A 268,711-nucleotide genomic window follows, 5' to 3' on the forward strand; every position below is an offset into this window, starting at 1 on the left:
ATTAGCCATTTAATCCTCTCATTACTCTTGTAAGGCACGTATTGTTACCCTCATGTTACACATGGAGGAACAGCAGTAAATGACTTGGCCAAGGCCACAGAAGACATCAGCCTTGGAGCTGGAAGAGAATTCAGAGTATCTTGTTTCCGATTCGTTTGTTCAATTAAACCAGGACCCTCTTGCTCTAGTTTATGCACAACAATCCTATCAGCTAAAAATGGTTTCAGAGTTCTAGCTCTGTGAGATTAAGGTTCTGTGGGTCATTTAGATTTAGGAATTTCAGCTAAATCGTACCCAGAAAAACAAAACAAACATTATCCTTTCATAAATAACAATGAAACCTGTATTGAGACTATACCTGGTCATTGCACCCTTTCCCCAAATTTGCTGCTTTTTTATACAGTACCCAAACGTGTGCTAGGGCTTTAGAAATTTAACGGGTCATGTTTTTGAACTTCTTTTTAAAATGCTATCCTTCTCGGTTCCTCCTCCTAGCCAGCCCCAAAAATGCAGTATCACTAGAAATGCTGAAAAAGTCAGTTCAGCACTTTAAAAGCATGAGTGAAAAACACAAGTCACGTTAGTGACCTTCTTGCAAAATCCTCATGACTGTATCTGGGAATGATCCTATTCCCACTTAACTCAATGACAAAACTCCTGTTGATCTCCCTTGTAAAGGAGCAGCCCCATACAGCTAGCATGTGTAGGCTCACTGAACGTAATGGTACTACTTGTGATAATCAGAGTTTGCACCATTTTGTAATCTTATAAAATAGATGTCCACTGCAAAGTAACTAGCATTAAACAGGTTTCATTGGTGTCTGTGTAATGTTATGTGCCTTTATCTTTCAAGTAATCACAAAACCAGTTATTTTACGTACGCTACCATGAGCATTATCACCACTTATTTTTAACACTTCTACAAAGTAGAAAAAAATTTAATTTAAAAAAAATTGAATTTGTAAAGTTTACACAAATTTAAAGCGTTAGGCCAAAATATTTAGTTTCTACAGAACTGTAATGAAATTTAAAAGGAAAAAAGCATATATCAACTTCAGAACACACTTTCCTATTGGACAGTTTTGAAAGCAAAACTAAGTCCCTTTCATTTTGGACTCCAGGTGGCACTGTAGGCACTAGTATTGCTTGGTTGGGAGAGCAGAGATTCAGCACTCAGAAAACACATGGCTTTCTTGACAGACAATTGCTTTCTTTTTTTGAAAAGAAGCTGGGAAATAACTTTTCAATTAAGATTAGTTATTTTATTCCCTGTTCCAGCCACAGTCTATTAAGACTATGCTAACAAATTTTAGTGTATATGTCTCTAGCTTGGCTAATGGGTTGATAGAATACTAGTCAATGAGAAAGGAAAGGAAGGCCTAGCTGACTTCCTTGTGTTTAGTCTGCTAATCAGGACATCTTCATGACAATACATTCTCAAGGGATGCAGCTATCAGTATCATATTCTCTAGGGAGATCTCCAGTTTAGGAGACCTCGCCCTCAATGTTACAAAATGTTTCTTGGCATCTCTTTATACCATGTTGGCCCACTCAAATACCACCGGTTTCTTTAATGTTTGTCCTTTTAATATTTAGAGACATGATATCCATATACACAATCATATAATAATTCCTCATAAGGTAATCCCTTCAGACTCCCGCATCCCCTTTAAGTTTATTGTGCCTCTCTCAGTTCCACAAAGCTTACAGCTGTCTTCCTACCAAAGAGGTGCTTGGGATTGTGCCTAATATATAAGGTGTAATCTCACCTGTGTTGTACTGAAATTTAACTCCTTGTTCTATGACATGTCTGTAGATATAGCTAAAGCTCACATTGATGGGTTCTTCTACCATCTCACATTGCAAATTTATCTAACCTGCTGTTGAAGAGATGTCCTTACAACATTATTGCTTTCCATGTATTTTCTCCGACCAAATACTTGGGTCTTGGATGTACTTGCTCTATTTTATTTATTTTTTGCCCATGGGCTATACTGTGCCATCAATTTTTAAGCAAAACTCCAAGAGCTTTAAGGGGGTGCATTTTACGGCCCAATGTTTTTAACCTTTCTAGGTCCTTTCATAAAACAATCTTGCACTAGATTATTCCTAGGTATGAAGAATGACAGGTAGACTGTCACAAGTTTCTTTACATGTAAAAGATAGTCCAATACGTAACTCAGGCTATTCATCACAAGAGGTTTCATTAGGAAGAGTAAAGAGATTGGAGAAACTATTTCAAACAGGAAGCCCCTTAAACTAGCCTACATTGTCTCTGAGGTTTCTTACTCCTAACAGAATTCATATGGTCCACATATTTCTGTGCCCCCCCATGCAGAAAAATGCAAAAAATCTGAGGGGACACATGCCTCTTCCCCAGCAGCCCAGGTAGCACATCTGTTTGAGCATGCCTGGTCTCTGGAGCAGCCTCAGAGATACAAATCACTGTGCGGGGAGGGGGGCTGGGTGTGCATGCTTGGGGGGGGAGATGTTGATCACTGTCAGGGGATGGGGCTGGCCAACAAGTGAGAGAGACTGTCCCTCTCGCTTGCTACTGGGGCTTGCCGAGCAAGAAGTGGGGTATGCCTTTTTATTATGTACGAGGAAGGCTCTGGCCCAGAGGTAGAAATGTAGCCACGTGCATGCCTAGTAACAGGTCTATAAATTAAAAACACACACAATTAAGTATTAGTACTATGTTACTGAAAATTGTTGGTTTTTAAATTAAATAGCTTATGTAATAAAACACAACAAAACCCACTTTTTTTAACGTTGCTGTTGATGGTTAAGTGATCTCATTCCGAGACAGAAATGTAGCAGCCTGCCTCAGTCAATTCCCCCAGGAGCATAAAACATGTAAAAAAGTTTTAAGGCCCCTACCTTGCCAGAGTGATGTAAAGCCCTATAAATGACAGTAAGGGAATCAGCTAGGAAAATCTATGTGCTTTTTCTCTTTTTTCCTGCGTGAAAGTGGCACAATGGGGTTAGATTACAGTTCAGGATTTATTTTACTTCCCCTACAAAACAAAAACGACATAAAGGGCAAATAAAACATTTACCAAACAGCCAATAAAACGTAAGGACAATCAGAACCAGGTCTAGGACAATGATTAGCAAAACGGTAGGACTTTCATGTGTGAAAGTCTGAGCAATTTAAAATGACATTCTATCTTTTTTTTGGCTCCTTAGTGTTCTGTAATGTAATTTAAATGAAAATCCAGGATTATAGCTGGAATGCAGGGTATTCGTTACCAAGTGTTTGTAACTTAACTTTCATATGTTTAGGAAATGCTGACTAGTTAGTGAATTTTTTCTGTAGTGTAGTTTAAATAACTTACCAAAACAATTGAAACTGCTGTTGCTATAGGTGTATTATTTTGACAAATAAAATTTTCATATTTTTTAGGCACAGAATCCTCCCAGGAGTAGTTTCTGAAGCATTGTAAAGTATTTTTTCTTAAAGGCATAGGCCAGATTTCAGCTGGCCTATTTACAGCAAGTTAGGATCTCACCTATATTATGTGTTAGACCACTTCAAATCAATTTTACCACACAGGTTGGTTTGTTGTTGATGTCCCCTTTTAACCCCATCAAATAGCGAAGGTGGAAATTTTAAATTAAATCTAAACTGATTTTAAATGAAAATTGTTTAGAAAGGCTTCTGATTGTTTCAAGACAGACAGACAGACATTTAGGGTTTTCAACACGTCCTTTAAAACAGTCACAAATATTAAATTTTGTAGATTAAAATAGCTCCTTTATTGTTTCGCAAACATCCAAGAGTGAAGCTTAATCTGTCCATTGTAATTGTACTGTATAACAGAACAGTCGATTCTGGCTGTACTTAGTTCTTTATCTGTTCATGACTCTTTTAGAAAGTACTGCTTTTGTTTTCCCGTTTCAATTTTTGCAGTTACTCCTTTTCCCTTCTAAGGAAAACCTCTCATCCAGCTCCTTCTGAATAAACATCCGAAGTAGCGATTGGTGGTAGTATTGAAATTTTTAGCATCCATTTTCCTGTTACAGCTGGATCTATGAAAGCTGTGAGGGTAGCAGCACACTCATATTTTTGGTGGGAACGTAAGCAAGTTCAGACTGAAGTTTTCTGGTATAACACATTGTAGCCAGACTACTGGAGTTTCTCATTTTAAATCATATAACTGTTTCCAGTCAATCATCATCATGGAAAGTTTTTGTTCATATAAACTATTTGAGGCCGATCTGAGGCTTGCTGCAGGAGGATTAATCTTTGAGAATGTACCATGTTGGTTTTTCTTTAGATTTTTAACATAATCCAAGATTTAGAAAATGGACACTGGGCTGCCTTTTCAAACATTCCATCCCATTCTCTGGAAGAAGTAGACTACACCATTTTCCAAAACGAATCCACTCAAGATGGCCAGCAAAGTGAGCTTTTGGCTTAAATTCACGGTAACTGCAAAAGAAAACAAAACAAAATGCTCAGTATGTCCAATAATTGTATTACTGTGGGAGAAGTTTAAACAGTTTGGGTCAAAACCTCTCTGAAGTTGATGGAAAGTTTGTGTGAAGCTTTATATCAATATGTATATTTAAACAGGTCACACAGAAAAGATTCTTTTAAGATTCTATGTACAGCTGGGAAGAAAATGCCTCCTTAAAAGCTAACATACAATTTTCAACTTCAGTAAAAATGATGAAAATCAAACTAAATATGTTACAATGTTACACAAATCATGAATTCGACTTTCTTTCTATGTCTGAGTGATCCACACTGCATGCCTCAATTTGTAACTGATTTGCATCTACAGAGATAATTATTCTGAGATACGTTTAAAGTTTTCTACACACATTTTCTGCGTCATTCACTTTTTATGAAGGTCCAGTGTCAAAATTTTAGGCTAAAAAAAAAACACACACCACACCAAACAAGCCACCCCTATTTCAACAAAACTTCAGAAATTAAACAGATTGGTTTTTTAAATCACTGAAAATATAAGTAGAACAATGTGTAGTGGTAACTTGTGACAGTATCTCTTACATTTAACAGATATTATACTAATAAAACAGAAGCAGAAAAGTACCTCTAATCGCTTGAGAGTTTGATGTCAGGACAAATACTTCTATGAGTTTGAGGCACAAAGGCGTATAGTCATGTTCCCAAATAACAGCAGGAATCAGTAGAAGTTTTCCATAGCTAGACAACAACAGGGCTTTCAGAAGAAAGATGAAGTCTGACTTTGTTTTCAGGCTCTCAGGTTTTGCTAGCCAAAGGGCAGTAAAGACGCCAACCAAAAATGCAGTTTGTTCTGAGTGGAAAATGGGAGAAAAAACAGCATGACACACCAAATCAAAACCTTTCTTGATTAATCTTTGTGAAAATGACAAGTGCCAAATACAATTGAGCTTCTGATTATTTAAAGAAAATTTTGTAATCGGTCATGAACAAAACATCCTCTCATTGCCTCCACACCCACCATACATCTTTATTAGCCTAACCAAGCATGACTCATTCTACCAGTAACCCAAACCAGCCCAATCTCCATCAAAAGGATTCAGTCACTTTTATCTATATGACTGCACACATCACAGGAAAATTAATGTGCAAACTTTCCTCTATTTCTATTTTTCCTTCCTAAATACAGCCTGTCTTTTCAGCTAGTCTTTACCCTGTAAGCCAATGTCGTCATTACTTATATTCCCTGAAAGCTTAGCAACAAAGAATCTTTTGGCTCAGGGAAGAACACAAAGGCTCAAGGTGTTACTGAATTACTAGGCCTTCCCTACACTAGTACATTTGGGTTAATTCACCATCAGTGCTGCTCCAGCAATGGTAGCATTGGAGAAAGTGCTAGCGAAGACCGAGCTCAGAGGCACTTTTACCACCCTTTAATAAAAACCTGCTCAGAGCAAGGTTAGATACAGCAATATGAACATCAATCCTCATCTACAGTAGCACTTTTTGCTGAGGATGTGCACAGGTGATGAATTACAATTTAGTTTTTGGTAGCATAGCTACACCCCTAGATTGAAGGTATTAAACTTCAAAGTTGAGAGAATCCTTATGGTTCTACTAGATGTGTCTGAATTACACAGCAGTACCACAAGGATTTAAATATACTTAAAAAAAAAGTTAATTTTTATTTTTTCCCTTCTTTTTCCCTTCAAATACACTTTTAAAAGCTTGGAAACAACATCTCTTCCCTACCTACCAGGTTTGTCATTATTCAATTTGGCAAATGTTTTTAAAAATTTGTTTAAGGTTCAGAAGTCAAAATTTTTTTTCCTGGTTACTGTTTATTTTCATAATCATCATTGTCAATATCACTCCAACTCTAGGAATAAGCTTTGCAGGGAATCAATATGTAAGGAATTTATGTTTCCAGTTGCTAGTTGCCTTTCCAGCAAAAGAATAAAAATAACATTTGGCCAGTCACAAGAAGTGGTTTTAGTTTTCTTTCCTTTTTCAATGGCATGTAAAATATACTAGCAATGGAGAATCCATACAACATTTCCTGAAGTTTCCTAACATTTTTAGGATAGGACAAATGAGAAACTTGAACTAAATATAACCTGTTTAATGCACCCTATTAGTAGAAGTAATATATTTGGGACTGATCTGTCTTCAACATGTGGAAAGGCAACTGGCATTAAAATGGTGGGCAACCTAAAATAAGACACAGCACATGGCAGAACATGTTCATTAACTGATATTTGAATCAATTAAATCTTACATAAAATGCAGCATGCTGCTAATATCCTAGAAGTTCAGTCTTTGGAATAAGGCATAGCTGTCCATTACCCCTTATAAACAACACCATGTAAATGGATGTCTATTCAGACCTAATATTCTGAAATACTGTCATCTTCTGGTATGGATATTTAATGCTGATCACACCAGACTGCACTGTAATCAGGTGATTGCCATGTACAGTGGCATTAAAGGAATGCAGGAAACAGTATATGAATAAATGAAGTAACTTATGTAGTGCTATTTTTCCCTGAAGGACCACAGAAATGTTTTAGACTGTCTATATATAAATCTATCACAGATCACTCAGCCACCTCTAGGGTGGAATATGGCATGCATTTTGTGCTAGCAAATTCTTCAATGTATTGATCTTTAAGATTTAATATAAAAGATCATTTGAAAGTGATATGAAATAATCATAGTTCTCACCTAAAGAAGCAATTCCAAACATTCTATAAAAATCCCATTCTTTAGCATATCTGATTAAGTCATCAGGGTCTGTGTTTTGGCTTGAATCCTGTAGCTGCAGCCACCTGAGATAAGCTTCACAAAGCAAACAAAATATGCAAAGCTTCCCATGAATCTGATATGAAAGAATGTTGACAGCATCAGTATCAAATATTTTTAATTCAAGGTCATCTCTTAGCATCTCTAGGCACACAGCTGAGGTAGCTTTATTACTTTTGCTCAGGAATAGAAACAAATGACTTTGGTTCAGTTCTACTAGATTAGCACACGTTTTAATAACAATTAGCTGCTTTAACATATTAGCCCGATTGGAGAGGTTGGGCGTGGCAAGTCATATGAGCAGCTCTGGGCAGAAGAAAGCATAAAGTTGTGGTACGTGAGTGTGTTTGGATGTGGAGGGGGAAAAAGGGGGCTCAATACAAGCATAATTCGGTGTCTCAAACAGAGCTTAAAGTATCACCTGAAAAATGTGACTTAAAAAAAAAAAAAAAAAACAGACCAGGGCATGTGTCCAAAATAAATGTGTATCCATATCTAATGTGCCTGGTTTATAAATAAAGTGAGCTTCCACCACGAGCAATAAGAAAACTCAACTAGGGAGGTGACTATCAGCCTAGTTCAGGGGTATTCCATTTTTTGTCAAGTTCCAAATTTCTTGGTCAAAGTATAGTCAAGGTCCAGACCTCCAGCCAGCTCCCTTCCTACCCCGCCAATTGCCGGCCAGCAAAGTTAGGTGACCGTATTTCCCTAATCTGAAAACAGGATGCATGGGGCTGGTCTGAGCCACCTGGCAATGCTGCTTGCCCGCCCCCTCTCCCCCCCCCCCCAACGTTTCTCCATGCCCCAAATTGAGCCAAGTGGCAGAGATGGAGCAATGGGTATGGGCTGGGATCTGGGCAGCAAAACAGGGTGTGAACGTGTACTTTTGAGCTCGGAGCCAGGATGTGAAGCTATTGGACTATGATCCAGCTAGTGGTGTGAAGCCCCTTTGGAGACTGGGATAGCAGAGGGGCATGAAGGAGGCTCTGGGTTGTGGGAGGGACCAAGGAGACTTCAGATAGTAGCCCTGGGGAAGATAGAGGGAGGCTGGGATGTGGCAGAAGAAGGTAACTGGAGGTGGACTGGGGAGGGAAAGAAGCCAGAAAGGGCTCCAGGGACTGGCACCGAAGGACGGGGTGGGGAGGACATGAGACCGGGGAGTGGGCTCTGGGGCGGAGAGCACGAGGCCAGGTGGGGCAGTGGGCTCTGGGGACCACTGAGAGCACAAAGCATAGCTCTGCATGGCTCCAGCCCCACCCCCAGCTCAGCCCACACGCAGAGGTGACGTATAGTTGTGGTTAGTGCAGGGAGGAGGGACGAACAGATGAAAGGTTCGGGGGGGGGGGTCACCCCCCCCCCCCGATTTTTCAGGATGCCCAGAAACAAGGAGAGCACACCCTCCCGCCTCAGCAATGGCTCTCTGTGTCCCTGCAGCACAGGGAGCAGGAAGTAGCAGGGCGGCTGGCTGAGCTCTTCCTCCTCCCCCCTACATGGGGCTGCTTCACCTTTCCTGCTGCTGGAGTCCCATGCATTGCCTCTGCTTCCATACCCCACCCCAAGCCTTGGTGGATGATCTGCAAAGCAGGCAGCAGCGCTGGGACTCCAGTGGCAGGAAAGGCAAAGCAGCCCCGTGGGGAGAAGAGCTCAGTCGGATGCCCTGCTATCTCCCCATGCTGCATGGACTCTTTGCTGAGCAGTATCAGAATTTGAGTCTTGCAAGTCTGTTTCCCATTCAGAGCCGAAATCAGAGAGATAAGAGTCAGATATTTTCTTAGCATGGTCAGTTTGTTTACAAGTCCTGCTTCCTTGGGCCGTGGTATTCATAGACAAATCCCTCTTAGGCACGGTCTGCACACAAAGCTGTGCCAGCGTAACTAAAAGTGTGATAAACTGGTGCAACTTGTGTGTGGATTCTCTTATATCAGTTAAAAACCGGTTGTATAATTTTACAGGTGCAAGCAAAACAGCTACAAGCCAGGTTTAAGTCATATAAGAGTCCACACAAGAGTTACACCAGTTTAACTAAACCAATTTCAGTTACATTGGTACAATTTCTGAATGTAGATAAGCCCTTCCAGAAGCCTCAGGTAAGACATCTCTATTCTGTTCCCAGAAGCAGGTATTTTGCCACTCTCATAAGTCTTATTGCTTAAACTCCATGCTCCTTTTCACCCTTCAGCTCCTGCACTTCTCACCTGAGAAACCACTAATCCACAATTGCTCACCAAGATCACATGGCCTAGAAAGATGACCCTGAGTGACTAACTTTCCTTTTGTGCAGCTGCTCTGCAGCACAAAGGGCTTGTCTACATGGTGCGATAATGTGTACTAAAAAGGGTGTGAATTCTAAAGTGCACACGAAGTGTTGTGCATTAACTGGCCTCTGTAAACCCTCCTGGTGTGCATTAAAAAAGTTTTAGCAGGAACTTTTAGGCGCGCCAGCAGGGTTTACACTGGCCAGTTAGTATGCAACACTTTGGTGCACTTTACAATTCACACCCTTCCTGTATGCATTATTGTACTGTGTAGACCTGCACATAGGATCTTCAGAATTTCAACTGCCAGACACACGAAAGTGCTTTAACCCACACAAAGTGCTTTAAACCACACAAGTGCTTTAACCCTCTCAACAGCTCTCTGGGTCCAGTCATTGCACGACAGCTTTAGCTCTTTCTAGGGCATTTCACCTTGGGTACTTATGCATCAGTGATTCTTAACATGCAAGCCATCATCTTTCGCCATAATAATTTTTGTAACTTATTTTACTACAGCAGAGGAAGCCTGTAAGAGGGTAATACTAGTCTTTTCTAGTATAGTAATATGTTAGTATTGTACCTTATGCTACTGCTGAATTTAAAGAGACATTTCCAGCAGAGATTGTAATTAGCAATTTACAGCAGAAGCGGACCTCTTCCAATGGCTCTGTTCAGAAAACTGACTACTGAAATATGGCCCCTTCTTGTTCAACAGCTCTGCTCCTTGTGTGTATTCCAAATCACGTGTGCTCACTCTTCTGACAAAAATAAGTTTTTAAACTCTTGTAAGCAATATCTTTAATATGATAGCTGTGTTTGCTAACTCTACCTGGACTGTAGCTCTCCTAGCAGCAGCTACAAAGTTTGGTATTCCACTTGCTTTGTTTATAGCATTAGACCCTTAATTTGGGCAGAGAACAAAATAGTAGTTAAACTTTCTTGGACTTGTGGAGGGGCAGGAGAAAAAAAACTAACAACATCTTAGGGCAGCTACTAAATCTTGTTTTCACTGTGATTCTTATTTACTTGTCATTAGTCTCATACATCTTGTACAAAGCCAAAGAGGGGAAAAAAATCCAGCAACTTACATTTATCTGTGTATTGAAAAGAATATGCCTGTAAGCCTGTGTTTTGCATAAGATGGCATTAATCAAGATGATAACAGGATCATACTCAATGTACTTGTCCACAGGTTTCTGGCAGGATTTCTGAAATTAACAAAGTAACAAGTTGTAAAAACAAGCAAACTAGCATGAGTTTATTTAAAAATCTGCTGTTCTTACTTGTTTAGCACAGCAACACTATAGTGGCATCCAAGTATTTCTTAAAGTTATGTCAGGATTTCTGTGATGAAGCCCCTATTTTCAATGGATTTTAATTCAGGCAAAAAAGTTACCTCCATTTTTTTATCCTGGCGTTCAAGCTTTCAGTTGGTTTCCCATCCCAACCAAATAAAAGATATCAGCTATTTTTATATGTTCTAAAATAAAGTTTTGATTTATATACATAACAATAAATTACACCTGGGTGCACCACATGGTATTGTGTGCCATCTCAGGCAGAGACAACTGAGTGCTTTCAAACATCTAAGGAATGCACCAGCAGCCTGCTAAGGCTTGTTATTTGAGCATGGCCGATTTATATTTTTAAAAAAACCTAACCTTACATTGCAATAATTTCTGTAACGTAAATAAAGATAGCTTTCTACTCTGAACTAAGACAATGCTGGGGAAAAGAACACTTTTCTTTGCTGTGCAGCCCTTTCACAATATAGTAAGCGTTGTGTTATCCAGCCCTGTCCCAGCTGGAAAGCTCTATAAACTGGCATTTATAATCTTCATAGAAAGTCTGGTTTATAGTCTGGTTGGCAGGGGGCCGGCAGGCTCCCTATATGGCTTCCCGGAAGCGGCACATGTCCATGCTGCTCCTAGGCAGAGGAACAGCCACGAGGGGTTCAGAGTGGGTGTGTGGGGGAGGAGGGATGCAGGGCTGAGGGTTGGGGTGTGGAGCACAGGCTCTGAGAGGCTTTTGGGTGCAGCTGGGGGTGCGCGGCAGGGGCATGAGAGGGAATGCGGGTTGCCGAATCCAGGAGGTGCTCACCTCAGGCAGTTCCCCACAAGCGGCGACCAGTCCCTTTGGCCCCTAGGCGGAGGCATGGCAGGCAGCTCTGTGTGCTGCCTCCACCCCTGCCCTGCCTCTACAGCTCTCATTGGCCAGGAACCTCCCTTTTTAATCCTGTTATTGCTGGAGAGTTTAAGAATCCAAAAACAGTTAATGAAATGCACCAGAAACCTGTCCCCATCAGTAGTGAAGCCACCATCAGGAGCAACGAATCACAAGACTTCGTGTTAGAGGTATGGTGCCCCCCCGCCCCCTCCCCAGCCAGTATATTTTGGCCAGGTTCTAAGGGAACCGCATTTTGGATCAGAGAAGAGAATGTTATATGGGATTATGTAGTAGGACAGAGTTAGAGGTATTGGATTCAAAAACTGACTCAATTAACCAGCAGTTTGATAGGCTTGAAATGAAAAAAAGTCAGAGAGATGGAAGAAAGGATACAATTAATTGACGAATGTAACGACCATTTAATAGAGTGTGAAATCTACCATGGAACAGATTACAGTTCTAATTAAATGCAATGTCTCATTTTGTTTTTTTTTTTCTTCTAAAGACGAATCATGAAAGAACATTTTGAAAAGGCATTAATTTACACAGGCTTCAGGCTGGTGTAGCACAAGAAACTTATAAAGAACTATTTGGAGTGGTGTTCACAGAAACTCTGGACAGTCAGAAGCAAAATGAACTCACCTCTGAGCACAAGGGAATAGTGTAGGTGCTTGATGGAGAGACAGGCAAGGTGCCCCCAGGTTCGCATTAAAAGCACAAAACTTTAGACCATGGATGCATAAGTAGAAATCTAGGAGAGACTTCTCTATTTGGAGCCAACAAAGAAGAAAAGGATGACAGAGCCAAAGTAAGGGCACACGCAGAAAGACTCTACACTGAAGGTGGTCAACTAAGCAAATGCCTGGGTCAAGGATACAGGCAGCATGGTGTTAGTGAATGATTTGCACGCAGTTTAGAAATACCATCGCATCCCACCCTACCCAGACTGGGGACCCAGAAATCCCAACAGGGATTCCTGTGAGGAGGCTGCTGTGAACATGCACCAATAAATAGCAATTTTGATGACAACTGTGGGTTTTCTACTTTGCAGCTTCTGGAAACGATATACACACACAAAACATATGAAACAGCCAATGTAGCATCATGATGAGGAGTTCTAGTCTGTCACCACCAACACATGCTATACATAGAACACAACAGAAAGAGGATTAGCAGGAACAAAAACTTGTCACATCACAAAACCATGGCTGGGCGTTTTGACAAATTAAATAGTCTGCAATAACTGCTGAAGTATGTAAATTAATCACCCTTCCTCAGCCATCTTGCACAGATAAGATGCATTAAAAAAAGGGAATTGCTTATTATTAAATTAGACTATTTGAGTCTTAGATTGTATTGAAGTTAAATCCTCTGCCTTTATCCTGCCAGAGGCCCGATTTGCACGAACTCCCTCAGACTAATTGTAGGGAAACACTTCTACTACCACATAAATCTGCTGAATTACGTAAATAAGAATGATAACACAACCTGTTTTATTTTCAGTTTTCAGAGTAGCAGCCGTGTTAGTCTGTATCTGCAAAAAGAAAAGGAGGACTTGTGGCACCTTAGAGACTAACAAATTTATTTGAGCATAAGCTTTCGTGAGGTACAGCTCACTTCATCGGATGCATTCAGTGAAGTGAGCTATAGCTCACGAAAGCTTTTGCTCAGATAAATTTGTTAGTCTCTAAGGTGCCACAAGTCCTCCTTTTCTTTTATTTTCAGTGTTGCTTTTGGCTTCCTGACAGCTTCTTTGCCCCAGCTCCACCAAATGAATACTTAGCCCTCATTCCCGCTTTCTCTCTCCTCCTTGCTGCTTAAAAAAAAAAAAAAAAAAAAAGGCTTTTCAATTAAATTTTAACTGCATAAAAATGAATTGTGCGTGTATTGCTCAATTAATCCAGCTGTTTTATTGTAAAGTGTGAGGGAGAGACTGGTTGAATTACATAAAAGTGCCTTGAATTGCTTATGCGCTGCCACCTAGGATTGTGATTTTTACCCCACTGAAGCCCTCCTTTTAAATGTGGCTAGGAGTTTCCCTACCTTCTCTTTCCTTCCTTCCAAAGAGGTATGTTTACAAAAACAGAAATTTTCTCTCAATATTTGGGCATTGTCAAACCTTAACAACTTCCCTTTACTTTCTTTGCAGTATGTCTCCAGGATGGGAAGCAGGATCACCCTTTAACTATGGACACCCAAGATAAAGGAAATCATATATCCTCTATCTTCACTGGGGGCAATGAGGCATGGAGAAGACTTCTACATATTGGTTATCAATTGCCATTTTCAGTAGAATTTGGTGCATTTATCTATGGATGGCCACATGGCCAGTAGATCTCATTAGTGGAGACATGACTTCTTTGTCCTTAACTGTGCTCTTACAGTGTGAACTATGATGCTTGATGGAAGGAAGACTATTTCTTGAATTTAACTTTGTGACTAAATGTTATGACAGTTGTGAGGACTACCTGTCTGAACAACAATACAATAGTGGGTCTCATCCAAGAAGGCTCCCAACTTCAAAAGCTCCTTTGATTAGAGATAATTATTATAAAACCTGCTGTAATAGATAGAAAATATAATGACACCTGCCATAGGGATTCAAGTCAATTCTTTTAGGACCAGAATGAAATTCCAAGGTTGTGCTGTATAGCCTTTTGGGGCTAGAAATAGGGTAGTTGCCTTAATGAAGCATGTCCGGGTTTGATAAAACTTCCTCTTTTTGAACATGCTGAGACCTTACAACACAGACACTTGACCTTTTGCTTGGACAATCTCATACACCAACATTAAACTCTTGCTGGAGGAATTCAAAGTTATGTTGCATTTGGTTAATGTGGTAATTAAACCATTGACTTTGCTTTGGTCTGTAGAACAAGTTCTGTTTGTTGACTACTTTCCAGGGTCTGTAAATGTGATATTTACCTCATCCAAGTATCCATTTTGAACCTATTTGGTGTGGGATGGAGGATAAGTTTTGGCAACAGCTGACCTCCTCTGTGAGGTAGACACATTGGCTGGTCCAACTCTGTGTTAATCAGGCAACAGAGAAATAGACTCTTCTAGCATAAACAGAATCACTGCGGCTTTCTCCATGCCATCTTTCGCATGATCCTCGGGATCAGTGAAAAAGGCATATCGCAGAGACCTTGCCCTGCTTTGCAGAGATTATCTAACACCTTGTATCCTGGGTCCTGATGCACAGAGAGGCCACCGGGCACTTGATTGAACTTTTTGCATCTGGAAACAGCAATCACCAATCCATCAAACTGATTGACAATGAATAAGGATACTTCTGGGTGCAGGTTTCAACTTCTGCAATGTAAGATCAGGCAAATCCAGAGTCTGACCATCTTTAGGAAACACTAAAACCAAGGGTGGGAGGGAAGGGAAATGTCAATCTGTCATTGCAATGTGCATTTTTAAGACCTGCAGAAATCTCAATTATAATGCCTTGTCTTTGCCCTGAGAGATCTACTGAACTGTGCACATTTCTAATGAGTCTGCAGAGATTTTGAGCATGCTTGCAGCTGTTTGATCATTAATTGATTGCTCTAGTGGGAGAAGAAGAGGATGGGAATGTCAACTTTCTCCATCATAATAAATAATTTATCTCTGCCTAGTGTTCAGCCTCTTCTAGGTCAAGAAAGAGGCTCTCTCTCTGTTCTATCTCAGCTTATGTTAACCACTACTTTTTAAAACCCAGAACTAATCGAAGACCTTCACAAAACAGGTGTTTACTGTATATGCTGTTTACTATTAATATCAGAAATTGCCAAGCATAAAACTGAAGTGAAGAACACTTAAAGTTATTGTACATTTTGTCCAAATTCCCTGCTCAACTATTTTGTGTTGTGTGCCCATTATTTGGAGTTTAGTTACAAATTTGGGGTTGGCAGGCGGCAAGTTACTTTGCTTTATTTCTCCTCAAGTTGCCAAGAGCCCAAATATCATGCAAAAATATATGAGCTATATACCCAATAATAACAATGAAATTCCAACAAGGGTAATTTTTTAGCATAAACATTTTTCTACAAAATGTGCCACCAGCAATTTTTTCTGATTTGCAAGGAATAGACAAGTTCAGGGGCTGTACTGGGGCATAACATAAACATGGATGGAAAACAAGGGGTAATTGAGGCACACTTCCAGATACTTCCATTTCAAAACCAAAAATCAAAATCAAAGTCTTTCATACAATTCTCTAAGTGACCCTATTTTTCACCCACTACTAGAAATACCCATAAACAAGCCTTTGGCAACAATAACACAGGTAAGTACTACCAAAAACTGAAAGCTATAAATAAGGAAATGTCTAAAACAGTCCTTAAAACAGAAAGGCTATTTCAACTTTAAGTATGAAGTCAGTAAGAACATTTGGGAAAGGAGTAAGCCTTTTAATGCCAATGAAATGCACTGGACAAAGTAAGGAGTTTTGGAGGCAAATTGCCAAGAAAAAAGGTTAAATATTCATAATAGTAAAAAAAGAAATACTCCTCAAATAGGTACTGCTTGGTATGTATGGCCTCTAATGCAGACATTAAAGACTGGGATATGAAGAAGTAATTATAACAGTTCTCAAATGCACATAAAAGTGACCACCATTCTAACCCTGGTACTGAGGCAGGCTGCCTCCCAATCTCATTCAAGGCACTACTGAGTAACCTTCAGGTCTGGGTTTTGAAACACATGAAACCCAGACGTGAGGGATGGGCCCACTTCGCAAGATAGTCCTGACTTTAGTATGAGACTGTGAGGTCTGGTGGCATGAGAATACCCTGAACTAGGCACAGCTAGCCAGCAACTAGGATCCAATCTATTAGAATCTGCTCTTCGAAAACACCTGTTACTAAAACTGACTGACCACCAAGCTGAGGGGAAGAGGAAAGATCCACTCCAAACATAGGGCCTGCCTATTGGGGGCTGGAGGGGATTGCAGGAGGAGGAGGAACTAGACAGAAAACAAAACACAATTTAGACTGAGGGGATTTGGTGGGTTTGTGGGAATGAGAGATTACAGAGATACGGGACCAAGAATAACCACACTCCACAACCTCCTGGCGCAACCTGTATTGAGTAACGGGGCAGTAGAGGAGGGAACGGGACAGAGCCCCGGTGCCGGGTTAGACAGCCGGGGGGATCCCGGCCACAGCGCCGCTCCCACAGGGGCTGCCCCCGGGGGAGCTGGAAGGCCGTCCGTGCTGCGGACGCGGCGAAAGGGTGCGTGTTTGTACGTACAATGCAGAAAGCAAAGGGGCCGGTCACTGAAATACCCGCCCCGGAGAGCGCTCGGGGGCCGGGCGCTAGCCCCCGAACCGAGACAGGGCCCGAGCCCGGGCGACCCCCACCCGCTTCTGAGCCACCCTCACTCCGGACCTCCCCACCCCACGGACCGCCCCCCGGCCCGGCCCACTCACGCAGATGGCGAGGCGCAGCACCCCGCGCTGATAGTCCCTGTAGAGCTCAGGAGCCTCCCGGCTGCACTCGACGCACTTGTAGCCGCCGGGCTCCCCCATCGCTGGCGAGGGGCCGTTGCAGGAGGAACCCTCCCCGTCCGCTTCCAATTGCCTCGCTTCCCGGGTCAGGGCAATGGGGAGGAAAGCCGCCGCGCAGGGCGTCATGGGAGCTGTAGTTTCCAGACTGTGCTCGCTCAAGGGGCGCAACGGCCGGAAACTACAAGTCCCATAAGGGACCGAGGCCGCAGTTTCCCTTCCCCCCCAACCCCCCCCCCCCCACCTGTCGCTGCGGGGGGCGCGGCAGCAAGGAACCACCTTGGACATGCAAGTGCGGGAGGCGCACGCGCGCTGAGACGATGGCATCTGCCAGCGGGACCTGCTGCCGCTGTTGCTGGGGCACCGTTGCGCTGGGGCTGCTCCTGCTGCTGGGGGCGGCGCGGGCGGCGCTGGACCTGAGCGAGCAGTACCCGGCCCTGTCGTTGCTCAAGCAGGAGCGGCTCCGGCAGCAGCGGCAGGGCCAGGCTGGGGGCTGCCCCCAGGCGCCGGACTGGGGCGAACAATACTCGGCCGAGTGCGGTAAGTCGGCTCCGGCAGCGCCACGTCCTGCCCCGCTGCCTGCTGGGGGAGCCGCCGGGCAAGGACCCGCGGAGGGGGCGCCCCAGGTAGGCGGCAAGGAATTCACAGAATCTCAGGGTTGGAAGGGACCTCAGGAGGTCATCTCGTCCAACCCCCTGCTCAAAGCAGGGCCAATCCCCAGTTAACTCATCCAAGACATTTTTGCCCCAGATCCCGAAATGGCCCCCTCAAGGATTGAACTCACAACCCTGGGTTTAGCAGGCCAATGCTCAAACCAGTGAGCTATACCTCCTGGGAGGGGTTCCCCGAGGGGTTCCCCCTTGTCCCAGGACCCCTCTGTGTGAGGGCGACCTGTCACCCGGAGTGAGTGCGCGTGGGAGGCGCGTGGCGTGTTATTGGCCGTGACAGGGGGAGTCGCGCGGCATGTGCTCAGGTGTGAGTGCGAGCGCAGCGTGTCCTTCCTTGTCCATGGCTCTTGTGAGGCGGGGGCTGTCAGTCATTCTTTGCTGCCCTCTGCCCCCGGGGTCCTTTCTTCCAGCCCTGGAAGGGGCTTACTTACTCCTGTAGTTACTTAGCTTACGAGTGGTGGGTTTGCCCTGTTTTGCTTGGCCAGCGCTGGCCTCCCTGCCATCCCCGTGGTGCCATGAGCCTGGCAAGCCTCTGAGGTGAGAGGTGAATGGTAAATACTTGTGTTAGGTACCTGTCACCTGAAGGCAGTGGGATGATGTGGACTTCTCTTCTCCTTTGACTGTATGTTGCACAAGGAAGGGGTGTGAGTGATAAAGGCATTTCTAGTGAAATTCACTTCTTTTCTGTGCTTTGTGGGGCTGGGATGACCCTGGAGGTGACTGAAAGTAAAACAGGAAAAACAAAGCACAGATTCTTCTCTTGTCATAGGGACACTGATCAATTTTAGAACTTTGGCTCAGATCCTCTCAGCTGCTTTGTTTGGGCATAACTCCATGAGCATGAAGAAATTTGTAGGCTCTGGCCCTTTAATTTTAAGAAATGCTGTTGATACAGCCCTGTTTTCTTGGATAACTGAGCTTCAGATAATCAAGATTTAAATGTGCAACGTAACTTATTGTTACAGCATCTTTTGTATAAACTGTATTCCCAGCGAACACTTTAGAGTTGTATTGTACATTAAAAATAATCAATGATGATACCAAATCATGACTTTGTCTGTTGCAATAAGCTAACATGAAGAAAAAAGTTTTCAGTTTTCAGAAGGCCAACAGAAACTGCGAGTCCTCTTGCCTGATGTTGTTGGTTCTAATCCAAAATGAATGAAAAGAGAGCTGGCAGGTTTGCAATGTGCAAATACAGAGCCTGTGCAAGCCTGAATTGTGTATTTGGTGGTATGGAGACTTGCCAGCTCCTTATTCTTTAGTGTGTTGAATAGGATTCAGTTTAAAAAAAAAAAGTTGTCTTGCTGGTAAAGTTAATAATTGTTTCACTGGTTCTGTTTGTTTTCTTTGTTAATAAAGAATCTGCTTAATTTAGACCCTAATTTTGCAAAGGTTTAAGCATGTGCATAACATTACTCACATGAGAAGCCATCAGTGGGACTAAAGTTCTGCGTACACTTAAGTCTTTGTAGGACATTCAATATAACATTTGATCATAAGCGTCTATTTGTTCATCCTTTCTGACTTAGATATAATGCACATCACTTACAGGCAATACATGTGAACAAAACCAAATGAATATAGCAATATAAAAATAGAAAAAACAAAATCCAATGTAATAGAGAAACTGCCAGATTTATTTATGTAACTCTAGCTTGTGACTTCCATAGTTTCCAGTGTTGTTATTTTGTGATGTGTGTACTGGTATATCCTGCTAAGGTTGTTTAGAGAAGTTTAAAACCAGTTTAGCAAAGACTTGTGAAATAAATATTTTTGTCTGTATGTGTAAATATATATATTTGGATATGCTCTTAAGACTGCTGCCCTTTAAATTGTTTATGTAAAGCATCCACCTTATAGCAAATGGAAACGATTAGTTGTTTGTATTACTGTAGCACCTAGGACCCTTAGTCAGGGACCACATCCCCATTTTGCTAGGTGCTGTAAAAACACAATACAAAATTGGTCCCTGCTTCGAAGAGTATAAAACACAAAATTCTTAGCACTGTTTGTTTGTTCTATGTAGCCTGCAGGCGAGGCAGGTCGGTACTTTTGTAAGTTTACAGGTTGCATCCTAATAAATATAAGGTAGCTTATCAATGACTTGCTGTTTCTTATGTTTATAATGAAATAGGTACTTATATGACAGGCTGAGTTAGAATTCTCCAATGGAGAGATGTTTGGAAGACAAAAATTTCGATGTACTGGTTGGGATACAGCTTGTGTGAAAGATGCTGTGCAAAATAAAACATGTAAAATGGTAGTTCATGATTAGTTGAACTAATAATATCAGGTACATTAACATTAAGTTGAAAGTTTTTCTTTCTTATGACTGCATTCATCATACAGCGACTCCTTATTGATTTAACTATGAAACAATATCCATGCTAGTTTTAAAACCAGTGGCACATCAATCCATTGTCAGCTGTTTAGAAATCTTTCAGTTGTGGTTAAATGAATCAATAATTGAAAAAACTGTCCTTTTGGCTGAGAGGATCTGGTTGTCTCAAACTTCCCTACTGCTGTCATGCTCTCAGTCAGTTCCTGTCTATATTGTAGATCCAGGATGGCTTCTCCTCTGGTTGGATTCTCTACTTTGTGGTTCGTAAAGTTGTCTTCTTAGTAACCAAGGAAACAATTTGATGCAAGTTTGACTGTATTTATTAACCTATAGATGTATGGGTAGTGAAATTTCTCTGTGAGTACAGTAATGTTAGAGTTTTGAGAATCTTGTAAATTGGTCCAGGATTTTTTTTTAAATGTCCTCTCTATCCTGTGGTTTGTAACAGATAGTCCACTCTATTTTTCCCCCTTGTATCCTAGGGGTTCTCAAACTGGGGGTCACAAGGTTATTACATGGCGTGGTCACGAGCTTTCAGCCTCCACCCCAAACCCCGCTTTGCATCCAGCATTTATAATGGTGTTAAATATATAAAAAAGTATTTTTAATTTATAAAGGGGGTCTCACTCAGAGGCTTGCTATGTGAAAGGGGTCACCAGTATAAAGGTTTGAGAACTACTGTTGTATCCTTACGCAAATAACTTAATCATTAAATGACAAGTAGTTGAATTGTAGCTCACTGGCATAATAAATACTTCTGATGTAATGGCACGGCACCCCACTCCTCCACCTTGATTCTTTATGCAGATTGGGCATGTTGCAGGAATTACCAGGTGAAACTTTATAGCATGCATTAGGGAGAAGGTCACACTAGTTGATCATTGTAGTCCCTTCTGGTCTTAAAATCTGTGAATCTTGGACTCCTCAAACAGTATAATTCCTGGTTTCAGAGTAACAGCCGTGTTAGTCTGTATTCGCAAAAAGAAAAGGAGTACTTGTGGCACTTTAAAGACTAACCAATTTATTTGAACTACAGCTCACTTCATCGGACGCATACTGTGGAAAGTATAGAAGATCTTTTTATAAACACAAAGCATGAAAAAATGGGTGTTCACCACTACAAAAGGTTTTCTCTCCCCCCACCCCACTCTCCTGCTGGTAATAGCTTATCTAAAGTGATCACTCTCCTTACAATGTGTATGATAATCAAGTTGGGCCATTTCCAGCACAAATCCAGGGTTTAACAAGAACGTCTGAGGAGGGGGGGAGGGGGTAGGAAAAAACAAGGGGAAATAGGTTACCTTGCATAATGACTTAGCCACTCCCAGTCTCTATTCAAGCCTAAGTTAATTGTATCCAATTTGCAAATGAATTCCAATTCAGCAGTCTCTCGCTGGAGTCTGGTTTTGAAGTTTTTTTTGTTGTAATATCGCAACTTTCATGTCTGTAATCGCGTGACCAGAGAGATTGAAGTGTTCTCCGACTGGTTTATGAATGTTATAATTCTTGACATCTGATTTGTGTCCATTTATTCTTTTACGTAGAGACTGTCCAGTTTGACCAATGTACATGGCAGAGGGGCATTGCTGGCACATGATGGCATATATCACATTGGTGGATGTGCAGGTGAACGAGCCTCTGATAGTGTGGCTGATGTGATTAGGCCCTGTGATGGTGTCCCCTGAACAGATATGTGGGCACAGTTGGCAACGGGCTTTGTTGCAAGGATAGGTTCCTGGGTTAGTGGTTCTGTTGTGGTTAGTGGTTCTGCTATTACCAGCAGGAGAGTGGGGTGAGGGGAGAGAAAACCTTTTGTAGTGGTAAACACCCATTTTTTCATGCTTTGTGTGTATAAAAAGATCTTCTACACTTTCCACAGTATGCATCCGATGAAGTGAGCTGTAGCTCACGAAAGCTTATGCTCAAATAAATTAGTTAGTCTCTAAGGTGCCACAAGTACTCCTTTTCTTTTTTAGTATAATTCCTGTTATGAGAATCATCCCTTTTATGGTTCATTTAGAACCATAACTTCATTTTCTACTTGCAGTGACTAATTTTTAGTTGCTGTTCCAACTTGTATTTTATAAATAGATTGTGTTGCTTTTTGTTCTGTCAATCTTTTTTTTTTTTTTTTTTTAATTCAGTGTCAGTAAGTGCAAAGAGCAGAGAATTACCTGGTTATACCATTTTTGTTTCCGTTTTATAATACGGACACACAAGTAAGATGTTTCCTACAATAGTGAAGTGGAGGAGCAACAGCTTAACAATTGAAACAAGAAGGCTCTTATAGAGTTTTTTTTTGCGTTTCCACTGTTAAATGTTTTTTAAATCATTGCTATTTGCAGTAGATAAGCAAAGGATTAATTTTGCTTCTCGCACATGTGGTAGAAGTCTTTTGCCTTCTTCAATATTTCAAACTGGTTGTCAAGGTTCCTTCCCCACTCTGATCTCTAGGGTACAGATGTGGGGACCTGCATGAAAACCTCCTAAGCTTATTTTTACCAGCTTAGGTTAAAACTTCCCCAAGGTACAAACTATTTTCCTTTTTCCCTTGGACTTTATTGCTGCCACCACCAAGCGTCTAACGGATATATAATCGGGAAAGAGCCCGCTTGGAAACGTCTTTCCCCCTAAAATCCTCCCAAACCCTACACCCCCTTTCCTGGGAATGGCTTGATAAAAATCCTCACCAATTTGCATAGGTGAACACAGACCCAAACCCTTGGATCTTAAGAACAATGAAAAAGCAATCAGGTTCTTAAAAGAAGAATTTTAAAAGAAAAAGTAAAAGAATCACCTCTGTAAAATCAGGATGGTAAATACCTTACAGGGTAATTAGATTCAAAACATAGAGAATCCCTCTAGGCAAAACCTTAATTTACAAAAAGAAACAAAAACAGGAATCTACATTCCATTCAGCACAGCTTATTTTCTCAGCCATTTAAAGAAACAGAATCTAACGCATATCTAGCTAGATTACTTACTAAATTCTAAGACTCCATTCCTGTTCTGTTCCTGGCAAAAGCATCACAGAGACAGACAGACAGAGACTTTGTTTCTCCCTCCCTCCAGCTTTTGAAAGTATCTTGTCTCCTCATTGGTCATTTTGGTCCGGTGCCAGCGAGGTTATCCTAGCTTCTTAACCCTTTACAGGTGAAAGGGTTTTTCCTCTGGCCAGGAGGGATTTTAAAGGTGTTTACCCTTCCCTTTATATTTATGACACTGGTGAAGAAGATTTTTTATTTCAGAGTTTCTTGTATCTGTAGTCATTAAACTCTGTAATGCCTGAGATTCTATTTTGATTTCTACAATTAAGCAATGTATTATTTTTTTCTTCCCTTTGCTCTCCCCCACTTCCCCACCCCATTTACATACTCTTTCTGGGTGTATCCCATTTTTGGATTTCTATTCATGTTAGACTTTCTATAGTGCCTTTCACTGTAATATGTTAACTACTGCTTTTTCATGTGTTTGTGTCCCATCCCTTATTTTTACCATTCTTTCTACTTTTGTCTCCTTAATCTTTCTCATCTATCCCTTTCCAGTCTTCACCCCACTCTTTGCTGGCCAGCATACCAGCCACCTTTCCTCTATCTGAAGGCTGGAGGTAGACCCATCCAGTGGTTCTCCCTAGGACCTAAATGTGCTGGCTCAAGGAATGAGGGACCAAATAGTCTCAAACTGACGTACACTGCTTTTCCCAATCACTTTCACACTTCTTCCTCCTTATGTTTTTTCTCCCCTTCTCTCCCTCATCTCCTCCTGGTTTTCTTCCCATATAGCTTTTCTGTGCTACTACTCTTGCACACAAATTTTGGTCAGCTCCATAGGCAGAGATAGTAGTGAAACTAACTGTATAACAAGGTTCATGTCAGCTACTGCACTTCTTGCCATCACCTCTGGACCAAACATGATGTATGGAACATATGAACAGTCCTACTTTATGGGACTGCCCTGTAGAGGAATTTTTAAAAGGTGGGGTTGGCATTAGGAAACATGGCATTTGCATGATCTTGTACGTTTATACCCTGCTTAAGTATAACAGTTCAAGTAGACTATCCAGAGATAATTCAAATATTTGTTTTTGCAGATTCACCACTTCTGCATTTCCATGAGTCAGACTGTGAACTAAGAGGGTCTTCATCCTGTGAATCTCTGCTTTCTCTCAATACTGAAAAAATTCTGGTATGGTGTATACTATTTTATTATGTACAATAAGAATGCCAATTGGTTGTAGATGTGAGAGAAATGGGTTTGTGTATTTATTTGCTAGATGTTGGAATTATTAATAATATTAGAAATTATTAATATTATGGGAGACCATAAGACACTAATTTTACCAAAACCTCCTTTTTTTTAAGTCCAAAGGCCAAATGGTATTTTATAGCATTGCTCTAAACGTGCCTAACAGCTTAAAAATAAGCAGTCAGATTAACCAGTACAATAACAAATTTCAGAGTAGTAGCCATGTTAGTCTGTATTCGCAAAAGAAAAGGAGTACTTGTGGCACCTTAGAGACTAACAAATTTATTTGAGCATAAGCTTTCGTGAGCTACAGTTCACTTCATCGGTAGCTCACGGAAGCTTATGCTCAAATAAATTTGTTAGTCTCTAAGGTGCCACAAGTACTCCTTTTCTTTTACAATAACAAAGTATTCATAAGCATGTGATCAGTATACTTACTAAATAGGCTTGACCAAGGGAAAACCATCTCATTGTGGTGTGCTCCAGCATGATCAGGTAGGGTCTGACAAAGAAACCTCAGATTCATAATGTGATGTGTCATTCCATATTCTTTACGAAAATATGCTTATGATATGAATATGACATAACTGAGCTATACTCTATGCCAGATGGCTAGTGAGATATCATTAGAAAGGTTATGATTTACTGAATGCGATTATCCAATTTGTATACCTGTATCATTTCTGTATCTGAAGTTAGGAATATTGACTATGTATCTGTATTTCAACTATGCTACTTTGGGTGATGCCCACTGCTAACACTTCAGGTACAACAATGGAAAAGCCAGACAGGGCGGATGGCCCATCAGCGAGGACAATGAGCTGTGAAAAGCTTGGCCTTCCTGTGGACACTCCATAGTGCCACTGTACTATAGGGTCAGGTGGTCTTGTCACCTGGTACTAAACATTACCTGGGACTTCTTGTAACTTTCCAGTGTAAGGGAAGGGGGGTCAAGTTTAGGAAACAAAGGATTCTCACCTTATGTAAATCCTATTTAAGGGTGGGGAGGAAGGCAAACAGGACTCCTCCTCTCCCTGGCCTGCCTGCCCAAGAAGAAAGACTGCAAAAGGGAAGGCAAGGGGGGGGAGTCCAGACTGAGACAGAGGTCCAGTCTGAAAAGGAATATAACTGGAACTCTGAACCACAGAAACTTTGCAAACTGCCTGCAACAATAGCTAGGGTGAGAAATACTATCTGTAACCAATTTCTTTAGTGAACTAGCTTAATTTGTGTGTTTGATTTCATTTGCTTAGTAATCTGCTTTGTTCTGTTTGTTTTCCCCTTTTACCACTTAAAATCTGCCTTTTATAGTTAATAAAATGTGTTTTGTTTATTATTAAACCTAGTTTCTGTAATTTCTAACTGGGGCGGGGTGGGGGGGTGGGGAAGAAGTGTGCACACTTCTCTCCACATTGAGGGAAGGGGCGAATTTCATAATAGACCTTTGGGTCTGCACTCCAAGGAAGGTGGACATCTGAGTGCTGGAGCAAGTACCTTAAGCTGAGTCTTCCCAGGGCTGATCTGCAGGTAGGTGTAGCCCTGCCTGTGTGTGTTAGAGGAGGTTTTAAGAGCCTGGCTCAGCAAGACAGGTTAAAGGAGACCCATACTGGTAGAACAGGTAGACTCAGTGGTATCTTAGCATATCAGGTGGTTTCCCAAGGGTTCCAACCCATCACACACAACTCTTTTTATACCCTTTAACAAACAAATGATGTCATTGCCAATTATTGACTTCATCTAAAAAACAATTTGAGACAATTCACCCTTCATTCCAGTCTTAATCCAAATAAGATTTTATTCCCAAGGCCTTTCCTCTCCTCCTCCTTGCTGACCAACAGATTTTCCATTGCAGCTGGGTCCACGTAGGCTTTACTTTTAAGATAACACTGGTACGTGGGGTGGGAAGGTTTATGTTGGCTCCTTTTAAGACAGATTCCTTTTGTCTTATTTAATACCATGTGAAGTCACACCTGTTGGTCAGAGTCCTCCTTTTTAGAAACTTCCCTGTATCATATTAGGTATTCTTTGCACGACACATCCTCCCTACTTCATTCCTTCTGGCCTTATAACTCATTATTTTCAAGGCCTTCCTTCTACTTGCTAGTCAGGGCCTGTCTTTACAACACGTATATTTTCTTAACCAAACTTAAGCTAATTTTAAATTCTTTAATTTCATATTTATCCTACACTACAAATTAGTTCAGTTTGGCTTTGTAGAGGGAATTTGTACAAATTGTTTGCTTCTATGGCCACCTGCTCTTGGATCAATACACTACACAAGAAAAGTGCTCATGAAAGATTGACAACTTTGGATACTTAGGACTTCTACCCTTGGAACTAATGCCACCACCAGGCCCGTGCACTCTGCTTATTTGCACTCTGTTAGTATGTCTCAACTCCTTTCAAGAAATGCTGCCTCTGGAAGTGATAGATTAGTGCACGCTCTTCATAGTGAATCTTCTACTTCTGAGACTGCCAAAGGTGCCAGGACTCTATCAGTAACTAATTTAAGTTACTACAGAATGGCACTATGAACTGGTGTTGTAAAAGGAAGAAGTTTTGTAACCCATTACCTGTCTCCGATTCAGTTCAGTCACTGTACATCACATTTTGTTACATCACAAGTGTCATCATCTACTATAGATGTATACACTAATGAAGGCAGATTATCATTGCATAGAGAATTCTGAAGGGACAGTTTCAAGATAAAAAAAAATCATAGTGTTTTATAACAATAATGCTGGCTACCCAACTTATTTTATTAAAGATCAGAGTAGTTTAGAGGATATATGATCTCAGTGCTGTATAATGGCCACTGACTTTGTGCAATCTCTTATTTCTGTAGTATGTCAGTGAGAGAGAGAGTCGTGGGGTGTGTGTGTGTGTGTGTGTGTTCGCAGGGGAAACTGTTTTAAAAAATAATTGGTCATAGCCTGTGTAAACATGCACTGTGAGAAAACTATCCCAGTTGGAGGCAATCACTTTTGGGGTAATTTAAAAACAAAAAAACCCTAACTCTCCTATGTAGTGCAAATCAGCCATTGCAGTTCTCAGACGTATTCTTTGTTCTGTCACCACAGCAGTTATTTATTTGGCCATGTCTACCAAATCTCCTGATTGACCTAGTTGTGACATTATTGACATAGACTCTGACCGTATAGATCATTGTTGCAACCAGGGTCCTATGGTTGCGCCAGTTCTTGTACAGAGGAGGCCAAGTGGGGTGTCTATGGAAAGGTTGTAGTTTGCTTGTATGATTATACTGTCTGTATATGTGTATCATTTTTGTATTTGAAGTTATGAATATTGGCTATGTATTCGTTTGATTCTAAGTAGTCTCAGTGAAGCATTTGGTCAACTTCTTGAGAAAGGACTATTCTCAGGAAGTGCCCAATCAAGAAATACTTAACTGACAATGGACTTTGGGAGACGCCAATCCACATCTGAGCTTTCCTGGAAACGTTCAAACTAACATGTAAACAATGGTGTCGGCCTGCAAAACGCTGAATCATTCAGACATGTGACTTGTCCAGGTGGCTACAGACTCCATCTTGTTGCTGTGATTCTGAACCGGAGAACAAAGGGGTTTCTGCCCATCAGAGAGAAAATATAAAAGGCCCTGGAAACCCCTCCATTTTATCTTCACCTGGCTCAAAAGATAGCCTCTCCACCCCAAAGAGATGCCTGAAAGAAACTGGAACAAAGGACAGTAACTACAGGGGTGTGAGTGATTGCTGGACCCAGACTAGGAAGGAGTCTAGTCTGTGAAAGAAGCTTATTGGAACATCTCTGAGGGTGAGATTTACCTGCATTTAGTTTCCTACTGTATTAGGCTTAGACTTGCGTGTTTTTGTTTTATTTTGCTTGGTAATTTACTTTGTTCTGTCTGTTATTACTTGGAACCACTTAAATACTACCTTTTATACTTCAATCACTTTTTGCTTATTATTGAACCCGGGGTTAGTGACTAATACCTGGGGGAGCAAACAGCTGTGCATATCTCTCTATCTATAGAGGGCAAACAATTTATGAGTTTACCCTGTATAAGCTTTATACAGAGTAAAATGGATTTATTTGGGGTTTGGATCCCATTGGGAACTGGGTGTCTGGGTGGTAGAGACAGGAGCACTTCTTAAGCTGTTTTCAGTTAAGTCTGCAACTTATGGGGGATGTGGTTCAGACCTAGGTCTGTGTTTGTAGCAGGCTAGGCTCAACAAGACAGGTTACTGAAGTCCCAAGCTGCCAGGGAAAACGGGCTCAGAGGTAGTCCCAGCACATCAGGTGGCAGTCCCAAGGGCATTTCTGTGACCCAACCCGTCACACTAGTAATCCCAGGGTGTTCACTCCATACTAATGAAATATACATACACGTCTATACATTTCCCTGTAGTTCAAGACCATAAACTTTCTGAAATCTAAAACAAAAAATATTAAAGAAATCAGTGCTGTTCTAACAGTTTCACTTTCCAGGGAACTGGATGGATATTGGATAAAGCACCTTATTTTCCCATATCCCAAGCAAATAAAAACAAGCTAATGATGGAACTAGTCAATAATATTTGAGATTATTAATTTGAGAGACCACCAAGTACTAATTTAACCATAAATTCCTTTAAGTCCAAAGGCCAAATGCTATTTTATACAATTGCTCTCAACATGTCTTACAGCCTAAAAATAAGCAATTATACCTAATATTGTAACATACTAATCACATGCTTATGAATACTTTATGTACAAACAGGGTACACCTAGGGAAAACCAAACTTAAGATAACGCTAATTCTTTAATTTCATACTTATTCTACAACTAATCTCTCTAATCCTGGACCCTGTTAATTTAAACTGCCCAGGAAAATTAAAGTGGAAACACCATTCTATTATCACAGCTGGGAATTTTTTTCTGACTTCACTGATACAAACTCTATATCCCAGCTCATTGGGGTTATCACCAGCTCCTGTGATTTGACCCTATTATCAACAGTCGTGCAAGGTCCTTTTGATTGAAATTTACTTTCCACTTGAAATCTTGAGCAGAATGCTAGTTCCAACAACATTTCATGTCAGATGTATGTTTGGTTCCTAGACATATGGTGAAAGGTGCATTATAAAGATGTGCAGTAGGGAGGAAGCAGGTCATGATTATTGATATCTTAATTTTAATAACAGATTTTATAAGATTAATCTACAGATGTGAACTACAAGATCTTGTATGATGGATTTTCTATGAACAAAACCTTTTATTTCATTCACTAATACCTTTTAATTACCGTTGACACTTAGCCCTGCAAAGTATTCTTTTGTAAATGTACCTTAAACATAGTAGTGAAATCCAAAAATGATTACCAGGTGTTTGGATTTCTAACTGTGTCAGGGTGTTTAGTGTAGCTCTAATTTCCTAGTTGAGACAACAACTGAAATATTATTACACTTTATCCTGTTGTTCATTCCAATGTTGTATAACAAAGAAACCATGCCCCTCTCATCATATTTGAGGCATCAGATTCCAGAAACTGAAACAATAATACGGAGACTATATGAGAATTACGGCCTTTTTAATAAGAAATGCCAGTGTCAGTAGATAGGGAAATCATAATTAGGATTTATTGCATAGTAATAAAGAAACTGATATTCCTGTCGATAAAACCCCAGTTAAATATCAGTCACTATTGATTTGCTTTCTCCTGAAGATTTTTTTTTTTTTTTTTTTATCAAAGATAACAGGTATGTATTGGCATTTGAATAATGCTAACAGTTTCCGTAAAAGGCTTTTCTTCCAGCCAGTAGTATAGCTTTAGCATGTATTGGGCGGTGGCTCTATTGTGCAGTTTAGGCAATGTTTGTTCTAGGGTGTGATCATTCCATTAGTAAGGCTAAGATTTAGTCACAGGTATTTTTAGTAAAAGTCATGGACAATTTACAGGCAATAAACAAACATTCATGGCCCGTGACCTATCCATGACTTTTACTATATAAATATCCCTTACTAAAACTTAGTAGGTCCTGGAGCCCCGGGCACTGCTGCTCTGGGGGCCCCAGGACACTGCCGCTGTGGGGCCTCAGCCACCCCTGCTCCAATGCCCTGGGGACCACTGCTCAGGTGCTCCCCAGGGCCGCCCCGGGACAGCTGCTCTGGTGCTTCCCCCAGGCTAGCCATGCGAGCAGCGACTGGTGCAGCTTGCACCGAGACTGCCCCCGGGACCGCTGCTCAGACCCTCCTCAGGGTCAGCTGCCTGAGCAGCGGCTGATGCAGCTGGCCCTGGGACAGCCCCCGGGACTGCTGCTCAGACCCTCCTCAGGGCCAGCCACCCGAGCAGCGGCTGAGGCAGCTGGCCCTGGGACAGCCCCCAAACCGCTGCTCGGACCTTCCTCAAGGCTGCCCCTGGGACCGCTGCTCAGGTGCTCCCTGGGGCCAGCCGCCCTGAGCTGTCTGAGCAGTGGTCGGTGCTGTTGGTGGTACCGCTGCTTGGGGGCTCCCTGGGGCTGCCCCCAGGACCACTGCTCGGGCACTCCCTGGGACCAGCTGTCCCAGGATCGCCTGAGCAGCACCCGGTGCAGCTGGGCCCAGGGCTGCTCCAGCAGCACCTGGTGTGGCTGGCCCCGAGATCAGCCACACTGGCCATTGCAGTGTTGGATCATATTAAAGAAGTTCTGTATTAAAATCACAAATGAGTTTGATTCCCCATAGTTTAAATTCCAGGGTATTACTAATTAAGAGGTCTCTTGGGTTTTGGTACTGTTTCTCTCCCTCTATGTGTGAAACTTGCAAGCTGCTAATTGCGTTAGTACATTCTAAGACAGAGTCTGTTCTCAAAGCAATTCACAGAGACTCAAAGCAATACTCTAACAACAGAAACAGCACCCAGAGACTCCCCGCCCTTTTGTTGTATTAACAATTGTGATTAAAATAGAGATAGAGGATGTATGTGGATGGATGCTCGGTGTGGATAATAACGAATGATCAGGGAGGTGCCAGCCTAAGAATCCAGTGTCCATCGGCTGAAGAAGGCGTCAAGTGGAAATAACCAGAGGACCCCCGGAGGGCAGACTGGAATCCACCCAACAGCCTCAAGAATGGGAGAACCAAAGAACAAGATAACATCTGGCAGCACGGAGCCGTCAGGAATGTGCCATCTGCTGATTGATTCAGTAACAGCATGATGAAGCAATTCCCACAGACTGGCCTAGGAAGAAATTCCTATAAAAAGAGACTCTAAAAAGTGAGAACTTTGGGGTCTGATTCTGCAAACCAACTTCCAGGAGCATCAGATGAGCATCTGACAAGGCCCTGCTCCCTCCTCATGTCCAGGCCACCTGGCCAGTGGCTTGGCATGAGCAACTCTAAGGCTGGTAACTATGATAACAACCTTGCAGAACCTGTGTGTGTGTGTGTGTGTGTATATGAATGAATGTGTGAAGAAATATGAGATTGAATGGAATGTTATAGCTATAACTAACTGCTTACTATGATTCTTTCTGTATTCACAATAAATGTGGTATTTTGCCTTTTTCCCTTTAATAAGATCCTGCTGGTTTTTAATTTATTGGTACAACAGCAGCTGCGAAAGTCACGGAGGTTGCGGAATGTCATAGAATCTGTGACTTCCACGACCTGCATGACAGAATTGCAGCCTTATCCATTAGTGCCCATTACTGAGATGCACTATGGAGTGAAACTTTTTAATGTAACAATTTTATGCTTGTCTTGAAGGGGACAATGGCCTGTGATGGGATGTTAGATGGGGTGGGATCTGAGTTACCCAGGAAAGAATTTTCTGTAGTATCTGGCTGGTGAATCTTGCCCATATGCTCAGGATTTAGCTGATCGCCATATTTAGGGTCGGGAAGGAATTTTCCTCCAGGGCAGATTGGAAGAGGCCCTGGAGGTTTTTCGCCTTCCTCTGTAGCATGGGGCATGGGTCACTTGCTGGAGGATTCTCTGCTCCTTGAAGTCTTTAAACCACGATTTGAGGACTTCAATAGCTCAGACATAGGTGAGGTTTTTCGCAGGAGTGGGTGGGTGAGATTCTGTGGCCTGCGTTGTGCAGGAGGTCAGACTAGATGATCATAATGGTCCCTTCTGACCTTAGTATCTATGAATCTATAAGAACAAGGCTGAAGCCTTTTGGTGGGGAGGAAAAAAACAGGAATGAAGTTGAAGACGTGGGTGAGGGAGGGACATCTAAAGCAAAAGAAGAAAACTGAAGTGAGAGAGGAATAAGGAAGACCAGACCTGTCTTTCGCTTGCTTCTTGACATAACTCACTTTTGGAAAGTCTTTATCAAATGAGCTGTGTCATAAATATAAAGGGAAGGGTAAACGCCTTTAAATCCCTTCCGGCCAAAGGAAAAACCCTTTCACCTGTAAAGGGTTAAGAAGCTAAGATAACATCGCTGGCACCTGACCAAAATGACAAATGAGGAGACAAGATACTTTCAAAGCTGGAGGGGGGGAAACAAAGGGTTCTCTCTGTCTGTGTGATGCTTTTGCCGGGACCAGAGCAGGAATGCAGGTCAGAACTTCTGTAAAAAGTCAATAAGCAATCTAGTTAAATATGCATTAGATTCTGTTTTGTTTAAATGGCTGATAAAATAAGTTGTGCTGAATGGAATGGATATTCCTGTTTTTGTATCTTTTTGTAATTTATGGTTTTGCGTAGAGGGATTCTCTGTTTTGAATCTGATTACCCTGTAAGGTATTTACCATCCTGATTTTACAGAGGTGATTCTTTTACTTTTTCTTCAATTAAAATTCTTCTTTTTAAGAGCCTGATTGCTTTTCATTGTTCTTAAGATTCAAGGGTTTGGGTCTGTGTTCACCTATGTAAATTGGTGAGGATTTTTATCAAGCCTTCCCCAGGAAAGGGGGTGTAGTGCTTGGGGGAATTTTGGAGGGGAAGATGTTTCCAAGTGGGCACTTCCCCTGTTATTATTGTTAGACTCTTTGGTGGTGGCAGCGTTTAACCTAAGCTGGTAAGAATAAGCTTAGGGGGTCTTTCATGCAGGTCCCCACATCTGTACCCTAGAGTTCAGAGTGGGGAAGGAACCTTGACAAGCTGTTATATTTAAATTCTTGAATACATGCAGTCTGTGATACTTCCCTTAGAATAATTTAGATGAGCAGTAATCTAAATATGGGTAGCATTGACTTCAGTAGCAAAAATCTTTCACCCAACTTTGGTTAAATTCATCAGATTTTTTTTTTAATTGTAAGTTTTAAATGTAAATTTTATTAATGTAAATGTGATTACAAATAAGTAAAACATTAATCTTGTGGTAATGCCCAAAGGCCCCAGTCAGGATCAGACTCCATTGTGCTAGGTGCTGTACAAGCATGCAGGACAGACCAAAAGAGTCAGACTGATCAAGAGCTTCAGGATTGTGTTCCCTCTGTACAGTGGGATTTGCTTTTGGTACTAAAAATGTTGCCCACGTTTCTTTGATTCTTTTAGAATTAATATGCCTTAAATTTCTCTCAGCCAAAGGTTTAGCTTCATTGACTTCAACAAGAAAAATTGGAGACAGTAGTACAAAGTCTTTTTGATTGGTTGTTCAGCTACAGCTACTTCTGGCTACAATTTTGCTCCTATAATCCACTCTAATGCCTTTGGTTGTTTTGTGTGGTGTTTGCTGCACTGTATACTTACGTTGTGGCAAAACTTGGCAGATTTATCCTTGAAGTTCTGGCAATTGGCATAATGTGAGCATATCTTGATGCTGGCAAGAGTTGGGACTCCTTGGTGTATACAGTTTTTGTCGGCAGAGAGACAAAGACTTTTATAATAGACATTTAACGATAGCAAATAGAGAGTTGGTAACTTTGGAGATCCATCTCTTTTGTTCATTTGATAGCAATTTTCTAGTTCTTTTTGAAAATGTAACCAGTTATTACATGACAATGGACATAATCCATCTCAAAATAAAGGATTCTGATATATCTGCAGCGAGATCCAACTCTGGGTCTATGTTGGAACAGTTCAGTCAGCAGTGTTCTGTCATTTACCATTTCTGTTTTCAAGGTGGCCAGACATGACCCGTTGACTAGACATGTGTTGCTCTGAATGGTGTGCGAGGGATATAATATGTACAACTCCTAAATAATGAGGTAGCTGACATATTAATGAAGCTGTATAATAACTTCTATGATCTACATTTGGGGGAAAAAACATGGGACCAGATCCACAGCTGATGTAAATTGACTTAGCTGATTGAACTCAGTTATGCCAGTTTAGTCCAGCAAGGATCTGGTACAGAATCTTTAGATCATTTGGAGCCCTCTTTCTTCTCTACAGCTTTGACAAAAAAGGAACTCAACCACTTAAAATGTACTTGAATTAAATTAGTAAAGATTACTAGCCCAGACACCACATCCTTCATTTAAACTTGATCCATAAGAGGTATGTTTGCATCATGGTTAGAGAAAAGCATCTTTGTGACCCTAAACTGCAATGGGAGCTCTAGGCAAGACTCAAGGAGTCAGTGGGAGTTCTCTGTATGAATCAAAGGTGTTTATAATTGTTTGGATGTCTCCATGTACACTTCATTTTCGTGTTATGTTCTGCAGATACATTTTCTGGAAAGAGATTTTTTCCAGGCAATTTTGCTTTTGTGGTCCCTACTTTCTCTATAATTCCAGTATATATGCTTTAATTGTAAAGGCATGTAGTAGTGAAGAGATTAACAATGCCAGATTTAGAAAAAAAAAACTTAATGAAACTTCTGTCTTTTATTATTGGGTCTATTTTCTTATCTATTTGTTTTATAGTCCTTCACTCTTCTCACTGGACAAAGGGTAAAACTTCCCTCCCACTATGTAATACATTGCTTAGGGACATTTCCATAATTCAAGTTAAAATGGGATGTATACTATAGTAAGGACATTGTTTTATATTTTTTGGTTGTCCTAGGTGTATATACTTTCATCTGGTATGTTAAGTTGGCAGTAGTATCAGAGGATAGCAGTGACATCTGAAAAGCAGTTTATCCCCTCACAAAAGGTTAGGAATAAATGTTAGTGCCTTTCTTCAGTTTTGTTATATCATGCATTGTGCTTTAATACTAGTAGTTACTTTGATGTCAGATGTTCTTTTAAGGATTTAAGCCTTAAATTGTCCAGTGCTAAATTCTGATTTTGTAGGATTTTTTTTTGCTATTGTCAGCTAAACGTTAAAACCATAATGTTTTACAGAGCCAAGCAAAGTCACTTGCTGAACAAAAACGATTCCCATTTGCCACTGATAATGACAACACAAATGAAGATTTGGGTAAGATAATTATATAATGTTTATTGGGGTGGTTCTAGATGCCGCTCACAGGCACAAAGTTTTGATACTGTAAAATTATAGTTGGTAATTCTGATGGATGCTTTAGGATCACTTTTATCACTCCTTGAGCAATAAAATTTCAGCCTTTTGTTTTTAATTATGTGGAAAGAACATCATGTACCTTTTTTTCCCCATAGTACTTCTTTCTACTCTGCACAGTGGGACATTTCACCATTCATTTGGTCATGCAAATGTGAAGAAAATATTTTCCCAAACCCTGTTAAACACTCATGAACTCTTCCTACTCTCTTTCCTGTCATTGCTGATAACTGAAGATTTTCTGGATGTTTGAGAGAAGCTTTCTGTCAGGTGAAATTGCTGCTCCATCGAGCTTGGAACTGCTGTTTTTCCTACCTTTTCCAAGTCTGAAAGGGGGGTGGAAGGTTCTTGTAGATTTCTTTCTCTGTGCACTCATTGGCACACTAGAAGTGCACCTGGTGAATTGCTGTGACGTTGCTCTACGGTCTTCTGCTTCTGTGCTGAGAGGCAGGTGTCTTCTAAACAGGTCTCTGAGGGAACCCTGTGCTGCTGAGGGGCTTTTTATTATTTTTTTTTTTTTAAATTGTTTGCCATTTTCTCTCTCTTGCTTCAGCTTGGTCTCTGTCTGGTAGGGGGAAAGTTCTTGGAAGAATTTTGAGGAAGGTTGGAGACTCCCTTATTCTAGCAGTAAATCTTCAGCCCCCTCCAGTGGTTCAGCATTTGCCACATGGGAGCCCAGGTAGCAACATCAAAGGAGCCCCATTCCTATGTTTGGCTCCAGGGCCTGTCACCCTACCTGCCCTACTCCTCTTTCAGATACATCTTTTCTGGAGCATGTTCTTAGGAGTTTCCTAGTTGTCTGGCATTTTTCTGAGGTTAGGTCCTTCTATTTGTGCTTCTCCTGCTCTAGTAAACCTTAGGGGAAGAAATGTGAATTGTGTGGGGACTCCTCAAAGCGTGGCCTGCTCATATCGCCTACAACATTCTAGGCAGTGTCTTTTCACTGTTTTGCTCCTTGCCCCAATCCTTCTCTTTTCCATAAAACTAGTGTATTCAGTTATCAGTCTGCCCTTATGTTACAATAGTTTATTACCTTGGGAATGATTGTGATACCATATGACTGATGGCTAATGAAGTAGATTTAAGAATTTGGCAGAGAAGAAAGACAAATGAAGAAAATGCAAGGAGCCTCTCTAGCTGCCATTGGCTCTCTTTCGCTCCTCATACTGCAGCAATACTGTGTGCAGCCTCACCTCCTGACTGGTTCTCAAGAGGTGTATGCATAGTGAAATTTTTTCTATGTATACAAAGACATATCCTTACATAGTGTAAACAAACAATTCACTCTGCCCAGTGCAGACATGTTAATAGTGGTGCAGGTTGGGCTAGGCCCTCTCCTAAACCAATGTCCAGGACAAAATTAAGAACGGTCTCCCCACAATGACAGCACTGTCCACCTGGATGTGTATTTTTTCTTTCCTTTACATCAGCAATGGTTTGCAACAATGCCACCAGAATGTGTTTGCTTTGCAAAAGACAGGTTCACATGACGGAAAAACATCACAATTGCTGTTAATTAGCACCTTTGTTGGCAATCTCAGCTGAGATGCCAAGGATTGAATAGGCTGAAGAATGGCTCTCTTGTCCCTAGAAATGATCCCTCCAAGTCAGGGTTGGGAAATATTGGCATGGGAAAATCTGTACTCAATCTCTACCTGTTCTGTGGATAAATGGATCATTGTTCCCTAGGGTTATATATCCAGCACCTTTCACAAACACTAAACTCACTGAAAAATATACTAGATATTCTAAGTATTTCTGTCATGATGATACATGAACATGTTAGAAAAACGAGTTTTGTGATGAATGTAGATAACCTTAACAAAACTATTGCTTTCATCTTGCTTACTAAAGAGTTATTTAGAAAGTGAGAAGTAGCCTGAATTCCTACTGTCTTTTTCTGATAACTCCTCTGACAAACTTAGCTGGGCTGTCACCAAAAACAAATATTTTGACACCTCTCCACCAAGTACTGCATCCTAAAATAAACGTAACATGTTGAGTTTCTACTAATAACTCTTCTGATGCTTGAAAAATAAAGCCTTGGTAACTCCTCTTAGCAATACAGTTGTCAAAGTAAACTAACAAAAATAAAAGTTTGATAACTTTAGCTATCTTTAATATCTGCAGTTATAAGATATTCTGAAGAAACAAACTTGTATCTTAGGCTACTACAGCCAAATTCTGCAATTTGATGGGCACATGCAGTTCCCATTATCTTCACTAGAAGTTGCATCTGTGTATCCAAGAGCAGATTTTGGCTCTTCAATGAAGTTTAAGAGCTTACTGCCAGACCTATTTAGAAGACCTACTAAAAGCATTTTATCATAAATATGTAAAATTTTCATCCCTGACACTTACAACGTAAATACTGCCATAGGTCGAGACTTTTCTCCAGTATAACTGTAAAAGGTAAGTTATCTAAACCGTTCTAAGAAGTATGGCAATCTTCTACAAAAAACATGACATGTACCACTGCTGAGTAAACAAGTGAAAAAAACACAGTAGCCTCTCACGTGAAGTATTTTTTAAGTTAAGTATTTTCAGTTGAAATACTGTGGACTACTCTTTATACCAGACAGTAAGCTGTGGAGGGCAGATATTGCTTTTCAAAAAGAAAAATAACATTGTCCAAATGCCCCAACATTATATAAGTGCAGAAGACAGGATTAGGAAAAGCCACAACAAAAGACCTCTACATTCTAACCTATCATCATCATCATCAGTCTCTCCCAGTGTTGAGCTATCTTGTCTATCTTCTAGACTCCAAGCTCCTTAGCACAGGATCTGTCTTTGTGTCTTATTCTGCACTGACCACATCAACGCTTAATAATAAGCAAAAATTAAACTAATCCATGTGTAATAATGTCTACCATCTGAGGATTTCAAACTGTTCTATGATCACTAATACATTTAGCCTTACTGTCTTTTATGATATGGAGAACATTTTACACATAAGGAAACTGAAATAGGAAGGCTAGGTGCCTGATTTTCAGATGTTCTGAGCACCCACATCTACATTTGTGGAGCTGCAGGCACTCAGAACCTTTCAAAAATAATCCCTAAGTGACTTCCCTATTATACATAATAAACCTGTGTGGGAGATGGAATAGAAACCAGGTGTACTGACTCCCTATACTGTGCTTTAACCACAATACCATCCTATTATTTATATTACTCACTCGCTTGCTGGAACGTTAAGGTTTCAAAGTCAAGCACTCTAAAGTTAGGAAATGACAAAATTAAGGTTACATCAATCCTAGTCTCCTGGTTCCTTATCCCAGACTCTTTCCCTAACCCACAGGCAATCAATCACTTTTTCTGACGGTATAGACAAGGTCCAGACTTTAGAGAAAATAATACAAAAATAGATTATAATAAGTAAAAAAAAAAAATTTTTTTTACAGACTGTTCAAAAGCATCTGGCTGTTCTGATTTGGTCCCCATTCTGCCTGTTGAGTACTCCTGCCCAAACCAATCCCAGTTCTCCTTCTGCACCCCAGTTTGTTGTCAGCTCATCTCCCATTCCCCTGGTGCTGGTTCCTAGTCCCAGTTTTTGTCCAGCCAGTCCCAGTCTCTTCTGGCTCCTCATCTGATCTGTATTCCCCCCTCCCCCCATTTCCCTCACCGGCTCCCATCCTCCTTGCTCAGTCAGTACCAGCCTCCCCTCTGTCTTACACTCCAGCTATCCTTGCTCAGTTAGTCCTAGTTCCTCTTCTCTGCCCCCAACCTAGGGTTGCCAACCCTTCTGGATTGGCTGGGACTCTACCAGAATCTGCATCGATCTCCCGGTGGGTATTGAAAGCAATCCGGGAGATATTAATAGGCCGCTAAAAGTCCAGTGGTAGTGCAGCAGGGCTAAGGCAGGCTCCCTACCTGCCCTGGCTTTGTGCAGCTCCCAGAAGCAACCAGCATGTCCCTCTGGCTCCTAGGCTACTAGCCCTGCCTATAACTATGATAGCATCAAGTGGCTATATTTGGGATTGGGATCTCCTTGTGCTAAGTGATTTACAGTAAGATACTTAGCCCTGGTATACACTGGGGTGGGAGGATCAATCTAAGTTACACAACTTCAGCTACGTGAATAAAATAGCTGAAGTCGACGTACTTAGATCGACTTACTGTGGTCTCTCCACCGCGGTGAGTCGACTGCTGCTGCTCCCCCGTCAACTCCGCCTGCACCTCTTGCGGTGGTGTACAGGAGTTGATGGGAGAGCGCTTGGGGGTCGATTTATCACGTCTAGACTAGACATGATAAATTGACCCCCACTGGACCCGATCCGGGGGGGTAGTGTAGACATATCCTTAGTTTACATTTTGTTAAATGTGACCAAATTTTAGAATATTTGAAAAACTGACACATTATCTATGATGTTTTTATTTTAATGTGTTTGTAATCTTGCTTTGCCAGCAATTGCCTACGTGTTGATTGGCAGCGGCCTATATGATGAAGCAATAAGACATTTTTCAACAATGCTACAGGTAACTGTTCGCTTGTTCTATTTTTGTAATTTTTAAACGTAAAGATGATGAACCTTGAAATCAATCATTGAGGAAATAGATTTGTATAAAATACAGATTGTTATAAAATTCTAGCTTAGAACCATTATAGCATTTGAGGCTGACAAAGTAGATAAAATATTTAACTCTTAATAAATCCCAGGACTTAAATTGGAGAGATTCTGCTATCAGATGTGAAAATGAATACAATGGATAAATGTGGTTTTTAAAAAAATCTCATGATCCCAGTCTCCTAATAAACTACTAAAATATAAGCCAATTTATTTAACTGTTTTAGAAGGAATAGCTACAAAAGAACAAAAACCATACTTCATTTTGCACAGTTCAGTTTCCTAAAAGTTCACTTGATTAGGACTTCTTAGCATATTAGATTGAGATTTTTTTTACTACATATTGCCAGTAACTTACTGGCAGAATAACCTCATATGTGGCACTGGCATTATGGGAGCTCCACGTTGTTATAAACCAGACTCCATCCCAGGTTAATACTGGGTTGTCAGTTAAGAACTTGGCTGCTGTAATATTTAAGCAAAATTTTATTTATTCTCTAGTATAAATTCCTTTTCTGATTGGATGGCGTGGAATCCATATTATTTTATCATTCAGATTGTTTCATGGCAGGCTGACAATTTTTTAAAAAGGGTACCATAGCTTAGTCAAACTTGATTTATAAACATGTATCCTTATGGACAAGACGGTCTAATTGACTGAAGCATAGGCCTGCTTTTTAAGCCAATACAGATATAAAATACATCAGTGGTAGGCTATAAAATGCTATTTAAAAAGTTCTGCTTTGTAATGTAATAGCATCCTTCTATGTTTTTTAACTTTTTCTAATGGCATATGTGTTTATTTGTACACTGAGGGTATGTTTGCACTACAGCTGCTGCAGTGGCACTGCAGCTGTGCCTCTGTAGTGTAGACAGTTTCCACATCAACAGAAGGGTTTCTTTCATCCATGTAGGTAATGCACCTCTCTGAGAGATGGTAGCTGAAGTTCTTTTCTCGACTGGGAGTTAGGTTGACCTAGCTGTGGTGCTCGGGGTTCAAAATTTTTCACATCCGTGAGTGACGTAGCTAGATCAACTTAATTTTTAGGTGTGGACTGGGCCACCTCAGGGAGGGGGGGCAGCTCCCACCCAGGGCAGTAGCAGGACCTGGCTGGCTCCATCCTTGGAGGAACCTGTGGCATGGATCAGCCCAGGGCTCCTTGCCTCCCTCCTCCTGCCCAGAGCCTCTTGCTCCTGCAGGCTCTAGAAGATCTAAAATATTGAAGGCTGCAACTGACCAGGTATCCAGGGCAGCAGCTGGGAGAGCATGCAGGGAGTCCCCAGTGATCAGGGAGGGGAGAAGGGGAAGACCACCAGGCTGTTGCCAGGGTGGGGCTGTGCTTCTTCCCGGCCCCTGTAACCACTGGGGACTCCGTGCACGCTCTCGTCTCTGTTGCCTTGCCTCGGGTTGGGCACTTGGCTGGCCACAGCCCTGTACGCCCTATGGTGTGGGAACCTCTGAAATAGGAAAAAATGAGCACAAAAGTTACTTATGTGTAGATTTGCTGATGACTGCCCATGCCACATTTTAATATCCGGTATTTTTGCTATAGCTTTCATTTTAAAAAAAACCTCTGTGGTTAGAATTATTTTTACCACAGGAAAAGGGGTTTCTCTTCACTCACTCTACTTAGATTTGGTGAAGAGATTTTGCTTATTTTCCAAGTAATTCCCCTGTAGGCAGAGATGAAACATGGACATTTTTAGCTCATAAATTGCAAGTTATGAGCTTGTGATGATGATGGGTTATAATAATCTCTCTTGTGTCTTTACCTGGAGACCATGACTAAGGCCTGTTAATATTAAACACTGAGCATTAAGTAAAAGTAGGCAGCTGAAGAAAGATACCTTCGATTCACTTTAATTTTTTTTAAAGATGGTTTTACTTGTGTTTTGCTCTGAATAGGAAGATCCAGAGCTGGTTAGTGCTATTTATGGACGAGGGATAGCATATGGGAAAAAAGGACTTCATGTGAGTATTTAATAATTTAAATGATTGTCAGACATACTTTCCTACAAACTGTAAGAGATTACAGGAACTATATCAACTAGAATTTATTAAACATATGTACAGTCCCAAAGTCTTTCAGTGTGTATTGTCATGCTATTAATGTTTTCTCTGAAACATCCTCTTCCTCTTATCTGAAGATGCTATATGACTGGGGACCATACCTGTCAGACATCAAAATCTTTGGGGTTGGGGGGTGTGTGTGTGTGTGTATAATCTCATGAAGATCCCTAAAGACTGTTAGGAAGTGGTAGAGGAGGACCACCTACTTTGTTTAGCAAACATACAGTGAGATGCTCATGATGGCATTACTGTTTGGGTTGTTTCAAGCAGCTTCTATTTTGTATTCTTTGAATTGTCTTATTTATACTCTGTAGTGTTTGTTGCTACCCTTCCTCGTGTGTGTGTGTGGGGGGTCATCCCATAATACATACCCCGTTCTTGGATTCAAGTCTTCAGTGGCACTAACATGAATAATTTTTGTTTAACTAATAAGTATCTGAACTGTACTTTTGTTTAATGCAATAGCACCTAATTGAACCATTTTCAAAGCCGTTTGTAATATAAAGATCAATAGGTAAAGACCAACACAATGATCCAGAGTTTGAAGAGTTGGATATTAATGATTTTAAAAAAATTAGTAAGGAAAAATGGATTTTAAAAAAATAGCCTTTTGTTTTATATAGTATAATTAAGCATCCAGATCCTGTCAGGAAGCTGCAATTGGCTTTTAGAATTCTGACTTCCTCCAGTCCAGATTAATTGGATGACTCAGTGGAAAATCCCATTATACAGAACCACTGTGTGCTAGAGAATGTTGACAGGTACTCACTTTCTGTGATCTTCATATTCATTTCTATCTCAGCAAAGAGTTCTCTGGTTTTGGCAGCTGATTTAAAAAAAAAAAAAAAAAAGGTCCACTCCACAAAAGAAATATTTTGAAGTTTTTTTTTCTTGACTTGATTCTAAAGATGGGCAAAAGGTTCAGGCAAAAGCTCGAGGTTACTTAAAATTCCTTCCCTTCCCCAAAACCCAAACAAACAAATGAACCAACCAACAAAAACAAAACAAAACTCTTATCTCAAGTGGAGTTTCTCTAGCCCAAAACAACAGAAGAACCAAAGAAGCTATAAAGTCTAATGTGGACTTTGCCAATCTATTTTATGTGTAGTTACTCCAGTACTAGGATAATACGTGGCAGTACTGCAAAACCTTTAGATAGGTAGGGGAAGTATTGGGAATGCCACCATATTTTCTAACCGAGATCATCAAATGGTCTAGATGACACTGGTTTAAAGCACTAGTGCTCCGCACAGTTCCAATCGTTGTTGCAGGTGAATCAGTAGTGATAATGGTGGTAACCTTTAGGGAAAAGTTTAATATAGACAAGGCCTAAGGAAATATTTTCTTCAGAGACTTGGGATAAAAAGAGGAGGCCTTATGAACCAGATATAATATTATCTGTGTAGACTCTGCAGCTAGTTTTGTCATGGTTCAGCTAGGTTATTGGAGATACAGATGTCTTTGAGTTTACTTGATTTTTGAAAGTCCTTGAAACTATGAAACACAGCACTGGCCTTTCTGGCCGATGCAGCTAATGAATTGCTAATTTGTTCTTCCGGATAAAGCTTTCCTCCATTCATGGGAAGTAGTGTCAGGAGGAGCTTGTGATGTCACAGAAGGGAAGGAACTCCGATCACATTTATTTAGCTGTAGCTGTCTCTGCTGGGACTGCTTTACTCAGCCAGAAAAAACAGTTCGTGTACACTGAATCAGACTAAACTGTTTTATGGTACACATTGTAGATCGAGGCGGGAAAACTTTTTGGCCTGAGGGCCACATCGGGTTTCCGAAATTGTATGGAGGGCCAGTTAGGGGAGGCTGTGCCTCCCCAAACAGCCAGATGTGGCCTGGCCCCTATCTGACCTCCCCCGCTTCTTGCTCCCTGACGGCCCCCCCCCCGGGACCCCTACCCCATCCACCCCTCCCTGTCCCCTGACTACCCCCCGCTGCCTCATCCAACCCCTCCTCTCATTCCTGACTGCCCCTCTGGGACCCTTGCCCCATCCAATCACCCCTTCTCCCTGACTGCCCCCCTGCTGCCCCATACAATCCCCTCTTCCTGATTGCCCCCCTGGAACCCCTGCCCCCATTCAACCTCCCCATCAGGGTTCCCTCCCCACTCTGAATTCTAGGGTACAGATGTGGGGACCCGCATGAAAGATCCCCTAAACTTATTTTTACCACCTTAGGTTAAAACTTTCCCAAGGTACAAATTTTGCCTTGTCCTTGAACAGTATGCTGTCACCACCAAGTGATTTAGGCAAAGAACAGGGAAAGGACCACTTGGAGTTCCTATTTCTGCAAAATATCCCCCCAAGTCCTTACACCCCCTTTCCTGGGGAGGTTTGAGAATAAACAAGATGAGCACAAACCAGCCTTGGATTTTTAAGATCCAAAAAACCCAATCAGATTCTTAAACAGAACTTTATTAGAAGAACAAAAAAAGGTAAGAGAACACCTCTGTAAGATCAGAATGGAAGATAATCTTACAGGCCGCCAAATTCAAAACATAGAGAATCCCTCTAGGCAAAACCTTAAGTTACAAAAAGACACAAAAACTGGAATACACATTTCCTCCAGCACAGCAAATTTCACAAGCCAAAACAAAGAAAACCTAGCGCATTTTCTAGCTAGGTTACTTACTAACTTTAAGGAGTTGGAGGGCTTGCATCCTTGATCTGTTCCTACCAAAGGTATCACACAGACAGACAAAAGCCTTTCCACCCCTCTGAATTTGAAAGTATCTTGTCCCCTCATTGGTCATTTTGGGTCAGGTGCCAGCCAGGTTACCTGAGCTTCTTAACCCTTTACAGGTAAAAGGACTTTGCCTCTGGCCAGGAGGGATTTTTACAGCACTGTATACAGAAAAGTGGTTACCCTTCCCTTTATATTTATGACACGGCCCTGTTCCCCGCCTTCTGACTGCCCCGACCCCTATCCACACCCCCAACCCCTGACCACCACCCCTAACTCCCCTGCCCTCTATCCAACCCCAACTGCTCCTTGCCCCTGGAGCACCGGTGACTGGTGGCGCTAAAGCCATGCCGCTCAGAGCACCAGGATAGGCAGCTGTGCCGCCCGGCTGGAGCCAGCCACGCCATGGCGCAGCACAGAGCACCGGGTCAGGCCGCGGCTTTGCAGCTGTGCTGCCCAGCAAGACCTCACCGCCCAGAGCATTGCGTCAGCGGCGCAGTGAGCCGAGGTTGCGGGAGAGGGGGAACAGCAGGGGAGGGGCCGGGGGCTAGCCTCCCAGGCCAGGAGCTCAGGGGCCGGGTAGAAGGGTCCCGCGGGCCGGATGTGGCCCACAGGCTGTAGTTTGCCCACCTCTGTTGTAGAGCCTCATGTTTTTTGGTTATAAGGGAGAGTGACGATGACTTTATATTAGTTGATAAAATACACTTCTTAGTACCACAATTCTTGGTGGAGAGATTTTGAGCACTAAAACATAATGCTTATTGTATAAGGAATATTTGCAGTGCAACCCCAGTAGGTGAAGATGAAACACTGAGGAGTCTGTTTGCAAAATATTGCAGATGATGCATATGGATAAAAGGAGTCCCTTTTAGTTATTAAGTTTTGGTATACAAACAGCTTGTTCAGTTAATACTTGCACTATAAAGCATCTTGTCCCTATTAGAAATGACAGTGAAGTACTTTGATGGCTGGAGGTTACTGTTTATTGATTGTTTTTTGACCTTTGTCCTTAAAAATTATTAGTGTAACTCTAAGATCACTTAGTATAATAAGAAACCATGCACTGACTGCTTATATAGTTTAATTTATCTTTTTAAGGACATAAACAATGCTGAGCTTGCCTTGTATGAGCTGAGCAGAGTAATTAGTCTGGAACCAGATCGCCCTGAAGTATTTGAACAGCGAGCAGAGGTGAGATTTTTCTTTCTCAGACTTTTCAATTGCAACTCTGTCAAATATTTAAAAGTATTTCTTCTGGCTTCATTCACCTTTTTAATGGTTAAAACTCTTGCTTTCTCCACTAAATATATCTCCCTGTTCAAATGCTTTTAAAGTATATGTATTTGCTACAAGAAAAGTACATATTTCATGGTATTTGTGAAAACTTGTACAGAATGTGTAGTGACTAAAGCCAAATAGATTGGCAGGTAATTGACATAAACAAGTGTTTAGCTTTGTATATATTGAATAACGCAGAATCATACTTTTCTTTTTAACTCATCGTAATGAATCAAAATAGTACATAAAAACCCTCTTCAGTTATGGTGATTGTACTACAAAAAATTCCTAAGTTCAATCATATTGCATTATGGCTGCCAGTTAAATCATCTAACATTCAAATTGTGTGTTAATATAGCACTTTTGTGCTCAGAAACATAAATGTGATTAATCAAAAATTCCGTAACTTTTAACTGAAGATAATGTTCTATGTGGTCAATTACAAAAATGTGCACAATTTCTGCAGCCCAGCATCTCCCACAATTCTGGATGTCTGGGCTGCTCCCCTCCTCTCTGCAGCTATCGAAGGTGGAACAAAGTCCTGGTGCCTTGTGCTCTGGCCGCTCTCCCACTTGCTGCCAGATTCTCTGCCTCCACTGCAACATGTGGACAGTAGTTCTGTCTTTCCTGCCTATTTTCTTCAGTGAGCTTTTTGGCAATTTGGGTGATGGCGAGCAGTGTTCTCCCTTTCCTTCTCCCTGGTTCGGTTTACAGTCTGCGACTTAACCCACCCTGCTCCTCTGCTGCAGTGTCTTTCTGCTGGCTCCTCTGCACCTCTCAGGCATGACAGAGCAGCCCGAAAAGCACCAAACAAAATCTAAACGGTTCTCCATTTGTGAGACAGCCTTCCTGGGCTTGGCAGATGGTGAGTTGTGCCCAGGCTGTACCCAGTCTTCTGTCCATAATTCAGTTAGGTCTTGGGGCTATGACTTGGAAAGGCGTGTGGTATCCCCTACTCACCAGAGCAGTTGCCTCTCCAACTTGGAAAAAATGGATGAGGAATCTCTGAGCAGAACAGGGAGAGGAAGACCCAGCCAGCCAATTTAGGGGATAAGCCCAATGGGCCCCTAGAGACCTCTCCCTTTTCCACTGAGGACAGTGAATTGTCAGATTCTGAATCCGAGCAGGAGTAGGTTAAAACTCAGCAAATATTTTTTTCCCCCAGAGAAATTTGAGGCCAGGTGTTGAAAGGTTGTCTCCACTGTTCATCTTCAACATGAATAGACACTACATTTCTACCCTCAAAATCCTCTTGTGAGGTTTCGATTCCCGAACAATCTTTTGAAGAAGTGATTCGGGATGAATGGGACAAGCCCAATATGGGCAAGCACACTAACAAAGATGACCTCAGGTTCTATTAGATTCAGGAATCAAAAGCTCCTATTGCAGAGATAGTGAAGGTTGACACCACTGTAAGGTCCTGAACAAGAGATACGGTTATCCCCTCAGAAGGGGAATTCTACCCTAAGGGCTCCACAGATAGTAAGATGGAGGCCACTCAAAGACTTTTGAGGATCCTCAGCCACCCTTAGGGCATCCCCAGCAGCTACCTGCTTTGCAAGGGCATCTCTCTCCTGGCTGGAAGATCTCAGAGCCATAAAGGGTAGAGATCACCCTGACTTGGCTCTATTTTAAATAGTTTCCCTGTCAACAACATTCATAGGTGAGGCCTCAAGGGATGCAATGAGGTTCTCAGCCAGAGCCATGGTTTCCAGTTCAGTAACCAGCAACCACCTACAGCTCCATCCCTGGAAGATGGATACCCACTCAAAGCATGTTCTATACTCTGCCAAGTTTAAAGACTCCATTCTTTTCAGGGAAAAGCTACACAGGGTAGTGGCGGACCCCAGGTGGAAAAATCTAGTCGGTCTTTTCTGGTGCGACTTACTGCCTTCAGAGAAAGTACAGACCGGCCTTCAGACAGAGAGGATCCTTTTGGCCTTCATCCTCTCAGATACACCAGTGAAGGCAGAGCAGGTTCTTCAAAGGAGAGCTGTGGGACCAGGCTTCGGGGGAAAGCCCAGAAGGAACACCACCCTTTCCAAAGCCTCTTTATGACAAAGACCACGTAAGCCTCTGCCCAGAGCTGAAGCTAGAGGGTAGGCAGAATTTCCTGTTTCCTGGAGGAGTGGATTGCATTGCCAACAGACAGGTGGGTCAGGCAGATAGTGAGCCCAGGATTTTCCCTCAAGCAACGGGCTCCCCCATCCATTATTCATCCATTTCCCCCATCTCCCACAACCCTATAAAGTGTAATCTGATCCAGAATGAGATGTCTTGTCTTTTAAATATGGGAGCAATTGAGAGTATTCCCTCAGAAGCACATGGCGGGAATCTAAGCCATTCTTGTCCTCAAAAAGCTCAACAAGTGGATGAAGAAAACAAAGTTTCGGATGGAGACCCTGGCATCTATAGTGTCATCCCTGTCTTGGGGAATTTTATGACTTCAGTGGACCTGGAGGATACGTGCTTCCATATTTCTATCAGATTTTTAAGGTTTGCTTATGGCAGGAACCATTATCAGTACAGGATGTTCCCATTTGGCCTGTCCTCAGCCCTCAGGGTCTTTGCCATCAATTTCTTTGTAATCAGCCAGACTCAGGTCACAGGGTATCCAATGACATCCCTTCCTGGAATCCTGGATGACATCTTGATCAGAGCTCCATCTCCATCATTAACACACACAGCCAAGTCTTTGACATTTAATCTCCTGTAGCTACGCTTCTTTGTTACCAATGTCAAGAAAAGCCTCTTGACTCCATCCACCAAAAATACATTACTTAGGAGTGGACATGGGCAAATCTTTGCTATCAAGGTATCTATCTCTAGAAAGGTTCCAGAAGATTCAGGACCTTCTTCCATTATTCTGGAGCCACAGGAGGCCTACTGTAGCACTGGGCCTTCTACTTTAGGCCTCCTAGTGTTGTGCACAGGGATCACTCCCTGGGTGCAATCACACATCAGGTGCCTTCAAGGCTCCATCTTAAATGTGTGGAACCACTCCCCAGAACACATTAAGTATCATCAAAGGTCCTGATGCAGGTGCTTATCATCTTAAAATGGTGGTCAGCCCAGGGCAATGTCCATGCAGATATGCCCATATGTCTTCCAGATTCTCTGGTTTTCACAACCTAATCCCAGCCTGGAGGTCTGGGGAGCACACCTGGGGATGCAAACAGCTCAAGGCATCTGAAGCCTGGAGGAAATGGCTCATAGTGTAAACCACTTAGTACTAATAGCAATCAAGCTGGCCCTGTGATGGTTCCAATCCAGTATAGTGGGGAACCACACCCTAATTCATTATCACGTATGTGAACAACCCAGGGGAAGCAAGGAGCCCAGTGCTACATGTAAAAGAATGGAAATTATGCGGTGGGTGGAGCACTTTCTCCTATCCCTGAGAGCGATTCATGTAAAAGGGAGACCTGAATCAAAGGTGGACTGGCTCGACTTTGAATGGTGCCTGAATCACGAGGTCTTTAAGTTAATCGGCCAGCCTTCCTTCAGCTGACCTCATTAGAGAATCATATGAATGTGAAGAAACCAAAATACTTCACCAGGGGTGGTGGATCCCAGATCCATGTGGAGAGATGCCCTATGCACAGATGACTGGAGAGTCTTCTCTATGCATTTCCACCTTTCCCATTACTAGGGAAATTGGTCCAAATATAAAGCGAGAGCAGGTGCCAGTAATACTGATAACCCCACATTAGCCGAGGAGACCCTGGTTTTCAGACCTGATAGAGCTGAAAATTGGACCTTCACCACCACTTTCAAAGAGACAGGACATTCTCTTGCAAGGTCCTCTTCATCATCTGAACCTGAACTGGCTGCATTTAAGAGCCTGGCTATTGAAAGGGAAGTGCTAGTATTGCTGGGTCTGTCCTCCCAAAGTCATCAATACACTACTTACATCTAGAAAAATATCCACACTAAAAGCATATTCCTCTGTCTGGGCCAGGTTCTGTGGCTAGTGCCAGGAACATGAGGCATATCTCAGGAATTTTGGCCATTTTGAACTTTCTCCAAGAAGGCTTCGACAAAGGTCTCCAACTGAACATTATAGCATAAGAACATAAGAATGGGCATACTGGGTCATACCAAAGGTCCATCCAGCCCAGTGTCCTGTCTGCCGACAGTGGCCAATGCCAGGTGCCCCAGAGGGAGTGAACCTAACAGGTGATGATCAAGTGATCTCTCTCCTGCCATCCATCTCCACCCTCTGCAAACAGAGGCCAGGGACACCATTCCTTCTCCATCCTGGCTAATAGCCATTAATGGACTTAACCTCCATGAATTTATCCAGTTCTCTTTTAAACCCTGTTATAGTCCTAGCCTTCACAAGCTCCTCAGGCAAGGAGTTCCACAGGTTGACTGTGCAGTGAGTGAAGAAGAACTTCCTTTTATTTGTTTTAAACCTGCTACCCATTAATTTCATTTGGTGGCCAATAGTTCTTATATTATGGGAACAAGTAAATAACTTTTCCTTATTCACTTTCTCCACACCACTCATGATTTTATGTACCTCGATCATATCCGCCCTTTAGTCTCCTCTTTTCCAAGATGAAAAGTCCTAGCCTCTTTAATCTCTCCTCATATGGGACCCGTTCCAAATCCCTAATCCTTTTAGTTGCCCTTTTCTGGACCTTTTCTAATGCCAGTATATCTTTTTTGAGATGAGGGGACCACATCTGTATGCAGTGTTCAATATGTGGGCGTACCATGGATTTATATAAGGGCAATAAGATATTCTCTGTCTTATTCTCTATCCCTTTTTTAATTATTCTTAACATCCCGTTTGCTTTTTTGACTGCTGCTGCACACTGGTGGATGTCTTCAGATAACTATCCACGATGCATGTCAGGTGTTTGTCCTTAGTAGTGTGATGTTTTCAGGATCCACGGGTTTGCTGGTGCGACAAAGTGGGAATTTTCTGTAATATTTTTATGAAGCCTGGACATGCCTCGGTTTCCGTTGCATTGCTTTGCATTACTTTGCATTGCTATCCAATGGGCATAAAAGAGTTAATGCTGCTCCTGGAGCAGAGCAAGTGATATGAAGTAGTTGGGTCACCTAGTTGTCTGGGGTGGAAGGAATGGGTCATTAAAGGCCTGACTGAAACCAGCCTCTGTCAGTGACGAATCTGGAAGGACAACAGAATTCCTAATAACTGAACAATTGACACCCAACATCAAGAAACTCCAGCAGGTGGGCATGTGAATTCAGCACGTCTCTGCCTGAGGATAAAGAACCGAAAGGTGTTAGGTAGCTGAAATAAGGCTTACCCTTGTGGGTGAGACAGAGCACTCACTTTGGACTGACAGAGACCGAAGTAAAGAGCCAGCATGGACCCCACGTGTGCTTGGCGCTGGAATGCTGGCTTGGCCTGAATGGGGACTGTTTCTTAACCTTTATTTCTGTGTGCTAACCTAAGGACTTCCCAGTGCTGTGTTCCAGTTGACTAATAAACCCTACTCTGTTTTGAAAAGACAGCCTGCCGCAAATGCTTGCTGAGGTGCTTTGATCCCTGAAGAGTGTAAAAGTCTATGACCAGGAGTCTTTCAGTTAGACTCCATGAGCAGAGTTCATGGTGTCAAACAGGAGTGCTGGAGCTCAGAGGTTCAGTCTCAGGAATTGAGGCTGCATGACCTACTCCTAAGAAGGAGTGGGATCCCTTAGGGGTCTGCCACACAGAAGGGGTTCCTCCAAGGGACTATTTAAAAGTTTGTTTGTAGCACAGAGCCTGTGGCCTGGTAGAGAACCCACAGGTAGGCAGATTTCTTAGAGTAATCTGATTAGCCAAGTCAGTGGTCAGGCTGCTTTTTCCAAGAACCTGTTGCTTGTGCTGAGAGCCCTGACAAGTCATCTCTTTGAACTACTAACACCAGCATCAGCATTCCATTTGTCTATCATAACCTGCTTTCTGATAGCCATGATGTCTGCCACATGAGTGTCTGAGCTGGTGGCCTTATCTGTGCAGGAGCCTTACTGCTTGTTCCACGAGGACACAATGGTGCTCAGAACTCTGGAATAGTTTATTCCATGCTTCCCAAGAGGAGGTTCTTCCATCATTCTATCTGAGGTCACAATATCCTACCGAGAAGAGAGAGTGCACCTTTGATGTCAGAAGAGCCTGAAAATCTACTTCAAACATACAGAATCCTTGAGAAGGTTGGGTGCCCTATTCATGTCTTTCCATCCAAAATGCAAAGGACCCAGAGCTTCCAAGCCTCCATTGCTAGATGGATTAGTCTGTGCATTATGGAGGCATACAAGGCACCAGAGTCTGATCCTAGAAGGGTTCAGGGCATGCTCTCAGCTATCCCTGGCTAACTCATAGGCAGAAAGAGCAAATGCATCCACACAAGCAATTGGCAAGGCAGCCACCTGGTCAACGGCTGCAACCTTTATCAAGCACTATAAGGTGGCCTTCCTGTCATCTGCAGAAGCTCCATTTGGCAGGAAGGTGCTGGAGGCAGTAGCCCAGATATAAATCTTTTAAATGGGGAGGGATACCTTTTTTCCTCCCCTCTCTTCTTTCTGACCTTTTCTACAACCCTCCCTACATCTCTTCACCTCTTGCTACTTCCCAGACATCCAGACTTGTGGGAAATGCTGGACTGCAGAACCGAAAATTTCTTACCGACGGTTTCCTTTCTGCAGGTAGAGGCTCCCACAATTCTACCCACCCCAAATGGTTATTATAAGACAAAAAATCAGATGCTGGCATGGGATTTTTACCATGTGAACGTTTTATGGTTCACTGTACATAGCTGGTCTAGTTACCTCTGGGACTGTTTGTTACTAATACTGTTTATACAAGCTTTCATGGCTTTGGAATAACTCATCTGATAGTAAGTGGAATCAAAGGGGGAATGACCCAGAGCTCATAGCTCCAAGACTTTGATTTGCATCAGTGAGCTGCAGAAGGAAGGGGAGCTGCCCAGACATCCAAGTTTGTGGGAGACACTACTAGCAGAAGGGAAATGATGAGTAAGAAACTTTCAGTTCTTTTTGCAGTCCAAATATCAAGAAAATGAACATCTGTCAAAATACGACATAATGTGTATACGACTTTTTCTAATAAAAAGTTCTGATTCACAGTTTTTCATGCTATTTTAGGTATGGTGGTTCTGCAATACTCTCTTAATTTGTATCTAGGGGTGTATATTCTAGAGCTGGTCAAAAAAATTTCGATGGAACAGTTTTTTCTGTTGGAAAATACCATTTTGTTTGAAATCAAAAAGTTGATTGTGTCAACTTCAACTATTTTGACAGAAGTTTTAAAGTGAATTAAAATTAGAATAGACTATTTCAACTCATTTTGTTCTGACGTTGTAGGATATTATATTGACATTATCAAAACGAAAGTATATTTCCAAATATTTTGTTCTTTGAAATATTTTGAGATTTTGACTTTGTCCTGAATCAGGAGAAAAACAAATGTCAAAATGTCAGAATTTTCAGTGGGATGAAAATTCTGTTTTCTGACTAGCTCTAGTAAATACACAAATTAAACTACATGTATACTTGAGAACAAGATTAATTGTACAGGCATGAAAGTGAAAGCATGTTGCAAGATAAAACAGTTCTAAGATTGCTCAGCATGCACTAGGACAACTCAGTGTACTCTTTCTAGGTTAATTGCTTACTTTGGATTTATAGATATTGTCCCCCCTGGGCCGAATTAGTGAGGCACTGGCTGATCTCACCAAAGCTATTCAGCTGCAGCCATCGGCACGACTTTACAGGCACAGAGGTACTCTTTACTTCATATCTGAGGTTAGTTTTTGCCATTAGATGCTACTTTCATGAAAGAATAAGGATTTCTCCCCTCCCCATTGAAAACTGATCTTCAAATAGTTGTGACTGACCAGCAGTTTACTTGCCTTTTTAGAGAATTGTGATCGGAGGAGGCCTTAAAGTATTTTATTTTCATGAATAACTTAGTCGAGAGGAGCAAAGTGGAGATACATTGTATAAAAATTAATGCAGACAATCTATAATTTCATAACTACTTTTGTGCCTTCTGGGGTCTGGGGGGATGCACAGAGAAACTTGCTTTGGTAGTGAATACCATAATTGCCAATGGGGATTATGGTTGGATACTCATTTTTAAAAAGGAAAAATATACAGAACTACAGCTCTGTGTGTGTGTACACACACCCCAGACCAGCAATATAAAACAATCTCTTATCCTTGCAAAATGCTGAAATCCTATCTTCTTGCTATGAAAATAATTATTACAGTAAAAGCTGTTTTATCTGGCACTTCTCCAGCCAGAAAGCTCTATAAACTAGCATTTCTGATCTTTATTGAAATTTCGGTTGTAGTACAATTGGTGCAGGGCCGGCAGGCGGTTGGGGCGTGGGAGGAGGTGTGGAGCACGGGCTCTGGGAGGGAATTTGGGTGCAGGAGAGGGCATGGGCTCTGGGAGGCAGTTATGGTGGGGGCAGGAGGCTGGGGTGCAGGAGGTGGTGCGGGGTGACAGATCCGGGGGGCACTCATCTTGGGTGGCTCCCCACAAGTGGCGACCTGTCGTGTCTGCTCCTATGCAGAGGCATGACGAGCAGCTCTGCACGCTGCTTCTGCCCACAGGCACCGCCCCCGCAGCTCCCATTGACCGCGGTTCCCAGCCAATGGAAGCTGCGGAGCTAGCGCTCGGGGTGGAGTCGGGGCAGTGCGCAGAGTCGTCTCCTGCGCCTCCGCCTAGGAGCAGCCGGGATAGGTTGTTGCTTGCGGGGAGCCACCCGAGGTGAGTGCGCCCTGGATCCGGCGTCCCGGATCTGGCATCCTGCACCCCCTCTCACGCTCCAAACCTCTGCCCTGAGCCCCCTCCCGCACCTAAACTCCCTCCCTCTTAGTTAACCAGCATTTTTCATTTACCAGCACTCTCTCTCCCCCCACCCCCTTCCCCCAGCATGCCGAATAAAACAGCTTTTACTATATTATTATTATTTTGGCATTTTTAAGGACACGGCTTCAGGTTAGTTTAGATATTGTTACCTCAAAAATGGTATGCACATTGACTAGCTGATATCCCAAGGGGATGATGTGAAATCAATTTATTCAGTTGACTTCACTCAGCCTATTTTCAACCCATTCTCCATTCAATTAATCCAATTTTTTTCTTGCAGCAGTTGCTATGAGAGGAAAGATGGAAATAAATTGTGCTGTACATTCCCTTTAGTTTGCCGTTCTGACTGACATTTGGCTATCTCTGCTGCTTTATATGATGCTGGAGCTGAATGCCTTCTGTTTTCCTTCTTAAGGATATTTGCTTTCCTTGTTCCTTCTAAAGAAGAGGCATTTTATATCAGCACTGTTGAGATTGAGTCAGCATATTAGTATAAACCTAGAACTCCAGATCACTCCGTTGGAGTAAAATGCATACATGTAACCATAAGAGGGTTTTTCTGTATTCCTCTTTATCAGCTAGATCTAGCAATTTCTATGTCCTCTGAAAGCTATTTTTGTCCAACAGGACTATGCAACAGCTCATGAAGACTTTCAGCGCTCCTTGGAACTGAACAAAAACCAACCTGTAGCTATTCTATACAAAGGCTTAACCTTTTTCCATAGAGGACTTCTGAAGGTAAATTTGTTTTTAAATATCCACTTACAGAACAATGCCTTTAATATTAAAGTTACTTCTATAAAATATTCTGGCTATTGTAGAAATTCTGTAGGTGTCCTTGTTTTTTCTCATGCCTGAGATAAATCATCATACCAAACCTTTTTAGGCTCTGTTAAATCCAGTGGCACTTCGTGGTTCACTGAAAATATATCTGATGCATCATAGTGACATGTAGATATCAGATATTCTCACTGGAACGCATGTGAATGATGGAATATATGATGTCAAATAGGGACAGATTTTCAAAAGTGCTTGACACCCAGGGGCTGACACTGAAAATGTGTCCAGTTAAGTCCAAAATTTCTTTCTATCAAATGAAAAAGAATGCCTAGGAATATTGGCAAGGAAGGGGGCTGGAGAGGAAAACAGTGGTAGCTTCCTTACCTCATGGATTAGGAGAGGGTAAGGGGGAGAGGGGGTCCTCTCAAGGTAGCCAGTGCGGATCTTTACATGTGCATTTCATGTATGTCAAACTTGAAACTCTCATGCATACATTATGGAAGGGAAAAGCCATGTGCCTCCAAAGACTCGAAACAGAAGGCAAATAACTCCCCTTCACACAAAATGGATTTTCTAAAAATCACATGATTTTTGGAGGTCTGACTCAGATTTTTGAGTGTTTGAGGTTAACAATACTGGATCTGTTCCTAACTTGCTGGAGTGGGGGGGAGCTGCTGGTGCTTTTTTCTCGGGGTTCCTCCCTTCCCAGTCCATCTCCCGGCTGCTGCTTGTTTTCCCCTATACTTTTTCCATTCCTGAACTTTCAATCAAAAATCAGGAAAGAGAAGGTTAAGGACCTTAAGTGGTCAGGCTGTCTATTGTAAATCTTATCTTAAAGTAGCACGGCGGCCCTTGGTAGTGAACTAGATCCCCAGTGTAGTGCTGACGTGAGAGAAATGTGCTACCTACTGAATCACCGGCACACTGGGTTACCATTGGTGCACTTCTATCCAAATTGTGATCTAAACTCACCCTGATTAATTTGAGACTTGATGAGATAGATCCTGGAGTGGATGCATGATTGTAATTAGTGCAGTAACTGAATTCTTAACACACTCAAACTAGAATTGAAATACTGTAATTTGCTGGTTCTGTCGTTTACCTGTTCTCTAATTCAGAACACCTATATTCATTTGTTTAAATCCCACCCTTGCCTCAGGGCTTAGTGGGCCTTAAGTTCTTCTACTGTCTGAAGTCCTGCCTGTGCTGTTTGTCATTTAGTAAAGTATTAAACTAAGAAGTATCAAGAGAATTAATTTGAGTCCTAGTTAATGAGCTATGAGTCTGAGGTTTAGGTTAATGAAGTCTGGACCATATAAAGTAATTTGAACTCCAACTGACATGGCTCTGCCAGCAAAAACCCTACTGAAGATCAGCAAAAAAAATTATTTTGCCAATGTAGCTTATTTCATTTGGGCAATTAGTTTAAGCTATACCAGCAGTAGAACTCTTTTGCCAGTATAAGTTGCATCTCCATGAGTTCAATATACTGGTATATCTATCCTGGCAGACTGGTTTAAGTGTAGACTAGGCAGTAATTCCCTCTGTAGGGCTTTCAGCCGGAATCTGTAACCACTTGAACGTAGGGCAGAATACATCAGAACAATAAGAGGGGCAGGGCTGTGAAGTGAGTCTGCCTGTAAAAGTTAAAAGGGGTGTTGTAAATGATGTGGGGAGGGGGGTTCTGGAGAAAGAAAGGATGGCTTTGTAGTTAAGGCATTGGACTGAATCTCAGGAGAAGAGTTCTGTCCCTCGCTCCATGTGGTATTGGGAGAGTCACTTACTTCATAGCTTAGTATAGCCATAAAAAGGATTATAGCTTTTTTAGTTTTGTGATTTGTAGCACAAACTACTATAATATTTTACTTGTACATTTTTGGATTTTGTAATGTATAATGCCTTGGTCAAACTTTCCACAGGTCTTACGTAACAGCACAAAATCGTTAGTAATTATTGAATTACTGTACTTTAAATTCAAAGTTATAGAATTTAACTTTAGACGGGGATAATTAATGACAGCTAATTATGATGTCTACTTTTGTTTTATGTAGGAAGCTATTGAATCATTCAAAGAAGCCCTGAAGCAGAAAGCTGATTTCATAGATGCATATAAGAGTCTGGGACAGGCCTATAGGTAAGCATGTTCAGAAATAGCTTTTTAATAGCACAGGCTTAAAGCCTCTAGCACACTTTCAACACTACATATCAATAAAAATAACACAATAGTCTTTAATCATAGATTTGTTTCTCTATATTTGATGTGTTATTTGTTGATAGTTATCAATAGCATGGACTTCAGGGTTGAGCTCAATATAAATAATACAAAGGCAAAGAGGTTTTAGTATAAATCCAAAGTAAACAGGTCTCTTAAGGTATATCTACACTGCAGTCAGAGATTTGATTGCAGCTTGGGTAGGTATACCCCTGCTAGCTTTAATCTAGCACCCACAACTAAAAATAGCAGTGAAGATGTGGTGTTGGGGGCCCCTGAATGAGCTAGCAATGCAAGCACGTACCCAGGAGGGCTTGCATAGTCCATGCTTCCATGTCTTTACTGCTATTTTAGCCCTTGCTAGCTATATTAAAGCTGACGCGAGTATATCTACCCAAGCTGCAATCACACTTCCAATTGCCATGTACACATACGCCTTAGGCCCTCATTTACCTCATCTTTGGCTTCTATCAGTACCATAGTTGAAACATATCCTCAGGTGATATTGTATGAAAGGGGGGTAAACATTATGAACCACAGTTCACTATTTTACTCTCATAATAAGAACTTGCTAGATAGTTTCTGAAATAATAATATTTAGACAGCAATGAGTGGTTTTTGCATGTTTAAGTTTTGACTTAATTATATAGTGCCACAAGTGTGATAGATGCTATATAAATTAATATAAACAGAGAGTCTCTGCCCTTAAGTATTTGCAATCTAAATACTTACACTAAAACTGGGAAGTAATTATTTTTAAAAACCAACATGTTGTTTTTTGCTTTAAGTATCGGCAAAATAAATTCTTTTTGAAAAACCTAATGTATTTAAATTGCACTCTTATTCAGGAGTTAGGTAATGGGTCACTCTTTAGTTTTGCTTTTAATAATGATATTGAAATGACAAGAAGAGAACTTGACTTTGTTTATTAAGGCTTTGAATTTGTGTGTCTTTAAAAAGGTGATCTACAGATAATAACTAGGAAGAAAAGCAGTTGTGGATAGGTTATATATTTAAAAAAATGAATAATGCATAAACCAGTCATCACCCTGACTACTATGCCTGTATACTGTATTCCTTCTCTTCCCCACAACCCTCTGTACTTCGTCAGTTTTTTCTTTCATAGTTTGGACTATTATGTTTGGAAAACACCTACATTATGTGATTGGTGCTGCTGCAATATAAATTGTTGCCTGTAATCTAAATTTGGCCCCCTGGCAATATGTATTATAATATAGTCTTGAATAACATGATCACCTACTATTTTTTTCTACAGGATCCCTGCCTCATTTTGTGCATGGGATGGACTGTGCTTGTTGACTGTGTACCTATTCACAAGTTTTTATCCTTATAATTCAGTCTGTTATTTGCCTATGCCTTATTTACCACAGCATCTAAACCTTGCACTGAGTATGCAATTATTAATTCTTCAAGGGTTTTCTGTGACACTCATCACTGTAGTATGGATGCTTCACAGATGTGAATTCATTGATCTTCACAACATCCCTTTGAAGGAAGAAGTGGGGATTTTTATTCCTGTTCTATACATGGAGAATGGAAGCAAAAATTGTCAAATGTCTCGTATGTTTGGGTGCCCAGTTTAAGGATCCTAGGGCCTGACTTTTTCAGAGAATTCACAATTGCCAACCCCAAAAATCATGAGTCAAACCCCCCAAAATCATGAGATTATTTTTTTAGAAGATTATGTTGTGATTTTGATCTGTCATTTTTGAACTCACTGCTCAATGTGTGGGTGTGGCAGTTAGCATTGCCAGCTCACCCCGATCTGAGTAAGGTGATTTTGGCCACCACTGCAGGAGCTTTTACTGTGTCCCTGATGCTGGAAGCTCTGCACCATCTCCCTAATCCCAAAATTCTAATTTAACTGTCCCTCCATCTGTCCACCCTCCATTTGTCCACCCCCCATCCCTCCCAGCCCAGCAATTCATTATCCAACCCTCTCAGCCCTCGCATCAGTTCTGTCTTCTCCCATCTCCCACATCTACTGCTCCTGCAGGTTCATGATTCTTCTCTGCCTGGAGTGGGGGCAGGTCCTGGGGCTCTTTCCCTTCCCAGTCCTTGTGCTGTAGGGATAGAGAGGGGAAGGAGGAGGAGCAGAGGGAAGATTGATCCATCTTTCACCACAGGGAGGAGGAAGCAGAGCCCTTGCACTGCTGGTCTGTGTGTGCCCTCCTGTGAGAAAGGTGTAGACTGCTCCCTCTCCCTTCTCTCCGCTTGTGCGAGCGGAGCAGAGAGAGATCTGCGTTCTCCTATAGCTGTTTCCCAGGAGGTAGGTAGCCAATAAGAGGATTTGGGGGCCCTTGCACTAGGCAGGGTTGAAATTCAGGAGAGGGATGGAGCTTCTTGCATCATTGTGAGGCTGGTTCAACCCCCAGCCAAAATTGTGTTACGTGTGAAGAAATTGCAAGAGTTGGTGACACTGGAATATTTAACATTTCATAACCCTTTTAAATGTTCATAACACAGGTCCCATTGACTTAATTTACATTTATTAATGCTTAGCACAGGTACAAATCAGACCCCAGGGCCTTAAATTGGGAACCAGAAAATGAGAAAAACACAATTAGTGATCACCTGTGAAAAGCTTGGTGTATGTGATTTCTTCAGAGTCACGTTGGAATTCTGTGGCAGAGTAGGGATAGAATCCTGTTCTCCGGGATGGCCTTCAACTGTCTTCACCATGAGATGCTTCTTTCTCTTCCTACAGTCCCCTGCCTCATTCATTACACATCATCTAACTTCGGCAACAAATGTGGCAAGGATCCTACAGAAAAAAGTCTCCTTCATTGTGCACTCTTGCTTCATTCCCTGAGCACCATTCATCCTGTCCACTGAATAAATAAGGCAGAGGTGCTGCAGGGAAAAAAGTATGATTATCATGTAATTCAAGACTGTATACGCAAGGGGGCAGAATTAACAATCGCACAAGCAACCTTATAATAGCATATTTTAAAAAAATAGCCTATTAAGGTTATGTCGTGGATGTCTCAAAATAGACAAGGTAGGGTGGTATTTCAGCACATTAAGTTCATATTTTTGTCTTTCTTGCCAAGCACAGACCCAATGCAATCACCAGTGCCTTGGTGCACATCTAATCATGCACTTTCCTGGTAACATCATACTCACCATGCCTGAGTGCTGGAGCCTGCCTGTAAGGCAAGTCCTGTTTTATTTTCCCCAGTAGTGCATGTGTAAATCTGAATCCATTAAGATACACAATATTAACTTTTTGAAAAGTAACCTCTTTATTCTTGAGGAGGTTTTTCAGCACAAATATTGCTTTCTTTTCTAATATAGGCAGGCTCCGTCAATGGGGGGTTTGGCAACTGTTAGCAAAATGGATGTTGGGATATGTAAGTGACGGGAGCTGGCAGTCATGGGTATGCGGCAGTGTTGTTTCATTTCTTATTCAGGTCTGCTAATTTAAAGTTTACCAAATTTTAAAAACACGCCAAATGTGTCTCTCAAGTCACTTGGAAAACAAAGCTTTATTTGCCAACATTTTTCAAACTGTATTTGCAGATCACCTTTTAAGCTAAAGATTAGATCATAAATTTATAGAATATTTTTAAGGACAGAAGGGGTTCTTTGTGATGATCTAATCTGACTGCCTACATAACACAAATCTTAAAATATCACCCAGTAATTCCTGCATCAAGTTCAATAACTTGTGGTTGAAATAGACTGTATCTTTTTTCAGATCATCTGCTTTTGAAAAGGCTTTTGAATATGAACATTAATCAGTTAATGAACCAGCTTAAAAAACATAAACTAGTTCTTCTGCTTGGTAATTGCATGTGCTTTGATTCTTTATTTTTAGTGCTGCTATCTTAAATGTGCGTGGTTGATTGGAACTCATTTAATATAGTAAAATTGGATACTGTAAACGTAATTCAGAATCTTTGGTTTTACATGCCAGTTTTATCAAAAGGATATTAACTTAATTTTATTTTTAAAACTATATCATGTTCTATTGGCTGTATCTACTTCTGAAATTAAATAATTCTAAACATAATGATCAGTTTGGCCACTAACTGAAAATTGGCACATGTTTTTTCAATTGGCAGCTTCTGAAAGACATAAAATTTACGTACACTTCTGAATCCATCCTTATAAATAGCTTTTTTTGAGGGGGAGGGATATCAGCTGGACTGCTTCAGTTGTATCTTATTCAAGGGTGCTCATTGTAGGAGGCTTTCATTCTTGTTTTTTCTGAGGAAGTACTGTTCTGGAAATGCATGAAGTTTCATAGTCAGTCAGTGGTTAATGCCCACAAAATTGTGTGAATCCAGGGTCTAGTGCAGGGGTCTCAAACTCAAATGACCACGAGGGCCACATGAGGACTAGTACATTGGCCCAAGGGCTGCACCACTGACCCCCCGCCCCTACTCCATCCCTTCCGTGAGGCCCCATCTCTGCCCCACCTCTTCCCACCCCTTCCCTGAAATCCCCACCCCAACTCCACCCCCTTCCTGTCCCCAAGGGGTGCAGGGTGCGGCAGGGGAGCTCAGGGCAGGGGGTTGGGGTGCAGGAGGGGGTCGGGGTGCGGCAGGGGGCTCAGCTGCAGGAGGGTTTCGGGGGGTGGGTCCGGCGTGGCGCGCACCGGGGGCAGGGCAGGCTCCCTGTCTGCCTGCCCTGCGTGCCCCCACGCCGCTCCGGGAAGCGGCCAGGACCTGGAGGGCACAGGGGCCTGTGTGTTGCCCTGGCCACTCCTCCAGGTACCTCCCCCGAAGCTCCCACTGGCCACGGTTCCCCATTCCCGGCCAATGGGAGCTTCGGGGGAGGTACCTGGAGGAGCAGCCAGGGCAACACACAGACCCTTGTGCTCCTCCTCCCCCAGGTCCCGGCTGCTTCCCGGAGCAGTGTGGGGGCAGGGCAGGCAGGCAGGGAGCCTGCCCTGCCCCTGGTGCGCGCTGGGCCGGAGCTGCTCTAGGTAAATGCTGGGGGGGCAGGGGGGCAGAAAATAATCGTGTTTGAGACCCCTGGTCTAGTGGGATTCTATATCCAAGAGTAGATCCTTTAAGTGAAGAATTGTTAACAATAGTTTGGTTGTCACTGCTCAAGAAGTTGCAGAACTCTTACCTTAGTCAAAGAAATTGTCCCTGATGTGATTTAAAAAAAAAAAAAACAGCCCTAGCTATATCATATCTTTTCTTAATATCTTCATTTGGACTGCATTAAAATTATTTGGTAAAAAGGTAAGTTTGTATGTTCACCATTGCTTTTTATGTTCCTCACTTATGACTTTATGGAATTACCTAGGGAACTTGGTAACTTTGATGCTGCCACAGAGAGCTTCCAGAAGGCTTTGTTGCTAAATCAAAATCATGTTCAGACGTTACAGCTCAGGGGAATGATGCTTTACCATCATGGTAGCCTAGACGAGGCACTGAAGAATTTTAAGGTAAGCACAGGTAGACCTTAAAGATCCATACTAAATTAAGGATTGATATTTTTTAATTAGACCTAATGCTTATCAAATTACAGTTAAAATGAAACACAATAATATTATCTTCCACATTCTGAATATGAATGAAAATTTGTATTGCAAGTAAAATACAATTCTGTATACAATCTCTGTTTTGTAAGTCTTGATTTGTAGTCTTACAATTAGTGAATGATGAACCACTTCTGGCATGGGAGGGAAGTGAGACATTTTCCCCCAGATTTATCAATTGTTAATACTAGACTCCTAAATGGTATTTTATAAGGTTCTGAAATACTCATATTGGTCTTATTCACTAATATTTTGGTCAGAAGTGGTACCCAAAGTTTTGAAATTCCATAAGGGGTTGGAGGGTTGTTCTCATAAGACAAGTAGCCAGTTCTGTAATCTCAAGGGTCAGATAAGCATCTGAACTTTTGGATGGTTATCTGAATCTTTTGAGTTTTCTCCATCATGAACAGTAACAGTTAACACTTGTGTAGAGTGATCCATCTGAAATTGTAAAAACAGGTGCCTGCCCATGAGGTAGATAAATTATATTCCAATTTTGCAGATCCAGAAACTAAGGCACAGATGTTAAATGACTTGCCCAAAGTCACACAGTGAGTCATTGGTAGAGCAAGGAACAGAGCCAAGTCTAAGAATCCCTACTTCCCTATCTTAACAGGCACACTTTCCTTCTTGTTTATTTAGAACATTGTATATCTTTATGTAAATTACCATGTGTCCCTGTTTTGTAGCTCAATTTGTAGATCTTGTTGTATTTTAAAAAACAGCTTAAGTTTAAATAGCAAGTGCTGTATGAAGAGATGCAGATAACCCATGGGTGTTTAATATATCCATATAATCAGAGAATTTTGTTTTGGTGTACCAAATTCTAAAGTATGCAGTTGTCTAGCATTATGCTAAAACTATCATGATGTAGTGCAGAATTGACTGTAAGGTCAATAGTAGCGCAGTGTGAATTTCAGACTATGATGCTTGGTGGAAGAGAAGAACTGATGGTGGATATATTGTATAAAGTTGCATCTTAAGAAAAATGACTCCTATTTTTAGGGTCTGTTTGCACTAGGAAATGACGTGTTACAACAATGCTGATCAACAGTGGGTTCCTTGTAGCCTCACTCATCTGGTGCTGAAAACTGTTTAGCTGCAAGTGCAGCTTCAACAAAATCACTTGGTTACCGAAAGTGTGATCAAGATCAAGTTTCACGAGCACGGTTACATTTTGTGTAATGGTGCTGAAAATATTTTTCTCCACCTTAGCTAGCAATTAATTAAAGTGTTTTTAACATCAGTTGAAGAAAAGTCATTGGGAAAACAGTTGCTGACAACTTTTGAAAGTAAAAGACCATTCCCTGGTGTAGGCCTTGCGAATAAAGAGCTTAGTAATGTATATTAGACTGTTCCAAGATATCCAGGTTAATTTTTGTATTTATTGACTTATTTCTTTAATCTTCTAGAGATGTCTTCAGCTAGAGCCATATAATGAAGTATGCCAGTATATGAAAGGTCTCAGTCATGTTGCAATGGGGCAATTTTATGAAGGCATAAAAGCTCAGACTAAAGTTATGTTAAATGATCCACTACCAGGCCAGAAGGCTAGCCCAGAGTACCTAAAAGTGAAATACCTCCGAGGTAAGTTACGGTTGCGTGGGGCTGGGGGGAATCCTTTGACATAGGATTAAAATTGCCTAAGTGTTAGAGTCATTCATGGAAAACTATTGTTAAGTAAGATGTATTTATTCACCTGAGTGCTGTGTTGAGTGAGCTGTCTTCACAAGTGTCTTGGTGCTTGTTTGTTCAGAGCTAAAACCCAGGACCAGAAATCAAACTTGAGTCTTGGTTAAGTAGTGAAAGTAACTATGGTACCACTTAACTGGCCTAGACTTTTAACAATTTAGCTAGGATCAAGTTTAATATTGATTAATTTAGTAAAGTATTTATCTTAAATCTCTTAACAAATATATAATCCTGTTTTAAATTCTTATTTGGGGGTAAATAACTGTTGGCCAAGAACAAAAATGACACTTATTTGTATTGTTTTTCTTTACCTCTGCAGAATATTCTCGATATTTGCATGCACATCTTGATACCCCTCTTACTGAATATAACGTAGATACAGATCTTCCTGGAAACTTTAAGGACCATTGGGCCAAAAACCTTCCCTTTTTAATAGAAGACTATGAAGAACAGCCAGGATTGCAGCCACATATAAAGTGAGTGGTTTTTAGACAGACCATTTAGAGTATTCCTGGTAGGATTTTTTTTCAAAAAGGGGCACCTGAGGGTTAATTTATCACACATGGTTAACACTGCCTGAAGCCCACAGAAAATGTTTGGCACTTTTTAAGCTCAGAGTGGCTGCAAATGCTTGATTTAGCTCACTAAAAAAGAGGCAGAATCAGAACTTGGTCAAAATGATCTTCTCTAGTTCCAAGTAATTCAGTAAAGATAATTCAGGTTACACAGCCATGTTAACTGTTTTGTTCTTTATTTTGTCTTGGAACCTGGATTAGTAATTAGATTATAGATCACTTTCGTTTTAGAGAAACTCAGGATAGACTTCCATCTGGACATCCATCCTGAGTGTAGAAACCTCAACTTGGAGTTTCCTTACTGTTGAGTATTTAAGTTTTTTGTTTGTTTTTTTTTAAAAAAGGGTATAGTTTCTCAGACATTAAATATATTAATTGTAACTCTGACTTAATGAAATTGTGTCTTAGCATAATTTATGTTACTTTCCACCTCTAGAGTGGTGGTAATCAGTCACAGAAGCAAAGGCTTTGTCAGAATAGGATTTAAAAGTTTAACTATCAGGGAAGTAGACCTTTTCCCCATATGAGATTTTCTTTCTCTGAAAACTAGCCTTCAGTTTTATGGTCATTTGACACAACATGGATTAGAAACTTGTCATTTTGTAGGTATGTGCTCAAACCTGCATTTCTTATGCATGCAAAACATCTACTGACTTCAGTGGGAGTTTTAGAGAAGGAATTACAGAATCCGACCACTAGTCTGTGTTACTCCTCATGTTTTCTTCCATTCCATAGCGCTGATCCCTATGAAATTCAGGATTAATATACACTGAGGAGATGACTCACTATAGAGCCTTGCAATTTATTAGATATCTGTTGGAAATCACTTATTCTGATGGTGAAATATTGTTCCTGTTGAGATGAATGAGTTTTGCTATTGACTTCATTGGGGTCAGAATTTCACCTCGATTGTTTTGTGAGTGTATCTACAGCACGTGTGTTTTTTGGTACTGCTTTTAATTCTTTTCTGGGCTTGTGTTACTGACCACCTCAAATACAGATTGTTTTTAAGCTGTTTTCAGGAGCCATCATGGCACGTGGTGGTTGATATTTACTTTGTGACATTTTTTCTTCAAGGGATGTGCTATTTCAGAATTTTGAAAGCTATAAACCTGAAGTGCAAGAACTTGTATGTGTGGCTGATCGTCTGGGTTCACTGATGCAATATGAGACGCCAGGATTCCTTCCAAATAAGAGAATGCACAGAGGTATGCAGGGGGACTCTGCATCTGGGAATGGAAATGAAAAATGTCGAGGCTTGCTTTGATAGCACTATGAGCTAATAAACTTAAGGTTGTTCTACACCGGGTACTTACATCGGCATAGCGACGTCTCTCAGGGGTGTGCAAAATCCACATCCCTAAAGGATGTAGCTTTACCAGCTAACTCCTGGTGTAGACAGCACTAGGTCGATGAAGAATTCTTCCGTAGCTACCACTTATACGGGAGGTGCGTTACCTACAGTGATAAAGCTGTAGCAGTTCAAGTAAAAACATACCCTTAAAGTGATATGAAGTTGTAAAACTTTTTTCTTTACATTTCCATTCATCTGAAATGTATTAACCAAAAATGTGTAGATGTAAAATTTACAAATACCCACACTTTGTATCTTAACATGTACATATTTTCAGAGGCATCATGGTCTAGCTCTGGACTGGAAACCATGAACTACTGGGTCTTTATACCAGCATTAAAACTAACTGCTTCTGTTCCCTTGAACAGGTCACTTAACTTGGCTGCTTCAGTTCCCCCCTGGAAAATGGAGAGTCTCTGATTGGACTAACTGGTTCTATATATTCTTTGTTGTTCAGCAATGGGGCTGGCTGCGTTGGAAGTAATGCAAGCTGTACAGCGGACATGGGCAAACTCAAAAGTTCGAATGAATGGGAAAACCAGATTGATGCAGTGGAGAGATATGTTTGACATTGCTGTGAAATGGCGAAGGTAATGCTTAAGAGAAGAGAACTACTAAGCCTTACCTTGTGATATTGATGCAAATTCCTGTTAGTGGAATTTAAGACCGACTGAACAACTGCAGGCTTTGTACTAGATGTGGAGGCAGATCTCTTCAGAATCTTAGTCCCTACTGCTTTAACTGCATCCTCACTTATGGGCTGGTCCACTGTGCAGTGTTTGCAAAGATTTTCATAAAGGGATGTTTAACAACTCTTCATCCAAAGGAGGAATACTTTTGCAGGTTGATGTCTCCTTGGTCTGCACTTGGCAGAGATTAGAGGCACTGCACTTTTTCACAAGATGAATTTGAAGAGCTAAAATAAATAAGTATTTTAAAGGAGACAGAGGGTAGTGGGATACAAATCCATCTAGCAGAACAGAGGTTGGTTATTGTGAAGTAGTTTAGACTTTTTTCACATGCAGAGGACACTTGCGTTGTATTTTTTTTTCCCCATCAGTTAATCCATTTGGACAGGGAAGTTCATTAAATAGTATGAATGCTACTGAGTTAATTGTAGGAATCAAAAAGATTTGGTATGCAGCGCATGCTTTAAAGTTCCTTTTTATAAAGAAATTTTGGGCTTTTTTTCTGAACTTTGCAAGGAAGAATAGAAACAAGTTGATAGCTTGTGATGGCACTCATTGTTTTTAAATGGGAGCCTGGATCTAACCATCTTTCTAGCCTCTTCTTTCAATTTTTCTTGTTCTCAATAAGGTAAAAATAACTTCAATAGTAAGGCTATTTTTGTTGTAAATTTTTTTAAAAGAAATTTATACACTACATTTACTGAGTTATTTACAAAAATCTTACATTTTTTTTCACCACTTCCTCCAACATACTGCCCCTTCCTGGGAGTTGCAATTCAGTTTGAATAACTTTGTTCTAGATTACTGTTTCAAATGCAATCCAACTGATGACCAAAAGTTTCTGAGAAATGCACAAGGCACAGTAATTAGCACCCTTAGTGACAGTCACAGCAGAGATATAAATGAGAATCAACTATTTCATTCTTCTTTGAGTGATTGGCCACATGGATGTCACTCTTGGCACATGTGTGTGTGAGACTGGATTATTTTAGTTCTTAGTGTCTGTTGGGGCCATGCCTGTGCTGTAGATGGCTTTAAGCTGCCCCCCCACCCCCCCCACACACACCTGAGGGCAGAGGGCCCAACTGTCCCTCAGTTCCTTCTTACAGCCTGTGGCAGCAAAATGAAACCCTTGTAATGTCCACTCTTTGCTCTTTGTGTTGCTAGTGTGAATTGGGATTATAGTTGGTAAAATGCATGTTGATTTAAAAAAAATTGCTTTGTTAGTTAGTCCACATAGACTAGACACACCAACACCCAATACAGGGTTGCTAGCAACACGGCAAAAGCTAAATCACCAGAATTCATTGTTTATCTCTTGTGTGATGCTTTGATGTCTATGAATGATGCGTATTCTCAGTGCCTACTCTGCCTAGAAGAGGGACCCATCCCTGGGTGATGATCTGTATGTTGCTCCTTCTGTGCATGCACTTAGAGCTAGAGCAGTCTGCTGGAAGCTGTCCCTCCTTGGGAAATTGATACAAGCCGTCTCTGACTCAGAGAGGAAAGCTACTGCCCAGCCTCAGACATCTGGTAAGTCTTGCTCCATTAGTGCCCTGATGAGCAAGATTTCAGTCCGAGTTTTCAGGCCACATCTACTGAAACGCCCCATTTGTCTGCCATTATTCCAGCATTGACGTCCTCTGATGGGCAGGAGAGAGCATGGTTTTAGGGATGAGCAAAGCACAGGTCACCATCTCTGGTGCCTAGTAAGTTGAGACTTCTGATTTGTGTTGGGCTCCATCTAAGAGCCAGAAGCCTGTTAAGGCCCCTTCTGCTTCCCTGGTACTGACCACTAAGAGAACAGAAGTGGTACGTACTAAATATGTGGACTCCACTTCTCTTGGTACCAACCTTACCACTGAGCACCTTGGTACGCAGAGTCTTGGCACCAAATGCATCAGTACTAAAAGCCTAGTACCTTCCTCCTCAGTCCTGGTTGCCTTGAAACAGTGTCCAGCAGTATCTACTACCTTGCTACCAGCTATCTTTTAGTACTAAAGCATACATGGTGCCAAATGGATTTGGTGCTGGAGTCACCTTTCTTTAAGAGATTTAAATCACCAGCTTCAGAGTTACCAGAATATCAGACTAAGGGGGTATTCCTGGTACTGGCCTCTCCTTCAGAGGCAGGGCACTCCCAGTAGAATGGCCCCTTCCCTTGGAGGAAGTATATTACTACTACTACTCCACCTCTGAGCATTGTAGGGACTCGTCTCCCACCCGTCTGCTCTCAACTCCCTGGATAGCACAGTGAGAAGTAGCAGAAAGAGGCCTGGGAGTCATAGGGAACATCCCTCCTGGAACCCCTCCAAGTGTTGTTCACACCGCAGTGCATACTATGGCTAATGCAATAGCAATGAGAAAGGTTGTCATAGCTTCACTACTTGAGGATTCCCAGGGAGTTCCAAACAACAAGCAAGGACTTACCATTTGAGGGCAACAAACTTTGGCCCTCCATTCCTTTAAAGACCTCCACTCCTTTAAAGGACAGGTAACTCTACTCTCTGGGCCTCTTTTTTCCGCCCCAAAAAGAAGTTAAACAAGTCAGCAACCCTTATTCAGACAGCACTTCTCTGTCCAATATTATCATCGGCCACAGAGGACTTCAGAGCTACAGAGGAAGAGAGAGATTCCACTGGAGATGGCCCTCTGTCCAGTCTTCTGCTGCCCCTCAATCTGAGGCTTCCACCAGGCAATTTCAAAAGCATGATAGAACCACCAGAGGATATTTTGTGCTTTAGACCCCCTCCCTGCCCTTTCCACATCAACATGGCAACTGCCTCTTTTATTTCCAGGAAGGTTGGGCTAGAATCATCTTGGACCAGTTGGTCCTACAACTGGAAGCAGTGGAGGAAGTACCCTTAGAATTTAGGGGCAGACATTTTTATTCCCGTTACTTTTTCATTCCAAAGAACCAGTAGCTGGCGACCCATCCTGGATTTTCAACATCCCAACAACTTCATTTGCTGGTTCAAGTTCAGGATGTTCACTTTGGCCTCCATAATTTTCTTGTTAGATCCTCAACGTTGGTTTGCAGCTCTTGACATGCAAAATGCGTTTCCATACATCTGTTCATCCAGCCAGCTAGATATACCTGAGATTCCTGGTAGAAACATCTAACTAAATGACCATTGTGGCCCCCTCATCGCTGTAGTATCTGAACATGTCAGTCTTTAATGTATTTATCCTCACAACACCCACAGGAGGTAGGGAAGTGCTATAATCTCAGTTTTATAGACGAGGAACCGAGGCACAGAGAGACTAATTGACTTGTCCAAGATCACACAGGAAATCTGGCAGAGCAGGGAGTTATTCCTAGGCTACAGCCCTAAACATTGGACCATCTATCAGTGAGTCCATCACTACCAGTACAGAGTCCTGCATTTTAGTTTTCCACAGAACTGAGGATACTCATCAAGGACTACTACAGACTCTGGCAAAAGAACTGAGAGACAATGGGGAGGGAAGTGTGAGGACATCTAGGGCACTGACATGACCCCAATCGATATTGCTGGCCAGAAGAATCTAGTCTTATGTGCATGCGCACCAAAAGCTGGAAGTCATGTGGACAATACATCCTGAAGAACCAGTTAGTGTATGTTTGTAACAGTTTAGACTAATATTTTATACTAAAGTATTGCCTAGAGGCCTTAACCAAGTCAGGACCCCATTGTGGTAGACTCTGTACAGACATAAAATAAAAAGACAGTACCTGTCCAAGAGAAGTTAGTCTAAAAGACAAGATATAACATGGGTGAAACAAGTGGAAGAGGGGGGATGTGGTAACAATAATATGAATAGTTTTTATCCTAAACTGGCAGTGTGCACAATTATTAGGTGTAACAAGCTAATCAGTAACAGTAATCTGTTACTGTTCTTAAATGTAAATCTACCCCAAATAATATTTGAAGCATATCTGTCAGGCAATATTGAGGAAGCTTTTCCTCCCATCACCTGTGCTCCACCTGTTCTTTGGATAAATGGAGGACTTCGCTCTTGAGCTAGTGCCCCCATTTTAGCAGCCCTATGTGAGAAAAGATAGGGAAGTGACGTTACTGCCCTCTTTTTCTTATGGGAAGTGGTTCTCAGATACCAGAGGAGGATACAAGTTGCTAGGTTACGGCATGTGTTTAAAAGTTTCTGTGGGTTCATTTTTTCCTGAAAATATTCTTGTTTTCCCTTTTGTATTAGGTAGTTAAAAAAGAGCTCTGAAAGATTGGATATGTTGCAGCGATATACTCTGCTAGCATAGAGTTGACTATTTCAAACTGCCTAGCTGCATTAGTGAGAATTTTATTAACTGCTTTCTTCCTGTTACAGAGGCTGATACACGTTTCAGTAAAAAAAAATTCAGCATCTTGTTTTATGATCTCTGAATTCAAGCTTTGCCTAAAGCCACTGATGCATGAACCAGCTTTTCAGAGCCACAGGTTGGCAGTTATGTTTAAGATGGAACTTTAGAAATTTTCACAACTGATATTTTCTCGATTTTTAAAATATGACCTGTAGTAAGACTTCTTTAGCGGCACCAATTTTAACAGGGTATTTCTTTGTAGGATAGCTGATCCAGACCAGCCCGTGCTTTGGTTAGACCAAATGCCAGCTCGAAGTCTTAGTAGAGGCTTTAATAACCACATCAATCTAATCAGGTATGATGTTTTTGCCAAATCTTGTTTGCATTAGGAATTGTGCTAAAATATGTAGGCTGCTCATGAACTGTTATAGCTGACCGTGTTCAGTGTGTGCATACTATGTAATTTATAACATTTTGTTTTTAATTCTAGTAGAGCTTTTGTTTGTTTTTCCACTCATTAAAAACAAATGATCATCTCTTGTGATTTTTTTTCACCCCCTTCTTTTTTCTGAATCTAATGTTTTATGTTATCTTTATTTTGGGGAGAGATAACTAGGTCCCAAAAGATAACTTTTCATTCTAGTTTTTAATTCCCAAATTAAAATACCTACTTCATATATCTAAGATTAAACCCATTGTGGTTGATGTATTTTCCACAAATGCTACTCCCAGAAGGCAATACTTCCAGCTGTAATTGCACAGTACTAGGCAATCTGTGTTTCCTACTTTGTAACCATCATCCATTAGTAGTATTTAGAGGAAATGTTTCAGCATGGAAAGGTTAAAGACACAGGTGTCAAAATACCTAAGAAGCTGAAAGGTAACTGCAGTTTCAGAAAAAGGTTTGAACTTGAAAAATTCAAATCATTGTTGTACGTTCCTTCTTCTTCATACCATAAAACAAGATTCTGTATAGCAAGCATTACAGCTCCACCTACCACGAAGCAATGGAGAAAGGAGAGAGACATGTGGCAAAATCACTGTCAATCATGGATGGAGAGTGTGTGTACACCCGCAAATATGTAGCTATGCTACCATCTTCCTTTATGGGAAGCAGAATCCTTGTTTAGTCCTGCTACTTTTATTTCTAACCCTGTTTTTCAGTGTTACTCAAAAAGGAAAAAAATAGAAAAAGATCTTTCTAAAAATATTTTACAGAAAGAATCACTGATGTTTAAAGCCCCCAGTACACAGGATGATAGTATTCGTTCTCTCTTTCTCACTCACTTACTGCAACTCCTACCATTTCCCATTCCACAGATTGTAGCTCAACAATTGCCTTGTAGGGCCAGATACATTAGCTGTTCCCAGCTCTTCAGGGACACTGTTCTGCTCAGACTTCTGTATTCTTCCTCTCAAATTAAATTCTGCTTCCTGGGCCCCAGTCTTCTCTTAACTTTTGCTTTATCCTCCTCTCTCTCCCATTAAAAGTGCAACAGAATCCAAACACTCTTCATTCTTAAAGTGTGGAGGGCAACCCCTACCTCAGGCCATAACTCATTACCTGTTTTTTTCCCCCCAATATGGGAGATAGAGGGAGAAGCAGAGCTTGAACCTCCCAGCTTTGGCTTGTGTCGTCAGCATTAAAAAAAAGAACTCTAAGGAATGCCCTACTCTTGCTAGGGTTATTAATAGTGAGAAAAGAGTGCCTACTTTGCAAAGGGATTTCTCTGTCTCTGACTTCCAGTTCAGTAACCCTGCTTGTCTCTCAGTAGTCTAAATATTTTTTATGTCTGTCATCAGATAACACCAGCAATCCTATAGTTTGATGTTCCAACAAGTCTAGTGAGTTCCTGTGAGATGTCTAGGCTATACTTATACTGAAATGGGTTACTGTATCTTCATAAGGTGCAGGACCAGACTGAATCAATTTCTGGCCTTTCCTTTTGGCCTGACCTGTGCTCCCGGGGTTTGTACCATGGCTTGAATAATACTGATAGTGCTTTCTTGACAGAAAGATTGATTAATATCCCTACCTGGATTACAGTTTGCAAGGGCCTAAATCTTCCCAGACTAATGAACCTTCCTGCTTCCCCATCACAAGTTTTGACTGCATCCTTTCTGAGTCCAAGAGCCCACTTTCTCCTTTGCACATTATTGAATTCCTTTCTGAGAATAACCATTTAATCTGGGATTGAATGAGGCAGATGGAGAGAGTAGTAGGTAGTAGTACTCTCCCAAGCTCTGCCTTCCATCCACTCATGACCATCAAAATGAGATATCACTTGCAATAGATTATGCAATACTGCTAATCTGTTGCACAAATCTGCACAAATCGGATAATCCTTTCTTGTGTGCTTTAATCAGCCATGAAATAGTTTTGCAATACTGCTAATTCATATATCATAACTAGGCTTCAGATGAAAACCTTGTTGAGATTAATGGGATCATTTCATACCTCTGGGCTGTTGTTTCAGGCAGATTTAGGCATTGGTTTATGTTCAGTTTATATTTTGAAGGTTATTTTCACAACCATAAAGGCTAGGGGCTTAATCTTTATCAAGCTTGGATTCTTGAGCACAAGATAGCAGCCTCAAAAAAGTAGCACTAATTTTCAGAGCTGTACGAACTAGCCCAATTTGATTTCTATATATAGTAGTTAGATGAACCAAAAAGTTGTGTAGGTTGTTTCAAGGAGTACCAAGAGCAGTAAGTTTGATTGCTTGCAGTAGAGCCCATAGTGGACTGCTGGGAGGCCGGAGGTGAACCAAAATAACCTCTTTCTTTTTCCCACACTTCGACTTGCAGGATAAAGTACGTGTTCTCCTGGGAGTGGGGGAAAGGGTTTGGAAACTTGTTACCTTCACTCACCTGATTTCCTTGCATAGTTATGAAAGATCAGGTCAGACGGTGCTCAGCCTAGTCTCATAGGATCCCTTTGGCCCATACTGTCACCATTGTTTCTGTACATAATAGTCCTTTTGTTAGGTCCATACTAACAATACCTTCTTTGTCTGGGACTCCTTTATGCAGGGTCCAATTCCATTCAACAGTTCTTACTACCTCAGTCTGGCATCTTGGAGGATGATAAATGATGGTTTCTGCATTCAATTTTTTCCTTGTAGAGGCTTAACTGCTGGAGAGTCCCAGAAAACTTTCCACCGTAGTCTTTTAGTCACTCGAATATGGAACATTTCTGTTGGGTGGTCCTTTGGGAACGCCTCACAAGTGTTTACAAAGTCTTTTCACTTGATTTTCTTAGGGTTCTGTATGGGTCTAGGGCTTAGCATTCCTAAGCTGCCATTTCTGCTCTTCTGAGACCGTATAAGAGTGCCTTAGACTCATCTCCATCTGGTTATAAGTTATCAAATCTTTCTTTGCCTTTTTGAAAGTCTAAACTTTTGTTTTTATGGGCAAAACAAGGATTTGAGACCTGTTCTCAGTGATGAAAGCTGTCAGTATTCCTCCAAGTATATGTTGAGACACCCACTACTACTATCTGTTCTTGGGCATTCTGAAGAGGTGGCAGCGCCTATCAAGTAGAGGGAGTTGAGGAACAACAAATAACTCTTGAGCCACTACCTGATGTCTTTCCTTATTCATTACCACTTCTCACTGGCTAGATCCAGCATCCTTTTAGGCTGACTTTGGTATCTGAGTTCTCCAAGCTATCATTCAGTTAAATGCTGTTTTCTTATTTTTACTCCTTCATACTTCTGCCTGTTGTACAGAAAGCTTTTGTGTAGGATGAAATAAGATGGGACGTACAACAAGGGCAAATCTTATCAGTAATTGTTTATCATCCATTCTCTTTCCCTTTCTTTTCTAACATACACACTTGAGTATTCTAATTCTGATCAGTGTTTATTCCCACTGAGGTAAATGAAAATCAGTAGGACTGTGTGAGTAGTAAGGAGTGCAGCACAAAAATGAGTTAAGGTGCTATAATCAAGCCCTGAATAATTATAGAAAGAGGATAGAGACTGGCTATAAACATATCTCCTATGGTTGACAGTGGTTTTAGCCTCCTGGTATATGTAGCTGTAACGTTTGCTATATAAAATCTTATTTTGTAGACTGGAGAACATGAAGGATTCCTACAAATGCAATAATGGTATGTAATGTTCCTGTTCAAGGCATTATGTATGGCTACAATTCTGACAGGACTCTTGAGAGTTTACAGGCTCATACCTAATGTTCAAGGAAGAAGGCACCAAGTCAGCTGTTTGTTTGCTTGTGGACTGCTGATTAAATATTTAATTTCCTGGAAGAGCAGTAGAGTGCAGTATTTAGATAAGATCTAGAACTGAAAATCTTCTTGAAAATGTCCTGGAGTTTGAAACATCTGGTGTCTTTCTAGATGGAAATGTGTTTTAAAGTTATTGCACTCCACTCATTCTCCCCCACCCCTTTAAAAAAAAAAAGTGCATACTTGATATTTTGCAGGGTCCTTAAGATATTCCCCTACTCTGAATCTGGATTCAGTGAATCATCCCAGAAAACTTTGATTTAAAACAAAAATAATTACAATTTTATGTGTGGGATTTAGGTACAGTTAATACAAACACATGCATGAGAAGAGGATATTTAAGTTGTTTAGAACAGACATCACAATCACATACCAGTGCACAAAGTAAACCAGTTACGGTTAGGATTATCTGTCCCTGCATTTTTCTTCACAGATAAACACATACAGCTTTCTAGTATACAAAAAATATTTGCAAATCCAAATTGGTAATTGTGGTACTAATTTTTTTTTTTTAACTGTACACAAGAACACTGGTGGTATGCGGGAGCACACATGAAAAGTAGCTTGTTGAAAAGCAGCAAGAGCAGTGAGACCTTGAAGATTCTACAAGCCCCTATTGAAAATACATGGCTTACTTACTTATTTAGACAAACCTCTGATTAAGCTTCCACTACTCTTCCATACACTACTGTATGGAAATCACATATCATGCTTTTATGAACAGCATACGTGTTAGTTATGAAGTGGACTATCCTAGTAGACATTTTAAGACATTTTTGTTTATCTTCTCTCTACAGGGGACAAGTCATTAACATGAGGTACCTGGAATATTTTGAAAAAATACTTCATTTTATCAAAGACAGGATCCTTGTTTATCATGGGTAAATGGTTTATTTAATATTTTTTCCTTCCACCTTCAATATCAATTCAAAATTGTATTATATTCATAGACCATACAGAAAGTCTGGGGAAATATTTTCATAAAGTTCCAGTACATCCATAACTGTGTCCTCTTACCAATGGGAGAAGAAATGCCATATGAAAGAAAGCAAAGTAATCTTCTCTTTTACATATGAATGATAATAGTAATTCAAGTAATTAATTTTTAAGAGTACCTGTACCCATCCTTCTGGCCTATATCAGGCATGGGTGGATCTTAGCCCTGTCTTACAAGGGAGGGTGTTCAAAGTGGTCATGGAAAATGTTGTTTATCCATACTCCAGATTATGGGAATATGAAATAATTAACTTTTCTGAACAATATTGGTGGTTGATGTGTGCAGCCTATAGCAGGGTGGGAGACGTGGGCATGGCTTTGTATGGATCATCTGTGGAGGGTAATATGTAGGAAATTGTTATCTTTGACAGGTATTATGAAGGCTGGGGATCAGAGTATTTTCAGCCCTTATAAGTGAGTGTGATCTGTAGTTTAAAAAGCCACCCTAAAGGCTTTTCTCTGGAATAGTGAAGTTTGGAGAAAGTTTGATGGGAGGTGATGAAGGACAAAAGGAAGATACTTAATATTGCAGTTGGACTATAGAGGATATTTTCTGACTTCCTCAGAAGTGAATTACAACCTTCTAATGTCTCTACTTCCAAATACATGGCTCTTTTTGTAGCTAAAATGTTCTAATAGTGTTGTAAATTAATGGATATGTGTTTACAGCCTTTACTTCAATATTAGCAAAGAAATCTTGTGTGGAGTTCCCCTATTTTTTCTGCAGAAAGAATGAGGAGTACTTCTGGCACGTTAGAGACTAACAAATTTATTTGAGCATAAGCTTTCGTGGGCTAAAGCCCATTTCATCAGATGCATGTAGTGGAAAATACAGTAGGAAGATATCTATATATACAGAGAACATGAAAAAATGGGGGTTGCCATACCAACTCTTAACAAGACCAATCGATTAAGGTGGGCTATAATCAGCAGGAGAAAAAAAACTTCTGTAGGGATGGTCAGGATGGCCCATTTCAAACATTTGACAAAAAAGTGTGAGTAACAGTAGGGGAAAAATTATCATGAGGAAATAGTTTTTAGTTAGTGTAATGACTCATCCACTCCCAGTCTTTATTCAAGCCTGATTTAATGCTGTCCAGTTTGCAGATTAATTCCAGTTCTGCTGTTTCTCATTGGAGTCTGTTTTTTGAAGTTTTTTTTGTTGAAGAATTGCGACTTTTAGGTCTGTAATTGAGTGCCCAGGGAGGTTGAAGTGTTCTTCGACTGGTTTTTGGATGTTATAATTCTTGACATCTGATTTGTGTCCATTTATTCTTTTGCTTAGAGACTGTCTGGTATGGCCAATGTACATGGCAGAGGGGCATTGCTGGCACATGATGGCATATATCACATTGGTAGATGTGCAGGTGAACGAGCCTCTGATACTGTGGCTGATGTGATTAGGTCCTATGATGGTGTCCCTTGAATAGATATGTGGACATATCTACATAGGAATGTAAGATGTTCACTGGTTAACCGGTTAGCATTAATCTTACCAGTTAACCGCCTTAACTGTTAACCTCGGGCTGGCCTGCTGGTCAGGCCCAACAGCCCCACACCGGCTGGCCCAGCCCCACATTGTCCGGAGTGGGCCCTGCTGCGCTGCCCGGCCGGCCCGCCAACCCCAGCTCCCCAACCCTGCTCCCCACCAGCCAGGTCGGCCCCAACAGATCAATCAGTTAACCGTTTAAACAATTAAAATATATTTAGTTTAAACGGTTAACTTTTTAAATGGTATTTACATCCCTAGTTCCTCTAGATCAAGTGACAAAGCACGGTGTGGAAAGTTTGTGATATTGCTGCCGATTTTGTACGTACCCTGTGTGCAAACAGTATATTTCAGTAGCTAGGGGGTGTTGATTTGCATCTTCCATAAACAGCAGATTTACTTTTGGAAAATTAAATTATTCTCCTATTTAGGAATAGATAAACTTCTGTGCTTTATTAAAACGTATTGCTCAGAGTGGTCCTGCATGCTCTTGTTTACTGGGCGCTAGGGGAATACAATTTATACTCCCACATGATGTCTGAGAGCAGAAAGCTTTTTTTGCAAAGCCTAGCTATTGTTTCCTGACCCTGACTCCCCTCCCCCCCCCCCCCCCCAAGTCTAAGGCATTTGGGCTGCAATATTAGAAATAGTTCCGACATGTCCACTGGGCTCTGGGGCTTGACCATGCTCTTTTTCTTTGTGCCAGATTCTCCCACCAGCAGCACAGACAGAACAGTGGATTTAGCATTCCCACTTCACCCATTGCAATCTGAGATTTAAATGCTGATTTTGGCGGGTGGGGGGCAGCAGGGAGCTAACTCTTGCAACCCAGTGTCTCCCACAGTTCTGGACGTCTGGGCTGCTCTTCTCACCTTTCACCTCACAAAGACAGATCAGTGATTTTGGTGCCATGCAGTCTGGCCACTCCCCCTGTGTTCCAGCTTGCTGCCAGATTCTCTGCCTCCGCAGACAGAGAGTGGCAGTTTCTTTTGCTCCTGCCCTAACTCCTTCTATTTTAACTTTTCTGCTCAGTTTTTTGGGCAGTGTTGAGCAGTGTTTCCTCCTTTGCATTTCTCCTCCTCCTCCTGGGTTGGTTATCCCTTGGGAGGTTTAACCCTCCCTGAGCCTCTGTTGCAGCATCTCCCTGCTGGCTCCTCTTCCCCTTGCAGGCATGGCAGAGCAGCCAAGAAAGCACTGGGTCAAATCCAAGTGATGCTCTATTTGTGAAGTATCCTTCCCCGGCTCGGCAGACAGTGAGGAGTGCCCAACCTCCGTCCGTAATCTGTTAGGTCCCAGTGCTGCGAGTTGGATAGGCAGTTGGGATCCCCTGCCCATGAGGGCAGCCACAACTCCTATGGGGCAAAATGAACTGGGAACAGTCCTATTCAACATATTCATAAATGATCTGGAAAAAGGGCTAAATAGAGAGGTGGCAAAGTTTGCAGACAATACAAAATTACTCAAGATAGTTAACTCTTCACGGTCAGCTTTGGATTTACAGAGGGATCTCACAAAATTGGATGACTGGGCAACAAAATGGCAGATGAAATTTGATGTTGATATAAGGAAAGTAATGCACATTGGAAAACATAATCCCAACATAGATACAAAATGATGGTGTCTAAATTAGCTGCTACCACTCAAGAAGGAGAACTTGAAGTCACTGTGGATAATTCTCTTAAAAACATCTGCTCAATGTGCAGCAGCAGTTGAAAAAGCTAACAGTGTTAGGAACCATTAGGAAAGGGCTAGATAATAAGACAGAAAATATCATAATGCCTCTATATAAATCCATGGCACACTCACATCTTGAATACTATGTGCAGTTCTGGTCACCCCATGTCAAAAAGTATGTATTAGAATTGGAAAAGGTACAGAGAAGGGAAACAAAAATTATTAGGGGAATGGAACAGTTTTCATATGAGGAGAGATTAGTAAGACTGGGACTTTTCAGCTTGGAAAAGAGATGACTAAAGGTGGATATGATCGAGATCTACAAAATCATGACAAGTGTGGAGAAAGTACATAAGGAAGTGTTATTTACTCCTTATACCACAAGAACCAAGGGTCACCAAATGAAATGAACAGTCAGCAGGTTTAAAACAAAAGGAAGTATTTTTTCACACAACGCATAGTCAATCTGTGAAACTCATTGCCAGGGATGTTGTGAAGGCCAAAACTATAACAGGGTTCAAAAAAGAACTAGATAAATTCATAGCCAAGATGGTTAGGGATGGAACGCCATACTCTGAGTGTCCCTAGCCTCTGTTTGCCAGAAGCTGGGAGTGGGTGACAGGGAATTGATCACTCAATGATTGCCTGTTCTGTTCATTCACTCTGAAGCATCTGGCATTGGCCACCGTCACAAGACAGGATATTGGGCTAAGATGGACCATTGGTCTGACCCAGTATGGCTGTTCTTATGTTCTTAAGCCTTCATACTAAAGGTATGGGACCATTGCCCAGAAGACATGAAAGATCAGGTATGGGTTCTGACAGATGTTCAACTCCTTACAGTGATGATCAGCCCACAACATCCAGAAAGACATACCCATCTGCCTTCCAGATCCTTTAGTCCTTGTAGCAGGCACAAGCCTGGAGACCCAAACAGTCCATGGCCTCTGGAGCGAGGAGGAAAAGGCTGACAGTATAAACCATATTTATGAGGGGACTGGGAGCTTTTTCCTTTACAAGTTAATTAGATCAGGGAGTTTCAGGGATCAGACCAAAATTCCCTCTGTCGAATACTTGATCAATGAAGATGGTCCAATTCACTGTGTCTCAAGAGCTGAACAGGATTCAAGGGTCCTCATGGAGGTATTGCCAAAGAAGTATCCGCTGGTGTTTTGCCTGACAAAGAATATAGCATTGTTTCTGACTTCCTCCCAAGAGTGAGACCTGGACTTTCTTTAGGATGTTTCTTTGCGCTGCCTCTCCTATTATGTCTGAAGATGAGGAAGCACTGGAGCTCAGGATCTCCACAACAGGCTAAAACTAAAAAGGGAACACGAAGCAAGGGGAGGTTGTAGGGATGACCAATCTTACCGATGCTAAAGAAGCCCAAATATAGGAACAGTGCTCCAGATCCTAATCTCTTTCCACAAACTCTAGCTTCTCTTCTGAAGAAGGGGAGCTCTTGGCTTTGGATAATAATAGACAGGAGTCAAAGGTGCAGGAGAGAGGTTCTATTTGTCCCCTAGATGTGTGTGAAGCAGTTAGGATAGCTTACCAAATCATGAGCTGGATTCTCCGTCACTTGAAATTTTTAAATCAAAATTGGATGATTTTGTAATGTATGATCCATCTTCATCCAAATTATTGGTTTTCCTATAGGAATCACTGGGTGAAACTTGATGGGTTGTGTGATGCAGGAGATCAGACTAGATGACCATAATGCTCCCTTCTGGCCTTAAAATATATGAAACCATAGAGAGGAAGGGGGTGACTACCATTGAGATCTAGCCAGAGAGAGGATGAGTAGACTAAAGCCAAGGACATGTATCTCCAATCCAAAATTCAGATAGAATTTGCTATCCCCCTTGATTCATCTTTTGAAGAGATCTATAGGAAGAAGTAAGAATGCCCAACAAATGGAAGAGACTTAGTTGGCAGGCCCTGAAATTCTACAATCCTATAACTAAAGGATTCTCTGTTCACAATCCACAGGATTGGAGCAGTGGCATCTTGGAAAAACACAACATAAAATACGAAGATGTCATTCCCAAAGATCTTATAGAAAGGGGAGTCAAGGCTTTCAGAGTATTATACTTGTGGGAGAAGAGACCTCAATGGTGATACAAAATTATATTAATAAGTATTATAACTTATTTTAAAAGCCATTAAAAGCTTGTTTGCGCGTTTTCTGAATATTGATATAGCTACAAGAATGTTAGAGCCAGGATGCTTGGAAATAAAACAATTCACATTTAGCTAATTATATTACAAAATGTTAAAACTAGTCAAAGGTATTCCAGAAGGTTTCTGCTTCTATCTCCCAAAGACAAGCAAACCTCAAGCAGACACAAACTATGTAAACACTTTTTGGAAGAAACCTGATTGTGAAAGGAGTGTAGGTTTGTGTTATCAGAGTAAGAAATCTAGGTAAAGTGGGCTCTACCAACCCCACTCTCTGGCAAAGAAATCTGCTTGTGCTCTTAAAAATTTAGAGGAAAATGTGTAGTTGGAAATGTTTTAAATATTCTTTTATTTTTTAAATATGGGAATGATAAACACCTTTGTGAAACGCAGACTTGCAAATATGTTAGATAAATGCAAAGCTCCTAATGCCATTGCTGTGTAAATGGTAACATGCTTTATGTTCCACCATGGAATCTAATGACTTTACTAAACTAGTGAGAAACAATTAGAGCTGGCCTAGCACTTCTTGTTCTTTAAACTAAATATTTTTAATAACTTTTAAAAGAGATTTGGCATCCAACAATTTAAAACTACCCCTGCCTCCCCCACCCCCACTGAAATATTGTGACTTTAGTGAAGCATGCACCTGCAAGCAAGGCTTTATGAGCTGCTGAAGAATCTTCCAAGTTCCTTCAAAAGGTGGCTTCTCCTCCACTCGCAAAAGGGTGTGCTCCTCTATCCCAGTCAAGGGTACTTGAGCCTCACAGCTTAGATACTGAGAATACATGGGATACTGTATGTGTGTGTGTGTGTATTGTGATTGCATCTACATAGACGATCAAGTCAAGCATGTGTAGCCTGCGTCTTAACCATTCAGTAGCTGAAGGAAGGGCCTTTAAGTCCATGAGGGAACCATAAAGTCTTTGCCAGTGCGTGCAGCCTGCAAGTATATGACCAACATCTTCTAACTGGCCACAGTGGCAAAATGCGGAATCAAAAAGGCCCCACTGATGATCATTAATAGCACATCTGGTCACTCTGCATCAGAAGCAATTGGGCTTTACTCAGAGATGACGTGAAAGGTCAAAACTAAGGGGCTGGACTGTTGGATCTGTCATGATATAGGCATTCGCTATGTTTTGAAGCTTGATCATGACACCTAGTATGCAACCTGAAGGTGTAGTTCTCTTCTTTTCAGCTTGTTTGTCCCAAATGTCTGAGTGCGTGAGAGATCAGGCTCCAGAATGGAAGATTTGCTATCTTATTACCTGATTTCCTTTCTGTGAGTGACCTCTGTTTCCAGTTTGCCCTACCTAACAAGCTTTTTTGAGTGTCTGTGGGTCTTTTGTGGATCCAGGTAAATGGTTAATATTGTTGAATAAGGCTTTATCATCATGTACGTGTTTAATTTCCTAATCAGAATTTAGCATTTCCTCGCAGCTTTGAAAGTATGAATCTGGGGAAATGGTAAGAAGGGGTGTGGTGAAGTCTGAAGGCCAGTCTGAATGTTTACAGAAGAGATGCAATCTGAATGTCTAATCTGTGGTGAATTCAGTTTAGGGTTGCCAACTGTCTAATCTCACAAACCCAAACACCCTGGCCTGGCCCGGCCCCTTCCCTGAGGCCCTGCCCCACTCACTCCATCAGCCCTCCCTTGGTTGCTCACTCTCCCACACCCTCACTCACTTTCACCAGGCTGGGGCAGGGGGTTGGGTTGTGGGAGGGGGTGCGGGCTCTGGGCTGGGGCCGAGGGGTGCGGAGTGTGGGAGGGGGCTCTGGGCTGAGTCTGGAGCAGGGGGTTGGGGTACAGAAGGTAGTGTGGGGTACAAGCTCTGGGAGGGAATTTGGGTGGAGGAGGGGCTCAGGGCTAGGGCAGGGGATTTGGGGTGTGGGAGGAAGTTTGGGTGCAGGAGGGTGCTCCAGGCTGAGGCAGGAGATTGCGGTGTGATAGGGGGTTTGGGGTACTGGCTCCGGGATGGGGCTCAGAGTTTGGGATGTGGGCTCTGGGAGGGAGTTTGGGTGTAGGAGGGGCTCCGGGCTGGGGTTGGGGTGTAGAAGGGGCTGAGGGGTGAGGGCTCTGGCTGGGCAGCGCTTACCTCAGGTGGCTTCTGGGTGGCAGCACAGCAGAGCTAAAGCAGGCTCCCTGCCTGCCCTGGCCCCGCCCTGTGCCGCTTGTGGAAGCAGCCACCACGAGGGGGGTAGGAGGCTTTGTGCACTGCCCTGCCTGCAAGCACCGCCCCTGCAGTTTCCATTGGCTGCAGTTCCTGGCCAATGGGAACTGCGGGGGAGGTGTTTGCAGGCAGGGGCAGCGTGGAGACTCCCTACCCCCTCACACACACTCCCCTGGGCCACAGGGACTTGCTGGTTGCTTCCCGGAGCGACACAGGGCCAAGGCAAGCAGGCAGGAAGCCTGCCTTAGCCCTGCTCGCCACTAGACTTTAAGCGAGCTAAAATCTCCCGGATTGGCTTCAGTAGCCTCCGGGAGATAGAGCCCGATTCCAGGAGACTCCTGGCAAAACTGGGAGGGTTGGCAACCCTAATTCAGTCATAGAAAGAAAATCATTAGGTAAAAAATGTCTTATTGTATTGTTTAATTTTCACCCCCTGACCAAATGGGAAGAGCGGGGAAATTTGCCAAGGGAAATGCAATAGAATATAATGTAGTAGTTCACTCCATTAACCATCATAAATGGTTGGTTACATTGACACTAGATGGATATTCTGAAAAATGCTAGATTTGTTTCACCGGTGTGTTTCTGTATGTTAAAATTGTTGCATATGTTTTATTATAGTGCTAATAATCCTAAAGGTTTGCTAGAAGTTAGAGAAGCACTGGAAAATGTACATAAAGTAGAAGACCTTCTCCCCATAATGAAGGTAAGTTTTTCAACAACCTTCAGCTCGTGGGTAACAATTTAAATGGACAGTTGTATGTCTAATTTAAAATGAACAACTGTAGGAACTTCGGCTATATTCTAAAGAATTAACATACTAATCAAAATAACTGCAAATCTGCTCATCTAAGGCTTGATCCTTCCCTTAGATGCATGTGATGTGTACCTGAGAAGACTTAATCCAATAATTATTTTTAATTAGTAAAAGAAAAATATGCCTGTAAAAGGGAGAAAAAAATTCTGTGTGTACTGGTTCCTTGAAGCCAGGCTTCCTAGTGATGAGGATTTTTATTTCGAACCTGAATGACTGGCTCATCTTAACTGTGTAAAACATAATTGAACAAACTGAAGAAAAGAGTTTATGGAATTGGAGTTTAGGGAGTATGGAACATTTTTTTTCAGTTCAGGGCCACTGATTTGAATGTGGCCCAGAGCAGCAATGAGCAAAAGTAGTTGCCTGTTAATGGCTGATGACCAACGTGGAATGAACTGGTGGCTTCTACTCTGATCTAGTGGAAAAGTACCAGAATCACCAAACCCAGCTCGCCCCTTCCAATTATTAGCACCCTGTTGGTAGCCTCCATAAAAAGGCTTTGGATTATGTGGCATGGAAACTGAGTTACTCTTTCATCCCTACTAACCATTAGGTCCTTCCAGCTCAGGGTTTAGTTCTAAGATTTTTCAAATAAATCTAATGTTAGTTGAGTATTTAAATCTTTGGGAATATGGCAAGAAGGGCTTGATTTAAAAAAAAAATCTCTAAAATGAACAGAATATAAATAAAATATTCAGACTTGAATAGTTCAGAAAGGAACATTCACACCAATCAAAGCAGGGTAATTCAAACTGATCAGGTATAGATGTCTTCACAGAAGCTTAAACACTGCTACCTAGGCTTTCTGTGTGGTTCTCTGATAAGTGGCGCAAATGTCACCTCCAAGTTACTTTCTTAAAGCATATATTAAGGGTTGTCTGAGGGTTAGGGCAGTTTAAGACCATACCTTTACAGCCCTGTCAGCTCTCAGTCTCCAAGCCGGTGCTCACCTTTTTTTGGAGTGGATTCCAGTAAAACTAAACAAAAGCCTGGGAAGGAAAAATTGAAAGATATTTGATTGTCCTGTACAACACATTATGATATTGGAAATCATAATGTAAGGCCCTCTAAAGCAAAATGGATGCCACTTTTTGCAGAGGTACTTGACAAAAGGAAATGTTATCAGCTGATTTGAAAACACAGATTAGTACAGAGATGACAAAAATATATAACTATTTAAGGAACTGTGAATGATTTAGCTAGAAATAAAGATCTCTTCCTAAGAATTGGCAGCAAATATTCCTGGTCTTCAAAAAACAATGATTTTGATCTGATTTGGATTGCATGTGTACCCTTCTCAATTGTACATATCACATTGGAATGCTATTTCTCAATAAAAGCTTTTAATTTTTTTAAATAATGAAATCCTGTTGGCCAAAACATAATTCCATGGATCATACTATTGTATTTTAAAAGACATGGTTGCAAAAGCCATTCACTCAACAATGGAAATGGAGCAATTGTCTTTAATGCTGCATGGATAAATTGAGAGAGCCAGTTAGTATTTAAGTGGTCTGGTTGTTCAAATAGGTGGGTAACTTTGAATAAAACTTGACTCTTAGCTTTATTTGAATAAAGTTATTGTGGTTTATAATTGTCACATTAGTTGTGGCCTTTGGCCTCAATTTTAAATTTAAATCACTATTTTTTGGCTTTGCAAAATTTGAAAAAGCGTTTTGTTTTGTTTTTCCTTCTGGTGAGGAGAAAACTATGCAAAGAATGTTGAATGAGATTGGCTAACAGTAAAAAATTGTGAGCTATGTTCTGGAATGCAATTCAGAGTAATTCATTTAATTACAAAGTATTAACGTAAAATACAGACTCTACAACTTATATTACTGTTTTCACATAAATATGCCAAATGATAAGTATCATACTGGGGCTTGGGAAAAACATTTGTCTGTATAGTTCTAGCTTAGTCTTTTTTCTTTAAATTTTTTATTTAGAAGACCATAGCTGCACTAGCTATCTCTTGTTAAAACTGTCCTCTAGAAATCAGTGTTACAGAACAGTGGCTAGAAAGCTTATCCTTCTATATTTATTCTAATATGTTTCCTTTTTTCTGAAAGCAGTTTAACAGTAAAACAAGAGATGGGTTTACTGTAAACACAAAAGTCCCTAGCCTCAAAGATCAAGGGAAGGAATATGATGGATTCACAATTACAATAACAGGAGACAAGTACGTTTGCTTTAAAAATTCATATTTTTAATATTCTGATCTTTAAGGAAATGGCAATGAAGAAATGTTGAAGTATGAATTATCAATAGCAATTAATTTCTTGTTCTAGTGGCATTTTGTACTTGTGTGATTGGGCCCTTTGTGTAGATGACTTAGTCTCACTGAGTCTGGAAGTGGTTCTCAAGTGTGCAGCATCTCAGCTGACAGTGACCCTATTATTCAACTCATGCTGTTGAATGCACATTGAAAAGTTTTATCCTTCATAATGGTATCCACAAAATTCTGATCAGCAGAACTGTATGGCTGACAGTTTTGATTCACCAAGCCATCTCCACATGTATAGAGTAAAATGTTTTCTGCTCTGAGGACTTTTCAGTCTACTTCATAAACCATAAAAACAGATCTGAGTGCTCTGAATCAGAATGGATTGGAAATCACCATCATAGTGGATCCATTCTAAAAGTAGGGATGGACAGAACAGGGGTTTTTGGCCTTCTTATTTTACTGAGATTTTTGAGTGTTTTGTGGCGCTTCAGGCAATACCCTACTAGTTAGACTCATGTAATTCCTAGTTGGTAAATTGTAGTGAGGAGGCATTGGGTCCATTACTGGTTGAGATAGTAAATACCCCCTTTGAGAAGCAAGAAGCCAGCACTCCTAAAGAGTGATTTTTAAGCCCATGTTCAAAAGATCTCTATGGTCTGACCACAACAATTCATAATGGGAATTGATAATTTTCTTAGACGTTCTTTCCATTCAGATTACTTAGGGAATCTAAATTCTACACTGTCATTTAAAGTGTTCTACAACCTACTGCAGACATCTTTAGTGTGGAAGGTAGACATTTTACTGAACCCCAGTGGATTTTTCCCTTTTGAATTTTAATCTCTAGACCTTCTGCACATTCATAATATGATGATGCACAAGATAGTTTCATTATATTAGGAAAGTATTTATCTCTGTGAAACTATCACAACTATGAAAATTAAATTACAAGTGTAAAATTTTGGTAAGAATCTGAATTGTTCCACATAAAGACCAAATTTGTAGTAATTAGCACTATTTAGGAAACAATTCCATTTCTGGAGTTTCAAAGTTAACAAAACAAACATGCTGTGGATTCTAAGCAAATAAAACAGACTGAAATAGAAAGGTACCATGAGAGAACATAAGCACGGCCATACTGGGTCAGACCAAAGGTCCATCTAGTCCAGTATCCTGTCTTCCAACAGTGGCCAATGCCTGGTGCCCCAGAGGGAATGAACAGAATAGGTAATCAAGTGATCCATTCCCAGCTTCTGGCAAACAGAGGCTAGGAACACCATCCCTGCCCATCCTGGCTAATAGGTCCATCAGTGGCTATCTTCCATGAATTTATCTAGTTCTTTTTTGAACCCTGTTATAGTCTTGGCCTTCACAACATCCTCTGCAAGAAGTTCCACAGGTTGACTGTGAGTTGTGTAAAAAAATACTTCCTTTGTTTTTTTAAACCTGCTGCCTATTAATTTCATTTGGTGGCCCCTAGTTCTTATGTTAGGAGAAGGAGTGAATAGTACTTCCTTATTTACCTTCTCCACACCAGTTATGATTTTATAGACCTCTATTACATTCCCCCCTTAGTTGTCTCTTTTCCAAGCTGAAAAGTCCCAGTCTTATTAATCTTTCCTCGTATGGCAGCCGTTCCATACCCCTAATCATTTTTGTTGCCCTTTTCTGAACCTTTTCCAAGTCCAATATATCTTTTTTGAGATGGGGCGACTACATCTGCACACAGTATTCAAGATGTGGGCGTACCATGGATTTATATAGAGGTAATATGATATTTTCTGTCTTATTATCTATACCTTTCTTAATGATTTCAAACATTCTGTTCACTTTTTTGACTGCTGGTGCACATTGAGTGGATGTTTTCAGAGAACTATCCACAATGACTCCAAGATCTCTTTCTTGAGTGGTAACAGCTAATTTAGACCCCATCATTCTATATGTACAGTTGGGATTATGTTTTCCAGTGTGCATTACTTTGCTTTTATCAACATTGAATTTCATCTGCCTTTTTTTTGCCCAGTCACCCAGTTTTGAGAGATCCTTTTGTAGCTCTTCGCAGTCTGCCTGGGACTTAACTATCTTGAGTAGTTTTGTATCATCTGCAAATTTTGCCGCCTCACTGTTTACCCCTTTCTCCAGATCATTTTAAATTTCTTGTTTTCATATTGTGTGGATAAATTTTTATTTTCTGAGTAACACCTCTGAAAAGTTACAAAGACAGACAACTTGGCAAAAATAGTAGGCCGAGTAGGGCTCAAATTTAGTTATGGTAAAACAAACATCCTTGAAACTCAGACATTAAGCAGTAACATCCCATTAGAAGGCAAAAATATTGAGAGTAGAACAGTTCATATACCTGTGCTGCACCATATTAGCCAACAGAGACCTCAAGAAGGAAGTGAGATCAGGGATAGGAAAAGCATCCATTGCATTTACTAAACTCAACAGCATATGGAAATCAAAGATATACGGCACCTAAACAAAACTAAGAATTTTCAATTCAAACCTAATCTCATTGCTATCATACAGCTGTGAGAGCTGGAGATCTACTAAAATATCAAACAGAAAACTAGACACATTTTAAAATAAATGCCAACAAAAGACTCTGGGAATTGGTTGGAAAGACGTAGTCACCAACGAAGAGACCTGAGAAATCACCCACCAGCAGCTCATTTCTACCAGAACCAGAAAGCGTTAGACGTATTTGGGGCATCTACTTGTGGTGCCAGCACACACACTCCCCCATGAAGCTGTTAAGTGGAAACCAACTGGTATGAGGAAATGAGGACACCCAAGAGAAACCTTAAAAAGAGCCCTTAGCAGGGAGGGCAGGCTCGTCTATCTCAATACCACAGAGCAAATGGAAGGAGCAGCAAATAACGGTGGTTAATGGAAGAGGCTGGTTTCCACCCTGTCTGCAAACATTGGTGCAGGAAGGGTGTAAATGTAAAAATAAAACTTTAATGCTCTGTCTAAAAAAATCCCCAAAGCCTCTAGACTTCCGTCCATCAAAATATTAGCAATTATTTGCAATTAAAAATTGCAGATAGCACCTACCACTTTGTCAGTAAGAATATTAAAATAAATTCTCTGATGTTTCTATTTCAACCTCAGTGCTTCTTATTTGAGTGGGCAGCAGATTTGTTTTCTTGCTTTAAGTAGGGGTGGTATGGGAGAAGGTTTTGGCAGAAGGAAGAAATATTAGCCTTAACTATCTTGCATTTTTGCACCTCTTTTAAGTATTTGATTAGTTTCTTGACATTTATTCAAATAATCTTTTGTATTAGAGTTGGGAACATATTATTTTCAGTGGAAACTCAGACAACGGAAGAAAGAACACAATTGTATCATGCAGAAATAGATGCATTATATAAGGATCTAACAGCCAAAGGAAAAGTACTAATTCTTTCTGCAGAACTTGGGGTAAGGTTTTTATGGAAGCAACTAATTTGATTGAAGCTAGCATGAATTTTGACCTGATTTAAGGGGCAAATTTTTAACAGTGAGGGTAATTAACCATTGGAATCTTACCAAGGGTTGTGATGGATTTTCCATCACTTGCAATTTTAAAATCAAGATTGGATGTTTTTTTCTAAAAGATATTCTCTGGTTCAAACAGGAATTAATTAGGGAAGTTCTGTGGCCTGTATTATGCTGGAAGTCAGACTGGATGATAACAGTGGTCTCTTCAGGCTGTGTAATCCATGAATTCTCTATATAATTAATTTTTAATATCTATACTATCATTTTTTATTTTTGTCAAAATACATTCCAGTTTACTGTGCGTTCAGATTGTTTGGCACAGTTCCTAAATAAGTAATAACATTCACCTCTTATTGAAATGCTACTAGTAAGAAGAAATTAAGTGAAAGATTACCCTTAAACAATGGAAACCTATTAAGTTGCTCTGCTTTGCTAAGTAATAGTTTAATTCCAAACACACAGCATGAAATGTTCCATAATAAAAATGCCATTATTTTTTTTATCCTGGCTTGCAACCATGGCATATTATTACCATGATGAGCACTATTTAATGTTGTTCATAGACTAGTTCTTGACAGCTAGTTGTAAAATGAGAATTGACATAAATACATGATAAAACAATAGAATTGTTTTCAAGTTGATTGCATTCTACCTGAGAAGCTCGCTGTGCTTTAGATTTATCAGGATCTTTAACATAGCATAATGCCTTAATGCTGGGTGAAATACAATGCTAATTTGTTGTTCAAGCTAGTTCCTTAGCTTGACCTTTTTGAGTTACTTTATCTTCCAATGTTCACAATAGGGATGGTTCAGTTTTATTGAAACTTATGAAATATTTTTCTTAAAAAAAAACAAAAAAAAACAACCCACCGTATTGTTGAGTATATTGTATAATTACTTAATGGAGGGTATTACAAAGTACACTAACATTCTTATATGTTTCTTCATCTCATATCTGTACACTAAAGTATTTTTTGAGCCCCTTCTTGCATTTTTTTTTACCTAGGAGGCAGATGCTGTGTGCAACCTAATCCTGTCTTTAGTTTATTACTTCTATAACTTAATGCCACTCTCAAGAGGATCCAGGTTAGTGACTGATTTTGTGCATTATCTGTCCATCTGCTATTCTATTTTAGTGAATGTGGGATTGTTTATCTGCTTAGTGGATTTGTTAATAAAGGGACTTGTGATAAACTGCAGTTTCTCATGTGTTTCTAGGGTTTCTTATTCTAATGATACTGATAACATTCCTGATGCTGTAGCCCTCAGGAGGCCAAACCTTTATTGACCACTGTGGTCTGTGGTTAATCAATATTAACTAATTTATCAGTCAGTAACCAGTCCATCAATAAGGCTATAGAACTACAGCTCCTCAGTACCTGAATCCCTGATTTTTACTAAGGTGTCAGGTGTCTGTTTTTATCTCTAATTAAAAAAGAATACCTTGAAGTGCTTTTTTAATTTTTAACTAATGAGTAAGAAGTTGAATTTGTGTAATGTAAAATAATTCCAACTGAAAAATATTACGGAAAGAGACTTGTTGCTCTTTATTTTTTAGCGTGATAGCTTATTCGGTGATCATGGGAGCACTGATGGCAAGTGGGAAAGAAGTAGCAGGAAAAATACCAAAAGGAAAGGCAAGTTCTACATAAAAATACACTGGCTCAACCTAGATAACAGAAGTGATACTTCTAAGTATGGAGAAGCAGCTGAAGGAATAAGCAAGGACTCGGTGTGTGTATCAGGTGTTTGTCCATGCTTTACCATGGTGGCTTACAATTTTATAGTGTTTTTTAGGATTCATTGCTTTTTGTGTTTTTTTGGATTCGCAGATGACAACCTGTGATATAAAGTATATTTCAGCATCTATGGTTAGCCCTGAGGCTGCAGCTGTTCCCCTCTGATGTGGACCTTCCCACAGTAATCCATGCCTTTATAACTTTAATGCCAGATCCCAGTGGTGACCTCCTACTTGTGGTTCCCCTTGAAGAAGTCTCTGAAGATTCAGCTTGAGCAGAATGCATATTTTATCTCTGGAGTGCAGTGGGCTCTTATAGGCACGCAATAGTAGTGTTTCCTCTTTGCTTGCAGATGAAGTTCAATGTGGTTGCAATTTACAGAGTTCTAAATGGTCTGAAACACATTTATATGAAAGAGCATCTCATCCCATCTTCTGCCACAGGAGTTATGTATGAACTGCTGAATTACCTTTGCTGGTGGTTCTGGAGTTTAAAGTGTAGTTCTGGTCTGAAAAGTGACTATGTAAAAATGATACCACCTCACTCATCAGATATGTTCCTTTTGTGTAGTTAGTCATAGCTGCTGACTTTACTGACAAAAATAAGCTGCTTCTTTGAGTCGTATCTCTAGGGGGCCACACTCCAGGTGCACATGCACCTCTCGATGCTTTGATCTGAGATTTTTCCACTAGCAGTGCCTGGGACCTCAATCTGGTACTCAATTACAGCAGAACCTCAGAGTTACGAAAACCTCAGGAATGGAGGTTATTCGTAACTCTGAAATGTTTGTAACTCTGAACAAAACATTATGGTGGTTCTTTCAAAAATTTACAACTGAACATTTACTTAATACAGCTTTGAAACTTTACTATGCAGAAGAAAAATGCTGCTTTTAACCATCTTCATTTAAATGAAACGAGCACAGAAACAGTTTCCTTACCTTGTCAAATCTTTTTTTTAAACTTTCCCTTTTTTTAGTAGTTTACGTTTAACACAGTACTGAACTTGCTTTTTGGGGGGGGGTGGGAGGTCTCTGCTGCTGCCTGATTGCATACTTCTGGTTCCAAATGAGGTGTGTGGTTGACTGGTCAGTTCGAAACTCTGGTGTTCACAACTCTGAGATTCTGTTGTACCTTATGAAACATCCATTCGAACCTATGGCAGCCTGTTCTCTGTTCCATTTATCTATGAAAATGGCCTTTTTAGTAGCCATCATGTTTAGTAGCCATGGCCTGTAGAGTTGGGGAGATTGGTGCCTTGATGGCAGATCCTCCCTTTACAGTATTCTTCAAGGATAAGGTTTCTTTACATACACATCCTAAATTCTTATCTAAGGTTCTCTTGGAGGTTCCTTCTTTGCCAATCCGTTCATTTTACCAGTGTTTTTTCCCAAAGCCACACAACTCTGCAGGGGCCTCTTTTAATACCCTGGGTCTTAGAATGGCTGTGGCCTCCTACTTGGATAGGATAAAGCAATTTTGAAGGTTACCCAGGCTATTCATCTCCTTCACGAATAGATCCAAGGGATCCACGATTTCTGCTCAGAGACTATCAGGATGGATATCTGGATGTATCACATGTTATGAGACTGCAGGCTTTCATCCTCTTCAAAGGATGACAGCACATTCTACCAGGTCACAAGCAACATCCACTGCTTTGCTTAAGAACATACCAGTGTGTGAGATGTGTAGGGCTGCTGCGTGGGTTTCAGTACATACATTTTGGAAGCTCTGCTCTTTAATCCATGTCATCAAATCCAATGCAGCTCTGGCTGCTGCAGTACTATCTTCAGTTCTGAGCTCAGTTCCAAAGCTCGCTCCTCCCTCTGGAAGTCACCTGAAGTGGAGCACTCTGAGACACTACTCGAAGGAGAGGAAGAGGTTACTCACCTTGTGCCATAACTGTAGTTTTTTGAGATGTATATCTCTATAGATGCTCCGCTACCAGCCCTTCCTTCACCTCTGCTTTGGATTGTTCTCTGTGGACACATTTGTGTGGAGAAGGAACTGAGGGTGGTTTGTCCACTTCTCTCTACGTTGCCTCGGTGTCCAGCATGAGGAGGCATAGGGCATATGTGCAGGCTGAAGGGGCACTGCTAGTGTACAAATCTCTAATCAAGGACTCGAGAGGTGCATGCTGAATGGGAATTGAGCACCATACGAGGACACATCTTGGACAAACTGCAGTTACTGTGCAAGATGAGTAACCTCTTTTTTTACTGTTAGCACTGCAGAACCAATTCAGCTAAGGGAGAATGAGCTGGATTCTGTTCCTCCTTATGCCTCACCAACAGAATTGTTGACTAAGCTCCAATGAGTTAAAAAAAACCATTGAAGAAAATATTATGCAGGTGTAACCGATAAGAGTTTGGCTTGCAATACCCTTTACTGGCGATGAAGCATGAAAAAGGAAGTACAGAACCTAGCTTCTCTCTTCACTATTGATGAGTTTAGAAGGCTGATAGCAAGAAAAAATTGAGCTAATTCAATATTGAAAATTAAGACAATAAGCAGAGAACAAATAAGAATGGCCATGCTGTGTCAGACCAGTGGTCCATCTAGCCCAGTATCCTGTCTTCTTACAGTGGCCAGTGCCAGATGCTTCAGAGGGAGTGAACAGAACAGGGCAATTTTGAGCAATCCATATCGTTTCATCCAGTCCCAGCTTTTGGCAGTTCACAGTTTAGGGACACCTGGAGCAAGGGGTTGCATCCCTGACCATCTTTTGAACCCCCAATTATACTTGTAGCCTTCATAATGTGCCATGGCAACGAGTTCCACAGGTTGATTTTGCGTTGTGTGAAGAAGTACTTCCTTATGTTGTTTTAAACCTACTGCCTATTAATTTCACTGGGTGACCCCTAAGTATTGTGTTTATGTGAAGGGGTAAATAACACTTTCTCCACACCATTCATGTTTTTATAGACCTGCCATATCCCCTCTTAGCCGTCTCTTTTCCAAGCTGAAAGGTCCCAGTCTTATTAATCTCTCCTCATATGGAAACTGTTCCATATCCCTTCTCTGTACCTTTTCCAATTCTAATATATCCTTTTTCAGATGGGTGACACAGTATTCAAGGTGTGGGCATACCATGGGTTTATATATTGGCATTTTGATATTTTCTGTTGTCTATCGCTTTCCTAATGGTTCATAACTTTGTTAGCTTTTTTTGATTGCTGCCTCACATTGAGCAGATGTTTTCAGAAAATTATCCACAATGACTCCAAGATCTCTTTCTGGAGTAGTAACAGCTAATTTAGACCCCGTCATTTTGTATGTATGGTTGGGATTAGGTTTTAAGGTGTGCATTTCTTTACACTTATCAACGCTGAATTTCATCTGCCATTTTGTCGCCCAGTCATCCAGTTTACTGAGATCCCTTTGTAACTTTCGCAATCAGCTTTGGACTTAACTGTCTTGAGTCACTTTGTATTGTCTTTAGATTTTGCCACCTCACTGATCATCTCCTTTTCCAGATCATTTATGAATATATTGAACAGCATAGGTCCCAGTACAGAGTCTTGGGGGACCTTGCTATTTACCTCTCTCCACTGTGCAAACTGACCATCCATTCCTACCCTTTGTTTCCTATCTTTTACTTATCCATGAGAGGACCTTCCCTCTTATCCCTGACTCCTTAGTTTGCTAAAGAGCCTTTGGTGAGGGACCTTGTCAAAGGCTTTCTGAAAATCCAAGTATACTGTATCAGCTGGATTACCCTTGTCCACATGCTTGACACCCTCAAAGAATTCTAATAGAATGTCACTGCCAGTTCTAGTCACTTCAAAGTGAACTATACTTTGAATTTTCAATGTCCAGGAGCAAGTCTTTCTCAGTGGAGGGCCAATTACTAAACTGTTCTTTCCAGCAATCCGCCGGAGCATGAATTTGGTAAGCTTCAGGGCAGAGTGCCAAATGTATTTTTCTGAATAGTTTTTTGATTGACCTTTATGAGATGAAATAGGGCCATGGTGGACAACCTGCGGCCCGTGGGCCTCACGCAGCCCATCAGGGTAATCTGCTGGCCGGCCGCAAGACACTTGTTTACATATACGTCCACAGGCACAGCCGCCCGCAGCTTCCAGTGGCTGCGGTTTGCCGTTCCCGGCCAGTGGGAGTTTCGGGAAGCTGCATGGGCCACAGGGACATGCTGGCCGTCACTTCCTGTAGCTCCCATTGACCGGGAACGGTGAACTGTGGCCACTGGGAGCTGCGGGCGGCCGTGCCTGCGGACAGTCAATGTAAACAAACTGTCTCACGGCCCACCAGCAGATTACCCTGATGGGCTGCGTGCGGCCCGCAGGTTGCCCACCACTGAAATAGGGTGTAGCACTTTGACTGGCTTTTACTGATGTTGCCCAGATGTCTTGGCTATGTTTAGTAGTATACATGTCAAAATTACGAAAAAACCCACCCTTAAATCATAGTTCTTACTAATGCTAAACTGGCGTTCAGAAATACATAATGGGAAGAATTAGATTGATACAAAATGCTAGAAAAGCCCAGTATTATCCCAGATTTCTGGCATTACTGAATTTCTTCAGTAGGCCATCCACTAATACCACAGAACAAACATCCAGCCTTCCAATTTTTATTTATTAATGGGGAATGCAATCTATTGTTTTAAAACCACCCTTGATTTCATAATGTTATGGCATTTAATCACTTGTGTCCATTAATTCTGATTAAGACATCAGAAGATATGCTAGATTCCACTGCAAAAGGATGAGAACGTTGGTGACAACATAGGTACTTCTCTAATTCCATGGGTTTAGTCTTTTTTAATAGATTAGGAAAGGCATTGGTCATTCTCATGGATGTACTAACAATAAGTTAGCACTTTTCAAAATGCCATACTATCTTACTCCTTTGTAATTATTTGTTGATGATCTGTTTTGTTTCAGTTGGTTGATTTTGAAGCCATGACAGCACCTGGTTCTGAGGCCTTTAGCAAAATAGCCAGAAGCTGGATGAATCTCCAAAGGTAAATGTCTTGTCAAAGAAAAAAAATTCAAAATTCTTATATGCAGACTTAAACAAAATGTATACGTGTATGTAAAACAAATATGACCTGTGATAGTCCTTAGTAAACCATAAATGTTAAGATGATCATGCTTCCTCTGAGCCAGTTTATTGTACTACAGCCTATCATGATAAAATTCATTCTAGTGCACAGGGCATGCACAAGGCCATATGTACCAATGAAAATCCACTTAATGCCTATGCTAAAGGTTAATGTGGTACGTATAGCCTTGCATAGACCCTCTGTACTGCGGTGAATTTCACCATTGGTTATCAGCAGGATATTAGAATTGTTAAATTGTTTAAACTGTAACTTAATACAGATTTTTTTAAAAAATTGCCACCAGCTAAATACCCTATAGCACTTGTGCATAGTAAAATTAGTGACTTTCAATGTTAAGTTTAAATAATAAGTCATGGGCCTGCCCAGCAGTCTAGAAGTAGTATAAGGTGTTGAAGCACACAAAGGGATAAGAATTTGGGTTTGGTAGCACCCGGGGGGAAAGTGAGTCACTACTGATCCATCCTACTTTGGCTAATTCACGTGGCACTGGAGGGATCCACATCTAGCTCATTTCCTGGAAGTTTTCTGCAATACCAGGCCTCTGAGGGCATTTATGGTGGAGAAATTAAAAGGAGTTAAAAATGTGAATGTTTTTAGTGCAGAATGAAATCTAGTGTTTTAAAACTACCCTTTATTACGTAAATATATTCTAGTGTGTGTGTATCCAGACATATTTACAATGGAGTACACACATTCATTCCTTGTAAATGGGTGTTCCCATCACAAAACTGTCAGAAACTTGGCACTAATTGTCCCTTTGTGGTCATTCTCAGTACAAAAGCAACACTTTGAATGGGCTGGAGACTGAAATAGGTTCCTAAACATTCCTAAAGGTGGTCCGTCTAGGTCAGGATTAAGGCACTTTGTGGGGTAGTTTAAGGAAATCCTGCACTGCTGCTCTGTGCTGTACCTCTTCTGTTGATAGCTTAACTTAATTATCTATGGTTGTCAGCCTGCTAACTTTCACAAGAACTATATTCTATTTAAATGAAGGAAAGCATAAACATTCAGGTACATTAATTTGAATCTGAGACTGATTGCACTTTCAGATAATAAATGTATTTGTAAGTCAAACAATTTCAGTTTCCTTATATAAAGGAAAGGAATACATTAAATATACTGCATTGATGCAACATTGAAGCAGACCATATTTTGTTGCATTTTTTTAATTGAAACCACACAAACTTTGACTTTATCGTCTTGTATACATATTATGGTATTAAAATTAATACTCGTGTGCAAACTGTAAATGTTCATTTTGCAATTTTTAATCTCTCACACATTTCATTAATGTATTATTAAAGTATTAAAACAAGTGTTGACACCACCTTCACTATGAAGAGTAATGCAATGGTATATCAGTTTGGAGTGGTTATTTTACAAAATGAATAATGGTTGTTAGAGAAGTAAATCTTAGTTCATCCTAATTATTGCAATCCCAGAAGGCTCCTTTATATTGTGATTAGCTCATTCTCCATGCTGAGGCTACTTGCCGAGGTGTGAGTCATGGTGAGCAAAAGATCTGAGCAACAAACTCCTGACCAAGATTGCGCCCTAAATCAGTACAGACTGAAACTTTGTCCTTGAAGTAAATTTTTAAACTCTATTGCAGTTTAATTTTGTTCTCTTTTTCAGTATTTCTCCTTCTTACAAGAGTCTTCCATCAGTATCAGAGAGTTTTCCAACGTTAAGAACAATGATTGAGGTGCTAAATGCAGATTCTTCTCATTGTCTTAAAAGAACTATAGTTGCTGTGTAATTTATACAAATAAAGGGCCAAGACCTCTTGTTTTGTAAATTATTTTTGAAAAGGAAAAATTATGAATAAACTGGGTCCTTTGTTACTTTTGATACAATTTTTGATAAATGTAATGCTTGAACCATTTTCTTTACCTTAGGGGCTCTAAACAAACGGGAAAATCTTTGTTTGATTGAAAATATACGATGAATGTTTCCATGCATAATTTAATGCCACTGCTTTCCGAATAGAAAATTTATTTCAGTGACCAAACCTAAGGGTGATATAATATAATTGAATGGGAACTACTTCGAACCTGCTGCAGATATGGATTTTGTTCTTAAAGAATGTTTTCCTTAATGCACTTTGAAAATCCCATATCTCCTCCGTCTTTCAGTCATATGTCTTCAGGTTCTTCAAAACAAAAAATTTAACTGTGAAAACTTTATGAACCATACCTATGTGTATAATGCATAAAAACACACGTTACATAATGTTGTCTTATGAAGAAGTGTTTCAAATACCTGTTTGACAAATAATGTCAGGAACACTTGTAAAGAAATTGGTTTCAGGAAAACAAACTTTGGAAATAAAAATAAACAAATGATATGCTTAAAATGAGCCTTTTCTGGTGAGCAAATGACAGACTTATACTGGTGGGCGTTGTTACTTGCAAGTGAGGCTGGCATGCTGCTGTTGGGTTTCTTGATGGGGAGGGCACCAATAGATTGTGAATGTACTGGGAGAGCCACCTGGAATGGTACTGAGGCTGGTTTGTCAGATGGTGGTAGGGAGGGACAGCATCCTGGGGAAACTCAGAGCTAGTTGGTAGCCCATCAGGCTGGCCTGGCTCAACTCAGGCAGTGAGGGTGACACCACAAACTGTATTCTATTGAAAGAGGTGGATTTTCTTTCAGGCAGCAACAAAAGTGACCACCACCATTTGCAGGGAGTCCCAGTAAATTGTGGCTTATCTTCAGAATCAGGGGGACCTCTGTAGCCTATGCAGATTCTGTCTCCTGAGTGATCTTGGCAGCTTTTGTGAAGTAGGTCGTTTCAGCCACAAAATCTCCAGTAGACTAGGGTGGGTTAGATGTTTTTTTCCCTCAGTGTGGCCATTTTCTCAATTACTTAATCTGACTAGTTTTTTGGTCTTTAATGTTCTCCTGCACCTGAAAAACAGTAAACAAAAAAACCCCACTTCTGTTTCTAGGATCGTGACTTTCAGAAGTCTTTTTTTACAATATCACTCTACAAAATTCACTCTTTGTTGTCACAAGCACTTTGTGAGCACAGTATTCCCTCTGCTAGTCTCCGTTAACTATGTCCTTTGTTTTATGTACTCTGACTTTTCCAGAGCTCAAGGTTACGTGGGCCACTGCAAGGCTGTCCCCTAATCAGAGCAAGTGTGAGAAATATCTGAGGGAGCAACTTCTTTGCAAGGGATGTAAAAATGATATACCTGCAACCATTTGGAGCTTGAATGTGACAGGTGCAGAGAGATCATTTAGCAGCAGGGGGCAGGCAATCCCCAACACCCTGACTAGCAGACACTGCCCAGAAGAAAATAGATACACGTCTTTATGTAATCCTTCCTCCTCCAGGCAGTGAGTGTTGCAGCTCCCTGATGAACTCTAGCTACTCAGGATACACCCAGCTTCCCCTCTCTAACACCCTACTGCTACAAGAGGTGGCTTTTTGAATTTTTGAGGATGTACATGAGGAATAAATAATGTCCCCCTAAAGAAAGTGGCAAAGAACCAAGAATGCCCATGTCTATGTGACTGAAAGGAGGGGCCTCTGAGAATGTAATTTGTGGTGCAGTGGAGTTAGGATAGGAAGGAGAGTTTAAACATTGCACCCCCGAAGAGGAGTTAAGTATTAAAAAACAATACTGTGCTGTCAACAGTAGACTATATTACAGAGTGACTGCCATCACTCCATACTTAAAGTTGCATTTCAGTTTCCATTATAAGCTCAGTGTTCCCCTGTCCCTAAAATCCAGTCACACTGGTTTCAAATCAGTAGGTTAGATCTGGGGCTGTTACAGAATCTTTCAACAAAGTTAGAAGCTACCTGAACAGGAGGGTTCCTAATTTGACATCCTAAAGATAGTGTACAAAAGGTTTACTTTTCTAAAAAAGTCACTATAGCAAAGAACAGAAAACGAGAGAAATCAAAACTTAGTTTATGGGGGTCCCCCAGCAGATCTAGAGTAGAGGTTCTCAATCAGGGGTATGTGTACTCCTGGGGGTACCAGATGTCTTCCAGGGGGGTATTCAACTCATCTAGATCAGTGTTTCTCAACCTGGGGGGGTCACAGGATGGGTTTAGGGGGGTCGCAAGTACAGGGCCAGCATTAGGGGTGACAAGCATGGCAATTGCCCAGGACCCCACACCACAAGGGGCCCTATGAAGCTATGTTACATGCTTCAGCTCTGGGCGGTGGGGCTTGGGCTTCAGACAATGCTCACAAGTGAAAAACAGCCTCAAGTATCACATTGAAATGTAGGTACAATATTTATATTCCAATTGATTTATTTTATAATTATATGGTAAAAATAAGAAAGTAAGCAATTTTTCAGTAATAGTGTGCTGTGACACTTACTTGTATTTTTATGTCTGATTTTGTAAGCAAGTAGTGTTTAAGTGAGGTGAAACTTGGGGTACACAAGACAAATCAGATTTCTGATTGGGTATAGTAGTCTGGAAAGATTGATAACCACTGATCTAGAGACTACACTAAAATTTTTGTGGATTTACAACCCCATTTCAGTTGTTAACTATGATCATTGGCTCAAGCCACCTTAAAAAAGGACATCACTTGATAGCTGGAGACCTAAACTTTCACTTGTATGAAAAGCATCTCTTGCCCATTTCTTGGGGGGGGAGAGAGACTTCAATGTAACCTCAAAAAATGGGTGTGGTTGGAGCCCCTGTTCGCTTTGAACATTATAGTTCATAGTGCATACCAAAGCTACATGAGAAGGGTAGTGAAAACATCCATCTCCTTCCACTTATCTCTTACTCCTCCCATATATCACTGAAACAAATCATACTTGGTTCCACATTAGCTACCCCCCTGTGTAATGCAAGTGCTGTTAGAATATTTTTTTCCATTGTGCATTTGTAACTCCCATTTAATGATAATGGAGCTGCAAGAGCAGCAAGAGTGGTCCTTTGGAGAGAAGAGCTTATTTAAGTCAGGATTAGATTTTAAAGCTGTTTGAATCTTGGTACATTATTGGTGTACATGCACTCACCAGACAACATGTTTAATATATGTTGGGTGACTAGGTCCAGACAGTGCTTGAAGACCTCGTATGCGAGCAGACCCGGGGCTGCAAGAATAGTCAGTCATGTCTGACTGGAAAGTTCTGTGACTTCGCCCAGCCAAGAGTTACACCAGTAACAGTGGTTCAGCAGGAAGTATACTGATTATTCCTTTCACCTCCCTTCCCCAATTATTTTTGTTTTTCCTCCTGCCATGCTGCAGAAATGGACAGACCTTGCCCAAAGGTCAGAAAAACAGACAGTTATGAGCAGGGATTGGGGTACAGGAAGTTTTCCTTAGAGCCATGCTCTCTACCCACTCCTGTGTATGTGCAACAAGAACACTTCTAAGTTGGATATTCAGAGAGCAGAGTTCACTTGAGGGAGCTTATTTCTATAAAACAATTTTTGGGACCAATAAGTGTGACTTTAGAGTACTGAACTTTAGCACCCTAACTCTAGAATCCCCCAGGAAGTCTAGAATAATGGAAAAATATCTCATGGAAATTTGGTGTACGGTATATTTACTAGGGAGTATTTGTCTAACTCACAAAATTGTCACAGCATTTGGGATGATTGGCATTACTTGCTCAAGAGAGGGAAGCATGTGACTGGAACAGCAGCAGAAGTTAAAAGTGCAGACCCTAGGTCCATTGGCCAAGCTTGTATTATGGGAAAAATTGCACACACTTTCACCTTAATAGAAATACTACCCAATACTTCTATATATTTATGCAATAAAATGTAATTATTCTAACAGGCTGCCCAGTTACAGTCAAGCTACTGAACTTTCACTTATCTTAAAAAAAAAATCCAACCACTACTACTGAGCCTGTTTTAATATGTTGAGGTAACCAACTCCACACAGCATAACTCAGCTAGTAAGAGCTTGCTAAATATCTTTACTGTTGGGGGGACAAAGTGAGAAGGGTAAATTGATTAGGAGTCAGAAGATGTAGATTCTATTTCTTGCTCTGTCACTGACCTGCTGGGTGACCTTAGGCAAGAAATTGCCCCACGCCTCAATTTCCCCATCAGTAATTACCTCCTTTGGAAAGCACTGGGTATTATTAATAATTACTGTGGAAAAGCAGCAGCAGCAAGACTACCTGATTCAGGATGATACCTCCTCTATGAGTCATGGGGTTTCCTCCAATATGTTTATTGCACTGAATAAAAAACTGAAATAGAAAGAATCAGGAAAATCACCAAGCCAGCAGTACATATGAGACACGCTCAGAAGTGCCTGACTAAAACCACACCAAACAAGTCACTGTGGATGAGATAAAGAAGTTAGCTAGCCACATAACCCCCTGAACACACTGCCAAAATGAAATGTGGAAAACTAATGTAAAGTCCCACTAACTAGAGAAGAAAAGACCATAAATATGAGGGTAAATTCTAAGGGTTGGGGGTGACCAGTGTGACAGAGAAGTCAAAAAAGAAAGACAGCGTATACTCCAAAATACAAAGGACATGCAAGAAACATTTCCCCAGATTATCAGCAATGGCCAAATTTACTAGTAACAATTTGTGAGTGAAAAACTGCATAAAAGAAAGGAAAGAGACCTGCCACTGAACCAACACAAGGGCAATGATGGCAAAGATGAATAGGGGCTCACACCCAAAGAGGCTGGGAAGCCCTGGGGTAGGGCTTGATGCAACCATGTTCTGCCAGAAAGATGAGACTAGAGATTTCTGCATTTTATTTTTGCAGGGCTTGTCATGCCGACACAAACCACTTTACCTTGGCAGCAGCAGCTAGCAGGTGAGTGAAGGGAGGAGAAAGGAGGGGGGAGAGAAAGGGGGAGTGTCCGGAGAGGAGAGGGAGTGTGTAGGGAGGAGAGAGGGGGTGTATAGCGAGGGAGAGGGGAGGGTGCGGGGGAAAGAGGGAGTGTCGAGGGAGGAGTGCGGGACTAAGCGGGGGGAAAGGGCAGCAGAGGGTGTTTGAGCAGGAGGAGGGCGCTGCTGGGGCCGGAGGAGGCGGTTCTTCCCGGCGTTGCTCCTGTCTCAGCGTCGTGTGCGGGGCAGGGGCACGATGGCCTCCATGGCTGCGGCGATCGCCGCCTCCCGCACCGCGGTGCTGAACGGGAACCGGCCGCTGGACGAGCGGGAGCGCAAGCGCTTCAGCTACTTCTCCTCGCTGAGCCCGATGGCGCGCAAGATCATGGCGGAGAAGGAGCGGATCCGCGAGCGCTACGGGCCCGACTGGGAGCGGCTGCCGCCCCGCCAGCAGGACGAGATCATCGACAAGTGCCTGGTGGAGCCGCACATCCAGGCCCGCTACGCGGCGCATCGCGGGGCCGCCCGCGCCGCGCCCCCCGCCTGCTACCCCGGCCTGCGCCTCAACACCGGTCAGAAGGTGGTGCGCTTCGGCGACGAGGTAACCGCGTCGGCCCGGGGAGAGCCTGCGGGGCGGGATGGCAGCCTGCGGGGGAGGAGTGGGGGCGGTGGCTGGGGGGAGACGGGCAGGGTGGGGGGCATGGGGGTGAAGGGTGAGGGGCAGGGCCTGGGGGGAGAAGGGCAGGGTGGGGTGCTTGGGGGTGAAGGGTGAGGGGCGGAGTGGAGGGCATGGGGGTGAAGAGTGAGGGGCAGGGCCTGGGGGCAGGGTGGGGGGCATGGGGGTGAAGGGTGAGGGGCAGAGCCTGGGGGGAGAAGGGCAGGGTGGGGGGCATGGGGGTGAAGGGTGAGGGGCAGAGCCTGGGGGGAGAAGGGCAGGGTGGAGGACATGGGGGTGAAGGGTGAGGGGCAGAGCCTGGGGGGAGAAGGGCAGGGTGGGGGGCTTGGGGGTGAAGAGTGAGGGGCAGGGTGGGAGGCTTGGGGGGAGAAGGGTAGGGTGGGGGCCTTGAGAGAATGGGGGCAAAGAATGAGGAGCAGGGGCATTACGGGGAGAATGGTGGTATGGAGGGCAAAGAGTGTGGTGAGGTGGGGTGGGGTAGAACAGTGGTGTCGGGGGAATGGGGGCAAAGAGTGAGGGCATTGTGGGGGAGAAGGATGGTGTGCAGGTATTGGGAGGTACAGTGGGAGACAAGGTTGGGGACATTGGAAGTTATGGGGGTTGTGGAAAGGGGGCTCTAAGGGGAGGGAGCCTAGGGGGGATTATTAATAAAGCAATGTCAACAGGTAGTGGCCAAAGCTGTGGTGTTGTCAATTTTCAGCACAGTTGTGATATGGTCTTTCAACACTTCATGCTGTTGCCAAAGCTGAAGACTGTGCTAAATGCAATTTTGAGTGCTCTCCCTGTACTTCGGGGACCTTTGGCCTTGTCTGCTCTAAGAGAATGGAGACCTGTGACTCTCCGCTGGTGGCAGCAATGGTAGAAGTTGTGGAACTAGCCAGGGCACAGGTGTTCTTACCAATGTGTTCTGCAACACTGCACTGAATAGGGTTAGCCAACACAGTCGTGACAAATTCCTGATCCTTGTCAACACAATGGCTACCATCAGCGGAGTTGCACTGGTGGTGAGTTATGGTTCCCAGTTTCCTAGTGTAGATGCAGAATGGAGGAATGTCAGTGTGTGAATGAATGACAAAATATGTGACTGCAATTAGTAATAACTGGAAAAGTGGAAAAGTTCATCTTTGCAAGTAGCGTGGATTACAAAGAGGATTTTGTGGACACTAATTTTTAAAATAATTGAAAGGTAGTGGAGAAATAATCACTAAAAGTAGAATTGAGGCAGTGTTTACATTGCATCAAATCTTTTCCTTTTTCTACTCATAAGTACAGTATTGAAAATATTCCCCAGTTCTGGTCCTTTTTTTAGATACCTTTTTAAAAATTCTTGTTCAGTCTTTTCCACAGCTAATACGGTGCCAGGAAAAAACAAGGATGTGGAAAGTTAGACAGTTGAAAATATAGGTTTTGAAGCTTTTGATGTTCTTGCCTTTAACACTAAAATGTGTTTGGAGAGAATCATAGGTACTTGGATAGTGGAGTATGGAGTATGTGCCTTTCAAATTAAAGTCCCGTAAACAAATATGTGTAAACCTCTGAAGCTCTCCTTTATTTGACTACATTCTTTATCTCTCCTTGCATATGAGGGTCTACTCTATTTAGTTTTTAAATGAATGCAAAAAACCACAGCCATACAATTTTTTAAAAAAGTCTCAGGCTATGAAAGCACACACAATGCATAACATCAATATAATTTGTTATCCTGATTTAAATTCTTAAGGCAAATTACTGTCAAATTATTTTTTTGGTTCTCTAGACACATGACAAATTAATCTGCTTCTGAACTTGTAACCACCAATTTAATTTGAAGTGGCTAGGGCTTGTGTTAACCCCCTACTAATATCCATACATAGGATTTGTAAGCACTGCTTGAAGACTTAGATAATCACCATAGTGTTTCAGAGCTGGCTGTATTATAGAAGACCCTCATTCTGCATCTGCTGTGTAAGGGAAATGTCTGGTTAAGCAGCATACATATTTCATACCTGGAGTTTGATCCAGAAACATAGGGTCAACTTGACTCTTAGACAGTGCTGATGGAAATCCTGAACATTTAGTCTTCATCAGTAAATAGACCATCAGTTTTTGGGGCACGGTGGAGATGGTTGAAATTGAAATTGAAAACTGTTTTTCTTGGGCATTTTAGTCTTCCCCATTCTTAGACTACATGTTTTACTTTCACTGTTTTGAGATTGTGAGGGCTTGCTGTTTTGAATTGTCTTGGGGCCAGAAGAAAAGTGCCAGGGGTTGTTCTGTTGCAGCATATGGACAAAATCTTTTCCCACTTCACAAAGTGACAGGCAAAATGCCTCTGAGGTTTGGCAAATATTTGTTCCCTCATTTGGCAAAAAAAGCAACAGATAGGAATGGTACTGTTTTTATCCCTTGTGTATTCTTTAACTGTGTTTATCCTCAGTTAATCAAATGACTTGGTATAGAAAGTTAAATTTAGGTTATAAAGCATATGCATCAACTGACTTCCTTTTTCACTTTCCAGCCAAGGTTTATATAAACTATCTTCCTAAAAAAGAGGTCCTGCTCTCTTCTGGCATTCTCCTGTTCCATTTTAGTGTTCCAACTGCACTACCAAGCCTTAGGGGCCTTTCCTGGCTCATCGTTCCTTGGCGCTCTCTCTCAGCCTCCCTTTCTGGTGCCAAAGCTGAGTCCTGGACATCTTCCATGGCTCCCTAATTTCTCTTTCTTCTCCTGTTACCACAGAGCCACTTTGTTCTGCTTGAGCCAGTCTGTTGCTGTTGCAGTTCAACTTTCTAGGTCTGTGAAAGCCTCACCTACTGGGCTTTCGTGTTATCTCTTGACCTGACACTTGCTCAGCTGTACTACTGCAACTCCGCATTGACAGCACAACAGATCCCTAAGATGCTCCACACCTGGCACCTCTCCTTCCCTTCGTCTCTCTCACTCCCAACAGGCACAAAATGAAGGGATTTTTCCCTTCCATTTGCCAGCTAGCATGCATCTGCGAACGCTTGAAAACTGTCATGGAATGCAGAGAGAATGAACAGTGTGAATTTGCATAGCAGAATTTTTCCAATAAGCCTCTTTTAAAGAAAAGAAAAATGAAACAGGGCTATTGTTTTAATGAGTGCAGCATTCAGTTCTGCTTCTTCCACAGTAGATAGGAAGATTTAATGCAATAATTTCCTCTTGGTGCGGAAGATTTTAATAGTGTTCTTATGTGAAAATTATGCTGTCTAGGTAACTGGAAAAAAACAAACCCCTTCCTTCTTACCACGTCTAAATTCACTGTCTCCCTTTTAGCTCTAGTACCAGGGTTGCATCTCTATCTGTCTACCCAAGCTATCCCTTGTCTGTAGGAAAATAATAGGATAGTGAAATTTTCCTCTCTAGCACTTCATTTGAAGTTTTAATTTTAAATGAAACACAAAACAATTCCTTTAGCTGTTTTCATAGTAGTCCTGCAAAAAGACATTGTGCAATTCTATGGGTGAGGAATTCTTTAGAGATTTATAGTGGCCTCAAAGATTTTCAGTGTTTACATTCATTCTGAAACTTGCCCAAGAGTTAAATCATTAGCATTAAATCTCAATTGAACTGCAGAAGTGTTTCTCCAATTATGGAAACTTTCTATTTAAACAGGGCTAATATATTGCAGTAGGTTTTTGTTTAAAAAAGCAAATTGTCCCTAAAAGGAGGCATTTTGTATGAAGAATCTAGTCTTCATCATTCCAGTTCCTTTTGCCTACCATTCACTCCTGCCTCATATAAAACAAATGAAACATTTTTCCTTTACAAATGGACAGTGGCTGTATATGACCATTTGTTTTATGCAAATAAAATGAGCTTTTGAATCTGGGACTGGAAATTCTGTAGCATTTTGGGATGCAATTGACATTACAAGGATAAAACATTTCAAAGGGTTACTCCAGGATTTTAGGGAAGGTTGGGGATAAACCAAAAAGTGAAGGAAACAAAGAATGTTTTTGTTGCACAAATTGGGAGTTAGAATCTCTGATTTCTATTCCCTGCGTTACCATAAAGTTGCTGTATGATGTAGAACAGCGATCATCAATAGGTGGACTGCGGGCTAAATCCATACTGTCAGACACCTTTGAACAGACCCTGAAATCTTGTTGTTTACTTATTGTCATTGTTGTTTTTTATTATTTTTCTGTGGAGTCTGGACCTTGACTATACCTTGACCAAGAAATTTGGACCTTAACGAAAAATAATTGACTTCCCCTGAGAATGTCACTTGTATTCTTTGTGGTTCAGTATCTCCATCTGTAAAATGGGAATAAATAATACCTCTAAGACTGAATTAAGTGAAGCTTAATTCATTAGTCTGGGATTTTCAAAAGAGCCTATCGGTGGAGTTAGATTTCCAAATCACTTAGAATTTTCACAGAAGCTTTAACGTGGATAACACCTTTGTGCTCTTCAAATGGAAATCACTATAGAAGGATATGTTAAACTAGCTCACATCGTACAATATATCACCAAAGAGAAAGTAATTTGGAATTAAAAATAATGCATCTTGCATTGGTTATTTTGGAATGAATTTAGATCAAATTAAAGGAGAGCTGGTTTTCAGGAACGGCAGTGTGTGGTGGTACTAGCATCCTTTAGGGAAGTCTTGATTTCTGCTAGGGTCATCTTGTGCTCTGCCAAATGTTTAGGGCCTGCTCCAACTCCTGTGACATTAGTGGAGTCTTTCCATTTACTTCAATGGGAGTTGGTTCAGGCCTTTTATTATTATGTTTTAGGTGACAACTTAACTTTTTTTTTTTTTTTTTTTTTAAAGCTATCAAAAATGTGACTCACATAAGACATGATTTTAAAAGGGGTTGGGCAGCTCCTGGGAGCAGAGCACCTTGCTGGATTGGACTCATAATAACCAAATGTATGTTTCGGATATATCATCATCATGTAACTTGGAAAATGTAAATTGGGGTTAAGGGGAACAGCTGAGATGTCCAGTTGGCTTGGTGATATGATGAGCATTTAACATGCAAGTCTGATTTTTCCAAAGATGCCTGCAATATTTTCTGTTTTGTATCCGCCTTCAGCTTGGTGTGAAGCAATTGAGCACCTGATCCTTTTCTTTTTCACTTACAAGTAACTACTGTAATAAACATTTTCTGCTTTAAAAGCTTTTTAAGTTGAACTGCTATAGATTTCTGTTATCAGGAGCACTGAAAATGCACTGCAGATTTTCACCAGAGTTAACCCCCTCCCCCTGACTCCAACCCTTTCCCCTCAATAATACTTATAAAAGATGTAGTGTTGCTGTTCATTTTTGCTGCAGTAAGATATTCAGTTACCAGCACAGGAGCCCTTTTGTTGTGGGTTTGTGACTGAACAGTTGCTATCAGATGCTCTGAACAATGTTTATATCATGTACAGAGAACAAGGAGCACAGAAGAAAGATACTAGTATGTCTTCCATTTTGAACAGCAGATGCCATTTTGCAACAAGCTGCCTGAATGTAGCAACTTTGTTGCATGCTTCTCTTTTGTCTTTGATATTTTGCAGCTGGCTGCTGAAGACAACTATGTGACTGAGTTCTTGTTTATTTTTAATATTTTTTGTCTTGGGCTGAGAATTTCCACAAGCCAGAGTATCCATCTCTTACATCAGTTATCTAGTAGGAGGAACAAAAGGTTATTTACCTCTTTTTGGGAGAGAGCTCCATTTGTTACCTGTTGAAAACACAAGTTGATCAATTGATTGATGCTAATTGATGTTGATGATGAATAACCTTGAAGCTTTTGTTCTCTTTTAATATTCTTTAAAGCAGTATTATGAGCATAATTTTATTCCCCTTTCCTTTTCCCTTACCGGTGACGGGCATACAAGAATTTAGTGATCATATAGGAAAGACAAGGTTACTTAACTGGTGTATTTCCAGTATAGTAAGTAGCTTGGGGGCTGAGGACATATTTCAGAAAAATAGTTTCAGTTCTGAGATTGTCACAGAGCTTTGAGTTTACCAGTTAGCTTCTAAGATTTCTTCATTTTAAACCTCTGTTGTGGCTCTTGGCCAAAAATTATGTTGACCTAGGGTGGGGTAAAAAGGGGATTGTGAGAAGAACATAGTGCGGTGAGTTTATAGCATAAAAGTATCTGCCAAACAGGAGAGTTTCCCAGACTTAAAAAGTACAAAATGTGAGGAGCAAAAGCCATTCACTTTAATGTATTTAATATAAAATGGGACTGATCAGTTGCTAGCACCACATATGCCCAACATAAGCCTTATTTGTGATTAATTCATTATTTGTAAATATTGTTTATTTTCCAAAACATCAAAATGAATGAACAAATTTGGAAAATATTTTGTTTATGGTATAGGAAAAACATACTTTCTCATTTTGCACCTCCTGCTTGGTGTGTGGTACATGTTTGTGCCAGGTATGCTAGCAATTGCATGTACAAATGGAGATTACGCAGGTAGCAACTCTATTAAAGTGGAGTTATACTCAAAACAGTAATTGTTTAAAAATGGCACGTTACTCTAGAGAGTGTTTCCGATGAAGTGAGCTGTAGCTCACGAAAGCTTATGCTCAAATAAATTGGTTAGTCTCTAAGGTGCCACAAGTATGCCTTTTCTTTTTGCGAATACAGACTAAAACGGCTGTTACTCTGAAACCTGTGTTTTGAGTGATCTCAGCTTTCTTTAAATAAATATAAATCTGTAAATATATACAGTGGCAAAGAATATTCACCCATGAAAGCTTATGCTCTAATACGTCTGTTAGTCAATAAGGTGCCACAGGACTCTTTGCCGCTTTTATAGATCCAGACTAACACTGCTACCCCTCTGATACTTGACTACATATATATAAATATTCCTGTTAGCACTGAAGAGCCAGCACAACTGTAGGAAAGGAAGACAGATTCTGCTGCATCAACATCAGAATTAGAGTGACCAGATGTTCCGATTTTATAGGGACAGTCCCTATTTTTGGGTCTTTTTCTTATATAGGCTCCTATTACTCCCCTCCCCACCCCTGTCCCGATTTTTCACATTTGCTGTTTGGTCACCATAATCAGAATTGATAACTAACTTCCAAATGGAAAATATGTGGTGGTGTTGTTCATGGAATGTGAGCCAGAAAGAGCCTAGTTTGACTGTCAGACCCCAGGTTAAGTCTGCAGGACTTACAGTTGAAAAAACATTTTTATTTCCAAACTGAACAAATTAAAAATGGAGTTCCTAAGGAGCAATAACTATGGAACTCCCCTTGCAGTTTTTGGTGTCATTTTTCAGAATATAATCGCCATTTAACTTTTGACATAATGTGGTTCCTTACACTGCATAGGATATTGATCTCGGTTTGATCATCATTAAATTAGATATAAATATTTGGTTATTGTGTCTCAACTAACGTAATTGGTGAAGATCAGACATACAGTACATTTTTAATATTCTTCTTTGTATAGCAATGGCATGGAGAGGTCTAGACCAGGTTAATACCCCCATGTTGCTGGGCAGTATACAAAAATAGAATAAATGACAGTCCTTGCCCCTAAGAATTTACACTCTAAAAGAGAGCTTTCATTCACTCAGTGAGCGCTACTGTTTGTCTCGCTCTCATTCTTTGGCTGGTTCTAATTTAATTTTGTTACTATTTTACTATTTTGTTACACTTCAAGTGATGCAATATAAGTGTACCTCTTTGATATTTTTATTAAATAAGAATGCTTTTTTGATTTTTAGAGAGATTCTTGAATTTCATTTCAGGACATAACTTGGCAAGATGAACACTCGGCCCCTTTCTCTTGGGAAACCAAGGTAAGTTTGCTACTTTTTTATTTAATGTCAGTTTCCCTTGCAGTTGATCCTGCTCCATTTGAGAATTGATATATTAAGGTGAGCAGTGTAAAGTGACCCATAGCATAAATAAAAATTAGACTAAGTATGTTTTCATTGACTTAAATAGAAGCAGGATCAGGTGCTTCATGAGCTAATACTTTGTTTCCAAATGTAAGTATAAAACTGTTATGCAATCAGATTTTCATAGTTTAGAAAATTACTAATCAAATCTCGACAGAAAATCAAATTTCCCTGTTTAGTGAAGAAAAGAAACGAAAGGATTAAATAATTATGAATTACCTACCTCACAGGTAAAGAGGTGGGTCCTATTTAAAATATGTTTCTATGACAGATGTAAGTGGTTTGGGGTGAGGAGAGAAGCATGCAAGTAGTTGGTAACCCAAGTTAATTTTATAAAGCCTGTTTTAGACTTCGTCTGGTGTCCTGTGCACCAGGCTGTGGTGAAACCTGTTGAACTTGCTGCTTCTGTGTGAAGCCCAGGTTGTTTCCCTTCTTCCCAAAAAGGAGGAGTGCATAGATAAGTATCTTACACTCTGTTGGATTTGTTCTGCTTATTGAAGATGTCAAAATTGTGGCAAAAGTACTAGCTACAGTGCATTTCCCACAATACTAAAATAAAGCTAGTGATCAACTTCTCTGTGTAACTGCAGAGTGAGGACACAATTCAGAAATATCATGTTTGTCAGGGTTTTTTGGTTGTAGTTTCTGATGGTGAACTCTTAACAGCAAGCTATTTTAATTTCTCATAATGGAAAATACAAGTACAAACACATCGGCTGTGTATCTCTTTCGTGTTTAAAAAAAAAAAAAAAAAGTAAAGTTAGTTAGATTCAGACTTTTGTCCTCTGGCTGCTGGTAGATTGCAAGGGGGGGGTCCACATTTCACAAATGCTGGGGGTCCTGGAGCTACGCAGAGGGAAGATATCATGATAAGCTTAAAATGCAATATTGATCAAGTACTGCAGGAGTTATACGGGGATGGCAGGGAACAGTTGCCTCAGATTAACTTACTCTAGTTGGCCCACTCTAGGAAGAAACCACTAACTTGTTGTTTGATGCAGCAAAGGCCTTTAGTTTGGATGGGCCTAGATCGGGGTAGCCAACCTGAGCCAGAGTTTACCAATGTACATTGCTAAAGAGCCACAATAATACATCACCAGCACCCCCGGCCACCACCTTCAGCGCCTCCTGCCCGCCTGCTGATCAGCACCTCCCGCCCCCTCCCCATGCCTCCTGCCCGCTGCGATCAGCTGTTTTGCAGTATACAGGAAGCTCTGGGATGGAGGGGGGAGGAGCAGGGGTGCAGCAGGCTTAGGGGAGGGGGCAGGAAGGGGCGGGGGTCTAGGGGTAAGGGATGGAGTGGGGGCTGGGCCTGGGGTTGAGCAGTGGAAAGTTGGCACCTGTAGCTCCAGCCCCGGCGTCAGCACCTATGCAAGGAGCCGCATATTAACTTCTGAAGAGCCGCATGCGGCTCCGGAGCCACAGGTTGGCCACCCCCGGCCTAGATGGTGGGCATTATGCATAAATTGGGGTGTGGTTGTCAAGAAAAGAGTAGCAGTGATACAGAGAATGCTGAACTCTTCTCCTTACTGATCATCAGTAATAAATTGTACTGCCATTGGCCTTTACCTTTGGTGGTACAGTCACAAACAGCAGAAATAAGGAGTGAATGTGGTCTTCATGGAGTTATGTTACATTTACAGTTTCAGAAGATAATGTTTGTAGGCTCTATCTTGATACCTCTTAGTATATCCTTTATATCTATGACCAACCTCCTGGAAAATATTACATCTTGTGGTAGCTGGTCTGTTTTTAAAGTCAAGATAAGTAATAAACCATGATGGTTGCACAGTACATCTAGGGAAGAGAATCTCAGTTTAGAAGTTTTTGTTTTGTTCTGACTGTTCCTGTATAGCTAGTGATTAAAGTTTACTCCAGCCCAATCGATTATCCACTGATGAAACTACTAAAATGTCGGGAGGTTGGCAACAATAAACTAGTGAGGCTGCGTAAATGTGTCAACTTAACTAAAATAAAGTGTTTATCTAAGTTACTGTGTCTGTTTACAGTGTTGCCTGTTGGCATCCTTCATCTTTTTCTTTAAGAAACTTCTGTCTCTGGCAAAAGGAAGATCCGAGAATGAAGTGAAAATCCCTATTTCTGCGGGAGAGGAGTAAGAGAGGAGAGGTTATCATCTACCAAACTTTAAGGAATACTAGTTTGCTTCAGCTAACCAGAGTGATGGCACATTGGGTGGCCTTTCTTGCACATTTATATGCAGCAGGTTAAAATGTTAGAATACTGTGTAGATTGTAAGCTCCTTGGGGAAGAGACCATCTTTTTGGTTTGTGTTTATATAGCACCTAGCACAATAGGGCCTGGTCCATGACTAGGGGTCCTAAGCACTATGATAATACAAGTAAAGCAATTACTGGGCTACAAGTTGCTTTGAAAAAATTAATCTGAACTGAATCAAAACTTTCCCCCCACTTTGTAACAGCAGCTCCTAAACTGTTTTTGCTAGTCTGTTTTTTGAATTTTGTCCAGATTTAGTTAAATTGTTATCAAACAGAGCTGGTTTAGGGGAAAAAAAGAGCAGGGGAAATTCTTTTCATGAAAATTTTCAAGAAAAACTTGTTCTTTCTCTGCCCCACCCCCTATCAACATTTTTCTAAATTTAAGATTTTTCGACCTGCTCTATAGCTGATCAAAAATGGATGAATTTTACATAGAAATTTCAAAATCATCGCACTTCAAAAAAAATCTTTTTATCCACTATATTATCAAATACTACATTTTTATTTTTTAGCTTGAGGGAAAGCAGATTGCTCTTAAGTGAAAAATTGAATGAAGCATCAGATCAGAGTCCCTTTCTTCCAACTCTGGGATTTTTTGTTTTCCCCTCTCATGCTGCATTTTCCCCACACGTTGCACTTTGTCAGGTTCCTTCCTTCGGCTGACTCATTAGACTTTTTTGAGTTTGGGCCATTCTGAGGAATATACCATATTTAGTGTCCAGTCTTTCATCTGCAAATAGTTTATATTTAAAAACGGACATAAAAGGGTATTTTTAATTCTGTCAGAAGGATTTACATATAAAATTAAATGAGGACATAGGGATACAGCGATATTCCTATGTACATCTAGAATCAGACACTATATAAAAACAGTATTCTTGTTCCACTAGGAGTAGTATATGCAGGAAAATCCAATTAAAATCCACACAAGACTATCTGGCTCCTTCTTAGCTTGTAATATAATATGAAAGATACATATTTCCTTGCCTTTGAATTTTAGGAGCCATGTTGGGGAACCAGCACTCTTACCATGTGTGATGGGTGAAATTCTCCATTATTACCAAATCCTAGTTAAATTCTCTCCCCACCCCCTAAAGTTTCAATTGTACGGAGTCATTTTATTGCCTCTCTAACCAATTCCGTCATTAGTTATTACTGAGATGCAGTTTTCCATTTTACTGCGTGGGTAACAATGTAACTGAAAACGCTGTAAGTGTGTTGCTTATCTGTGCAATAGTGGAAGGTTTATAACTGGAGAGCAGAGTAACAGTGTGAGTTCCACTTCATATATTTGAATCTAGCTTCTTGTGACTCAGTCCTGCTTTCTTAGCTGGTTTAAACTGTGACTTATTTATGTGATTAGTTCTCTCTGTCTGAGTTGCTTGTGTTTAAAAAAAAAAAAAAAATCCATATTTCATCTTGCATTCCTCATTTCTATTCGGTTTTCCCCCTGCCTGCTCATTCCTGTAGCAGTTATTTTTATAGCTTTGTGGTGAATGGTATTCTTAAATCTTTTCTCCTTGATGTGAGTAGGCCTTGGTTTACGTGAGGAGAATAATGTGATAAACTTAAAGTTTGACATTTAAATTTAAGGGGGAAAAGTAGTGATTTTTCTTTTAAGCATATACTATAAAAATCATACAAACCGTGAGAGAAATTATATAGTAGCCTTATCAACAGTCATCCATAACCTTTATTAATAAACTTGGAAGGATTAGTTTTTTATCTGTAAATGTTGATAAACTTCCAGTTTGTACACACACAAACTGATGGGAAAAGTACTTCCATCGATGATAGAAATTTACAGATTGGTAAAGTAAGAAAAATGCTGCTTGAGAATTTATTGAAGTTAAGGATATTTATTTTGTATATTTTGATATGTGATGTAGACAGTTTGTGTTGTAACAGTTATAAAGCTTTAGCTCTTTGAATCTCAACATCTCCTGTCATCAAATAATTAACTGACCCTCACATAATTTCCTGCAACAGTAAAAATTTAAGACCATAAAAATATTATTAATTGAAATAATATTTTAAAAATGATTTTTTCCAAGCTTGTTTATTATGAAAGATACTAAGAGAGTAGGGAGAAAGTTGGAAAGAATTGCTTTATCTCACAAGGAGTTGGAGTAAACGGTGATTTCCCTCAGGCCTTGGAAACATCATGCTGTAACCTAAGTGTGAAACATGGTTGAAGGCAAGCAAATACCATAATATTTCATTTAACTTTGAGGCCAGTGTATATAAAGATTTGGAAACTTTTAAAGACCCTTTCTATTTCTAGATCTCTCTATCTAACTGTACCTAGTAATTTAGCAATCATTTTATAGGCTTAGTCCAGGAGGCTATGAGGCTACTGTAGGTAGCGTATGGTGGAACAAAAGCTTACCCAGTATCCACGGAAATTTCATTGCTAGCTACGCCCTTGTTTGTGAGAACAGAAAGCTTTTTTCCCTGTCAGTTCTGTGGTCTGAACACAGGCTTGGGAAGTAGAAATTCAACAGATTAAATCCAGGCTCTGACATAGGCTTCCTTTTGTGGTTTTGGGAAACTCACTAAGCCAGTATTTTCAAGCATGGGTGCTAAACCAGGTATTTGAATCCATATTTAGGCACTTAAATATGTAGCTTGATTATTTTTTTTCCATGGGCATATGGCACAGCCAGCTGAAGTGCACAAATATGGAGTTGGGTGCCTGTCTTTAGGAATTAACGTTTGAAAATCTTGTCCTTCTGTTTTCTCAAAGGTTTTTGTGAGGCTTGACTAACATTTGTAAAGCACTTTGAAAACAAACAAACCCTTCTTAGAGCATGATGATTATTATCAAGGCATTGGAAATGGTGAGGAGGTTTTTAATCATATAATCATCCTTTCCTGTCACTTATATTTTGCCTTTACATGATTTTTCTGGTTTTATTTAATTCTTTCAAAACTTCAGTAGAGGGTACCAAAATCGATTAAAAATTCTCAGCATTTCAGATATGGAAACTTGTGCTCCAAATCAAAGATTTAAACCATTGAGGACTGGAACACAAGTTTAGTAGGGACTAGGTGGACACTATCTCTGAAGTTATGTAATGTGCATCTCATGTATTTTATTTTGGACATGGACTCAAAGTATTTTTAGTCTTGAATGGCTGGTTGCTTGGTTGTTGTTTTTTTTTTTTCTGTGGAGTTTTTTTTAAAACCTGTTGATGGTTCTTTGTTGGTTTAGAGGTTTTAATCCTTATCCTTGTTATATCATTGTTCTTGTGCATGGCTGTGCTATTTTGGAATGTATGTTTGTTCTGTTTCTTTGTTCAGCAAGTTGAGGTCCTTATTTTAATGAATTTAATTATTTTTGTCCTTTGAGTAAACTGGACTTTATTTTGCTGCTTAATATACTAGGCACTGCTTAAAATGAGCTTTCTTTGACAGTGTTTCTGAAGCCTTTGTCTCAACAACTTAGATATCTTGAGACTGCCAAGCCAAACAGTTTATTTTGGCTGTGTGCGCTCATCTGTTCAATAAAATCCTACACATTCCTGGTAAGTGAATAAGATGTAAAAATAGCTCTTAGGTGTCTTTTAGTCTTTCTGTTTTTAGTATAGACTTTATGAACCAAGACCTAGTTTTATACAGTAAGATTATCTCAGGCTCTGAGGGTATGGTGCACTCTTAACATGCACACTATGTGCCTGATAATCTCACCACCAAATCTGGTGTTTATCACCTTGTGCTTATGGCTGCATTGTGCTTATGTGGATTCTCGCCTTCCTTCCTTCCTTTCTTTCTAAAACTCTAACTTAAAATCCATGCATTTTGTACTAATACTGAGCACTTTTATTGCCTTTCATGCAAGGATTAAAAAATGTTTTACAAGTATTAATCTTTGCCATACTCTTGGGAAATAAAAGATGGAATTCAGTTATACCAAGAAAATGAGGCCTGGATAGGTTGACTGGTATTAAGTCACATAGTGATTTGGCAGTGGAAATAGGAATAAAGTGAAGGAATCTTGACTTCCAGTCTCCTGCCCTAGCTGCTGTAAAGCCACTGCTTCCCATATGTGGCCATATTTTATACTTTCCTTTTAATACGAATTAATTGTAACATCTTTGCTTCAGTCCTTTTTTCTTTTATTCTTACACTTGTTGACATTAAGCTTTCCATTGTCACATCTATGCATGCATAAGATTATTTATTATTATTATTTGAATGATGATAGCATCCAGAGTCCCCAACTTGAGATTGGGATGCCATTGTGTTAGGCATTGTACAAACATGTAGCAAGAGACGGTCCCCAGGCAGAGGAGCTTACAAAAATAGGCAAAACAGACAAAGGATGGGAGAAAGGAAGGATTTTTTCCATTTTACTGATGAGGAACTGAGACTGACTTGCTCAAGGTCACACAGAATCTGTGGCAGAGCTGGGGAATGAATCCAGGCTTCCTGAAAACTAGTCCTGTGCCTTAAGCATAACACTTTTCTTCTCTGAAGCCAGATCTCCTAATATCCTGCATTGTTTACTAGAAGAAAGAAAGATGGCCATTAGCACAATGACTTTACTTATGCCAGTCCTTCATTGTAAAAACACCTTGTTGAGAATAGCTTGGCCTCCAAAGTGTTTAACACAAACCTAAATGCACAGTAGGTCTGTCTTGCAAAACTAAGAAAGGCAAACATACAGTGTCCCCTTTTACAGATTACCTCAATCAAGTTTCCTGTAGTAGATAGGTAAGAGCTATCTGTCATGATTAAGGCTGTGATGCTTTCATGGAGGTTGTGGAAGTCACGGATTCTGTGACTTCCACAACCTCCGTGACTTCTGTAGCAGCTGGTGCGGCTGACTTCAGGGCCCCCGGAGCAAATGGCCCTAGGGCCAGCTGTTCGGGTGCCCCACAGCCAGCCACACCGGCTGCTGCTGGAGCAACCCGGGGCCAGCCGCACCAGCTGCTGCTCAGGAGGCCACAGGTAGCTTGCTCTGGGGACTGCCCTAGCAGTGGCTGGTCCTGCGAACTGCCCGAGCAGTGGTCCTGGGGGCGGCCCTGGGGAGCATCTGAGCAGCGGCCCCAGGGCCAGCCACAACGGCCGCTGCTGGGTGGCCCCAAGCAGCTGGCTCTGGGGCGCCCAGCTCCGGGGACTGCCCAAGCAGCGGTGTTCCCTGGGGACCACCTGGAGGCTGTCCGGAGAGCGGTCCCCGGGAGCAGCAGCCAGGGGGCAGTCAACCCCCAGCACTGGAGAAGGGCCCCCCCAGTAGGGGTCCCCCTGAGCAGCGGGACCCCAGAGGTAGAGTTTTAGTCACTGGTGTTTTTGGTAAAAGTCATGGGCTGTGAATTTTTATTTATTGCCTGTGACCTGTCCATGACTTTTACCAAAAAAACCAATGACTAAATATTAGCCTTAGTCATGATTAGAGCCCTACCAGATTCACAGCTGTGAAGAATGTGTCATGGACCGTAAAAATCTGATGTCCCCCAAGACCAGATTTTACAGAGTTGGGCAGCTGGAGAGCAGTGGCTGCTGGTGGGAAGTCCAGCTCTGAAGGCAGCATTGCTGCCAGGAGCAGCACAGAAGTGAGGGTGGCATGGGATGGGGGGAGGGCAGGGATGGCCTGGCAAGTGGGCGACCGCCAGTGCCCATGGTCAGGGTGATGCTGTGGTCAATCTCACACACACACACACAACCAGCCCAAGTCCCCTTTAATTACCAAGCGCTGGGTCTGGAGCCGAGGAGGGGCAGGGCTAAGGGCGCCCCAGCTGGTGGCTCCTACTGCGTGCCGGGCTCCAGCTGCTAGTCCCAGATGGGATGGAGAGGGACAGGACTTCCTCTTCCTCTGCACGGGCTGCTCCCGAGGCTGGTTCAGACCCATTTCTGGGAACCTCCCTCGACTGCTAGCTGGGAGTCCAGCTCTGAAGGCAGCTCTGCCACCAGCAGCAGCACAGAAGTAAGGGTGGCAGTATCACAGCCCCCTTACAATAGCCTTGCGACCCCCGCCCAACCCCATTTTGGGTCAGGACCCCCATGGTTACAGTACCATGGAATTTAAGATTTAAATATCTGAAACAGTGAAATGTATTAGTTTTTAAAATCCCATGACCATGACATTGACCAAAATGGACCGTGAATTTAGTAGGGCCCTAGTCATGATGTTTGCATTACAGGATTGGCAGGGCTAGATTATACTGGCCACCAGTTTAGTTGATGCCTCTGACTCAGAATGTTCAGGATGGCTAAATTGCAAAATGCATAGTTGGAAAATAGTCTTGGGTTTTTTTTGTTTTTTTTTATCCTTCTATAACCTTTGTTCTGGATTTCAAAGTGATGGGTTTTGAACCAGAAACCTGATCTCCTGAAACTTGAAAGAAGAAGAGTGTGACAGTTCTTGGGGTATGCAGGACTGTGTGTCATGTTACTTCCTGCCTCCAGCATGAGGGAGTCTTGCCTGTGAATCAGCTCCCTAACACCACCATCCTTATAGCCATTCAAGCGCTCTCCTCTGGGCTATGCCAGCCCTGTCTTCAACTTGCAGCTTTACAATAGGTGCAACCCGATCCCCGAGTCTCATTGAATTGGTCCCCTATGATATCCAGCTCCTGACACAGGTTACTCACTGAAATTGCACATCCTCTGCCCTCAGTGCAGTGTACCTCAGTTTACTAGTTTTACCGTAAATCACCACTCCTGTAAAGTCTCACAGCACTTGTGAGTACTTATGGTAAAACAAAAGTAGGTTTAGTTAAGAAAGAATGGAGAGTTAACTAGAAACAAGAGTATGTGGTGGAAACAAATTATTACTATACAAAACAAAATCATAAACCCTGAACCTGGGATTCAGGATTGTAAAATCTCTCCAGGATAGTATTCCTAAGTGTCTTTGTAGTGGCACACAAGGTGAATATCCTCAGTGCTATGGCAGTAACAATCTGCTTCTGCAGTTTTTACCTTTACTAGTAATGGAGGGAAATCTTTTACTAATAACACACTGATGTGCCTTTTAAAAACAAACACACACACACACACACACACACACACACACACACACAAACTTTTGAAGCATTGTAAGTTTTTTTTTTTTTGTTCTTTTGCTTTTTTATTGAAATATTTGTTCAAGTGGCATGATTAGAGCAGTGTATGTCCTTTCACTCTCTCTCACCAATGGTGACTGTTTTATAATTAGTCCCATGTTGATTGTGTTCTGCATCATTTGATAACACAGAGCACTCCATACATTAATCGTGGAACTACAAGACTCAGGCTATCAGTTACATGTTGCTCTTCTGCATATAAATTATATAGGATGTGTAAAGCCACTAAATTAATCCAATTCTCTGGAGAGTTCAGATGCTAATCCATGAATCAGTTGTGTAGCAGACTGCTGACCAGTGCAAGGCAAAATGTGCACTATGACAATTAGCTCCAAAGTTAAGATTCACACTTCTAATTTTACGTATATCTGAAAAATAGGAGTTGGGTGTGCAAGAAATGCAAGATCAACTCTCCCTTGGAACTCCAGGAAAATTTCGTGTGTACAAGGAGTGCAAAATTGGGTCCCAACACATTTCCAGTGAAAATGAGATCTTATGGGATTATATTTGTGCCTGAGGACACCATCTCATGTATTTAAAAAGATGGATTGACAAGTAAAGTGAAATGGGAATAATGTTAATGCATATAATCTTTAGTGAGCTTCAAAAGTAAGACTTCACTACTTTTAGTTAAATTTAATTGGAATAGCTGTCAGTGCTGTGGTACACCAAACCTTTAAGTCAGGAGTGGGCAAACTTTTTGGCCTGAGGGCCACATCGGCGTTCCGAAACTGTATGGAGGGCTGGGTGGGGAAGGCTGTGCCTCCCCAAACAGCCTGGCCACTGCCCCCTATCTGGCCACTGCCACTTCCCGCGTCCTGACTGCCCCCCTCAGAACCCCTTTAACCCCCCCCTTCTCCTTGTCCCCTAACCGACCCCCCAGAAACCCCCCCCATCCAACCCCCCCTACTGCCTGTCCCCTGACTGCTCTGATCCCTATCCAACCCCCCCACTTCCCACGCTGCCAGGCAGTCTCGAGCACCTGGGCAGGCCGGCGGCTCTCACAGCCATGCTGCCTGGCAGGAGCTTGCAGCCAGCCACCCAGAGCGCTGATGGTACGGTGAGCTGAGGCTGCAGGGGAAGGGCTGGGAGCTCAGGGGCCGGGCAGGATGATCCCGTGAGCCAGATATGGCCCATGGGCCATAGTTTGCCCACCTCTGCTTTAGGTTATCAGTAGTGTGCCAGGTGTAAAGGGCTGAAGGCACTTCAGCTGCTACGCTTGTATCTTGTAGGCACTAGCCCTGATGGATCGCAGTAAGCACTGCGGTTAGTATATCGCTCGTGTATGTGTATTCTTGGCAGGCTGTGCTGGTGCTGTGTGTATTCACCGGGAGTGCTTGTGTTGATGCACAGTGCGATGTACCATCAGTGTGCAACTCACTATCATCAAGCACACTGTATTTTGGGAAATGTTGGCAATGTGTGGTGGGGCAGAAACGAGTCATGCAGGTATGACTGGGAGCAAGGGGACAACTTCCTAGCATGTAACAGTTTCCGCCCCATAATTTTTGTCTTTTTTTAAAATCCCACAAACCTGCATGGCACTGTTTGCTGTCTGCCATCTCTGACAGAAGCATTGAACCCGCACAACTCTGCACTGTTGTCATGAGTGTTGCAAACACAGGACACACAATCCTCCAGTGTTTGCAAAGCAGTAGGAAGAGCCACAGGACAATTTTGTGGAGGACACATTGCTGTGGAACATAGTGAGAACCAGTTCAAGGTGGTTGTTAGTGTTCACGGAGCAGCTGCAGATGATGGAGCATCACTTCTGGGCCTAAGAAAGAAGCACTGACTGGTGGGATCGCATTGTAATGCAGGGTTGAGATGAAGAGCAGCAGCTCTAGAGCTTTTGGATGCGCAAGGCCACGTTCCTGGATCTGTGTACTTAGCTCACCCCAGCTGTCCAGGGCAGGGAAAACGAGAATGAGAGCTGCACTGAGGGTTGAAAAGTGGGGGGCTATTACTCTGGTGAACTTGCAGTGTTGGATTGCTACCTGTCAGTGGGAAATCATTTTGGAGTTGGAAAATCCATTGTGTAGTCCATTGTCATGCAATTGTGCAGAGCCTGAACTGTCTCCTGCTATGCAGGACTGTGACTCTCAGCAATGTGTAGGACATGCTGGATGGATATTAAGCAACTGCAGTGGAGCAGTAGGTGCCTTATTACTTGAAACCACTTGAATCCTACTTCTTATACTTAATAAAATCACTTTTGTTTATTAATGAACCCAGAATAAATGATTAATACCTGGGGAGCAAACAGCTGTGCATATCTCTCTATCAGTGTTATAGAGGGCGGATAATTTATGAGTTTACCCTGTATAAGCATTAGACGGAGTAAAACGGATTTATTTGGGGTTTGGATCCCATTGAGAGCTGGGTTTCTGGGTGCTGGAGTCAGGTCACCTGAAGATCTGTTTTCATTTAAAGCCTGTAGCTTTGGGGGTGTGGCCCAGACCCTGGGTCTGTATTGCAGCAGGCTAGTGTGTCTGGCTCAACAACGCAGGGTTCTGGAAGTCCCAAGCTGGCAGGGAAAATGGACTTGGGGGTAATTTCAGCATGCCAGGTGACAGTCTCAAGAGGATCTCTGTGACTGAACCTGTCACAGCTACAAATATTCTTATTTTGACACCAGCCCACCGTGCCACAGTACATCAACAAAAAGGGCTACTTTTCTATGGTTATGCAAGTGTGGCTCACTGGGGACACTTCACCAGCATCAGTGTTGGCTGGTTAGGGAAGGTGTGTGACACTCACATCTTTAAGAACACAGGACTGTTTAGAAAGCTGCAAGCAGTGACTTTCTTTCCCAACTGGTGGATTACTGTTGGGGATGTTGAAATGCCAGTAATGATCCTGGGGGACCTAGGATACCCCTTACTCACCTGGCTCATGAAGCTATATGCTTGCCACTTTGACAGCACCAAGGAAAGATTCAACTACCAGCTCAGCAGCTGCAGAATAACAGTTGAATACACTTTTGGTAGATTAGATTGAAGGGAAGCTGGTGTTGTTTACTTACAAGATTGGATCTCAGTGAGAAAAATGCTCCAGTGGTTATAGCTGCCTGCTGTATCCTACATCAAAGGAGGAAAAGCTGCTGTCAGAGTGTAAGGCAGAGGTCAAATGGCTGTCTGAGTTCAAAGAGCCAGACACAAGGGCGATTAGAAGGGCTCAACATGGAGCTAAACTTTAACCATCAGAAACAGTGATATGGTGTGATGGACTGTGTTCTATGTGCCCAAAAGTTTTGGGGGCTTTTAGGAATTGTGTGGTGCTTGGTACACATCTATGAATATAACACTATCAATGCACCTATTAATTTTTCAGTGCTTGCTGTACATCTATGATGATTACACTGTTTGCCCACAGAACTCATAGGATCAGTGACACTTTCAGTAGTGCTAGGCATTCTGCACATATGTTTTGAAGTAATAAAGATGAATTGTGTACCAAAACCAGTGCAATAAAAAACAATAAAAACTCAGAAATAAATTAATGAACGGAATTTAAGGGGAAGGAACATTCATGTCCATTTCCGTTCATTTTGGCTGCACATACAGCAAGTGTGGCTTTCACAGGTCAGTGTAAGTGAAGATGTGGTTGTCCTTACTGTCCTGAATGTGGCGTGGTAGGGATAGGGATGCTGCCCTGATGCCACATGGTATGTTGGGTGTATAGGGAAGTGCTAAAATTGAGTTCTCCGTTGACTGCAAAGGGAGGTGAGCCCGTGATTGTTAAAACTATAGATCAGCAAGAGTCTGTAGCATCTGTGCTGCTGGAGAAGCGCCATTTACATTTCCCTTTCCTTTTCCTGCAAGGCCTCCTCGGCCTCTCTCTTTTCCACTCTTTTTTTCCTTCTCCATACTGTCCGTAGTATTCACCCTCCAGGTGAATCTGCTCACTGTCTGATGCAGCACTGGCTTGCACTGAACATATCCTCCCATGTCCTCATCCTTCTCCTTATCTGGCTCAGGTGTTCTGCATGTGAGGAGGGGGAACCCCAGAAAGCCACAGCAGTGGCAGCTACAGATAAAACACACAGAGGTATCGTATTTATAGTCACAACGGAAAGCAAAAGTTAAGATTCAGAACTCCCTTGCCTTGCTCCCCTGAGGTTTTAAACAAGACATGCTTTCTGACATTTCAACTTTGGAGCACCTGTGCACAGTGCAGCTCTCCAGTCCTAGCTGTAGTGAATATGGCCTAGCAGGAGGTATTTGGGGGCAGGGCGGGGGGGAGGGAATTGTTCAACTGCATGAAAGAGTCAAATTTCAGCCCCTACTTCCATGGGGTACAAGTACCGGGCAGTGGCTCTGAATATTGGCACTGTTTTCCACAGGCAGTGCTGATTTTAGCTGATATCTTGAGGTAACAAAGACACAGAGCACAGCTGCTTGTGGCATCCTGAAGCCACTCTGGCCTGTATGCTGCTAGTCCATTAGCTTCGTCAGACACCATTGCAGTTATTGCTGACTTGCATGGGGAATTGTCCTACCATGGAGGAAGAAAAAAGGCTTTCACCCCTAGAAACCATGATTGCAGAGTTCCTCCATGAAAATTTCATCAAGATCTCTCAAGAGGATTCAAGGGACATCACTGTGTACATAAACAAACTACTCTGCACGGCCCCCCTCCCTAACTCTACAGGGGAATGAAAAGCAGATACCAACTCTACCTCTTCTAGTACAAGTAAATTAATGAAAAGTTGCTACCTGTGTCCTGCTGTGTTGGGGTGTGGCACCATCTGTACATCTAAACATTGTAATGGGAAATGTATTCACACACACTCTGAAGTTCCTTCCTGTGCATCGGGCTTGCTCGTGCTCAGCTTCTGGGACTGACTGGACTGCAGTGGAGTCTGGAACAGATCCTGGCTCACAGCATAGCTGGAATCCTCTTTCCCCCTGGTCACGTCACCCATCCTCCTCCACCACTGCCTCACGATTCATGGCAGAATATTTCAAGCTCCACCAAGGTATCCCCGTTGGTCTGTAGGGTGCTGGTGGGGGTGTCTGCCAAGTATGGCATGCAGCTCATTGTAGAATCTTCAGGTCTGCAGCTTGGCATCAAATTGAATGTTGGCCTCCCTGGCCTTCTGGTATGCCTGTTGCAGTTCCTTTGCTTTTACTTGGCACTGCTGCTGGTCCCTGTCATACCCGTTTGCCTGCGTCCCCCACACAATCTGCTCATAGACATTCCCATTTCTACAGCTGCTCCGTGACTGTGCCTGTACAACCTCTTCTCCCCACAGGCCCAAGAGATCCAATCTCTCTCCTTTCTACTCCAGCAAGAGCATGTATGCAGCATGGTAGGTTGGGCAATTGCATGCAACAATGAAGAGCTACTAAGTGTGCTCACCAGTCAGGGAAGGGCATTTCAAAAATTTGTAGGGTTTTTAAAGCAGAGGAGTGGGCCTTCCCATCTCTGTGACCCCCTGGGCAGTGGAGGTCACAATTGTGACCAGAGTGTTCAATGTTGGGCATTATGGGACAGTTGCTGGAGGGCTGTTAGGGTCAATACAGGTCATGCAGTGTCTATTCCTGCACTTTGCCAAACATGACTCAACATTGTTTGGGGAGGTGGTGTTACTACATTGCCATAACTGGGCCCTGACAATGGTAGGAGACAAATTTGAATGCAGACCCATGCACAACTAGATCAATGCAAAGTGACTATGTCAGCCTGTCTTTGTTGTGCAGACCAGGCCTTACTCTGGCTGTAGTTCCCTCTGGGTTTCACCCTGTATGTCTGTTCCCTGCAGCTCATGGATAGCCATGCTTCTGCTGCTTCCCAAAAGTGTCCAGTCACTTCCTGGTTCATGGTCTTTTCATGGAGTTTCTGAATCTGCTTTCTCTACCTATCTGGCCAGAAGGCAGCAAAGGTGCAGTGGGGCAGGGGTTGGTAGAAATCTTAGTCTAATGCTTAGCAGATTTGTCACAGAAGGTTCGTGTTGGAAGAGGGATACTATCCATGCTCTTCTAAAAACTCATTTTACAAAACTCCTTACATTTCCCATTAAGACCATGTAGCGTTAGGTTTGTAATGATTTTATAAATCTAATTTACTTTTCACCGTTTTTACTGTTTGCACTGGAAAATGTAACTAGACTTGTTTCCCTTTCTGACACTCATTACAGTACTGTTGTGTTCTGGATCATAGCACTGCAAAGAAATATTTAAGTAAAAACATGTTCGCTGAAACATGACATGAAAACATTTTAATGTGTAAGTTTTGTAAAACCAGTTTTCTACAAAATGTAAATTGTCTGTCTCAAATTATTTGTGCCCTCTGGAGTACTGTCAGGGTACCAGCAACATATTATAGTAATAACAAACTACTCATAAGTAAAGTAACTAATGCGGTTGTTGCTTTTCAAAGTCAAATCACTACTGACAATCTTTACACTATTTTTGAAAGATCACTGGTCACAACAACTATAGCTGTGTTTTCTTTATCCGTTGATAAAATGAGATCTCTTGGGAATTAATTACACTGAGGGTAGTAGTAGAAAACAATATAACCACAAAGTTACAAAATGTTGTAACTCTGAAAAAAGTGTACATTTGTTGCTTTTTATAAAGCCGTTGCTCTTAATTTTAAAAACAGACAATGAACTGATAGAATGCCTGTTACTATTTAATTAGCATGTATAATTAAATAAATATGTCCCACTGTTTCTGAATTAGATGAAGTTGTAATGTCTAACCCATTATTGGACCTTCAAAGAAGGTAATGGAAACTTGTTTGCCTGATACACATTATAAAGTTTCTCAGCTTAGAAGTCCTATTAAAGGTACTTTCTATGCCTTTCTAAACATATCCATTAGCCACTGTCTATTGTTGGACAGAATCAGATTGCTCAAATATATGTGATTACCTCTCCTCTAGTGTGTGGTCTGCAAAGGAGTTATAAGACTTAATTCTGTCAGATTCTTCATTCAGTAGTTCAGGGGTGTAGAAGCTTGGAAGAAAACTTCCTTTCTGTTGGTTGGTCCTGTCCTAAAAGCCCTTTGGCATAAGTGCAAATGTTAACATATATATATATATACACGCACCATCCTTGTAGTAACTTAAATCACCAATTACACACCTCTGATCTCAATCATAATGTAATTATTTTTGCCTTTGTGAAGAGATTTGAAATACATTGCTTTTTTCCCTTTAATCCCTACAGAGTCAGATGGAATTCAGTGTTGCATCTCTGTCTATACAAGAACAAGGTTCACAAAATGAACAGAGGCAACTAGTCAAAGCAGCTCCCAGTGTCCAGGCCCCCAAATCTTCTCAGGGTAATAAGGTACCTAGCTCCGATGGGCTAATATCAGCAAGGAAGGAAGAAGAGTCATCTTTCTGGAAGATACATGCAGAGCGCTCAAAGGTTGAAGGCGAACAGTCTGAGTTCCAGTCGTTGACCCCCAGCCAGATCAAATCCATGGAGAAAGGAGAGAAGTCCCTTCCAGCATATTACAGGCAAGAGTCTGCTCCAAAAGAGACAACTAAAGCTGAGAAATCCAGCATAGCTAAACAAGAAAAGTTTGTCACCCCAAGCCTTCCTGCCACATCCCTAGAATGGGAGAAACCTCGACCCAGTCAGCCCTCCACTAGCACTCTAGATGACATCTTTCTTCCTGAACAACCGGAGCAACTTGCATCTGCAGGGTCAAAAAATGAAGATGCCAGTGGAACGATGCTTTCAGACCCACAGACATTTGGACAGGTAAGGACCACTATTTAATCCATTATCTTTAATTTTTGAGAGTATGTAACACAAGTCCAACGAGGTCACTCAAGAAGATTAGGGATTCTGTGGAGCACTAAACGCTAGCTAAGCTTGTTGTCTTTTTTTTTTATGCTGCAGATTGAAGAAATCCATTCAACCAAATGCACTAATTTGTCTATTTCTGGAATGCGTATTTTTAATATAGGAATACGTAATATCGTATAGTTACATAAAGCCTTTTATCCAGTAAACACTCAAAACCAATTCACCTCTGAAATGGCAATCCTTTCTGAATAGAACACAGCAGCTGAGTAAAGACAAACTACACAACAGTTAGGACAGTAAATGAGAGTATACCATACTCAGTTGAAACTAAGGAACATTTAGGGTTATTTTTCACTTGGAATAGCAAGTCTCACGCTCATTTGATACTCCTGTAGTTTAAAGCTTTTCCAATTGAAACTAGAAATTAGAGGTACTTGGGTGAACAAGGGAAATTCTCTAAACGAAAGGCAGCATAATCGAGAGATGAGTTGCAGCAGCTAGGAAGCAGCTAGATTTGTTTTTAAAGCTTTCCCCCTCTCGGTGCTGCCCAGCACTCACTTCCCCAGTGGGGCTGCTTTCAAATGTGTTCTGTTGAAAAGGCTAAAGCAGGAGTAGAGCAAGTTCATAACAGCCTTTTCAACTCAAAAGCCATCTTGAAAGCAACTCAGCTGCCTGTTAGGAACTATTTGAAAAGCAGCTGCTCGTCTGAGAAAAGGAAAGGCACAACAGGATATGATTTTGGTCAGCATCCAACCTAAGTAATGGGGAGAGGAAGGAAAGAAATATGTAGTTTAAAAACCAAATACTAGGAAAGGCCTCCCCTTTTTCACTGTTACCTCTTCCTGCTTGTGTAGCGTGTGGTGATGTCTCCTGGAGGTAGCTACTTTATGAACATATATACAAGTTCTACTGTACAGGAATCACTTCAACCACCATTGTAATGGATTTTGAATCCTTTAAGGCAGAAGGCCCTCAGATAAATATTACATACAAAATTTTATATAACAAATACTGTAACAAATTATTTTGGCACTGAAAAGTTTTCTTTAAAAACCACACTAAGGAAGTATTAGTAACAATTCAGTAATTAAGGTTGCATTGAGATTTGCACTTAAAGCAGGATTAAAACTGCCATTTTGCATTTATAATTATTGAATGTAGACTCTTAATTTGACACACTAACTCTTCAGAAGACAATTGAATTTTCTGTGTAAAAACCCTCACTTCTTGAAATTTCACCCTGTTTTCTCTTGTTTCTTTAGGGGTGTTTGTGTATTTATTTATTTATTTATTTATTTTTGGCTAAAACAACCACAGTTCCCACAAACTCCAAACTTCATAACCTTGCATTCTGATAATAGCTCAGATGTAGGCCACTTTTGAAGCTTTACATTTAAACAGCTATTTTGGCGAGCCAAAATTAGATAACTGCTCAGGTCTATCAGCTACTACAGTTTTTTGATGCAACCGGCCTGGCTCACTGACTTACAGCAAGTCTGAAAAACGAGATGGGGAAATTCATGAAATTTTGTGGGGGTCTATTTGCCAAATGTGACTCACTTGCTGTGCTCTGCATATGACCCTGGAGAGCCAGGGAGGCAGGCTGGGCAAACAGGAGTTATGGGGGTATGCTCTGGGGAAGAGATGGTGTTTTAAGAGGTCATGGGGGAGGCATGCAGGGAGGCTGGGAGAGAAGAAGCTCATGGGCAAATGCTTGGGTGATGGGAACCAGGGCTGTGCTCAGAAGCTGGTTTGAGAGAGGAGCCTATTGTGTCTGCATCAAGGTATTGGAAGAGCTCCTCTGACACTGCTGCCTTTTCTCCTGGGTGCACAAAGGCAGCAGTGTTGGAAAAGCCAAGTGTCTCTGCTGAGGTGTCTGCATTAAGGGCTCTTCATGGCACTGTTGGTGCAGAGACACTGAGTTCTGAGACCTTGCACATGGCCTAAGTCTACTTCATCCCCATCCCCTGCTCTTCCAGATGGCCATCCGCCATCAGTCTGTAATCCCAAAGATGTGTGTGCTATGGGTGGCAGAGGAGACTTACATGAGGTTGAGAAGGCAAACTGGAGTGTAAATGTGGTAGTGAATGTCTTAACTGCTTATTTCATTGCTTGCTACAGCTTGCCTCAAGGGGCTATGCACTAATACATTCTAGTATTTGTTTGTGGTGCATCACTATATACCTCAAGTAGTGAAGGTACTTGGTTTACAGTCTCATTCCTTACAACAGATCAGAGATAAGCCATTTTATTTGTGAAATTTGTAGGGAGCTGATGTGAGCCCACAAAAGTCAAAGTTGTACACCCTGCTCAATATTTATCAAACTGTCAAAACTTAAGAAAAATGTTTAGGAAGCTATTTCTTTTTTTGAAAAGGGGGGTGGGGGAGTTTCTTGACTTCTCCCTGCAAATAAATACTGGCGGAAGTGTGTATTAATGGCCAGTAATATACCCTGTCATAGTAACTTGTGTTGGATTTTAGTGTATTTTTTTTCTAATTGGTTCAAATATGATTGTCTTGACCCCAAAGTGATTCTTCTTGGTCAAAATTTCAGTGCGTCAACAGGGAAGTCAGTGTGGGGAATCTTGTGTTGCACCTGTTTTGTAAAAAGATGACATCTCCAGGGTAATTGACTTTCATAAACCCTAAATTCATTTTATGATGGCATACTCCAGCGGTATGAAAGTGTGCAAGATTTCAATTAAATTTCTTAGTAGTGGCCTTCTGAACTTGGAAGCATGTGGGTAGATAATGTTGTTCTTACATAATAAGTAATCTGTTTGAATCAGAATGTACAGTTGATGGGTTATGTATGTCCCTCCCCTTCCCCCCCCGTCCTGAAAAATAATCACAATGTGAGTTAGCAAGAATGAATAAAGAAATCCTTTGACCAGTAGAACACACAGTATTACTCTGATAATTGGAAATACCTTTTTGCTCCTCAATCATATTTGGGTTACATATGTCTAGTATTTTCCAGTGCAGATGCTTTTCAAGCATGCAGGAGTACAGGGGAAGAAAGTTAAATGGTGGTAGACTCTCTGCCTTAATTTATGGGCTTTAAAAATTTTATTTACACTCTTTTAGATCTAAGGGCCAGTCAGTTCATTTGATCCTGTTTGATTTAAAGAAAATACTAAAATTATCTAAATTTTGTGTTTCTCTTACAGATTAATACAAGCAATGTTATCTTGAAGACTGGCTTTGATTTTCTAGACAACTGGTAAAGATACTCCAAAATAGTTCAGATCAATTTTTGGAAAGAAAAAGGGGCATCTTTCTCTTTATATGTTAAGTTACTAGCATCTGTGTTTTTTAATAAAAAGTTTCAAACTCAATGTTGGCTTTGTATAAACATTTTTATAAGACCAGATGCAATTTTGTATTTTAAAATGATCCAGTGATAGAAGTGTGCTCTCATTTTGGATTTTTTTAATGTCTGTTACAAGTTGAATAGTTATTGTATTGGGGGGAATAATTTTCTACCAGTTTATGTATTAAGGACCAAAAAAACCCAAACCCCTAATCAAAACCTCTATATTTAAAAAAGTGAATCTATGAAGAACAGGTTTCTATTTTCAGTAGCAACCTAGCCAGCATGGCTCAAACAATTCCATAGGTCACTACAAAAATCAAAATGTGGTATTACTCTAAATAAGCTACCAAAACAACAGTCATGCCTCCTTCAGGTAACTGTATAATGAAAAAAGCATAGAAAAATAAGCATATTAAAAATTGTATTAACTTTGTATATTTAGTTTGTCAGTAATTTCTCTATCACTAGTTTTTGAGAAGGGGCAAGGGTTTTGACACAAGAATTGGTCTAAAGTAGCACTGCAGCTGTACTCAAGAGGTGGAATAAAGTCTGTTTTGGGGGAAATATTTGTAAAACATAAGGGAATATTGCTTGTTTTGGGTTATAAAGTAAAAAAAAAACAATCTTCAGGGAAATGCAAACCTACAAAGGCCACTGCTTCCCTTGGTACGGTACATAACTCCTGCTAGCAGAAATGTTGGAATAAAACACCAGTATCTCCAGGAGTAGAGACTACCACCTAAGTTTGTTACAGTAAACTGATATAATTTGTGGCAAAGCAGAGCAATAAGGCTCTTTGTACTCTTTTAAAACAGCCATTCCTCTGGAGGACAAATAATCTTGTTTCTGGTGCTCTTTTCCCTTGTGGATACGTTCTCCGTGATGTCCAACATCCAGATGATGTTTGCTCCTAAGATAGAAATAGAATTGGGGGTGGGGGGGAGATGGGGCACTTGGAAAGCTGGTTTCCCATTCTATTTTTGAATGATCCTTAGCTGGTGTTCAGTATAGAAAACTGAGACTATAGCTGTCATTTGAACTGCCATCTCTGAAATGCAGCATGATTTACACACTGACTCCAACTGTGTTTACCTTGCCTTGAAGCCTTAATTCCCCTTACGCACAACCAGTGAATGGTCTCTCTGATGCTGAAGGTTTATGACCTTTCACTTTTACCTCAGTAAGTGGTTCCCAGAATGTTTGTTTGCGGTAGCTGGCAAAACCTGACTCATTTTATTTAGAGTCCATGCCAAAGCTATATGAAGGCCAATTGATGGGTAGTCTCTACCAGCTAGATTATAATTCCCCTAGGTCTCCCTTGGGCTGACATTTGACAGTTTGTAATCTTTAACAGTGGCAGTTACGCTGTGAAATGTGCTGGTTCTTTCTGAGGAATGTTGTCCTATATGATCTAAGTCTGTTTAAAAAAAATTCCAACTCTTCCAGTACCTAGTCTACAAATTGATGCAGTCCTGTATTGCTTGCTTTGTAGACAGACATAGGCTGGTATCAACAGCAGTAAAAAGTTATTCAGTAGAGCCTAATGGAATACTAATTTCAAAATCTAGCCTCGTTCAAAACAAAAATACCCACTTCTAGTAATAAAATGAACTTAAGCTGAAACCTCATTCAAGTTTGTTTAAATGCTAAATTGCCACACATACTTAGGTTAAGTGTATTTAGTAGCATAGCCTTATAATATTTTAGAATTTTTTCTTTCATTCCTCCTTGATATGTACCCCTTTCCCCCTCCCCCCCCCCCCCCAAAAAAAAAAAAAGCTATAAAATGGGTCTTGTATTAGAACTCTGCAGTTCAGGAGAAAACTTGAGAAGTTTGCTCCTTTTATTTTTGCCAGATTTCTATGAGCCTGGATATTTACAACTTTTGCTGTTCAGTTTAATGTTTCTAAATGACTCTTGTTGGAGCTGTTACACTCATCTGGCATTAAAATTATAACTTGAGCACAAATTCTACAGATGTATAAAATAGTACAGATTTGTACTTTTTTTTTTGTAGACTAAGTCCTTGGAAAAAAATTTTGAACTGATGAATGACACTAACATGCATTTCACAGGTACTAATAGAACTTCAGGTCTAAGTGTTTTCTATTCATTGAAATATTTGGCTACACAATAAATGCTTTAAATCCAAGCAGGAGGCATAAACTTTAACTTTACTTCAATAGTTGTAGCTCCTTAAGAAATTTTCCACAATGTTGGGAGGAGCATTCTTATACATCTCTGCTAAAAAGACAAAAAATGTATAATCTGCTTTGATCTGTGCTCTTTCTTCCCTTCCTCCTTTGGTGTACTGCATATTGTACACTTTGGGACCAGCTGGTAGAACATGCTGCAAAAAATTTGCTCATCACAATAGGTTTTTCCTTGCTGTGCTCTGATGAGTGTTAGTGCTCCTCCCTTTCTTTGATATGTTTTTTTATTAAAAATTCTTACAGAAAAATTGTACTTGGTCACATTTTCTATTAATAAACCTTTAATAAATCCACTTTAAACAATGTTTTTATTGCTTATTTTACTGTACCTTGCTGGCTCCTTACCTCCCCTCCAGCAGAGTTGTAGACTATATTTGGTAACTATATATTGTATTGTAGGGGGAAGATGACTTAGAATTAGCACAGACTTGAACAATTCTGAACTTTCAAAATATAGGTATTTTATCCTGCCATCTTTCTGTTCATTGTATGTATTTAATACTACAGAAATGTAATAAAAAATTAGAAAAAGCAGTAAAGTTTTTTATTTTTAACTTTAGAATGATCTCATTTTAGGAACAGCTGTGATGTTATCCAGTAGGATGAGGAAGGAAGAGAATTAAATTCAGAGCTTAATACAGACCACCATCTAGTTTAATTATAATGTGGACTGAAATACTAATGAAAACATTAGAATTTGATACTTATGCAGCCTTCCAAAGCAAGTTTTTAAAAAAAACACCCAAACCTGCAGCTATTCTATCCATTTAAATCAGCAGCCTGAATGAAGATATTGCAGCTGCAATATGGAAAAACAGAAAATATTGAATAAAGATGGATTAAAAAATAACTTACGTTATGCATAAGCATCAGTATCATGAATGGCTAAATACAGATCTCGAGTGTGTCCCATAAAATGGAGGCATCACTTACGGCCCTTAATTGTTTTCATTATGAGCAATAGCAGTGAATTGCAATAAAGCATCTTGGACACAGTTATGCCTGCAGCTGCTAATTTAACATTTCCGCAAAAACTCCTTTACCAGAAATATGCCTGTTCTGAGCTGGATTACTTACTACAAAACAAATGAATGTCTGAATTTTTACCAACATCAGAAGGGTTCTAGAAATCATTTTAAGGAACCGAATTTTAAGTCAGCAGCAGAAAAAAAAAAAATCTGAGATGGAGAGACAACATGAACAAGCAGGATCTGTCCTAACTGCATCTGTATTAGGCAGGATGTGGGGAAACCTAGGGAGCTGGCAAGTTCTTTCCACAGTTACAGGAGGCAGAGCCTCAGCTGGCATAAATTGTTTTAGGTCCATTGCAGTCAACGGGTCGAGGACAATTTACACCTGCTGAAGATCCAACCTCTGACATAGAAGAGAATAACTTGTATTTGATAGGATGGATGTCAGTACATGAGGGCTGTTCCACTTTTTTTTTTTTTTTTTTTTTTAAAGGAAAAAATGGATAAATACTTGCTGGTAACTCATCATAGTCCCTCCAATTCCTACTTTGCTTTTACAGAGGGCACGATGGCTGTACCAGTCAGAAAGGAGACCAAGATTTGTCAAACAGATCCTTGGCCACATGGAAAAAACACATAGCTTGGACCAGATACTTTCTACTGTTATTATTCTATCAAGGGTTAAACAAACCCCCTATTTCAAAATACATGGGATTCAGACCTCAATACTCAGATTTGGGGAGATGCATACCAAGGACCAGGGTAGTTTGCATGGAAGTCCTGTGGCTTGGCTCAGTTCATGGTGTCACATTGGTAGGGCCTCTTAATGCTGTCTCAAAAGGCCACCTTGGGGTTCCAGAGCATGGGGCAGATACTATACAAAAGTGAGTGCTGGGGTGATCTGTATTCGTGTGGGGAGGGGAGAGGGATGTGTTGGTTCATTCCTTGTCCATCTGTAGATTTCAAGCCACAAGAGGGTCCACTGCAGGAGCAGAGAGGACAATGGGCCCTTACTCCACTTAGGCTTTGTCTACAAAACACTGGCACTTCGTTGGCAAAACTTTTATCGTTCGGGGTGTTTAAAAAAAAAAACAACACCCACACACAACACCCCCCCCCATCCCCGAATGACAAAAAGTGCCTGTGTGAACAGTGCTTTGTCGGCAGGAGAGCTCTCTCCTGACAACAAACAGCAGCTACACTGCGGGCCTTGTTGCAATACAGTCGTGTCGCTAAAAGCCTTGTAGTGTAGCCATACCCTTAGTGTTTGAGGTTATGCCTCCCTCTTCTCCTGTAAGTTGCCCAGCTGGGATATTTCATGTTCCCTTTTTTCAAAGAGATGCCAGGATCAAGAGTACAAGAGAGGACAGGACAAGTTTAAAAAAAAAACAAAAAAAACAGGATAAACACAAATGACCCAGCTACTTTTCAGTCCTGCACAGAATTACCAACTTATTCCCTAGCCCTACTTCCACAGGGCACAAAGAGGAAGGTGTAGCAGGAATTAGTGGTTACTGATCTCTGCTGTGTGACAGGGGTATTAACTGTTTGTTCGCTTGGCCCATGTCATGTGACTGGGGCCAGGAAATCATAGGGTTGGAAGGGACCTCAGGAGGTCATCTAGTCCAACCGCCTGCTCAAAGCAGGACCAATCCCCAGATCCTTAAATGGCCCCGTCAGGAATTGAACTCACAACCCTGGGTTTAGCAGGCCAATGCTCAAACGACTGAGCTATCCCTCTCCCAAGATCAAGTGCCCAACATGGGGTTTGAACCCACAACCCTGAGATTAAGACTCATGCTCTACCAACTGAGCTAGCCAGCCTGTCTTTAAAGTTTAGTGGCTTACTACTGCATCACCGCTTTGTTAGAGAAAGATAGAGCCCACATTTCTCCTGACTTCCCTCTCCTAACCATCTAACGCAACTGGGAACTGTACAAAACAAAACCATTCCTGTGCAACGGCCAGAACAACTTCCCAGTCGGAACAGGCATCACTGAAGCATCTGGCTGAGCGTAAGGTACTGTTGAATGCACATAATTATCTCTGTTCAGTCTGACACAATGCTTTATATAAAGACCTTTGAGATGCCTGCAAAGCAAAAGGTACTAGGCAAAACTTAAAAGTGTTGTAGAACAAAAATGAAAGGATTTACAGAACACATTTAAAATTTAACATTACCACAGCTTAATAGCTGTGAACCCAAGCCATATTTTGGAGCAAAGGTAAATGGAAAAATTCAGCATGGTGAATTTATGTATTTGCAATGACTGTAAGTCAGTAATTGATTGTGGCTGCTATGAAAGTAAGGCAGGGAGCTGTGCAGCCTTGAAACCCCCCAAGTCAGGTGGGTCTCCATCCAACAGAAGTGATGGCTGCGAGTTAGAAACCTCAAGTGAGTGCCCTCGAGGGATCATGGAGGAGAAATACAGGTGTAGTTGTCCTGAAATAGGCAGAACCTTGAGATTCGGTAAATCTGCACAGCTATACTCAGATGAGGCAAAGAAGTCCGTACACATACACTGTTGGCTTGTAAATTATTTTGATAACAGAAGATCAAAGGTAAAAGCCTGGCCCATTGATGGCAAAGGAAGTTTTGCCATTAACTTCAAGGAGGCTATGATTTCACCCCTTGTAATTCAGAATGCTCACTTAAGAGAAAAACCTCCTTTCTTAACTTCCCCCACTCTGCTTTTTTTTTTTTAATTTATTTCCCCTGCTTTTCTTTTCATCTTAAATATTTTTGTGCCAAAAAGAAAAAATACTCTTACTATATTTTGTTACAGTATTCATAACATTTTGTATTTTACAGTAGTACAAGTATAAACTTTCAATATTGCTTACAACTACCTGTATTAATCCTTTTGGCAGAATTTCAGAGTCTGGTCTCCCTTTTCACATATACAATTCTTTGCAGGCACAGTTGAGATAATTTTCACATCTCAGGCCATGTCTACACTACAAAGTTAAATCGACTTTATGTAAGTCAACATCGAGCCTCCAATTTAAGCAAGTCAATCTTGCATGTCCACGCTATGCTCATTGTGTCGGCGGAGTGCATCCTCACGAGCAGGGCTTGCATCGGTGCACGCAGCACTGCACTGTGGGTAGCTTATCCCATAGTGCATGTAGCTGAGTGGAATGTTGGGTTGGGCTTGCAATGCCTTATGGGACCAAAACATGGGCACAGGTGGTTATGGGAACATTGCATTAGCCTCCCATGATGCACTTACCTACCTTCCTCCCTGAAATCAAACAAACCAAGCATTTCCGCACTTTGTTTCATAAACCTGGGTTACCCGTGCGGCTGCCACAGCACGATAAGCATGGACCCCGCTCTGCTGTACCTTGACCTCACACCTTATCCTGCAGTATTTACGCGGTCGATACAGGAGCTGCCGCACAGCGCAATGTGATGCCATGCAAGCAGCCCTGCTGGAAGACAGAGTTGCTGGCGACCGTCATGCATCACCTTGACCGTAACTCGTGCTGAATGAACTTTGTAGTGCAGTCTTTCCCTGTTGCCTCCCCCTACCAGAGCTTCTCTCTCCTGTGTGTAGCTACACGCTGCAGCGTGGGTGCAGCCTGCTTTTCACTATGGCTTGTAGCTACACAAACCTTACACACCATCAGCACTGTCACAGGCGCCGACTTTCCAAAGTGCCGGGAGGTGCTCGACACCCGTCTCTGCCCCAAGTCCCGCCCCCACTCCACCCCTTCCCCCAAGGCTCCACCCCACCCTGTCCCCGCTCCAACTCCACCTCGCCTCTTCTCGCCCTGTCCCACCCCCGCCCCCCCGAGCATGCCACATCCTCAATCCTCCCCCCCCCCCCGAGCCTCCTGAACACTGTGAAACAGCTGATTGCAGTTGGGGGGAGGCGCTGACCCACGGGTGGGCAGGAGGCTTGGGGAGGAGGGGGAAGTTCTGATGCAGGGGCTGCTGGTGGGGGCTCAGCACCCACCATTTTTTCCTCATAGGTGCTCCAGCCCCAGAGCACTCACAGAATCAGCACCTATGACCACTGTAGTCAAGGCCTTAGTACAGGCCCTCAGCCACGGCACCCTGTGCATCAACCCTGCCTACCTGGAAGGCCAGACTGAGTTGGATGCCATCATTTCTTCCCTTCAGGAATCTGACCAGTGGTTTTACGCAGGGTTCCAGCTGCCAGCCCCAGCCTCGTCCCCGGAGACACGGCCCCGGTCCCGGCCACAGCTCAGGGAGGTGGGGGGTTACGGACGGGGTAATGGGGCTGGGTTTCAGCACCTCCACTATTTAAAGTGTTCCAGTGCCACTGGATAGGAACAAAGCAGATAGAGGAATAAAAAAGATTTTAAAACAGTCTGTGCATGCCCCTGGATAGTAACCTAAGCAGGCCTAGCTTCATCAGACACCAACAGTGGGTTTCTGGTGTCTCTGTCTGGCTCCCCTAAAACAACTCTCCTTTTTCTTTTTAAACCTTGCTGTAGTTCTTTTGATCTCCCATGTGTACAGGCCTTTTCCCTGTCCTGGCATTGTCTCTTAACAACCCTCAGGTGTTCGCAGAAAAATGTTTATCTTGAACCTTTCTTGCTTTTCCCTGACAGCCCCCTATTAAACTCAAACAACCTATTCAGACAGTAAACATCCCAATCATCAGGTCAACATACAGTATTAATAAATTATTATAGCACAGTTCTAAATAGATCACTAATAGGTTTGGTTTGATTACAGCTTTCATAAAACCTCTCAGGCATGCTTGAAAACGAACACTTTAGAATGCTCGTGATAAAGGCTGTTCTTTACAAATAAATTGCATTAGTTATTATTTATTATTTTTATAGCTGTCAAACACTTGCTTTTTACAGGACAGATTCTGCTCAAATATCACTTTACATAGGGTCCGACTCTGCAATCTCTCTCCATACATAACTCCTATTGACTTTCATGGGAGCGCTGCACAGAGGAAGCTGATAGGATCAGGCACATAATGCTTTTGTATAATCTTTGGCCCTAATCCTTTGTTCACTTGCATCAGCATAAATCAGGAGTAAGTCCACTGAAGTGAGTGGATTTATATCATTGTACAGCCAGAGTAAGCGAGACAAAAAGGAGGCCATTTTTGGCTACTGTCCTATTAAAGAAATTACTCCATGGCCAACAATTGATTGAAAAGCAATCTCACGTTCTAGCTTCACATTTTCCTTTCACCAAATCATTAATGGCTGGAGTCATAAAGGTTTAGTATCATTGACCCTCCCGCAGATATAGCAGTTCATTGAATATTCATGAAAATAATAGCACTGCATCATTAGTTCATTTTCTATCAATTCTGATCTCTGTTGTGTTTTCCTAGAAGTTCCATTAGCATTTATGATTAAGTGCAATGACAAAGTGTTTCCTTTTTTAATCATATGACCCTCGTAATGCTTCCTCCAGCACTCTCCTAAGAGGGAAAAAAGATGTGTACAGGGCGCTGAATAGCAAAACTATAGGATCCCAACACAAACAGTGCCAGAGTATTACAGTTACCAACAAAAACCACACACGTGCCTTCCCACCCAGTCTAAACAGCTGACTTGGAATGTTATTATTCAGGATTTTGATTTCCACAGGAATGTAATAAACATGACAAGTATATTTGTCTAGGCAAGCTAATTTTAGATGTTGTTAGTTAGCTAGTAGGAATGCTAAAACTATGACTAAACCTTCATTTTAAAAAATATTTTTGTTGGACACAATGCATCTAGGGTTTCATAACTGCAGCACTTCATATACCAGCCACTCAAGAAACTTGGAACCGTCCGCTTCAATGGCGGCATGTTAGCAGCTGTGCATAAGTAGCACAGTGTATTATCTGAGACAGCGTATATTGTTATTTCTATTATGGTAACACCGAGAGACCACAACTGAGATCAGGACCGCAGTGGGCTAGGTACTTACAAAAAAAAATAGTATTCCAGTCCCAAAGAGTTTACAATCTAAATAGTCAAAGGGCATGGGTCTCGGAAACTGAGGCAGAGAGGGGAAGTTGGTGGGAGTCTTAGAAATAGGTCTCTTGACTGCCAGTGCAGTGCCCTGCCTAGTAGGCTAAGTTTCCCCTACTTTAAGAGACTTCTAGCTAATGCTGAACTCATACCCCTTCCCTCACGTTTTTCCAGTTCCACCAAAAGCAGGATGGTGCTGCCAAGCATGACTGGCTGGATAACAAACTCTCCCCTCTAAAACTGGATGTGACCTCCCCAGTGTCCCTTATAGCAAGACACAGGCCAAGTTAGTGCAATCTACTCAGTTGACTCAAATAGCCAAGAGAACGCCCTCATTGTTTAGGCACCTGTCATATTCCACAGCCAAGCCTCACCCTTGTAAACTCAAACTTCAGCTTCGTTACATTTAAAAACCAGGCAGGAGATGAGTTACCTTCTGTCAAGAGGGGTAGGTTTTGAAAGGGTTTTCTTTTTGTACAGTCGGGGTGTACAAGCTCATCTAGGAAACACACTTTTAGTTTACACCATTAAAATCAGTCTAGCAACTCCAGCAATGGCAACCTTACTCCATAGCTTACTCCACAGGAGATGGGGCTTAATAGACATTTTAGATTTGTTGGCATTTGCAGTGTAGCAATCCTAAAGCCAGACTCTCCAAAGCCCTTAGCTGAGTAAATTATGTTATGTAAACACCAAATTACATTCCTTAAGCCTCCCCATAAGGGACTGAATAGGGAATTAGAGAATGTTCTGTTTATCCCAGCTGATGAAAGACATTGGCTACACTCCATTATTGCAGCTGAGGAGTATACAGGGCACTCTGGAGGTCATGTTTGTGCTGAGGAGACTTGAAGCCATTTTACCATTCCCTTGAGCCCACACCAGTTGTATGCTGTGCTGCTCCCTGGAATATGTTAGAGGGACTGGAGTGCTGTTCTGATTTACACCTGCTGCCATTGGCCTCAAAAGGCTGTTAACACAGCTAGAGAACACCAGGAGACAGGAAAGTCCTGGCTCTGCCCCCCTTCCACGGCCATGACACTTACCCTGTCCACAGGAAGAGATGGCATAGGAACTGCTATGGTGGTTCTTTGCCACTAGCACAGTTGTTCTCAAACTGTGGGTCAGGACCTCAAAATGGGATCTCCAGGGCTGACATTAGACTTGCTGGGGCCCAAAGCTGAAGCCAAAGTCTGAGCCCCACCACCCAGGACCAAAGCCACAGCCTGAGGGCATCAGCCCTAGATGGCAGGGCTCAGGTTACAGGCCCCCCAGCTGAGGCTGAAGCCCCTGAGGTTCAGTTTTGGCCCTCCCTCCCCCCCCCCACCTGGGGCAATGTGGCTCAGGCCCCCCATCTGGGGCAGAGAGGCTTGGGCAGGCTCAGGCTTCGGTCTCCTCTCCTGGGGTCATGCAGTAATTTTTGTTGTCGGAAGGGGGTCACGGTGCAGTGAAGTTTGAGCATAGTTTTAGCATTCCTACTAGCCAATTAATTGTTGCTTAGCTGGATCAGCTGGTTCCCAGCACCTGCCTGCTGGGCTTCTCCTTAGGCCAGGGCTTGCTGCTCCCTGGCTCTGCAGACACTTAAAGGGGCAGATCGCCCTGCTACATGTTCTCCTCCCTCCCACCCAAAGAGTGGAGTCAGAGATGCACTTTGTCTTCCTAGTCCCCTGCTTCTCATGAAAAACACCCACACGGAAACTGGCTGGATAGTGGACCATAAATGCATTAGGCTGCAGAGCTGAGTACCACTGGCTCAGCCTTGAATTTGTTTCTCTCATGATATGCAGCCATTTTAGAGGGGTCTGGTCTGAGAGGAGAGTAAAAGGTGCCTCACGTAAATGGTATCTAGGGGCCTCAACGGTCCACTTTATACCAAGTCACCCAAATCAACCACTGCACATTCTTGTACTCAGGACAGCAACTTCTTACTCAGGTACAAAATGGGGTGCTCTCCATCCTCAAATTCTTGCAAGAAGAGAGCCCCAGGCCCCTTTCCAATGTCAGATGAACTCTTTATTAAAGTCTGAGTGCCAGGGCACTGCTGAAGATTTGTTTTATTACACCAAATGCATCTGCACATATGAAAGTCCATCACACTTTTTGGGGTGCCTGGTTTCACAACAGGTCTGTTAGTAGGGCCATAATCATGCAAAAGTGGGGTATGAAGCACTGATAGCACCTGGCCAGCCTGAGGAAAGATTTGATTGCTGCTTTGTGGTGGCGATAGGGCATTCTACCAGGGCTTTTACCTCATCTATCAAGGGTCTGATCATCCCATTCCCCAGCATAGAGCCTAGGTACTTCATCTCTGTGCAACCAACCTGGCACTTGGCTGGGATGGCCTAGGTGGTGGAGTAGACCACTCCATCGTACACTCTGTGGGGCAGGAGTACTTAGTCCAGGAGTCTCTGAAATGTCACAGGAGTGCCATAGAATCCAGACGGAAGGGTCTGGAAGTGATACAGCTCATAGGGCATGGAAAATGCAGTTAACTCCTTAGAATCAGGTGCCAAGAGGATATGCCAGTAGCTCTTCATACGTTCGAGAGTGGTGATGTACTCAGCCTCCCCCAGGCCTTCTAGTATCTCGTTGATCGGGGTATAGAGTAGGCAGCAAACCTACCCTTCCCTGCTCAGTGACTATAAAAGACATCTGGCCTTTCAAAATCATATTGGGAAACAAAAACAAAAACACATTTGCCTACAACCTTTGGGGAGACCAAGTATCAGCTGGATGCAATTTGGAGTTGCTACATTATTTAAAAAAAAAAAATCCCAGAAATCAGGATTTAGAGTGGAAATGCCAACTCTCTTTTAAGAATACAGCCAAATCTGCTGCCGCTTCCACTTTAGAAAAACTCTTAGGGACATGGACAGCTCCATCTGTCACTCACTATTTTCAGAACAGATTGTAGCATTGGTTGCTTGTTTCTGTGGTTGGGGTCAGAGCGTGTGTATTTGTCTCCATGCTAGGTCATGAACAGCTAGGTACCCTTGGATAAAGCACAAGTTCTGTCTTGACTTACATTTATGGCTGGGGGTGGCAAAGGGTATAAGCAAAGGCAGAATTTAGCCCAGAAAAGAGGAGAGGAAGGATGATAGAGTGGTTAGGGCATTAACCTGGAACTCAGGAGAGCTGTGTTCAGTTCTATATTCTGCCACTGACTTCCCATGTGAACTTAGGCAAATCACTTGGTCTCTCTGTACCTTAGCTCCCCATCTGTTAAAGGGAGGCGACACTGCTTCCCTTCCTCACAGCAGCGTTATGCAAATAATCACATTAACAATTATGATGTCCTCAGATACTATAGCACCAGGGTCCATAAAAGTATCTATTAGACAGACAAACTACCGGCTGTATACTTCCCGCTGCAGCTTAGTTTAGATAAGGGTTACCTTATTTCTTTAATATTTATATTACACTAGCACCTAAAGGCCCACGTAAGAATTGAGGCCCATTTCATGGTAAGCACTGTACAAACACTCATGAAGAGACACGATCACTACCACAGTCTAAGGACTTGATCCTACACCCAGATCATCATGAGCAGACTTATGCCCACACAGCACTTCACGGAAGTCAATGGGGCTCCCTGCAGTCACAAGGCCATCTGTGTGTGTCATCTGCTTGAAGGATTGAGACTTCGGGTTGAGTAACATAAGCACAGGAAGGAACGGAGGGACACGGTCAAATACAGCACAATATGTATAAACGCATTTCTATTCATAACAAAATACTGAATTGATAAGGTTAAAAGGACCAGTTCTCCCCATCTGCCCTGCTAATTTCTTATTGGCATCGTAGGAAGCTGGGTTTCGAGGAGAGATTTGAACTGGTTGGTGGAATCTTGGTGCTGGGAGGGAGAAGTGGCCTTACAGAGGAGTTCAGAGAAGGCGTTCCATGCATAGGGTGCAGCAATACACTCAAGTTTTCATGTAAGTACTCATAGGGTACATCTGTACAGCCAAGAAAAACCCACGCCTGGGCCAGCTGCAGGTTTTCCTTTGCTGTGTAGACATACCCTTTGAGTACTATCAAGCTGTAAAATTCACTTCATTTCCACCATGCAGCTCACACTGAGATAATATTTATACAGGAGGGGGGCTTTGCTTTGCATGTGCCATATTTTATCAAATGCAAGTCTTGATTCCCAGTTCTTTGGTGTGCCATTCACAGACCCTCTTAGCATTCATAGCTTGATTTTAACATTTGTAATTAATTGATCTTTTATAACTGAGAGACAATCTCATTCTGATGAACAAGGCTAGCAACAGCAGTGTTTCCCTTTATACTTTTATTTAATACTATAGTATTTATTAACATACATGTGAATTTATGTGGCTTTGCTGTTAACATTCATAAACCAGTCAGAGAACACTTCAATCTCTCTGGTCACTCGATTTCAGACCTAAACGTTGCTATATTACATCAAAAAGACTTCAGAAACAGACTCCAACGAAAGACTGCTGAATTGGAATTAATTTGCAAACTGGATACAATTAATTTAGGCTTGAATAGAGACTGGGAGTGGATGGGTCATTACACAAAGTAAAACTATTTCCCCATGTTTATTCCCCCACCCCCACCCCCAACTGCTCCTCGGACATTCCTGTTAACTGCTGGAAATGGCCCACCTTGATTATCACTACAAAAAGGTTTCCCCCCCGCCCCCCCCCCGCTCTCCTGCTGGTAATAGCTCACCTTACCTGATCACTCTCCTTACAGTATGTATGATAAACACCCATTTTTTCATGTTCTGTGTGTATATATAAATCTCCTCACTGTATTTTCCACTGAATGCATCCGATGAAGTGAGCTGTAGCTCACGAAAGCTTACGCTCAAATAAATTGGTTAGTCTCTAATGTGCCACTAGTACTCCTTTTCTTTTTGCTGTTAAAATGTGACCTATGAAGAATTGAATTGGATGCATGGATGCTTCTCCAAGATAATCTGTCTTGTTGTCTGGTTAAAATGGAGTGAAATATCCAGTTGTGATTGTGAGTCTAGTTATTACAAAAGGTTCAGCATCCAAGTGGGAGTGGCAGACTGCTGTCTTGCTATCATGGGACAAAAATCATCCTAGTGCAGAAGGCCTGGATGTAGCTCAATGCATGATTTTAAGTCTCACTTAATCCCTTGAAATGTAGTTTTACTCTGTGTAAAAAAGCAGCAGCTGGAGTCAGTGGAGACTGACCTTTCCTTGTGTCACTGGTGCTGGAACGGGGGGGGGGGGGAGGGAGGGAGGCACAGCCCCCACATTTTAACAAAAGAAACCTCTGCGCTTTCTGCAAGATATTGAAGTATTAATTCCTCCCCCACTTTGGCCCTGCCCCCCGCCCCCCTGCCTTCTACAAAGGTTCTGGCGCTTGAAGGGCCATTGCGCCCCCCTCCCCCTTTTTAAAACCTGGCTGGGAGGGAGCATGCTGTGACCTGGACTGGTTGGCCAGCACCCGGGTCCCACTCTGCATTGAGCCACATACTGGCAGCTGGGCCCTCACCTGTCGACTATCAACTCTGCAGCTGAGGCTCCTCTTGGTGCCGGGGACCCACCGGGTCTAGGAAGCATGAAGGACCTGTCACCCAAGGACTTCAGGGTGGTCAGCAGAGAGAGTAAGATAAGGCGTGTGTGTGAGTGCACTCCAAAAGGGTGGGGCTGGTGGAAGGGGCAGGTGCTGTGGTAGGGTGGGACATTGGGGGGCAGGTCTTGGCCCCCCATTCTTGCAGTCCTTCTCATGCCCATGCCATGTGTGGCAAAAGTATTAGCCTTTTGAAACCTTGACCTATGTCAGGGAGATACAGTTCAGTCTGTTATACCAGCACTCCCATTGATCAGACATTTCACTGTATCAGAAGTAAACTAAATCTGCAAAAGAGCAAATTAAACCAACTGAATCTCTTAGTCTGGAAGGGATCTTCACTGAGAACTGAGCAGGTTGTCATAATGCATCCAAATTGTCATGGAAACAAATGGAGAAATTGGAAAGGTTGAAATCCTGCGTGTGTCAGGGATGCATAGGAAACCTTCAGTATATTCCTTTGGGAGTGGGACTGCAAATTGCTAGACAAAGACATTTGGAACTTTCAAGAATACTTTGTTCCTTGCAAGAATGTCACTTGAGGAAGACACATTTTCTTTACAACAAACAAGTTTGTAGGTGTGACCATTATGTTATAGAACTGCATAGTAAAGCTAAGTCATGTGAGTAAGAACAGCTAATAGATGGACTAGTTAGACACCACACCATGTGTGGGATAACTGATAACCAAGTCGGAGCAAGGTTACTGGGAGAAATAGACTTGACTTTGCAAAGAATGGTCAATATATGCAGGACTAGTGAAAACTGAACTTTCCAAATGAAAGCGTAAGCAGTGAAGGAATTGACATGCATCTTGTTAAAATGCATGGCAAGGCATAAAAGCAGAATGCAAGGGTAACCAAACTGCAAACATCAGTTTCGAGTGAAATAAGCAAGGAAGCAATCACAACATGACACCAAGGTCTCCAGCACAAGGTGTGCAGTGTCATGCATAGAAGAAAAACAAACTCTTAGGCAAAAGCGAGCCACTGGGAGAACACTTTGCAAATAAACATAAGAGCAAAATACATGTATGAACATAGAGGCAGAAGACTAAGTACTAGTTAAATGTCAGATACAGGCCTGGTAAGGAGTTTCCTGTAGTGGACAGTCTTTCAAGGTCAGTGACAGTGAGCTGCAGAAAGAGAAATTAGAATTCACCCTGACTCAAGGTCCACCCATTTCCCAAACAAAACTTGGCAAGAAGAAACATGAAAGTGCTTGAAAACGTAACCTTGAAAAAGTGCTTGAAAAAGATCTCCCCTTCATCTGTCCAGCTGCAAAGCAAATGGGAGGAAGAGAAAGTGGAGGCCTGCAAACAGTTCACTCTCCCTGCCAGAGAGAGGTGGGAGCAGTGGCCATTTTACACCTCTCAGTGACCATGAGCTGGCGAGGATCAGTCTCCTTTCCCTGCCCCCCTTCCCCAATAAAGCTGAGGTGAAAATAGGAAACAAAGTCAGGGATAAACTACCAAAATACCCCTTTTCCCCACCCCATCCCTCCTGCTTGCAGGCCTAGCCAGTGCCATTTATGGCAGGCCACCCTGGCAGGAGCCTGGAGAAATGCTGAAGGCCCGGAAAGCTCTCCACATGTGGCATGTTCCAGCAACATACTGGATGGCAATTACTTCTCCTGAAAGACAAGCGGAGTGCGAGTCAGTTGGGTGGTGAATAGCTGTTGTGGACAAAGCAAACAAACTATAGCTCTTGTTGATAGCACAAGGGCCAGATAATGGCTTAAAGTCAGAGCTGGTAGTGGAGGGGATCTCCACTCTTATCCAAACTAATCCCTCAGGTGAGGGCTGGGCACAGCAGCAGCAGCTCCACCAGCCTGAGAGAGGGAGGGTGTGTAACACACCGACAGACCCCGGGAGCTTAGTGCATGAGCCTCTAGTGCATGAGCTAAAAGCCAATTGGCCCTTAGCTAAGGCTGTAGCAGACTCATTAATCTCTAAGGGGTCTCCGGTGCCAGTGGAGGGGACAGACCACCACACCCAGGAGATGTGTGGGTTATAGGTACACAGTGTGCGTTCTGCTCCCTTCCCCCCAGACAGCTCCTCATCCCACCCCTTCCCTTTCAGAGAGGCTGACACCCCCGACGCCATATGCACAGCAACTTCATTCCCTGGCCATGTCCTGGCTCCTTTAGCCATCCCTAGCTCTAATATAGCACTTATCTGTCAAATATTTTGGGGAAGTCCTATGGCCTGTGTTCCACAGGAGGGCAGACTGGATGGTCACAGTGGTCCCTTCTGAATCTCAAAATACTTTCCTCAGGAGGTCGGAGAGGGGAAGTGACTTGCCAAGGCCATACAGAGACCTGGTGGCAGAGATGTGCCAGGTCTCCTGAGTCCCAGTGCAGTGCTCTGCCACCCACCAGGCCACACTGTTCTCAAAAAGAAACAAAGTCAGTGTTACTCAGTGAAATTCACCCTGGGATTCAGAAGTCCCCCCCAGAGCAGGAGGAAAGTAAAGTGGCCAGGACTCAAGGTTTCTCCAGAATAATGTTGAAAAATAAAGCAATTGAGAGGTCACACTGCAGCTGGCCAGCAGAGAAGATACACACTTTTGCAAACAAGCTTTTTCCGCCCGCACCACAGAAAGCCAATGAGTCACAGTATCTCAGGTCAAAAAAAAAAAAAAAAAGAGGGTTCCTTCCCCCACAGTAGGATACAGATACTGCCAAGCAGAAATCAGTGACTGGGAGGGTGTACAGTTTGTAACTAAATACCACAAGTCCTGTTCCCTTGAACAGGGTAGGTAACAAATGGCACACAGAATGGCACCGTCCCACGGAAACCCCATTCACAGGGGTCAGGTCAGGCACCTCTGCCCTGTGCAAGGAAACTGTACCCCCACCATTCCCCTCCCCCAGTCCCTGCTCTTCTCACCTGGGAAACCCGCTAGCCCAAGGTTGTTCAAAAGACCACATGGCCGAGGAAGGTGAGCCTGGGCATGTACCCTCCAGTTTTACCGCTACACTGCAACGTGAAAGAACATCAGCGCTTTAGTTGCCAGACACAGGAGAGAGCTCTGAGCCACACAGTGCCCTTAAAGGCCCTCTGGGTGCAATCACTGCATGGCAGCTTCAACATTTCCTATGGGACATTTAATCCTGAGTGCTTATACCTCAATTAGCATCTTTCACATACAGTATTCTTTCCTTACCCCCAGCAAGGAAATGATACATCTGGCCCCAAATAGGAAGACGAGCTTCCCCAAAGCTGCCAGTGGATAAATATCTGTGCTGTAGTCCAAGAAAATCAGAAGCAGATTGCTTGGTATGAAACAGTTAAAGGCAGCACCAAAGAAACCAACCACTACTCGACATAACCTATTGGAGAGGGAAGGGATTGACACCACATCTCCAGCAGAGGGGAGTTTCCCAGGGCTCTGCACCATGAGGATGATATACTTTGCACTCCAAAAGCATATTCTGTCCAAGGATCTCAATGTGCTTTACAAACAATAATGGATTAAAGCCTTTATCCCTGGGGGATTAGGCAAACCATTGTTATTCTCCTTTTGCTGATGGGGAAACCAATGCACAGAGATTTGCTCAAGGTGACACTGCAAGGCCAGGGCAGAGTGAACCCCACCCCCAAAACTGGATATTTGAGGCCTGGCTCATCACTGTGTTTTATGCCAGTGTAACACCATGGATTTCAGTGGAGAATCAGGCCTTTAATTTCCTGACTCCTATTCCAATGCACTAACCACAAGTTTATCCTTCTTCTTAGCAGTGCAGACACAAAACAAAGAAGAGAGAGGGTGCAGAAACACACGTCTCATACTATCAAACAGACAAAGGTCACATTCCCCTGAAGGCAGACACTTGGCTCTTGCAGGAGATACATTTTAATTCTCCTTCCAGGATTTCCACAAATGACACCTTTCTCCCTTTAGGGCAGGGAATAAAAAGAGTTCATCTTTAGCAAATGTGAGGGCACGTCTACACTTGCCATTTAAAGCGGGAAAAGTCCCTTTTGCACAAAAACCGTGGGAGTGTCTACACTTGCCAATGACTTTTTGTGCTGAAACTCAGAAGTTTCACCACAAAAAGAAAACCACCTCCACAAGAGGCATACAGCTCTTATCAGTGATGTGCAAGTGAAGACATATTCTTCCTGTTTACAGAGCTTTTAGCCTCCGGAGGATATCCCACAGTACCTAGGCGACCGCTCTGGCCACCAGCTCTGATGCCAGGTAAACAGATGTCCGTCCCTCCCCCTGTAAAGCCCCAGGAACTTTGAAACTCCCCTTCCTGTTTTCTTGGCAAGTGTGCACTTATCTGGCCAGGTGACAATGCTCCACGGAGCAAATCATCCCCTGCTTGGAGCAATGCTGAGCTACTGAAGCTGATCAGTGTTTGGGGAGAGGAGGCTGTGCAGGGACCCAGGATGCCCCACGATCACCCTCCTCCCCCAAGACCTATTGTCAAAATGGAAAGAGTTGCACTGTGGGATAGCTGCCCTCATTGCACTGCTCTCAAATGTGAACATGATCTGACGCCTGTGGAAGTAAGTGAATACACAAACCAGTGATTTTCTTTCACCGGTTCACTATCACCGGTGAAACTGACAGTGCAAAAACTCTGCAAGTGTAGACATCGCCTGAGGCGAATTCCTGTGCTATGGGAGACAAGGCCCAGTTTGTCTACTCAAGCCAGGTATGTGAGACAACTCCTCACTCAGCTATGATCCACCCAGCATCGACCATCCTCCAAGATACTTCAGTTTTCAGATCCACCTTTTACCGCACTTGTGCTAGTGGCCAGATCTCCAGAAAAGCAATGGGGGGCATTTCCAAAATTCTTAAGATCGCCACATGCTAGTATCTTTTGGAAATCAGTTTTGGACCCATAAAAGTTACAGCTGGCTTTTGATTTTGTAATGTTTTACTCTGAGCCCCCTTCGTTCATTGAGGGTGACTCCGCTCCGGTCAAGTCAGCACAAGGACTATGCACTGCTGACATCTCACTTAAGCCCCATTTTGGGGGGCTTGAAAATCGTTGTGGGGGCAGATTTCATCCTTCAACAATAAGAAGCTATCTGCCTACTTGAGTCACCCCCTTAAAGTCTGGGCATGGGGTTCCTGCTCAATAGCAAATCCCAAGTACTGCTAGGTTTCTCTGTTATCCCTGGTCTGTATCGAGACTATGAGTGAAATCCTGGCCCCATGGAGTAAAATCAATGGAAGTTTTGCTGTTGACTTCAGTGGAGTCAATTTCAGCTACCATATCATTCCTATGCTCTGCCCATTTGCTCAGAGAGCAGAATTTTTGTATATTTCAGTATCCTTCTTGCTCAACAGCAGCATAAGCCAGGCAGAGCAGAGGAATGGCCCGAAATGCCACATGTGCATTTGCTCCCAAGCCAAAACACAGCTGGTGGCTCTAATTTTAGCCCCAAGAGCCTTGAAAGTGCCTCTAAAGCTATTGCATATCTCAATAAATCTTCTAAATTGACGCCGGTGGGCTAAAGCTGGTTTTCAAAAGGAAGAGGCCTAGTGCCGAATTTTAAATGTTACTTCGAACAGTGGTGAAGCGCTTTGCCTTCCACATACTGTTACACAATGCACCTGAGGACTATGGCAGCAGATGTTGAGAGGTGCAAGCAAGAGCCAGAATGGGGCCTCCTGTCACTGTAGTTAATCCACATCCCCGAGAGGTGATCGCTAGGTCAACAGAAGAATTCTTCCATCTACCTAGCACTGACCACCCCAGGGGTTAGGTCAGCTTAACTACGTCACTCAAACAACAAGGAGTCCGGGGGCACCTTAAAGACTAACGGATTTATTTGGGCATACGCTTTTGTGGGTAAAAAACCCCCATGCCCAAATAAATCTGTTAGTCTTTAAGGTGCCACCGGACTCCTGTTGTTTTTGTGGATACAGACGAACAAGGCTACCCCATGATACATCACTCAGTCTCTGTGCAGATAGTGCTAGGTGGATGGAGACTTCTTCCATCAGTGTAGCTACTGTCTCTTGGGGAGATGGATTACCTGTGCTGATGGGAGAACCCCTCCTGTCGGTGTAGGCAGGGTCTACACTGAAGTGGTCCTATGGCACTGCTGCAGAAGTACAGTTGTGCTGCTGAAGCTTTTTAGGTTTAGACAAGCCCCTAGAAGTGTCACATCCATGCTAGTGGAGCAGTGTGAGAAACTACTGTAAAATCTTTCAAGAAGGGAGTCATAGGTGCAGCCATTGAGGAATGAGGGGGAATCTGCTGCTAGCTTTTTACTATTCTGTTGATGTCCTCTCTCTCTCAGTGCAGTTGCAGGACTAATGTGTTCTCTCACCTGGTCCTCTGTACGCCTTCTTTTAGCGTGTTTTGTATCACACAATGAAGGTTTTTTTTGTTTTGGGGTTTAAACAGGGATTTATGATTATTATTCAGTGGAATTTCCCCTGCAGGACCTGTGTAATTTAAGGCTCCAGGATTATATCAGTTCTGTGACCTATGTACCTCATTCCCCAGGGCTTTTACTGTACCCACCTTACATGAGCTCTGACTTGATATTGATTTTTCTTTCATAACAATATGCCACTTCTCCCCAGCATGCACACACACGGGAGAGAAAATGTAGAGATAATGGGGAGAAATTGAATATTGCTCACTGCAATTGGGGTCTGTTCCTCACCTCTTAGCAGCACCTCCTCATGGTTCATTTGAGGAATTAGCATGTCACTATCCACACCCCATCCTGCGGTCACTCAGCCAGTTGCATCAGTCACTCACTCTGCAGCCCCTTTACTGATAGTCAGGAGCCGTTCCTCCTCTCCTTCATGGCCTAGCCCTCCAGCCAAGTCACAATCATCCTCCCCTTCCAGGGGGTCTCATCAGAGCCTCTTTCCACAAAGTCTCAAGTACTATAGTCTCCATATCCACTGTTGTAACTGTGCCGCATCCACAGTGGCTGGAAAAGGAATCTGAGCAAGCCCTCTACTCTGGGTTCCAGTCCAGGGACCCTAGAACCAGCAGCTCAGGTCCATACTCTCTCAGACTTCACTGCTCCATCCCTGAACTGCTTCCTAGGCACCTACTCTCCTCCTTGTAACAGGAAGCCCCTACAACCCCTTTCCAGGCTCAGCTCCTAGGCTTTAGAGAAGCCCTGCCTGTTCCTGACCAGGTGATTTTCATTCTCAATTAGTATCATAGCCTTTTAGCTCCCCAGCAGGGTGTCTCTTGCTACCTTAACCCCTTCAGGGCTGGTGTGGGGTGAACACCCCAACACGTGAATGTAAAAAAGATCCAAACCAATAGCAAATGAGCCCTCATGTAGGGTGCTAAGTTAACAGCTCTGGAGACTGAATTGTCCAAAGGAAAGAAATTCAATTTAATTTTATTACTCATGGGGGGGGATAGTCAGCCCTGTGCAGAGGGTCAACAAAGGTCCTATCCCCTCCATAAGCAGTACTGCCAACCCCAGGTGTTCAAAAACCAGGAGTCAGGCTGTCCCAAAATCATGACAGTGGCTTAAAATCATGATACTTTAAAAATAATAAATTGTGGGTTCTTTCATTTGCATTCTAGTTTTTGAACCTTTAGGGTGCACTCGGGTCACTTTTTCTAGCTTTTTTCCTACAATTGTGAGGGCTCGAAACTTACTTTTTAAAAAAATAAAAATGGAGATTCTCACATCATCACGACTCCAAGATCTGAGGCTTTAAGAAAAACACCAAATATCATGACACTCATGAGACAATTGCAAGAACTGGCACCACTTCATGACATCCCCAAAGAGGGATTCAGTGGGATTTAATTGATGCCTTCTGCACCAGAGTGAATTTCACCCTAGGTCAGTCATTGAAGGTCCATCAAAACTGCATCTGAGAGCAAGTCTCCCAGCCCAAGTCCCCAGACTTACGCTAGTGCGTGAAAAATAGATGTGTAGATGTTATGCCTCAGGCTGGAATTTGGGCTCTGAAAGCTATGGGAGGATATGGGCTTGAAAGCACAAGCTCCAGCCCGAGTCACAATGACAAGGCAAAGTCTACACAGCCATTTTTAGTGCACTAGTTCGAGTCCCGTTAGCACAAGTCCATGGAGCCAGGATGGGAGGCTTACTGCTGGATGCAGTGTCTAGAAAGCCTTTGTGAAAGATCATCTTTCCAGCCTGCAGACTAGTCCCAAGTCCTGGGCAGTGTCTGCTGATAGCAACTAGGGGAGTTCCCATGCATGGTACGCTTTGGCTTCCAGCCTCTGTGCAGCAATGGCATGCCCCACTGTAGAATGGGTTTATTGTACATCTCTCAAGACCAGAGCAAGCAAGATTATCTAATCTAACGGATCTATGGTACTTACATAGCTCCTGTTACCATCAGACCTGGGTGCCTTTTTCTCACTTTTGCTGTGAAGGGTAATTCATTTTTCTTGTTATTACTCTATTAAAACCCCCTAGTTAAAATATGGAAGTTGGGCAGGCGAGGGAACCATCTGGACCAGGTGTCTGAAAGCCCTGGAGTTCCCAGTTTGGGCCAATCTGCATGGCAGGGATGCCACAGAACTGTGGATCTGGAAGCTCATCCCGGGACTTCCAGGCTCCCAGCTTCCCAGCATGGAGCCTGGCAGCACTGAGAGCCCCAACTTGAGCCAGGGTTCTCAGGGCTTCCATCTTGCAGCTTGGAAGCACTGAACGCCCCAACCCAGGGGCAGTCCACCTAGCAGGGCAGCCCCAGAGCCTGGAATCCAGGCTCTGCAGCAGGGAAGCCTGAACCCACTGGACCCCTGCCTGTGGTTCAGTGAAGATTTGTCAAACCTTATACATTTCTGCAAAACTCTTCAAGTTCAAGGGATTGACATTTCCTGATGAAACCTGCTATTACCTGCTAGTTAGTTTGTGTTACATGCCCCTCTTTGTGCCCAATCCACAGAGGATGTGGTACAGCCATCAGCTACAAAGCTTCTCTCTCCTTTACTCAAACTGTATTGCTCTATTTTCAGCTCTGTTGGTCCCCAGTGTCTCAGGTCATGGCTACACTACAGACTTAGATTGACACAAGTTACATTGGCGCACAACGCTGAAGTTTGTATATCACTGGTGACTGCTTCCGTCGGTGCTGCACGTACTCACCAGGAGTGCTTGTGTTGATGCAAAGTGCAGGGTGTGATGTTACACTCCATATTCTTCATAGAAATATTGTTATGATATGAATATGGCCTAACTAAGATACTTTTTATGCAAGATGGGTCATGTGAGATATCATTGGAAAGGTTATGATTTTCTGAATGTGTTTATCCAATTTGTATGCATGTATCATTTCTGTATCTGAAGTTAGGAATATTGACTATGTAACCATTACAACTGTGCGTGTATTTGGGGGAACACCCACCAGACAGTAAGCAATCAGCCTTAATGGGCCATTAGGAAAAGACAATGAATCTTCGAAGATGTGGATCTCCCATCTTCGCTGGAGTTCCTTCCTGTGGACATTGCAAATAAACCTTGTTTCATGGTTGCTTTGACACTGCAAGTTCAGGTGATAAGGTCACCTGGTAAAAAATACCACCTTGGACACTGCTGGTATTTTTCCACTGGGAACAAAGGATTCCCGCCTTTTGTAGTTAATAAACTTATTTCTTGCTTATATCATAACCCAGTTTGTGCAACTCATATCTGGGGGGCAAGAAGCTGTGCATATCTCTCTTCACATTGAGGGAGAGGGTGATTTTTATGAGCTTGCGCTGTGCAGGTTTTTCTATATAGCGCAAAACAACATTATTTTGGGTTTACTCCCCAAAGGAGGTGTGCACATGAGTGCTGAGTAAATCCATGATCTGATTCTTCCCACACAGTGTTGGTTTCAGTCTGTGTCTTCAGCTGGGTGTGGCCATACCTGTGTGTGTGCTGGAGAAGATTTCAGAGCCTGGCACAGCAAGAACAGGGTGAGGGAGCCCAGGCTGGTGGAACAAGCAGAACCAGTGAGACCCCAGCACATCAGCACTCATCTGCAGGCTTCTCTGAGTAGTTACTACAACACCCGAGGAAGCTCTTAGAAGGAAGGTAATATGGATGGTGAGCATTCAGCTGTTGTTACCTGCACAGGATGTGCCATGTTTGTCTTTCTTCCACAGGACAGAAGCGACTTTGTCTGTACAAAGTGCAAGCTGGTCTCCAATTTGGAAGAGAAGGTTCAAGGTCTGGAGAAACAAGTATCGACCCTGCGTTGCATAAGAGAAACTGAAGATTTCCTGGACAGACATCAGGATATGCTTCTATGGGCACAACATTCTGAAGATTCAGAACAGGCTGCGCAGCGGGGACAGAAGGACGGTGAAGAAATTTGGCAGCATGTGACCTCCAGAAGAAGAAAGGGGAGCACCCATGTACCAGCAATGCAGATACAGGTAAGCAACTGTTTTCATGTTACCTCCACAGGTACGAATGCAGAGAGTGGACTAGATGCTACATCTGAGGGAAGGGAGCAGAAGGAGACTCCGCCCATTGGAAGGCATGAGATGCACTGTCTTAGGGAAGGGATTTCCATGACCACCGCTCCCAAGAGAAGGAGGCGGGTGGTGGTGTTTGGGGACTCCCTCCTCAGGCGGACTGAGTCACCTATCTGCCACCCCGACCGGGAAAACTGAGAAGTCTCCTGTTTTCCAGGAGCTAGGATTCATGATGTGACGGAGAGACTGCTGAGACTCATCAAGCCATCAGATTGCTACCCCTTCCTACTTCTCCATGTGGGCACCAATGATATTGCCAAGAATGACTTTGAGATGATCACTGCAGACTACGTGGCTCTGGGAAGAAGGATAAAGGAGCTTGAGGCGCAAGTGGTGTTCTCGTCCATCCTCCCTGTGGAGGGAAAAGGCCTGGGTAGAGACCATCGAATCATGGAAGTAAACGAATGGCTACGCAGGTGGTGTTGGAGAGAAGGCTTTGGATTCTTTGACCATGGGATGGTGTTCCAAGAAGGAGGAGTGCTAGGCAGAGACGGGCTCCACCTATCGAAGAGAGGGAAGAGCAGCTTCGCAAGCAGGCTGGCCAACCTAGTGAGAAGGGCTTTAAACTATGAAACTTCAGAAAAACCTGAGAGTCTCTGGATTTAGTTTAGAAGTGTGAGCAACAAGAGTGATGTCATGGTGGGAGTCTGCTATAGACCACTATAGACCACCAGACCAGGGGAATGAGGTGGACGAGGCTTTCTTCCGGCAACTAACGGAAGTTACTAGATCACAGGCCCTGGTTCTCATGGGAGTCTTCAATCACCCCGATATCTGCTGGGAGAGCAATACAGCTGTGTACAGACAATCCAAGAAGTTTTTGGAAAGTGTAGGGGACAATTTCCTGGTGCAAGTGCTGGAGGAACCAACTAGGGGCAGAGCTCTTCTTGACCTGCTGCTCAGAAACCGGGAAGAATTTGTAGGGGAAGCAAAAGTGGATGGGAACCTGGGAGGCAGTGAGACCATGAGAAGGTCGAGTTCAGGATCCTGACACAAGGAAGAAAGGAGAGCAGCAGAATACGGACCCTGGACTTCAGAAAAGCAGACTTTGACTCCCTCAGGGAACTGATGGGCAGGATCCCCTGGGAGAATAACATGAGGGGAAAAGGAGTTCAGGAGAGCTGGCTGTATTTTAAGGAATCCTTATTGAGGTTACAGGAACAATGTGTAGGAACGATCCCGATGTGTAGAAAGAATAGTAAAAAAGAAGCTTACAAGAAATGGAAGATTGGACAAATGACCATGGAGGAGTATAAAAATATTGCTCAGGCATGCAGGAGTGAAATCAGGAAGGCCAAATCACACTTGGAGTTGCAGCTAGCAAGAGATGTTAAGAGTAACAAGAAGGGTTTCTTCAGGTACATTAGCAACAAGAAGAAAGTCAAAGAAAGTGTGGGCTCCTTACTGAATGAGGGAGGCAACCTAGTGACAGAGGAGGTGGAAAAAACTAATGTACCCAATGCTTTTTTTGCCTCTGTCTTCACGAACAAGGTGAGCTCCCAGACTACTGCACTGGGCAGCACAGCATGGGGAGGAGGTGACCAGCCCTCTGTGGAGAAAGAAGTGGTTCGGGACTATTTAGAAAAGCTGGATGAGCACAAGTCCATGCTTTCGGGGGGATGGGCTTGGATGCACTGCATCCAAGAGCACTAAAGGAGTTGGTGGATGTGATTGCAGAGCCATTGGCCATTATCTTTGAAAACTCATGGTGATCGGGGAGGTCCTGGACGACTGGAAAAAGGCTAATGTAGGGCCCATCTTTAAAAAAGGGAACAAGGAGGATCCTGGGAACTACAAGCCAGTCAGCCTCACCTCAGTTCCTGAAAAAATCATGGCGCAGGTCCTCAAAGAATTAATTCTGAAGCACTTAGAGGAGAGGAAAGTGATCAGGAACAGTCAGCATGGATTCACCAAGGGCAAGTCATGACTGACTAATCTAATTGCCTTCTATGACGAGATAACTGGATCTGTGGATGAGGGGAAAGCAGAGGACATGTTATTCCTTGACTTTAGAAAAGCTTTTGATACGGTCTCCCACAGTATTCTTGCCAGCAAGTTAAAGAAGTATGGGCTGGATGAATGGACTATAAGGTGGACAGAAAGCTGGCTAGATTGTCGGGCTCAATGGGTAGTATTCAATGGCTCCATGTCTAGTTGGCAGCCGGTATCAAGCGGAGTGCCCCAAGGGTCAGTCCTGGGGCCGGTTTTGTTCAATATCTTCATAAATGATCTGGAGGATGGTGTGGATTGCACCCTCAGCAAGTTTGCTGATGACACTAAACTGGGAGGAGAGGTAAATATGCTGGAGGGTAGGGATAGGATACAGAGGGACCTAGACAAATTAGAGGATTGGGCCAAAAGAAATCTGATGAGGTTCAACAAGGAGAAGTGCAGAGTCCTTCACTTAGGACCTAAGAATCCCATGCATTGCTACAGACTAGGGACCGAATGGCTAGGCAGCAGTTCTGTGGAAACGGACCTAGGGGTTACAGTGGATGAGAAGCTGGATAGGAGTCAAAAGTGTGTCCTTGTTGCCAAGAAGGCTAATGGCATTTTGGGCTGTGTAAGTAGGAGCATTGCCAGCAGATCGAGGGATGTGATCATTCCCTTCTATTTGACATTGGTGAGGCCTCATCTGGAGTACTGTGTCCAGTTTTGGGCCCCACACTACAAGAAGGATGTGGAAAAATTGGAAAGCATCCAGCGGAGGGCAACAAAAATGATTAGGGGACTGGAACACATGACTTAAGAGGAGAGGCTGAGGGAACTGGGATTATTTAGTCTGCAGAAAAGAAGAATGAGTGGGGATTTGATAGCAGCTTTCAAGTACCTGAAGGGGGGTTCCAAAGAGGATGGATCTAGACTGTTCTCAGTGGTAGCAGATGACAGAACAAGGAGTAATGGTCTCAAGTTGCAGTGGGGGAGGTTTAGGTTGGATATTAGGAAAAACTTTTTCACTATGAGGGTGGTGAAGCACTGGAATGCGTTACCTAGGGAGGTGGTAGAATCTCCTTCATATGAGGTTTTTAAGGTCAGGCTTGACAAAGCCCTGGCTGGGATAATTTAGTTGGGGATTGGTCCTGCTTTGAGCAGGGGGTTGGACTAGATGACCGCTTGAAGTCCCTTCCAACCCTGATATTCTAGGATTCTAGGATTCTATGATCAGGTGGCATACCAGATGGGGGGGTCCAATCCATCACACAGGGCACCATGGGTAGGTATCCCAGGGTGCCATGCACCACTGCCTGGTGCAATGCCTTTTGGGGAATTTTTGCAATGTGTTGTGGGGTAGAAATGAGTCATGCAGGTATCTCTGGGAGCCAGGAGTGAAGTTCCCAGCATGCATCATTCTGCATCCCATAATACCATCCATATCCCATATATTTTTTAAAATCCTACAAACTCCTGTTAGACTTTTCGGTCTCTGCCATCTCTGACAGAAGCTTGGAGCCCATAGAGCTCTGCACTATTCGCATGAACGATGCAAATACAGGACACACAAGTCTGTATTGGCAGACCTGCAGGAGGCATTGCTCCAACAGGGGACATGAGGATTTCTTCTGGGACAGATTGCTGAGGGACATAGTGAGAAGCAATTCAAAGTTGGTGGCATTCATGGAGCAGCTGCTGCCGGTGGAGTACTAGTTCTGGGCCCAGACATGAGCACTGACTGGTGGGATCGCTCTGTAATCAGGCTTGGGATGACCAGCAGGGGCTGTAGAACCTTTGGATGCAGAAGGGAACATTCCTAGATCTGTGCGCCATGCTCACCCCAGCCCTCCGGCACAGGGATTCCAGAATGAGAGCTGCACGGACAGTGGAGAAGAGAGTGGGGCAATCACATTCTGGAAGCTTGTAGTGCCAGTTTGTTACCAGTTAATGGGAAATCATTTTAGAGTTGGAAAATCCACAGTGCGGGGGCTGTTAATTCTCTTCTGCTTCTCAGGGCTGTGACTCTTGGTAATGTTCAGGATGTAGTGGATAGATTTGAAGCAATGGGGCTCCCGAACTGCGAGGGGACGACAGATGGCACACACATTGCTATTTTGGCACCAGCTCACCTCGCCACAGAGTGCATCACCAGAAAGGGCTGCTTTTCTCTGGTTATGCAAGTGTCGGTGGGTCACTGAAGACACTTCTTCAGTAACAGTGTGGGTTGGTCAGGGAAGGTGCATGATGCTCATATCTTTAAGGACACAGGACTGTTCAGAAAGCTTCAAGCAGGAACTTTCTTTCCTGACCAGTGGATTACCATTGGTGATGTTGAAATGCCAATAGTGAAACTGGGGGACCCAGCCTACCCCTTGCTCCCCTGGGTCACGAAGCCATACACTAGCCACCTTGACAGCACTAAGGAAAGATTAAGCTACTGACTCAACAGCTGCAGAATGACATTTGAATGGGCTTTTGGTAGACTGAAAGGGCGCTGGTGATGTTTACTCACTAGATTGGATCTCAGTGAAAACAACATCCCAATAGTTATAGCTGTGTGGTGTGTCCTATGTAATATCTGTGAGGCAAAGGGAGGAAAGCTGCCATCAGTGTGAAGGTGAAGTGGCTGTCTGCTGAGTTTGAACAGCCCGACACAAGGGTTAGCACAAGAGCTCAGTGTGGAGCTATGCAGTTAAGGCAGGCTTTGAAAGAGCACTTGAATGGTCAGCCTCAGTCATTTTCTCTGCTGGACGGTTCGCTGGGCCTGAAGCTTTAGTGCTGCTAGAAATGGTGTGATGCTTGCTGTACATTTATGACTGCATGTTTTACTGAAGCTATGAATTATGCAGTTCTTGTTGTACATTCATAAATATGAGATGGTGTATTTTACTGGAGCTATGATTTATGTGGTGCTTGCTGTACATTTATAAATATTACTGTGTGTGTTACTGAAGCTATGAATTATGCGGTGCTTGCTGTACATTGATAAATATTAGACTGTGTGTGTTACTGAAGCTGTGAATTACATGGTTCTTGCTGTACATTGATAAATATGACTGGGTCCTTTCCTGAACCTAACAGTTCTGTGGTGCTGTACAGCTACAAGTAGTGGGTGCGTTAAGTACTGCTATGCATCTTGCACTATGTGTTGTGAACTAACAAAGATACTTTTATTTTCAAAATATTGAAATGTATTGAGTGGCAAAACCAGTGCAGGAAAACAAAACAACAGGCAATGCAATATTAACTTTTAATGTAGCTGAACGGAACGGAACTTTAAAATTGGAAAGGCATCAAACATTTATGCCCAGTGCACATTTCAGTGCTCATTTCAGTGCACAAATGTAGGCCGTTGTGGTTACACATACACCAGCCATGGTTCTCATAGGGCAGGGCATGTGAAGGTGTGGTTTTCCTTTCTGTCCCCCAGCATAGCATGGTGGGGGTAAAGGATGCTGCTGGTGATGCCACATACTATCTTGGGAGGTGGCGGGAGCTGCTACCATGGAGTTCTCAGAGGGTGGGACATCTGGAATTTTTGGTCCTGTAGGTCAGCCAAGGTCTGCAGCCTGAGAAGACCCATTATGTTCTAGCCCATCTCCCTCTCCTTGTCCTGCTGGGCCTCTCTCCTATCTGCTTTCCTTTTCCATATTGTCTGCCATATTGGCCCTCCAGGCCCTTTTTTACAGTCTGATGCAGCTCTGGCTTGCAGGAGCTCAGTGAACATGTCCTCCCTTGTCCTCTTCTTTCTCCGCCTCTTCAGGGTCAGGCGCTCTACAGGTGTAGAGGGGGCACTCCTCAAGGCCACACCAGCATCAGCTGCTAATAAAAACAGACAGAGGTACCATTGTATTTACAGTCCCACCGGCAAGGGAAAGATAAGGCTCAAAATGCCTTTCCTTATTCCCATAAACACTTTTAATAAGAAATGCTTATTGAGTCTTCAGTTTAGGAGCACTGCTTCTCAGCACAGCTCTCCCGCCACAGCCATGGTGAGTATGGCCCACCACAGGCAAGGGAGGGAGGAATTTCTGTTGCACGAAACAGTAAAATGTCACGCCCTATTTCCATGGGTACGAGTGCAGGGCAATAGCACTGAATACTGGCACTGTTTTCCATGGGTGGTGGTCATGTTAGCTGATACCTCACGCCTGCTGCTGGTGTCTCAAAGCCACCCAGGCCCATGTGCCCCTAACCTGCTTACTGCAATAGTGCCTGTCACACTCATTGCAGATTAGCTTGGGAAATTCCTCTACCGCAGAGGAAGCAATAAGGCTGCTGTGACGCTGGCAGACCAGGTGTGACGCTGGCCAGACCATGCCAGCTCATGCCAAGGTCCCCACGCCTTGGCTGAACACTGACAACTACATAGCTGGCAGCAGTCTGGCTCACTTGCGTGTTAGTGTTGGTAAAATAGGTATTAGGACTATGTAAGAATGTGTTTAGACTTTACTGAATGCTTGCGAGTCGCTGCAGGCATTAATCTCACTTCTAGCATCTCTATCCCATGTTGTAAGGTAATATCTGAGCATTTGTATTGTAAGCCTCTATGGCGGTGGGCGTGTGTACACTTGAAATGCTGCAGCTGCACTGCCGTAACGCTTCAGTGTAGACCCTCACTACAGTGAGGGGAGGGGTCTCCCATCGCTGTTGGTAATCCACCTCCCCAAGAGGTGGTAGCTAGGTGAACGGAAGAATTCTTCTGCTGGCCTAGCGCGGTCTACACTGGGGTTTAGGCACAGCTCCAATCCAGCTACAGGAACTTGCTTGGGGCATGGAGGGGAAGGGCTATGACAGGGACACAGGCAGCAGTGCTGTGTCTAACTCAAACAGCTGCAGTGGGCATAGCAGAAGGCTAGGGAGGCAAATAGTTGCCTCTGGAGCGGAGCTGCGAACATGCTGCTTCTACAAGGAGGGGGTTGGGTCAAGGTGATGGTGAATAGCCTCCCTACCCCCACATTGAGTTCTTCTTATCAGGGCCGGCTCCAGGCACCAGCTTTCCAAGCAGGTGCTTGGGGCGGCATTCAGAATGGGGCGGCAGTCCGTGTCCCGCGGCAGCAATTCGGCGGCAGCTCCACCGCTCTTGCTGCCGTGGCGGCTTTTGGGCGGCAGCTCCGCCGCTCTTCCGGGCACGGCGGCAATTCGGCGGCGACTGCTTGGGGGCGGCAAAATTGGTGGAGCCGCCCCTGCTTCTTATAGCCTTGTGTTCATAACAGAAGAGCAGTGCAGGATCCATGCTTTCGGACAGAGAGGGCAGGCTTGCACCTTGCCAGGGCAGTTGAAAAGCAGCTGGAAACTAGTGGGATGCCCATGGAATGATGGGATTGAGAAACCTGCATCATGTGACGCTGCACTTGCCCCCATGAGGCATTGCAACCCTTTCCCAAAACACCCCGCAGCCAGCTGCACAGTGGGATAGCTACCCACCGCGCACTGCTCTCTGTGTCGCTGCAAGAGCTGCTACCGTGGAGGTGCTCTGCTGACAGAGGAGCATAACGTGGCCATGCAACAGCGATTTAATTACAGCAATGGTTGTATGTCGCCGTAACTCACGTCAGCTTAACTTTGTAGTGTAGACATAGCCTTAGACAAGTTCAATGTCTTCAAGTCAGCAGGGCCTGATGACATACATCCTAGAATACTTAAGGAAGTGCCTGAAGAGACCTCTGAGCGATTAGCAATTATGTTTGAGAACTCCAGCAGCCCCCCCAGGCCAGCTGCTGCTCAGGTGGCCCCGAGCAGCGGCCGGTGCGGTTGGCCCTGGGGCTGCTCCAGCTGCTCAGGGTGAATTTCACTCATAGCATCTTCATTAACACACTGTACCTGCTTATGAGGGCCACCTGGGGCTTGGCTATATTACATGATATTATCCTGATCAAACACGACTGTAAAGAGTGGAGTTAGCAGACACGCTGTTCATCACACCTTAATGGTCAGACTAGACCCAGGCTAATTGTATTCAGTTTTGTGTCAGCTGTTAAACCTCAACCAGAGTCTACATTGATTGCTAGCATTGTGTTAGCTGACTTGATTCTTCACAATCATCATGTTCAAACACAATCGAATATTGTAATGTAGCCAAGTCTTTGGAGATGTCAGCTGGTGCCCACCATCTAAGGGATACTAACAATTCATTACTGCTTTAAAAGCAACGAAGGCACTATAAAGGTGGGTGAAATTCTAGCTTCATGGACGCCAGCAGCAAAACTCACAATGATTTCAATGGGGATAGAATTTCAACCAAATTATTGTTCATCCAGACATTGATGGACTGGAAAAACACCCACTCATCGATTTTGCTAACGTTGTCAATGTCCTACACAATTTACATTTAATGTAACTTTTTTCCAGGTAACAGGCCAAGTGTTTAAATGTCTGTGCCTAACAACCATATTTAGGCACGTACATATAAATGCCCAATTTTTCCGTAGGTACTTACCATCCACAACTCCCTTTGGCTTCAGTGGGACCTGCGGATGCTCAAGGGCTTGGAAAAATCAGGCCTCGTATACTTAGGTGCTTAGATATGCATGTATGTACTTTAGGCACCCAAATTGAACACTTTTTGCTATTGTGGCTATTTATGATTTGCACTTAATCAATATAACTACATAATAAAGCACGGTGTATGACACTGTCGAGGCTATACCTCCACACAGCCAACCCAGACTTGTAAAGAAATATTTGCGGAGGTTAGGTTGCTGAGGGAACTATAACTCTGAATTGGCTGGTTTCTTATGGGTTTAAAATGTCAGACTTAGCTCTGTACTAATCTGGTTCTGCATTGAACATACATATATACACACTCCCCGTCCCCACTCCCACCCCCTCCTGGGGTTTGTGCAAACTGTACAGTAACTCTTTTGTTCAGTCAGTCAGTCATGAACCTGTTTTTGATCAGCAATTTTTACCACAGCTCTTGTTGGCTCAGAAAAGGGCTCATATGTGCTTGAAATGTCCTGTATCTGGAAGGAATAATCACATCTCTGTAGTACAGTATAGTAGATTCTGGCTGAGAGATGTTAACGGTTTCATGTCTAAGCCCTTTGAGAAGTTGGACTCCTGACTAAAGAGAGTTGTTGGCTATTGTGACAGTATCGAGAATGTTCTATTTCTCCCCTTTCTCAATGGGATTTTCAGCGTCAGTGAAAGATGTTGGTATGGTTTTGGTCACCCTTCTTCTGGATTAATTTTAAGGGAACTTTTAAATCTCCCCCTCTTGTGAGGAAGGGTTTTGCCACACATTTCTATGAATCATTGCAAATCTGCTTTAGTCATTTATTACTTAGCAATCATCCTCATCTAACTTGTCACACAGCCGGAGACCCTGCAGAGGCAGCAGCCTCTGTCACAGGCTTCAGCCATAACCAAATCAACTGACAAAATACCAAACTAATCAAATCCTGCCTTAAAACCCACTTCTGGGAAGCCCACAAACATCAACCATGCCAGTAAAAATGTTTCTAGCAACCTGTTGTGAAAATGCAGAACAACCAAACAGAAAGAAATGCCAAGTTAGCCCATCCTGTGGGATTCCTGGTGTGTTTTGTCGCCAGTCTTTGTCTACCTGTTCAGGTTTCAGAGTAGCAGCCGTGTTAGTCTGTATCCGCAAAAAGAAAAGGAGGACTAGTGGCTCCTTAGAGACTAACCAATTTATTTGAGCATAAGCTTTCGTGAGCTACAGCTCACTTCATCGGATACACCTGTTTAGATTTTGAGGGACTGCAGGGCAGGAGCTGTATCTTCCAATGTGTCTTTCACAGGGCTGAGTACAGCCATTCTCTCTAGCCCCACACTTTCGGGCCATTTCTAAATCTTACTGCATCTTCCTACACAACATCGAAGGGTCCAGCCTTTCCCTTCTGTTCCGACACCGACACTCTCAACCAGGCTCGTATCATCTCACATCTTGACTGCTGCAACCTTCTCCCTTCTAGCCTTAACTACTGTAACCTGGCACCCCACCTCAGGTCCATTCAGAAAGCTGCTGCTAAGGTCACCTTCCTAGCCTGTCATTCTGCCAGCTCACCCCCATCTTTGAGTCCTACCAGTGACACCCCCCCTTTTTCACTGGATCACATGCAAGCTTCTCATGCTTATTTTCAAAGCCTCTCACAATTCAGCTCCCCTTGACCGATCCACTGTTACCAGCGTGCATTGTCAGCCTTCCCCATTGGCTCCTTCAGCCTTGATTGACTGCATGACCCCTTCTCCCTCAAATACCGTCACTGTGTTGCCCATATCACCCATGTGTGGCACACCCTTGACACAAAAAATCTGTCAGTCCACTATTGTCTGAGCCTTCAAATCCCTTATTTAGATTTAGAACTATCTATTCACACACATTTTGGACCAAACATCCAAACACTGTAGGAATATTAGCCTCCGTAAAGAACACTCTCAGTTCTGAAAGAGGCCATGCCTAGTTACTTTTGTTCTAACTGGCCTGGGAATTGTGTCCTGCTAGAATTTCAATAAGTTCTTTTCCAGAGGATAAACATGTAAACCGTCCATCTGCCATATCAACATATGGTGGCTGTGACTGAGAGCTGCCCGGTTAATCACTGACCCATTTCTATTTCAGTCACACAACATGCTCCAGGCTATGAAGTGACATGACAAATCCATTGCACTGTGGCACCAGACAATCTGTTTTCAAGCTGGAATGGCCTCGGAAGCCACCCTTCTGTCTGTTCACTGCAGGACAAATAATCAAGTTGCAATGTCAGCCTGACCCAGGAACCTCTTTGTGCCAACTGGCAGAGAGCACAGGGGGCACAGCGTTATACAGGGATTCGCCCAGGTCCAGTATATGGACAATAATTCACCAGAAGGTGGAATAGAAGGTCTCTACTGAGAGCCAATAGCCCACTGTCTATCATAATACTTTCAAAATACATGTATGGATCATATTTACTGTATCTATACTGGAAATTATGGTCTTAAAGCCTGGAAGTTAAAGGTAGGTCACCAGTAGGTGACATGCCTGGGACAGGCTCTGTTCAGGCAGGGGGCGGTAGATGCTTCTCTCTCTGGTCATTGTGTATTGTGTGTGTCACACTACAAGTCTATTTGCATAAGTGCAAAATTGAGATGAGACTGTGAAATCTGCCGACAGGCACACACAGCAGGAAAGGTGTGTGTGTGTTCCAGTTTATGAGTAAAGTTCAAATGATTGTTTGGATACATCTGGGGTTGCGAGGAGACTGTGAGCAGCCAGTGGTACAGAGGCTGGATGCTCCAAGGAGATGCTCGGAGGGCTGGCGTGTGCCTAACACTAACCTGCAGAGGGACAGTGGAGCCTGCATAGGCTGCGAGGAAATGCTTGTGTTGCCCATGGCCGGTGGAGTTGGGGAGCTGACCCACGGCAGGCACAGACAAGCTAAGGGCAGGTGGGAGCGAGGTGCCACAAACTCCTGGGTACCCTGGAGAAACATCGTAATCTGGGGGAACCTTCCAACAGTTTAATTTTGCATCAGAACAGCACAGATGACATTGCTGTGTCATACCACGGGGATGCCATCAATGCAATCAGTGCATTTTGGACAGGAGAGCTTGCAGGGGTTGGGACTGACTCCCCCCTCCCCCCTCTCGACCAGTCAGGCTACGCCTGTGAAATCTGGGATGGGTGGCAACCCAAGCAGAGCCTCCACCTGCCTGAGTGACTGAAAGAGGGACAGGATGTAAAACGCATCAGGCTGTAAATTTCCAGTTCATTGTTTTGAAGAGGGGTTTCTTTTCCCCTCGGTCAATTAATTTTCAGCATATTTGCGCTTTTGGCCATGTTGCTTACCCACTGGACAGACCTGTCACAAAATAGCTGGCAATTCCCTTGCTGATAGGGGGACGTTTCACCGCCACCACCCTATTGACTCTTTGCCAACCAGGATGCCAATAGGACTGTTGCTAGTTCTATCACCCAGGCCAGTTCTATCACATATGGGTGTTCAGAAGCCGTCTATTTAGAATGGCAGCAACAGTCGAGAAGCTGGCTCTGCCCATTGTTCCTATCATGGCCATTCAGGTAGGCTAGCTAAAGGTCTGTGCTAATTTCTCTCTGTCGTACTTTGCAAATATGGAGATTGTGCCTTTTTATGGGCAGGGAGGGACATGGGGAGAGAGAAAGAGTCTTTTGTTTTTGTGTACAATGTTTAAAATGGTAAATAGGCCCCATTCCTACAATCTGACCTATGCAAGCAGAGCCCTGCACCTATGCAAAGTTGACTTCACTGGAAGGCTCACATAAGGATCAGCCAGTGAAAATCGGTATTACTTTCTTGGTATGGAGTTATAACACACTCATAAAGTGAGTTACCCAGGACAGCCCACAGGGGTCAGCTAGCTGGCCACTACCACTGCTAGCCGACGGATTTAGAGCTATCGATAGGCATCGGTATTTCATTTCCGTAGGTCCTGCATTCAGCCCTTGCTGCGTGTCATTGCAAAGCACCTTTTGCTCTTTGGTGTGCTTCCAGAAGAAGAGAGGTTATTTATTTTCAAACAACAGAACGAGTCTACTTCTTTTTAGCTATGAGTGTACAGTTAAAGACCATTGTGATCTCGTTCTCTCTTTCTCTCTAAGCATTTCAATTACTGGAAATAACGGCCGACAAGTACAGTGTTCAATTTCAGTGTAATTTCTGGCCTCTCTTTTATAATACCTGGAAGTCTCATAAAGAAGCACTGTCAACTTTAAAGTCATACTTCGGTCTGGTATTTTTTAATGCGTAGTTCATGCTGACTGCAAAATTAGAAGAAACAAATTATGCTTCTCCGTTTTTCCAGTTTGTTACTTTTTGCATTAGAGTGCACTTCAGTATAGTCAGTTCACTGCTTCCTCTGTACTGTCCTTTTAGCTAGCCAGTTTCTCCTGCTATTTGCATGGTGCTTTCACACACCAACTGGGGAGGGACCAAGCATTTTAAAAGCAAAGACACTGTAACTCGTAATGCCTCATAAATTGGGAGAGGGACTCAAGGGCATGCATAGAATGAACCTCCTTTTAATTTTGTTTTTTATTCATTGCTTGTCATTCCAGTTGATACTGTGCCTTTCAGCTTAGAAGCCTGCTTTGCTTAAAAACCACTTATAGCAAATACTGTAGGAACGGTGGCATTTTCCTTGAGAGCCTTGATAGGACCACATAGCTCAGCTCACGAGAAGTCAGGTGACAGGACATTCCGTGGGCAGCGGGCAGCTCAGCTATCATCCAGCAGTCTGAGGTTTTATAAACAGGTTCGGTCTGGGGCTCTCTGCAGGGGGAGGAAGGCTGAGGGTATGTCTACACTACGAAATTAGGTCGAATTTATAGAAGTCGGTTTTGCAGAAATTGTTTTTATATAGTCGATTGTGTGTGTCCCCACACAAAATGCTCTAAGTGCATTAACTTGGCAGAGTGCGTCCACAGTACCAAGGCTAGCGTTGACTTCCGGAGTGTTGCACTGTGGGTAGCTATCCCACAGTTCCCGCAGTCTCTGCTGCCCATTGGAATTCTGGGTTGAGATCCCAATGCCTGATGGGGCAAAAAACATTGTCGCGGGTGGTTCTGGGTACATGTCATCAGGCCCTCCCTCCCTCTGTGAAAGCCACAGCAGACAATCATTTCATGCCTTTTTTCCTGAGTTACCTGTGCAGACGCCATACCATGGCAAGCATGGAGCCCGCTCAGCTCACTGTCACCCTGTGTCTCCTGGGTGCTGGCAGACGCGGTACTGCATTGCTACACAGCGGCAACAACCCATTGCCCTGTGGCAGCAGACAGTACAATAGGCCTGAAAACCATCCTCATCATGTCCGAGGTGCTCCTGGCCGCCTCGGTAAGGTCAGTCAGGAGCGCCTGGGCAGATATGGGTGCAGGGTCTAAATTAGGAGTGACTCGACCAGGTCATTCTCTTTAGTCCTGCAGGCAGTCCTATTGTACCATTTTATGGTGAGCAAGCAGGAGATGTGGATGGCTTGCAGTCCTTCTGCACCGTCTGCTGCCAGCCAAAGATGTAAAAGATAGATGGAGTGGATCAAAACAAGAAATAGACCAGATTTGTTTTGTATTCATTTGCTCCCCCCTCCCTCCCTCTGTGAAGTCCTGCCTAAAATACCAGAGGGTGGGATAGCTTAGTAGGTTGAGCATTGGCCTGCTAAACCCAGGGTTTTGAATTCAATCCTTGAGGGGGCCATTCTGTGTGACAGTTGTTTTTGTTTCTCCTTGATGTAAAGCCACCCCGTTTGTTGATTTTAATTCCCTGTAAGCCAACCCTGTAAGCCATGTCATCAGTCGCCCCTCCCTCCATCAGAGCAACGGCAGACAATCGTTCCGCGCCTTTTTTCTGTGCAGACGCCATATCACGGCAAGAATGGAGCCTGCTCAGATCACTTTGGCAATTAGGAGCGCATTAAACACCACACGCATTATCCAGCAGTATATGCAGCACCAGAACCTGGCAAAGCGAAACCGGGTGAGTAGGCGACATCAGTGCGGTGATGAGAGTGATGAGGACATGGACACAGACTTCTCTCAAAGCATGGGCCCTGGCAATGTGGGCATCGTGGTGCTAATGCATGCCGTGGAACGCTGATTCTGGGCCCGGGAAACAAGCACAGACTGGTGGGACTGCATAGTGTTGCAGGTCTGGGACAATTCCCAGTGGCTGCAAAACTTTCGCATGTGTAAGGGCACTTTCATGGAACTTTGTGACTTGCTTTCCCCTGCCCTGAAGCGCCTGAATACCAAGATGAGAGCAGCCCTCACAGTTGAGAAGCGAGTGGCGATAGCCCTGTGGAAGCTTGCAACGCCAGACAGCTACCGGTCAGTCGGGAATCAGTTTGGAGTGGGCAAATCTACTGTGGGGGTTGCTGTGATGCAAGTAGCCAACGCAATCAAAGATCTGCTGATATTAAGGGTAGTGACCCTAGGAAATGTGCAGGTCATAGTGGATGGCTTTGCTGCAATGGGATTCCCTAACTGTGGTGGGGCCATAGACGGAACCCATATCCCTATCTTGGCACTGGAGCACCAAGCTGGCGAGTACATAAACCGCAAGGGGTACTTTTCAATAGTGCTGCAAGCACTGGTGGATCACAAGGGATGTTTCACCATCAACATCAACGTGGGATGGCTGGGAAAGGTACATGACGCTCGCATCTTCAGGAACTCTGGTCTGTTTCAAAAGCTGCAGGAAGGGACTTTATTCCCAGACCAGAAAATAACCGTTGGGGATGCTGAAATGCCTATAGTTATCCTTGGGGACCCAGCCTACCCCTTAATGCCATGGCTCATGAAGCCATACACAGACAGCCTGCACAGTAGTCAGGAGCTGTTCAACTACAGGCTGAGCAAGTGCAGAATGGTGGTAGAATGTGCATTTGGATGTTTAAAAGCACGCTGGCGCAGTTTACTGACTCGGTTAGACCTCAGTGAAACCAATATTCCCACTGTTATTACTGCTTGCTGTGCGCTCCACAATATCTATGAGAGTAAGGGGGAGACGTTTATGGCGGGGTGGGAGGTTGAGGCAAATCGCCTGGCCGCTGGTTATGCATAGCCAGACACCAGGGCAGTTAGAAGAGCACCGGAGGGTGCGGTGTGCATCAGAGAAGCTTTGAAAACCAGTTTCATGACTGGCCAGGCTACGGTGTGAAAGTTCTGTTTGTTTCTCCTTGATGAAACCCCGCGCCCCTTGGTTCACTCTACTTCCCTGGAAGCTAGCCACCCTCCCCTCCTCCCTTCGATCACCGCTTGCAGAGGCAATAAAGTCATTGTTGCTTCACATTCATGCATTCTTTATTAATTCATCACACAAATAGGGGGATAACTGCCAAGGTAGCCCGGGAGGGGTGGTGGAGGAGGGAAGGACAAGGCCACACAGCACTTTAAAAGTTTAAAACTTTAAAACTTATTGAATGCCAGCCTTCTGTTGCTTGGGCAATCCTCTGGGGTGGAGTGGCTGGGTGGCCGGAGGTCCCCCCACCGCGTTCTTGGGCGTCTGGGTGAGGAGGCTATGGAACTTGGGGAGGAGGGTGGTTGGTTACACAGGGGCTGTAGCGACAGTCTGTTCTCCAGCTGCCTTTTCTGCAGCTCAATCATACGCTGGAGCGTATGAGTTTGATCCTCCAGCAGCCTCAGCATTGAATCCTGCCTCCTCTCATCATGCTGCTGCCACCTTTAAGCATCAGCCCTCTCTTCAGACCGCCAATTACTCTCCTCAGCCCGCCACCTCTCCTCCTGGTCATTTTGTGCTTTCCTGCACTCTGACATTGTCTGCCTCCACGCATTTGTCTGTGCTCTGTCAGTGTGGGAGGACAGCATGAGCTCAGAGAACCTTTTCATCATGAGTGTGTTTTTTTCACTGTCTAATCTTCACTAGCCTCTGGGAAGGAGAAGATCCTGTGATCCTTGAAACACATGCAGCTGGTGGAGGAAAAAAAAAGGGACAGTGGTATTTAAAAAGACACATTTTATAGAACAATGGGTATACTCTTTCACGGTAAACCTTGCTGTTAACATTACATACATAGCACATGTGCTTTTCGTTCCAAGGTCGCATTTTGCCTCCCCCCACAATGTGGCTAGCCCCTTCCCCCTCCCCATGGCTAAGAGCGGGGAACATTTCTGTTCAGCCACAGGCACACAGCTGAGCAGGAATGGGCACTTCTGAATGTCCCCTTAAGAAAAGCATCCTATTTCAACCAGGTGACCATGAATGATATCACTCTCCTGAGGATAACACAGAGAGATAAAGAACGGATGTTGTTTGAATGCCAGCAAACATACACTGCAATGCTTTGTTCTACAATGATTCCCAAGTATGTGCTACTGGCCTGGTGTGGTAAAATATCCTACCATGGTGGACGGAATAAGGCTGCCCTCCCCAGAAACCTTTTGCAAAGGCTTTGGGAGTACATCCGGGAGAGCCGCAAATGCCAGGGCAAATTAATCATTAAACATGCTTGCTTTTAAACCATGTATAGTATTTTAAAAGGTACACTCACCAGAGGTCCCTTCTCCGCCTGGGGGGTCCGGGAGGCAGCCTTGGGTGGGTTCGGGGGGTACTGGGTCCAGGTCCAGGGTGAGAAACAGTTCCTGGCTATCGGGAAAACTGGTTTCTCTGCTTGCTTGCTGTGAGCTATCTACAACTTCATCATCATCATCTTTCTCGTCCCCAAAACCTGCTTCCGTGTTGCCTCCATCTCCATTGAAGGAGTCAAACAAAATGGCTGGGGTAGTGGTGGCTGAACCCCCTAAAATGGCATGCAGCTCATCATAGAAGATGCATGTTTGGGGCTCTGACCCGGAGCGGCCATTTGCCCCTCTGGTTTTCTGGTAGGCTTGCCTCAGCTCCTTAAGTTTCACGTGGCACTGCTTTGGGTCCCTGTTATGGCCTCTGTCCTTCATACCCTGGGAGATTTTGACAAATGTTTTGGCATTTCGAAAATGGGAACGGAGTTCTGATAGCACGGATTCCTCTCCCCATACAGCGATCAGATCCCGTACCTCCCGTTCGGTCCATGCTGGAGCTCTTTTGCGATTCTGGGACTCCATCATGGTCACCTCTGCTGATGGGCTCTGCACTCACCTGCAGCTTGCCACTCTGGCCAAACAGGAAATTGAAATTCAAAAGTTTGGGGGCCTTTTCCTGTCTACCTGGCCAGTGCATCTGAGTTGAGAGTGCTGTCCAGAGCGGTCACAATTGAGCACTCTGGGATAGCTCCCACAGGCCAATACCATCTAATTGCGTCCACAGTACCCCAAATTCGACCCAGCAAGGCCAATTTCAGCACTAATCCCCTTGTCGGGGGTGGAGTAAGGAAATCGATTTTAAGAGCCCTTTAAGTTGAAAAAAAGGGCTTCGTCGTGTGGACGGGTGCAGGGTTAAATCAATTTAACGCTGCTAAATTCGACCTCAACTCCTAGTGTAGACCAGGGCTTAGTGATCTGACTAACCCCTGCAGCGATGTGAATATTGTTAAGCAAATAATTATAAAAAATATCTCTGTCATGAGCTCCATTAGCACCTCCCTCCGCAGACAGGCTGGGCCACCAGAATGAGACAGTGGTTGCTAAAAGGTTGGGTGTATGACACATTAGAAATGGAGATATTCAAATGATCTTCAGAGCTATGCAAAGTAGTTTGACAGAGCCAGAGCTGTGTGCTTACACTGCCTTTCAGAAAATCCAGCACAATCAGGAGCTGGACTCACAATCTCCCTCTCTCTCACTCACAGGTCAGGTGACAATAAGAACTGTGGGGAACTACAAAATTTGCTGTACTCAGCAGCTTTACGTGTGCGGTCACTTCTCCCTTCTGAGAATGGGCCTCGTTCTCATGCTGAGAGGATGATGGTCCAATGCTTAGGGCAGTAGTCTGGGACTTGGCAGAGCTGGATTGAATTCCCTGCTCCGTCACAGGCTTCTTGGGTGATGTTGGGCCCACAACCTCCAAGGTAGTTAGGTGCTGCTCTGCTGAGCCTTGCAGTGCCTATGCCCAGGAGCCCCAATGGCCAGTGGCAGTCTCAGCCCCGAGTTAGGCACCCAGGCTCCCCGTACTGAGATAGGCACCTCCCTCTGCTCAGGATCCTCTGCGGTGAACCCTCTCCTGGAGCGAGGCACCTAAGCCAGCTCAGTCGCTGAGGCAGGCCACACCCTAGCAGCCAAAACTACCTGTCTCCTGCTCAATACCTCTCTCACACATACCCTACGTTGCCCTGTACTCCCGGGTGTCTTTTGTGGGGGTGCTCTGCTGCCCCTCCACCTATCAGTGACATGCCTCCAGTCCTCCTGATACAGAGGCTGGCAGATAGCAGCACGCCTATGGAATCAGGCCCTGCTGATGAGACAGGTGTGTGTATGGGGGGGCACCTAGTTTGAGAATCCTGCTTTGGCTTGAGCTAGGGCTCTGAGCAGCTTGTTAGCTGTGAGGTGGTCCTGGCAGAAACGGGGGATGTGGACACCTATGAAGTTAGGTGGCAGCTGAGTGGCAGCTTTGAAAATAGCCGTGGCACCTAACTGGTGAGCTAGACAGCTAGTCTCCTAAGTATCTTTAAGGATCTGGGCCTTAGTCTTTCTCTGTGCTCCTCTGTAAAATAGGGATAATGGCACTTCCCTACCTCACAGCAGTGTTGTGAGGTTAAATACGTTACAGACTACAGAGGTGCTCAGACACGACTGTGATGGGGCCAGATAAGTACCCGTGAGAGCTAGAATCCTGAGTCTGTTCAACTGGGTGTGGGAGTAGTGCTTAATTTGTAATGAGAGAAGTGCCAGGGCTCAAGCAATTCTTTTACATTTATAACAGATGTGCCAAGCCGAGGGGGGTCGGGGCTATGAACTGCCACAATTAGAGCTGCTGGAGCTCAGCCCTGGCACAAATTAAGCTTGGTGTGGGAGGCTAGGTTGACTCGCAAGGTTTTGGTTGCTAGCTCTTCTGCTTCTTTGTGATTCAACCAGCAGGCATCTCCTCAAACTGGGTGGGGGAAGCTTTTTGTGTCTTTGTCTACTTTGCCATTTTTTTCTTTTTAACTGCAGAGATGGATGTTTTTAAAGCCACCCCTGGTTCTTCCCTGAGATGTCTCACTCTCTCATATCAGGCCTGTTTTCCCCAAGACACTCCTGGCTCCGGGAAGACAAAAAGCCAAATATAGCGAAGGTAAGATACCAGTCAGTGTGACTTCTCCCTACTCTGCATCATTTGATAATACTGTGGCAGTAACAATGTTATACAAGACAGTAATAAATATGAACAAAGCCCTGATCCTACATATAGGTTTGCTAGCCAGCCATGTAGTTGTAGGTTTGATTTTAACTGTGGGGGTAAATGGATGTTGGCTAGAGTTGGGCCTGAACTGAAGCCCCATATTAGAACTCCAGATCCAAGTGTCCTGTCTCTGTAGTGGGCAGAATTAAAACCACAGATCTGAAAAATGCTGAAACTGAGATTGAATTCTAGATCCCAATTCAAATTTTTTCCAAAGTTAGAGGACTTCCTCCCAGGGCTGCCAGAGAGGCACAAAGTCTTACAATTTGAACAATAAACACACTCTGGGGGCTCCATACCTTGGTTTACCGAATTCCGTAAGTGTCCCCAGAGGCATCTTCTACCCAGACACAGCATAATTTATTGAAAGTCAGAGAAGTGGCTGTTTTAGCCATCACCACTCCTAGTGATTTTATTGTTTTAGCCTCGTGCTTGTTAAAGCTTGATTTCCCTTTCCGAACAGTTTGTGGGATCCACAGTTCCAAAAATAAACCCATAGCTACGTCAGTGTGACAAAACTTGGACGTTCAGAAAGGAGAAGCTGCTCTACAGACATTACTTTTGCTGCGAGAAATGATTTGCAAAACAAACCCAGCAGAGATTATTTATTACAAAGCAAATACAAGTTATGGATATCCTAGAGGGAACCAACCTGAACGGGCAGATGGAGACTTGCTCGGCCTTTGACTTTATTATTTTCTAATTAACACTGAACACCAAAGCTATCTGAACACTACTGCACAGCACCCTGAAACTGACTGACACGGTACGTCTACACAGCAATCTGGAGCGAGTGGGAACGAGCCTCCACGCCCAGGTTGACAGACTTGGGCTAGAGGAGCTCATGCTCTCGCTGTAAGAATAGCTGTGTAGAGAACACTTTGAAGTTGCGGCTCGGGCTGGAGCAGAGACTTGCAAGGCTAGGAAATGGCACTTGCCACTGACTAGACCTAGTTTGCCTAAAATGGAGCAGAATGCAGCCACTTATCTTCCTGGGTGGAACACGGGTCCTAGCTGCTCAGGTCAAACTGGAGCGGCACCTGTGGTCTCAGAGGGCCACACATTCATACTGAAGATGAACACAGCCATTGGCTGCATTGTAGAATGGTGTGAAACTTATTTGCCTTGTGGGATACACGTTGGTCCACCTGGTATTAGGGGATGGAACAGAGGAGAGTCAGAGGAAATAATTTGCATCTCAGTGAGCTCTGTAGACAGGGCCAGCCAATGGATAAAACATCATTCTGAGCAAGCCAGAATCACAGCCCCCATGGTATAAATGTTCCAGGATGAATGTGAATAATAAATCTATCACTCCACTAGTGCTCCCTGATTTGCAACACTCTGGGATGCTCTTCTATAATGCTGGCCCAGCGTTTGTTGGGGAAAATGCACTTGGAAGCCAATACCATTTTGATGAAGTTCTGCAGGCTACTGTACCTTCAAAAGCACTTTGCTAACCTGTAGACAAGCAATCATGAGGAGTCTCAATGAGTGGGTTTCCGTGGTGCAACGAATAAGTATATTGGGACTGAACGTGATTATATTTCATAAAAGGCCTTGGTCACTCATCACTGTCAGTTTCAGGCTGCTTGAAATGTGCCCGTGCCTCATTCAAAGGCATATATACACTGTAGCAATCAATATAAATCTTTAAACAAAATAAAACAAATTTCATCCCATAAAGATCTAATTCATTAATATAATGGGAGGTGGAGGAGAGAAAGGGTGGGAAGAATAAGTGCTCCCCTTGCACCATAGTGCCTGTATACATTTGCATGGAAAGGGTAACAGCTCTTTGGTTGGAGATTTGAGTGTCACAATCATGAGATCCTGCTGAAATCCAGGTTGGACATCTTCAAATGTTCATTGTCAGGGTGATAAACTAGTAGAGAGATAAAGATCAACGGTTATGACTGATAATCCCAGCTACCACCATCAAACCACAAGTGCAGGAGGAAAGGCCCTTGTAACAGCACCATCTTGTTTTGAATCGGTGCCGTACAATGCAGGGGAATTCTGATTTTTGTGCCAATGAGCTAGTTCCCTAGTTTAGTTGTAGTCAATACAAATATTTGTCAGCAAAGATAATGGCGAGATTCAAGCACTTCTTCATGACTAAGAGAAAGGCAACAGGACAAATTCTTCTCTCACCTACACCTGTAAATCTGAAGTAACTCAGCAGACTTTGCTGGAGTCACTCTGATTTTACCACAGTGTAAATAAGAGTAACATTTTAGTCCAATTATTACAAGGAAAGAAATCTTGGGATGCCAAAAAAGAAAATTTAATAATTCCCAGTAGCAGGGACAGAAGTTGAACCTCCACCTCCCCCTGACTCCCTGACACGGAACTTGTTCAACATTAAGCTCGTTAGTTAAAAAAGGAATGCATTGTAGATCTCTAAGAATTAGTTTATTTATAATTATTTATTATTATACTGTGGTAGCACCTAAAGGCTTCCATTCCCATTGTGCTAGGCCATGTACCACCATCTAACAGCCAGATGGACCCTGCCCCAAAGAGCTCCTAATAATTGAAGTGTGGAATGAGAGGGAACAGATGGGCACAACAGAGAGATGGGGGAGCACAAGGAAACAATGAGAAGATACGGATCACCACAGTAACAAGAGGACAAAGTGCAGCAGCTGCCTGTCAGGCACAGCCTACAGTAAAGGGTGGTATGGATCCACAATGACTTAGAAAGAACCAGGAGGCATTTTTCTCCAATCAGCTGCACTCATTTGCCCCAGCAGTGAAGTGGGCCCAGAGAGAGTAAGGAGGAGAGACCCCAGAAAGAGGAGAGAAAGGGAGCAGTGACTATGAAATGGGGCGAGAAGGTGAGAAATCAGCTTGGAGGAGACAGAGTTATGCAGTAATGGTGAAATCCTGGCTCCACTGAAGTCAATGGCAAAACCCCCCGCTGAATTCACTAGGGCTGGGATTATTCCCAATTTTTAAAAAGTGACAAAGTTCTAGAGCAGATTTCCAGGTTGTCAGTTCAAAAATGAAGTTATGATCATACCTCATTTATATTCAGGTTAATGAAGTCTCTGTTTTTCTTACTTAGTGCCAGGAATACCCCTGAAATAAACATCAGGACATCACAGTTATAAAAAGAAAAGGAGTACTTGTGGCACCTTAGAGACTAACCAATTTATTTGAGCATAAGCGAATACAGACTAACACGGCTGTTACTCTGAAACCACAGTTATAAAGACTCCCCATTCACATAAGCAACCTGTCCCAACCTGCACTATTTGTGACTGTTCCATAGAAAGGAAGGAGCTGGCTCTCTATAAAGGCTTAGATCACAAGTGACTGGTGAACCCTTAAAATGGGTTTGAAAACTGAAGTCCTTGTGAAGGCAAAATGGCCATTGACTTCACTGGGACTTTTGCCTGAGTATGGACTTCAGAAATGAATCCAAAGCTGGTGGTTTGGATGTGAGACACACCCAGATGTTTGGATACATGTCTTACTCCTGAGGGCATTCAGTGCCAAAAAATTAAAAATTCTGCACAAAAAAAATTAAAATTCTGTGCACAATATTTTAAAATTCTGCAAATTTTATTTGTCAAATAAATGTGGAGGCTCCAGCATGGTATTGGGGAGCACAGCCCACTGGCGGCACAGAGGTGGGAGATCACTGTGCAGCTCTCCCTCACCACCCCCACCCAGGACACGGACTCAGCAGTGAGGCTGCACCCAACCCTGACAGTGCAAGGAGGAGGCCCTCCCCAGAAACACCCCAGAGCCCTGCTCCTCCACGCCAGGTGCACCAATTATGGGAGACAGGCTCAGCAAGGCAAGATCCAAATATGGAGGGGCTTAGTGTGGGGGGGAATCCAGGTGTGGGTTGAGAGGGTTCTGTGTGGAGCAATCTGGGTGTGGGCGGCTCAGTGGTGTAACTGGGTGCAGAGGGGATCTGGATGCACAGCGACTTATTAGGGGGTTCAGGGTGCAACGGTGATGTGACTCTGCAGGGGGTCCAGGTGAAGGTGGTTGGGGCTCAGCAGGGGGGGTCTGGGTGTGGGAGGGCTTGGGGGGTCCAGATGCTGGGGGAGTGGGGCTCAGTGGGGTGGGTATCCACGTGCAACTGGTTGGGGCTCAGTGGGGTGGGGATCTGGGAGTGGGTGGCTTGTCGGGGTGGTCCAGGTGCAGGGGGAATGGGGCTCATCGAAGGGGTTCTGAGTGCAGGGGGTGAGGCTCAGCGGGAGGGTCTGGGTATGAGAGGGTCTGGATGCACGGGGGTTGGGTGGATGGGGGAGCAGCTCCCTATACATGGATCCCTCCCCCTGCAGCTGAGGCGCAATGGATGCAGGAAGGGCAGGGGGGAGTTTGAAGAGCTTCCTGCAGCCAGGGAAGAAATCTGGAGGTGGGTCTGATCTGGACCCGGATGCCGTGCCGGGGAAGAGGAAGTCCCATCCTCCCCAGCCCAGCATAGCCCGGACTAGCAGCTGAGCTTGGTGCAAGGTAGGAACCACTAGCCGGCTCTTCCCCAGTCCCGCTTCCTGCCCCACAGTGATTTACCTCTCTGACAGCTGCCCTGGGCACATAAAACATACTGCTGGTGAAGGTCACATGACCACTCTTGTGGTTTCCCTTTGCTTCCCCATCAGAAAGTCATTTTTCTGCAGGAAGCAAAGAAATCTGCAGGGGACATAATTCTGCGCATGCACAGTGGCGCAGAATTCCCCCAGTAGTAATGTCTGAATTTTATCCAGACTATCTGCATTTCCTGATTCTAAAAAGTGATGGTGGGAATATAGCAGGAATACAGCAGAAATACGTACTCCCTCTCTGTGTTTTGACCCTTCAATTTCCAGCACAGGCTGGAACCAGAAAGGAAAAAGAAGCAAAAAACTTAATAATATGGTTTAAGAAAGTGAACTAAACCATTTTTGATCCTCATAAAGTGGTTGGGTTTGGTCTAAGGTTTGAGCAAGGGTCAGAGGATCACTTTAATTTAGGCTGATTTACCCAACCCTATTAATTGCTATTAGTCTGGACAGAGAAAGACCCCTGCATGCAAATGAATCAAGAGCCAGAATTCATAGCTGTATTGTAGGTTATATTTTTCAGTCAAAAACCCAAACAAATAGTTTAAAAGTGTGCAATGTCAACACATGTGCATATCTAACAATCCCTTACTTGGATCACTGACAGCATTTGAAACTGGGGCCTTCAAGATTGTAGGGCAGACCTCCAGTACTTGAGCTTGAGAAGTAACTCCACTAGTTGGTTGCGGCAGTAGACTGTTATCTTTTAGCGGACCAGCTTTTACCAGGGATATAACCCAAACTTTATGAGTGTGTTACACATATGATTTCAGCAAAAGTGGATACTCACGGTTTGCATTCTCTAGGCGAATTAAGCAGTTTAGGAAGTCATCAAAATCAATATGGAACTGGTCATCAGAATATCTGAGGACAATCAGCTGCAGCAGGTAATTATTGAGTTGAAATCCTTTAAAAAACAAACAAATAAATAAATAAATAAAGAAGCAGCAGCAACAACCTAACTGACCTGAAAAGAAATCTGTGAGACTTTAATAAATAATCTAGTTATTTGTTGGAAATTTGATAGTGGGCAAGTACTCTATGAACTGATTCCCTGTCTCTAGCAGAAACTGAGCTGACTGCAAACTGGTTTTCATTTAAAATCAATGTAGAATTCAGAAATAAGAATTTTTGAAATTTTGCAGTTTTCACTCTACAAATTGTTGTCTGTGTGAGTGAAAGTTCAGTCCCCGGTCGAAGATCTGCCCCATAGTATTTCTGTTTTCCCAACATAAATTAAATATTTCTTTTACCTGCAGCTGTTAGGGCACTACGAAGCTCATAGGAGGACATGGTGCCGGATTTATCAGAATCAAACTTAAGGTAGACACCCTGCATGGGGGAAAACGTAGACATTCAGCATTTAGTACGTTAACAAATCTCACGTATTTGTAGCACATAAAGCAATGGAGTTTCATGTTCTAGATGCTTATCTTTAAAACTCTTGATGTAGCGCAAACATTTAAGGACGTTGAGGGGACTTTGATCTGGATCCAATCTGGCTGTGTAACTGAGGGTATATTTGGGATCAAGCTGTCTCTATCATATTTGTTATGAGCTGAGTGAAAGTTGTTATGGGTTGAGTTAAAACCTCACTGAGATTGGTAGGTGTGAACTCACTCTTCAATTAACATAATTGCAAGGGTGAGCCCCCACCTAAGACAAAAGGAGTATGTGAAACCGTCCAAAACTTTTTGCTGAGTATTTTGTGTGTGTGTGCCTGTATGTGTGAGAGAGGCAGTGATTAAAGTGGTCTGAAAGAAGTAATGGGGGTGGGGGGGGGTCTGTCACAACCTTAGCCTAAGTTAATTTTCATGCACTTGATACAGACAGCTCACAATTTTTGCATACATATAATACACAACACATAAAATTTTTAGCTCAGTAAGGTATGTATACCTATTTGTGCAATGCAAATTACTAAAACAAAATATATCCTGAGAGTTTGAGGGGGGAAGGTCTGGGGGCTTTGTGAAATTCAGTGGGGTCTATTTGGGAATAGGGGGCTGGTGTGCAGTGAGATTCAATGGCGTTGGGGGTCTCTTTGGGAATAGGGACTGGGGAGGCATTAAGAGTGGGGTTGAGGGGGTTGCAGTGACAGTGGAGTTGGGGGATCTCTTGGAGGTGGGGGTGCAGTGAAAGTCAGTAGGATTGGGGGGGGTCTCGAGGGGGAGAGTGTGGAGTGACATTCAGTAGGGTCCGGGTCTCTCAGAGCATGGGGGTGCAGTGACAGTGGGGATCGGGGTCTCTGAGAGGATGGGATACAATATGATTCAGTGGGGTTGGGGGCCTTAGGGATGGGTGTGCAGTGAGTGTGGTTGGGGGTCTCTCAGGGTGCAGTAAAAGTGAAGTTTGGGGTCTCTCGTGACGGTGGGGTTGGGGGGTCTCTCTGGGGCTAGAGAGTCTCCTTTGGGGGCCTGTTCTCTGCCTCCCATTCTTGCTGCTCCACACCCCATCCCTCTCTGCTGGCCTTGCTCTGAGCCTGCTCCTGCAAGGTGGTGGGGAGCTGGAGGGGTAGGGTCTGAAGCCCCCGTGGATTCTCCCAGCCCCATCCTGGCTTCTGGGCTGTGCCAGGGCTGGTCTCCCTATCTGAGTTGCTACATCTGCTGCTCCCCTGTCTCCTGTAGTTTCCAGCCCGAGGCTCTGCTCCCTCAGGGACACAGGCCCCGTCTGCATGATCGGCAGGCGAAGGAGCCAGGAAATGGGCACTACCTGTGGCCGAGCCCTGTGCTGTATGAGGAAGCAGCAGGAGCCTAGGGAGCTTATGAGGCAGGAGCTCTGGTAAATGCTCTGTGCCCCACATTAACCCCGCCTGAGCTTTACATTTCCCCACCTAGATCTACAACCCCCTGTGATCACCCCCACTTTAATAAGGGAGAACATGTATGAGAGACACTCAGAGAGACAGCTGAAAGCAGTGGCTGACCCTGGAAGAAAGCTGAGTGTTTTTTGGGTCAGGGTGCCAGCTGAAAAGAGCACTCTTGGTGCTATGAGCAAAAGAAGCTGTTTCCTGCTATTTGTTTCCTTCTGCCATCAGAGACACAGAGCTTTGCATGTTCTTTGTAAATAAACAAAACGGCATCAAAGAAACACCTGACTACCACCTGTTCCTACTCCTAACTGGAACAACTTACTAGACCCTGAATTTCTGGCTAGCCGCTTGGGTCAAAAGGGGAATTAGGAAGCATGCAGAGGTGAAAATCAAACAGCACTGCTTATCAAGCTGAAGTAAAGTTCCACATTTTCCTTGTGGGACAGGATATATCGATCTTCACTCAATTGTGAATTAGTTATATCCATTGTTATATTCACTCTGAATGTTTTAATCAGAAATATCTGGAAATCTCTCCATTGGGGGCATGCATTTCTTAAGTGTACCAGTTTAAAAAAAATATCAAACATTTGTATTAAAGGACTGACAAAGTGAAGTGATCCAGAAAAACAATTGAGATTTTGGATGAAAAATCCAGGAAGCAGAAAATTGCAATGATCACATCTTGGATGTAGCATAAATTCAGAAAAGATTATTAATGACCCATGAGGAAACAATTATTGTGCCTTGAGATGCAATCCTGCAAACATATACTCACATGCTTAACTTTACTACCATAATAGTGTCATTGATTTCAAAGGGATTACTCATGGTAGTAAAGGTAAGTAAAGTGTGTAAGTGTTTGCAGAATTGGAGCCTAACCGGCTAACATTGTTCCGGACCCTCAGTATTGCTTACTGCTGAGGAGATAAACAATGGAACAAAATAACTCATCACATGACTATTTTCCATTAATCACAAGTCAGCATTTTCTTCTTGTGTGAAACAATAGGAACAGAATCCTCAAATGTTATTTTGATTAGCCTCCTATTAAAGTACATTTCTGAAATTCATTACCCCAAACATAGTTTCTTAGCTTACCAAAATTACTGATATTTCCAGTAAACCATTCTGGTTTGGGACAATGGAAAACTAAAAATTGGTCATACTTCCCAGAAGAAAAAACATTTTGAAGAGCTTGTGTTTTTAATCAATATTTTGTGCTTTTGAAGATGTATGCCATTAGATTTTTGTCTCTGAAAATCATAGAAATAGAGAGCCGGAAGGGACCTTAAGAAGTCGTCTAATAGTTCATCCTGTGCTGTGGCAGAATCAAGTATATCTAGACCATCTCTGAAGCGTGTTTGTCTGACATTTTCCTAAAAAACTCCAATGATAAAGACTCAAAATAATGAATACAGTCACATACCAGCCACTTCTTTAGTTTGTCCCAGAAAATCTTGAACTCATTAAATTCCAGTTTCCCATTACCACTGGACTAGTATAACCCACATTAAGGAAAAATACTGGTTAAGTGAAATCCCATGTTATGTCCAAATCTACCGGTCATTCCTTTACTCAGATAACAATAGCTACACTAGGAAGCCTATGATGCTGTTGAGAGCAAACAATTGCAATGATTGCTGTTGGAAACCTAAAATGTTGTGTGATAGCTCTGCTGAGTAACGTAGGGAGAACACTGTCCCAAAGCAAGAGCAGCTTTGGATTCCAATTGGATAGGAACGATTCAGAGAATTAAATAGATATGTGGGCACAGTTGGCAACGGGCTTTGTTGCAAGGATAGGTTCCTGGGTTAGTGGTTCTGTTGTGTGGTGTGTGGTTGCTGGTGAGTATTTGCTTCAGGTTGGGGGGCTGTCTGTAGGCAAGGACTGGCCTGTCTCCCAAGATTTGTGAGAGTGATGGGTCGTCCTTCAGGATAGGTTGTAGATCCTTGATAATGCGTTGGAGAGGTTTTAGTTGAGGGCTGAAGGTGATGGCTAGTGGCGTTCTGTTATTTTCTTTGTTGGGCCTGTCCTGTAGTAGGTGACTTCTGGGTACTCTTCTGGCTCTGTCAATCTGTTTCTTCACTTCAGCAGGTGGGTATTGTAGTTGTAAGAATGCTTGATAGAGTTCTTGTAGGTGTTTGTCTCTGTCTGAGGAGTTGGAGCAAATGCGGTGTGCCCACATATCTATTCAGGGGACACCATCATAGGGCCTAATCACATCAGCCACACTATCAGAGGCTTGTTCACCTGCACATCTACCAATGTGATATATGCCATCATGTACCAGCAATGCCCCTTTGCCATGTACATTGGTCAAAGTGGACAGTCTCTATGTAAAAGAATAAATGGACACAAATCAGATGTCAAGAATTATAACATTCATAAACCAGTCGGAGAACACTTCAATCTCTCTGGTCACTCAATTTCTGATCTCAAAGTGACTATCCTTCAACAAAAAAACTTCGAAAACAGACTCCAACAAGAGACTGCTGAATTGGAATTAATTTGCAAATTGGATACAATTAACTTAGGCTTGAATAGAGATTGGGAGTGGTTGAGTCATTACACTAAGTGAAACTATTTCCCCTTGTTTATTCCTCTCCCCCACTGTTCCTGAGACTTTCTTGTTAACTCCTGGAAATGTGCTGGAAATGGCCCACCTTGATTATCACTTCAAAAGGTTTTCTCTCCCCCAACTCCACTCTCCTGCTGGTAATAGCTCATCTTAAGTGATCACTCTCCTTACAATAAAAGGAGTACTTGTGGCACCTTAGAGACTAACCAGTTTATTTGAGCATGAGCTTTCGTGAGCTACAGCTCACTTCATCGGATGCATAGCATATTGTGGAAACTGCAGAAGACATTATATACACACAGAGACCATGTGTATATAATGTCTTCTGCAGTTTCCACAATATGCTATGCATCCGATGAAGTGAGCTGTAGCTCACGAAAGCTCATGCTCAAATAAACTGGTTAGTCTCTAAGGTGCCACAAGTACTCCTTTTCTTTTTGCGAATACACACTAACACGGCTGCTACTCTGAAACAATAGGATTGTAAAGGTGCTCAAGCACCTCTGAAAATCAGACCACTTACTTGGATGCCTAAGCATGGATTTAGGTGCTGAACTTCACACACTCAGGTTTGAAAACTTAGGCCAGAGTAGTTTTAGAAGCAGCCATCTTCTATAGAGGGGCACTTCCCACTATTCAGCAAAAGAACAAATGGTCTCCAGTTTTATTCAAAACTGGGCAGATTTGCTTGAGAGCCTCACAAATCTTAACCATTTTTAACCAGCCTGGGCTGAGTTTTGAGTTGGTAGCTGTAACTCAAACCAGAGGCAGTTTTGTTTTGTTTGGGCTTTTATTGCAAGTATTTGTGAGGAGGTGCCACAAATAACAAGGGCTGGAGAAACAAAAACAAAAGAGGAGAACTTAGTAGCTGGATAGGAGACGGATACAGCAAGCAGCAGCCAGCTGCTATGTTAGAGCTGTGGCTGCTTGGTCTGCAATATTAAATGGCCAGCTATCAGGGGAGCAGGCTCAGCAAAGTACCTATGAAAGGGAAGAAGCTATTCTAGGAAGCTTCAGTAGTGATCAGGCAGCTCTAAGACAGCTGTTTCTTGGGAAGGAACTGGATTTCCACTTTTTTGAACGCAAGGATCTGGTTGACAGTTATTTCCAGATTTTTCAGATTTCTGCCGAGTAGTTGAAATAACATCTTTTATATAAATAAAATGAGTGAGATTTTCAGAAGAGCTCAGACATGGGCTACACTGAAGTCTCTGATATAACCTGAATGCTTTTGAAAAGTCCCACTTTAAGTTTCTATAATAAAAGCTGGAATACAATTTTGACACCATCTGTTGTGCTTAGTGTACCTCCACTATTTCACAATATTGCACTCATGTCTAGCATCGGGGATGAGAAAGCTCTCTCAGGGCACTTGCATACATTCAGTGCCAGTGCGGCTCCAGAGAATTCACATCAGCATTTATGTGAAAGGATACATCCATGAGAGAGATGATGTTTCTACATGTCATGAGGCTTACTTTCTCGAATGCGATGGTGTTTGCTGAAAAAGCATAACAATCAAGTTAAATAAGAAATAAAGTCATTGGACATAAACTTAAAGTCTAAAAAATTAACAATGGAAAAAAGTGGAACAATGCACTTCATAAAAAAAGATATAGTTCCAAAGATACTCCTATGACCACTACCAACTCTGCTGCCTCTATTCACATGAGGAACCTCCAGTGTCTTCAGTTAAAATCTCATTCAATAGGACTACTCAAAAGAGTAAGAGTTGCAGGACTAGCTTTGTAAAAATCCTTTAAAAATCTTAAATATAATGACATTATTAACAGTCAAGCAGGGCTTGACCATCTCATCAATCTGATGATGCAGAGTAGAGCTGATAGAATCACAGTTTCAAAACCATATGTCCATATATTTTATGCATTTATTGTTGTCTTAAGGGGTGTTACACACACTTTTGAATTAGCCACTAAAAAATTATTGCCTGATCCAAAGCTCAATGCAGTCACTGGGAGTCTAATGGGACCCACCATTATTGACTTCACTGGGTGTTGGATCAGTCCCTTAGAATTTACTTTAGGTAACATTTTCAGAAACGCCTATGGACTTAGACACTTCTGAACATTTTACTTTCTAACACAACTATTAAACATTTTGATTTCCAGTGTTTTCATGATGAGGGGGAGGGAACCAACCAACCAGAATCGGAGTAGTATAATAGTGCAACAGGATGCACCTGCCATTTAAGATTTGAGAGACCTGTAAGCCAGCACTTCCCTCTCGCAATTGTGGCTTTTTAAAATATCTGTGGAGCAGAGGATGTGGTCAGTGAAGGGAGGAAGCCGTCTTGGGGAGGTGAGCTGGGATCTGTAGAACACCACACTGCTGACTCAGCACATAGGCCCTGAGACAGGAGCCCTATAAGCAGGGTGCGCCAGACCTCTCCTCTCCTTTGGTGGTAAGAACAGACTGGGGTAGTTCCCAACTGGCCTTGCTCTGGGATCCAGGGGTGTGGAATTGCTGGGAAATGTCATTTCCCTAGCCACTAATTTGGAATCCTGATCTGGGCAATGCATGCTGTAGGCAGCTGAACCCATTTTGTTTCTGAGGCAAACTCTTTTGAGGAGGGTCTACAATTTCTAAAGTAACTGGAGGTCCTTTGTGCTGCTTGTTTGATGAGTCAAACCAAAGCCCTGGGCAGGGGGAGGTTTTTTTTCCTTCTGTTTCTAACCTTCATGGGCATGCCCTTTTGTTATTCTTTGGCCTGCCACAGATAGCGACAGGCCCAGATCTGCAAAAGTATTTGGGTTCATAACTCCCATTAATTCAGTGGGAGTTGGGTGCCTAAGTATTCTGAGGCTCTGGGTTGTATGGACTCAATCCTGAGTTAAGTGGAAGGGGAAATCTGCTGAACTACACCTATAACTGCAGAGTGTGGCAAGACATTCACCAACCTCAACGCAGCAAGCCCTTGCCACCTCCCCATATCCTGCATGACTACATAGTTCCCAAAAGGAGCATAGCTGGAGGTTGAGGATGGGCTGTTCCTGAAAGTGCTGAGCCCAGATTCACAGGATGATAACAAAGTGCTCAGCAGCAGATGCACCAGAACAACCAGAGACCAGAGAAATGGGTGACGCATTGCTAAGCATGCTTCATCAAAGTGTCCCACAGTGCTCAACAAACCTGAGGAGATGATTAACAAACTAAGCGAAATAGGTCTCTGTAATCCACACTGCATATTTCTTAACTGTCTACGGCCAAATACTGTTCTTGGTTACTGTGGTGTAAATTTGGAGTGATTCCACTGACTTCAAGTGAGTCCATCAGGATTCACATCAGTGTAACTGGGAGCAGAATTTATCCCTTCTTATACAGAGGCCACTTAGAACATAAGAACAGCCATACTGGGTCAGACCAAAGGTCCATCAAGCCCAGTATTCTGTCCTCTGACAGCTGGCACAAGTAAACTGGACAAATGCTCAGTTTTGCCAAAAAAGCGGGTGCAACCCTTAGTGGGGTGCGACCCCTATCAGGGTGCAGAGGAATGGGGGGGAGGGAGCAAGTGATAATGCCAGCCCTGTGTGGGAGGGAGGTCTTGGGAGAGTGGCTCGGGCCAGGCCATCCCCACATGGGTTGGTGGCAGGGGGTCTTGGGCCGGCCCCACATGCAGGAGGTAGGGGGGCCTCAGGCTGGTCCCAAATGGGCAGGGGTAGGGAGGGCCTTCAGGCCAGCCCCAAGCAGACAGGTGGCAGAGGGGGTTCGGGCTGGCCCATGTGTGTGGGGGGGAGAGGGGTGCCTCGGGCCAGCTCCACACGGGCAAGAGGCAGGGAGGGCTGGGCGAGGGGACTTGCGGGGGGCAGGGAGTAGGCCTTGGGCTGGCCCAGTGTGGTGTCCCATTTTCCCTTTAGGAAAATATGGTCATCCTACTGAAGTGAAGCCACTTCAGGGTTGAAACCAAACGACTGTGTAACAGCACTCTGCAGAGCTACAGAACAGCTGAGGATGGAAAGTGAAGAACACTGTGTCACACTGGAAGCTACAGGGTAATTACAGGTAGGAATTAAATAACAGCAGCTATGTCTATGTTCTCATTTTGTGGACCTAGTGTGCCTTGTGCATGAGCAGATATTTAGTGGGCACTGATGCTATTCAGTGAATGGAGCACTTGCTGAGATGAGCACACACAGACTTCCTGCATACTCCCATCAAATGTAAACACAAGCTGCTGTTTGTATTGTGGAGAATGGCTTGGAGTTTCCTTTTCCTTGACTATTTTAAGAATCAGAAATCCAAACGAAATTTAGATACCCCAGAAAACCAGAGAACATTAGTTCTGCTCCCAGTAACTCACTGAGTCTCATATTCTTCAGGAGGATAAAAAATAGACTTTTTACTTTTCACAATTTCTTCTTTGGTTTTGTCACTATTTCGTTACTATTTTCATCATTTGTTTTTTTTATGGTACTGCCTAGAGACCCTGTCCAACATGGAGGCCATATTGTGCTAGGCACTGAACATACACATAACAAGAGACAGTCCTTGTCTCAAAGAGATTACAATCTAAATAGACAAGACAGATGAAGGGTGGATGAAAGGAAATATGATTCCCATTTTACAGATGGGGAACTGAGAGATTAAATGATTTTGCCTAGGTTATGGTAGAGGTAGGATCTCCTGAGTCTCAGTCCACTGCCTTAGCCATAAGACAATCCTCTTTCTCCAGAGCTGGGAACTGGCATCACTGACCTGAAATGGATTTTGCTGGGAGACAGCGTAGGCTAGGGGTTACGTCAGGGAACTTGGGTTCTGTAACCCAACTCTGCCACTGACTTGCTGTGTGACATTATGCAAGTTACTAGGCAGTGCCTCGGTTTTCCCACCTGTAAAGTGGGGATAATATCCACTTTTATAAAGCCCTTTGAAGTCCTTGGATGAAAGCCGCTATATAAGTACAAATAAAGTTGTTAACACTTACTTTTTTTTAATACAGCATTCAGAACGTATTCAAGTTCTTCTGCAGTTATCTCCATGTCCTAGAGTTGAGAAATTAAAGCAGCTGTTACTTTTGTGTGTCTAGATTCAGACATATTGAAAGCCTAACAGAATGCAAATAGCATCCATCTGACAACCACAAAACTCTACTGCACTACTGTCATTGGGTTTACAGCTTGCTGCTGAAATCCAAGAAATAGTGAATCACACAAACAACAGAAGGACTTAAAAAAAGGAGGAGATGGCAAAATACAACTGAGCTGCTCACTGACATGCTACATGGAATCACAGTTCTTCTCAAACAGGAGGTGTTTATTTAAACAAAATAACTGCAGCTTCAGACACAAACAGGCTCCCTCACAGCTTGTGTTCTAGTGTTGTCTCCTTTGTTTACCAGGGACCACGCCATCAGGAACTTTATAAAGGACACAGAGACATCTAGTGGCTGAATATATACTGCAAGTAAACATATTACATATGGAACCCTGAATTTTTACTTCACATGGAATTAAGTGACAACAGACATATATTTTTCAGCTACATAGAGTTGTTCCCATCCCAGTTTTTTCAAGACATTCATGATTTTTATAGTTTCATAAAGTTTAAAGCTAGACGGGATCATCAGACCTCCTGCACTTCACAGGCCATTGAACTTCATCCAATACCCCTATGTTGAGCCCAATGATGTCAGTTAAACTAAAGCATTTTAGTCCTCAGAAGACAAAACTATTGTGTGCCACAAGCAGAGAACAGGAAAGACCACTGCCCACGGCCCCTGTGATGCCAGAGAATTGATTGGGTTTGATGAACCTGGCAAGTGATACATGGTCCACGCAGCAGAGGAGGCAACCCTTTCCCCCAGTTTCCTTGCTAATCTGACCTGGGAGAAAATTTCTTCCTGACCCCAAATCTGGTGATCATATGAACAAGACTCACCAGCCTGATTGCACCACCTCAGAGCACCAGCCCACCCCAGCTGGAATCACGTCTCTACCTGTGGCATATCTCTGCTGTGTCAGAGGAAGGTGAGGCCCCCTCCCTGAAGATTACAAGTGTGTATTGGGGAAAAACTTCCTTACTGACCCCCTCAGGGGACCAGCTAAAGCCCTGAAGCATGACATCATAGTCATGACCATAAGACAAAGCTAAAAGCTTTCTGAGTACGCACTCACCTCTCCTGCAACCTGTTTAAACAATGCCCGGAACTGTTTTTCTTCTTCTGTTTCTTGTTGCGGTGTGGTTGGTTTAGGGGGCTACAAGAACAGGGATAATTAAAAGTATCAGAGAGCTAACATTTGTTCTTGCACACAGATTATGAGTAACAGTCACAGTAACACACTTTAAGGTAGAAGGGAGCACCAGACCATCTAGTCTGGCCTCCTGTATATCATAGGGCAGTGACACAGCCAGCACCCGCACACTAAACCCAACCACTGAAACGAGACCTAAGTATTACAGTCCATAGGAAACTAAATTATGATGTGTCACAGGCAGAGAACAGGAGGAACTGAGATGCACCAATGTTTGAGGCCCCTGCAATTGCAGGGTAACAATTAAGCAAGCCAGCCATCCTTTCAGCACATTTAGGAGAGCTATGCATTTTGAAACAGATACACCTTTCAGATTTTATCATCTTTTGTATGAAAAACTTAACCCTCCCTGGCATTCAATGTCTCAGAAATTTTCACCTTTCATTTCCGATAGCCCATGCTATTGTGTACTCCTAAGGTGTAGGCAGAGCACTGGAGCTGAACAGCTGATCAATGGTGGCCTCCAATGCTACGCTGTCTCAAAACTATCAGTTTTCCATTTTATAACCACGTTCCAAGTGAAGCCTGGGATAAACAGGTGCAACTGTCATGGATGTCTCTGGGCCAAATTCAGTGGTGATATTAACTGCTGTGTGAAATACAAGGCTGGGTGTAAGTTGATTGTAAAATAGATGTAGGCAGCAAAGTAGTGTAACTTGCCCTGCTTTGGCACTCAGTGGCTGTGCAAAATGAATGCAACTTGCATTCCAATGCACTGGAAAGGTATGCGCCGAAGGAGAATCAATTAAGTGAGGAAGGTCCCACACTGTGCCCAACACTGCCATAGAATAAGAAGTATAAGTTACTGTATATCCACTGAATGCCAACATGGTGGAAGTTACATTGATTTGACACTTACACTCATTTTTCTGACCAATATACACCCGACATGACACTTAGCCCACCATTTATCTACTACCATTCAGATGCCAGATGGCAGGCACTTTAATACCTAGGCTAGATGAATAGATGTATATCACTAATGACGGTGACCTTGAGAATCTGGAAATGTGAAGCTCAATTTGTTACCCAGTCTCTGGAAGCAAGGGAAAACTGAATGAAATATTGCCAAAGAGATGCAAAGCTGAATCTTGGCTTACTTTCCTTCCGCAAGCATTTCCACTGAAATCAGTGGGACTATTTGCAGGAATAAGGTGAACAAGATCTAGCTCAGTCAATACCCAAACATAGTGACTACAAAGTGGTTCAAGGGCTGCCTGTCAGATTTTTTTTAAGCATAAAAATCAGCTTAATGTTCAGCAGCAAAAATTGTCTAATCATTTTTATGAAAATGCAATATCAAGCTTCTGACCCCAAAATGTTCTGAGAATGTGTATGCATGTTTGAGTGTGAATAGGTTCTGTGGCCCGAACTGTGTAATACTGCACAGTATGGCTAATGGGCAGATCCTCAGCTGGTGCACATTGGCTCAGGTCCATTGATTTCAGTAGCTATGCTGATTTATACCAGCTGAAGAGCCAGCCCTTAATTTCTTTCTGGTTTCAGCTGCCTAACAGCAAACAATTGGAAGAATTATTAATTATTATGATTGTATTATTAGGGTTGTTTTACTAAGCCCAACACAACTGTATATTTCACACACACAAGGTTGGCATTTTCATAAAATTCACTTGAAATGAAAAAGTACAAATAGAGCATAGTGGATGATGCTGACTTATCCAGTCCTTATTTTAGCTCTGTAGATTTACCTCTGGGAGATTAATGTCAATGTTTCCATCCACATTCCTGAGGAAAACAAAAACGTACTCAATAACAAAAGACTTTGCTGGGGATCCTTTCTGTTTAAATTTTCCAGGAGTAAAAGCAAATACGGTATTTTTACTGAACAAATTATTCACTTTGCGTGAAATTCATCCCCCTGCAGTGGGTCAGGTCTTTGCATCACATAAGCTCAAAACAGAGCTTAAGTGGTTCCTAGGCCTAGTCTGAGCCATCTCTACAGGGGTTGATTTCAGTTTTTATACGTTGTGCAAATGCTTTTTAAAAATAACATATTCTTTATTAAACATGGTCATTCACACAGGAAACAAACAGGAATATTATTACATTTGCAGAACAATATATACCATGGAGCAGCTACTAACTCTTCACAGTTAAGGTTGCAATTGAGTTTTCACTACAAGTCTGATTTCCCCACCTCCTAATACCCACAAAAATAGTCAGAGTGGGCTAAAAATTGGGAAATTAAGTCTGGAGCTATGGTAGAAATTTTCTACCACATTTTAAGCGCATTGAAAAAGGGGTTTCTGATTTAGGCCCTCCTGAAATAGAAACGTTCACCAGAGTTCAAAAACTCATCAAATTTTTTCTTCCCCGCTTTGTAGCAAAAAACCTGCCAATCCTCTCCCACAAAAAAAACAAAACAAAAAACAAAAAAAACCCAACCAAACAAAAACAACACACCCAACAACAAACAAAAAGAAAAGGGGAAAAGCCTAGATTACTAGATTCCCCTGGCTGAGATCTAATGCACAGCACCACGGGTTAACTTTTGTTAATTACAAGAGTTGCTCTGGCAATGAACTCCATTTGGTTCATTGGGAGCCTCACATAGCAGGCAAGGGCATGCAGGAAGTGGACGGGAGGGATGCTTCTTCATCTCTGGGGTCTCTTGTCTGGAGCAAGATGGGGAGAATGCCCTCAGGAATCTCTCATGGTTCTTAAAAAACCCAATTAACATGGCTAGTGTGTGAGAGTTTTGGAAGTTGCAGGAGGCCTGTTTGACTGACCACCCTCCACTGAGTACTTACTCTGTGATGGCTTTTTTCTCAGAGAAGATTCTCAGGCAGAAGTCAGCTTCCTGGTGTGGCTCAAAAGTAGTAGGAACAATAACATAATCCCCAGGTGGCAGCTTGACTCGGTCAGAGACTTCCCTTAAGTTAATGTAGGTTTTGCTCCTTGCCTTGGAAGGGTGGTATCTGAAAAAGTCTTTGTTCAAGTGTCCATCTTTGCTAGGGCTCTGCAATGGAATTTGAAGCAGGGATTTTGTATTCATTATTGTGTGCAAAGTAACTGATGTGCATGGTTCAGATATGTCAGATTCCCACTTCCCTTCTTGATCTAGAATCATAGGGCCAGATACATGCATGATTCACTGGCTCCAGGATCAGGAAGTCACCATTAGCCCCGGGCACTCCTCCCACCTTATTCTCCTGTGCTGAATGGAGCTTGGATACCAGGGGAATCTAGCTCTCAGACTTTAAGGCATTTTATGCAGGGGCTCTAGGATGGAGAAACTCCATTTTAGCAAAGCCCTTCTGCACCAATATAAGGACATTTTAAAGGGAAAGCTACCATTCTCATCATTATTTAAAGAACGTAGATGATTAGATACCACAGCAATGGGTGTGATGCAGAAATCTTGACTGACACACAGAGAGATACAAGGGGGGAGAGAGAGAGAAAGAGCAAACATGGCTACTACATCGTAAAATATCAAGTACCTCATAAATAGCATAGCCAATTGTCAGCATTTCAGCACCTAGTTTCCTGAGTTTACGTCGATTCTTTTGCATCAGAGCTGCTATAAATGTGCATTCATCTTTCCCATCATCTTTCTCTGTCAAATGCAGCCTGATCTGTGGATTTGTCCAAAAGGTGTCTGCCAAAGCAAAGAACACAGACGTTTTTCCCCTCCAAAAAAAAAAAAAAATTTAAACTGAGCCAAACAAGGACAATAGAGAGAGTAATTTGAGGTTTGGGGGTTTTATGTTTGTTTTATTTTTCCATTTTCCATTATGTACCTTGATGATTTCAATGCAATTCTGCACACAAAGAGCCAAATCCTGAGGAACTTGGGTTTTAGTATAAACAATAGCAGAATTTAGCCCCAATATCTCATTAAATGGCAATGGTTTAAATCGGAGATGAAAGTTACAAGACAATTAATTGGGGTTTTGTTGAAAATATAAAAGCACAAAGGGTCAACTTCTGATCTCATTCATATTGGTGTAAATCTGGCATAACTCCATTCAATCTGTGGAGTGGCTTCAGGTCTACACCAGCATGATCAGAATGTGATGGTAAGGGCTGGATTCTCCTCTCACTTACAGTCCTTTGACAAGGGTGTAACTTAACTGATCTCAGTGGAGTTACTCCTAGTTTGCACAAATGTACATGAGAGGAGAAAGAGGTGCACAAAACTGAAAGGCAAAAAAAATTATTTCTTTCAAGTGGAATCTTGTGACTGTTTTGATATTTTGCTGGGTTTCAGCTAGTTGAGACTCCGCCGGCTTTATTCAGCACATGGTTGTGGAAGTTACAAAGGGGTGAAGAATTCTGTGTCTATAATGGATGCTTCCATGGGCGTGTGAATTTTTTCTAAAGAAATCTCTGTTCACCTAGAAAATTTCTGCACCCTCCAGCAGTGGAACCTCTGACCCAGCTCCCTTGATGGACTGTCACCTCCCACTTGTTGGTAGCATTGTCCCCAAGAGCATCTGGGGTGAGGTTGCAGATCTCAACTTTATCAAAATGTGTTTTGAAGTCTTCAAAGTTCATCCTAAATGAAAGGAAGGGAAACCAGTCAGTGCATCACATTAGTGACTGAACAGATGCAGCAGCCTAGGCAGAAACTATTCCCAGAGACCAATTCAAAATGCAGAGTATCAGAACATAGGGCCGGATCATGAGTTTCTGTAAATCAGTGTAGCTTCATTGACTTCATTGGAGCTATGCTGATATACACCAGTTGAAGAGCTCTCTCCATAGACCTGATTCTCCTCTCCTTTACACGAGTGTAATCACAAGTAACTCCATTGACCCCAATGGGCCTGATTCTGATCTCTCTTATACCAATCTTAAAATAGTGAGACTCCACTGACTTCATCTGAGTTACTCCTGATTTACACCAGCATCAGGGACAGAGCAGAATCAACCCAATAGAGTGACACTAGTGTAAAAACTGGTGTGAGAAGGGAGGCTCTAGTCTTCTAGCCTCACAGCTCCTGGGCCCAGTGATCCTTTTTAGTGCAAAAACAGGACAGAGGGGTTAAAGTTCTGCCAATATTGAACTATAACCAAGTGTGATACGCTGCGTACAACCATTCCTACTCACATACCAAGAAGCGTACAGACAGCCCAATGTGCAGCAAGACATAGGAGGGGTCCACTGGCACTTCACTTGCTGTGAACGGGTCTGCTTTCAGACCTGAACCAAACTGGAGTAACAACCAGTAGGGGAAGTATTTACCAAATCAGAGACTGGTGTGCAATACAGCAGCTGCTGCTGGATAGCATGGGAAATAGAGCAGGAAAACAGTGTAGCAGAAACCAGGTATAGCGGGGCGGTCACCCTGCTCTGGCTCAGAAAAGGTTAAAAGCCAGTCCTTGGAGAGGGCTGGGGCTGAGAGCCAATAAGAGAAGGCTGATTGGGAACACAGCCACAGCTGGGGCCATGCCCAACTAGGAGACAGCAGGCCCTATAAAAGGGCTGTGAACCAGTAGCTGAGTCAGTCTTGCTAGCTCTTGAGAGAGAAGGGTATTTGAGACAGAGCAGTGCTGGGAAAAGGGAGGGGGAGCTCCAGCCTGGCAACTCCCCAGGCTGCAGGCCTTGATAGAGGCCTATGCAGGTACGGGGTCTGGGAGGAGCAGCCTGTGGTTAGGTAGAGGCAGCTGCCAATGATGAGTGGCCATGACAGATTGCAGTTTGCCCCAGTGAGTGGGGGCTAGATGACGACTGACAGTAGCCACTGAGGCAAGGTGGGGATAGAGGGTTGGGGGTTCCCCTGGGAGGGGAGACCTAGACTGTGGGGTACTGCTGGGGGCAGAACCCTGAGGTAAAGGGCACCGGGGTCCAGGAGGGACGCTGGCCTGCAGAGGGCACGCTGTATGCTGGAAAAGAGCTAATTCCCAGACAACCAGCAGGAGGCGCTGCGCCAGGGAGTCTCACTTAGCTACACCAGGTATCCAGTTGGGCAGCTAGGCCCAGATCCTCAAAGATATTTAGTCTCCTAACATCTATTGAAATCAACCTTTGACGATCTGGGCCTTTGTGACTGAATGACACAAATGAACAATAGCAGGAAAAAGCCAGTGAGCTCCAGGCAACGTGTATGGGTGGGTGTTGACAGGATGCGATCCTCACAATAGCACACAGGGGTAGCAACATCACAGTCCCACCAGCTATAATAGATTCCATATTCTGCTGAGTAAGTAATTGGTGCCTAGCGTTACTTTAACTTACACTGTCCTAGAAACTTTTCATCGCACACTTTTGATAGGGGAGCAAATGGCAGAGTTTGATTTCTCTGTCTGCGTCTCCCTTTTTGTATTGTGTCTTCCTTCAATGTATTGCTCACTCTGCAAGCCAGGTGCACTCCAGCTTCTTGCTTCTGCTCTTGGTACATTGAGAATAAGGGCTGGATAACAACCCCTTTTGCTTCTGTGTACCTAGCACAAATATCCTGGCCGTGTAGCATAATTTATGTCTTTTGGGCCAAGTGCTGCAAATTCTGCTCTTTGTTACACAGATGTACATGTGTAGTACTTACCAGCACTTCATTGGGGTTGCTCTGGATTTACACTGGTGTGACTGAGAGCAGAATTTGGCCCTACATCTTTGAAAGAGAGGGAGGGAGACAGAGAGATTTAGAAGCTGATTTGCTAACTAGCCCCAGGGTTAATCTTTCCCCTCTGGCAGAAGCACAATAATGAATGTGGAATTTGCCTCTCCTCTCTACCCTCCCTTATCAAGACTGACCTTAGTTACTCTTGGTGTAAATCCAGAGTAACTCACTGTAAGTTACTGAGATCAGAATCTAGCCCTGAACATGTTACCCTTAAGGTCTTGCTAGTTCCTAGGTAACAGGAACCCAAAGGGTAAAAGAGACAAATTCTTATCAAAAACGTATTTCCCATTTGAAATGTCTTAAAATTTATGTTTAAAACAGTTAACGCAGCCTTCTGTAGTTTGCTTCATGCCACTCTGATCTGAATGCATGAGAATAAACTGGTAAAACATGACAGAAAAAAACACCACATGTAGGTGCTATTATTTAAAATGTAGCACATAATCCGTGTGCCCTGAGAAATGCATGAAAGCTAGCCATATCCAGAAGCTATAGTATAGCACTGGCTTTTAAACTGTTAGTGAGCTGTTTGTTTAATTTTTTCCCTTTAATTTTCAGGTGCAGTATGTAATAGCTTACAAAGTAAATATCTGTTGGGATCCCTGAAATTAAGACTTAACTATTATTGTTTATTATTATGATGTCTACTGCAGTAGAATCTAGGGACCCCCCTCAACTCCATTGTGCTTGGTGCTGTAAACATAACACAAAGATAGTCCATGCCCCAGAGAACTCACAATCTGAACATTCAAGATGTTGAACAGAATTGTAGGGGAACTTGAGAAGTCATCAAGTCCAGCTCCCTGTGCTGAGGCAGGACCAAATAAACCTAGACTATCCCTGGCAGGTGTCCAGTGATGAGGATTCCATGACCTCCCTTAGAAGCCTATTTCACAGCTTAGCTACCCCTTATAGTTAGAAAGTTTTTCCTAATATTTAACCTAAATTTCCCTTGCAGCAGATTAAGCCCGTTACTTCTTGGCCTACCTTCAGTGGACATTGAGAACAATTGATCACAGTCCTTTCTGTAACAGCCCTTAACAGATCTGAAGACTGTTATGAGGTCCCCCCGTCAGTTTTCTTTTCTAGACTTTTCAAAACAGGCCCAGTTTTTTTAACCTTTCCTTATAGGTCAGATTTTATAAATCTTTTATCATTTTTGTTGCTCTTCTCTGGACTCTCTCCACATTTTCCATGTCTATCTTAAAGTGTGGTGCTCAGAACTGGACACAGTACTCCAGTTGAGGCCCCATCAATGCCAAGCAGAGTGGGACAATCACCTCACATGCCTTACAGACAACACTCCTGTTAACAAACCCGAGAATATTAGCCTTTTTTTCCCACTGCATCACATTGTTGACTCATTCTCATATTTTGATCCACTATAACCCCACATCCTTTTCAGCAGTACTACCCTGCTAGCCAGTTATTCCCCATTTTATAGCTGTGCATTTGATTTTTCCTTCTGAAGTAGAGAACTTTGCACTTATCTCTACTGAATTTAATCTTGTTAAATTCAGATTAATTCTCCAATGTGTCAAGGCTGTTTTGAATTCTAAATAACACTTAACTCTTATATAGCATTTTTCACCACTAGATCTCAAATCACTTTACAAAGGAGGTCAGCATCCTTTTACAGATGGGGAAACTGAGGCACAGAGGTGACATTTCTTGCTCAAGGTCATTCAGCAGGCCAGTGGCAGAGCTGGGAGTAATTCATGGGTCCTCTGAGTCTCAGTCAAGTGCTCTATCTACAAGATCACACTGCTCTAAATGACAGCAAAATATGAGAAAAAAACAGCTGAAAACTCTTCAGAAGTTGTTAGGCTGCTCTGTGCGGATTTCACTACTTTCATGTCCTTAAGGATGCACAGCACATGCAGTGCATGCAAGGAGCATTTGTGTAGCCTCTGACATGCAACATTGAAACTCACGAGTCATTCTTTCACCTGGTGTGGCACATGCTGCCCTGGGAGAATCACCCAATTCAAATGGCATTAGTAAGTTGAAATGTGATGTACAGGAGTGGAGTATTTAGATAATACAAAACTTGACAGACTTGTTTTTGAAGCATTCCTTACATTGTGCAAATCACCTGTGTCTGAATAACCTTTCAGGAAACAAGTCCATTACAGCGTCATTCATTTTGATCTTGAGAACTTTTGAATTCACAGTGTTTTAAATATATTAATTACAGTTGCTAAGTATGGCATTTTAAACATCGTAAAGATATACTCTGCTATTAAGACTATGTAAATTGAGAGTGGCTTAAATTGAGAGAGTTGTATTGTACCAGTCCTCTTTGGATTAAAGCACTAATTTCCCAGTTCAGAGCTAGTCTCCTCTGCCTCACTTGGCCTGCCTGCTCACTGTATTCTCATCAGCATATTTATTTTTCAAAAGGGTACCATACCAGAATTCTCCGTCATCCAGCACTGTCTGACACAGGCGTTTTTGCTCCGATGGGCTGACTGACTGCCATTCAGGAGAACTACAAGAAAACAAAGTCAAGCTTTACAAGGCTATCAAGCACTTCATTTCCCTTGGCTCAAAGACACCAGCTGGATATATTAGCAGATTACACCGCTTTCAGATTGATTTTATTTGAGCAGTAGCCACAACAGGTGCCTTTAAGGAGCCTGATTCTGCTGCTGTTAAAACCAATGGCAAACCTTCCATTGACTTAGACAGAAGCAGGATCAGGTCTTAAATCTTGAGGTTACAGTACTGCTGTACTGACCAGTACCACTGTGTTTGCAATGATCCCCACAGTGAGAATAGGGAATACTACAAAAACCAAGGTAAATTTAAGTACTGCGAGTGGTATCTCTCTAGATTGTACATCCACTGTACTGTAAACCTTGTTGTGCATCTGTATCATTATTGCCATGAAGTTTGTTGGTAGTATAGAACCATCCGGTGCTCCCAGATGAAGTCAGTGGGAGCAGGATGGTGCTCTTTAATTGTACAAATGAGTGGAGAGAGAAACTGAAATACCTGATGTCCCAACTGAAAATCTGTATTTTCATTTCCATTCACTGCTGCCATTCCTGGTTCTAGCAGGGATGGAAGCAGAAAAGCCTAGATGTTTAATGAAAGCCTGCTTTTACAGCAGTGTATATTTCAGACCTGATTCTAAGCAGGAAGTACCAGAAGTCTCTAATGAGATTACTAACCTAAGCCCTGAGCCTGCAAGTCAACGTGTTAGTGTAGACTCCCATGCCCACATGGAGTCCCACTGGCTTCAGTAGGACTCTGTGTGGACGCTGTGATCTGCATTAGCAGTTCCACATGCAGGATCAGAGTCCCTTTTGGCAGATACAGCACTTTGGCTAAAAATCTCAAATGGCTGGATACCTATTCTAAATTGAACTACTAAATCTTTTGAGATTTAATAATCTCTAATTATACTGCTCAACTATTCTCACATTTTTGGAATTTATAAAGGATCATAACTACACTTGGAAATGTAAATATCTGGGATTGATTTGTTGATCGTTTTAAGAGAAGGGACATTTGATAAATTTCCAGCACTGATTCAAATCTGCTAATTATTTCACTGTTTTTAAAGGGGCTGTCAGGATGTATTATGGAACTGTCTCCTCTCATTTATACCAGCGTAAATCAGGAAAAACTCAGTTGAAGATAATGGAGGTAAAGCAATGTAAGTGATCTCAGAAACAGGCCATGTATAAATGTATTCAAACATGAAAAATCCAGCACTGATTCAAATGTCCCTTCTCTTAAAACTAGTAGGAATTTCCAAAATAGAATCTACTGTTCCCCATTTATGCTGTTTGCTTTTTAAATGACTATTTGCATTTCATCCAGCTTGGATAATGAAAGAGGCTAGGGAGCTTCACTTTTTTCCCAGTTGGCATTTTTTGGGTCTTTTGCTCTTTACACAGCCAATGTAATATGAAAGAACCACACAGGCAAGTGTGGTCCAAATAACTGTCTTTAATAACTACACAACATGCAAGGCCTACCTACAATATATACCTTGGAGCTCTGGCTTCAGAAACATAGAACACAGTAAGTGCCATTAGAGGGCTCACAAAATATTTAAAGAGATACTGTCCAATTCCTACACACTACCTCAGCACTTTCCAGCTCTCCTGTAATAGCACAGTGTTTGGATGTTTGTGTTGCAAATACTGCAGGGGAATGTTTAAATAATACAAATTATACATTTTCCATTGGAATTATCTTAAAAATAATGACATTTATATTAATAGTGGATTTTGTTTCTATTTTTAACAGTACCTACATTTTGGGACTAAACAATCTTGACAGTGCCTCTTTAAATGGTAGCTGAGCAGTCTTGACAATACTGAAGTCAGGATGTTAGGACGACAACAGCACTGTTCTGCATCTGTAGGCTGTTAATTAGACTTGACTTCCCTCCTCGTCAGTCTGACCTCTATGCAATACAAATAGTTATTATACATAAAACTAACTTGTCACTCCAACGGCCATTCCACTCCACTTGCCCCCATGGATTTCTTGGCCGTACGAGTTGCACCTTTCGGCCTCGGTAGCTCACCTAAATAGGAAGACCAAAAATAGAGAAATTCTTGAGTGGCCTTAAAATATAACGGGACTATTGCTATTGTAGAAATCCCTGGCTGGCTGCTGTCATTAACTAAGAGACAATTCTCCAGAGTGCCTAGGCTAGATAACTCTTCTGGGCACTGGGGAACTCTGCTGGAGCAAATGTGCAGAGGGTAGAAGGGATGGTGGAGAGGAAGGAGAAACCTCCCACCGGGCTGTGTTAGAGTTTCACTTCACATGGGAGAAGAGTGGTGCTGGGTGAATAATGGAGTTTTTGGTTTGCTGTAAATTAAAAAAAATAAAATAAAATTTCAGGCCAAACTGAAAATTAAATTGTCTAATATTTCTGGCAAACCCCCAAAAGTTGAAAAAATAATCATTTCAGGTTGAACAAATCACTTTGTTTGACGCAAAATGAACCATGCCGTTTCAATTTCGTGCATCTGAAAATATTTTTAATTTCTAAAAAATGAAAGGACATTTCAAAATAAAAAGTGGTTTTGAATCAAAAATGCACATGCTTAAAAAATGTGTTTCAAAAATGTCAACACTAAATGTTTTGGTTTTTACAGAATTTTTTTTCCCAACCAAATTGGTTTGGTGAAATCAGCACAAATTCGTAAGATATTTAGTGTCACAGAATCAACATTTTTTGTCCCCCCCAAAAAAAGTTTTAGTTGAAAACTTTCACTCAGTTCTAGGGAAGAACCAGAGGATACATACAGTCCTCTGGCTCCCAGGCCTCACCCCCTAAGTTCCTTTAGGCACAAGAAGCTGGGCACAAAACCTTAGATTGGGAGAGAAGGGACATGCCCTGTGTGGGCTGCCAAAATCAGTCCCCTCCTCATACACTGCAGCCACCCCAATTCTCCAGCCAAACTGCATCCAGGAGATGTGAAGAACAGGATTTATGATCTTTCACTTTCCAGCTCTAGGTTTCTACCCACTTGAGTTTGCACCTCTTGCCAGCTCATTCTCCACCACATACTGTCAACATAGCAACAACTGGGACGTACCTCGTCAATGCCAGTTACTGAATAAGCATGACCCTTTATGAGGCCGAAAGGGGTTCGAGCTTCTGACTCAGCTGCGCTGCTGGTCTGAAATATGAAAATACACTTTGACATACCCTTCCTTGAGAGGACATTGTACGTGGTGACACTCTGTCAGTATCCAGGCCCGTCACAGCTAGATACACTGAGAAGTAAGTGGCTGTACTAAAAGGTACTGTGAATGACAGTATAGCTTTTCCTCTTCCTACAATACTGCACACTGGCACAGCCTTTTAGGGAGGACAGTTTCGCCACAGAAAAAATGATTTTATTTTTTTCACATATTAGAAAAATATGGGACTTTCTACTAAGATTGTCATCAATAGGAATGCTCTCAGCATTCCAGGGGGAAAAGACCAAGCATCTAGTGGGGATGGTGAGTGAATTATCTTCTCTTACCCCTATGGCAGGTTCCTCTAGGTCAGGGATAAGACACACTGGCAGAGTAGTGTAAGGAAGCTTACAGCTGCTGCCCATGTGGTATCTCTTCTATGGATAAATCCAGTGTTGTAACTAGGGTTGCCAACCCTCCAGGATTGTCCTAAATCTGGTATCTTTCATGAACAACAACATTAATTTACAAACTCAGGCACTGACTCTTCAAAGCCCCCTGTGCCCACACAGAGCTTACTTCAGGATTGCAGACAAAAATAATAATAGCACAAAAATTGTAACATTGTAAAATTGGGGGGAGGGATAGCTCAGTGGTTTGAGCTTTGGCCTGCTAAACCCAGGATTGCGAGTTCAATCCTTGAGGGGGCCATTTGGGATCTGGGGCAAAAATTGGGGATTGGTCCTGCTTTGAGCAGGGGGTTGGACTAGATGACCTCCTGAGGTCCCTTCCAACCGTGGTATTCTATGATTCTATGAACAGCAATCACTGAAACCAGTAGACACTGACTCCCACCCTGTGACAGGGCCATGAACAGCTTTACCTCTGACCCAGGTCAGGTGAATGGAGCCAGGAAGTAAAATTCACTGTTATTACACACATTACATACATACATAAATTGCACATACGAAGCTGAAATCCAATGACTCTCTTCTTCCAAACAGCTGCCATAATGACTAAACTGGTATTGCATGTACATTAGATTACAGCTATTGGTTATAAATGATTGCATTGCTTATTTGCTACTATTGCAAATTATTTGCTATTAATTTCAGTGGGATTTTTTAAATTTTTTAAAAAATTAAAAAAAAAAATACCCCCCACAAAACTAAACCCTCTCTAGTCTTTTACTTACATCAATAGAACAGCCCACCAATGAACCTCTTTCAAGAGCTTTTCCCAAGATTTCATAGAAATTTTCTGGAGCCTTTTTGACTTCGTACATTTCTCCAACTCCTCCAGTGAAATCTTCCATGGCTTCTAGTGTACTGCCTCCTTTTAGGGCTTCATAACTCCCATTCAGTCTGAAAATTACACATCCATAGTGAGAAATGTTTTTAAAACCTTTTTTTTTTTTTTAGGTTACACTGAGCCGGATTCTCACCTATTTACACTGATGTAAACCAGCAGTAACTCAGTTGAAGTTAATGGAGTAAAAACTGGGTTCAGTGACAGGAGAATCTCAGTCCCAGCTTGTTAATTACATTGTAAACTCTCCCCCCCCGCCCACCTCCTCATTCTAATTTCCAATTCATTGTTGACCACTGTAAGTCTGGTTCTCAAACTTTTGTAGTGGTGACCCCTTTCACATAGCAAGCTTCTGAGTGTGACCCCCCCCTTATAAATTAAAAACATTTTTTAATATATTTAACACCACTGTAAATGCTGGAGGCAAAGCGGGGTTTGGTGTGGAGGCTGACAGCTCGTGACCCCCCATGTAATAACCTTGCAACCCCCTGAGGGGTCCCAACCCCCAGTTTGAGAACGCCTGCTGTAAGTTGTTCAGTGACCTGCTGGATGCAAAACCAGATAGATAGTCTTATTCCAGTTTTTAGCCATAACAGTTGGCATCATTATTAGCACTCTCAGCAGAAAAACAGAGAGCAGGTTTTAGGACTTGATCCAGTTCTCACTGAAGCCAACTGGAGTCTCTCCATTGACATTACTGGAAGTTGGATCAATCCATCGGGGATTAATTTAGGACATAGTATCTCCAGGTCAAGGCTGAGGAAACTGCAATGAACAAATAAAAGCTGACGATTTTCATTGTATGACAAACTGAGCAATGCATGCACCAAAGGCAGACAGTACTTACTTGGCATAGGCTTTTTCCAGTAAGGCGCTCCAGAATTCATTGTGTTCAGATGAGTGTAGAAAAACCAAGCGGTCTTTAAAGGTGGGTAATCGATCATCGATAACAATATCCAGCCACTCATTGTGCTGCCAAAACTGTGTTGAATGGAGGGCGAGAGAATTGTTTGATAACTTGTAATATTTCATAAGGCGAGCACGCCTCTCTAACTACCATATTCCCATGCTCCTAAAGTATCTCAGTAACATTTGGGGGCTGTTATAAGACTAAAATCTCGCCGCTTTTGTGAGCCAGGTGAAATCTGACCCAAAGTAAGCACCACATTTCCCCCACTAAGCCTCTTCTCAATCAAGTCAATAAAGAAACTGGTGGGCTTCTATTTTCTAAACCTGACACAGCTGCTGTGAAACCTCCATAGACACAAACTGCCATACCTGGAACTGCAGCAATTTCCTGATCCTGAGCCACTTTATATATGCTGTAGCATCAAACTGTAGTAAATTATTTAAACTATACTGAATTCATATGAGAGCTGTGTCTTGGGACAGACTTTCAATTAACATATACATTACAAACTGAAGGACACTGAGTGCTATGGGACAAAATAGTAAGTAACGGACTGAATTCATAGCAGGCAGGAATTTTGTACATCCCCCCACAATTTCTCTGAGTTCTTATGATAAACTCCAATAGAGTTTTACAGAAATTAAGTAAGGTTCTATATAAATTATTCTAAAAATCTAACATTTAGCAGAATATACAATTTATATAGAATTTTTAAACCAACCTAAGGAATTCTATAGCAGAGATCTATTCTATTCGATCCATGTTCTTACATCATGACCACCACCATGGTATCTGAGCACCTATAGTTATATATTAAATTTTAGAAGTTTGTTTTAAAAATGTATATAATTATCACTCTCTATTACATTATATTGGACTATTTAGAACAGGAGTGGGCAAACTTTTTGGCCCGAGGGCCACATCGGAGAATAGAAATTGTATGGCGGGCCATGAATGCTCACAAAATTGGGGTTGGGATGAGGGAGGGGGTGCGGGCTCTGGGGATGAGGAGTTTGGGGTGTAGGGGGGTGTTCTGGGCTGGGGCCGAGGGGTTCAGAGGGCAGGAGGGGGATCAGGGTTGGGGCAAGGGTGCGGGAAGGGATGCAGGTTCCCCGGCTGGAGCGCTGGAGTGGGGCCAAGCCACATGGTGTGGACCCCGACCCAGTGCCCCAGCCACAGTGGGGCTGAGCCGCGTGGTGCGGCTTGTGGGCTGGCTTAAAATGGTTCACAGGCCGAATCCGTCTTGCGGGCTGTAGTTTGCCCACCCCTGATTTAGAAGGAGCAGGAATCTGAACTAAGTCAGATACACAGATATTAAAAGTCATTAGGAATTGTATTATATTTCTTGATCTGAACTAGATATAAAATATCATGTGACTCAAGCCATCTTAAAAACCTACATATACTGTAGGGCCAAGTCTTCCTCTTGATTACATCTATGTAATCCCTTTGACTTCCTGGCAGTGGAGTTGGACACATGTAATTGAGTGTAGAATTTGGCCCTGGGTATTTAAACCTTTCTGGGATGATGCCATGATTTCTAACACTGTACTTCCCTTTATAATAGAAAAACAGCGTGGGACTGTGAAAAGTTAAAATTTTTTCTAGGTTTCTTCTCAAGACTCTCACTTAAGGTGAGTTTAGCAAGTACTGCTTTGAATAACTCAGACATCATTCAGAGGTCAGACTAGATCAGTGGTTCTCAACTAGGGATCTGGGCCCCCCAGGGGCTGAGAGCAGGTTTCAGGGGGTCCACCAAGCAGGGCCAGCATTAGACTCGCTGGGGGCCAGGGCAGAAAGCTAAAGCTCCACTGCATGGGGCTGAAGCCCAGGGGCTCTGAGCCCCACCACTCAGGGCTGGGGCTGAAGCTGAAGCCTAAGAAATGTAGCTTTGCAGGGCCCCCTATGCGTGGGGCCTCGGGTAATTGCCCTGCTTGCTACCCCGTAATGCCAGCCCTGGCTTTTATAGGCAGAAAAACAATTGTTGCGACACAGGTGGGCTGTGGGGTTTTTATATCATGTTGGGGGGGCTGTTAAAAGAAAAAGATTGAGAACCTCTGGACTAGATGATTTAATGGTCTCTTCCGGCCTTAAACACTATGAAATCCAATTCTACAGTAAACAGACAACCCTGCCACTAAATGGACCAATGCATTTAGCTACCCAGCCCCTAGAAGTGTTTGCATTTTATGCTGTTTTACCTGAAAGTGAAATATTCCAGCATAACCCAGTCCAAAATTTTGATCTTGAGGTACAACTCTGGCTAATGTTTTTTCATTCAGTGTAAGAGAAGCTATAGCTGCCAATAGCCAGCAGTCACCTGCAAATTGAAAAGACCAATACACAGATCACCGATAATATATCGTGGACATATACACAATCTACAGGACAAAGATACTGCAGCAGCCTTGTCTCAAACTGTATGGGTAAGATTCTGACTTCAGTTACGTTGGTGTAACTGAAGTCAATGGAATTATTCCGGATTTATGCCACTGTAACAAAGATCATAGTCCTGCCCTACATGTACTACAGGTTCTGCATTTAATTATGTATTAAGAGCTCTCATTGGGTGGAGTAAACTCACATTGATTTCATTTATTTGTATCTTATTTCCTGTGCAATGTGAGATGCTACACAAACCAGCCATAACTGACTATGAACACAGCTACTGTCAGCTGTTTTCCTCCATGCAGTGGGCTAAGTTTGCACTTATTTACTATTTCATTGTAAATCCAGATGAATTCCACTGAAGTCCGTTGTTATTTGGGTTACCACTGATGTTACTGTAAAGTTCACAAAGTCTGGGAAGTACTTTTTGCCATTGGGGGAAAAAAGGTGTGATGGGGCTTCATTTGCTGACTCTACATGTGACATTTCACATGACTTCCTATTATAAGCCGGGAGTATGATGGCTGGTTGCCCACCAGGCAGCGACACGTCAATATCCTGTTTAACTTAAAACTTCAGGAGAAGACTGGCTGGCTACCTGGCACCAACCAGGCAAGATGCCACATGGAACCATTCAATTCTCAGCTTCCTTGGAAGTCTTATAGCATCTGAGCCAAGACCTGATCTCACTAAAATAAAGAACAAAGTTTCCATTGGCTTCAACAGGACCAGGCTTTGACCTTTTTTGTGTGTTTTTCTTCCTCAAGATGAAGGCAAGAACTTGGCTTTGTGTTAGAGACTCACAGGAAGGGAAACTGCTTAAGAATGAAACAGAACAAAAATGAGTCATGTGAACTTTTTCCAAACCAGCAGGTCTGCAGCAAGCTCTGTGTTGTTTGCACAGAGTGAAGGGAGTAGTGAGTGTCTCACAGGAGGCGGGAACTGCACAAAGGTCTGAAAAATCCCTATAAGCCATTTTGGAAGAGTATTAGGAAACCATTCAACTTGCAATGTACACCTTATGGAAATGTCCTGTGGAATTCCTCTGGGATTAAACGAATAGGTTTCTATGGAAATGTAATAGGACTGCACAGAAATTACTCTAAAACCTAAAGAATTCAATAGAAAATTATAAACCTTCTTCGGAGAGACAAGGTGGGTGAAGTAATATCTTTGATTTATTCACCCACCTTGTCTCTGACCAACACAGCTACAACACCACTGCAAACTTTCTTTATGTTTTTTGGATGATCTTATAGTGTTGTCTAGCAAAAATATAATTCTCTGAAATTCTGTACAACTCTATAGCTGTGACACTTTTTGAGTGTAGTGCAATTCAATCCAAAGCACCCATTGTTTAGAGTGGGGTGAGCGAGAAGCTAAAACCAATTTAGAAGTTAGTCACATAACACCATGTGCCTGTACTAATGACCTTCATCTTTTTAAAATGAATTTTTATATTCTTATTTGCTCTTTCTCCGAGGGTAACCACTTTCCAGATTTTATCCTGCAGGACCAAGTAGATATGTCATGGCATTACTACCCAGTCAAGTTGCATCAGTGCATAATATTGCATCATCATGTCAAACACAACATTGGCATCAACCTGTGGTGTTGCATTGATATGGTGGCACACAACATCAGTATGTGTCTGTGCAGTGCCCTGCCATGAGGATAGCTGCATCATGATTTTAAGACTGCCCCAAAACTATTTGAGACTCTAAATTGCTGTAGATGCTATTATGCGCTTACAGGACGCCATCCTGGGACTCGCCTGTGAATTTCATGATGGATGGCAGCTGGCAGCACTAACTTCTCCCTAGCTTTTCACAGCTCTCTCTTTAATTTGGAGGGAAGAAAGTGAGCGAGTGCCTCCACAGCAACCAATACTTTCTCGAGGCATCCAGAAATGGGTATGGGGTTAGAATGAGAACACGTTACTTCTGAGTTTCACTTCTTCCACCAATTTAGGGAACAAGAGACTGGAGAGGCAGTTTTGCCTACTGGATAGAGCACTTGACTGGGCTCTAGACACAGCTCTGCTGCTAGGTGACCTTGGGCAAATCACTTCCCTACTCTGTGGCTCAGTTTCCCTATCTGTATGGGGGTATTGATACTAAACTCCTTTGTGAAGGACTTTGAGATCCACTGATCAGAAGTGCTACATAAGAACTAGGAATTACTATTCGATAATAACCATCCTCCCCCACCCCCCACCCCCTTCTAGAATCTTCTGCACCACAGCACTTGGATAAGCGTGGAATAATTCTGTAAAGGGAAAACACTCACCAAGATCCCCTTGACAAATGTCAGTTCTTGTGGCTCCTCCAGTTATAAACTGTGGGTTTTTAACAATTTCCTGAGAGAGTAAGAGAGAAAAAAATCATTTAAAATATACCTGGAAAAATATAGCATCATTTAGGGGATGAACCTGTCACCAATATGCTACATGCATTACTGCAAGCCTTGAGGAACTGGCTACCACACAATAGTACAGACACTGTGATACACCGTGTTGAGCCTTTGTTGCTAATTATTGCGTGTCACAATGAAACGATCATTTGTTCTCATTTTTTCTAATTAACGTCGTGCTGATGAAAGGTACTGGATTGACAACCCTGAGAGAGCGAAGTCCTGTGTTCACTTGCAGAGCATTCATAGCATAGGCAGTGGTTAGCAACCACAACATCTTCCCTTAAAGAGAAAAAGGCTGATCCCAACCTTTGTTTGCCTTACCAAGTAATGTTAGTTTTAAGTGGGAGCTGGAGCAAGTGTGACACTCCACACCCTTGAGTGTCCAAAGGTTGAGAAGGGCTGAGCTGATAAGACACTTGTAGAAAGGAAAGCAATGTTGACTGGCATTTCTTTGATTATTTTAAGTTCAATTAAAAATTTCACAGATGTTCTGCATTGGATAGAAAATTAGGTTTGTAAAACAATGAGTCTGTCAGGGATTTCCCCCCTTGAAATCTAACTTAAAGTTGTCACTTCAAGAAAAAGCAATCACTGCTTTGCCGCTGGTTCTCTACTGCACTTGTGGCTCGTTGAATGGAGCCGTTGGGGTATGATGGGTAAGGCTGCAATTTAGTCACAGAGGTCACGGAAGTCACAGAATCCGTGACTTCCAAAGACCTCCGTCACTTCAGCCAGTGCAGGCTGGGAGCTGCAAGGTGGCAGGGAGCTGTGGGGTACCCCCATAGTTCCCAGCCACCACGGGTGGCAGGGAGGAGCCCCGCACCTCCCCGTCGCCACTGCTCCTGGTCACCATGGGTGGCAGGGGGAATCCGCCACTCCCCCCTGTTGCAGGCGGCAAGAGGGACCCATGGGTGGCAGGGGAGATCCGGCAGCACGGGGGGATCCCTGCTGCTCCCATCCAACATGGGTGGCAAAAGGGACCCACAGAGCTCCCAGCTGTGGCGGGCAGCAGGGAGGATCCCCAGAGCTCCCGGCCACCACGGAGGCAGGGGGGACCCCCGCTGCTTGGAACCACCAGTGGAGGGGGAACTTGGAGCTCCCACCCCCAGCAGCAGCCCAGGCTATCCATTTTGTCATGGTTATTTTTAGTGAAAGTCAGGGAGAGGTCACAGGCTTCTGTGAATTTTTCCTTATTGCCCATGACCTGGCCATGACTTTTATTAAAAATATCCATGACAGAATCTTAGCCTTAATGATGGGCCCCTATTGATCTTTGTCCTTGAAGTATCCCTTTTATCGAAATATCTTAGGTACTTCTATGGCTCTCTGACTGTAGTGCCTCAATCTCTGATGTAGTTATCTTTGCAATACCTCTGTGAGCTAGGGAACTACTCTTATCCCTGTTTTACAGATGGAAAACTGAGGCATAGAGAAGTTTGCCCAAGATCACACAGGAAGTCTGTGGTGAGCACTGACTGAACCCACTTCTTTAAAATGGCAGGCGAGTGCCCTACCCCTGGATCATCTTTCTTTCAATGGATAGGCCTCCCTCTCCTTTTCTACCCTCACAGACTCCCTGGCACACCTAAGAGATCTCCCCGCAGTTCCACCTTTGTGCTGGAATACAGGTAGCTACAAATACCTTCTCTTGTCTCCCTCAAGAATGAAGACAGATGCTAGTGCCCATCCATGAATGGAACCAGCCAGTATTCATTCAGGACAACCAGAAAGCAATCACCTCAATATTCTATAACAATGGGATCTACTATAGTGCCAAAGAGAAACGTTTTAAATATAAAGGACACACAGAAAACATGATAGTATAAACATCTAGCTCGCCATCCTGAGCAATAAAGGTAAGCTGGCAGAATTGATTGTTACAGAATGAAGGCCTGATCCAAAGCCCATTGAAGCCAATGGAAACCTTCTCATTGACTTCACTGGGCTTTGGATCAGGCCCTAGGGAAAGAAAAGAAATAACATGGACAAAATGTTCTCTCATACATTTTGCAGTTTATCTCTGTTTCTCTGTAGAAAGCCAACCTGTCTCTCATGACTACCTAGGGAATACTGCATGTCATCAGGAGGGCTGCAGATGCACACCACCTTGATGTACCTAAGTCAGTAGTCAAGTTATACCTGCACATTCCCACAGAAATCACAATGGGTCAGGGGTGCTGGAACAATTTGTATAGTGGGGATGCTGAGAGCCACTGTAAACCCTGAATATGATGGAAACCACTTCAAGCCAGGGGTGTGGTAGCCCCCCCAGCCCCCCTAGTTCCAGCACCTATGCTAGGGGTCCAAACCTGTACAGTGCTAAGCTCCTAAAAGTTAATTGGATTGTGGGGGTGTAAGTGAGAGCATAATTCAGCCCTCTATCTCTATGCAGTAGCAGTTTCAATACCATAAGAATAAACACCTTTCAGTGACGCCATGTCATCTTCTGAGGCGTTTCAACACAATGGCAAATGAAACTCAATGTCAATACATGCAAAGTAATGCACACTGGAGGGGATAATGTAAACCACTAAAACACTTCACAGCATTCTAAATTAACTGGATCAACTTAGGAAAGGGACATGGGCATAAGTATGGCTAGCTCAATTAAGACCTCTCTGCTCAATATGCAGCTGTGGTAAAAAAGCAGCAAAGATGTTATGTCGCATAAGGAGTGACGTGGCGAATAGTATGGAGAATATTAGAATGCAGTTATATAAATCAATGGGGTTCAGAGAAGGGCAATGAGAATGATCCTAGGCCTGGAAATAGTCTCTTGTGAAGAGGGATTGATAAGATTGGGACTGTTTACCTTAGAAAGGAGATGAATAAGTGGGGACATGATAAAAATATACAATAATCATCAATGGTCTAAGCAAGGTAGATTGGGAGCTCTGTTCTCCTACCACATAACACAAGAACAAGGGGACAGTCAATTAAATGAATAGGTGGGAAATTCAAAACTGATTAAAAGGATATTTTTTCACATAATGTGTAATTAAACTATGGAACTCATCCTAGGTGCTGGAACTAAGGGTACACCCTCACCCTCTGGCTTGAAGTGGTTTCCATCATATATAGGGTTTACAGTTTGGTTCAATGGCTTTCAGCACCCCCACTATACAAATTGTTCCAGCACCCCTGGAATTCATTAAACTTGAAGTTTTTGAGGCCAAGAACTTATGAAATCATTGGACATTTATATGGATCTCAAGAATGTCTAGAGTTAATATAATTAATGACAATACAAAATTGTGGCATGGATATTAAATCTCATGTTTCAGGATTTAAGCCAATATCTAACTACTAGAGATTGGGATGAGATGCGCCTAGTGCAGGGATGTTATACCTTCCTCTGAAGCATATGGCACTGGCCACCATCAGACACAGGATATTGGACTAGATGGACCTTGTCTGAGGCAGTATGGCAATTCCTCTGTTCTTAGGGAAAGAAAATAATTCTGAAGCACTGGGGAACGCAGCTTCTGCATGATTTCCACCCACTGTGGCCATTAAATATCACCCAACTGTCCTGTTTCTATTCCAGGCTGAACACTATGGGATAAATTCATCCTATGACTGTGCCAGCTTCCACTCAGACACAGGGTCCCTGAGATGGAAAATCCACCAAGTGATGATATGGTGATACACAATAGCCGTCTGTAATTTCCTTCCACCAGGGGGCCCTAGAGGAGACTAGCACAGTCCAAAAAGTGGCTGGTGCTGGTTCAGGAGGAGACAGGGTCCAAGTGGCCTTGGGGTGCATTGATTCAGCACCTTACAGCAGCAGTTGGTAGTGGTGCAGCTTCTGTGGATCTCTGGAAGAATTTTAAGCTGCTTCCACCCAAAGGACAGTCCAGTGGAAAAGAGGCAGCCACCTCTGATTAAATATCTCCCTGGTTGCACCAGCAAGAGTGATTCTTGCTCAGTGAATTCTGGTTCACGTTATACCAGAATTCGGTTGTTTGTTGCCTGATGAAACCTTTCCTGAGGCAAATGGACACAGGGGATCAGACCCTAAGCACTGTACATAACCCTACCCTGGGGATGTTGTACATGCCTTTGACACATACCTAAGTTGTCTGTTTTATCTTACGTTTTGGCAACATTTGTATAGCTTGTCATGCCAATAAAGTCTCATGGAATTCAACTGAACAAAATGGTTAAGTCCTGTGCATCCAGTTAGTCAATCTGTCCTAAAATCCTGTTGCAGAACTGGTTGTATAAGTGATAGCACAGTTTCAAGGCTCCCTCCTCTGCGGTACATACTAGGAGTGCCCAGTTAGGTCTCAGGTCTCTAGCTGTCACCTATCTCTGGGCAGGGACCCTTGTCCCATGCCATGTGACTGGAGGTTTTAAGACTGCTCAGCCTCTTGCCTTGCCATGTGATATCCCCAGCCACCCAGTATGCCTAATGTCCAGTGCTTGTGCTTTTTTCTTTCTTTCCGAGGGCTACGAACAGTGTATTGCCAGCAGTAACAAGTTACTGCACTGCCCTTTCTAAGCAAGCACAATCATTGAAAAGGTTCCAGAGAAAACATAATGAACAACAAAAGGACCGAGACATGCTAAAAGCTAACCAGAGATCACCCATCAGTCTTAGGGGCCCTGGTAGGCCAAAGTCCTTCCAACCCAGGAGCCCCCTTGGACAGAAGGTCCTGTCCATTTGCTGGATCAGAAAGCAGGCCCTCAGTCAGTTGAAACCCAGCCTCATTATAGCAAAAGCCCTTTTTTTATTTGGTGGTCTCTGGAAAACCCAGTTTCAACCAGTATCTGCAACCCCTCCGCCCCCACACTGGGAGTGGTATATCTCTGGAGGTGTTTACAACCTATATGGTTCCTTAATCGCCCCTCAACTGTTTTTGGTTCTTGGAGGAGCTGTGATTACCCTGCCCCCTGGAGTTACATAGGATCCCTGGCCAATAGTGATCCATAAACTGAATACGGTATGGTCCCTAAAGATATTGCATACAATTGCAATATCTGTCACAAGTGGGGCCACACTATTTCAGTTAAGCAGTCGAGCAAGAAGCCGCTTTGTTGATGCCTTTGCAGAAGGAGGAAGTTCAATAGAAAAACAAACAAATGCAATCCTTCAAACACGGCAGTTCCCTTGAAGGAAAATGAGTTGGTTTGTATTTATTTTAGTGTATTTATCAGTCGTAATTCTGTAGTGTCAAAGATTCTGATTCCTTCATAGCTAACCAAGGCCCAAGTCCAGGTCCAGGTCCGGGCAATGAAATCTGGCAATATCCCAAAATTAGTAAGTTAAACAGCCTGCAGTTTTAGACTCTCAGGGCACACTATAAAGTGAATCTGTTTTGCCAGGCTTTTGTACATGGGGCAGATGGCTGGGGATTCATATGCTCAGCGAGGGTGGGGTGTTTTTATATTATTTACAAAGTGTGATTATTTTGTTATGTTGGGGTGGGGAATAGGGATAAATTGCTGAAGTTGTATATGTATTATATTGTGTACATTTTTGGTGCTAGGCACCTAGGAAGTGGGAGAGATGCTTTAAAAAATATCTACACATCTAAATAGGTTTAAAAATACACTGACACATAAGGGTGCATGTTCAGAGCAATTTATAGCAGCAGCTATATGTAAAGATCATATGTAGTGTACCTGACTCCACACAGGATAAAACACGGACAATCTCCACAGGAAAATAAAGGTCAGCAGCACCGTTTGGTTTTCTCATGCCTATTGAACAAGCTTTATAGCAATTCATGTTTTTAAAAAGTGGGTATGTGTCAAAGTGGGTAGCCAACATCACATAAAACCCTATAACATGGCAAGCCCTTCACTTTGCTATCTACATGAGCCAGTTTGCTACACCCAGACCTGCTGCTATGAAATATTGCCAAATTCTGGAGTTACCCCCTTTGCAGATAATCCCCGCTGCATACGGCAGCATCCCTGTGAATCGCCAAAATTCCATTTGAATGCTGACTTGTTGAAGACCTAGTAGTGGACCTGGCAAACGGGGTAGCCCTGGAGGTGCATTTTGACCAAAATTCCCAATTCAGGAGGCAGCAGCCAAGTGATTAAAAAAGCGACCCACCCTCTCAACGATCAGACTGCATGTCCCAACCCATGTTGAGTGCCCCACCTGCAATGCGCTGAGCATATTGCAGCCAGTTCTCTGTTCCATCCTGGTCTCTTTATGCTAGTTTGGTGGCAAAGGGAGGGTAGAATTGGCCTCAAGAATAAGGGTTTTGCTGAGTGGCATAAAGCCAGAGAAATGGCTCTGTGCCAGACCCCCCTTGCAGCACCGTGATAGAGTGAGCTGGGGTTATGGCTGGGGGAAGGGTTCAGATTATCCCTGTTCTGCAGCTATTTTCATCTGAGGAATAGCCCCAAGAGACTTGATACTGGCTGAGTACAAGCTAGAGCAACCATGAGATTGCTCTAATTTACACAGGGTGCCCGGGTAAGAATACAGTGAGGCACAAAGATTGTTTAAAGCCACCTTCCCCCCAGGCCCTGTTTCTGCAATGAGCAGAGCAGCAATCTGGTCCTTTAGATATCACTGAAAACTGAGGGAGCTTAGTCTCACTTGGAAAGCATTCAACACCTTTCAGCCTTTATGGAGCATAATACTGCATCTTTGTAACGAAAAGGCTCAATCCTGCTCCTATTGAAGTAAACACAAACATGCCAAAAGAGCACAGCCTTACAGAGGAGGAGAAGAAAGACATTAACATCTGCACAGCAAGTAGAAATGAGAAACGTCCATGGGCGATTAAAGTCATTAGCCCGAGCTGCAAGTCACACATTAAATCAGCATAATTTATGCTCATGTAGGGATGAGGATGGCACCTTTAGAGTGTTTCCTGGCTTCAAAGGAAGTGGCAGAGGGCAAGTGACCTGCCCACATTCCTTCAAGCCAAATGCCTTCCATCAAGAAGCAGTAGTGAGTTTGATGTGCCACAGTTACAGAAAACACTGGCAAGTCAAACCAGAACTTGTCATGATCTGACTCACCTGCTTGTTAAATACACCCTGACATGTGATCTGTAACTAAATGCTTTAAAAAAAAAAACATTCATAGTCCTTACAACATTACAGTGGAGGAAAAAGTGAGGGGGATTTTTATTTTAATAATATGTATTATATTAGAATTGCTGCTTAAAGGGAACTTAAGTATGCTGCTTAAGTATGAAGCGATTAAGAAACTCACATTTTAAGAGAGAGATGATTAAGTCAAATCTGTCCCCAAACGCCCTAAAACTTTGTGTACCTCCCTCAATAACCTTTACTCCCTATGTATCGGGTGCACAGATCTACCACCGTACTCTTTCTGTGCACAACCTCCCGAGGCCAGGACATTGGTAACCAACACCATCTAGCTTTGGATGATAGCATGGTATTGAGGTATCCCAGCTCATTTTTACAAATGATATTTCATATCCTACTTGTATAAAATACCCTTCCCACAAGACTAAATGGCTTGTCATAGTAATGAGATAAGGAGCCTTTCAAATCCAGACCACTAGTGGGAATCTGTGTTAGATTAATAGTAACCAAACCATATTACTGTCTGATAATTGTTTGGTAGCCGCTGTAAAATGAGTTGGTGGTCACAGGGCAGCTCCTAGAGAACTCTCTCTGTATCATAATTAGCACCCTTGCGGCCATTCTCGTGAGAGACGTAGACCTCAATTCTCCTTTTGCTTACCACAGTGTAAATCGGGGGTAATGTTCCTGAATGTCCCTTACGACAATGTAACCCAGAGGAGAACAGGTCCCAAGGAATGAATGGGCATGAAATCTGAACCATGGGCGGCCCTTGTCTGCTTTAACAGATTTCAGTTTCCAGGGCTACCAAGCCTACACCTTTCAGGAGCACTAAATTTTAAAATCACTTCTCCTTGTGATTTTGCATAGCAGTCTCCACACTTTGGGAATGTGACTTTACAGGTGGTCTGGTTCTGCTTATATACAGCCCTACCATATTACATTGTTAGAATTGTGAGTGTGTTGTACTACGCAGTATCCAGGAGTCACCTTGAAAGAAGGCCCTGATCCCTGTCATTTTAATCCAGTATGAATGGTGGTGCAAGGGCTAGGTGAGAGGGGAGTTGCAGTGGTTCAAAGTGGTGGCAGCTGCATTTACAAAGGGGAGATGGGAGGTCATAAGGAGCCCAACTCAACCCCCAAAGCGGGAGGTATTGGCTGAAACAGGGACAATGACCAGGGCAGGCAGGCAATCCACTGATGGAATGACTTTCAGAGATTCCCATCAGCAGAGTTCGCACAACCCCCCCTGTCCTCCACAGAGGGGAATTCCACTGTCGGGTGCAATAGTATTCCATGATACAGGAAGGAGAATGTCACAGCTCTCCATAGCAAATTTGCTGATTTGGCTATATGCCTGACTGCATATTCAATAATTATTGAACAAAAGGCTATTTACAAACCAAACATGGAATGCAGTTTCAAGACACACCTTCATGTTTCTTACTAATGGAATGCAGATACAGGTGCATGGCAATGCCTTACTATGTAATATGATTTCATTCCAACACCAACACCCCTCCAAAATCTGGGAATTGACATTATATTACACTACAGAATATGCTACATACCTGGGGAAACTGACTGGAATAGCTGTTGTGGAATTGATTGTTCTGCAATAACTATTCAGGTCACTTTTCCCCATGTAGACATTCCCTAAGTAGATGTAACTTACATACCAAAGAGATGAAAGACGGTGATACTCACAGTAGTCCAAACACTACTTTAATTTATAGTTTCTTCTGGCTCAAGAGAGGGTAAATTACAATAACTTGGTCTCCCTTCCATATTGAGAGTGTGTGTGTAAGCCGGTCTGAGAGAGTCTGAACTGGTGTAAAGAAATCTCACTTTCATGATCTTACATTTCACCTCTGCCCCCAAACTGATTGCAACATTCAGCTCCAGTTCTGGAGGTTGGTGGGGGTTGTTCAGATCAGGAGAGTTTTGGTTCAAGTCCATTTCTAGACCGCAAATTCATTTGCATTGGCAAGCGATGGGGAAAAAATTCTTTAGTTTTTTTCGTTCCGTAATTTAAATGCCTGTGACATTCCCAGGCACTAACTATTACAGAACATGTGATATTTATACTGGGCTAGCCACTAACAATCTAAATAATACATCAGGGTATAAAGAAAAGAGAGGTGGATCATGCCAAGAGGAAAATAACGAGGAAGGGGTCACATGTTCTCCAACATTAATAAAAAAGTGTCTGTTGGAAGATATAGTTTGAAAGGTTTTCTTTTCAAATAAGAAAGAGAAAGCAGGACAGTATTGCTAAATAGCTTTTATTATTTTACAGCATTTGGGATTTGGCATATAGGTCCATATCCTCAGCTTTTGTAAATCACCAGCTGGCCTGTAGTGTGTACACACACACACACACACACCTTTGACAAATTAGAAAGTCCTTCTTATACTGAATAAAGGAGATAAAGCTATTTTTGGGTGCAAATCTGAGAGCTGGCAATGCAGTTACTCCATTTATTTTAATATTCTTTATACAAACTACTATATAGAGGGTTTATTATCTGACTTCTAATAATATTTGAGGTTTTTTTAAATTCCACAGATGATTATTTCTTCAAGTTTTAAAAATGCCAGGTCAATTTGGCGGATGAGAGAGACAGCATTAGTCAGTCTCCCTTACACAAACAGAGAGAGACAAGATGGGTGCGGTAATATCTTTTATTGGACCAACTTCTACGTCCAATAAAATATATTATTGCCTCACCCACCTTGTCTCTCTAATATCCTAGGACCAACACAGCTACAATTACACTGCATACACAAAACTCCCTGACACTTAGCCTCCGTTATTCCCACTTACTGATATGAAAGGGAGACTAAACTGGCTTGATTTACATGCTGAAGAGCCAGAAGAAGGTGAAACTCAAAGTAGGGTATGGGCTACTGTAACTTATACCTTCTTATTCCCTCCTGTTAGCTGCTTTTCTTGCTACACTGCTCACACACGCACACAGCAGAAATCACAGCCTAAAGGCACATCCCATGTCAAGTCACTTATTTGGCTTGAAATTCTTCCAAATTCAGCTTGCAAAAACTAGTGACAGCTGGATCTGGAAGAGACGCTGAAGACAGACCACTCTCCATTGCTCCAAATAATGACTTGGAACAATTATGATACTAATGGACCCCTGGTAGAAAAAAAACATTATTGACTACTTGATAGTCACTGTGTGTTTCAGAGGGAAAGGTAAACATTTGCAAATATTTGCATTTGGTACCAGATACAGTATGTAAGAATCACACAACCACATCATTTCACTAGGACCACACCTTCAAATTTATAGCTCATCTTCAGAATATATGTTCCACAATTGGATGGAGTCAATGGACTTTATGCCATCTCACACCTAGCACCTGCAGGAAGCCACCCTGTCCCTGGGACAGCAGTAAAGACAGCACCCGGGCGATCTCAGTCCCATGTAGGTTAGGCAGCCTGGGGAGTAGGACCTGATGTGAGAAGTGTCTGTAGCAATTCCATAGTTAAGTTTGAATTTTTCCCTTAAAGCGGGGATTCAGCCTCTTTATTATGTATGAAAACTAGAGAGCATCCTTCCCATAATTACAGCACATACACTTTGGTTACAAAATGAATTTTCTGAGACTTTACCAGTAAATCTGTTAATTAGTTTAGGAACTATAATGAACTAAGAATGGATCTTTTGAGAAATATAGCACCCGCTGACAGACCCTTGCTTTGCCCTTAAAATCTCAGTAACAGAGTAACACAGGCTCTTTAATTAAAACTCACTAAAATCTTGTGCAAAAGGCTACACTTGACTATTTTTTTTTTTATCATCAGTGATAATTTCCCTCCATTTTTCTTCCTAGCTGAAAGACAGAAGTCTTAACTCTGCACTGCAGTGATGCCATGCCACACCTGTCTGATTAGGATCAAGGCATTTTATTGTCTGTGGCCGCAGCTTGGATTAAATCAATTTTTAAAGACAAGTTTTTTTTATTTTTCCATTCTCTTCCCCCTTCAAGGTGTCATTACTGGGCTGAGTTAAAGTTCCTGTTGAAGGAGAAACTTTCAGTTGTGAAGAATGACAGGGAAAGATGAGCATTAATCCTTAACAAATATTTCAAATGTAACCTGTGCACCAGATTTCAGCCAGTTTTTACTGACTGAAAAGTGTATGGCAGACAGGGCACAGCTAAGGTTGCTTGAGTGGCCCATCTGCATTTCCAGACCTTAACATGTTTGAATTTCTTTTAAATTTAACCTTAACTGTGGATTTCCTAGTTGTATAACAGAAAGAAAAGGAGTAGGTGCCACAAGTACTCCTTTTGTTTTTGCGGATACAGACTAACACGGCTGCTACTCTGAAACCTAGTTTATCACAGTAGGTTTTGGGATCATTATAATGTACCTGGAATGTCTTTTACTCTAAATGATTCATATGTACTCTCAACCTTAGCTCTATCTTAACATAGCGTTTGTCTAGGAATAATGCTAGGCAGCAGGCTTGTTGGAGGTAGTCTATATGGATTACTACTCAGCGTGCTACTATACAGACTACAGAAGGGGGCACCAAAGAACAAAACTAACTAAATGCAAAATTCTAAAGTGAATAAGTCAGGTTTTCTGGCAGGGTAGAGGTGATGAGAAGGGGTTACAGGAGTTATGGTTTGATATGGAATTTTTAAATGTCATTTAAAAAAATGTTTCAAAACCACCACATTGTACACATTGTTTGTGCATGGTATGATCTGATTACGGTTACCATCATTTTTCTCCTGCCCCTTCAATCGTTTGCTACACATTTATGCAGCTTGTCTTACATTAGGCCCGATTCTGCAAAGATTAAGGCAGGTGCTTAACTTTAAACATGTGAGTAGCGCCACTGAATTCAACAACATTCAATCTGCTGTGGATACGACCTACCACAGCCCTTACTGAGGATGGAAAATATGGCCCTTACAAATTGACTACAAATCATGGACTCAGTTCACTCTGGATTACACAGGCACAAACCAGGAATAATTCTATTGAATACAATGGAGTTACACTGCTGTAAAAACCACTAGAGGAGGGTCAGACCAAAAATAAGTAAGACATACAGCATGCACATGTATATTGCTTATATGTAAAGCTACAAGAGATCTAATTTACACCTGTATTTATCTATCCATCTATACGTGTACCTCTATCTCTGTCCACACACAGACCATGTCAAAATTCTCTTTCTTATTCCACATGAGCAGATCCTGATTCATACTGAAATTCTTTGGGGCAGAGACTATGGGTGAAATCCTGGCCCCACTGAGAGAAAAGGCAGAACTCCTATTGACTTCGACAGGGCCAGGATTTCACCCCATGTCTCTTATTTGTCTATAAAGCTCCATATACACGTATGGCGCTCTGCCCCTATTATGTTCCTTTTTGTTCTGGTTTATCATTAAGAAGTCCAGTGTCATCTGACTCTTGGCAGGAAAGATGGAGATATGACGCATAGCAAAAGCGGGAACAACCTCATACTCACCCCAGGCCTTTTCCATACAAAGGGGATGGGTGGCTTCTCACTGTAGAAGAGAGAGGAGATATTGGCTGGGAAGTCACAGTCCTCAAATAGGGTCCCCTTCTGCTGGCACTGGCACTTCAGCTCCTCATATGTCTGGCCAGAGGAGTGTGTGGCATGAGCACTCTGAGGTAGAGGGGGAGACCGCGGTCTCGAGTCCCGGTATGTGTAAGGCATTGTTCTGCCCCACGTGCAGTAGCAAAGGCTCCAGTGATCACAGAGATAAACGGGAGGTGGAGGATCAAGGGAAAGGGGGAGAGAAAAATGCCAGCAAGCAAACAGAAGAGAAAAGAAACAAGATGCTCTCTACAAGAAAGAATGAAAAGAGCCTGTGTGCTGCAGGGAAGTGAAAAATGTGCCCAAGCACCTCCTCTTTTGCACCTGTTTGAATGACAGGGAGACCTCCCTGTCTACCTGAAACAACAATAGAAAGGAACGCCCTGAGAGCAAACAGAAAAACCCTGTTTGTCCTTTTTAGGAGTTCCAGCTGCTTGGCGTGCGCCCTCTGGTATACTGCCTCAGGAACCACAAACAGGAGTTAAGGGAGAACTCTATTTCGTTCATGTGATGTGAACCTGCTGCACCCAGGAAGAGACAGCAAGCATGTGAACACCCTCAAACCAACCCTTTCATGCTCTAATGATATGGCCAGGGTGTGGAACTATTTTCTTTGCTGGCTGAATAACTTTGAGAAATGCCACTGTGCATGAAAATCTCTCACAACTCCTGATAGAAAGTTACCCAATTATGGGCTCTCACCAGTTAGGTTCCTTTCACCACTCCCTATCCCTGATCAAAGGTCACGTGAGATAACCTCCGCAAGGAGGCCGCCAATGCCCCAATCCTCCTTCATATAACAGCAGAACCAGAAGGAACTCCAGAGCTTCTTCACAGACTAAGTGGCACAAGGAGGTCTCCTTCCTGCTATGTACTCCATGGGACAGGACAAGGGTGGGAACTGCCCATAGGCCCAGGAATCTTCAGCATTGAGTATGATATCAAAATGAGGGAAAGTTATGTTGAAGGAGGGAGGGATGATGAGGGGTGTGGGTGGAATGCTCACAGGATGAATTGCCCAGGATGTCGTGTGGAGTGCAGACACAGCATGGCTGGGTGGTGCGGGAAGATATGTGTGTGGGGTTTGAATGGTGAGGGAAGATGGGCACTGGACAGAGGGGGAAAATGTGGGGTAGGGAAGGGGGCACTTTGCCCGGAAAGGGGATTTTAGTGGGTTGTGGGGAGGGAGATTTGTATACATTGTAGACCATGTTTTGGAGCAAGATGTGTATATAACAGCTACCTAACTAAGCAAACCTATTTTTGTGGCCCATGTCTACCCATCCTTCTATTTCATGAACTTTTGTTTGTAGCTTTCACAGCATGTCCATTAGATTGTAAAATCTTCATGCTAGAGAGTGTGTCCATCTATCTGATCTGCAAAGTGCCTAGCACAGTACGAGTGCTGTGAGGAAATAAAAGTAAAAAATACTATTTCAAAGCCAAAGTTGGAATGGACATTCTTCCAGGCCTGTAAAGGTTGAAGATGCAGACTACTTGACAAAAAATATAGTTAATGTATTACAAAACACTGCCTTGTCATGCAAACACTGCTAGCTTTTCTTCCATTTTAATTGGTACTCTGCCAGCTCAGTCAATCTTGCTGCTAAGATACGATTTATGGAAATCAGTTAGGTGAATCAGAATGCATTCCTTTCTGTTCTGTTCTTTTCCATAACAATGTGGGAAAGAAACCCTTCACTTTCAGAGTTTGTATTTCCTTATTTACCTCCCAGAATTGTATTATTGCTATGACTGCCTAGATACCCCAACTGAGCTCAGGGCCCCACTGTGCTCAGCTCTGCATAAACACATTGTAAGAGAGAACCCTTGTTCTAAAGAGCTTACAGTCTAACCAGACAGGACAGACACAAGAGGTCAGGGGAACAGAGCCATAGAGAGGGGAAATGAATTGCCCAAGCTTACACATCAGGTTAGTGGAGTGCAAGAAAATAATGAAATGATTTTGTGAACTTCATGCTCATGATGGACGCAAGATTGACAATGCTGAAGATTCCTGATCTGAAGGAACCATCACCTGTATGGCTAAGTGGGCAATTAAATCCATTCAATTTCTGGTGAAACTAACAACCAGGCTGCAGATTACAGTGTTGATTATTGTGATACTCACATCTGGACAGAGTAACAACCCATTTCGCGTAACTTGCTCACAGCTTTTGGATGCTGCTGGGCTGGATTTGAACTGGTGAGCTAGAAGCGAAAGGCCTTGTGTCTTATTATTCCTCTCTTAATGCTAAAAACCCGTGTTCTATTGCTCGTGTCCTCCCTTCGAACTCTCAGAGCAAACACATGTTGCAAGAGGCGGAGTGATGTCAGTCTGTTCATAGCTAAATGTGACCATGTGAATGGACAGATGGTGACCTTTAAAGGGAAGTAAATGTAGTGCTTGGGATAGCTGGGAATACCAAAATCCTCTCTGTTCATCCACAGAACAGGTACAACATGGGTAGCAGCAGTGCACACTCCTCCACAGTGTCTCACTTAAAACCTCAAGATCAGAACTGACCACTCCAGGGGTGAGAAGACAATTCAGTCCTTGGTCTCCGCTTCGCCTGCCAGGAAAGGAGCTAAGCTGCCGTCAGCTGTGATGTGGACGGATTGAGATAAACTCACTTCCTGCAGGCCACTGAAAAACCTTTGATTTTGTAATTCATTCCTGTGGGGTGTAAATATCTTAATAGGAGCTACATGTCCAGACGTACTCTTCAAGGGCACAGCACAGCGACATGAGGGATGTAAAGGCTGGCAATTCATGCTAGGGCTGAATTCTTGTTCTTCTTTTCCTCCAGGCACCATTAAACATCTCTTCACACGATACCTTGTAAACAGTTTTATATTTCCTATAGCCAAGGTTCTTATGCTTTTTCATAGTGTGGGCCACAGGCTAATAGAGATTGTCTCCTAGAAGCTGGTGATCACACGGATCCAACTCCCCTCCCCCTGGTGATCACATGGACATGGCTGACCTTTCACTGGTGATGGCACAAATCTGTCCCCACTCTGGCTGGCGACTGCACAGACCCGCCGCCAGTCCCGTTGGGGATCATACAACACCAATATGAAGGGTAATATCAGGATAGCACTGTATTTTTTGTCTGTTAAAACAGTTTAACAGGTGGCCACAAGGAGGAGCATCAGCACTATGTGCCCAGCCAGCTCTCCATAGTCCATCAGCAAGTGTTCTGCTCACCACAGTCTGGGAACCACTAAACCACGCTAGGTTCTCTTCTCTATGCCTTCTTCCCTAGCGCTCTCTGATGATAATTCAGTGTTCTAGTTTTGTCTCTCTCTAATCCATCTAGCTATGGTCTTATAAAACACCCACCACGGCAGTAACTGAGCATCAGTGTCCCCATTGTATCTGAACAACTAAGCCCAGATTTTAAAAGGTATTTAGGTCCCTAACTCCCACTGCAATCTATGTTCAGTGGCTATTTCGTACCTTTAATAAAATCAAGTTTACTACATGTCTCTTGTGAAGTTTCCTTCCACTGCTCATTTCTGTCATTGCATGTCATATTGGCAAATACTACCAGCTCTAATTTGCTTGGAGGTTTGTTGTTTTTTTTTTTTTCTTAAAAGACTGCTATAAGTAAGCCCAATGCATAAAGACCCTGGCTCAGACCTGTAAATCTTATGCCTTTTCTCTGCCTTCCTTTGGGTGAGATTCTCACCCCCTCCTTCAGCCTCAGTATAGCTGGTAAAAGGGTCACGGCACCATAAAGGACCTTGAAAGCCTTGGGTCTGACCAGGGGAGAATTCCCCCAAATACAGGAACGGAGGATGCCATCCCGAGCCCTGGCATAGGGGTGTGCCAGAGGCAGGGCTGCAGCATGGAGCACTGCTGAGATTCTGGACAGTCCTGCTGCCCATAAGGAAGTGGAAACAAGCTGCCATAACTAAATTATACCGGGGTTTGTGTTGGATTCCGGAGCAGCCCAGAATCAGGAGGTAGAGCTTAAAGCCATTTTAGCCCCCACCTCCCAATGGCCTACGAGTAAAATTTTTGGTGGGGCTCAGGGTTGAAGCCGTCACAGGGGGCGTAGGAGCCAGATCCACCTATACTTGTGGATCTGGGAGGGGTGAAACACCACAGGTAGGCATGGTATGACAGAGGGGAGGACAGGCCAAATTTTAGTGGTGTCACACCCCATGTGCCAGCTTGCAACACCACTCAAATTTGGGGTGGTGGGGCAGGTAACCTGGGCCACCTCCTTAACAAAATTCTCCTTGTGTCCCTGGATCAAACATTGGTGGGGCGCAGGGCCTGCAGGCCCATATGACCTGGTGCCTATGCCTGAGAGTTCTGCGCTCTGTCTAGGCATAGCACACAATCTCCTCCTTGGTCAGTAAACTTGTTGAGTGTATTTTTCTTAGTCATATTTCTATTATTTCTCTGCTATCCAGACCTGACTGACTCTTACCATTCTGGGTTTAAAGCAGGTCACTCCAATGAAACAGACCTGATTATGGTCTTTAATAACCTTTCCGTTGTTAAATCTCTTGGCCTGTCGTCATTTTTAATTTTGCTGGATTTAGCCACAGCCTTTGACCTGCCTGATTTTGTAGGACTCTTGTTCATTGGCTATCCTCCACATAAGCTGAACTCGACTTGATTCATCCTACTCTAAAAGATTGTTTCAGGTTATATGAATTTATCCTCATCCCACTAACACTGCGAGTAGACAGTGTTTTGAGGGTCACTGCTGGGTTTTGTCTAGAGTATTTTATCATTTCCCTTGGGTCTGTAAGGATACAATTAAACATTTAAATAAATTACAAGGCTTTAAATACCATCCATATGCTGATGAAGCTCAATATCTGTTTCTTTCCTTCCCCTCTCAGTTTTTTTTAAATGAAACAAGACACCTTTGTTTTTATGATATTTAAACACTAGTCTCAGTTTATATTGGTAGATTACCTCTGAGTTTCACATTGAGGTTTAAGTTCAAATACTCCAATCACAGTCATTAAATCACAAAGTTTCTTCTCAAAGTTGCTCAACTGGGCCCAACTCTGTGTGAAACTCCGGCCAACCTCACTCATACCTTGGGTCAAGTTCACTGAAAGGATCACAAGCTGCAGCAAACCTTTCACGAATCAGGGTCATGTTTTGGGGTTTAACGACCGCTCAAGCTAGCTGAAATCATTCCCAGCATGGAGTTTTTGTGGAGAAAGTTTTGTTTGGCGTGGAGTCATAATATAACACTTAGTATACTTTCTCTGTTGATCACAAAGTAGTCTGGATAGATGGGTAAGCGTTTACAGAGGGGTGAACACCAAGGCTCAGACAGGTTAAATGATCAAGTTCACACAATGAGTCCATGGCTGGGTTGGCTCTCCTGTGCCCTATCCACTGGACCACCCTGTCTGTCTAGATGTCACTTGCTATACATTAGCCAAATGTGCTCAGAACGTTTCAGATTTACTATTCTGTCTGAAGAACAGAGAGAAAAAAGATTTTGAAGATCAAGGGTGAAAATCCCTCAAGCCAATAAAGTATGCATTAAAAACAATAGATACCAAAAATTCTAGTCCAATTAATGCTCATTGTTATTATTAAACAGTTATATTGGGGTAGTGACAAATGGTTGTAGCCATGTTGGGCCCCACAGTGGCAGGCACTGTCCAATCATCAAATAAACGTTTCAGTCTAAAATGTTTTGTCAGTATCTGCAGAGTACAGTACACAATTGGTCTTGGTCTGCACAGCACCTCGCATAATGAGTCCCTGGTCCATGACTAGGGCCCCTAAGCACTATGGTAATACAAATAATAAATAATAATAATCTTTACTCCAACTCTCTGTGTCCATCTTCATAGCCAAAACTTTGGGTTTGTTCTGTGGGATAACTGATGCACATTAGCTCCCTTGCTGCAAAACCCTAGTGAAGACAAGTGTGTTGTTTTTACCACGATGTAGCTAGGAGAGGTCAACACTATGCCCCTTGCCTGCTGTTAATCTCACTTAGCCGACCTCACAGCAAAACTACAGTGCTTTGTCTCCACTAGGATTTTACATCGAGATAGCTAACATGCGTTAGTTATCCTGTGGTAAAAAAACACACCTTGTTTGTCACTGAAGACAAAGCCTGTGGTTTAAGTACTTCATTGCAGGGGGAGCTGGTACTGTCCTCTATATTTAGATTGCCTTGCTTCACACTTCTCCTTATAAAAAGAGACTTGAGACCTCGTTTGAGATGCTTTTCCACCTTCATTGTTTGCAGCAGGCGTTTGAAAATCATTCCGGGGTGCGTGTGTGTGTGGGGGGTGTACTTCCATTAAATTCATTTAGGTTTTGCTGAGATACAAGCACTTGAAAATCACCATTTTCTTCTTGTTTGCATTGCTCAGGAAAACATTAGTAGCCTGACAAAATAACTAACCATGAACATTACTTCTATCCTCTTGTGCGTAAGCATTATACAACAGTCTTTATTTACAAGGGAACATACTTATTTTTGACAGGACCCTTGCCTCAGTCAATGCACAGGAAGGATGCATAAGGAGACAGAATTAAGGTTGCACAACTGTAACTGTAACTCAGGCATTCCATAACTTGAAAGTGCTTGAATTTGCAACATAAATAACATCTGTCTAATGTAGTTTTATATGTAATATTTACATACAAACCACTTTTCATAGAATCATAGAATATCAGGGTTGGAAGGGACCTCAGGAGGTCATCTAGTCCAACCCCCTGCTCAAAGCAGGACCAATTCCCAACTAAATCATCCCAGCCAGGGCTTTGTCAAGCCTGACCTTAAAAACTTCAAAGGAAGGAGATTACACCACCTCCCTAGGTAACGCATTCCAGTGTTTCACCACCCTCCTAGTGAAAAAGTTTTTCCTAATATCCAACCTAAACCTCTCCCACTGCAAATTGAGACCATTACTCCTTGTTCTGTCATCAGCTACCACTGAGAACAGTCTAGATCTGTTTTGTGCTTTAGTGATTTATATTGTCACCAAAAATCCTTAATTTAAAAAGCTGTATATTGTCAGTTTGAACAGAGTTTATTCTCCTTAAAAGCAGTTATCAGTCCTAATAAGTACAATAAATGTCATGCAGAATTTTAGTACAATAGTTCTCTTGGACTTTCATTATTGGGTCCTTCAAAGTCCTGACAGGGTACAGAGAGGACACTGGGAATTTCTTAATACCTTTCCCACTAAGAATACTTTAGGCCAAATGTATTCTTCCCTATCTTTATGCCTTGGATAAAATTTTCCACTATACAACAGTCCTGATGTCACTCACTTTATTAGAAACCTAACTACTGAACCAAGGAAAGAACTAAGGTAACATTTTATTTCAGGTCTTTGATTCTTTACATTAAAAAAAATCAAAACAGAATGAAAATGGATCCCAAACTGCAGCACAATAAATATTTGTTAAAGTATCCAGTAAAAAATGGAAGAACATGAAATTCTGATTTTCAGAACGACTGTTATGCTGTTTACCTCTGAAATACAGAAAATTGACAAGTTATAGTTTTACTTCCTGTAAAACAATAGTAGATATAGCAAATATCTAAAGCTTGGTCTGCTTTTGTTTAAAAAATTATAGGCTTAATAAGGTAAAGGAATAACACTGTCCCCAGTGACTATTTGATAGCCACACCTACGAACATTATATACAGTGTAGTACACACACCACACATACATTATGCATTACAGATGATCAGGGATCTAGTGGTATAGCTTCACAAGGGGGCAGAATCGGCTAAGAAACTAGGCAGTGTAGTTCTAAGAGGACTTGTTAACACCCTTTCCTGTGGTGTGAATTTTCAATTACTTCAAAGCTTAGACCAGAAAATAGTTCCACACAGGCATTTCTACTCCTATGCAGAGCAGCGTTCACTGTGACCCTATGCTGACAGGATTGTAGCTAGCAAGTCATTGGCAGACGTTGTCTTCTGCCAACAGAAGGTCCCTAATCTTCTGAGGCAGAGCTACCATCATACAGAATAAGATCACATAGTGGAGGCAGCTAGACACAGAGTTCTACCAGTGTGTTCATAAAAGACCTGATAAAGAACCAGAAAAACTGCCAGGCCACTAAGATATATTGTCCCAGTAAAATAAAAATGGCATGCTATGTCATAAATAGTCTATGCACAGCCCTCACCTACTGTTTACTAAATGTACCTAAGTCCAGCTTCACAATATTCCTTCTATTCCTTAATTTTGAAATATATGTACACATTATTAATGGTAATAGCTCACTCTCTCTACATATCTATCAGAGTGAAGCCAAGACTGCAACTTTGAATCAAATTGCTTGACATTTCAGGGAAGTTCAGATTCCCATCTGTAGATCCAAACCCAGTTTGGTTCCGGAGAGGATCTCAAACTGGAAGAGACCTAGTCAGTCAGTTCTGGTTCAGAGGTGACCAAAATCTTGTGCGAGCAGCTGAGTAAGGGCCTGAGCCAAAGCCCAAAGGAATCTTCCCACTGATTCATTGGGCACCGGATCAGGGCCCTAATGAGGTTTTTGCCATTTGAGACTGAAATCTCACAAGAACTGTTCAAAAGATTTCAGGGCTATTGAATACGAACCCAAGCCCTACTTTAAAACTACCATGGATCTGAAAACCACCTACACAGCTCACTTCTCCAAATCCTTATCTCTTAAAATGTTTCTGCCAGTTTGAGTAATACTTCCAGTTCTCCCAGTATTCCCCACTTTAAGAATGGGGAACCTCTCTCAAATTGGTAAATGTGGGAAACTTAAGTACGACCACTGTACATGTATCTAGCACTTTTGACCCTAATGCATTTTATAAACTATACACCTATAGCACTGCTAAATTGCAGCCACTTCTGGGATGGAAGGTAGCAGCCAGCCAGTGCCCAGAATACTGCCCAGTGATGAGAGGGAACATTTTGTCTTGGAGGGAAAAACAAAAACAAAAATGCAATGATTTTTTTTTTTTTTTAACATCCCTGCAAAGCAGACCAGATTAAAGATCTCTCACACACAGTAAATTTGTATGGAACTTAATTTTTCACCTTGGAAAGTTAGAGATTCGGATATTTGCTTCCCGGGACTGTAGGAATTTAAATCCCAAGGCATACAACATTACGTCTCTGACAGCAATAGCCAAGCCTCTTCCCCCACACTTGTCTGTGATGCAATAACTAAATAAATTGACTGAGCTTATACTGCTGGTTTCCTCAGATGGAAAGCATTGGGGTGGGGTTGCACTGCCTCCCTTGCACCAGGCAATGCCAGTGTAGCAACGTTCAGCAAGTCTCACCATACAGTGTTCTCCTCTGGGCTCTCCCCAGGTAGAACACTCTTCAAGCACTGCCACTCAAGCGGTGTATTTCCTTTCCTTCCCTTGAGCAACGCTGACAGAGAAGCCCCATGGTCTAGTAGATAAGGCATTGGGCTGGGAATCAGGAGATCTTGATTCTATTTCCAGAACTGCTACAAACTTGCTGTGTGACCTTGGGCAAATCACTTCCACATTGTGTCTGTGTTTCCCCTCCTATCCTTTGTCTGTCTTGTCTATTTACATTGTTAGACCTTTGGGGCAGGGACTCTCTTATGATGTATGTGTACTGTATCTAGCACAATGTCAAGATAGGCCTCTGTGTGTTACTGTACTGATAACAACCATCTGTAAAGTACTGTGAGATACTTTAGGATGAAAAACTGTGCACGCACACACAGGAATATTAGTTATCCTTATATATAGGAATCATTTAAAAAATGCTGTTAAAAACATTGCATCTTCCATGGGGAGTGGAGGGTGGGAAAAGAGAGAAATTTATACACATGCAGAGAAACCTCTGTACCCTGGACCTGCAAACAGAAGTCTTATCAAACCAAACGTAATTATAAGATGGAACAAAGTGAGCTAGTGTTAATATAAACTCATTTGTAGGTAATAAATCATTAGATGAGCACCACAGATAGAATATCAATGCAGTGCAGATCTTCCTCAAGGGCAATATTCCTTTAGAAGCTTTCTACGCACCGTGTACCAGTAGCCATGATGACATTTTGAGGAGACTGAGTTAATTAAGTTAAGCAAAGGATAACTGTGTTCAAGAGCACGAAGGTACATTCTGAACAAATTGCTCAGCATGGTAATCTACAAAGCAACTGTTTACTTTGCTCATGACTGGGTGATTGGGGGAGCCTAATAGACATTTGGGAGGCTTATTTGGCTGTTTCCTCTAGAGGAATTTGAATGACTCATTGGTGGATAAACTGGGAATAACTGCCAGAGTTTGGTATATCATTAAATTATATTAAAGAGTGGGATTATTCAGGAGCAGCAGGCATAGCAATTGGATATCAGATACTTACGGTAATACCAGGGTACAAAATATATAGGAATGACAGGATAGTCATGCAGGTGGGAGAGTGGCATTAGATGTGAAAGAAAGCATAGAGTCAAACATAGCAAAAATCTTAAATGAATCAAACAGTACAATAGCATCTCTATAGATAGAAATTCCATGCTTGAATCATAAGAATATAGCAGTAGGAATATATTACCAACCACCTGACCAGGATGGTGATGGTGATTGTGAAATGCTCAGGGAGATTAGAGAGGCAGTAAAACAAAAAACTCAACAACAATGGGGAATTTCAGCTATCCCAATCCTGACTGGACACATGTCACCTCAGGATGGGATGCAGAGATAAATTTTCTATACATAATCAATGACTGCTTCTTGGAGCAGCTAGTCCTGGAAGCCACAAAGAAAGCGGCAATTCTTGATTTAATCCTAAGTGGCGCACAAGATGTGGTCCGAGAAGTGAAATAGCTGAACTGCTCAGTAAGAGCGATCGTAACGTAATTACATTTAACATCCTTGTAGGAGAGAAAATACCAAAGAAACCCATCACAATAGCATTTATCTTCTAAAATGGGAACTACACAAAAATGAGGAGCATCGTTAAACAGAAATAAAAAGGAAGAGTGAAATTCCTGCAAGCTGCACGGAAACTTAAAACACACCATAATAGAGGCTCAAACTAAATGTATACCCCAAATAACAATAATAAAAACAAATAAATAATACTAAATAAAAAACAGTAAGAGGACCAAAAAATGCCACCATGTCAAAAAAGAGACATTAAAATTGGGAAAAGTACAGATAAGGAAAACAAAGATGACTGGGGGTATGGAACAGCTTCCATAGGAGGAGAGATTAAAAAGACTCGGACTGTTCGGGTTGGAAAAGAGATGACTGAGGGGAGATATGTTAGAGGTCTGAAAAATCATGACTGGTGTGGAGAAAGTAAGGAAGGAAGCGTGATTTACCCCTTCACATAATACACAAACCAGGGGTCACCCAATTAAATTAATAGGCAGCAGTTTTAAAACAAACACAAGGAAAGTACTTCACAGTCAACCTGTGGAACTCGTTGCTAGGAGATGTTGCAAAGGCCAAAAATATAACAAGGTTCAAAAAAGAATTAGACAAGTTCATGGAGGATAGCTCCATCCATGGCTATTAGCCAATATGGTCAGGGATGCAACCCCATGCTCCGGATGTCCTTAAACCTCTGACTGCTAGAAGCTGGGGCTGGATGAGAGGGGATGGATCACTCAGTAAAATACCCTGTTCTGTTCATTCCCTCTGAAGCATCCAGCACTAGCCACTGTCAGAAGACCAGACATTGGGCTAGATGGACCATTGGTCTGACTCAGTATGGCTGTTCTTATGTTCTTATCTAAGGGACAAAGCTGTTATGATGCAGAGAATCCCAGATCACTAGTGCTCTACCTTTTTAAGCTAAGTAGCACAAAACCCCCCCAGAAAACCATGAAGCCTTTTGAAGGATCATTGCCTGAAATAGCTGCAGTGGCAAAGTCTATGCAGAGCCATGCTGGCAAACAGTTGTCTCCTCCTCTACATCCTACTCTATTTATCCTCGATCAGGAATTGTGCATTAGCCTCTTTGTGGCTAGCCCCATCCAGAATCTGCGCTGCAGAATCATTGCTGGACCACAACTGTGAATTTTGCTTAACATACCTGGCACATCAGCAGTGAAGCTGTTCAATGCATGAGCAGCTTCAGCTCAGGCATTTTCCCTACAAAGTGATAGCACTCTACATCCCAGGGACTTGTATCCTTTTTTCATTGGACTTCTCACTTGTGATGGACTGGGGCTTAGATGCCACCTTGTCAACGTCCTTCCATGCTGTGTGCTTTGATACAGGTACCTTGTCTCATCTTTTTTCCTGTACATTTGCTCTCCTTGTTCTCCAGTTTCCCTCTCTCCTCTTTTTTGCTTTCTGTTGCTTAGTTTCTCTTTTTGTTTTTCAGAAGAAGTTAGGAATCAGGAGATTCCCAGCTCTGCCACAGACTTCTGGGTGACCTGGGGCAAGTCACTAACTCTCTTACTCAGTTCCCAATTTTCTGCTTGTGGGTTCTCTCCTTTTCTCCCACCATTTGCCTGTCTTGTCTATTTAGATCAGGGGTCAACAACCTGCAGCATGCGAGCCGATTTTTAGTGGCACTCTGCTGCCAGCTGGGGTCCCAGCTGCTGGCCCCACATATCCCACTGCCAGCCTGGATGGATAGAACCCCAGGTCGGCAGCGGGCTGAGCGGCTCAGCCTGCTGCCGGTCTGGGGTTCAGTCTGCCGGCCCCTGTAAATGTAAAATTTATTACTGGCACGCAAAACCTTAAATTAATGAAGACTTGGCACACCACTTCTCAAAGGTTGCCAACCCCTGATTTAGATGGTAAGCCCTTGAGGGCAGGGACTGTCTTTAGATATGCTACTATACATCCCCTAGCACAGTGGGGCCCTTTTGCTGGCTCGGGCCTGTAGGTGCTACCTTAATACAAACTAAAACAGATAATAATGTTTTTGCTCTTCTCTTGTTTTCTCTTTCCCTGCCCCCTGTTTTCTCACACCCAGTTCAGTTTTCTCACACACAATAAATTCTCTTAAAATAGTGCTTTTTTAGCTCTTGTAGGAAGCAGTGAACTTCTGTTTCTTTGGAGATAGCCATGATAGGTGAGTCACAGGATTTGTGAAGATCTGGCCCTCTTCTGGGCAGTTATCCAAGACAAACTCCTGGAAGCCCTTACTCGGCCTTTCCTTGGCTTCAGTAGGCATTCTGAGTAAGAATTGAATGATACCCAGCTGAGGATTGGGCCCTATATTACTGAACACAAGGTGACAGTGACTGAAAAATCTCCTTCAACTTTAAACCTCGGAGCTATTAGACTTTCCTTCTTGCTTATTGTCTCCAATTAGTCACAAATTTTTCCACTGTTCTTCACCGTGAGAACTTGTAGCAAATGCTGAGGTATTCCATAACGTCCCTGTTTCATCATATGTACTTTGAATGCTGTGATTCGATTTTTTTTATGCAAAAATTGGGCAAGCCCTTCGAACAGCCCCATGCTCACCAGCTGCCTTCAGGGAATAGCATTTTCAGAGATTGAGGGCAGAAGTCGTCATTGTATATAAATACAGAAAAAAACAGGAAAAAAACATTTACCAAACTATTTCTTATCGAGGTTTCATTATAATAGTTAACAAAATCACTTTGTATAGTCTTTTGCCATCACAGATCACAAAAATAAATAAATCAGGCTCAAACCAGGGACAGTATTGCAACAGTTCTCAGAGGGTAAGGGGGAAATTGGTTTTTTACTTCTGTACATAAATCTATTATTTTTTAAACAAAACTTGCCCTCCTCACTCTGTTTACTTTAAAATAGGTCACTCGTGCAGCAAAGTGAGCCTAGAAAACATAGGTTTTGTAGGGTATGCAGAAATTAAATTCAGGCCCCAATACAACATATATAACAGGGAGCAGGGTTCTCAAAATTATTCATAGTGCAGACTTCTTAAGAGAGAAAGGGGGAAATTTTCAAAAGCACCTAAGAGATGTAGGAGACCACATCTAATTTTTAAAGTGATTTAGGCACTTAGGTGTTTCCCAGCAAGACTGACACCTAAGTGCCTGAATCACTTTTGAAAATAGGATTTGGGCTCCTATCTCACTTAGGAGTTTTTGAAAATATTACCCTAAGTGTCTCATGGACCGGTTCCCATGCCACTGCCTGGCCTCCTTGTGACAACTACAGCTGTTGCTTCCATGGAAAGGGAAGTAGGAAAGCATCTAGGTATTTTTAACTGTCTTTAACACAATAAGTGTTTTGTCCTTTTTGGAAAAAAAGGTAATGACACTGTCCCCTTTCATTTCCTTTCCCCATGACCATCCTTTCTCTCTCCTGATCCTCCTGTACATCCTTCACTGTAACTATGTCAACTTTTCCTCCTCTATCCTTGCACATGCTTTCCTTTCCTCTGCCCCTTCCTTTCCCCCCGCACACGCTTCTCCTTTCCCCTTGATTCCCCCTACACATGCGCTCCTAGACATCACTTTCCTTTCTGCAAACAAACGAGACATGAATGGTTACAAGCATTCCTGGGAAACAAAAAGGCTCACAAATATGAAAGCAAATTAATTTTTGTGAGTAATTCAGTGCAGCATTTGCACAGCTCTATTCAAGGTGTATCCTATTCTTTAAAGAAAAGAAAAGGAAAGAGAGAAAGAGAAAGACGACGAAGACAAACCCCCAAATCCAGTAGAATTCTATCACCTCTCTCTGTGGAGTCTGTATTGTTGGATATCTTAAATGAAAGACGGTAAAGAGATTATTTTCTTTTGAAGCCAAAAGGTCTATCTTTAGGCATGTATTAATTTCCAAAACTGTACAGTGGAACCTCTTATAACGAAGCTTCTTATTCACAGAACAAAGCAGAGGTTCACTACACTCAGACTTGTTATTTGCATATTGCTACGCACTGAAAAAAAATTGAACACAGTCACTCTGCTTCATTATAAAGAGAGTGTCACTACATCTGGGTTAACTATACATGGATCCATAGTCTCAGTAGGATCCATAGTCTCATACATGGATCCATTAGTCTCTTTAACTCAGAAAAGTCTCAATGCAAAATTAGGGAGGGTGGGAAGCCAAATTGAACAAAACCGAATACATAATTTACATTTATTTCTGTGTAAAGGGAAAGTGCTTGAATTTCCCTCAGCCCTACCTAGAACTTTCCTCATCATTCCAGACACTTATTCAGAGTGCAGACTGTCTTTAGCGAAAGAGTAGCCTACAACCTCAGTCTGATCAGCAGATACAAGTGCCTGAACTAAAATGTCTTTGCATTCTCTGTATCTAATATTTACTCTTTAGCCAGCTGTCAGTTCAATATCTCTCTGTTAGGGTTAACATTTATGAAGAGTATTTGATAACGTTTGCACACTGAAATTGGTTCATCTGACAGCAACGATTCCATGTTGGCATGGCAGGGCAGTGAGAATACCTGGCAAGGACTGATTTAATTTCAATATTGCCAAAGAGATGAGAAAGTAGGACACAGTGGAAATAATGGCTGTGATGCTGATGAAATCAGCTCTTCAGCCACTATTTGCTCTTCTTCACTGAAGGAGGCAATGAGGATTAATAACAGATGGAAAAACACAGCAACATATCCCAGAACATTTTGAACAGAAATCAGATAAGAGGGGAAAGCTAATGTGTAACCCAGATTAGGCAATGGTGGGAATAATATAGGAAGCAAATCATCATTTTGAAATCAGACACAAAGCATGGGAAATCAGACTGGGATCCTCTGCACTGACTTGTGAGCAGGTTTGAAAGGTGTGTGCTTTCTGTGTACCCTTCAAGTGGCTGTAGCCAGGTGGGATTAATTGGGAAACATGCCTATCCCTTTGTCTTTGCGTGTACAACCAGTGTCTTAGGGAGGGAAAAGCAAACAAACAACTTCCTAGAGTTCCTAATGGCTGCACAGGTGGCAGTCAAAGGTCTGCCTGAGGTAGACTTCTGCCACCTCTGTCTCTGGAGTCTATATTGCTGGTTGGCCTAAAATGAAAGATGGGAAAGAGATTCTTTTCTTCTGAAAGCTCAAGTTCTATCGCTAGGCCTGTATTAATTTCCAAAACCATGGCAACCCTACTCTACTGCAGATAAAACCTGACAAAGGGCCCACACCTAATTATTAGAAGAATGCCTTTACAGGCTAGCTTTAAAAATGGTTTAAAAGTCACACCCAAATGGAGTTACTCCAGGAACAAATTTGGTCTTAAATGTAGCAGTGTATCTGTAGTAAGCAGGGAAGGGAAAGGGGTGAAAGGTTACAAGAACATGAGCTGGTTTTTTATCTGGCATTACTATGGGCCCATATGCATAACAGAAAGTCACAGTCCAGGCCAGTGAATGTGTAACAGAAGACCATGCTATGCTTGGTTAAAGGTTGTATATTGATCTGTAAACCCACCAATGGGTCTAGTGTTCAGCCATGCTCATGTTTCATCTGGTCCCATCTGGTCTGATCTAGTCTCCACTCACTGCTCCACTTGGTGATGCAATGTAGCTCTGTGGAACAGCACTGGAAAGGGTCTTCCCTTTCAAAAAGGCATAAATGTGCCAGCAGTCATGGTAGAGTGCGTCAGATACAGCAGGTGCTGAGAGGAGCCGGGTTTGCGGAAGATACCATAAGAGAGCAAGGTGAGATGAAGGACAAAGACTAGCAAACCTGTTGTTTGAATAGATGGTTTTGCTTTGAATGTTAATTTTTAAATGACTCTTTAGCGCTGGTGAAAGTTTCTGGACTGGCATCCCCAGAGAGTGAAATCTTCTCTTTCAGATACAGGCACAGCCTCAGTGCTCATCTGGAGGAAGTAATGCTATGGATTTGGCTGCACTAGGAAATGGTCTTACTGGTAACAAGGGTGGCCAGCAATGGATCTGTGACAAACTCGGAGAATGTCTGTACTGTTTTTTAATGAATATTGAGTGTGACCATCTCCTTGTTCAGTTTGGTATAGTTACCTGCCTGAATGCAGAGTTAAATCAAAGGCTGTAAAGGGGGGTGGTTAAGGAACCCAGGATACGTGAAACAACCCCTCAGAGAAGACATCCCCTCAGGGTATGTCTACTCAGTAAGTGAACACTCATGGCTGGCCTGGGTCAGCTGCCTTGGGTTTGGGTCGCAGGGCTGTAAAATTGCTGTGTAGACATCCAGGATGAGGCTGGAGCCCAGCCCCTGGGATCCTCCCCCCTTGCGGGGTCCCAGAGCCCCAGCTCCAGCTTGAGCCCGAACGTGTACACAAGAATTTTACAGCCCCTGAGCCCCATGAACCTGAGTCAGCTGACTGGGGCCAGATGTGGCTTTGCTCAGGGGCTTTTACTCCAGTGTGGACGTACCCTCAAGTATGCAGCCTCAAAGGATTTAAGGTAACAATAGCTGGCTCCATTCAGGGTAAATTGGGGTATCTTCCCCAAGGCTAAGCCTGGATCAAAGGAGACCAAAGAAACCCTGAAAGGGATTAGAAAAGGGAGGGGGGTTTGGATGAGTGAGAGGGGCTGGCTGGCTGGCCAGGATGTGCCAGTGAAAAGGCTGACAGAGAGACAGAAGGAAGGCTGCAAGCAGCGTAGGCTGCTTCTTCTAAGTCAGAGCCACCTAAGCTACAGGTAGAGAGAGAGGTTCAACTTAGGTAATGACATATACATCAGGACTCTATGTTGGTTTAAACCTACTTCTTTAACAGCTGTGTACCTTTTGGGGCAAAATAAATCAGGCTTTGTTTTGAAGAAGTGTTTTCTATCTCACTGTGAGCTCATGCTGGCACAGGCTCCCACTGATCTCAGAGTCCAAGGACAGCTGGACCTAGAATTAGACATGATTAGTACCAGGGCCTATAACTCAGGCCCTGTTCTGAGAGTGGATGAATTGCAGTATTCCAGTCCGGGAGTAGCCTGCTGTGTGTGTGGGTGGGGGGTATGGGGGTGCACCTGGAAAGACGCGGAGAAGGGACACAGTACAGCTAGCCTGGTAATCACATGCCCCAAGGCAGAAGACAGTTTCACTGCTGGTGTAGATGGGACAAAATTGTTTTCACCATGGGAAAGGATTCTTAAAACTTGGTTTCTAACGGGCCAAAGTCCTATTAGAGGCAAGGTCTAGAGATGGAATGGCAGTGCCCTTTAATTCTTGGCCTTTCTGTTGCAATTGCCTACTGATCACCTGGGAAATGCTAAGGAGATGATCTGGCTGGAAATACATTCAGCACAGCTGGAGAAGTAGCTATGCCTTTTATGAAAAGAGAAGCAGGAAAGCATCTTGTTCAGTTTAGTTGCAAGCAGTCTGCTACAATTTACTAAATAATCCCATAAATTTGATGCCTTAGAGATTTAGCTGTGTCTTGTTTGAAACTCTGGGATGGGAAGTTTGCTTTGAGCACCACCAACTGATTTAAGGCAAAAGCTGATGCTGAAGGAAGGAAGGAAGGAAGGAAGGAAATGTTGCAGTTCTGAAGGCCATGACTGGGCTAATAAATGATGTAGTATGCTAGCTAAATAGGGAGAAAGAATAGATGTGTATTTTAGGCATAGAACTGGGAGTCAATAAAGCTGGGTTCTATTCCAGTCCTCTTCCCCAGACTTGTGTGACCTTGAACAAGTCCCTTCGGGCCTGATTTTCAGTAAGTAGGCAGGCGTGAAAATTTCCAGCTACTCTATTGTGCATGAGCAAATCCCCAGCTTGCACACACGTAGCTAGAGAGGTGTACACAACTGGGGATTTAAATGAACTTGTTAGCGTGCAGGCAGACATGGTAGTGCATCTGTCTACTGGTGTGAATTTTAGTTTGTAGTTAATCTCTCTCTACCTCAATCTTCCCATTTGCAAAATGGGGTAATACCTCAGACAGGTGCTGGGAGGTTTCCGGCATTACTAACTGAAAAGCCCTTTGAGATCCTCAGATGGAAGGCACTACAGCTGGACAATGGGGTATCATAAATCATGCCAGGAAAGTGCCTGCCACCCAGAGAATGGATTCAAATCACACCACCACCAATCAATGTAAACAACGAGCACCAAGAAGGAAGGTGGTGAAAAGGAACAGAGCCCATTGCAGACAATGTTGCTAGGGTACTTTTCTCAGCAGGCTCAGACTGCCAGATTCATAGCAGCTGCCAGTCAGACCTTCTACAACTACAAAAGATGAGCAGAGCTGAAAACTGAGCCTGTTTTCTCATCTTGCACCATTCATGAGCCCTGCAGAGCCAGGAAAGGGCTAGAAGAGGGACACAATTCTGAAACCCTTGCTCATGTTAAGTTGTATTATACCCCATAAGTGGTTCTACTGAAATCAGCAGAAACACTTACGGAGTAAGGCACTGCTCGTTGTGATGAAGGGTGTCAGAATCTAGCCCTAAATAAAAACATTTTGAAGTATGATGGGTGTTACTATCTTGCAAATTCACAAATTATCACACGTTTTAATATGAAACATGCAGGTTTCCAATCCACAGCTTCAAATTTAAAGACGACGCTCCAAAAATTCAGAAACAGGCAAAATTTGGTATATGAGTAGAGATAATTAGAACATGCAAAATTTGTAAGAACACATCAGTATTGGGTATGCATGTGTGTGTCTCTCTCCATGGATACTCACAAAAATCCAGAGTGAACTCACACAGTGAAATTTGATTTCTAGTGAAGTAAAATGAGAGTCGAAAATTGTCTCAGTACAAGATGGAAATTGCTAATCCAGTATAGCAAAACATTGTTCATGACTTCTAGAACAGCAATTGTTAGAGGGAAGTAATGTGGAAAAAAATATCCCAACATCTGCTAATGCTGAAGTTTCCACAGAAGGAGGGAGAGAGAGAGAGAACACAATCCATGTCAGAGACATGTTGTGAGAATTACCGAGTGTGTGTACTGCATTTTGAAAATAAGTGCTAATTACTATGATGATTAGATACACAGAGGAGAAAGACGGTACAGTGCTGGGGGAGGGGAAGGGGAGCAGCAGGGTGAGAGTTCAGAGACCTGGCTTCAATTCCCTGCCTTGCCACAGACTTCCTGTATAAGCTTGGGCAAGTCACAATCTCTCTGTGCCTCAGTTGTCCATCTGTGAAAGGAGGTTAATAGCACTTCCTTACCTCACAGGGGTGTTGTGAAGATACAGACATTAAAATGAGATGCACTCAGATGCTACGTGCCTGGGGGCTATACGAGTACCAGTGACACACACTGGGGATGGGATCTTCAAGAGCACCCAGCATCTGCTCCCATTGAGCTCAATGGATATTTTACCATTGTTTTCAGTCAGATCAGAGTTAGGCCAATGCTAAACTCTTTTGAAAACTCCCACCCATCTGATTTCCTGACCTGTGAGGAAAAGCAATATTAACATTTCACACTGCCTGTGAGAGGAACAAAGTAAATGGCATGTTAATTAGCTAACCCTTCCCCCCACTTACTTACTTACTTTTTTTTTTTTTTTTTTTCCCCAAACAGACTTTGCTGAAATTGTTCTTCAACATGAATCCAGGAGTGAGCCTCCTGTGTTTCTTCCTGTGCCTGAGCCCCGTTGTGTGTGACCGGGTGTACGTCCACCCTTTCCATTTGTTTTCCTACAACAAAAGCAGCTGCGAGAAGCTGGACAACTTGACACAGGAGGAGAAAATGTTTGTCCCCATTTCCATTGAGTCCCAAACCATCCCTGCCTATGAAGAGAACCTGAAAGATAAAACCAAGCTGGGAACACAAAGCTCGGATACCAAGCGTGACCAAAAGCTGAGCTACTTGAAAGACCTAGTGCATGTCCTTGGTATGCGCTTCTATGGGGCGCTGAAGGAAACATTGAAGGGTGAAAACATTCTCTTGTCACCTACCAATCTCTACAGGTCTTTGTTGTCATTCTACTTAGGGGCCTCCGAACAGACAGCAGCTGATTTACAGAACTTCTTGGGATTCGTTCCCCCCTCCGGTGACCCAGACTGCACCTCCAAAGTGGATGGACACAAAGTCCTTTTGACCCTGAAGACCATGGATGACCTGCTCTTTACCAAGCTTTCCTGCCTCTTCTCTGCTCCCAGTGTGCGTTTATCCAAATCACTCGTGCACAGTCTGGCCCCTTCTGCCGATTATTTTTATGCCCGAGCTGTTGACTTTACGAACCCAAGTCAGGCAGCAGAACTAATCGAAAACTTCGTGAAGGGCAAAGATGCCAGCAGAACCCAGAATGTACTGACAAACATAGACCCGTCTACCACCCTGCTGTTTGTGACTTACATTCAGTTTAAAGGTAAGAACAACGAGAATTAATTTCAATGGCAATCTCAGGGGGGCAGCTAATGACCTCCAGATTCATCGGTTTCTGCAAGCCAGCACATTTTGTACCTCACAGCTCTCCCACCTTGGGCTTTGCTTTCTTAGGTTAAGCAGGATCAGGCCTGATCAGCAGCTAGATGGAAGACCTCAGCTGAAAACCTAGAGTGCTGCAAGATGTGGCCTTAGTGTTACACTTAATAAATAATAGCCATACTGTTTGTATTGTTGGTAGAGCAAGTTCCTCTTTGTGCTTGGCGCTGTACAAAAACAGTCACTTTCCCCCAAAGAGCTTATGGTCTAAACAGACAAGAGAAAGGGTGGGAGAAAGAAAGTATTACAATCCCCGTTACAGATGTGAAACCGCACTTAACGTGAATAAGTGACTTGCCCAGAGTCACGCAGGAAGTCTGTCTCAGAAACTGAGCCCAGATCTCCCAAGTCCCACTCCCGTTTCTTAACCACAAGGTCATCCTTCGCCCTGGTGCATATGCCATCAGTGCCTCATCTACAGACAGACCGTGATAGGCAACATCTGTCAGCCAGCCACAGAGTCATTGCCGTGCGTAAGGGGGACTGAGGGGAGAATGGAGGGAGATTTCCTCTGACCAGTTGTGTAGAGATCCACAGGTTTGGGTCCCCAGCCTATGAAACGAAGCAATCATACCCACTGCCTGCCTGTTCTGCCTCTCTGTTGGCCCCAGGCAGGGCAAAGATGCTACATCAGAAACCTCCCTGAGTATAAGTTCTAAAGTAAGGGTTCCACGCCTGCACATTTCACATGGCACAGGTGGAAAGGGCTCCTGGTCCCCAAAAGTGCCAGCGTATTTTTCAGAAGAAGAGGAGTTTCACAAGAATAGGAGAACTCAACTTGATGCTCTGGCCAATTCCAACCAGGATAGTTCCTTTCTGCTTACTTAGAACTCCCCCTGTAGCTCCAGTTGGATAGTTAGCCTCCACATTCCCTTCTACAATACTGGGGTGGTGGACTGCTGCTGGCACACAGTAGCTGCCAGAGTCCATCCAAGAGGTGGCTGCTCTTCAGGGGTGGATGAGACTTAATTCCAATTCAGCAGTCTCTTGTTTGAGTCTGTTTTTGAAGTCTTTTAGTTTTAATATTGCACCTTTAGGTCTGAGATCGAGTGACCAGAGACATTGAAGTGTTCTCCAACTGGTTTATGAATGTTATAATTCTTGACGTCTGATTTGTGTCCATTTATTCTTTTACGTAGAGACTGTCCAGTTTGACCAATGTACATTATGAGATGATTCTGACCTTTTAATTTTGCTGTCAGCTGGGCACAACCAGAGAGGGTAGAGTTTTTTTTTTTTTTTTTATAACAAAGCTATTTCTTTGGATCGCCTTCCCCTGTGTTTGAAACTCACTGTTTGATTTAGGAATGTACGTTTGTCATGTCTCTCTGCTTCACCGGTCTAGCTCTATTTCGTCTGCTCTCTTAGGAGGAAGATGAGCACACATGTGCCACAGACTCCACATGGGGGCTAGAGAAAAGCAGTTCAGACATGGGTGAATTAGAAAATAACCACTGCTGCAGCCCTTCCCTACTATTCAGCAGATCTTGCTTGGCTCTTCTGTTTACTGAAGAGCAGCCATGTTAACTTACACTTACAAGCTTCACATTTTCTCCCAGTAAACACAGGAGAGGAAAATATATCAAATTCTTCTAGGCTATATTACATGATCATAAGATATTACCCATAGTCATGGGACTGTCTAGGTGGTAGTGATCCAATTAGAAACCAAGGTTTCACTATTCTAGACCTCCAAGTTGTAACCCACTCTTATATAGTTATTTTAAATAAAGACCGAGCCCCTCTCCACATTACAGAATGCATTGTGGTACAACCACCATGTTCATAAAGGGACCGTCAAGCATAGTACAGCCACAACAAAAGGGAACAAGAACCATTTTTGAAATTCCTTGCAAGCTACGCTTGATTGAACACACAATTTACTGGGGGGAGGAGGGGTTAGAAAATGTTTTTCAAAGTTGCAAAAATAAATAATTAAAAATCAATGTGAGAAGCTGGATCCTATAATAGCACAGTCAGATGGTAGTGCTGGGTGAAAATTTTCCACATCCAGACTGTTTTTCAGTGGAACATTTTCCACAGAAAGTTTAAATTTTCTGCAAAAACCTGACACTTAATTGTAAACCCCAAAACATTGGTTTTCAGTGGAAAATGTTTGGTTTTTTGACAAAAGGTCAAAGTTTTCCACAGAATAGAAAGCCATTTTCTGACCAGCTCTACTAGATGGGTACAAAAATTGTGTTACTAAGTATGCGAAATATTACTTGAAGCATAGATGAACAATGGTTCTCTCCTGGTGTGTGTGTGTGTGTGTGTGTCCGTCCGTCCGTCCGTCCGTCCGTCCATCCAGAGTCCTCTCCTAGCTTGTCAGGCTAGAGTTTCAGCATGTTTCTGCTAGCCTCTATGTCTTTCTCCCTCCCTTCTCTTGTCCTCCTTGATATAGGCTTCTTTCCTTTGATAAAGCAGTATAAAGGTTACACAAAGCCGGTGACTTGACACTGGTTGACTCCCAGTAAAAAAGCATTTCTTTCAGTTGTCCAGCTAAGATGATCTTTTCCTATTATACAGGCATTCCCTTCTTTCTTTCTTTCTCTTTCGTTTCCTATTACAAGAAAAACACACTTTAATATGGCTAAATGTAAACGTATATATAGAGGAACAAAAAACGTAGGCCATACTTACAGGATGGGGGATTCTATCCTGAGAAGCCGTGACTCTGAAAAAGATTTGGGGGTCATGGTGGACAATCAGCTGAACATGAGCTCCCAGTGTGATGCTCTAGCCAAAAGGGCTAATTTGATCCTTGGATGCATAAACAGAAGAATCTTGAATAGGAGTAGAGGGATTATTTTATCTTTGTATTTGGCACTGGTGCAACTGCTGCTGGAATACTGTGTCCACTTCTGGTACCCACAATTCAAGAAGGATGTTGATAAATTGAATAGGGTTCAGAGAAGAGCCACAAGAATGATTAAAGGATTAGAATACCTGACATAGCGATAGACTCAAGGAGCTCTATTTAATTTAACAAAGAAGGTTAAAGGGTGACTTAATCACACTCTAAGTACTATGACAAAGTTCCTCCTCTACCTTGGTGGGTCTTGCGCTTACTGGCAGATTTGCTCGCCTCGGAGATTCACGGCAGCCTTCAGTTTGGCTGTTTTCATGAACCCACAGTCCAGGTCAACTCCTCCCGTGTCTGACCAGGAGCTGGGAGGTTTGGGGGGAATCCGGGCCCGTCCTCTACTCCGGGTTCCAGCCCAGGGCCCTGTGGAATGCAGCTGTCTAGAGTGCCTCCTGGAACAGCTGTGCGACAGCTACAACGCCCCGGGCTACTTCCCCATGGCCTCCTCCCAACACCTTCTTTATTCTCACCATAGGACCTTCCTCCTGGTGTCTGATAATGCTTGTACTCCTCAGTCCTCCAATAGTACGCGTTCTCACTCTCAGCTCCTAGTGCCTCTTGCTCCCAGCTCCTCACATGCGCCACAAACTGAAGTGAGGTCCTTTTTAAACCCAGGTGCCCTGATTAGCCTCCCTTAATTGATTCTAGCAGCTTCTTGATTGGCTGCAGGTGTTCTAATCAGCCTGTCTTAATTGTTTCCAGAAAGTTCCTGATTGTTCTGGAACCTTCCCTGTTACCTTACCCAGGGAAAAGGGACCTACTTAACCTGGGGCTAATATATCTGCCTTCTATCACTCTCCTGTAGTCATCTGGCCCAACCCGGTCACAGTACCTAGGTGGGTAACAAGTATTTAATAATGGGCTCTTCAATCTAGCAGAGAAAGGTAACATCATTCAATGGCTGAAAGTTGAAGCTAGCCAAATTCTGACTGGAAATAAGGAATAAGTTAGAACAGTGAATAATTAACTTACCAAGGGCTGTGCTGGATTCTCCATCGCTAACAATTTTTAAATCAAGATGGGATGTTTGTCTAAAAGATAAGCTCGAGGAATTGTTTTGGGGAAGTTCTATGGCCAGTGCTCTACAGGAGGTCAGACTAGATGATCACAGTAGTCCATTCTGGCCTTGGAATTTATGAATACTGTGTGTATTTAATTAAAGGTTCTTTCCCACTTACTTCTTCTGAATACAATGATGTGGCAAATGGGCTGGCAGAGTCTCAGTAGCTTGGGGATTGCCTTCAATATTTCTGGAGGGTGAATATTTCATTACCAGGAAAATGGGGATAGCTCCCTTCACACACTAATATTATACAAAAGACTTAATAGAAACATAGTATGATTTCCAAAACAGTTGGCCAGATACTGTTTCCTTAGCTGGGGAAATCCATGTAGTCAATGGAACTGTGCAGATTTACAGTTGCTGAGGATCTGGCCCACCAAATGGTAATGAGGTTGACCCTGCACCCAAAGTCCATGGCAAGCTCTTGGAGAGGTCAGTGATGCAAAAATCAGGCTCAAAATTAATTATAGCAACTAGTACTGATATTGCAGAGGCAGCACACGGTCATAGTCATGCTGATTTGTTTGCCAAACCAAGGACTTTTCACTGGCAGCATTTAGCAAAATAACGTATCACCGGCAAGTGAAGTTCCTCAACTGTGTTCAGGGTTCAAATTGCAGGCTTTTAGCAACCAAGGTTTGTGTTTAATAATCCCAGTGAGATTGAGTCACCTCACTCTGATCAGAGAGCTAAAGTGAGAGTTATGTTTATTTAATAGGATCGTAACAACTGTGCTGGAGCAGACCCGATGTCCAGCTTATCCAGTGTCCTGGCTCTGACAAAGGGCAGTACTAGCTGCCTCGGAAGAAGGAAAAAGAATCCACACAAGAGGCAGCTATGGGATAACCTGCCACCCCCCGCCCCCACCTGGGAAAATTTCCTCCTAACCCAAAATAGTTAGAGTTTGGCTTATGGTATGGCCTGAAGTGTGAGGGTTCCAAAACTCCTTAAAAACATATTTACTTTTACAATGCTGGATATGCTTGTTTTCCATATAAATGTCCAATTTGTTTCTGAATACTGCTGTAGTCTTGGCCTCTAATACCATGTGGCAATGAGTTCCACAGGCTATGCTTTTACCATGTATGAAAAAAAATATTTCCTTATTTTAAAGTTGCTTCCTTTTAATTTCAGCTTATGTCCCCTTATTCTTATATTATAAGAAGAGGTGAATAGCTGTGGCCAATATACCTTCTCTACCCTTCATTATTATGTATACTTCTTTCATGTATCTTCTTACCCGTTTCTTCTTTAAGGTGAAGTAATATTGTGCATAATACTCTTCTCATGCAAGCGTGTTTCAAAGGCAAGAGTTTCTGTACTGTAATGTACAGAGTGTGTACATTTATTTCATGTGCTAACAGTAGCCTCATTTTCCATATTCATTATTCATAACACATGAGACACTAAAAACATTGATACATCTAGGCTTGGAAGGACTAGATTGGTAAATGTCAAGTTCACCGTGCACTCACAAACTGATGAAAAAATTGTTTAATAGATTATAAAAATTTACAGGTAGGCAAATTAAAAACAGGCTGCTTGAGAACTTAGTAGAATTTGATTTAAGGATATTTACTTTGTATATTTTGACACAATGTTGAAAATTTGTGTTTTAATGGTTATAAAGCTGAAACTTTTTGAATCTCAACATCTACTGTCATTAAATTATTGTCTAACCACCACATAATTTTCTGCAACTATGAAAACTTAAATTTATAAAAAAAATTTAAAAATGCTTAAAACCATAATTTTGTGCAACTGTGAAAATTTACATAAATCAAAATAGAAAAAACTGCTTAAAAATAAACATCGCTATTATTCATCTAAATTATTAAAAAAATTAAAATAAAATTCTGCCATGCCTAAATATATCTATTTATTGATGGAGACTAGCTCTCAGGTTAGGACAAGTCCTACTTTCCACCAATATTATATCAGTTTCTTTTTAATATTCACCAGATACAAAGCATTTGAAGACAACAATAGCAAACTGTTGAATGACCACAGGAGTCCCAATAACAGTCCGATGGTTCTTTTACATACGGTGCCATAGGTACCGTAGCCTTTGCCTAAGGCCACCCCGGGTGCATTCAGCAGCACAGCATGTATACTCACATAGTTAACATTCGGCATGTAATTCTCTTGCACAATGTCACATTTGTATTCTCAAAAGAAAAAGTGACTCTGGTAATGATTAAATAGCGATAACACATAAATAAATTGGACCTTCTCCCTTTCTCACTCTGGTTTTCAGCCAATGTGAAGAAAGCCTCCCAACTGAAAGAGCTTCAGGAGTTCTGGACTGATTCAAGCACAAAGACCCTGGTGCCTATGATGTCCATAACTGGAACATTTCAGTACAAGAGGGACGACAGCAAGAATTTTTCAGTAATCAAAGTTCCTGTCAGCGAGAACGCTTTCCTTGTGCTGGTGCAGCCTGTCAACAGCAATGACCTGAACCCAATAGAGTCGGAACTTTCCTTGCATCCATCTTCGACTTGGCTGCAAAATCTGTCACCCAGGTATATTTAAATGTACATACAAAATCTCACATAAGAATATACGGATTACTAAACCAGAACAAGCCAATGGCCCATAGCTAGCCAGTTTCCTCTCTCTAACAGTGGCCAAATCCTTCCGAGGAAGGCATACCAACCCTTCTGAAACACAACACTGCATCTGGTTGTGCAACACTGTTACACCAGGAGACTCCAGAGGATGATCAGTTGTCTAGAAGCATGAGGAAAGCTAGCCCTTGTATTGCTCCTCGCTCGTATAACTACGTGTGCTCTCAAGTCACAACCTTTCACCCTTATTTTGTCCCCTCCTTTTACATGTTGATAACCTGGATTCTGGAGTTACATTCTGGCTCCATTGAAGTCACTTGGAGTTTGACTTCAATGGGGCCAAGATTTTACCCCTAGTATTTTGCCTCTTTCCAAAAAAGCAAAAAACAAACAAAAGCCTTGCTAGAACTGGTAATACAGGGCCCACCAATGGGGCTACTCATGCTTAAAGTTAAACACTTACTTAACTGCTTTACTGAATCGGGGCCATATTTCATCAGCACTCCACCCATAATAGTGGGCAAGTTACCCCTCAGAAACAGCACACATAGCTTCTATTGTTCTGTGACACTGAAAAATAATTATTCTTGTGTGCCTATATGCACAACACTTCTGCTTAGCCTCCCACTGGTTTTAAAATCCAAGGTCACTTTTCCCCCATGGATATTGGTGGAACAATAATTATTCATACCTTTCTTTTTTTAAATATATTTTCTACAGACATATTAAATTATCTTTGCCAGAGTTAACAATACAAAGCGCGTATGACCTTCAGGAACTGCTCACAAACATGAATTTGTCTGCACTGCTTGGGAAGAAAGCAAATCTTACTAAAATAAGTGATGCCAATCTTACCGTTGGAAAGGTATAGTACATGCCATCCGTATTAAGAAACGCCTTCACCCATGTATCTTGTCCAACCAAATGTATATAAATCAGCTAAAAATATAACACAACAAAGGGCAAGAACAGTGGTGTTGGGGGGGGAGGTGAGGGAGGGGGAAGGGCCATACTGAATGGCCATGAAGAACAAAAGGAACTGCTCTGGGAACAACCCCCAGGCTGAAGTTTGTTTGCATAAACGGTTCAGACATCATCACTACTACATGCATTAAAATAGCACCACTATCAAAAAGTCAGGTTTGAGGTCCTATTGCACAAGGCGCTGTACAAAAATATAGGGAGACATGGTCCCTGTCAATCATAAATAATGTAATAGAGCTCCAAGTGTGTCCATGAGCAGGAGCATGGTTTGACAAATGTATTCTGCTATGAATATTTCGGCAAGCTCAGACTGTAACCTCTGTTGCTGAGGGAGGGCTGTAGGTATTCGGCTGTTCAGTGCCCGCCCTGAATATTCCAAAGCCCATGGGGCACAGGAGCTGCTACCTTACCTGAAACCTGCATCTGGAACACGGACACACTAGACCAGTTTCTCTCAACCTTTTTAGTGCTTGCAGCTCACCTTGGACTTAAAAAAAATTTTTTTTTTTTATCCTCCCCAAGCCTGAGCCTCACTGCCCAGGACTGAAGCATGTAACTTAGCTTCATAGGGCCCTCTGTGGTGGGGGCAATTGCCCTGCTTGCCATCCCCTAATGCCAGTCCTGCACTTGTGAACCCCCCACCCACCCATCCCACGACCCCCACGTTGAGAAACACTACACTAGACTTTTAAGATGACGACTGTGCATCAAATTGGGATGGTCTATTTATTTTACCTTGTTTTTGTGTTCATTTTTCCAAGTGGCATCATTTGTATGATTACTACAGACACACACTGCTTTTATATAGTGCTATTCATATTCAAAGCACGGTACAAACATCAACTATTCCATCAACTAATTTCCATATAATCAATGGCTGATTTAATGTGTTACTAATGAATCTTCTTTCAAACCTTTAAAAGAATGATCCTTTGCAAGTTAATACCCAGGTAGATAGCTTCTGAGGCCTAGCTAAATTTCCAAAGTTGAGAGATGGTCACTGAGCAATGGAAGGAAAACTTCTGAATGCTGGGGTAGGTTTTTGTTGCTCCAAAAGTGCCATCCTGACTTTATATAACTGCCCCTATCAGGAACCCTCTCTCACCCTGTTAACAGGTAGTCATCCGAAAGGAGGCAGCACCTGGAACTTAAGTCAGAGGTAAAGTAATAAGTCTGTACAGGAAACCAGTGCAATGAGGCTGTCAGAAGTGAGACACATTACCTATTTGGGGGCAGAGAACTAACATCCAGACCTGAGGAGGAAGACTAGGGAGATGGTCTTTATATTCATGAAAAGGAGAAAAGCTTTCTTGGAGACAGCATGTGTGACTTTACTCCTGATTTTTCTACCTAGATGGACTGACTAGGGTGAAATCTCACCCCATCAAAGTGAATAGGATTTCGAAATTTAACCCATAGAATCAGGCTGAGTGTTTGCCTGGTTGTCTAGCTTTCTTTTTTTGGTGGGCGCGCTTTATTGGAACACACACCTCAATTATCTATAAACTGCATCTTATGCGTTTACTGCTGATCTCCATGTCACTGGTTATTACAAGTAAATGAAAATACTTCATAGGCGTTCATTTATCACTTCAATTTCATGCTCTGGTGACTCCAGATTCACTTAAATATTTGCTTTCCAGGTTATAAATAAGGCCCTTTTCAAACTGAAGAACGGAGTAGATCTACCAGAAGACTTCTTAGAAGAAAATGGAGGTTCGCTGCCACTGGAAGTAACACTGAACAAACCGTTCCTACTAGCCGTTTATGAGAAGAATTCAAAGGCAATGGTTTTAATTGGCAGAGTAACAAACCCACTGAACGGTGTTTAAAGCCAAGGGCTGCAGGGTGGGGAGGGGGGAGTGTCTATGAGCAGCTGTAGTCAGCTTTGAAATGAAGCAGATGGTATTTCAAATACAACTTTTAAAAGATAAAATGCTAGTGATAATAGTGTATTCCCCCCCCCCCATTAGTCATCCACTGAGAGGGAGGAAAATCCTTTGTCTGTCTGTTGGGAACATGATGATTCCAGTGTGAAATCTTTATGGCACGAACAGCAACATTACAAGCTGCAGTGTGAAGTTTGACTGCTTAACGTAACTGGTGTTTTATTGCAGACAAATATAAAGAAGGGGTAACTTCAGCTCTTTTATACATTTGAAAAGTAGGGTGGTTTTGTGGGAGCAGCACAGATTGTATTACAGAAGTAGTATTAAAACAATACCATGTGAGCATGCTTTTGGGATGTTTCTCTTCTCCCCACCCCCATCCGAATGGAAAATAATATGTATTTCCTAACTGTATTGGGAAACTAAAATAAGGTTGGTTTGCACTGATGAGCTGAAAGAGCAATATTATTATACACACCTCTTTGGAAAGCCTTATTTTTCCATTAGAAAAGTTCAGATTATTTTTAAAACCACAAATTATTTAGACATCTACACTGAGAGCCATTTATTATACACATTTATGACCTTAAAGAAAGAGACTACTACTATTTAGGGCCCAGTTCTGTAATTCTTAACTCTCAGAGTAGTTCTAGCTCAAGCACATAGTCCCATTGGAAGTAATTTGGACTTGTGACATGAGTAAGTGCCACTACATATGAGTCAAGGTTGCAGAACCAAGCTCCTAGTGCCAAATCAGTCCAGTCACTGAAGTCAATAGATTCCCTGTTGGCTCTGATGGGAGTTTAATCAGGCTCTTAGATCGTAAACTTGTGGAGGTAGGGGCTGTGGATGAAATCCTGGACCTACTGAAGCGAATGGCAGTTTTACCAGTGATGTCAAAGGAGCCCGAATTTCACTCCTTGTCTGGAGACCTGTATGTAAAGCACACAACACACTGCTGGCACTCTACAAATAGTGCTAAAATGCTCCAGAATGCAACCTTTTACAGATTGTAATGGATAAGAGTAACTAATACAGCCAAACCTGGGAAGACTATGACGTCAAATGCAGTATCTATACATTTATTTGATTTGCTCTATGTATTCCAGAAGGCACTATAACATTTAAATATTGTGCTTGCATTGTACACACAAGCAACTTTTATGTTAAATATTCAGAACAGGAAAAATTCACAAATAAAACATTTACAAATGGCTTTGTCAGTACTATAGTTATCGTACAGTTTATAACTGGATCCCTCATTCATTCCCACTTTTGAGATTTGCTGTAACTCTTAGCCCTGCTCTACACTAGGAGTTGAGGTCGAAATTAGCAGCGTTAAATCGATTTAACGCTGCACCCGTCCACACAATGAAGCCTTTTTCCGACTTAAAGGGCTCTTAAAATCGATTTCCTTACTCCACCCCCGACAAGGGGATTAGCGCTGAAATCGGCCTTGCCGGGTCGAATTTGGGGTACTGTGGACACAATTAGACAGTATTGGCCTCCGGGAGCTATCTCAGAGTGCTCTACTGTGACCGCTCTGGACAGCACTCTCAACTCAGATGCACTGGCCAGATAGACAGGAAAAGGCCCGCAAACTTTTGAATTTCAATTTCCTGTTTGGCCAGCGTGGCAAGCTGCAGGTGACCATGCAGAGCTCATCAGCAGAGGTGACCATGATGGAGTCCCAGAATCGCAACAGAGCTCCAGCATGGACCGAATGGGAGGTACGGGATCTGATCGCTGGATGGGGAGAGGAATCTGTGCTATCAGAACTCCGTTCCAGTTTTCGAAATGCCAAAACCTTTGTCAAAATCTCCCAGGGCATGAAGGACAGAGGCCATAACAGGGACCCGAAACAGTGCCACGTGAAACTTAAGGAGCTGAGGCAAGCCTACCAGAAAACCAGAGAGGTGAACGGCCGCTCCGGGTCACAGCCCAAAACATGCCGCTTCTATGATGAGCTGCATGCTATTTTAGGGGGTTCAGCCACCACTACCCAGCCCTGGTGTTTGACTCCTTCAATGGAGATGGAGGCAACACGGAAGCAGGTTTTGGGGATGAGGAAGATGATGATGATGATGAGGTTGTAGATTGCTCACAGCAAGCAAGTGGAGAAACCGGTTTTCCTGACAGCCAGAAACTGTTTCTCACCCTGGACCTGGAGCCAGTACCCCCCGAACCCACCCAAGGTTGCCTCCCGGACCTGCCAGGCGGAGAAGGGACCGCTGGTGAGTGTACCTTTTAAAATACTATACATGGTTTAAAAGCAAGCAAGTTTAATGATTAATTTGCCCTGGCATTCGCGGCTCTCCTGGATGTACTCCCAAAGCCTTTGCAAAAGGTTTCTGGGGAGGGCAGCCTTATTCCATCCACCATGGTAGGATACTTTACCACTCCAGGCCAGTAGCACATACTCAGGAATCATTGTAGAACAAAGCAGTGCAGTGTATGTTTGCTGGCGTTCAAACAACATTCGTTCTTTATCTCTCTCTTTTATCCTCAGGAGAGTGATATCATTCATGGTCATCTGGTTGAAATAGGGTGCTTTTCTTAAGGGGACATTCAGAGGTGCCCGTTCCTGCTGGGCTGTTTGACTGTGGCTGAACAGAAATGTTCCCCCGTTAGCCACAGGGAGGGGGGAGGGGCTAGCCACATGGTGGGGGGAGGCAAAATGCGAACTTGGAACAAAAGCACATGTGCTATGTTTGTAATGTTAACAACAAGGTTTACTGTGAAAGAGTGTACCCATTGTTCTATAAAATGTGTCTTTTTAAATACCACTGTCCCTTTTTTTTTCTCCACCACCTGCATGTGTTTCAAGGATCACAGGATCTTCTTCTTCCCAGAGGCTAGCGAAGATTAGAAGGCGAAAAAAACGCACTCTCAATGAAATGTTCTCTGAGCTCATGCTGACCTCCCACACTGATAGAGCACAGACGAATGCGTGGAGGCAGACAATGTCAGAGTGCAGGAAAGCACAAAATGTCTGCGAGGAGAGGTGGTGGGCTGAGGAGAGTAAGTGGCGGGCTGAAGAGAGGGCTGAAGCTGAAAGGTGGTGGCAGCGTGATGAGAGGAGGCAAGATTCAATGCTGAGGCTGCTGGAGGATCAAACTAATATGCTCCAGCGTATGGTTGAGCTGCAGGAAAGGCAGCAGGAGCACAGACCGCCGCTACAGCCCCTGTGTAACCAACCGCCCTCCTCCCCAAGTTCCATGGCCTCCTCACCCAGACGTCCAAGAATGCGGTGGGGGGGCCTCCGAGCCACTCCACCCCAGAGGATTGCCCAAGCAACAGAAGGCTGGCATTCAATAAGTTTTAAACTTCTAAAGGCTGTGTGCCATTTTCCTTCCCTCCTCCACCACCCCTCCTGGTGCTTCTCTCCTCCACCACCCCTCCCGGGCTACCTTGGCCCCCTATTTGTGTGATGAATGAATAAAGAATGCATGAATGTGAAGCAACAACGACTTTATTGCCTCTGCAAGCGGTGATCGAAGGGAGGAGAGGGTGGTTAGCTTACAGGGAAGTAGAGTGAACCAAGGGGCAGGGGGAGGAGGGGTTCATCAATGAGAAGCAAACAGAACTTTCACACCGTAGCCTGGCCAGTCATGAAACTGGTTTTCAAAGCTTCTCTGATGCGCACCGCGCCCTCCTGTGCTCTTCTAACCGCCCTGGTGTCTGGCTGCGCTTAACCAGCGGCCAGGCGATTTGCCTCAACCTCCCACCCCGCCATAAACGTCTCCCCCTTACTCTCATAGATATTGTGGAGCGCACAGCAAGCAGTAATAACAGTGGGAATATTGGTTTTGCTGAGGTCTAACCGAGTCAATAAACTGCGCCAGCGCGACTTTAAATGTCCAAAGGCACATTCTACCACCATTCTGCACTTGCTCAGCCTGTAGTTGAACAGCTCCTGACTACTGTCCAGGCTGCCTGTGTACTGCTTCATGAGCCATGGCATTAAGGGGTAGGCTGGGTCCCCAAGGATAACTATAGGCATTTCAACATCCCCAACGGTTATTTTCTGGTCTGGGAATAAAGTCCCTTCCTGCAGCTTTTGAAACAGACCAGAGTTCCTGAAGATGCATCATGTACCTTTCCCGGCCATCCCACGTTGATGTTGGTGAAACGTCCCTTGTGATCCACCAGAGCTTGCAGCACTATTGAAAAGTACCCCTTGCGGTTTACGTACTCGCCGGCTTGGTGCTTCGGTGCCAAGATAGGGATATGGATTCCGTCTATGGCCGCATCACAGTTAGGGAATCCCATTGCAGCAAAGCCATCCACTATGACCTGCACATTTCCCAGGGTCACTACCCTTGATAGCAGCAGATCTTTGATTGCATTGGCTACTTGCATCACAGCAGCCCCCACAGTAGATTTGCCCACTCCAAATTGATTCCCAACTGACCGGTAGCTGTCTGGCATTGCAAGCTTCCACAGGGCTATTGCCACTCGCTTCTCAACTGTGAGGGCTGCTCTCATCTTGGTATTCTTGCGCCCCAGGGCAGGGGAAAGCAAATCACAAAGTTCCATGAAAGTGCCTTTACGCATGCGAAAGTTTCACAGCCACTGGGAATTGTCCCAGACCTGCAACACTATGCGGTCCCACCAGTCTGTGCTTGTTTCTCGAGCCCAGAATCGGCGTTCCATCGCATGAACCTGCCCCATTAGCACCATGATGCCCACCTTGACAGGGCCTGTGCTTTGAGAGAAGTCTGTGTCCATGTCCTCATCACTGTGCTGATGTTGCCTACTCGCCCGGTTTTGCTTTGCCAGGTTCTGATGCTGCATATACTGCTGGATAATGCATGTGGTGTTTAATGTGTTCCTAATTGCCAAAGTGATCTGAGCGGACTCCATGCTTGCCGTGGTATGGCGTCTGCACAGAAAAAAGGTGTGGAACGATTGTCTGCCGTTGCCCTGACGGAGGGAGGGGCGACTGATGACATGGCTTACAGGGTTGGCTTACAGAGAATTAAAATCAACAAAGGGGGTGGCTTTGCGAGAAATTGAATGGCCCCCTCAAGGATAGAACTCAAAAATCAAGGATAGAACTCAAAACTGGGTTTAGCAGGCCATTGATTTCATGGAGGGAGGAGAAAATGAATACAAAACAAATCTGATCTATTTCTTGTTTTGAGCCACTTCATCTATCTTTATACATCTTGCTGGCAGCAGACTGTGCAGTACGACCTCTAGCCATCGTCATCTCCTGGGTGCTCGGCAGAAGATGGTGCAGTGTGACTGCTGGCCATCGTCTTCTCCTGGCTGCTGATTAAAAGACAGTGCACTGCTGGTAGGACTCAATCGCCATGAGATGAAACTTAAAAGGAAAATGACCTGGCTGAGTCACTCCCATGTTTGCCCAGTCGCCCCTGACCTCATCGAGGTTGGTTAAAAGAGCACCCAGGTCTATGTCGACGACGACTACCAATCATACTGCACTGTTTGCTGCCAAAAGGCAATAAACTGCTGCTGTGTAGCAATGCAGTACCGTGCCTGCCAGCACCCAGGGGACATACGGTGACGGTTAGCTGAGCGGGCTCCATGCTTGCCGTGGTATGATGTCTGCACAGGTAACTCAAGTAAAAGGCGCAAACTGATTGTCTGCCTTTGCTTTCACAGAAGGAGGGAGGGAAGGGGGTCCTGACGATATGTACCCAGAACCACCCGCGACAATGTTTTAGCCCCATCAGGCACTGGGATTTCTACCCAGAATTCAAATGGGCGGCAGAGACTGAGGGAACTGTGGGATAGCTACCCACAGCGCAATGCTCCGGAAGTTGACGGTTGCCTCGATACTGTGGACACATTCCGCTGACTACATGCACTTAGAGCATTTATGTGGGGACACACACAATCGACTGTATAAAAACGCTTTCTACAAACCGACTTCTATACATTCAACCTAATTTCATAGTGTAGACATACCCATAGAGTCACATTTTACAACAGAAGTTAAGCTGCAATTTAGCGCACCATGCACACGGTCATAGCTGCCTGTGTAATATAGGCAACTGCCAAACTTTCAGAAATCTGTTATTGATTTTAAAATGTCCCTTATCATCAAAGCACAAGAGGTTTTATTTTCCTGGTGAAGACTGTATTATCCCACATGCATGACTCATTCAGCAAACAGAGAGCTCTCCTAGCCGTGCTGCTAGGGAGTTCCGTAACAAGATAGCACTGTCCACAGACAAGGAATTCCATATTGTCTGACTTCCCTGCTCTGCCCAAGTAACAATTTTATTATGATGATAAAATTAAAAAAAAAGGGTGAGAGCACTTAGCAGAATGGGAGATGCATGTAGCAATGGTCCCATGCAGTGGATGCTGAGTGAGTAGGAAAGGAGAGCACATGGAGGGCAGGAAAGGGATACACTGCTATGGGCAAGGATGAGTAGATGATGAGTAATAGTGAAGACTAGGACGTGGTAAATGCTGGCTCAAGCACTGCAGCATTGTGAGGATGAGATGCAAGCTTACATGGCATTTAAAGACTCAGTGATTATATAAAAATGCACTGTACTTCGATTTGTTCCCATTGTCGGTTATGAGTTTTAAAAGTTTACTACTTTTTGCTCTCCTTTGCCATACAGCCTCAATAAAGCCACATGAGAGAAAGATCACCTCCTCTCTGGCTCACCACCAGAATTGTTAAAGCTGCACAATCTTTCGTACTGCGGATGATTCATAAGCCAGGAAGAACTCAGATTTTGATTTTCATGCCCAAGGGTGAATCTGCAAAGCTGGCATTTAGAAAATCTCTCTAAACTGAGCATATTTGTGCAGGACTTATGGACAGAATGAATATGGAGTCACTGTGGATATTTGTCTGCAAACATCCACTCAATGTGCAGTGGCAGTCAAAAAAAGAGAACAGAATGTTGGGAATCATTAAGAAAGGGATAGATAATAAGACAGAAAATATATTTCTTCTATATAAATCCATGGCATGCCCACATCTTGAATACTGCATGGAGAGGTGGTCGCCCCATCTCAAAAGAGATTTATTGGAATTGGAAAAGGTTCAGAAAAGGGCAACAAAAATGATGAGGGGGACAGAACAGCTGTCGTATGAGGCGAGATTAATAAGACTGGGACTTTTCAGCTTGGAAAAGAGATGACTAAGGGGGAATATGATAGAGGTCTATAAAATCATAACTGGTGTGGAGAAAGTAAATAAGGAAGTGTTATTTACTCCTCCTTATAACATATGAACTAGGGGTCACCAAATGAAATTAATAGGCAGCAAGTTTAAAACAAACAGGAAGTATTTATTCACACAACACACAGTCAACCTGTGGAACTCCTTGCCAGAGGATGTTGTGAAGACCAAGATTATAACAGGATTCAAAAAAGAACTAGATAAATTCATGGAGGACAGGTCCATCAATGGCTATTAGCCAGGATGGGCAGGGATGGTGTCCCAAGCCTCTGTTTTCCAGAAGCTGGGAATGGGCGACAGGGGATGGATCACCTGATGATTACGTGTTCTGTTCATTCCCTCTGAGGCACCTAGCATTGGCCACTGTCAAAAGACAGGATACTGGGCTAGATGGACCTTTGGTCTGACCCAGTACGGCCGTTCTTATGTTAATCTTATTTTACAGTGTACAGCTGCACTATAAATTTTATTTAGGCACACCACAAACAAAAACATCCCATTTAAGTCTGCCATTTCTCAACAAAACAAACATTTTATTTAAAAAGAAGGCCGGGGCATTAAGCTTTTCTATTACTCACAAGTACATTCTTTATCTATAATTTCCCATTCACGTGTCAAGACTCAGGATACTGCCACATTACTTATCTCACATTTAATACCTTTTGATAGTACTGTTTTTTTCTATTAAATTCCTCAAAGTCTTTTGATTAGTAGAATAATGTCCTACTCTGTGGGGATTCCAGGCTTCTCAACTGAAGTCTGTGGCTCACCAATAGTCCACAAAATGAAATATTCAGTGAACAAAGATAGAGAAGTCTTCTCCCTTCTCTGCCATATCCCCTAACAATGGTCCATAGAATGAAGTAGTTAAACACTGAGCTAATTGATTAACTTAATATACTAATGTTGATGTAAGCTATTTTCTATTTAAAACAAGACCATCTTTCTTCCCACCTGAAGAAAGTATGGAACTGTGGTGATTGATGGAAGAGGAGAATGAGAAAACAGTACACTCAGCTGAGAGGATCTGGCTGTGGAATGAACTTCTGGAGGTCAGAAGAATCCAGACTTCAATCAACCTTTAGAAAAATACTACAAAAGCTTCTTTAATAAAGCTTTTCAGTCATAATCCATGATATTGATAGCAACCACCCTCGCACCAAAACAAACCCTACTTCAAGACCTTTCTGTAAACTAAAAAGGGAGAAAAGCCAGACTCTTCAAGAAGTCCATTAAGGCCTTTGAGACCACGAATCTACTTTATACAGAAAATGCTCAGTTACTAGGAATAGCCAGTTGTGTAAAAATCTATGTAGAAGAGGACTAAAGGTAGGGTGCAAAATCTGGATCTTTCAAACTAGATGTTCCCTGAAAAATCCAATGAGTTTTTGAAGGAAGGAGGTAAACACTCCATCATCAAAATATTTACTGTAGAGACAAGATAGATTCTCCTGTTCCAGTTCCCCTACACTATTCAGAAAGTGTGCCTTGTTAAACAGCTTTCAAGGAGGGGACCACTTCACCTCTCATCTGGTATCTTGTAAGAGGTTATTACAAATCTCACCAAAAGGTAATGAAATATTATTCTCCTTTTTTTAAATCAAAAATAGCACAGACTGGGGACACTGATGTAGAAAACTAAGACATAAATATACATTTGTATAACAGCCAGAAGACCCTTTAAGTCTTCACTTGTTTGCTATATGGTGGTTGCTTCCTCTTCTCAATTTAAAGCTGGTCTTCAGCAGAAAATAAATTGAAATATATACACAAAAGGGCGTGGGGGTCCTGAAAAGAGGAAAGAACCTTATGGTTTAGAGAAAAAGGTTTGGCAAATGAAACACAAAATATTCCATCTGCACCTAGTGGCCCATGCAGACTTTGGAATTCACTATTATGTCAGGAATACAGTTGAATTTAAATCCATGCACATTCCACAAAGTAAAAAGTGGTTCCACGAATCTTAAAAAAAGTGTGTCCATCTTCCACAGCACTAACGAAGGCATGATTCCTGGCTTTCAGGAAGAGATGCTGACTGCAATTTAAATTACAATCAATGGCTACCAGTCAGACATGATTTCCCACTATTTTACAGAAACTGAGACAGTAATATTGTAAATCTAGAAAATGGAGGCCAGATTCTATTAAATTTAAATTAAAAGATGGATTCTTAACAGGTGAACAGTTCTTACTGCAAACTGTATACTGAACACACCGCCAAAATACGCTTCAAGATATTCTTTTGTTCAGTCAGGATGTTACATGCTGTATTTGAAACTCAGTGGGAAGCTGACAGTTATAGCTTGAGAATAGCAAACTTCAAACTGCATTTTATTAAAAAGATAGGAAGAGGACTCAATTATATTTGAGAAAAGTGACAAGCCTAGCAACCAGTCATGCACAGCCCACCTTACACACAAAATCCAGTGTTAGTTCAGTCCAAGGCATTACAAGTCCTCAATCTAGGGCAGTAAAGGTACTGACTTAAGTTATCAGTCTGCTTGTGAGGACAAGCACCTCGTGGGTTCCACACAGTGCTATCACTTTTGACAACATTCAGCATATCACATCTTTGCAAAACAAGCCACTGCTGCTACTACTATACAAAGCCCCGTTCTCTTATCGCCTTTTACATGTAAAACAACTGGACCTAGCTAGGGCTTCAGGAAACACCCAAAGCCTGAGAAACCCTGAGAAAATGAAAGCTTTTCATAGTATATTTTTAATACAATACCATCTCCAAGTAACAGCCTCTGACAAAAACTAGACGCTCTACCCAGACATGGCATGAAACACCACGTAGACATTCTACCATCTCCAACTCCTTCACTGCAAGTCTTCAGCCTTCCTCGATGTCTGAAAAGAGGTGGGCTGTGCAGTGCTCCTGGAAGGTTAATAAATGCAGGCTCTGGACCAAGAATTCCAGTGTCAAGATCCTAATGGGAAACCATCTTCCCCTCATTTATATTGAGAGAGCTCTAACTTGAGTGTCGCTGTTGATCTCAACTATGGCAGTACAGCCTGATTAGATGCAGTCCCTCATATAACCAGGCCCCATACTATTCAGGTCTTCATAGGTCAAAGCCAGCACCTTGAGCGCCACTCAAACCATGCTCAGCAATTCTCCTAGTTCCTTCATCCAACTCATCAATATTAAGCCTGATTTCACAGAAGTACAGTAATATTTGCTCCACTGATGAAGCTAGGTCTCATGTGCTGGGATTATAGAGCAGAACACCATCTGCATACTGAATACACTGAAGCCAATGCTGCTGCTTAGAATTAAAGATCTACTACTCACTCACAATCAGTGAGTACCACTCGTTCTGGTGGCCTGATTAAATTCCAGACTGGGTAAGTTACTTTCAGCCTACTTAGAGTCTATCTGTGCAACTAACCAGTCTTCACCTCCTATTTTAAAATTTTGCAGTGTAGTGTTGGCTAAGCACTGTTAACACTATTTGCGTTTCATCCCAGATGTGGTTACATTTCATTGGTGGATAAAATGATTCATAGCATGTGAAGTGCTTCAGGATCCTTCCGGGTAAGAAGTGTCATAAAATAAACTCTGAGAAAAATTCAGCTAAAGGGACAATAAAAGCTTGCAGTTCTTTCACAGGACTCCGCAAGATCCAACTCGGAGGGGAAAATACACAGTTGTGATAATTTTGCAACAACAAGAAATAAAGTGTTCTCATTCCAGTGAACACTATATTCC

At 42.8% G+C, this 268,711-nt stretch overlaps 5 protein-coding genes across 7 annotated transcripts; 3 read left to right on the top strand and 2 right to left on the bottom strand.

Annotated features, from left to right (window-relative positions):
• Nucleotides 1-2,470: 2,470 nt before the first annotated feature.
• ARV1 (ARV1 fatty acid homeostasis modulator) lies at nucleotides 2,471-17,253 on the bottom strand. Its single transcript, XM_074948816.1, has 5 exons — nucleotides 17,076-17,253; nucleotides 10,581-10,700; nucleotides 7,160-7,313; nucleotides 5,064-5,288; nucleotides 2,471-4,435 (listed from the first exon to the last, which is right to left on the bottom strand). The coding sequence occupies exons 1-5, from the start codon at nucleotides 17,172-17,174 to the stop codon at nucleotides 4,329-4,331; spliced, it is 705 nt and encodes a 234-aa protein (XP_074804917.1). The 5' UTR covers nucleotides 17,175-17,253; the 3' UTR covers nucleotides 2,471-4,328.
• Nucleotides 17,254-17,402: 149 nt separating this feature from the next.
• TTC13 (tetratricopeptide repeat domain 13) lies at nucleotides 17,403-100,937 on the top strand. Of its 2 annotated transcripts, XM_074947023.1 has the most exons (23): nucleotides 17,403-17,690; nucleotides 24,253-24,347; nucleotides 35,591-35,666; nucleotides 40,177-40,247; nucleotides 42,243-42,308; nucleotides 46,200-46,292; nucleotides 54,045-54,161; nucleotides 55,864-55,974; nucleotides 58,068-58,150; nucleotides 63,512-63,653; nucleotides 65,159-65,333; nucleotides 65,758-65,914; nucleotides 67,091-67,221; nucleotides 67,825-67,957; nucleotides 72,616-72,708; nucleotides 77,400-77,483; nucleotides 85,738-85,822; nucleotides 88,006-88,112; nucleotides 91,448-91,583; nucleotides 92,650-92,729; nucleotides 93,202-93,280; nucleotides 98,286-98,365; nucleotides 100,103-100,937. In XM_074947023.1, the coding sequence occupies exons 1-23, from the start codon at nucleotides 17,471-17,473 to the stop codon at nucleotides 100,224-100,226; spliced, it is 2,538 nt and encodes an 845-aa protein (XP_074803124.1). In that variant the 5' UTR covers nucleotides 17,403-17,470; the 3' UTR covers nucleotides 100,227-100,937. The 2 variants fall into 2 exon arrangements, with proteins under 2 accessions (XP_074803124.1, XP_074803125.1); XM_074947024.1 differs by lacking the exons at nucleotides 98,286-98,365; nucleotides 100,103-100,937 and having other exon boundaries at nucleotides 88,003-88,112; nucleotides 93,202-93,586.
• Nucleotides 100,938-105,393: 4,456 nt separating this feature from the next.
• C3H1orf198 (chromosome 3 C1orf198 homolog) lies at nucleotides 105,394-135,957 on the top strand. The gene is made up of 4 exons (XM_074948820.1): nucleotides 105,394-105,861; nucleotides 113,660-113,710; nucleotides 130,297-130,839; nucleotides 134,059-135,957. Exons 1-4 carry the CDS (start codon nucleotides 105,517-105,519, stop codon nucleotides 134,113-134,115), a joined length of 996 nt encoding a protein of 331 aa, XP_074804921.1. The 5' UTR covers nucleotides 105,394-105,516; the 3' UTR covers nucleotides 134,116-135,957.
• A 43,787-nt stretch (nucleotides 135,958-179,744) lies between these two features.
• CAPN9 (calpain 9) lies at nucleotides 179,745-227,315 on the bottom strand. 2 transcript variants are annotated; one of them, XM_074947025.1, is made up of 20 exons: nucleotides 227,087-227,315; nucleotides 214,428-214,497; nucleotides 211,952-212,070; nucleotides 209,688-209,821; nucleotides 208,728-208,896; nucleotides 207,445-207,528; nucleotides 206,335-206,420; nucleotides 204,288-204,365; nucleotides 199,646-199,806; nucleotides 198,749-198,906; nucleotides 198,056-198,264; nucleotides 196,994-197,030; nucleotides 195,147-195,227; nucleotides 193,958-194,015; nucleotides 190,452-190,516; nucleotides 187,864-187,932; nucleotides 184,876-184,954; nucleotides 184,413-184,529; nucleotides 182,086-182,144; nucleotides 179,745-180,945 (listed from the first exon to the last, which is right to left on the bottom strand). In XM_074947025.1, exons 1-20 carry the CDS (start codon nucleotides 227,297-227,299, stop codon nucleotides 180,919-180,921), a joined length of 2,073 nt encoding a protein of 690 aa, XP_074803126.1. In that variant the 5' UTR covers nucleotides 227,300-227,315; the 3' UTR covers nucleotides 179,745-180,918. The 2 variants fall into 2 exon arrangements, with proteins under 2 accessions (XP_074803126.1, XP_074803127.1); XM_074947026.1 differs by lacking the exon at nucleotides 204,288-204,365.
• Nucleotides 227,316-243,630: 16,315 nt separating this feature from the next.
• Nucleotides 243,631-258,999, top strand: AGT (angiotensinogen). Its single transcript, XM_074947027.1, has 5 exons — nucleotides 243,631-243,739; nucleotides 247,542-248,331; nucleotides 254,634-254,901; nucleotides 255,667-255,811; nucleotides 257,574-258,999. The coding sequence occupies exons 2-5, from the start codon at nucleotides 247,566-247,568 to the stop codon at nucleotides 257,760-257,762; spliced, it is 1,368 nt and encodes a 455-aa protein (XP_074803128.1). The 5' UTR covers nucleotides 243,631-243,739; nucleotides 247,542-247,565; the 3' UTR covers nucleotides 257,763-258,999.
• Nucleotides 259,000-268,711: the final 9,712 nt, after the last annotated feature.

The sequence above is a fragment of the Natator depressus genome, chromosome 3 (assembly GCF_965152275.1).
Source record: "Natator depressus isolate rNatDep1 chromosome 3, rNatDep2.hap1, whole genome shotgun sequence".
NCBI lineage: Eukaryota > Metazoa > Chordata > Testudines > Cheloniidae > Natator > Natator depressus.

Bases quoted from the DNA above. Each gene is read 5' to 3' on its own strand.
- C3H1orf198 (XM_074948820.1), top strand. From the start codon at position 105,517: ATGGCCTCCATGGCTGCGGCGATCGCCGCCTCCCGCACCGCGGTGCTG. The intron at 105,862-113,659 runs GTAACCGCGTCG...ATTTCATTTCAG, and splicing joins TGGTGCGCTTCGGCGACGAG to GACATAACTTGGCAAGATGA. The intron at 113,711-130,296 runs GTAAGTTTGCTA...TAATCCCTACAG, and splicing joins CTTTCTCTTGGGAAACCAAG to AGTCAGATGGAATTCAGTGT.
- TTC13 (XM_074947023.1), top strand. From the start codon at position 17,471: ATGGCATCTGCCAGCGGGACCTGCTGCCGCTGTTGCTGGGGCACCGTT. The intron at 55,975-58,067 runs GTAAATTTGTTT...TGTTTTATGTAG, and splicing joins TCCATAGAGGACTTCTGAAG to GAAGCTATTGAATCATTCAA. The intron at 58,151-63,511 runs GTAAGCATGTTC...GGAATTACCTAG, and splicing joins AGTCTGGGACAGGCCTATAG to GGAACTTGGTAACTTTGATG.
- ARV1 (XM_074948816.1), bottom strand. From the start codon at position 17,174: ATGGGGGAGCCCGGCGGCTACAAGTGCGTCGAGTGCAGCCGGGAGGCT. The intron at 10,701-17,075 runs GTGAGTGGGCCG...TGTTAATTTCAG, and splicing joins TGCTGCGCCTCGCCATCTGC to AAATCCTGCCAGAAACCTGT. The intron at 4,436-5,063 runs GTACTTTTCTGC...TTTCTTTTGCAG, and splicing joins AAACTCTCAAGCGATTAGAG to TTACCGTGAATTTAAGCCAA.
- CAPN9 (XM_074947025.1), bottom strand. From the start codon at position 227,299: ATGCCTTACACATACCGGGACTCGAGACCGCGGTCTCCCCCTCTACCT. The intron at 214,498-227,086 runs GTGAGTATGAGG...TTACTCTCTCAG, and splicing joins TTGTATGGAAAAGGCCTGGG to GAAATTGTTAAAAACCCACA. The intron at 204,366-206,334 runs GTTAGTTTTATG...GTTTTCTTGTAG, and splicing joins AATGGCCGTTGGAGTGACAA to TTCTCCTGAATGGCAGTCAG.
- AGT (XM_074947027.1), top strand. From the start codon at position 247,566: ATGAATCCAGGAGTGAGCCTCCTGTGTTTCTTCCTGTGCCTGAGCCCC. The intron at 254,902-255,666 runs GTATATTTAAAT...TATTTTCTACAG, and splicing joins CTGCAAAATCTGTCACCCAG to ACATATTAAATTATCTTTGC. The intron at 255,812-257,573 runs GTATAGTACATG...TTTGCTTTCCAG, and splicing joins CCAATCTTACCGTTGGAAAG to GTTATAAATAAGGCCCTTTT.